The following is a 238,505-nucleotide window of genomic DNA, read 5'->3' on the forward strand; positions in this document are numbered from 1 at the left end:
ACTGGACAGGGCATGGCCCAGAAGTGGCTCCTGCTTTGCAGGACCTGGCCAGTGTCAGTTCTGCCTCCTGCCTGGTTCTGGTTCTAAACTGGGGCTTTTAAAACAAATTTGGTTCGGTGTTTCTTGTAGTGTTTTGCTTCTGCAGCAGCAGCAACGTCCACGGCACAGAAATTCCTGGTCCTGGAGTTCTGGGCTGTGTGGGGTGCAGGACAGGAGGGTCAGAGCAATCCAGTGAGAGCAGCAGGCTGAGGTCAGCAGTGCCTGGCAGAGCTGCTGCTGCTGTTCCAGCAGTAAATGCTGAGTCCTGGCAGGCCCTGACCCCTCGTTGGTCAGTTCTGCCCCAGGGATGCAGCCAGGGCCCCTTGGCCGGGTCACCTGGTGGGGCTGAGTCTGAGGGACCCCGGCTTGGGGTGAGCTCCCTCTGGGCACAGCAATGAGTTTAATTAATATTTTAACAACCATTCCGGGAGGGCCAGGCTGTGTGTGCCCCACAGCCCAGCCTGGCTGCCAGAGGCTGCTTTGTGGGCAGAAAGGGAAGAGGTGCTGCCCCAAGAAATCACTGTGGCCCCATCCCTGTGCTCTGGCCTCGGTGTCTGCGGCGGGGCAGCTCCCCTGGGGCTGGTGTCACTCCCCCAGTGTCACTCCCCGAGCCCTGGTTTGCAGTCTGTCCATCCTCAGCAATGATTCTGTCTCTCCCCATGCTCGGGGGTCCCACAGCAGCCCTGGTTTGCATTCTGTCCATCCCCAGCACTGATCCAGGCTGTCCCCGTGCTCGGGGGTCCCACAGCAGTGATTTGGGCTGTCTCTTTGGCAATGTCCCTGTCCCCAGCACTGATCCAGGCTGTCCCCGTGCTCGGGGGTCCCACAGCAGCCCGGTGCCTCAGCTGCCCTTGTCTCTGTGTGTCCCCTGTGCTGCTGCTGCTGCCTCTCTGCATATTGCAGGCTCATTCTGATGTGCGCTAATGCTATTATCCTCCAGAAATTGAAATCAAGTCTGAACCTATAATGTTTCACTGGGAGGGAATTGGGGTTATATATTCCTGTGTACAGCAGCATTCTATTTCAGTCATAGCATTTAATTATGATTGGTGTGTTAGTGCCCACCAGAGCATAACAAATTGTCATTATGTTATTCTGCTGAGTCTAATTTAATTGGCAAGTTGTCACAAAAGCAATTATCCATCATTTATTTTGTTGCCATAACCACATCTTGGAGAGCACCTGCTGTCTGAAGTGGAAAGGCTCTGCAGTCTCTCGGTCCTGGATTTCTTCCACTCGCCTGACACAAAGACACCATTTCCTCCTCTTGTTTAAAAACACGTCCCTGCTTTCCCAGTGTGGCCTGGGGATGCTGTGGGGATGCTCTGTGCAGGAGGAGCCCTGTGGGGACATCCCGGGGCTGCTGTGACCCACGGAGACCTTGGGGACAGCCCAGGGCGTGCTCAGGTGTGGGAGCCTCTCGTCGCTTCTGCAGAGCTGGGATGAGCCAAGGAGAGAAAGTAAAATTTGAAATGAGACATTCCCTGCCTGGAGTAAATACAACTCTTGGCTTCTTGCAAAATAATTTTGGGTAAAAGCAAGGAGGGGGGGAAAAGCCCCTGAGCTGCTGGTGGTTTATTTTGGTGTCTGACACGCAGAGGTGTTTGGGGGAGCAGAAGGGCTGCGGGCCCTGGGAGCCTGGCTGGCTCTGGAGCTGCTCAGCACAGGAACAAGCGCCAGGTTTGGGGCTGGGGCTGCCCGTGCCCACCCTGGGGCTCCTCTGCTCCCCTGGCCGCCCTTCCCTGGCTCCAGGGCCGCTGGAATCCAGCCCAGAGCCTGCCCAGCTGGGCTGCTCCCCGCGGAGCCAGCCTCAGATAAAGCATCTCGGGGAGACTGGGAGCTGGGGAGATTAGTGGCTCCTTATAATCCAGCAGGCAAAGCAATCTCAGACTTGCCAGAGCAGCCCCAAAGTGCTGATTTTCTCCTTGCTGAGACGGCACGTGGTGGCTGTGACCTGCTCGCTTCTGAGATTTTGGAGATTGCGTCCCAAAATCCTGCGAGGCTAATGCAGACTCGTGAACTCAAAGCCTGTGACTCACTGTGATAAATGGGTAAATAAATGAAAATCTGTTCTGATGTCTGTATTTCTGTGAGTTCCTCCCCTCTCCGCCCTGTCTGTAATCTCTTCCCCTCTGGTAGTTCTGATTAGCTGCTAATGAGGAAAGATGATTTTGTAGTTAAAGCACAGAGAGAGGGTTTTGTTCCTAGTTCTGCTTTTTAAAAATTCTCCCTTCCATGCCTTGATTTGCCCAATCTGTGGGCCTGGATAGTGTTGATTTAAGGTGGTGTGAAGTTAAATTAATCCACATTTGCAAACCAATTTGTTTCAAAGGGAGGGGTACGGTGACTTGGAAAGGAAGGATCATAAATTTTCCCTCCTGCTGAAGATGAGCTCTGTCCTTGTCCCATCTCCCAGCAGTGACAGCCTGGAGCTGCCCAGGCTCTGTGTCCCCAGGTGTCCCTGCTGTCCCTCCCTGGTCACTCCCAGTGCTGGGGATTGTCCCTTGTCCCTGTGCTGGCTGTCACTGAGCCCGTGGTGGCTCTCAGCAGAGCTGGGGGCTGTGGGTTAGACCTGCGGCCATGCCAGCAGGTATTTGTGTGTCTGATTTATGGGTGAAATTCCCCGCCGTGGAGGAGGCCTGAGTGTGATAAATAACTCATTGTAATGTATTATTTAGCAAATTATAATGAAAAGCAGAAAATACACAGAGGGGAGCAGACAAACGCGTTCCCCAGCTGGCAACTTACTGACGCTTTAGAGCCAGAAAATGGATATTTAAGAGCGTTTGGGAATTTCCATGGCCTCCCCTGGAGACAAATCACCTTTCTGCAGATGGATTTACTGGGTGCCCTGCTGCTGGGCTGGACCCTGGGGGAGGAGATCACCCCAAAGCTGGGGAGAGGAGTGGAGCCGAGCTCTGTGTCCTGCCACGATCCAGAGCTGATCCCCAGGAGGGAAATCAATCCCCTGGATGGGATCCCTCGGTCCTGCAACTCCTGGCTGCTGCAGGAGGGACGGGGACGGTGCCAGAGCAGCGGGTTGGTGCTCAGAGCGGGGCAGGGGGACTGGGCTGGCTCTGTGGGGAGAGCAGGGGGTGAACCCCAGCCTTCCCAGGCAGGGTTCTCCTGGCTCTCTATCCTTTCCTGGGCAGAGTTTTCCCGGCTCTCCATCCTTTCTGGACAGTGATTCCCGGCTCTCCAGGTCTCCTGGGCAGTGATTCCTGGCTCTCCATCCTTCCCGGGCAGTGATTCCGAGCTCTCCGGCCTTTTGGAGCCGAGTTTTTTCCGGCTCTCCATCCTTTTTGGGCTGAGTTTTCCCAGCTCCCCGTCCATCCCGGGTAGAGTTTTCCCGGCTCTCTCCATCCTTTCCCGAGCAGCGATTCCCGGCTCTCCATCCTTTCCCGGCCCAAGTTCTCCCGGCTCTCCAGCCTTTTTGGGCCGAGTTTTCCCGGCTCCCCATCCTTTCCCGGGCAGTTCTCCCGGCTCTCCCGGTTTCCCGTGTCCCGTTCTCCGTCCCCGCCGGTCCCGGTGCCGGTGCCGCGGCGGCGCCAGGGGGTGCTGCCTGATCGCGCTCGGCGCTGCGGCCGCCGCAGCAGCCAGAAGGTGACTGTGCTTTACCTGTTCGCCGGTTTATCCCGCGGTTATCCCGGTTTGAGCGCTCCCATCTCCTCCCCGGCCGGACAGCGCTGCCGGTTCCCGGGGCAGCATCCCGCGCGATGCTCTGCGCTCCTCGCTGCTGGGATATTTCAAAATCTGTGATTTGGAGGGGGGAAAGCACATCCCAGTGAGGCTGAGCTGTGCCTGCGGGCCCGGGAGCTCGGCACGGCTCTGCCCGGCCCGGCATGGCACGGCTCTGCCCGGCCCGGCCCGGCTCTGCCTGGCACGGCTCTGCCCGGCACGGCCGCTGCCCCGGGACCATCCCGGGTTTTCCCTGCCGGCAGCGGCTGCCCCCAAGCTCCAGGCGCTTTTCCAGCCGAGCTGGAGCTGCCTTGGCGGGGCCAGAGCGGGGTTTGAGGGCTGAATTTCCCGCTGGTGGCCGGCCTGGGGCTCCCGAGGTCCCTTTGGGCCGGGTTTATCCCGGGGCCGGATTTACGGAGGGGAGAAGATAAGAGACTCGGGGAGAACTTGACTGGGTGACTAAGATAAATTCACTGTGCTGCAGGAAATCGAAATGTGAAATAAAGATCTCAAGCGAGTGAAATATTTAAAGAGATGCAGGAGCTGGGTGTGCGCGGGAGCCGCCGGGACCGGCCCTTATCTATCCATCACCGGCCTGGCTGGATTTTATAAAAGATAATAGGGTGGAGGGAGAATTGAAATAGAAACTATCCATTACCGGCGCCTGAAGGACAGCTTCTCTGAGCAAAGTAAAGTCACAATTAACAGCACAGAGACTGAAAGTTTTCTGCGTTCTGCCGCTGTTTGTTTTCCTTCCTGGCACTGTGGGGCACGGTGGGCACACGGAGGGGCCCAGGGGGAATTTCTGAGGTGCCACAGCCTCTTCTCCAGGTACTTTCCATGTGCCTTTATTGAGGGGCTCTCCAGAATGGCAGCTGTAAAAAATGTTCTTGATTTTGCAATTCCTTGGGTTAAAAAGGTTATTTGAGCTCCACCTTTTGCCGCTGATGGCTCTTTATTTTCTCCAGCCCCCAGAAATACAGCCAAGATGACCAACCCTGCTCTGTGAGACACAGGGAGGATTGGAAAAGCAAGTCACATCTTCCTAACCCCTTTCTTTGCTCTGCTCCAAGCCCCGTTTGCCATTTCTGGTGATGAAATCCTCGTGAACGCCCGCAGGAGCCAGGTTGTGTTCCCTGCCTTTAAAACGTCCTTCAGAGCACAAAGGCTCGGCTGAAAACGTCTCCGAGTGTTTTTCCTCCTGGCTCATTTAATTTGGGAGCAGCGGCAGGAGCGCTGCTGCCATTGCTCCCGGTATTTGGGAATGTGAAAGGACGGGAATTAGCGGAGCACTCGGAGTTGCAATGAGCGAGGATTGGGTGGATTGGAAAGCCGGGGAGCTGCGAGCAGGCATGGCCAGCCTGGCAGGGAAATCATCTATACAGGCTTTAATGGAAGGGCTGAGAGAAAGGGAATAGCAAACTCAGGCTCGTGGTGCTGGGAAGGAAATCATCCTAATTTGCTCGTGTTTAGTAAGCCCAGACATAATTAATGGCGCGGGAAGGGACGTTTGGAGAAATGTGTCTCGTGCCTGTTGTGCGGGGCTCCATCTCTGCAGACAGTGCTGTCCTACAGCTGCGCTCCAGAGCTGCTGCAGGCTTGGTCAGCGCCCAGAGCGCACTGAATCTCCATCCTCCAGGGGCTCAGGGCTGTCAGGTGTCGCTGAGAGGGAGCTGGGTCAGTCTGTGCCCTTGGTTTCTCCCTTCCAGGGTCAGTCTGTGCCCTTGGTTCCTGGGAGGAATCCCGGCAGTTCCAGGGTTGGAAGTCGATGTCCCCGATGTCCCTTTCGGCCCGGAGCACTACGTGGCTCTGTGCCCTTGGAGGGAGCAGTGCTGGTCCCAGCCTGCCTGGTGCTCCGGGGGTGATGTGTGAGTGCAGCCCCACCATCTGCCCGAGCCTGACAGGGCCCAACAGGTTGTGGTGCAAAATGGGCTGGGATGGGCTCATTTCTGAGATGAGACGGCTTAAAAACGCCCCAGGTAGAGGAATGGGCACATCATCATCGTTGTTATCTTATCTCTGCCGGGGGTGTGCTCAGGAGCGGTGCAGGTGTGCGGGGGGAGCTGCCCGGTGCCCTTCGGGTTTGGAAATGGGGCAGCCAGAGCCGGTGCTGCTCCGGCCCGTTAATTGGGCCCGTTAATTGCGCGGTAACCTTTGCACAACCCTTAGGAACCCCTCTGCTGTGCGAACCCACAGCCGGAGCACAGAGCATCACTGGGGTCAGGATCCTTGGGCTGGGGGAGATGCGGGGGCCTGGCCCACCCAAAATCTTGTGTGACCCCAAATTGTGCTCCCCAAATCGGTCTGGGTCCGTCCTGCTCCCCTCCGGGCAGAGCCGGGGCTGGGCTGGGGTGGCAGGACCCCCGTGTCCCCCCGTGTCCCCCCGTGTCCCCCCGTGTCCCCCCGTGTCCCCCCGTGTCCCCTCCGCAGCCCCTCCTGGCCCTGGAATCAATCCCGGCGCCGCCAGATTGCCCTGTCCGTTCCAATGATCCTTAACTGCGTTTTTCCCCGAGCAATCAGCGGCGTTTTCTCCCCGTCCAGGTGGTCCTTTCCCATTTCGCTCTCCGCACCCAGGGCAGTCACATCTCATCTCGCCTTTTCTCGGGCCATTTGTAGCCGCGGCTTTTCCTGTTGCCATCAATTTATCCGCGGCCTCTCCCTCCTGCTCCGCTCCCCCCGTGCCCACCGCAGCTTCTGGGCATGAAAATCAACCCTGGGAGCCCCAGCAGGGGAATGCAAACCCCCTGCCCGCCTGCTTTACTGCTCCCCAATTTCCTGTCCCTCAAAAAAGCCTCTCCCTGGAGGCACCGCTGGAAAGCAAAGGGAAATGTGGATTTTTAGGACTGGATTAGTGGCTGCTGAGGAGGTAAAGACTGAGAACCTGCAGTAATACTGCTTTACCAAAGGTTGAATAATAATAGAATAAATGGATATTGGGAAGGGATTCTCCCTGTGAGGGTGGGCAGGCCCTGGCACAGGTGCCCAGAGATGCTGGGGCTGCCCCTGGATCCCTGAAAGTGCCCAAGGTCGGGTTGGACAGGGCTGGGAGCACCTGGGACAGTGGGAGGTGTCCCTGGATGGGCTTTGAGGTCCTTTCAACCCAAACCTTTCCATGATTCTATGATTGATAATATATAATATATAATATATAATATATAATATATATAATATATATAATATATAATATATAATATATAATATATAATATATAATATATAATATATAATATAGCAGCATCCTTTGGCCACCTTTCCAACTCCTCGCGTTCTGCCCTGCCAGCTCCCTCCTGCTCTGAGCAAGGTGTCCCTGCCCATCCCTGAGTGATAAAGGTGATTTTGGCCCCCTCCCCATCCCAGGGCAGGGTATCCCAGAGCCCCCTCTGCCCCCAGCCCCTTCTGAGGTCCCTGCTCGTTAAAACAACTCCATGCTTATTTAAACAACAGCTTTTTTCTGGTCCTCAGCTCGCCCAGGCTTCACCCTGGACTGAAAATCATTGAGCGGCAGATTGCAAAACACAGGATTGTCTGTGCTGGGTATCAATAAAAAAGACAAATTCCAGGATATGGGGATAAAAGATCACTTAATTGGGAGCGCATCCTGTCTGCCCCGCGCCGAGCATCAGCTCAGCAGAGCGCTTTCAGTGTGTGATTAAACACGAAGCGTGTCCTCAGCCCCTGGCTGCTCGGTGTTTGCTGAGGTGTTTGCTGAGCAGGGCTTTGCCGTCTCCTGCCTTTCCTGGGGCACAGGAATTAAACCCAGGCGCTGTCTCCTATTAATAAGGCGGCAAGCGGCCACGGCAGCCCTTGTGCCGAGCAATGGAGCTCATCATTTTTCTATATAGGAGCAATTAAGCTGCACCGGGAGGCCGGTGTCTTTATATCATCACCTAATGGCAGTGCAGAAGTGTTCCAGGGGAGGAGAGGGGGGAAAAACCACATCCATATTTAATTGGTAAAGTTATCGCCTTCGCTTCAGAGCCCGGACTCTGGCCACGTTCCAAGGCAGATCCATTTCCCCCGGCTGGGAAGCGAGGAAAGCGTCCTTACATTGTGCTTGGGCAACAAACCAGCCTTTGGGAGCTCCCAACTGCAGTAAATAACCGATGGGCTCCGCTCTTTGCGGCAAATGAAGATATCTTTGAGCTGTTAGGTTCCTTTCGGGTTTTTTTAAGGAAATTATTTGTCTTATTATTATTCTCCAGCCCCACACTTGCCTGTCAGATTGCATTTTTTATTGCTCTAAACCGCAGAGCCATCTGGAGCCCCTCACATCCCAGAGCAGCCTGGCCCTTCCCTTCCCTCCCAGCCTCCTGGTTCCTCCCGAGCTCTCTATTTTCATGGCAAATCGTGCATCCCGTCGTTGTTTCCATCCAGGTGTCCCTGGGTGGTCCCTGGGCTCCGTTTGTCACACCCTGGTGGGGCAGGGGGCAGTTCCAGGCTCTGGCTGTTCTGGGCCATTTGAATCCCTCCTTTTGCAGCTCCTGCATTCCCTGCCAGCCCCGCGGGCTCTGGGATGGGGAGGGGGCAGAAATCACCTCCAGCACCAGGGATGGGCAGGGACACCTTGCTCAGAGTGAGCTGGAAGGGCAGAACACGAGGAGCGGGAAAGGTGGCCCAAGGATGCTGGGCAGAAATTGAATATATCATCATTATTGTTATCATGGAATGGGTTGGGTTGGAAGGGGCTTCAAAGCCCACCCAGGGACACCCCTGCCGTGGTGGCCCCGAGGCTGAACTGAGACAATTTCATTTCTGTCCTTGTGCCCTCCTCTCCTCCTTCCCCAGTGGAGCTGGGGGTCCCTGGGTGTCACCGTGTCCTTCCCCACAATGTCCCTGCCCGGGTGCCACCATGTCCCTCCCGGGTGTCCCTGTGTCCCCCGTGGCTCCTGACCCACCCAAGTGCCAGCAGAGCCCCATGTCCCTGCCCAGCCGTCCCTGTCCCTGTTGGCACGGTGGCAGCAGTGACAGTGACACAGCCAGGGTACCAGGGCAGCTCTGGCCCTCGCTGGCTGCCCCTGCTGTGCACAGACACCCCCAGGACAGAGACCCTCCCCAGCTGCCCCCCTTGGCCTGGCCCCCAGCCCTGCCCAGCTGGCAGCGCCCTCACTGTGCCCTGGGGAGTCAGAGACAGAGGAAAAGAGAAAAAGGAGAGGGGAAATATCGATGACTTCCATCTCCTCCAGCCCAGTAACTAGTTTTTGACACTTCTCTGCCACTCCAGCTTCACAAAGCCACAGCTCTCTGAAGATTAATTGATGTAGGCCACTCAACCTATTTTCAAATCCCTTTCAGTTACCGTTTAAAACCTTCCGATTTATTTTTTTTGATAAAGTCACCGAGGCTTTTTATGGATTCTCAAATGATTGTCCGGCTTGACAAATTGGATTCTTAAAGCAGGTTCTTTCAAGAAAAGGATGCGGCCTGACAAGACAAGAAACAGCTCATCTTTGAGACAGGGGGATAAATAAAAAAAATAAAATCAAATCCCATTCTTCCAGTCAGGTGTAGCTCAATGGGCGTCTTGCTCCCGGCTGATAATCTTATCTGCCTCTGATGGGAAGGGACCCACACAAAGGGGCCTGGCCGGGCTGCAGGGCTGATACGGTGCTGATGGATGGTTCTGTCCGGGCTCAGGGCTGCAGGGAAGGTGATGAATGCCCGGGGGGACCGACCGAGCCCTCCCCTCCTGCTCCTGAGCGTGCTGATGGATCGGCTGTGCAGCAGCTGGGCTGTGGGGACACCCTGAGCTGTCCCACCCTGGGGTGGCTCTGTGGGGCTGTCCCCATCCTGTGCTGTCCCACCCTGTGCTGGCTCTGTGGGGCTGTGTCCCCCCTGTTCAGACTTTGTGGGGCTGTGTCCCCCCTGTGCTTTGTGGGGCTGTGTCCCCCCTGTTCAGACTTTGTGGGGCTGTGTCCCCATCCTGTGTTGGGGTTTCTGGGGCTGTCCTGGCTGTCTGTGCCCCCCTGGCTGTGCAGGGCCCTGCGGTGTCCCCTGGGCTCTGTTGGCATCCCCAGGGATGGGGCAGAGCAGGGTGATGTCCTGGGCTTGTCACCCCACACAGGGACAGGGCTGCAGGGTGTCCCTGTGTCCCTGTGTCCCTGCAGGGCAGGTGGGGCCAGCTGAGCTTCTCTGTCCCTCCCACGCTCCCCATTCTGTGCCTGCCACGCCTGGTCACGGTCACTGAGTGTCCCTTGGAGAGCAGGGCCAGCGTGGCGTCATCCTGGCACGGTGTCACCCTGGCACGGTGTCACCCTGGCACAGTGTCACCCTATCATGGTGTCACCCTATCATGGTGTCACCCTGGCACAGTGTCACCTTAACATGGTGTCACTCTGGCATGGTGTCACCCTGGCACAGTGTCACGCTATCATGGTGTCACCCTATCATGGTGTCACCCTGGCACGGTGTCACCCTGGCATGGTGTCACCTTAACATGGTGTCACCCTGACACTGCATCACCCTGCTGGCCTTGCGGTCACCCTGACCTGGTGTCACCCTATCATGGTGTCACCCTGGCATGGTGTCACCTTAACATGGTGTCACCCTGACCTGATGTCACCCTGCCCCAGTGTCACCCTGCCCCAGTGTCACCCTCGCCTGCTGTCACCCTGGCCTGCTGTCACCCTGTCACGGTGTCACCTTAACATGGTGTCACCCTGCCCCAGTGTCACCCTGCCCCAGTGTCACCCTGCTGTCCATGCAGGGCCCCCTCAGTGCCCCCGGGAGCAGGGCACAGCCCTGGCAGGCAGGGTAAGGGACAGCCCCTCTCTGTCTGAGTAATAATTTCCATTTTTCACTGAGTGCCCTCACTGAGCATTCCCCACCCGGCACCCCCTGAACCATGGAAATCCTCCCCACTCCTGCTCCCTGCACCCAGCAGCTCTGGGTGATATTTATATCTTATTAAGGTTATTTATTATGATGTCCAGTCCGGTTCTGTAGCACAGGGAGATCATTAACCTCTCCTGCAGTAAAGAGAGCTCTCCCTGTTGTTTTCAAAGCCATTAAAGCTTTGAAAACGCCTCTTCCTTATTTTATTTTTAAACTGGAGAACCTACAGGGCTGCAGAACAAACTGCTGACACAGGCTGGTGGAGGGAGGGAGCACAGACCCTCCTGCTGGCTCCCAGAAAATGCAGAGTTTGGTTTGTCAGAAACACAATTCCCAGGAATTGCAGAGTTTGGTTTGTCAGAAACACAGTTCCCAGGAATTGCAGAGTTTCGTTTGTCAGAAACACAATTCCCAGGAATTGCAGAGTTTGGTTTGTCAGAAACACAGTTCCCAGGAATTGCAGAGTTTCGTTTGTCAGAAACACAATTCCCAGGAATTGCAGAGTTTGGTTTGTCAGAAACACAATTCCCAGGAACTGCAGCCTGAGCTGGGTTCCAGGAAGGAGATTTTGGTTTGTCAGAAAGCTTGGTTTGTTAGTTTTGGTTTGTTTGGCGTGCTGGGCAGGCCCTGCTGGGGATGTTCACCCGCTCTGGGTGTGTTTTGTGTCCCACCTGGGGGATGTTCACCCACTCTGGGGAGTGAACTGGGGTGATATTGAGAATTAGGGGCTGTTTCCACCTCCCCCAGGCAGCTGCAGCTCCAGTGCAGCTCATAGCACCTCCATCCCCAGGAGTTCTGTGGCATCTCCATCCCCAGGATCTCTGTGTCTCCTCCATCCCAATCCCAGAGCTCTGTCCCATGCCAGGTGCTGCCAAGAGTGATTCCCATCACAGCTTGGGCTGTTTCCATCCCACCACCTTGCCTGCAGAGGTGTTTTTGGCTCAGCCTGGACCCTGTGGGAGCAGAGTTTCTCCCCAGGAGCCTCCATCCCCAGTGCTGGGGTGGTGCTGGTGCTCGTGGAGGGAAGGAACGGGAGCTGGGGATCAGAGAGGAAACCAGGCCAGGAAATGCAGCAGGTAGTTTGCAAAAGGATGATCCAAGCAGCTTTGGTGTGGAGATGGTCCCTCCTGGAGCAGCTCTTCATCAGTGCCAGGAGATGACAAACGAGGCGGGGAAGGCGTGGGGCTCCTGCAGCCGCACACCGAGGGATGCTGCGGGCACCAGCAGCTCCCACCCCAATTAATCACGGAGAAAAGGCAGAAAAGGGGCTGTCTGCTCCTCTGCTCCTCTCAGAGCACCATCACCGAGCCGGGGGAGAGGGGGAACAGGAAAATTGCACCTGGGCACCTTTGGGAACGCTCAGCCCCACGCAGGCAGGGGCAGCAGGGCAGCCCTGCTTGGCTGCAGCTTTGGGAGGAAAAGCTGGAGCTGCCCTTAGCCAGGCACTGGGAGCTGGAACTGTCCCTGCAGGGGCTGCCAGGCCAAGGGTGGCACAAACCAGCAGGGCAGGTGAAAAAAGAAATTGGAAAAAGAGGAAAAATCAAACCAGAGTTTTTCACCGTTACCTCGTCCTTTTTTTTTTTTTTTTTTTTTTTTTAAGAGTTCCCCTGAAGCCTTGTCTATATAAATGTTGAATTATATGGTTCTTTGACTCTTTACTAGAAATTGCTCTGAATTACTTTTTTTTTTTTATATAATCTGTTCCATTTCCAGCACTCTGCCATGTCTGGCAGAGGAATATCTGGAGCTGTTGACTGGCTCATTCTCCTGCTGCCAGGCAGCCTCTAATAAAGCTGCCCTCTGGTTCCACTGCAGGGCAGCAATCTGTAATGAAAAATTTATACAAGTGGTTGGGAAATGGAGTTGGAATCTGGGTTTCAAGTGTGATTTCATAATACTCCGGGCATATATATATATATATATATATATATATATATATATATATATATATATATACACATATACACATATACACATGCACAATGTTTGGGAATTTGGAAATAGAAGGGATCTTTTCCCAACAATCAATGGGATCAGTGGGAACAAAGAATAGGATCAGTGGGAGTGTTGGTGGTTCAGACTTCCCCCTTGGAGCCCTCCAGTGATGGTGTGAATTTGGGAACCAGAACGGCCCTGACGCTTGAATATTTTGGACATGCACTCCCATGGAATACGGCTGGAGCTGGGGTTTTAGAAGGGAGGCACTGGTGCTTGTCTCCTTCCTTCCTGTGTCCATGTTTAAATATTCCTCATGGTGCTTTAAGTATTCCTCATGGTGCTTTGGGCCGTGTCCATCAGTGGGGACCCTTCCTCGTCTCCTCTGTGTGTCTCCATGTGCTGCTCATCCAGGCAGGTTCCTGGGATGTGGTTCCTGGTGGGATGGGGCCATGGTGGTGTCCCTGCCCCTGGAGATGTCCCTGTGCCCTGGTCTGTGCCCTGGGCTGTGCCCTGGGCTGTGCCCTGTGCTGTGATTTGGGCAGTCTGTCCTTGCCAGCCGCTGCTGTTTGAATTTGGCACATCCCTGCTGCACACGCAGCCCCGGCCCTCTCTGGGGCTGATCAATATTTAATGTGGAATTTACCAAGATTGACTCGAGGATGCGTTTAAAATTGGAGCTGTAGCCGTGGGTGGCAATTTCCGAGTCGCAGCAGTGCGGTTTGATTATTTAGAGAGATGGCGTTTTGCACATTTAAAATAATCCCCGGGACGGCGGGGCTGTGGCGGCCCCTCCTCCCCTAAACTGTTGACTTTGCAATGGTTTTGTTTGTTGATGTTCAATATTAATCGCCCTGGTGCTGGCTGGGCTGAGGGGCTCAGGCAGCTGCTGGTGCTGGGGTGCAGCTCCTTGGGCTTTATTGTGGGCAGGAGTGAAGGGTTGTGGAAAGGGAGATTACCCAGGGCACCCAGGCTGTCCCTGCTCCGTGTGTGTAGGGATGCAGAACTGTTTGGGGACATTAAAATTGGGGCTGGAAGTGTTCCAGGCCAGGCTGGATGGAGCTCTGAGCAGCCTGAGGTGTCCCTGCCATGGCTGGGGACGGGATGATCTTTAGGGTCCCTCCCAACCCAAACCGTCCTGTGAGTCCTTGGCATTCAGACTGGGTGGGTTCCAGGGCAGACCCCCAGGCTGTGCCCCTTGCTGCCATCCCCACGCTCAGGACCAGGCTGGCTCTGTCCTCCCTGCCCAAATTCTGGCTTTGATCTCATCCCCCAGGCCAGGCTGGGCTGTTGTGCACTCCCAGATGGAATTGCAGTGGTGGTTTGCTGGGAAGGAGCTCCTGGGTGACCTCAGGGATGATCCAGGAGAGCTGTTCCTGTGCTTGGACCATGATGGGATGGAGCTGAGCTCCCTCTGCCATCCCAGGGCACAGCCTTGTGCCCACCAAGGGGCCAGGAGCGCTGCCTGTCCAGGAGAAATGCAAATCTGGGACAATCAGCCTCTGCAGCAGCAGAGTGGGATGTGATGAAATACAATCAGTTAATAACCCTTCACAGCGCTGGGCTGAGAATTGCAGATGAATGTGCTTTTAAATAACTTTTTTTTTCCCTTTCCTCCTCACCAGAATTATTCCCCTGTGATTTTTTTTTTTCTGAAAAAAACCAAAAACCTCCCTCATTTTGGTTTGTCTGGCAGAAAGGGCCCCTGGGTTCAGGGCCAGACCAGGGGCTCTCAGCACAGCTCTGCCATTGCCTCCCCCTGCAGTTTTGCTGCTGAAAAGGCACAAAGGCACCTCCCTCCCTCTGGGGGTGCCTGGAGGGTCCCTGGGGTTCCCATTCTGGGGGGCTGCCCTGGCCCTGAGCCCTGCACAGCACAGCAGCTCTGCACACACACAGGGCCGATGAGGAAGAGGAGGCTGTGGGACCCGGATGGCAATCAAGGCTAATTTGTGCATTTGCCATCCGGAGTAATTTCGTGCATTATTTTGTTCCCCGTGCGTGGCTGGCTCGGGGAGGGGAGCAGAGCTCTGCTGAGCCTGGCTGGGGCACTGGGGATGGTGGAAGTGCTCCTGCTGGAAAAGGTGAGCCCTGGATCCAGGGGCACAAAGAGCCTGTCCCCCCTTCTGTGCCCTGGCAGGGATGCAGAGCAGCAAGGAGCATCCCTGGGCAGCCGGGGGTTCGTGTGCAGCTGCTGGGTGTGCTCAGGGATGCAGAGCAGCAAGGAGCATCCCTGGGCAGCCGGGGGTTTCTGTGCAGCTGCTGGTGCTCCCTTGCCGTCCGTGGTGCTGCCTGGAGAAAATACCATAGACCGGGAAAAAAAAAAATCTCACTTAAGTCTTTGCAAAGCCATAGATAATGCACTGTGAGAGCGAACAAGGAGGATGAAAAATAATTGCGCTCCTATTTTTTCTCCAGCTTTTCTTATCAACGACTTTATCACCTTTGGTTTTATTTTACACCTTATTTAGACTTTACTGTAATCCCAGCTATTTCACCATTGACACCTCCTTAATACCTTGTCTAACACCTCTGACACCTCTGGCTAATGCTCAGGCCCTGCTCCGGCGCCGAGCAGGAGCAGAAAAGAGCTGAAATGGAGAGAGGGAAAAGTGATTTACTGGCCGGGCTGTGTGAACAACACCCCGTGAGGAGCAGGAGCAGGAGGAGGGGGCTCCGTGCAGCTGAACTCTGCCGTGTGCCCCATCCGTCTCCATCTCCCCTCCGGCCCCAGAACGTGCTGGGAGGGCTCTGCAGGAAGGGGAACCCAGGGGATTTATGGTCCATGGGAAACTGCAGCCCAGAAAGGCTCAGCTTCGTGAACTGAGGCGAATCAATTCCTCTCACTTGGACACCTGTGCCGAGCTCAGCCCTGTTTGAAATATTCCTGATCCGTGGGTGCTGCTGGTGTTGGTGCCATCCTGAGCATCCCCTGCTGCTCCTGGCTCTGCACAGGGCTGGGGTTGGGGTTCACCCCTCCTGGGCAGCCTGGGGGGGATTTTGGGGCTCATTCTCCCTTGGTGGCCAGGCAAGGTGCCCACTGTTCATGGAGATCCCTCTTTGCTGTATTGTGAGGTTTGATGAACAGGTCTCGGCTGTTCTGGGGGTCTGGAGATGGTAAAGGGGCTGCTGGGGCTGTTGCTGGGGTTGGCAGAGTCACAGAATCGTGGAATGGTTTGGATGGGACCTTAAAGATTCCATTTCCACCCCTCTGCCATGGGCAGGGACACCTTCCACTTCCACCAAGCCCTGTCCAGCCTTCTCTGGGCTCCCTGTGCCAGCCTCCCCACCCTCACAGGGAACAATTTCTGCTCCATATCTGCCCCTCTGGCCTCCAGACAGTTTGATTTTCCTGTTCTGGCAGGGATCCCATGAGCCCCAGTGCTGGGGATAACAGAGCTCTTTGGTGAGTTCTCCCTTTCCCCTTCTCCCCCAGCCCACAGCCCAGGGCTGCATCACCTGCATTTAACCGCCCATTACACAAACTATAGCTCTAAAGCGAGGGATATGGCAGCTTTATTATAAGTTTATTACATGCTAATTCAAGCAAATAAATTTGCTCCAGCTGTGGAGCAAAGGAGATTAATAACCTCGAAGATCACTTCGCTGCTTTGATGAGTTTCTTGAACAGAGTGGAGTATATTTAGGAAGAGCAACTAGATTAGTCAAAAAACCCCTTTAATTATTAGCGACACTGTGCAAACTGCTTCCTACGAGTGGAATACCAACTACTTAACTCCCTGACCTTATTATTCAAATAAACACTCCTCATTACAGCGACATGGCTGGCTCATCAGCACATCCCGTCAGCTGCCTGGGTGGGGGTCTGGGGGTCCAGCTGGGCTCTGCCAGGGGTGAAAGGACCCCGAAGGGTTTAACGGAGCTCCATGTGCCACTCGGCAAGCAGAGGAACTGCTGGAATGTTCTTGGCACTGCCTGGGTGCTGTTCTGCTCTTCATTCATTCCGGTTTTTCTGGGAGTGTTTCAGGCTGGGTGTTCTGAGTGCCCCGGCGTTGCTGATGTTTTAATGTGTGGTTTGCAGAGGTTGTTCTTGTGGCTGATCCTCTCCCAGGGGTCGTTGCCCTCACGTTTAATGGAATCTGGGGAAATTCTGCGTTTTCAGTTTGTCTTCATTGGCGGGATGCTGGAGCTGGCTGAGGAGTTCTCTTTCCCTTTCACAGATACAAACCAGACTGAGAAGGGCTCTCAGGAATGATCACAGATGTCATGAACGTGTGTCTGGGTGTTCCTTCCCTTCCCTTCCTTGCCTCTGCTCCCGTTTTAGTGCGGGCCCGGTGGATGCTCAGGGGATTTGGGGTGTCCCTGTGTGGGTCCCCAGGGTCTCTCTGAGGGGACAGTGTGTGTGCAACCCCCTCGGAAAAGCAGCAAATCCAGAATATTCTCCTGCTCCTGTGCTCCCCCGTCTCTGCCTTCAAACAGTTTCCACTCTATGTAGAGCAAGCAGAAATGATGTGTTAAATACAGCCCGGGCTAAAGCTCTGAATCAAATCAATTCCTTTTTGATTCCCCGAGCTTTTGAATCCTCGGCCCTGCTGGAGGATTGTTAGCACAAGAATGGGGCTGAAGGAGCAATCCTTTCGCAGCGCTATTGACTCAATTATTTTGCCTCTTGATTTTGTATGAGCGGCCGGCGAGGAAATTCTGATTGCTGATGGGGGAGCATTGCGGGGCTGGGAGCGGGGACAGCAGCTTCACCTGGCTCCGGTGGGGCTCTGCATTGTGCGGGGTGTGAGGGATGTGAGGGATGTGCGGGATGTGCGGGGCTCTGTTTGTGCAGGATGTGCGGGATATGCGGGATGTGATGTGCTGGGTAACTCCTGTGCTGGGGCAAAGCAGGACAGGGATGGGGACAGGGACAGGGATGGGACCTGGCCTGGGCTCCGCCTCCTCTCAGGGTTTGGAGCCCACAGCCCAGCCTGGCTCACTTTTTCAGTATCAAAAAAGAGGAATTCCCCAGCCATCAAAAGGCAGTGAAAGGATAGGAAGCACTTTGGATGTCTGGATGAAAGGGGCTCAGAGGAACAAGCTGCTGCTTTGAAGAGGTAAAGCCCTGTACGAATCCTGAGCAGTTTTGTTGGTGGCCAAACTGCATTGTGGGCTTAGAAAAGGCAAAAGCAGGAACTTTCTCCTGTTTTTTATTGTGGCTGTTTATTTATGTCACATCAGGGCCCGTGCTCTGTGAGGAGGTGACAGGTCCCTGCTGGGTGTCACCAGGCCATGGGGACACTGCCAGTGCTCATTCTGTGCCCGTTCCCATCTCCCCACGGCTGGCACCAGGCAGGGTCACCCATTAATGCACATTTCAGCCCTCCCTGCCTTTGTAACCAGTTTTAATCGGTAATTATTAGCGAGCAGGAGCAGTGCATGGGCTCCTCTCGCCCGCTCCAGGGCCAGTGCCACTCCAAGGGGAATGAATGGCTTCGAGCTGAAGGAAGGCAGATTCAGTTTGGATATGGGGAAGAAATTCCTCCCTGAGAGGGTGGAGAGGCCCTGGCACCGGTTCCAGAGAAGCTGGAAGTGCTCAGGGCCAGGTTGGATGGGTTTGGAGCAGCCTGGGACAGTGGAAGGTGTCCCTGCCATGGCTGGGGTGGCACTGGGTGGGTTTCAGGGTTATTTCCAGCCCCGTTGCAGGTTCTCTGCTGGTTTCAGGGTTATTTCCAGCCCCATTGCAGGTTCTCTGCTGGCTGTGTTTGCCAGCCCGGCCCCCGGGAGCTGCTCCGTGCCAGCGCAGCCGTTGCCGTGGAGGTGAAGAGCAGGAATGAGCCTCTGCTAATGCACAAACAGAGTCAAGTACCGCTGCCCTTTGCAAAGCGCTAATGAATTACAAGAGTCTCTCCTTACCCAGGCGCTGCCACCACCTCGTGACCGGCTGAAAACTGCAGCCCTCGACTCGGGGAGCTGCTGGAAATTGCTCATTTCTGACGGTATCTGAAATAATTTAATGCAGGGTAGCAAAGAGGGGAGGGTTTTTTTGGGGTGGGTTCCATCACCATCAGGGTGTTTCGGTGCTCTCAGGCTGGGTGGCATCGGGGCTTGTGCCACCACAGGGACTGGTACCCAGCGGAACAAATGAGTTTTAAACCCCTCTGTTTTATTATTCTGTATTAATAATGAGGCGGCCCTCGTAAATAGCCGTGAAAGGGAGCGCTTAAGCTCATAATTAATAAATGCTGCCTTGGGTTCTGCTGCAGCCTCGAGACGTGTGATGGGGGATGCGCGGCTCTGCCCAAGAGCAGAGGGTGCTCGAGCCCTCCAAGTTAATAAATCTGGGATTTACTGTGAGACTTTGGGACAGCCAGGACAGCCAGCTGTGGCTTGGGGTACGGCAGAGCCTGTGGGGCAGAGCTGGGGGTCCTGGGGGCACAGGGTGGGATGTGGGGGCACAGGGGGCAGGAGCTCACCTTCAGTGCCCAAAGACCCCACGGGGGTGACACTGCACAACCCCAGTGGCCCCAGCTGCCTCCTGCAGCTCATCCTTACAGCTCGGCCATAAATGTTTATGACAGGAGGGAGAGGAAGTAAATCACATTTATCTCCCTTGTTTTCTTTATCGGAGCACTAATTTGACAGGGAAGGGAAATTCTTGCCTATTTTACAACTCTGATTTCGGCAGCAATTTGATTTCAGTAGCTGGGAGGCGAACACAAAATGTTACTTTTGCTCCAGAGCTGGTATAAAAATTTACATTCTGACACCGACCCCCACTCCCATTTCAGCGCTGCTCCAGCGGGCCCGCGGGCTCTGCACAGAACACATCACCCACATATAATACACTCATAATTCACTAATGTTTGCTGAATGACAGGGTTAAGTGGCTGCTATTCCCGGCCTCCCACCACACTAATGTACTCCAGACCCGCGCTCCTTTTCTTCTGGATTGCAGTCAAATCGTTTCCTGCAGCCCTCGCAGTGGAAGCTCCTTCCACCCCGAACAAACACGACTTCCGAAATTATTTTCATTTGTTTTTCTAATCTAATTTTCCCCTCGGTGCTCCACTAATCATCAATGCCATTAAGGGCTTGATGTGTTGACTGCTTTGCAGAGAGCCCGTCCTGCATCCTGCCGCGCTGACCTTCACAGGCTGAGCCCCCCGGGACCATGGAGGGATGGAGGGGATGGATCCCTGCTCGGAGGGGCTGCAGCATCCCTCCATCCCATCCCCATCCCCATCCCACAGCCTGTTCGGCCCAGGAAAGGAGCCTGTGAGATCCTGGAACGAGCCCTAATGAGCGATGAGCGTTTGCAGCCTGCAGGAGCAGAGGGGGAGCTGGCTCTGCCCAGGCCAAGAGCCAAAGGGAAACACTCTGGTGGAACTGAGCTGGGAGAGGGGGCCACTCCAGTGAGGAAAATACACAGCGAGGGTGTGGGGGACTGGGGTTTATCCAGCAGGACCCACTGCCCCTCCTGCAAAGAGGATTATTAGTGCTGATGGTGCCACAGGATGAGGGACCAGCCTTGGGGCACAGGGACAGGGCAGGGATGTGCAGGATGGCCAACAAGGTGATGATTTTCGGGGTGATGGGGCTGATCTCACCCCCTAGGAATAAATATCCCCCCCCCAATGAAATGGACTCCACGGTTCTGTTCAAAACAGTTTATTGTATTTTTTCGTCAGACAAACACATTGATTTCTGGACCACAGTAGAGGATGGAAACCTTTCACAAACTTATTTATTTGAAAATACAAATATAAAATTATACTTTCCACATCTGTGATGTGAGAGACCCCCATCCACATAGTATTTTACAACAGGGCTTCAGAAAGCCATACACAGAGACCTGAAAGATGCTTGATATATATAGATACATATATATATGTATATATATAAAAAAAAAGTCACTACCAAAGTTCTCATCAGTTCATACTAAAGTATAAAAGGAAGGGCTAGGCCTGCCACTGTGCCATAGTTTATTTAGGTACATTTATGACCACCTGAAATGCTCACTTGCATCCTAGTACTGATGGGAGTTCAGACCTCGTACGACAGAGAATGACGGGGGTGCTACCTACGAGGACACGGGACAGAGGAGCCCGGGGCTGGGGGGCCCTGCTGGCCTGGGGGGACCCTGATGGGACAGGGGGACCCCTCTGGGCCCGGGGTGACCCCTCTGGCCACCGGGCCCTGCTCGGACACCGAGCTCTCCACACAACACGGTCGGACTGCTGGGGGGGGCCGACAACCCACCACGAGGATTTGCTTTCTCAGACTAAGGTATTTTTTTTTTTCCTTTTTAAAAATTATTATTATTATTATTTATTATTATTATTGTGGTTTTTGGTAATTTTATTACAGTATTAAAGTATTGCTTAGCTTACAGAATCTCCTCACGTAGTGTTCGCGCGGGGCCGGCTGGATTCTGTACGTAGGAAACTCTACAGTGTCTGTGCCCGTGTGTCTGCGAGGCATCCTGGCTCTTCTGACACTAACCTCACTTTTCTCCCTCTCTCTCAACTATGTCGCTTTGAAAAAAACAAACCAAACCACTAAAAAAAAGAATTCAGAAGATTCCACCCAAGAGACATCGCCATAGCGTAAAAGACAGCTATGAGTTAGTGTTGTTTTTCTTTTTTTTTTTGTTTTTTTTTTTGTTTTTGTAAACAGTTTCATATGCAATATCATACAGAACCATGGCTGGCCTTCAGTAAAAATGTAGTAAACTATATTGCTTTATTATTGATTATGTTGCATTGAGTGAACGGCAGAAACGAAACAGGAAGGGACGTGTGGCTGGAGTCGCTAGCCCTCATTCACACTACAGATGAAAGCAGGGAAGAAAAGAAATCCCAACACCTTTCAGGTCGTTATCACCCACAATTACCCAATGATTTAACTAAGCCTAGCAAGATGTGTGACATTCACCAGCAGACGCTGCTGTACAATGGAAAAAAGAAAATCAACTTACAGCAAAGAGAGCCATGCTACCTTAAAGTCCAAGCTACAAATTCAACTCAAAATGAACATTTATGAAGTGTAAGAAAAAATAAAAACCCCAAAGGACAGGTCAGGCTTTGCCTTAACCAAGCCGATCCCAAGAAGGACTCGGGTTATTCGAGGGGAGGGTCCCAAGCACTTGTGGCTCCTGGGGCTGTCCCTGCGGTGGGGACGTGGCCCCCTGGCCCTGTGGGTGCCCAGCTGGTGGAGATGGCTCCTGGCGGTCACCCCGTGCAGATCTGGAGGGCTCTGTCCCTCAGGGAGGGGTCCTGGCTCTGTCCCTGCGGCTCCCAGGCCAGGCCGGACGCTGGGGACAGCGGAGGTGACGCTGCCACGGCAGGGGTGGCACTGGACGGGCTCAGGGCGCTTCCAGCCCAACCCGGCCCATGGCTCCACCATCCTCGGCTCCCTCCTGGGCTTGAGTAAAACAAAGGTGCAGCTGAACCTTTGTGCTGAAAAATTTACAAAAAACCCCCAAACGAACGAAGGAAAAGGAAAAAAAAAAAAAAATCCTTCGAAATTGATTTCTAGATGAGTGGGGGACTAACGTGAACCTTAGTCTAGGTAGCCACATCAAAACATCTCGGATTCCACGACATTTGTGCTATGGGCCACTGGGACTTCTCAAAAGGTATATAAACATCTAAAACATATTCACACAGATTAGCAATTTCTTCTGAGCATTCTTAAAAAAATATGTTTTTTTTTTTCTCTTAGTAAAATCGTTTTAATATACCGTGCCTCCCTCTTTTAAAAAATAAATTAAAAAAATCCAGTTTTGCATATCTAGCATTAGCATTTAAGGTAGTATGGCACATCCCCTTTCCAAAGTCATGGGTGGGGATCTACAAATGCCTTAAGAGTTTGCCAGCATTTTTAACATTGTGAGACCTTTGGTTAGTTGAAACCGCATCAGATCAACAAAAGAAAAATAATAAACAAGAGAAAAAAAAGCACAGAAAGAAAAAAGAGAAGAAAAAAACAAAAAAGGAAAACCTTCCCAAAATTATTAGCATTTTTTTTTCTTAAATAAGAGAAAGTTCTATCCTTACTGGTCCTAAATCTGAATAACTACATCTAAATTTTTAACCTTAATTACGATACACCTACCAATATGTACTAGAAGAGGAAGAGAGAAAGAGGGGGGGAAAAATTCACTACACTACCATCAGGACAGCACTCTTACAAGATAAGCCATTTTATACACTATTAACATACAACAATGATCAACAAAGGATATTCTATGAGGTGACAGGGAATGGAGAGGAAAACCAACTGGTAGTACAGTACATCATCAACATTGACAAAATAGCAATAAAAAATTCCCTGACGGCACACTGAATCGCAGGGAATTTGGTTCGTAGTATTTTTTTTTTTTTACCTTTTTATTTTTTAAAGAATTCGGTTTTATTTCTTTTATTACTTGATCAAGTCTCAATATTTAAAAAGCGTCCAGCATTTTGCTTAAACCTGGTTGTTCTGAAATAAGAAAAAAACCTAAAATATTACATAAAAAGCATGATTTTTTTTTTTAAAAACAAGAAAAACAAGGTTTCTCCTTTCGGTTAGCAGTATGGTGCCTTGTTTTGTTAAAGATGCCTTGCTCTACCTTGTCTATTGAATGTCTACATTAGTCTACTTGTTAGTAAAATTTACAAAAATAGGAGTGCAGCAGCTCTTTTTAACAAATGTCGCATTCAGTGTCTTATACTGGCTGTACCTAAAGTACCAAATTTATAAACGTAACAATTTAAAAAAATATTAATAAAACTTGTCAATATTACGTTAAAAAAAGAAGAAATATATCCACACTACAGTATGTTCTTAATGCCACCTACCATGTTGTACTTCTAGTTTGCTGTTGCAGGCCTATTTACCAATATTAAAAAAATTAAATTAAAAAATATCCTTCATAAGTTTCCTCCCCCAACAGAGGACCATATATATAACAGCCAAATATTAAACATGTGCAAATAGGAAACTGTCAGTTTTTCCCCTACCAGTCACAGTGCAATGATGTTTTATACTTTATTTCTTTTAAATTCTGTTTACAACTACAATAAATTAAAATCTTCCGTTGCTTCTAGGGTGAAACTTGTAGCACTGAGGTATTCCCAAAAAAAAAAAAAAAAAAAAAAAAAAAAATCAAAACCAACCAAAGTTGCTTTCTAATTTGACATTACAGAAAGTGATGGATAATAAAGGAAACCATGCAAGCTGGACGCTGCTCTGCCCACACGGGGTGCCCAGAGCAGCTGAAATGACTGGACAGCAAGTTGATCTAGTTTAAAACAATGACTAAAACAAAAAAAACCCAAAATCCAAAATAAAAAAACCAAAACAAAGGTGTGCTTTGAACCGTAAATGTGCTAAGTAGGAAAAAATCGTAGCTTCTTGATCAGTTTTGGGAAAAGCAGGTTTTAAATTAAAATAAAAATCCCACGAGACTGTTCCTTTGCCAGCTGTGCACGTGTGAGAGCGAGCTGCTGGCGTGAGCTGGGTGGGCTGGGAGGGTCCCACAGCCCCACAGCCCCCCACCACAGCCCCCCACCACGGCCACAACTCCCTTGTCTCCTCTCCTCCATTTCCATAGAGAAACTGCCTTAGGCTGACTCCGTCACAAAAATAGGTTTGTATTTCTCTTTCTTAATAGTTTCTATGTAGTTAATGGAATTGTATTTACAGCACTTTTATTATTTTTTCTCTTTTTTTTTTTTTTCAGAATTCACAATTTCAAAAAACCTTATATCACCTCTTTCAACAAAAAAAAAAGCACTTATATAGAAAAAGGACGCGCAAAAAGTTTGTCGCCCTCGCCTTATTGCCGAAAATAGAGAGAATTAGAGTAACCAAGACGCCACAAAGGAAAAGAAGGGCCAGAGAACCTGCTGCTCCCCCCTCCCCGTGCTCTGCCCGCCGCTGCCCAGGCTCCTGTCACCATCTCAGCATCCTTTAAGCAACAACAACTACGGAAAACAGAAGGGAGGAGGAGGAGGAGGAGGAGGGGAGGTGGGAAAGAAAAAGCAAAAGAAACCCTTTAATATAACAGTTACACTATGGTTAGGCTCTCGCTACATACACAAAGAATTGCGACTACGTGGCTACGAGACTATGTCCAAAAGGCTACGAAAAGATGTGGGTTTGGAGAGGCTTAAAAAGAGGGGGGGGGAACCCACCGAGAAAATAAAACCAACAAGAAATGGGTTTTATATACATACTTTTAAAAGCTGTTGTTTTTATAGTACAGCAGATTCATGAGATGATGAGAGAGATTTTAAACCACCCAAGTCCTTCGAGTGCCACCTCCAGTTTGCGTTGGCGGTGATGATGATGATGGTGATGGTGATGATGATGTAGTGCTCAAAGTCTGATGAGATCACCCAACCGTGGGCCCCTTCAGAAACTTCGCCCTGTCTTGCCCGGACATCCAGAGAGACTCTGCGTGGGGAGAAGGTGCACAGGACACGGAGAGCCACAGTTAATTGAGGTAAATTAGGATTTTTAACCAAAAAACCCCAAAGTGTCTGCAAACACTGCAGCCACAGCCTGCCCCATGCAGCCCGAGGGAGGATGCAGGGGGCTGGAATGCTGAGGTGTTCCCAGGACAGCCCCCACGGGAGAGGGGCTCTCATGTGTTCCCTGCTAAATTATATTCCCAGTAAAATGTGAGTTGATGTACGGCCAGGACAAAAACGGCTCCTCAGGCATCTGTTCTGCCATGAATTCACACAGCTTTGGTAAAATGGGTTTTCTCTGAAGTACCTGGAAGGTGACAAGTGTTACCTGGGCACACTGAGGCAGCCAGGATTTATCTTATACAGGAGCTTCAGCCTCCAACGCTCCGTCCCTGCCAGTGCTTAGAGCTGAGATATATGACGTGTACAGAAATATAAATATTTGGGGCGCTGGCTCTGCAGGCAGCCGCTCACAGGGACGAGGGCCAGGACAGGATGGTCCCTGGGGACCCCCAGAGCCCATGCCCAGCATCCTGCAGGGATGTGGGGCTGCTCCCTGCCCGGGACCTGCAGCTCAGCCAAACCCTCACATCCTGCCCCGGGGACGCAGGAGCAGCCGCGGCCACAAGCGCTTCAAACCCAGGGCTCCTCGAGGAATTAATAATAAGGCTCATTTCCTCCTCTCCAAATCTGTTTTAATTAGTAATGAGCAGCATTAAAAGCACTTTGTTTTTAAGTCGTTAATGGTTTGAGTCGCGGCCTGGCCAGTGAGTGATGGCTGCAGGATGGGCTGTGTGAGCGAGGAGTGATTGCAGCCCATCAGGCCGGCAGGGCTGTGCGTTATTAGCCTGAGTGATGATGTTCTGCCCGGGCTCCAGCTGGCCTCGGGTACCACCTCACTGTTCCAGGGGCTGACGTGAAGGATTCTGACAAATTGATCTGAGAACGGGCCCTGCTACGTGCAAGTAATAGCTGGGATTAAGCAAGAGTGCTTATGGCACTTTTTTCTTTCCCATAAAAAACACTCCTTGGTGGAGCAAATCAATTGACAGAACAATTTCAGGTAATCTTGGGGGTGTGTGTGGAGATGGAGAGTAAATAGAAACCCCCTTTATCCACTAGTGTTTAGGTATAAATCTATTTTTATGTAGTTTAAAGTCTCCCAACGTTTTCCACAGTTCCCAGCCCCCTGACTAACTTTAATTCTAATTTCATAGACTGATTTTTGAACGTAAATGATGTGACATTGATCATGTAACACCGGGCAAGAGGCAGGGAAATAAAGTGTGACACATCCATTCCATCTGCCTGCCCGGGCTCAGACCTCTGGGGGCAGACCCATGCCATTTAATTGGGATAACTTCTGCTTCTCATTGCATTTTCTAATCTATTCCATTCCGAGTGTTAAGAATATTTGTTTGCAAAGATGAATATGCCAAAGGCCAAATAATAATAAAAAATAAAAATTAAACATTTAATTAACTGGAGCTTAGTTCAAAGGGTAGGAAACTGGCAGCGATCCAGGGCTGCGGTGCTCAGGTAATGCCTTTAATTTAATTTGCTCAGGTTTAATTTTTTTTTAATCTTGATAATTGCTCTATGGTTACAAGTTACAATGTTATCTTTTAGCTGTAATATTTGGTACAGCACTTAATTAAGAATGATGGTTTCTCAGTAATAAAGCAGTGGGGCTCAGCTATTTTTGAAGCAGTGCGCTGGGAGCAGATCTCTGATCCCACTGGGATTCTGGCTGCTGGCACTGGGGGTGATTCCCCACAGCCTCCTGGGTTTTCTGCCTCTTCAAATTACTGCACCAAGCATCACAAAGATGAAAAAGTGACTTTTGGTTTAGCTTTGGATCTGTCTTCCAGTTTCCAGCCCGTGAGGTTGATTTGAGTAACACAAATCACAGAAAGGAATGATTAAAGGCCAAGGAAAGACGAAATGAAGATAAAAAATTGTTCACTTAAAGTAAATAGAGGGGAGATGGTAGTTCAGCACAAAGTACAAATGGGATATACTGTAATACCTCCAAGTGAGATGGCAACCAACCATGTGTAACGTTTCAATGGTATCCATTTGTAAAAGCCGTTGCAATCAAAGGTCCCTAAAATTGTACAATTGTTAAGTTCATCAGTGCTCTATACACGGGAACAGCTGATTATTAATTTTTGCCAAGAAATTACCAAAGGACTTGAAAGACTGTGTTGCCAGCATGAATAGGGATTTCCAAGAGCTGTTCTGGTCACCAGGTGTGCTCAGCCCTATGGTCACCTTTCCAAGACCATCATCTTCTCATTCCCCCAGGTGCAAAAATAAGCTTTGGGGTTCTCCCTTCTTTATTTTTAAACCAGGGTTAGTAAATGGAGAGTGTTAAATAAATATATACGTAATAAAAGCTAGGGGATTCTTTGCAGTTATTGGGGGAATTAAGAGGCTACCAATCTGCAAGTCAATTATAAAATGGTTCTCTGGGAAGTGTTAGTGCAGACAAATCTGGATACCCAGGCTTGGACCTGGTGTCCTTTCACTTGAAAAATCGGGATGTTGCAGAGACAAAAGTGCCCAAGTTTTCAAGCACAAACAGGTTTTTTAGGTGAAAAATGGAAATAAGAGGTGTTGTAAGTGGTGAGAGGTGGCAGTTTGAACTGACGTAGCTCCTCGCAGAGCAGTAATATTCCATGTTTGTGCTAGAATTGATCCACAGGGATTGTCAGGCCCGTGGCGTGACCACGGGAGGGGCAGGCCCGGGATGGGAACTGAGCACACGGGCACAAAGCCAGGCAGAGAATTTGTTTGTCCTTTTTGCAATAAAAATAACAGTTCCAGGAGCTTTGTCTGCACCACACTCCTGCTCCCCCATCCAATTCCATCAGGGAGGGAAGATCTCCTCTGGGTTTGAGGGACCTTCGGGGGAGCCTCTGCACCTCCTCCCTGTGCAGGAGATAAATCAGCTCCTGGCTGTGCTCCCAAGGGCAGGAGCCTCCCTGGCAGCCCGTGCCGGGGTGCCACGGGGCAGCCCAGCCCCATTCATGCTCACACACAGGTGACACAGCCACGTGCAGCCTTGTTAAGCCAATCTCTGCCCTCATTAGTGCAATCACAGCCCCTCGTTAGGCGCGTTAGGAGGCACCTCCCGGGACCCCCCAGCCCAGCCCGGCCCCTCGCTGCAACCTGCGGCTCTCGGGGGCTGCAGTGACCCCAGAACTGGATGGGAGTGACCCCAGGAATGGCTGGGAGTGACCCCAGAACTGGATGGGAGTGACCCCAGGAATGGCTGGGAGTGACCCCAGGACTGGATGGGAGTGACCCCAGGAATGGCTGGGAGTGACCCCAGGACCAGCTGGGAGTGACCCCAGGACTGGATGGGAGTGACCCCAGAACTGGATGGGAGTGACCCCAGGACCAGCTGGGAGTGACCCCAAACATCAGCAAACAGGGGAAGAGGAGCAGGACCTGCCCTGTCCCACCAGCCAAATTAACGAGCTGATTTTGCTCATTAGTGGGAGCAGGGACTGTTGCTGTGCCTGCCAAGGAGTGCAGCAGCCAGGAGGGGTAGCTGGGCTAATGTAAAGCCCATGGGGACAAGCAGGGATTTAAATCCCATATTTATTAAATATTTCTCTCTGAGACAGGTCATGTCTGGCTGCAGACGGCTCTGAAGGAGTGTTTGCACCAGGAGATGTTCAGGTGGGATATTAGGACAAAATTTCTTCAGTGCAAGAGTGATTAATCTTAAAATTTCTTCAGTGTAAGAGTGATCAATCACTGGAATGGGCTGCCCAGGGCAGTGGTGGACTCCCCATCCCTGGAAACATTACAACTTTCACAAAGTTGTGGAGTTTTGTTTTATCTCCGCAAAACATTCGGCTGTCACGGTTTGACGCTCGTGCAATGCCAGTGTCCCCATGGAAGGATATTCTCCTTAAAATGGCAATTAGTGATAATAATGATAAATTGGTGATAAAATGGCAGCTGCTTCTCAAGGGCTGATTGGACCTGGAGGTTTCCCCCTTGCCAATCCCAGCTGGAACGCCCTGACAATCAGTGATTCCTCCCGCTGGCGCCCGTGGGTCGGGCACGGCTCGCAGGTTGTGGCAGCGAGGAGCCCGCTGGCCACGGGGTCCCCAGCACCCCCAAACCCCCATCCCCACCCAGACCCCCCAAACGCCCCCAGAGCCCCCCTCCCCTCCCCTGCCGGGGTACTTACGGCGATGCCGTGGCCGAAGCCCGAGCCTGGCTGCGGGCTGGCGGCGCTTATGTAGTTGCCCACGGCGGAGTCCTGGCTGGCCGTGCCGTAGAGATCCGCCACGGGCCCGGGGCTGTTGGCGCCGGGGAAGCCGCCGGGCCGCGCCGGGGTGGAGCCTGCCGGGGAAGCGGGTGCGCCAAAATTCGGTTGAGCACTGTAGCTATTCAAGACTGGTGTGCAGAGAATAAAGCTGGGTATGAGGCCAGACGCCGGGCATGCACCGGAATTACAAAGCCAAACACCAGAATAAACAGCCTAGGCCCAATTCTAACACTTAACCAAGGCCATGCGAGAGGAGAGCAAGTACTGGAGAAGAGTCAGCCCGGACTACTACGAAGCTTAGAGCTCCAAAAATATATATATGGATATATATAAAAAATAAAAAGAAAAAAAAAAAAAGAACGATCATTCAACACACTACTGCAACCAGAGACTGGAGGTGCTCATTTTCACCAAATTATCACAAAATATAATAGGTATTTTTCAACATCTGACTTGATGCTCATGCAGTAGTAACAAGTTCTCTAGGTCTGGGCACGCCGAGACAGCATTCACATCCCATGCAAACTACAAAGGAACTAGTTTGAGACTACACATTGTGGTAATATTGATATTAAAATGTTGACATCAAATAACTTGAATCACGTCTAGGTAAATTGTTTTTTGGATCCATTCGATACTTTTGGAAAAAACCCGCCCTTTTAGATCAGTAAGCTGTAGAAATAGTTCAGTAGTTGATTTTTTTTTTTTCTTTAAATGATATGGAATGGAACAGTTTGGATTTTTCTCTTTTAAATATGACCAAGGAGAGTGTTGTTTTATTTAGGGTTTTTTTTTTTCCTTTTGATTTGGAGAGCGAAGACCTACCTTCGTCTCCAAAACCATGCTTGGGACATCAACCAAAATTAAACAAATAAATAAAGATCAAAAGCAAAAAAAGAATTCCAGAGGGTGGATGACAACTCACCTCCTAATGTGGAAGTAAAAGAAAATTTAATTTTTTTCCTCCCTTAATTTTTTTTTTTTGAGAAAGAAAAACAATGTAAATAAGAATGATACTGAAGAAGAAATTTATATATTAAAGCATGTTAGATGATCAGGCTTCTGGCATTTCTCACGGCTGCTCTTGGATGTAGAATTTATGAGGAAGAAGTTTCAATGGGAAAGAAAAGTCAGCGGACTGGGAGGAGCTGGATGGAGATGGGAAGCTGGAGCTACGCCTGGGTGGTTCCTGCAAGGTCCCTGGGGCACAGGGAGCCTGCTCTGCCCACCCCACCGCGTCCCCAGTGTGTCCCCAGTGTGTCCCCACCGTGGGCAGCGCCAGGACACGATGGCCAGCAGGGCCGGATGTGGCCCAACCGCACAGCCTGCCCAAACCCGCTGGGCACCGACCCCATCCCCTCCATCCCACCTTCCAGGCTGCCCCAAGGCCACTTCAGCCCCTTCCTCTGGCCGCACCTTCCCAGGATCTGCACTCAGCACCGGGGTGGGTCACGGAGCCCGGCGGCCTGCAGTGGCTGTGCCCAGCTCAGAGCTGCAGCACTGACCACAGGGCTCGCTGCAGTGACCCTGGGGTGGGCACAGGCTGCACCTCGGCTGCCCTGGCCCCTTCCTTCCCCTCACCACCCACCCAAGGGACCCCGAACGGCTGCGCTGGGCAGGAGCAGCACAGCTGGTGGCTCTGTGGGGACAGGGAAGGCAGCTCTGCGCCAGAAATGATTCCCCACAGCTCCGCACCGGTGGCAGGGGAGGGTAAGTAGGACATCTAAGCTAGCAAGTTCAAAGAAATAAGGCATGAGAGAGTAAACAGATTTTGGACTTCGCTGGCAAACAAAGAGCCTTTTTTTATTATTAAAGATTAAATGTCAAGATAACATTTGGCCTTCTCACTCGTGAAGAAAAATATCCAGCTGAGATGTTCCAAAGCCCTTTATTACTACAGGCCAGCACTTTTCCCCCCTTTTCTTCCCTTTGGTTCAATAAAATGGATGTGAATTTTCCTGCCAAGTCACACAGAAAACCCAGTTGGCTGCTCCGAGTGACAGCAGGACCTGGCACGGCCAGGGGCATCCTGTTAGTAAAATACTCCTGCAAACCCCACAGCAACCTCCAGAACAACCACCTGAGGAACCAGAGAGACTCTCTGTGCCCCCACAGCCCACATCCCACCCTGGCCACTCTCATGTGCATCTCTCAAGACTGCATCTCTCAAGGCTTTCACACCTGCAGGGAGAGCTGGCACTGGGTTGGTTATTCAGGTGGGGAATGAAAAGGTAATTTTTCATCTGCTGACCAGGGGTTCAGCACTGCACACTGCTCACAGGAGGGAGAAGGGGCACACCAAAGGCTGCTCCAGCCTGGGAAGGGCTGTGTGGAGGCTGGGATGCCCTGGCACCTCTCCATGTGGTGCCTGAAAAGCTCCACAGAAAAAGCTGGAAGCTTTTCCAGAGCCAACACTTCACTCCAGAGCCTACAAATGAAACAGAAAGCTCCATAATTAGCAGGAGGCTCAGAAAGCTCTATTTACATTATTTGCTCAGCAATGGTTAGTTGCTAAGTGTTTGTCTTCCTCCAGGAGCTCAGGTGAGCTCACCTGGAGCCAGAGGCACCTTCACCATCACGGCAGCAAAGGGACCTGAACCACCTCCCCAGCAGGAAATCCTGATGTGTTCTGGCAAGAACCACCTGGAAACAAGTTTGTTTTACACAAACCTGGAGCACCCTGACACTAAAAGGAAGAAGGAAAAATGCCTGCAATCCTCCAGACTCCAGATACTGCCTCACTAAGAAAAGTTAACACTTTTTGGAAACCTGTGACAAAACTCCTGATTGTTGGAGGTTGTCAGGAGTTGTCCAAGGCTGCTGTGAACTGTGGGAACTGCAGAGCACTGACATTAACTCCTTGCAGGCTGGGAGGAGTTGGAGCCTTTCCCCTGGCCCCTAACACCCCGTGGCAAGAACAGGAGCTGGGGCAGATGTCTGGGAGCTTGCTGCTGCAGGGCTGCCAGGGGATTGTGCTGTCCATGCAGGGAGGGAACAAGGACTGTGACCTGATGCCAGGAGCAGGAGCAGAGCCTGAGCTGCCATGGCTGAGCTGACCAGGACTCCCCTGACTCTGGATCCACCAGACTGACCCGGCACTGACTGGGGGCTGCCAGGGCCATCAATTGCCAGCACTCAGGAAATCCTGGCATCAGGGGACCGATTCCAGGTCCATTTCCCAACCAAGGGCACAGGGAGCCATCCTGCAGCACGCAACCTCACAGCTCTGAGACTGTGCCTGAGCACCTGCAGCTCAAAGGCTTCCTCCATGCAAAACTCGCAATCCCAGGCGTCCCCAGGAAGCCTTGTGATAGATCAAGGTCAGCAGAGATGTGGAAAAGATTAGATGTGCTTGTAAGCCACAGCCAACCACCTTTTATCTCCAGCCCCAGCCATCCTCCATCCCCTGGACTACAGAAGCTCCTTCCTGTGCTGATGGAGATCAAGGGCCAGCAGCCAGCAGCTCTGGCAGGGATGGAACAGGGCAGGATAATGCCTTGCTTGCTCCACTTTGAATCTGCTGTGGCTTTTCTTACAGACAAGGCTCTGAGCCTGTGAATTTTGATCAGCAGGTGAAGCCTGGGGGACAGGGACAGGCTTTGGGGAGCCTCAGGCCCACTCTGCCCAGTGTCACAGCACTGAAAAGCACTGAGGGAATGTGAGATGGGACACAGAAGGATATAAAACATGCGGGTTCACAAAGCAGCCCCAGCAGGTGTTTTCAATGCCAATATTGGTGCTGGTGGAGTTGGGAGCTGCTGGCAGGGCTGGCACAGCAAGAGCTGGACCTCTCAGGCAGTGAGGCTTTATCTCAGCCCATCCTTCAGCAGAGCCTTTATCCCCATTTAACATGCACGTGGGATGCTCCTCCACCTCCAGCCAAGTGCTTTGTGACAGGGAGCCAGGAGCTGGGAGCCAGAGCAGCCTGGCACTGGGCTGAGGCAGGGCAGGAGGCAGGGATGGTGTCTGGAGCCTGTTCCTGCACACTGCCACGCTCACACCGACCTGCTCACACCTTCAGCTGTGCTCAGCCACGGAGGTCACTGCTGGGAGACAAACTCTCCCTCCAGGAACTCCTGAGACATCTCTAAGTCTGGATTCCTGCTGGCATTTGCTAACGAGGACCCCAAGGCTGCTGGGCCTGGGCAAAGCACGACAAGCTGGATGCTGGAATCCCCCCCAAATAAACTCAACTCAGCCATTCTGGAATCCCACCCAAATAAACCCAATTGAGCCATGCTGGAATCCCCTCCAAATAAACCCAACTCAGCCATTCTGGAATCCCACCCAAATAAACCCAATTGAGCCATGCTGGAATCCCCTCCAAATAAATCAACTCAGCCATGCTGGAATCCCACCCAAATCAACTCAGCCATTCTGGAATCCCACCCAAATAAACCCAACTGAGCCATGAGTGATGAAGGGGAAGAGGAAGGGAAAAGGAGAAGAGACGTGAGGATTTAGACATCACTGTCCTACAGGGGGAACTCACACAGTACTGGGATGACAGTCAGGCCCTTAGGGGCCAGTAAATGGGACCTGATGACAAAAATCCCACTTAGGCACCACTGAAATATGCTGTATTGCAAAGGAAACAAAGCAGGGGCAGTCTGGACAGGGGACTGAGACAGACCCTGCATGGGGATCACTGTCCCCTGCACACAGCCCACATGGAGCCTTGGTGACACCCTTCCCTCTCCTACAGCACCAAAACCCAGAGACTTAAACACCTCTGCAGGGACTCATAACAAATATGAATATTTTAAATAAAAAAAAAAAAATCCAGGCGAGGAACAGTGCAGAATGTGTGTCTGCCTTCCCTGCCACAGTGCTCAGGCGAGGAAATCCTCAGGAGGGAAAGAAACCACTACAATTCCCTCTTTGAGCAGAGGCAGGATATTCCTTGTCCCCGGGCAGCCATGCATGGGGGTGAGCAGCTCTGCAGGGATGGGGGAGCTTGGCAGTGTGGAGTTAAAGTAACATTCACTGATTTTAGAAATCTTTTCCAACATAAATGATTCTATGATTCTCATCAGAAATTCATTTTTCACCTCTTGTCAAGCATATCCTGCAACCAGAGTTGGACATCTCCAGCCCTTTTCTCCTCCAAGACCCTCCCTGTTCCTGCCTTGTCCCACTGCCCTCAGGGTGCATTCCTGCACAAACAGGTTTCTTCACAACTTGTTGATCCAGAGCTATAATTTCTGGATGACTCTCTCATCTGCCATAAACAGCCACGCACAATTTGGCAGGCATTTCCACCATCAATGTTTATGATAATAACTAAACGTGCTTGAAAGCAGCAGGAAATTTTCAATATAACTATCATTAAGACAAAATGCTTTAAATCAAAGCCATTACCCACCACCAAGACTCAAAGCTCACAAGATTAGTCTGTTTTTCTATCTTTATGAAAAATTCATAGAACATGCTGCAAACATCATCTTCCAGCTCGAAGGAGTAAATGATATAATGACACTGGATGCTGCTGGCAGGGATGGGAGCAGGCAGGGCACAGGGGCACGGGGACTGGGGGCTGCCCCACAACCTGGTGGCATTTAATGACAAAGTCTGAGCAGCCTGGTGTAGTGGAAGGTGTCCCTGCCCACAACACAGGGCTGGTCTTTAAGGTCCCTTTGCTCCAGCCCCTCCAAATGAAACAGAAAGCTCCCATAATTAGCAGGAGGCTCAGAAAGCTGCATTTAAATGATTTGCTCAGCCATGGTTAGTTGCTAAGTGTTTGTCTTCTTCCAGGAGCTCAGGTGAGCTCACCTGGAGCCAGAGGCACCTTTACCACCCTGCTCCAGGATTCTATGAATTTATGAATTTGAGCCATTTGGGTCCATTTACTGCTGGATTTTCAGAGCAGACTCTCACAGAAGGAGCATCACCTGTCCCCAAGCATTCCAGCCTGCTGAGCTGCCCCTGCAGCCGCCCAGGCACAGCCTGTGCAGAGGACACAGAGCAGAGGCACAGCCAGTGGCAGGGGACAGTCCCCTTCCCTGGGGACCCGAGTGTCCCGGAGGAGAGCGCTGCTGGCCACGCACGACTAACAGAGCAGCCCTCCCCGCGTGACGCCGATACCTTAAATAGCCAGCACAACTCAGCACCGCATGCACATCTTACATCATTAGTGCTCACAGCCTTATAAATATAATTAGCAGCGCTGCACCCATGTTACAGATCGCTTGGCCAAAGCTAATTCTTTGTGCAGTCAGGGCTGAAGTTAATGGGAGTTTGTACCTTGCTTTTCAGAGCTGCTAACAACCAGAATGTCATTTACCAGGGACTGGATGTACAAATTAACGCCAGTCTGAAATAAGACATCGGTGCTGCTGGTTCTCAGTGGCCTATTCAGGCTGCAGGAGTGCACTGGCACAGCACTGAGAAATAAAAGCCGATATTCAGGCTCTTTTTTTCTATACCAATCACCTCAGAGAGCTCCAAACCCCTTCCTTTGTGGTCAGGTTGAGCCATGGAAGCATCTCTTCCTCGTGCCTGAGCTTTTGCAGAGCGTGGGCTCTGTGGGGGCAGCGTGTGGCACACCTCGAACTCGGATCAATGCTCCAGCTCACAGACGTCTCAGAAATAATGAGCTGGAAACACACCGATATTCTGGAGAATAACAAGGTACAAACAGCTCCCAGCTCGCTGGAAGCAAAAGTGGGAGACAAACCAGAAAAACAAATAACGCCGGCGTCACCACGAGAGCTGCCATGTTGTACATCTCTCATGGGGACCTGCATCCCTCTGCTCCTGCTCTCCCAAGCACACTTGAAAAGCAAACTCTCTCTCCAAGAACCCTGTGGCAGACACGGCTCCTCTGCAAGTGGGAAGAGCTGCAGATGACAGCTGGCTCGGTCCTGCCCGGAAAATCAAAGGAGAGAGCTGTGCCTCCCCTGCCACCCCGGCACGCTCCGTAATGGGGAGCAGCCAGGCTGCCCCGGGTTATCCCTGCCCTGCAGCGAAAAGGGAAAATACAACAACTGTCGGGCTCATCAGCAAAATAAGTGGTGATGAGGCTGCGACACACCGAGATCTGCCCTAACAAGGTACTATTTGTACGTTATTTTCTAGCTGTAGTCACACTTTCAAAGGTTGTTCTGCGGCTGCAGCCCCTTCGGAAATGGCTTCACACATCAAAATATCGCAGGGTAATGACAGCAAGCAGTGGGTGGCGAGCTGGCAATTACGGCTGGAAGTGAGTGGGAACCAGGAGGGAGGGCTGAGTGCTGCCCACCTTCCTGAGCTGGGCACAATGGGGTGATAATGGCACCTGGGATCTTGAGGAAACTGCTCCTGCTGCAGCCTCAGTGTCCTCCCATCACGCTGCTCCTCCAGCCCAGCACGACACAAACCAACTGCTCAACTACCTGAGATGAGCCCCGAGCAAGAGCTGGGCAGCTTCCACAAGCTTGGGCAAGATAAAAATTCACCTGGTGCAGGTGTTCTGCAAACCCACTGCTGCAAGTGAGCCCCTGCTTCTCCTAAGTACTGCACTTAACACATCCCAGGCATCCACCACATCTGGAAGCTGCTGATGTGCACCAATCTGCAGAAGGCACAAAATTCAGCGTGTTCGAGCCCAGCTGCTCTAATTCCTGCAGGACAAATAGCTGCACTTTGCAGCTCAGCTGTAACTTTCTGCCAACGATCAATATTTATTGCCTAATCCCATTTTCCATAGCGCGTGTGAGCGGTGTCACTCGCGCGGGGCCGAGCGCGACACGAGGCCACACAAAGCTTGGCTTGTAGGAGCTGCAGCCAGGGAGCCAGCTCTTGTCACAGCCTCACAAAAGGATTTCCTCTCCAGCGGCTCATCTTTAATCATTATAAAAGCACAGAAGTTTAATCCATTTTTGATGTAAGCGCTAATAGCTTTGTGTCCTTGAAGTTCAAAGTGGTCTTCGTGCATGTCGCTAATTAGCCGAGCAAGCAGCCATTCAGCTTCCTCTCATGTTTCTAATTAGATCCTTAACAACAAACAAATGTCGACCTTACAAAGGCTCTGCTACGATTCCCTCCATTAGTTAAACAGTTTGGGAGGGATGCGGCTCTGTGCACCCACAGCCCCCCCAGCAGAGGATTCGGGGCTCTGGGCTGGGCTATTTGCCCTTTGGAGAGGTCCTGCCTTCCTGACGGTGTTTTCCAGGGATGATGCAGGGAGCAGGTGACCACTCATCAGCCCCTGCCCTGGTCCCAGCTCCGTGCTGCTCCACTGCCCCTCCCTGCAGGCACGGGATGCTCACCAGCTCAGCTGGACCTCACAGATAAACCAAGGAGGCAGATAAATGCTGTCCTGTCAAGTCAACATCCCAACTGGTTCCTGCCAATTTAACTGGTTTTACAGCTAATTTAGAATGTGATGTAATTAATGTTTACATACCTCACAGAATGACAGAATGGTTTGGATGAGACCTTAAAGCCCATCCAGTGCCATGGGCAGGGACACCTTCCACTGTCCCAGGTGCTCCAGCCCCAGTGTCCAGCCTGGCCTTGGGCACTGCCAGGGATCCAGGGGCAGCCACAGCCTCTCTGGCTACCCTGCGCCAGGGCCTCCCCACGCTCCTAGAGAAGAATTTCATCCAAATATCCAGGCTAAAGGCACTGCCATCTTTTTACTTCACATCAAACGCCTGGGACTGCTCCTTGCACTCTTTTCTGTCCATCTGTGTTTGTAACACGCCGTGCCGGAGTCATTTCAGCAGCACCCCGCCTGTCCTTGCCTGTGCTCAGGTTTCTGGGCAAGTTTCTTGCTCCAGCCCTGGCATTTGTCCAGGGGGGATGAATGAGGATCTGTCAGCACCAGGAGCTGCTGCCGGGTTCCTGCCGGGGCCCTGGGCGGCTGCGGGCGCTCGCTGTGTCGCAGGCGCCGACCCCAGCGCCGCTCCTGCTGCCTGTGCCTGCACACCAAGCCTTAACACTTATTACCACCCATCCAACTGGCAAATAAGAGCTAAAGCTCAATGCTGGGATATCACAGAGCCCTCTGTAACCATTTTTCCATTTAAATTGAAGGAAGAGCTGAGCCAGGTGATGCCGGCGCCTTCACCTTGTGCCGAGGAGGAGCAGGAGAGCTGCTGTTAATTCTACCATGGGCAACCACATCTGCATTAATTGTTTACCACAGCCCGGACAGGTCTTTTATTAATATTAATGAGTAAGAGGGAACAAAAGGCCCCTTTATTTTTAGCCTACTCTAATTGCGTAGTAATTACTCATCTACAAAACAAATGAGCCGAACTCCATTGCCATAGCAACAGCAACTCCGGCCTCCCACTGTACCACATTAACTGGCTATCACTCCTGTAATTTGAAATTGAAGCCTTTTGTACAATAACAGACAATACAGGAGGAAAATTAAACCAAAAACGGGTCTTTGTTTTGCTGCATAATTCAAGTCATAGTAGCAGGAGGGCCTGGCCTGGGGGGCACCTTCCCACTGCTGATCCCACGGGCTGGGGGGATGCTCAGGAGCACAGAGGGGTTATTCAGGTTATTCAGGTAACAGAAGAGGCATCCAGCCTGCAGACCCCCAGTCCTGTGCAGCCATCCCTCCTGCGGGAGGCTCTGCCCAGCACACGGTGCCTGGGGGAGAGCTGGTGGCACCAGCCACACTGCGGGCAGCTGACATCCAGTCAGGGTCAGGGCACAGAGTTCTGGGCTCTTTTAACCATCAGGAAATGCTCACAAAGGCCCCAGCTGCGTGAGTTTATTATTTTTAAGCAGCTCAGGTTTATATACCTGCAGATCCATTTTGCACTCTCTGGCAACTCCTAACCCACCGCGCTTCTCGAGCTCGCACGGAGCCAGATGCACACCAACATCTGCTGCAAGGAAAAACTACTCTGCTCCTCTGGCAGCCTTGTATTTCAGAGAGGAGAGAGGGAGAAAAAACATCACTGTAATTACGTATTTACTTTTAAAGCATTTGGGGAGAGAATCAGCATGAAAATACTGACAGTAGTGTGTCAGTCCAATGTGCGCTGCCTCACAGTTAGCAGTTGTTCCACTAATGGGTAACAGCCTGCAAGTGCTGCTGGAGAGGCAAGTTACCCTCAGCCCTGGCAGCATTTTACCTGTTCAGGGATTAAAATGCACGGGACACCATCCTGTGCTGGAAGATCTCATGCCCTGGAGAGCGCGTGCTGAAACCCCACTTCAAGCTCTGCAACAACTTGTCTGCATCTTGCAGGGAACAAAGTCTAATTACAGCTGCCAACAGCTCTGTCCCCCAGCTTCCGCTGGGAGAAAGGGAATCAGACATGGATAATTGGCTGTGGCAGGGCTTTGGAGGGTACCAAAGTGGTTCCAACCCCCTGCATGTGCAGGGATGCCTTCTACCATCCAGGCTGTTCCAGCTCCTGGTCACTTCCAGGGATGGGGCAGCCGCAGCCTCTCTGAACAACCTGTGCCTCCCCACCCTCACAGAGAAGAATTTCTCCCTAAATAAAACAGCATGATGAGCATTCTGAGGAGCATTTTCCCGTGGAAAATAATTCTCCTGATGGAAAAGACTATTAAAAGTTACCGGCTAAATTCGCTACAGATTAACTTCAACTGCACTTCAGAGGTGGTCACTAATTGCACTGGAGATGATTTATCAAGCGCACAAGATTTTCTATTACAAAATTATTGATTAAAGCTGATGTATTTTAACCTCAATAGACTTCAGCCCAGTGCCCTGTCAAACACTGGCTGCTGTGGCCAAGGTCGAGCAGCAGCAGCACCAAATTGTTTCATATCCACTGAATTTTCTCCCTGGCACCGCAAGAAGAAGCTCAGTCCCCCATGGATCAAAAAAGATCCAAAAGTGGCATCCTACAGTAAAACAAGAACCAGGGTTTCTTCTGCCTGGAGCCTGCTCTGAAAAGGTCCTGGGGGATTCCCATGCTGGAGCAGCACAGCACTTCTGAGCCAAACAGAAAAGATGCCTCTTTCATTATTATTATTTTTTAAATTGGGGTAGCAGACAGACAAGTAACTGTAGGGCTCCCAGTATGTCAGAAACAAGGCCAGAACCACCCATGGGAACGTGGAGTGGCTCCTCCAGAGCACATTCACCACCTGGGGCTGCTGCGTGCCGAGCCTGCTGATGGGATTCCCGTTCAAACCAGGATGATTTCCCTTGCGCCCACCGCTCCCCAAAGCCCCCAGTGTGGGGCCCTGCCTGGCCACCCGCCGTGCTCCCCAGCAGGGGCTGCTCTGCCAGGGAGATAAGCAAAGGATAAAATCCAACACAGCCATTAATTTCCCAGAGCATCACCCGCCAGGCTCTGTCACACAATTACTGGCGTTCCAGTGGAGTGAGAAATTCCAGCCCTTGCTGCTCCCAAGTGGTCCACTTGTTAGGTTGTGGCTTTTGAGATTACATAGCCTGGATTAAACTTTATGTACTTTAATAAGAGGAAAATAAAAAAGGGAGAACAATTCCACCAGAGCCACCGTGCCACAAGGGAGTCCTCCCAGCGGGTCGTAGAAATCCCAAATTGGTTCATGGCTGGATCTTTGAAATGCTCCTCCTGACATCTCCATGAGCCCATGGCAGCTCCTCTCCCCCTGCACACACAGCCCAACCACTGTCCCTCTTGTTATGGCCATAATTTGCTAAATTATGAATACATTAGATTTTGGAGCACCTTCCTTAGGTGTCAGACAAGGTTTCCTTGACCCCATGCAAATTATCTCTCTGCTGAGTTTCATGCACACTCCTGACTTCATCAGGTGCTGGGGTGCAATGAACAATGGGCTCCCCATTTCCCTGGAAAACTGAGATCCAAAGGGAACCTCATCCCTGCCTTGGCACACGGGTGTTCAGCTCCCTGGCAGCACCAGGGCCAGCTCAGCTCACCTTGCACCGTGTCAGCCCCAGCACTTGTTTGCTTGATTTACTCAATGTTCTATTAGAGGTAAGGAGCAGATACAAATCCTTAATCACACTGGAAAGCCCATTCTGGGTATTTTATTTCCTTTGAAAGCCCTTGCTGCCTGAAGGGCATTAATGAGTGTGTGGCTCTGCCCAGCAGAGCAGGGAGAGGCTCCCACCCAGCACAGCTGGCTTTGGGGATGGCCAGGGCGTGGGGAGGAGGAGAGGGGTGACCACACCAGAGAGGAGCTTTTCTGCTCCCATCAGGGTGTTTTCTGACAAGCAGCAAACTAAACAACAAATAAAGCAAAGCCTAATTCGGGATCTCAATTACCATCTGTTGGATTTACAGACTGCAGCGCCGTCTCTGCGTTTTCCAAGTTTAGCACAGAAACCCAGGCAGGAGAAGCAAAGCCACTGCTGGCTCGTGGCACAGAGGATGAACTTGCCTCGAACTCCTCATGCTGATATTTATGAAATGTTAAATCTTCATTTAAAAATGTTCCCTTAAGCTGGGTGACATGGCAATGAGTACGACCCATCACTAGCTCGGCGTCTCTGTTGCATAATAAGATTTAAGGTTTATGACCTACAAACAATCGCTTGGTGGCTCAGGACAGGCTGCAGGGAGCCGCCTCACACACGGAATTATTGGATTCCCAAATGGAGTGATTTGCGTGTGGCACATCTGCTCTACGACCGCCAACGAATGAGTCTATGGGCTAATATGGACGAGTAACAGGCTGATGGAGAAACCATGATTGTAAAATGATTTGAAAAATATCTCAGGTTCTTTTGGATACAAAATAAAAATAAGAGAATACAGTTATAGTCAGTGTTTCAGCTCCTAGGGGGGTTAATTTGAATTTAAAAAAAGGTCAGTTTTACTATCAGCATAAGAGCATGTGCGGGTTCTTGTACAGAGGGTATAGGTTGCCTACAGCCGGCTTCAATTTAAACTTCCAGATAATGGGATTTAACGAATAGGGCTCTATGGATCCAAGCCATCAGCAGCTCTCTGCTGTGTTATCCCTACGCTTTCAATCAGACCAAGGCTCTGCTTTTATCTGCCACGCTCGTTCGCGTTGATGGTGCCTATAATATCAACTCGACAATGCATGTTCTACTACTACATCTACTGCTACCAGTACGACTACTACAGTGCATGCATTTAGTTCAGTCCCACAGATACATACACTCTAAGAACAGGCAAGGGGAGATGTGAAATGTTTTACGGGACGACAGGTGTTTTGTTTTTTAAGTAAGGGAAATTAATAAAAAACATCAAAAGAAAGAAAGTGTACAAAAAAATAGAGACATTTCTCAAGAGTTGATATGAGTCGTTTCTTGAACCGTTTCGTCCGAACAAGCAAAAAACATGCAACCAGCTGCTACTAACAAGAAGCTGGACACTGAGAGAGGATTAATAGGTGTGGACAAACCTTCCCGCTGAGAGCGCTCAGAAGAGTGTTTGAGAGGAGGTGTGCACGTCCGAGTGTAAGAGAGGCCGGAAAGTTTGCCTCAGAGACACCCTCTCTCACAGCAGCCCCAACCAAGCAAGAGAGAAAACAACAAAACATAACTGCTCACACTCACCATCAAGGTCAGTAGCTCACGTTACGAGATTTGTTATAGCTGGCAAGTATAAAGTCCAGTAAGGGGTTGTTGGGGCGCAGGGCTCAAAGGCAGCACTGGCAAGCCGGGGCTGGGGCCCAAAATCCAGATGTGCCAGGGGTTGGGGTGGGGAGCAGCCCCGGGCGCCGTGGCACTGCGCGGTCCCGCTGCGCCGAGTGCCACCAGCTGGCTTGGTGCCACAGCCTGCCCGAGGGAGCTGGGACAGGGCTGCACTCCTGTGGCCTTAGGGGTTTTGTCTCCAGTCCTCAGGGAGGAACAGCGGGTAGCAACAGGTTGGGAACTGGAAAAATCTCAGGCTTGTCAATGAACCAAAGAGGAAGGAACGAAAACCCTCTCCTGCCAAATTTTCCTCGTCTCGCTCTCCTGCCAGATGAACCCCTCCCATGTCAAATGCAAGAGGAAAATGTGCCCCCCCCCCATGACTGTATTTCAAAAAAAGCATTTACACGACAAAAATGTTTTACACGTAAAATGTCAGGTGGATTCAAAAGAAACGTGACACTGATAGTGAAGTTGTCTAGGAGGAGTTTGCAGCATTCAGACTTTTAACTTTGCTCGTTTTCCGTGGCTCAGGTCCCAATTCATTAAAAAAATACAAGAATGGGTGAGGTTGTCAAAACCAGCGGAGGGATTCGGCAGCACAGCCCCACCCGGAGCGAATGGATGTGGCCAGAGCTGTGTCTGCTGGGAGGACCTCAGCTGTCCCCTCGTCACTGGGATGTCAAACGGGGACGTGATTGATGCCGAGCAGCACGGCCGCGCTCACCCTGCCGGCACGCGAGCAGCCACGCGGGATGGGAATTTATGGTGGCACTGAGCAGGGGCACAGGGACACGGCCCTGTCTGCTGGCTCTAGGACAGACCTGCCGTGGCACAGAAGAACCTGTTTATCTAGCAAGGCCAGCTGGTGACACGCTGCCATAGAAAAAGAAGGGGTGAGGGCAGGGAGGAGGCCCCGAGCAGGCTCCCTGCTGACTCAGCAAACATGCAGGTGTCCCAAGAACAGGAATGTCACCCCAGGGTCACAGCAAGGTGGTCAGTGCCCAGGGGCTTGGAGTGAGAGGGCTGCAGCTTCCTGGGGAGAACAAGACACGCACTGAAGGTGGATGCTCTCTGAGGGTGCCCAGTCTCTGTGCTGGCACTGATGCCAGGAAGGTGGGGGAGAGCCGGCGGGACGGGGCCAGAGAGCTGAAGAGGCAGCAGTGACGGGGACATTGATGACATGGACTGTCATCAATACCTTCCAGGAACCTCCTGGCCAGTGCTTGCTCTGTGCTGTGCTCCAGCAGCCCTGGGCAGAGCTCTCCCAGTGAGCTGGGGGTGGTGGGACGCGCCTGCCCGGGTGTTTGCCAGCTCTTTCCCATTTCCTGGCAGAGAGGGGCCAGTTAGGGCCAGCCGTGCTGCTGTGCTCTGTGCTTTGCACCAGGCACACGTGAAGGAGGGCTGTGCGAATTTGTGAAGGGAAAACAAAAACCCAACCGAAAAGGAAAGAAGGAAAAAACCCCAGCCATTTTTCTTGTAATGAATCGGGCCCGTACACTGCAGCGCAAGATCGATCGGACTCCACTGCTCCTGGATACAATTCACTACCATTGCTGATGGAGTGGCAAACCCAGGATGTCCCTTCCAAAACCAGCTCTGGATGGAGATGACTCTACAGAAACCCCCCATTCCCAGACCAGGCTTGGTGCAGATGTGAGCGGGGCCGGTGACAAACCCACCTTCCTCCTTGAGACCTCAGGGCTGGGGTGGGACGGGGGCTCTTTGGATTCAGTTTTGGGGATTTTGCCAGTTTTGTGCACGCAGGCAATTTTGAGGCTTGAAAAGACATTTCCAAACACCATACTGCTCTTTAAACTTGCCAGAAAGGGTGTTGTTAATTTAGGGTTAGATTTAGTTTCGTATTGCAAGTTCAAATCAAAAAACAAAAAAACTGAAAAAACAAATCAGAAAACCCAACAAAAGAGAAACCAAAAAACACTCAAATTAAAGACAAATGATTTTCAGGCACAGAATTGATCAATGCTCAGTTCAGTTGTAATGGGCACCAAAAGCACTCCGATTAAAAATAATAATAATAATAATCAGGGAAGCAACGTTAATCCAGCCAAACCCTCTGTGCCTTGCTAAGGGGCAACTCACCAGGTCTGTTTGCACGTAAAACAAAACCTGAAGGGCAAAACATGAGGAAGAGGCAGAAACAATGAGGTCTGTTTTCCTGGAAGCATATGCAAAAGCAATCTTGGGATTTATTTGGGTTTGGGGTATTTTTTTCCCTCTTTGGGTTTGTTTTTCCCCCTCCGTGCCGGGGCAGTAGGAGAAGCTGGGAATGGGGGATCCCCACAACCAGGCTGGCAAGTCACCCCTTAGGCGCTCTCTACATGCCACAGGATGGAACTGGTACAGAGAGTCCTTTGTAGCCTGCAAGCAGTGCCAGTTTGCATGGAACGGAGTTCTCCTGGTGTCTTTCTCTGCCCTCACGGCCCCAGGCTCTCTGAGCCAGGCCTGCGCCCACCTCTGCGCCCTCACGCACTCGGGGCTCTTCGGGAGCGCCTGCCTCCTGAACCTGGCACTGCCCGAAGAGCCACGAGCGCCCAGCTCAGCCCTGAGTGAGCTGGGAGGCGCTGCCAGCCCCGTGTTCCCTGGGGACACGCTGGCACAGGGGACACGGGGCTGGCAGCGGCTCCGGCCCACAGCGGCTCCATCGCGGCCTGCTGCGGGAGCCCGCGGCTCGCTGAGGGCTGCTCTCAACTCTGCCACCTGAGCCAAGTGCTGATTCACTTCTTGACAAAATTTAAACCTAAGGCAGCAACGGCAATTGACAACGATTTATTTCTTTGTTTCCCTTAAGGGGAAAAAAAATAAAGAGTTTTCAGAAGGACAGAAGAAAAGCTTTGTGGTTCCTCATGGAAGCAGCGGGGTTGGAGCAGGCAGGGATGGTGAACTGTCAGCTGTGTGCTGGTGACAATGGCACCAGTGATGCCAGCCCAAGATGCCCTGTGCTGGCCATGGTGGAGGAGGTGACAGCGGCTCTGGGCACGGCGGGAGCACCCAGAGCTGCTGCCACCACCTCAACCCAACCCCAGCTTTCTGTGAGAAACCAAAACTTTTTTTCTGAAAAGACAAATTGATCTTTTTTGGGATGTCTTTTAGAGCCTCGAATTTAAACCCAACAAATAAAGAAACCAACGCAATAAAGGAATAAAGAAAGAAACAAATTGGAATATCTACCCCGGTTTTGGCAGTTCTCATGCCAATCTCCTGCAGGTGCTCCAGCCCCCGTGGCCTCTGCTTGTAGTTTGGGTTTGGATTGGGATTGATTACTTATTTTTTTCTCTAATTTTTTTTCATTTTGGTTGATTGTTTTCAGGTCCCCAGGATAAGTGTGAGGAAAATCAGAGAAATGATGGAGAGCTGCAGCCACACAGAATACCGACAGAGCTTTTACCTGACCCTGCACTCTGAGGGTTTGCTCTTCCACGGGCCCCCCTACCTGATCCTCTTGCTGCCGCCACGGCTGCCGCTGCTACTGGTCCGTAAGCCGCTGCTGGGAAACCTGGCCGTGGAGAAAAGGAGAAGGGTAAAGACACAGGCCAGTGGGCACCACGAGTCCCTGAGGGCACCTGGAGCTGCCAGCCTGGCTCTCCGTGCCACCTGGGCACAGCCCAGCCCTGGCCAGTGCCCGCTGCCGGCACAAACCCCCTGGGCACAGGAGGAACGGCCATGGCACAGCCTGGAGCCAAGGAGGACAGGCTGGAGGCACAGCCTGCAGCTCTCAGCTCGTGCCTCCATGCCCCTGCAGGAACAGAGTCAGCCTGCTCCACACACAACCAGGGAATTCTCCTCCGGGCTTATTTGCAGGTGATAATAATGTGCTGGTCTACAGACAAAGCAGGAATGGAACAGATGAGGAGGTCCTCATGTCAAGATCACAAATTTGCTGGGATCAAGCAGAAAAAATTCAGTGGAATGTGGTTTAAGAAAGAAAGAAAGAAGAAAAGAAGGAAAGAAGTAAAGAAAGAAAGAAGGAAAGAAGTAAAGAAGTAAAGGAAGGAAAAAGCTCTTGAGAGCAAACCAGCCGCAGATCAAGGAGCTCTATGACATCCCCCCTGCTCCAGGGAACCGAGCCCTCGCAGAGGAACGGAATGCTGCCAGCAAGATTTACTTAATTAACATCCAAAAGATCTGCCAGAGATTGTAACTTTCAATATGTGTATTTTAAGAGGGCAATGGCAAAGTCCAGGCAATCAGCAAGAACCCCAAACCCCAAGGTCAGGGACGCCAGGGAGGTTCCTGGTCCCTGGGGGCTCCAACTGCTCCTGCCACCCGACAGGACAAGCCTGGGGTGGCCACCACAATGGAACCTGGTCCTTGGGTGGGCACCAGGACCACGATCACAGCTGCTTTGCAAGGCTGAGGAACCACAGGAGAGCAACTGAGGCACTGAGAAAGAGAAGAGAGAGAGAGAGCCCAGCACACTACAGCCCGCTAGCTTCAGCACTATGGCTCAGCTACAGCTCAGCTACCAGGCCAAGGAGCAGAGCACTAGGCTAGAATAACTTGAAGCTACTTAAAACATCAATCAAAAAAAGACATACTTGCATTTAAATATGGTAATAGGGCTGTTGTGGGGGAAGAAAAACATAGCACAGGTAAATGTATGCAGAGCATCGCCAGGGTGGTGCTCCTCAGAGAGCAGCACTGCACAGCCAGCCTGGCCCTCTGGTGAAGCTGGAAACTGCTCCACCTCTGTGGAGTGGGATGTGGGGGAAGCACATCCACACTGGGGGATGCTGTAACCAGGGCTGAACCTGAGTGCTAAACTCCCTCTCACTGGATGGAGCCAGCAGCCCTGGGTGAGCCCCCCCATACATGATTAGGGCTGCAGTGGGAGGACTTTGGTGTTAGGAGTAAAACCACCCTCCCAAGAGCAAGGAAAGGGTGTGCAGGACAAGGCTGAGGCTCTGGGGCTTCATTTCCATGCAGAGCCATGTCTGGGCCAGCTCTGGCCCTCCCACTGCGCTCAGGCAGAGCTGGCACTGTCCCCTGTCCCTCCCTGCCCACCACGGCCCAAGAGCAGTGCCCTCAGCGTTCCCATGGCACCTCCACCACCAGCTGGCCACCCACAGATCTCTCATTTGGAGGCTCCAGGGGCTCCCTAAACCATCCACAGGAGCCGTGGATTTTCCATGGAATAAAACGCCTCTGCCAAAACCAATCAAATACCCTTCAAATCACCAAGCATCCCCTGAGAACAGCACAAAAAACAGGGCTGGAAAGTTTGTTTCTCTTGTTCAGCTGCCAGGGACACTCAGGATCTATTTGAAATGCAGGACAAAAAGTTTTGCCATGCAAAAGAAGAGTGAAATAACAAGGGTGGAGGAGGCGCTCCACGGAAAGAGCCCGAACAAAGGCTCCCTTATTGCATTCCAGTGGACAGATGTGTGAAAAATTAATCCCTGCGCCCCTGCAGAAAGCTTTTATCCCAGTTCTGAGATAAAAGCATCCCTGAGACACGGCACTCCAAACAGCTCGAGTGTGAGCGCTGCTCTCCGTGCGGGAGCGCCGCAGGCAGGCGCGCAGGGGATGGAAACCGGGATTGATTGTCAGGATTGGCCAAAGCCCTCACTGACACACTCACAGGATGGCTCCAGCTCCGGAGGATCCGCCATCAATCCAGCCCTCTGAAAGCAATCGATGCCCTGCTAAAATGCCCTTTGCCAGGCACCACGTCCACGGGCTGGCTCAGCTGGGAGCAGCTCCCCTGTCCCTGCTGCTGAGCCACTAATGCTGTGTGACCTCCACCACTGTGCCACCTCACTGTGCCACCTCTGTGTCACCTCACTGTGTCACCTCACTGTGCCACCTCAGCAGAGATGGGCAGCTGACACCACCCTGCTCTGCCCGGCAGGGATCCCAGCAAGGAGAATTTGTGGCCAGCAGAGTGACAGAACAGCCCCAGTGCCCCTCAGCAATGCCTGGGAAGAGCAGGCATCCCCAGGAGACAGCAATGGCATTGGGGATGCTGCTGTGGGGCACCCCCAGGAGCACAGAGGGCTGTGGGGTGCCAGCAGCCCCTTTGCTCCCAGTTCATTTTAAGCAGCAGCTCGGAGCTCACTGGGTGCCAGCAATGGGTGCCTGGACCAGAGTGTCTGAAAGCCAAGGGGAGCACGGATGGCAGCACCCCTGGGTCCCAGCCTGGACAATCACGAGCATGGCCAGCACCAGCCCCGCTCCCTCTGAGCCTTCTCAAGTCACCTGGAAAATCACAAGGGTGGAGGGAGAGCTCAGCTCATTCCCAGTGTTTGTTTAAAGCCCTGATTCCTGCTCAAATGACCCCTGTGCTTTGTATGCCCACAGCTGCCCAGAGGAAACAAAGCCCAGAGCCATTGCAAAGCCAGCAGTGCCCACTTTAAGCACTGCAATTAGAAGGTATTTTACAATAAACGCTTTGCTCTGGGCTCACACACTGTCCAGGAAAGCCCTGAGGATTCACAGCAATTTCATGCTCTCTCATTGCTCAGAATGAGCCAAAACCAGCGTTCCAAGTGCAATTCTTCACAGATAAATTTTCCTGCTTCCTGCATCAATAGTTTCACTTTAAACGGTGAAGCAGTGAGGGGAGATGGACAGATCTGGGTTAAGTTCTTTGCCCTGAGCTCCCAGACTCGGTCCATGGCTGCTGTCTCTCCAAGGTGAGTTTGGGAGAAGGGGGATCCCAGGATGGCACAGCACTTGGGGCTGGAGCACACACACAGTGCCCTGCTCTGGGCACTGCAGTGGGAGCCCAGCATTCAGCAGATTTCCAGGGGCTTTGTGAACAAATCTGGCAAGCACAATGCTGCTGAGCAGGGCAGTGTTCACACGGGCTTTAGGGGCTCACAGATCTCTGCCCTGCTCTGGTGGGACCATTCCTTCTTCAATCACTGAGTTCTCCTGCACTCCAGCCTGGGCTTGGCCACAAGGGAATAACCCAAGAACCACCTGCACCCCTTCCTGCAGCTCTGGCTCTAACGGACATCACTGACTCCTGCTCTCATCAGCCTTTGCAGACCCCAAAAATCTCGCATCCTCAAAGCACACACAACCCTATCCTTGACAACCAGTCAGACAACAGGAATCAACCCAAAAAAAAGGACACGTCACAAAATTAGTCCTTACATCAAAAAAATATAATGCAAAGAATTTCTTCTTAAATGGCCAAAGCACTTGGGCACCTGAGGTTGCATGTTCAGACTTCAGCAACGAGCAAAGGGATTTAAAACAAGGAAATGGAAGCTGAGATGCCCAAATCACCACCTGGCTTCAGAAAATAGCCAAAATCATGGAACAGGCATGGGGAATTAAGTAAAAGCCACCATGAAACTGCACCGAAGCAGCAACCCCGTTGCTCTGTGCTCATGGGGAGTTTGGAGTGCTCACACACGAGCACCAGACTGGTCTGGGCAGGGTCTTTTGGGGGTCCCTGTGCTGAGGGCATCGAGCCCAGAGGTTCCTTCACCCCCCAGCACTTCACTCCTTACACCCCTGGTGCTCCCCAGTGCTGACCTGAACCCCAGCCCTGCAGGAGGGGCACTGGGTCTCCATGGAAAGAAGTGCAAAGGCTGGAATATGAATTGCTGTGCAGGCTGAGTGGGGAGAGGAACCAGGAAAATCCCCCCTTTTCAAGCAGCATTCCCAGGGGCCGATCCCCCCCTTTTCACACAGAGCTCCTGGGGCTGATCCCCCCCTTTCACACAGAGTTCCCAGCAGCTTTGATCAGCCCGAGAAGCTGCACCAGGCTCACAGCTGTCATTTCAGATGGGTTCTCGCTTGCATTATTCTTTCCATTAGGCTGTGTTATCCTCTTTGGAGGATCTTTAGGCTTCATTTCAAAAGTATCAGAGACTCAAAACCATGAAGCAGAAGAGCCTGGTAGGTTTTTTTTTGAAGGCTGGCAGGCGTGGGTCCAATTTACCGGGCAAAAATGTCGTCTTTAATGGTGAACACACACAAGGGAAAGCTCCATCCCAAAACAATCCCTTTATGTTTAAACCCTTCATCTTCCAGGCTCTCTGTCTCACACTCCCCCTCCCTTTCTATAAGGAAACACAAATGAGAAAGAAAAAAAACCTGCTACTACTCCAAGGTTGAGATGAAGAACTCAGTGCTGAATATTTCGAGAAGAACATACACCCAGAGAAATCAAATGTTCCCTAGAACTGATCAAAGATCGGGGTTCTACCACATCATTCACAACTCATTACCACGGTTTAGTAGCAATTAACTCCTTGGGATTTGATTGCAGACTCTATGAAGCTTTCTCAAAGTTTGCAGAGTCTATGAGGCTTTCTCCACCCCAGCACAGCTGAGGAACAGGACCCAGCAGAGCAGGGCAGAGCTCCAGGGAAACAGGACGGTGCTTTCCTAAGGGTCTGATCAATTCTATTAACCCTTTCAGTATCTCCAAACCTGCTCCAAGTTCTCTATTGAAACAGACCCTGAAGTGCTTCCCTTTGTCTTTTTCCACTGGGTTACATCAACCTTGTTAAAATCTCTCCCAGCAAATCAGGGAATTTCATCCAGAACACACATCCATGTGCATCATGGACCCTCATCCCCGAGCCCCTGCACCATCCAGGGCACAGCCTGGACCAGGTCTGATACCCTCCATGTCTGTCTGCAGATGGATCTTGTGCTGAGCAAATATTCCCATTCTGGAACTTCAACAAAACAATAAATCCCAAATATAGTTCATTCAGAATTTGGCACTTCCACTTTATGTACAGTAAATGACCCATTTTTCGGCTGTTGGGACTCTCAGGCCGTGATCCTTTTAGGAGGAGAATGGTGCATTTCTGCCCAGTAATTACTTCATGCATCAGTGAGACAAAGCTTTGTTTGTCCCCAAATTATCATTCTGTGGCATTTCAAGTGCAATAACCCTTTTGCAGTTATTTCACTATACTGAAAACTGGGAAACTTCTCAAAGGCAAACAGTTTGTTTTAAAAAAAGCCACTTATTCATAAAACCACAAACCAGGAAGCAAAAGCTGGTAGCTGGTTTAGGGTATCAACATCCAATACCCAACCTAACCCTGCCCCCTGGCAGTTTGAAGCCTTTCCTCCCTGTCTGTCCCTCCAGGCCCTTGTTAATAGCCTGTCTCCATCTTTCCTGTAGGCTGCCCTGAAGCCTTCTCTACTCCAGGATGAATAATTCCAATCCTCCCAGCCTTTCCCTCTAGGAGAGGTGCTCCATCCCTTTCACATCCTGGTGGCCTCCTCTGCACCCACTACCACTCATTTTAAAGGCCAAAGCCAAACACCGATCACAGATTTTTAATCAACAAGTTAAGTGCAAAGGCAAGGAAGGCTGCAGGGGCAGGAGCTCACTGGCCCCAGCTCAGCAGCTCTGGATTTCTGCATTTCAGTCACCTGCTGCTGGATGAACAAGGGCAGGGTAGATGGAAGCACATTAAGGCACCTATCTGGAGTTCAGCAACGTGGCACTGATTTGCTTCAAGCCTCATTTCCGCCGCTCTGATGGTAAAGAAAATGAGCTGTTTGGTTAAGCTGCTTGTCTCAATTTTTATGAATGATCCAAACTACCTGGGTAAGTATTATTTAAAGACAGGTCCTTGATGATGAACAAAGGCATAAAAAGAACTCACGTCTGGAGGCTGAAGCTGAAAAAAATTCAACACAAAGAGGCAACTTCATAAAAGAGAAGGCAGTAAATCACAGGACAAGGCTATCAGAGGGTGGGGAACTCTTCACCCCTCACATGCAGCTCACCCAGCACAGCCTTCACTGGCAGACAGGGACCTTCCCCGTGCCCCACTGCAGAGCTGCCACTGGCATTCCGTAATCCATGTTATGAGAGAGGTCACAGGAGAGATTGGGATGCTGAGCCCTGAGATCCTCAAGGCATTGCTGCAGCAGCTACCAGCACTGCTCCTGGGCAAGGCAGGACCTGGACGCTCCTCAATGGCCAGCTGGAAACCTACTGCTAAAACATTCACATTTGAATGCTTCTCTGCTGTAAGGAGACACATCTTGTCCAGTTCTTTGTAACCCCAGCCCCAGTTTTGAACAGCTTTAGTTAGCAATTGTCTCTGCAGAGGCACAAGGCAGGGGAGCCATGGTGCTGGACACAGAGAATTCCCTAGGGCAGGATGGGCATTACCAGAGCACACTCCTCCCTCTGCAGGGTTGTCCACGTTTTCCTGCACACACCAGTGTTTGTGTTACGCCTCTTTACTCCTGAGTAATTGCTCTCATTAACCCTCCTGGTCACTGCAGCTGTGGCCTGTTCTCAGCTGAATCCATCGCCCCAAAACACACAGAGCTCTACAGACACCAGCAGCTTTGGCTCTTTTTCCTTTTCTCTCCTCTCTGCCCCTTCAGGATCACAAATTTTCAGGGCAATGAACCTCAAGTTTTAAAGCCTCTAACACCAGGCACAGATCAGTGAGCAGCCAAGAACAGGACAATCAGTGTTCAACATTCAAGATGTTCTTATTTCTCAGTTATTCAAGTTATAAGAGTGGAGAAAAGTCTAATGAAGGACCTGGGCAGTTTTGGGCCTCAGCCAGACATGATATACAGCCAAACCTCCAGAGCAGCCTCACTCACACTGAGAGGATGGGGCAGGAAAAGGGGACAGGCTCCACTGTCACCAGCCACGCTCTGCTGCCACTGACAGCGCTGGGAGCCAGACCATCAGCACAGACCAACAGCTTCTCTCTGGAAAATCTCACCCCAAATCTAACAATAGGGTTACTTTAAGGGGTAGGGGGAAATAGAAGATGAAAAAAGCCTTTTACACAATTCTCTGCAACATCAAAATCCACAGCTTTTCTCAGAAAAACCATGCCTTAAAGGCAAAGGTGCTTCAGCTCTGCTCAGAATCAGAGAACAGCTCTAGAGACCATTTCTTCCTGCAAGAAAACACAACAATCTAAGCAGAACTTGAAGGAGAACCTTCTGTCTGGAGATTTATGGGCTCTGCTATATTAATTTCTCAGTTTGCTGTCTGCAGCTCCAGCTGCTCCTCCCTCCAGGGATGCGCCTGCAATGGGAACGGCCCCTCCTCAGCACAACACCCAAAAGCTTAATTTTAAACCAGGTCCAGTCTAGGCTTTGTTTTCAGGCTGGAGGCTGAAATGGAGAGGTGGGAAGAGGTAACTCAGGTGGTTCCAACAGACTCCAAATGCACTCTGGAAAGCAGTGATGCCATGCAGATGCAGTGATGTGCTCAAACAAGGCATGCAGTGCAGGGGACAGCAGAGCAGGCTTACACAGTTAAGAAAGGGTTAGACAAAGGAGTGAGAAAAATCTCCAGCTCTGTTCTTGCTGGTACAAGGCTTAACTAACTGAACAATTTAAAATAGGTTTTACATTTCCTCCTCCCATTTTGCAGCTGCCACCAGGTCCTCCTCTTCTGAGCGTTACGTTTGATCATTCCAGTACCACGAGCAGACAAACTCTGCTCCCATCAGTAAATGTTCTACAAGCCTCACACTTGTGTGACAGTGCTTGAAGAGTGCTTTACAGAGCTGACCCCCATTAAGGCACACGTCCTCACTCCCTGTGGGTACAGAAGCCATGGGCAGGCTGCACTTTAACATCCCTTTACCCACCAGAGCAGGAGGCTGGGTGCCCCGGCACAGGGCAGTGTGTCCTGGGGACATGAAGCACCCCATGCCCCAGGCTGGTGGTTTACAGCACTGCAGTGGGACAGGGGGAATGGCTGGCTTTTGGGATGCTGCAGCCACACCCTTGTCCATGCCCACTGCACTCCCCTTTGAGGTGATTAACCAGGGGGAACCTGTGCAGCAGAACTTGCATCGGGGTCTCCTAAACCCAGGCACAGCAACCTCCTTCCCTCTCCTCCTCCTCCCCTCAAAGACAAAGAAGCCTTAAGCACAACATAACAATTCCCCTTATCTTTGGCACCAGTTCCTGGAAAATTCCTATTTTCTAGTTCTTCCCTCCTAGGGGAGCACCACACATAACTGTACACAGGATACCCCCCTGCCCACACTGATGGCTGAACACTGTGGGACTGGCAGCGGGAAAGAAACTCAATTAAACTCAACAGAAGGTTGGTTTAAATGCTCTCACAGTAACACACCCCATCAGTTTGAGACTTTGAACCATCCTGTGCTGCACTTCCACTGCCCCAGGCACTGCAGGAGCGTGACCCAAGGCTGAGCCCATGGCCTTTGCAGCACCACTATTAATAAGCAAATATATTTCCCTCAGCTCTGCAAAGTTTGTGAAAATATTTGTTTTCCTCAACTCTCACCATATACAAAGGTTTTAATAAGCTTTAACAAACATACAAGCAAACAAACCCTTAATTAAAATAAATAATTTAAATTTCTAACCTGAAGGCTTCTATGAAACTTTGACAATCCCCAAGCACTGAGGTGATGATGGGAGAAAATACAACTGGGATAAAGGACAGTGCAGAACATCCCACCACAGTGTGGAGGACCAGGGGGATGCTGCAATTTCCTCTCCCCCCAGTTAGGAGTGCATTTTGTCTTTTCTTTGGGTATAATTTTTGCTGTAAACACACCTTGCATGTAACTGTTCCTCTGCAGGTTCTTCAAACAGTGGGTCACACGTTTTGAGTGATGATTTTATTCTTTTATTCAACTGTCATTGGTACTGGTTATTTGGGGTGTCCAAACCGAAATATTAAAATTGCAAGCTAAGAGAGCAGCAACACAGCAGATCCTTTGTAAACAATTTATTATTATTTTCTACCTCAGTTACTTACAGGAAAAAAAGTCATAAAAAAGAAAAAAAAAGGAAAAAAAAAAGAAAAAAAAAAAAAAGAAAAGCACAGATGGACTATTTACAAAAAATGAGAAAATTCACAATAGCCGAAATGTTTGCAAATCATGCACACTAAGACAAGTTCACAAAAGCAAAGCAATTCATAGCAAAAAACCCCAAACAAAATAATAAGAAGCCATACAGATTAAAAAAAGCTATTGCCTGCAGAAAAGTCAAAAGAAAACTACCCAAGTATTACATCAAGCATCTTTAATGAAATGAACAGCACAGCCATGGATTGTAGAGCCTTTGACACTGACATTTTAAACAAGTGGATTAACAAACATTAAAATGCATTACAGTTCTACTGTAAGCATGCACCATACTTCTCACAAACTTTTCCAATGGGTAGCAACACTTCAGGAAGAGCAGAATTTAAAGAGAATGGTGTTTTCTACCCAAAAGTTCAGAATCTGGTAATGTTAAACAAAGCCAATGGATGGAGGCTTGCAGCTCTCCTGCCACGTGCGTGGGGATGAAGAGGCACAGGGCGATGCAGCTGAAGCAGGGAAAGCTTGGCCACAATTTAGGAAATTTGCCCATGATTTGCAAGCAAAGTTTGGAAGGAGAAGCAGCTGCAGGGAGTGTGCAGGACCATCGCTGGTCAGAGTTAGAACAAAGAATCAGAGAAACCCAGACTGGTTTGGGTTGGAAGGGACCTCAAAGCTCAGCCAGTGCCAGCCTGCCATGGCAGGGACAGCTCCCACGGCCCCAGGCCCTGCTCTGGGGCAGGAATTGCTGTGGGGGCAGCAGCCCTGAGCCCCCCTCACCATGGCCCTGGTGTGGTGTGGCAGCTCCCAAAGAGCCCCAGGCCAATGGGACACGCGTGGGGCTGTGACACACGGGGTACCACAGCCCTGCCGGGGACAGGGGACACCCCTCGGGGCGGGGTTCGTGCCACTGCTGGATGTCACCACGCTAAAGAGCACCAGCCACTCTCTCTGGGGCTGTCTGTGAGACCAAATCAACCCAATCATCCTCCTTGCTGTGTCGATAAAACGATTTCTAAGAAGTTTGTGAGAAGTCATGCCTTCGGAACGCCCCTGACCCCGTCCTTGTGAGTTACATTCCAAGTGGGCATTAAAAACTCATAACAAAGCAGAGGAAAAAAAAAAAATTAAAAAAAAATAAAAAGCAAACTCAAAGCAGTGAGGATATGGAGCCTTTAAAAAAATAAAAATAAAATAAAAAGTCCAGTCAATCAAACCAGCCAGTAAGAGCAGCAATTTTTCAGTGGACATTGATATTAAACATGGACCACCCAGGCTTTCTCTGTCTCTCTCTCATTAGCACTGTAGTAAACCCCGATTAATTTGTTATGCATCTTTAAGAACTAGTTGATAAAAATTATGTCTTGTGAAATCGGCAAATAGTCTGCAAAGTGAAATAAGAACAGAAATTAATAGATTAAACTGAAAAGATAAGTCCCAGAAATAAAAAAAAAAAAAAAAAAAAAAGAAGATACACAGAAAGGGAATGATTGCAATTAAAATAAAAAATAAAAGAGGCAATGTACTGCACGAGGAAGGGCTGGGAGGAACAATGGGATAGGAGGAGATAGAGAGTTGCCAGGGGGGTGTGTGCCTTGTCCCTGGGGCAGGAGCTGTCCCATGCCATGGGAGAGGACAAGGGACAGCCCCTGAGGGACAGGGACAAGGCAGTGGGAATGCAAACAGGTGGGTCATGGCAGAGCTCCTGGGAGCAGCCCAGAGTGTGGCTGAACATTTTTCTGTGTATTTGTACCGAGCCTGCACCACCAGGGCAGGAGGCAGCGGAAGCTCTCGCACCCAGGATGCTCCTGCAGAAAAGCCAAGATCTCCCCCCAAAACACAACGCTGAGGTTTAAACGTGACACCTCCCTCCTGCCCCGCTCCTGAGAGGCTCCCTGGTGCCAAGCTGTGCCCTGTGGCACTGGGCTCTCTGCCCCAAACACTGCAGCACTGGGGACAGCCCATCCTGCCCCATCCCCAGCACTGGGGACAGCCCATCCTGCTGCTGCACCATTCCCCACCCCACACCTCCAGCCAGGACACTCCAATGGGCTGTGGCTGTGGAGACCTGAGCCCCAAAGCACCTGAGAAACTCCCAACAGCTCTGGAAAGCTTCTGCCTGCTGCTAAGGAGGAGCTGATGTGAGTGGGAGGGGAGCAGGGGAGCTCAGCAAGGTGAGACAGGGCCCTGAGCATCTCCTGCTCTCCTGCACTGACCCACACTTTCTGTGGGGACAACACACCTGGATTTATCTTCCATATTCAATCTCTGCAGGAGACTGAAAACAACCAGCAGTAACTGGAACTCCTGCTTTGGTAAAAACAGGCCCTGAATAAAAATACATCTAAGGAGGGGTCGAGCCAAAGGTGCCTTTGCTGTCAGTGAGCAAACACGGTCGCTTTAGACATGTTTGTAATTAAACTCATCTAACCTCTGCAGATTTCTGACATTAAACCTATCAAAGGAGTCTCTCCTTCAGTGCCTTTGTATGAATCAGCTGTTCCATGGAACTGTGAGCAGTCAGAGCCTGACACAACACACAAACACCTGCTGAAGCCTCCTCCTCACAGCTCCTGCCAGACCGGACTGTCCTGCTGGTTCCAGAGGAACCAGAGGTGCTGTCACCTGCACCTGGGGACAGCTGCCTTGTCCCCACAGCCCTGCGCCACCCCAGCAGCTCTGCTGAATGCCTGACACCCCAGCTGTTTCGGTCCAGGTGGGAAGATGTACCACAGGTGGGAAGAGGTGGCTCAGCTTCCAGAAGAGCCCCGGCATTTGTGAATTGGAGTAAAGAAACCCTCACAGGGCTCTTCCCCTCGGTGTTAGCAGTCCTGCAAGAAACAGCCGCACCATAACCCCATCCCAAGGACACTGCTCGCCCTACAGATGACAACAATCTGCATTTTTCCACAGCAGGGTCCCATCCTGATGACCTAGGGCTGCACACACGTTTGCCCAGCGCGCTGCAGGTGCAGCCAAGCACTGTCCACATCCTCAGGCTCCCCAGAGACCCTTCCTGCGAGCTGCTGCGTTCCCTCCCTGCTCAGCCACAAACACCAAAGCTGTTTCACTCGTCCCAGCTGCCGGGGAGAGCCCTGGGGTGGAAGGAACCCCGAGCCCTGCGTGGAGCCATCCCACGCGGGACGTGCAGGATGGGCACGTCTGGATTCTGGACGGGTCTGTGGGATGCCCCACCCCTGAAGCGCTCAAGGCCAGGCTGGACAGGGCTCCCAGCAGCCTGACCCAGTGGAAGCTGCCCCTGCTCACGGCAGGGTTGGACCTTTGGGGGTCCCTTCCAGCCCAAACCGTCCTGTCTGTGCTTCCATCACCTCATTTCCCCAAGCAGGGGGATCTGACCCGGCCCCAGGGCCAGCCCCACACGCCTGCTCCTGGCAGGGAGGGACCCCCGGCCCAGCAGGGTGGGCTGTGCACGTTCACTTACCCCAGGCAGCACTGTGCAGGTCCCTGTGTGCGTGTGCATGTCTGTGTGCAGCTCCACAAAGGAAAAACCCAGCAAAGGGAGGGGGACAGCTCTCTCCAGTGATCTCTCTTGCTTTTATGCTTTTAATTTAAGAAGTTTGTTTTCAAATAACCAGTACCAATTTATACATCAGGAAAAAAAAAAATGTGTTGAAAATATGCCGCTATAAAAGTCTATTTTAAAATAGTAAAAAAAAAAAATTAAAAAAATAAATTGCTGTTGTGTGAGATGCTCCCTGCAGACTTGCCTGTCTCAGCTTGCAGCTACAGACTTACAAAAAAAGGAAAAAAACCCAAAAAAACAAAAAAAAAAGAAGGAAAGAGGGGAAATAAAGCATATCTGTAAATGAAATGTACATACCTGGGAACTGATAACTGTAACTTGGGGCAAATCCAGGATATCCTCGGCCATATGTTGCAACAAAATTCGGGTAACCTTGATCACAGACATGTAAAAAACAACAACAACAAAAAAAAAAAAAAAAAAAAAAGAGAGAAGTTTGAGGATTAATGAAGGGGTTTTTTTGAAGGTTTTTTTTTTTTTTGTTTGTTTGTTTTTTAACACAATGCACAATGACAGGGAGGATGGGTGAGACCCACTTTTACGGAGAGTATTAAAAAATCCGATTTATTCTGCTCATGCCAAACTGCAGAGAGGTTTCATCATTATCCTGAATAGAAACATCTCGAGCTGGCCCAGCTCCGAGCAGGAGCCCTGTCACTCTGGTAATTAACATGCACTTTGGTGTCTGCAGCCCAAGGACTGTGCATACTTGTTAGCTGCAAGAGTAAATGCCAAATGCTAAGGCTAAACACATAACACGGGTTCGCTCTGACATTTGGAGAGCTTACAATGAATGTACTTTGCTTCAGAGCTATTGACAGTTGGAGATTAAGGTAGTAGTAATTCTTTATCCCGGGAGTGTGAAGGACAACAGTTAACACATCAAAGACTTGGAGGCAGCAGAAACGAGCCAGGGAGTCAAAGAGCTTTTAATTTTTCAGGAAAGTAAAAGGAAGCTGCCCGAGGTGCTTCTGAAGGCCCCTTCTGAGGCAGAGCACCGACCTCGGGCAGCTCTGGGAGGTTTATTAGGGGAAAAGCTCACTGGAGAGCATTTCGTGAATAAAAACAGCGAAGGCACAAAGTGGCAACTCTGCTGGCATCACTGTCCTGCGTGTGAAGGAATGTGCTGGATGTCCCACAGAGCCCTGGCCATGAGCGGGCTGGCAGCAGCCCCGGGGTCACACACGGTGCCCTGGGGTCACACACCGTGCCCTGGGGTCACACACCGGGCCCTGGTCACACACCATGCCCTGGGGTCACACACCGGGCCCTGGGGTCACACACCGGGCCCTGGTCACACACCGTGCCCTGGTCACACACCGGGCCCTGGTCACACACCGTGCCCTGGTCACACACCGGGCCCTGGGGTCACACACGGTGCCCTGGTCACACACCGTGCCCTGGTCACACACCGTGCCCTGGGGTCACACCATGCCCTGGGGTCACACACGGTGCCCTGGGGTCACACACCGTGCCCTGGTCACACACCGTGCCCTGGGGTCACACACCGTGCCCTGGGGTCACACACCCTGCCCTGGGGTCACACACGGTGCCCTGGGGTCACACACCGGGCCCTGGGGTCACACACGGTGCCCTGGGGTCACACACGGTGCCCTGGGGTCACACACCGGGCCCTGGGGTCACACACGGTGCCCTGGGGTCACACACCGTGCCCTGGGGTCACACCATGCCCTGGGGTCACACACGGTGCCCTGGTCACACACGGTGCCCTGGGGTCACACACCGTGCCCTGGGGTCACACACCGTGCCCTGGGGTCACACACCGGGCCCTGGGGTCACACACGGTGCCCTGGGGTCACACACCAGGCCCTGGGGTCACACACCGGGCCCTGGGGTCACACACCGTGCCCTGGGGTCACACACCGGGCCCTGGGGTCACACACCGGGCCCTGGGGTCACACACCGTGCCCTGGGGTCACACACGGTGCCTGGGGTCACACACCGTGCCCTGGGGTCACACACGGTGCCCTGGGGTCACACACCGGGCCCTGGGGTCACACACCGGGCCCTGGGGTCACACACCGTGCCCTGGGGTCACACACCGGGCCCTGGGGTCACACACGGTGCCCTGGGGTCACACACCGGGCCCTGGGGTCACACACCGGGCCCTGGGGTCACACACGGTGCCCTGGGGTCACACACCGTGCCCTGGGGTCACACCATGCCCTGGGGTCACACACGGTGCCCTGGTCACACACGGTGCCCTGGGGTCACACACCGTGCCCTGGGGTCACACACCGTGCCCTGGGGTCACACACCGTGCCCTGGGGTCACACACCGGGCCCTGGGGTCACACACGGTGCCCTGGGGTCACACACCAGGCCCTGGGGTCACACACCGGGCCCTGGGGTCACACACCGTGCCCTGGGGTCACACACCGGGCCCTGGGGTCACACACCGGGCCCTGGGGTCACACACCGTGCCCTGGGGTCACACACGGTGCCTGGGGTCACACACCGTGCCCTGGGGTCACACACGGTGCCCTGGGGTCACACACCGGGCCCTGGGGTCACACACCGGGCCCTGGGGTCACACACCGTGCCCTGGGGTCACACACCGGGCCCTGGGGTCACACACGGTGCCCTGGGGTCACACACCGGGCCCTGGGGTCACACACCGGGCCCTGGGGTCACACACCCTGCCCTGGTCACACACCGTGCCCTGGGGTCACACACCGTGCCCTGGTCACACACGGTGCCCTGGGGTCACACACCGTGCCCTGGTCACACACCATGCCCTGGGGTCACACACCGTGCCCTGGGGTCACACCATGCCCTGGGGTCACACACCGTGCCCTGGGGTCACACACGGTGCCCTGGGGTCACACACCGTGCCCTGGGGTCACACACCGGGCCCTGGGGTCACACACGGTGCCCTGGGGTCACACACCGGGCCCTGGGGTCACACACGGTGCCCTGGGGTCACACACGGTGCCCTGGGGTCACACACCGGGCCCTGGGGTCACACACCGTGCCCTGGGGTCACACACGGTGCCCTGGGGTCACACACCGGGCCCTGGGGTCACACACCAGGCCCTGGGGTCACACACCGGGCCCTGGGGTCACACACCGGGCCCTGGGGTCACACACGGTGCCCTGGTCACACACGGTGCCCTGGGGTCACACACCGTGCCCTGGTCACACACGGTGCCCTGGGGTCACACACCGTGCCCTGGTCACACACGGTGCCCTGGGGTCACACACCGTGCCCTGGGGTCACACACGGTGCCCTGGGGTCACACACCATGCCCTGGGGTCACACACCAGGCCCTGGGGTCACACACCGGGCCCTGGGGTCACACACCGGGCCCTGGGGTCACACACCGTGCCCTGGGGTCACACCATGCCCTGGGGTCACACACGGTGCCCTGGTCACACACGGTGCCCTGGGGTCACACACCGTGCCCTGGTCACACACGGTGCCCTGGGGTCACACACCGTGCCCTGGTCACACACCATGCCCTGGGGTCACACCATGCCCTGGGGTCACACACCGGGCCCTGGGGTCACACACCGGGCCCTGGGGTCACACACCGTGCCCTGGGGTCACACACGGTGCCCTGGGGTCACACCATGCCCTGGGGTCACACACCGTGCCCTGGGGTCACACACGGTGCCCTGGTCACACACCGTGCCCTGGGGTCACACACCGTGCCCTGGGGTCACACACGGTGCCCTGGGGTCACACACCGTGCCCTGGGGTCACACACCGTGCCCTGGGGTCACACACGGTGCCCTGGGGTCACACACCGTGCCCTGGGGTCACACACCAGGCCCTGGGGTCACACACCCTGCCCTGGGGTCACACACCAGGCCCTGGGGTCACACACCGTGCCCTGGGGTCACACACGGTGCCCTGGGGTCACACACCGGGCCCTGGGGTCACACACGGTGCCCTGGGGTCACACACGGTGCCCTGGGGTCACACACCGTGCCCTGGGGTCACACACCGTGCCCTGGGGTCACACACCGTGCCCTGGGGTCACACACCGGGCCCTGGGGTCACACACCGTGCCCTGGGGTCACACACCGTGCCCTGGGGTCACACACCCTGCCCTGGGGTCACACACCCTGCCCTGGGGTCACACACGGTGCCACCCCATTTTAACTTCCCCAAGCCATTCCCTCTGACCTGGATGTTCAATGTCCCAAGGTGTCCTGTACACTCAGGGGGTTTCCTAAAATTCTAACCTCACACTGATCCTCAACATCTCCTCACTCCGTTTTCCTAACAGCAGGCACCACCCCGCACAATTCCAGGGCACAGAACACTACAGAACGAGCCTCGGCATCAGCCCAGGCCTCTCCAAACCAAGACCCCATCAGGAAAGTCCCGTCCTGCTGTCTGAAGCCAGTGGGAATGTCGGCAGCAGCTGGGCTGGAGCCCAGAGCAGGCTCAGCAGCTCTGGTGGGGGCTCCTGCCCTGCCTGGATCCATCCTGTAACACACCCATCCATCGCTCTCCTGCTGCAGCAAGCCCCTCCATTTCCGATCAGATCCACACATACGTGCAGCACACTATAAATCATAATCTAGAAGTGGGAGATAAAAATGCCTGGGTGAATTCTGATGTGGGATTAGGCAGTGCCAGGGAAGGCAGCCCCAGGACGCCCAGGGTATGCACACACTGCTGAGCCCTCCTTGCACAGCCCAACAGCTGGATTCCCTCTGAAATTAATCACCTCTGTCATTAAGTCAGATCTTTCAGAGTTAAGCTTTACAAACCTTTTTTCCTTTTTCTTTTTTTTTTTAAGCAACACTATTGATAAATGGATTGTTTGCTAAGTAAGTAGTGCCATTAACACCCCTGAAAAATCGCGCTGCAGCGTCCACTGCAGCCCCTCTCTCCTTGCCAAGAGCAGGAACTCGGTTTGCTCTGTCTCAGACAGTTGTGAAGCACATCTGCCAGCTCACAACTGCCGGGGCACGGCGCTGGGCAGCACCTGAGCTCTGCAGGTGTGGCACCCGTGTCCGCAGCCAGGTCAGCAGTGGGGCATGGCACTGCCCAGCTGCTTTGGACGCCCCCTCTGCTGCTGCCCGCCCTGGCACGGCCCTGGCTCTGACCCCAGGCAGCCCTGCTGTCCCTGGCCAGCCCTGGCAGTGCCCGACAGCAGCCAAGCTGCCCGGGGGCTCGGCTGGCACCGCCAGCACGCAGCGCTCTCAAAGTCAGGCAGATGAAATCATAAATTTATAATACAACATTACTTCAATTTTCCTCTTCATTTCCTGCTGCAGTGCCCAGCTCCGCTCTAACGACTCGAAGCCTGATCCTCGTGGGGACATTGCCTGGCTGAATATCAATGGTGTTTAACACCATGCCTACATGGATGCTTCATCAGGCCAAAGGATGGCCCTGCTGACCTGCCCAACACTCCCATTAGGTGCCATCCTCATCCTGCACTGAACACTGAGAAGCTGATTTGCCTTGGTAGTCCTGAGGAGTGACCAATTCCTGGTAAGTAAACCAAAAATCCAAGTTTTTGACTGCACTGCCTCCTCCCAAGCAAGACTGTCCTGTGCACAGAAGCAGAACTCAAACCAGCAGCCAAACCACTTTCACACCACTGCTCCTACCCAGCTCCTGTCCAGGCTCTGGAAATGTCTTTTCATTTTAAAATTTGCTAATGGGGTGGACAAAAGCTCACGGTCAATATGTGGGAATGCTGAGCACACAAGAGCCAGGGGACCCGTGCAAAATTAGTTCAAATGCTCCAGAAAATGCAAGGAAGCTGTTGTCTCCAAATGTTGCTCCGAGTTGCAGCTGCTACTCCACTGAACAGTGTCTGGTGGAAAAAGGAATGACTTTCTTTGAAGGGCACAAGCTTCCCTAATGCATGAGCTCAGCCCACCTAGACTGAGCGTGAGCAGGAACGCAGAGCCCTGCCAGGACCTTCCCAAATCTGCTCCCACCTCACATCCCTCCAGCACTACGGGCTGTGAGCCTGGGGGCTGAGTGCTGCCCGCCCTGGAGGGGTGTGCAAGCTAAAGGGAGCCCAATTCTAACATTAAACACCAGCATGATGCCCAGCACCAGGAGAAATGAGTGGCAGGCAGCACAGGGTCACCTCCAGAGCTGTGTGCCACCACTGTGGTGACTGCAGTGTCCCAGACACAGAGAGCAGCTCCCGATGAGAGGGGACACAAAAACCATCTCCCCTTAATGCTGCTCCTCTGCTGCTCTCTTCTCTACAAGTTTCCAGGCACAGACCTGAACAGAGCACAGAAAGCTTTGGGGCAGTGCTGTGACACCCACACACCCGTGGGTGACAGAGCACCCCAGGGCCAGGTGCCAGCGTGAGGCTCCAGGCACAGAGAGCGTTCTTGGTCCCCAAACTGCTCCCACTCGGCCCCACAGGGGGCACACAGAGCCTGTCTGTGAGCATCCAGGGGGCTGGGGAGCAGCTCTGACTGCTGGCTGGGCTCGCAGCGAGAGGAGTGGGGCTGACTGCTCCACTCTTTGTGCAGGGAGGCTGATTAAAGCCCCTGCCCTCCCTGAGAGCAGCAGTCCCAGCCCCAGTCCCAGCCCGCCCAGCACAAGGCTCAGCCTGCCCCCGCTCTCCCAGTCAAAAAATCCTTTCAGAACGCTTTAATTTTGCTCCAATCAACCAAATCATCACAGAAGCGGCTGCCTGCGCACCTTTAGACCCTGGCTGCTGCAGGCTCCTTGGGGAGGCTGTGATTAATGAAAAAGACCAACTTCCCTAATAGCTTTGGAGGGAGCCGCTCCCCGCTCCTTCCTTGGGGTTGTCTCGTGCCTTCGTTCCCCTGATTCCCTCCTCTGCCCAGGAACAGCAGCTGCAGAAGGTGACCTTGAGCAAGGATTTCTGCAAACAGGTACAAAATCCCTTCCAGAGCAGCCCCAGTTGCTCTGGCTCAGTCCAGCTGGGCAAGCAACAGAATGGGGCAGACCCGACCTGGCCTCGTGAGTCCCCACAGAACAATCGGCAGCAGCAGTGATGGAACTCTGTGTCTGATCATTTGATGGGTTAATTATGCCCCTCTTCCTGCAGGGATGGGCTCTGCAGCCTTTGAAACAGGGGCTTTCTGAGGGCCATCCAGCAGCTCTGCTCTGCCGTGCTGCAATCTCCTTGTTTAGCACTTAATTATTTAACACGGTGCCACGGTAGCAAGCGGCAACTTGGAAGATGAAAAACCAGCTCGAGTGGATAATGAAGCATCTGGCCTTCAGCACGGATCAATCAGCAATGCTCAGCCAGTCCCCCCAGCCTGAAATGCAGGGGGAGCAGTGTGGGACAGGCTGGAGCTGCCCTGGCCAGGGTGACCCCACTGCAGCAGCACCAACAGGTGCCCCAGCTCTGCCTCTGGGCAGTTCCACTCACTGAGAGCTGATTCCCTTAATCCTCACAGCTCGAGAGGATCCTTTTCCAGAGAGAAACCCCAGTGGGAATGGATTCATGCTGCACCCCTGGGCTGAATTTCCCTTCAGGACCCTGGGGTGGATCCAGCTCCATCCCCTCTGTGCCCAGTGCAAGGAAAAGGGCTGAGGGCACACGGTGGAGGATGATGCCATCCCTCCACACCCCACCTCAGGTGGGAGAGGAACAGCACAATTCAAGTACAGTGGCTCGGGGAATGGGAACACACAGGTAACGAAATCACAGGCTGACTAGAGCAAGATAAATATTTAAAGCATAAAATGTGATTTCCAAACACTGTGGGGCAGGGTGGCGGTGGAGCGTGGGGACAGCAAAACAGATGATGAGCTGCAATAACCTGATTACACATCCAGAAATGGATCACCCCAGCCACACCAACAGAAGCACTATTAATTCTGAGATAAAGCAAACATGGCAGCAAGTTCTTCCTATCAAATCAAGCAGTGCCTGGTGTCAGACACCTCAGTGTAGCAGCCTGATCCTTGCAGGAACTGGGTCCTCTGGCCTGACACCCACCCCAGGGGCTCTGGGGTCCTGCAGCATCTCAGCCAGACCCTGAATCTGCTCAGCAGAGCTCAGGAGACCCAGATGCCAAGGCTGGGCTTTGTGCTCGGGGTCTGGGATCATCTAAACCCAGGACAGGAAAGTCAAAGCGCCCTGAAGGGGGACGCCGGCCTGGGAAAGGCTCACTGCTGCCTGGGACACCTCCAGACTGCCCTCCCATTCCCATGTGCTTCATGGGCACAGGAGGTGGCAACTGAGGGGAAGCCCAGGGATACAGAGGGAGCAGAAAGTTTAAAATATACGGTGTTTTACAAAAAAAAACATTGGCAATGGATTAGCAGCATTTTGGCCGAGAACACAGTAACTGGGGTTGTCACATTATTTAGAAAGAATTATCTAGGCAGAAACAAATGAGAACCAATTATAACTAAATAGACCTCCTGCACAAATAGGAATTTGCCATTAAGTATCATTTATCCCATTTAATTAGTATTTTTCTGGACACAATACTCAGGACTAAAATACCATTCCATCTCCTTGAAACTTGTAATTATTGTTGCGACCTGTCCTGTTCCGCATCCCCCCACTTCCTCCATCCATGCCATTTAAGAACCAGCAAGATTTTCAATTATCTGTGCTGAACTGTCAAAGCTACCTTTAAAAGAAGGGGAATAATGTGTGACTCAATTCCTCTAAAAAAGGGGAGAGATCATTTTTAGTCAGAATGAACACACTGCATCTTTCATCATTCTATTTTTGCGAGTAAGAGTAAAACAGGCTATTTAAAACATCCATTTAAATGCAAATTTTTTATATTCCAGGCTGGGGGGGGGGTTGAGAGTTAATCATTTAGCACAGACAGGATTATTTTCTTCACTCCACCCCTGCTAAAGTTGCAGGCTGGCACCCACACAGGTGTGGGGGTCTGCACTTACCCAACATTCCCATCCCTAGCATGAACGCGTCCATGGTGTACGGCAATCCACGAGCCCTTCCTCTCGTCCCTGGTGGAAACATCACTTCTTTAGGTTGTGCTTTCTTACATTCTACCTATTGAGCAGAAACACGTACAAATGAGATGCAAATGAATTCCATGTAAATGTCAAATGCAGAACTGATCCACTTAAGGGGGGGGAGGTTTATTTTTAGCACCTCAAAGGTGAACTTCCAGCACAGCGGAACCACGTCTGGAAGAGCAAACGTGTGTGTCTCCTCAACCACCCACTGCAGCCCCCAAAGATGACACAAGTGCTGATTTAAGGAGTTCTGTGCTCCTGAAAGGGAGCCCAGCACTAGTGGGAGCGGGATGAATGGAGGGAGGGCTCCAGCGCGGCTCCGCTGCGATCGATAACGCACGACGGCTCCCAGTGATCATTACAAAAAGCTCCTTTTAAAATAGGAATAAAGAATCGATATTTCTACCCAGCAGAAAATTTCTGTAAACCCTATTAATAAAGGATCTGCATTCTTTCACTTTCAGTTACTCCTGCTGCCTTGGGAAGCTGCTCAAGCTGCCCATGCACCATCCCATCAGAAACCGGGACAACGTGGGCACAGGAGTGAAGCACCACAGCATGGATATATCCTGGGGACCTGGATGGTGCCTCTTCATCAACAGCAAAAGCAGATTCTTCCCCCTGTCCTTACAGGGAAGGGGACGGAGATGGCCAGGACATTCCAAAGCCACAGCCACCTTTAGGGCAAAGCCCTGGAGGGATGTCCCACACTGGCAGGACAGGCAATGGGGCTTCTCCAAGAGGAAATGTGTATGGATTTATGAGTCAGGACTCAGCTCCACGCTGAATTGCCCCTGAGAGTGCCTGATAAGGGTCTTTGTACACACATCTGGACCTCACTCAAACTTTCAATTCAGAGTTTCTGGGCACCTTAATAATTTCCAGATTTTTTCCACCTCCTCATAGGAGGATGTGCTACACTTTCAGCAGCCCAACAAAGAAAGGTTTAATTCTAAGGCTAGAAAAATAAAAAAAAGAAAAGAAAAAAAAGGCAGGGAAACTAAAATTCACTATTTTTGTTTAGTCTAGTTTGGAGAATTAACCTTGCACTGGGGTACTCCTGGGTCAGTCTCAGCCACGGGAAGCCAGGAGGGCTGAGCTGGGGAGTGAAAAGCCTCTTATACCCAGCACAACAAAACAGGCTGTCAGCCCTCAGCCCAGGATGTCTCACAAACCCCCGGCTAACAGCTTTCCAGGGAAAGCAGAACGTGAATATCCACAATGCACAAACCCCCACTGAGCCACCCAAAGACAAGGAGACTCTGTTGTGCCAGCCACGTGTGAGGGGCTGCAATCACCTTGGGGACAGCGTGTCACTCACACCAGGCCAGCCACACCGGGCAGCAGCACAGGGCTTTCAGCTAAATTCAAAAAATGCACTGAGTTGTGGGTCTGTTATCTACCACATTACTGATCAATGGCTGGGGCTTGGAATGAAAGGGCCTGGGACAGGCCCTGGCACAGGTGCCCAGAGAAGCTGTGGCTGCCCCTGGATCCCTGGAAGTGCCCAAGGCTCACAAAACCTGCAAAATCCCTCCCTGAGAGGGAGGAAGAGCCACAGGTGCTGGGCAGTGTCACAGCCTGTTGTAGAACAGCCAACATTTCAGTCAGCTGCTCGAGAGGCTGACATGAGAGCTTGACTCCAGCTCATCACCCCTCTCACCAGCACTGTACCCAGGGTGTGCATGACTCCACACAGTGGGATCTAAGTAATTACTCCACCACATTTCTCTTCCAGCTACTTTTACTCTTCCTTAGAGAAACAGGTGTCTCTTTGCAAAGCAGCCTGCTCCTGACAAGGGAACAACAGTCTGAGGACAGCTCGTTTGGGTTTATTGTCCCCCTGCAATGTTTGGAGCATCTCTGGCCTCCCACGTAAATTCCAACTTCCATTTATTAAATACCTCGCTGGCATTTTCTTTTCACTGTCCCACTGCTCGTTTAATATTACATTTGACATTCTAAGCTTTATGGATGGCAACAGGAGCAGAATGGGTGAGCTAAAAATAGCCTGCCAGCAAGGCTGGAGCTGGAAATAGGCTGGGGAGCAGCAGCCCTGCTGCCCTCTGCCTGCCCTGCCTCGGGGACACGGCCAGGACAGGAGCAGGAGGAGGAGGAGGAGGGAGCTGGGGGAAGGAACAACAGCACCGGCCCATGGAGCCACCTGGGCATGGGGACAGGGATGGGGACAGAGATGGGGACAGGGACGGGACAGGGATGGGACAGGGATGGGACAGGGACACGGGCAGGGAGGGGACAGGGATGGGGACAAGGATGGGACAGGGATGGGACAGGAACACGGGCAGGGAGGGGACAGGATTGGGGACAAGGATGGGACAGGGATGGGACAGGGATGGGACAGGAACACGGGCAGGGATGGGGACAGGGATGGGGACAAGGATGGGACAGGGATGGGACAGGGACACAGGCAGGGAGGGGACAGGGTTGGGACAGGGACACAGGCAGGGATAGGGACAGGGATGGGACAGGGACACAGGTAGGGATGGGGACAGGGTTGGGACAGGGACATGGGAAGGATGGGGACAGAGATGGGGACAAGGATGGGACAGGGATGGGACAGGGATGGGACAGGGACACAGGCAGGGAGGGGACAGGGATGGGACAGGGACACAGGCAGGGATGGGGACAGGGACATGGGAAGGATGGGGACAGAGATGGGGACAAGGATGGGACAGGGATGGGACAGGGACACAGGCAGGGATGGGACAGGGACACAGGCAGGGATGGGGACAGGGACACAGGCAGGGATGGGGACAGGGATGGGGACAGGGACACGGGCAGGGATGGGGATGAGGACAGAGTGTCCCAGTCCCAGCTCACCAAAGCCCATGGCCTCGGGCTGGGCCTGCGAGAGCCGCTCCCCTCCATGGCTCAGGGACACAGGGGGACACAATCCCAGTGTGACAGGACCCCAGCACTGCCCCAGGCCAGCCGTGTGTGTGTCACACCAGGGCAGCTGTGTGCCAGCCCCAGCTCCTGTCACACTCACACACTCACACAGCTCCCTGGCCCTGCATTCAGCTGCAGCCACAGCTCAGGGCCGTGACTCAGTCCCAAGACAGGATCGTGTCTCATCCCCTGCTCGTGGGCTGCTTTCACAGTCAGGGCTGAGGGGAACATGAAGGGAACACTCGGAGATGGTGGCACCTGGAGGGGGCACTGAGCGGGCACGGGAGCGGGAAGGGGACGTTCTAATTACCCAACCACAAACACCAACACTCCAAACTGTCTCTCTTGCTCTTCCTTACGTTCCTGGAGTGTTTTCACCCTGTCCCATGCTCCCTGCTCCCTTCCTGGGCAGCCTTGGAAGGAATCCTCCCAGGAGCTCTGTGCTGTTCCTCCCTCCCAGGTGAGGCTTTCCCAGCCTGTGAGGCACCAAACACTGACCCTGCCTGGGGCTCACGGCACCTGCTGCTGCCCCTGCACCTCCCCAGGCCCCTCGTGAGCCCTGCTCCACAGAAAAGCCTCTCCTGGGGAGTAACCAACCCTATGGAGTGTGCCCTCCTGCTTGGACAGGAAAATCCTGGAGGGGAGCTCTTCCCTCCCAATTTACAACCCCTAAATTCACATTTAGGGATTGTTTCTCATTTGTTTCTGACTTGTCACTGGCTCTGTTGGGTGAGGGTGGCTGGGGTTTGTTCTGCCCCTTTGTTTTAAGGCAGATCAGCAGCATTTAGGATCCATGCAAAGGGAATGAGGCTCCCCCTGCCCAGAGGCACTCAGGGGGACAGGCAGGGGAGCCCAGAGCAGGAGGGGCAGTGGGACAGGCACATCCACAGCATCCAGGGAAGTGCAGCCAGAGACTCCCCACGGGAGCAGGGGCACTGCCCCAGCCCTGCCCACACCCACCCCGCACTTGGCCAAGGGGACCCTCACTTTTATTTCAGATGCATATTGCAGGGAGCAACAATATGAGGAATATTATTTCAGTGCCCTGGGAAAAATTAGCAAGTCAAATATTGAATCAGGCCTCCAGCATATGCCAAGGAGATTGCTTTGATCTTATCCACACTAAAAGCTCTATTATTAAATTTAAAGTCTGTGAACACATATCAGACCGATATACAATGCACATCTGAATACACATTTGAGAAGCAAAGGATGTTTTGACAAAGGGAAAAAGAATATTTTAGCCGAAAATATCAAAGTTACTGCGGCAATTGAAATACAAATGCCCCTTTTCATCTGGCTCAGGGCAACCCACAACCTGGGACCTGCCTGCCACTGAGGAGCAACTTCAGCTGGGCTGGAGCTCCACTCACGCCCTGCCCAAGGGCTCTGACGCCAAACGCTGCTCTGGGGAGCAGTGGGGACCAGCAGGGGCTGGCAGTGCCCCAGCTCAGCACCCTGACCCCCAGCACCCTCCCAGAGGGGTGTCCCACCATCCCCGGGCATGGCACACGTCAGGGAGGGGGGCCCAGAGCCCCCTGGCACCCCCACAGCATCAGCACCAGCACTCACCATTTTATTATTGATTTCGTGGAAATGAATTTCACAGACTTTTTCCACCACGTCTTCGTTTTCGAAAGTTACGAAGCCAAATCCTGTTTGATAAAGATACAAAAAAGGGGAGGGGGTGAGGAAAACATTAGTTAAATTTAACAATTTCGTTTTAATAAAGCATTATTTAGCCACTGGGACTTTGGAAAACTTCCATAACAGCACGCATGTGTGGCTACACCTGCTGCCTATGGAGCTGTTCCTGAGCCCATTGCAGCCTAATGGAGGGAAGAAGCATTGTCTCAGGGAAAATTAATACTGCTCTGTTCCAGCTCTTCCATAGGATTTAATGGAGAATTAAAACCTCCTCATGGATTTTTTGATCCATCCTGCAGAATTTAATGGATAGTTACACCCCAGTTACATGATGGCTCGGAAACTACAATAAGGCTGTATTTTCCTTTACACCTTATAGGTTTTTAAGAGCAATCTCTACAAAACCCAATTATATTTCTATGGAACCATATTGATTTCATCTCTTGTTTAATTCCACGGGACTTCTCCATTAGAGCTGACTCATTACACGACCCAAAAACCATAAAAATCCGGGAAGACAGAGGATGATTCCTCATTTACCCCTGGCAAGGAGAAGAACCCCAGCGCCTCCCAAACACAGAGCAGCCCTGTGTGCTGTGTGTGCTCTGGCTGCCGGGCCAGCCCCGCTCCGGAGGTGGTTATTTGTCCCTTTCTTCCTGAATTACTTCCTCTAATACCTCATCAGGACATCCTGAGGCCTCCAGGAACCCATTACACTTCAGGCTCTGATCTAATCGTTCCTCTCTGCCCAGTGCTGCTTCAAGGAGCGGATTTGGGCCGGCTTGGGCTGTTTGATGCCTGCTGCCTGCCTGTGGCTGTGCACTGGAGGGGTCTGGCAGCCCCCCTGCTCCTGCCTTAACAAACACCTCAGGCTGATGAAAAACCCCCAGTTCGTGCGCTGGAGAGGGCTCCACGAGTTAACATCGACACTAATCATGCCAATGAAACCTAAAGGCTTTAATGAGAGGATGAATTCCATCCCACACTGGGAGCTGCAGGGCAGTGCCCTGGTGAAGCACAGCACAGGGACAGGGACAGTGCAATCTCTGGATGGGGAGCAAAGGGCATTTCCAGGTGAGCTCTGCGGGCTCTCCCGGCACTGCACAGCGCCTGCAGCCCTGGGGAATGCTCCCATTCCCCTCCAGACCCGAAGGATCCCCAGGAATGGATCCAGCCCCTCTCCAGGGCATCCACAGCACACCGGGCTCACCACCCTGCTCTGCTCTGCACCTCGAGCTGCCAGCAGCTTGCATTTTTTACATAACTCACGTCCTTCATTTGCCTTCTAAATGAGTCCATTTAAACGTACCTCGAACAGACGTGCAGTTAAACCCGGGATTTTTGTGGTTGGCATCCCAGCAATCCCAGAGCCGGGAGCACAGCCCGGACCAGGGATGAGATGGCCGGGCTGGGGCCACAAGTCATTAATTGCTCCAGCACCAGCGCATCTTCATCATTAGCAGCTCATTAGCGAGTGCTGCAGCTGAGGATTCCTCTTTCAGCTTGTGTCAGGTGTCGGTGCCAGGACGGAGGGCAGAGGGAATTTAGGAGATTAGCCCTAATATGCGAACACCAAGGAAGCCGCTGCACTCAGGACGTGTCTGGACTGAAACAAAACTCCCACCCTCATCCCACTCCATATGGCTTCAGCACAGGTTTATCAAGAAATTAATTGTGTGATTAAATCAGATGGCCACCCGGCTTCCTGCATTTCCAGGTTTTACAATAAAATAACAATCTGTAGGTGTTAGCAGGCATTTGTGGGTTTCTGAGAGATCTGTGGCACTTGGTCAGACTGGCCTGGAGAGGAAAAGCAGAGGTGACCTCTACAGTGCCCAACACCTCACACTCAGTGGGAGCAAGCAGAGGATTTCCACCTGCAGGCACAGATCACTGAAATTCCCCCCTGGAGCAACCTGGGACAGTGGAAGGTGTCCCTGCCTTGAGCACCTTTGAGGTTCCTTCCAACCCAGCCATTCTGCGATTCTTTCCTTGTTCCACTTTGTGGGTATCAAATCCAACTTTTAATAACTGCACCCACACAAAGATCCCCCCGCACGCTCGGTCTTATTAGTTCCCATAATGAATACAAACTCATATTTAAATTACCAAAACTCTCAGAAACCTTCCTGGGCTAAACAGACAATTATTTCTTCTGAGAGGTACTAAGAGTCAACAAAAAGCTGGTTCTCAGAAAGTGCAAGGAAAAGATTAACCCAAAACAAAGGCGGCTGTTGAAAACGGTGACAGAAATAGGATTCTGGTTGTCAAGGAGCACACGTTTTAAAATGAAATTATACTGCATCCTTCTGAATGAAGCTATTATTGGAAGCTAACAAGCTCTATTTAAGAGATAAGCATTTAACAGAGTCAAACGGTTGGGTTTTTTATTCAAATGAATAAAACTGAATATTCATTTGAATAATCTTTTCTGTAAAAGAAAAGACAAAGAAGAGGGAGAAAAATAAAGTAAGAGGCAAACAGATGCCCCAAACGAGAGGCTCTGAGCCAAGCACCAGCACTAAAGGAAGCTGAGACATGTATCCGTGACCTTCAGGTGAAAAATCCTCCTCTGGAATCTCCTGGGAATGAGGAGTTATTCCACTCCATTCATCTGCTGCCAAAGGAGTCAGCCCACTCCATTCATTGCTGTTCATGGGCACCAACAGGCACCCAAGTGATGCCAGCCCAGACACCTGACACCCAGTGGTGCAGGACACGTCCTCCAACACACCCTGACACCACAAAAGAGAAGAATTCAGGAAGAAATTCTTCATGGAAAGGGCTGGAAGGGGCTGTCCAGGGAGGTTTGGAGTGCCCATCCCTGGAGGTGCCCAAGGAAGGGCTGCAGGTGGCACTGAGTGCTCTGGGGACAAGGTGGGCATCAGGCACAGCTGGACTCAGTGATCCTGGAGGTCTTTTCCAATCCCATTCTGGGATTCTGTGAAAAGCCTCCTTTGATGCCAAGCCCTGTTCAGCCCCCAGAGCTGCCCTGGGGGAAGGTGGCTCCACAGCAGGTTCTGCCATGGTGTTCCAGAAATGACACAAACACTGCTCAGAGAAAGGGACTGAAACCACAAACAGATTAACACACTGTAAAAGAACAGTCAGAAGCCATAAATACTATTAAGAAGCCAGACTGAAGATACCAAATGTCAGGACTCCCATGCTCTGTATTTTGGGTTTTTCCACACTCTAATCAACCCCATTTCACACTTTTGTCATCACTTGAGAGTTTTTACGTCAAACTTGGTAAAACATAGCTGAGATGACGACACCAGGGCTGTGAAATGCATCTCCCTTCCCTGGCTGGCAGCACCAGCCCCAGAGCCCAGGTCTGGCTCACAGTGATCCATATCTCAGCTGTGGCTGCACACACCGAGCACTCACTGCCTGCACAGTGACTGACACCAGAGCAGCTCACCCAGAAAGGTCTCACTGTCACACCCTGCTGGCCTTTCCACGAGCAAAACAAGGTGATTGCACCCCAGGCCACAGAGGTTAAACCCAGGCTAATGCTGGGTTAACCCTGGGGGGCTCTGGTGGGCACAGCAATGCCACAGGTCCAGCACCTCCATCACCACCAGCACCCAAACCCAGCTCACCAGGCAGGCACAGCCCCAGGGGCTCTCCAGCCACCTGGAACATGCCCTGGTGGGTGAGCACACTGCAACCAGAGCCTGGTTTAGGTCCCAGGCTGCCTGGAGGCCACCTGGTGATGTGCAGCAATTCACTCAATCCCATCTGCTGCACTGCTGTGCCCGAGCTGTGCCCACACCGCTGTGAGCCTGCAGCTGGGACAGCCTCCTCCTGCACCCACAGAGCTCCTGGAAATATCCTGGGAACCAGGGGATCACAGGGCCCTTCTGTCCCGCACAGCAATCCCAAAGAACAGGGCAGGAGACAGGAGCAGGGAGAGGACAAAGGAGGAGATTTGCACACCCCTATCACACCAACTTCCACCTGCAGGCACAGATCACTGAAATTCCTCCCTGGGAGGGTGGAAAGGGCCTGGAGCAACTTGGGGCAGTGGAAAGTGTCCCTCCAAGGGCAGGAGATGGGAGCAGGGAGAGGACAGAGGAGGGGATTTACACAGCCCTATCACACCAGCAGGGCTCTGCCCAAACCTGGCTCCTGCTGCTCAGCAAGGACCACCCCAGAGTCACTCGTGGGTGCAGGGCCGGCCCCCCTGTGACACAGAGTGCCCCGCAGGACCCCCCTGCTCCTGACCCCCACCCATTGGGCACTGGGAGGGGTCCCTGGGGTCCCCAGCCCTGCCATGGGAGCTGCCAGGAGTGGCTGTGCTGACAGATGGGGACACCCAGCCTGATTTCATCGGCAAACAGCAGCTCAGGCTGCGCCCCCCTTGGTGCCAGGGCTCTGGGGCTGCCCCGCTCACCCACCTCTGCTCTGCTCCTCACATCTCAGCTACTGAAATGCAGAGCAGTCCAGTCCTGCTGTGGTATTATTTATGCACCTGCTTCCTTGTTTATGCCCATAGTTTTGGCAGCTGGTCCTGTGAAAGGTAATAAAATGCCTTTCAAAAGTAAAAAAAAATTAAAAATGAAGAAATGTGACCAGACAAGCCAGGCATAATAACATTAAAGCCCGTGTCAATTAATTTTTCCTCTTCTTGATAAACGAGCCCCATTCCATCCATTAATAATGAGGGAAGAAACAAGAAAAGTTGACACTAGTTTAATTTATTTTCTCAACTTGCCTGGTCATATTTCTCCCTGTTGCAAAGCTTTCTGGTGCTGCTGGGAATTGCAAGTGGCTCCCACACAGTCGATGCATAGATTGGTGTGAATCAATACCATTCTACTTTATTCACACATCCCTTGTAATCAGAGAGGAAAAAGTTCCTTAGTAAGCTCCCAGCCTGCCAGGCTGTCTTATAATAATAATAATAATAATAATAATAATAATAATAATAATAATAATAATAATAAACATAAACTGGCAGGTGGGGGATGTGACACCAAGATCTGTGATCACCAAATGTTGTCTTTGCAGATGAACAGAACACACAGATGAGAGAGGGGACAGGACACTTTAATTACCCAGAAGACAGTGAACCATGGATGTTTTTAACTGCTATCATTACCAGAGTCTGGGAATGGGGAGCTGGGGGTTCAATCCTGTGTCAGGGACAAGCCACTCATTGCTCAGCCCCAGAACCCAACAGCCAGGACGTGGAAACCCAGCCCTGACTTTGCCAGCTCCCTTTGCGGTGCCTTTGGAGAATCACTTAAATATTCCCCGTGCTCTGCATCCCCCTCGCTTCCTTGCCTGCCTAGGACAGAAGCTGACAAAAGCTGTTATTTCCTACTATTCCAATTTCCTGTGCTGCAAACACACGGAAGGAAGGAAGGAAGGAGAGGTTCTGGTTTCCAAAGGAGCAGTTTGCACACCCAGGGAACACAGCCATCACCTGAGACACACACCTCAGATTTCAGCTCATCTCCAAGGAGGGCTTGCTGGGCACACAGGTGAGCACACCTGGAGGCAGCACCAGGATCTCACCTCACCCTTGTGATAACCAGACCAGCAGATGGAAGGGCAATAAATATGATGTTAAAACCTGTGCTCTAGGATGGAAAATATCCTCACTTACCTGCAGCATGTGCTGGGGCTGACACCCACCAGGACATGATCTGCCTGTACATCCACTGGTGTTAATGCACACCTCGGGTATGGGGCACAGGCAGGCTCTCCTGGCAGACACAGACACCTGTTTAAAGTGCCAGTAAATTCTCCCTAACAGGAGAGTGAATTCTCAGAATGAAATGAGCAGCTCAGTGAGGCCAGCCCTGCTCAGGCACAGCTGGACAAAGGGCAGCACCAGGATCCTCCTCTGTTTCTGCCTGGAAAGCTGCAAGGCTCAGCTCCTCGCTCCTTCCCCCCATGGCTGTGTGGCATTTAATAAAGTGAGAACTGCTCACAAACAGGAGAAAGCACCTTGGGGTGAAACGGAGCACAGTCCACCCAAAGCAGCTCTGGGGAGGGATTTTCCCCAGGGGAGGATGAAGGACACGGGACCTGTCCCTGTCCCCAATGAGCCACTCTCAGCAAAGGTTCCCAGGTGCCAAGGGGCACCAGGCAGGGCAGGGCTGGGATGGGGTGATGAATGACACAGGGACCTGTCCCTGTCCCCAATGAGCCATTCTCAGCAAAGGTTCCAGGTGCCAAGGGGCACCAGGCAGCCATGGGATGGGGTGATGAATGACACAGGGACCTGTCCCCCTCTCTCAGCTCTGAGCAAAGGTTCCAGGTGCCAAGGGGCACCAGGCAGCCATGGGATGGGTGATGAATGACACAGGGACCTGTCCCCCTCTCTCAGCTCTGAGCAAAGGTTCCCAGGTGCCAAGGGCACCAGGAGGGCTGGGCTGGGGTCCCAGCCCCTCTCAGGGCAGGAGCAGCCAGGGACCCCGTGCCCGTCACAGACCCCGCTCGGGCAGCAGCGCCTCAACTCCTGGTGATAAATCTTTCATAACAACAAACCTTCATTAAAAATTTATTTTATTAACGTTCTGAAATCAAACCTAAGCGCTGAGTACATAATGACTGAGACGCACACTACGCTGAGCTTACTAAATGCCACTTTTATCATATTGTTAATTAACAGAAACGATTAATGCGCTCGCAGATCATTTAGAAGCATTAGCAGTGACCTAAGAAAAATTGCAGGTACGTGTGATACACCTGCACTTTTCCATCAGAATTCTCTACACAGCAGGCCCTGAAGTTTGCTCCCAGTTCAGCCTCTCTCTGCTGGGACGTCCGTGTCACAGATCTGTCAGCAGCCCGGGGATTAAAGCTCAGCCTGGACTGGGAGCTCCTGCAGGAGAAAATTATCTCCACCTTCCCTTTTTCCTCACTATCTGGGAGCAGCCCACCCTCACAGCCTTTCACTGCTCCCTGTTATTCAGGTACAGATTTCCCAGCCTCATAAGGAGCCAACAGTAGGGAAATGCTGCTGGGTGGGAGAACACAGCAGACTCCAACAGGTGTCCTTCTGCTATCAGAGAAGAAAACCCAAGTATCTGTAAAATCCAATTAGCCCACCTCCAACCAGAATGGGAACCTTGTGCTTCTGTCTATTCATCAGTGAGACCTGCAGGTTCTGGCAGCCAGGAGGGACAAAGGGCACCACCCTGGGTGCCAGTCAGCCCAGCCAGGCTCCCATCAGGAAATCCAGCCCCTGGTGCTGCCTCGGCCACCGAGGGCCACGTCCTGCCATCTTTATCTGTTTGCCCACAGGCATCAGATATTCCCTGCCTGTCAATTCCTCCGCAGTTTATTACCAAATTTCTAAAATATTACATTTTTTATTATATCCAAATTCGCTTTATTGCATTTGACAATACAGATAATCACATACCATATGCTCTAATGTTTCGAACCCAATGCATGTTGACAGCAGTTTTTATTCATGATGCATAATTCCATCCAGGGCTGACAAAGGCAGCACAGAACCCAGCCTGGTGTCAGGGTTTGGAGGGGGGGGATCCTTTTTTCCATTTCCTTTTCTTCTTTTTAACAACAGATTTACAAAACTGGGAGGAAAGATGCTTTGCTTTCCCAAGAAATAGGAAATTGGCTGAAAAGATGGGCTTATCAAAGAGATGCCTTCAAAATATTAATAACGTGTGGGGGTTGGCTATTGCAATTATTTGCACATGAAACTTGCTGCTAATGGGGTGAGAGAAGCACAAGGGCTCATTGGGGGGAGCAGGGGCTGGGACAGTGTGGGGGGCACAGGCTGCACCCCCCCTCCTGCCCATCCTGCCTGGCTGTGTCACTCAGAGCTCAGAGCTGCTCCTGCTCCCCAGGTGAGGGTGGGAGGGCACACCTGGGATGGCTGGGGGACACCCCCATGTGTGAAACCCAAGCAATCCCACATCCCAACCCCGCATCCCGGCAATAGATCCAACAGCCTGAGAGATGGGCACGCTGCGCAAAGCAAACAGGATGCTACGTCTCAATTAAGCTGTAATGACCCGCTCCGAGCTCTTTATTAGCCAGGTAATGATCATTTAAGAGGAGGTTACTATCTTGAGCCAAGGGCACCTAATACCATTACTGAACTTGTTAAAACCTGCCAAGCAAGTCATTATTTCCAGCACTATTTCTTTTTCTCTTAACACAGCTCTCTGCCTCTCCCCTTGTGCTGCTGGGCTGTAAACCCTGGGATCAGGCAGGCTTGGTCACCCTTCCCCAGGAGACAGCACAAACAGCAAGCACTGAAACTCTCACTGGGTGAGCCTTAAGGTCCCTTCCACCCCAAACCCCATCCTGTGATCCTCTGGTAGCAGGACATTGAGGTGCTCTCCTTCTCAGCGCTAGGACAACAACACTTAACCCCCCACATCCCCCTCCAACCCCCAGTCTTGCAAAGGCTCATAGAGTGAGGAGAATCAAAAATAGGGTAAAAAAAGGCAAAAGCACAGAGGCAGCTGCTCTGGAGCCCAGTGAGGAACCTCTGGGTGCTGCTGGCACAGGGGATGAGCTCGCTGAGCCTCTCTCACATCCCAGCCTGGACAACATCATGAATGACACCAGCGAGCTGCCAGCTCGGGAACTCATTACTGTCAAGGTAGAGCGTGGCTGGCTGCCAGGCCCCCAGCCCCGCGCTCGCTATGCCAGAACATCCACACACAATTTAATTGCATTATAATTTCAAAAGTGCTTTTCAAACTGGAAAAAGGCATTCACTGATTAACCAGCGAAGAGCAAAATTGTTTATGAAATTGAATACAAAAAGCTACAGAAATGTAATTGGGTTGTTCTAGCACCTAATTTTCAAGCCATTTTCCCACTTATTTAATCACGAGATACAAAAGGAACTAGTGAATTGACTTCATACTAATTAGATTACTCCCTGCGATACTCCAAGCCTATATTCCAACTGGTTGATAGTGCTGCTTTAAACAGAACAAAAAATGGAGCAACAGCTTGTCTGGGGCCATAACACATTTGTTTCCCATCAACCCTCTCCTACTGGAGGGCCATAAAAGCCAGGCCAAATTCCCCTAACCTGCCATTGCCAGTCACCCAAAAAGCACTCACTCTCCCCCAAAGGAATGACAGTCATTTGCCAAATGGTCCTGGCTGCTCCAGGCTCCAGCTCAGGCTGCCCATGACAGCGATCACCCAGCTGAGGGTCCCTCTGGAGCAGGGAGTGCCACAGCTGGAACCAGCAAAATGTCACACGTGATGGAGGAACAGCAATGGACACTCAGGATCCCCAGCAGGGAAGAGCCAGGCAAGGGGAGCTCTGGTTCCCCTTTTCTGCAGGAAAAGCCCCACGGGCAGAGCTGAGCTCTGGGTCTGACCACCAGGGCTGCTCCGAACACGGGGTGCAAGGTCAGCTCTAGATAGAAAATATGAGTCCCTTTGCCAGCAGCAAACCAGGGGAGCAGCAGACAGCTTATTTTATTCTAAATCAACTCACTAAATTAACAAAATTTAAAGTCACTAAATTAACTTGATAAAATTTAGGAGTTTTATCAAGTCTCTGGCTTCCTGAAGAACAGTATTTGAAGATCCATCTACGCCTGCTCCTTCTGGCAGAAGTTTTTTTAAAGCTGCCCAAGACCCACTCTGCACCTGATACAATCTGCTCACAGCTTTTCCACTAATTTTAAATGTTATTAGGTGCAACATAATTGATTATATAATCAAATGTGGAATGTACATTATCAAGATATTGTAGCACTTCACAGGCCATTTAATCAGCATATCTGGGACTGTGCCAAAATGAATTAGCCTGCATTAAATTTCAAGTACATATTATTGGTTGTATTTGTCTCCATGTTTAAGCAGGCGCTTGCTCTTACAAAAGAAATCTGAAATCCTTCAATTATAGAAATAGGTTATTAAAAAGTGCAAGTATTCTTTCCCAGAGCTGTCTGCTCTGCAATCAAGAGCCCAGAGCTGTCTTTTCTGTGACAAAGAGGGGGGACAACATGTGCCCAGCTGCACTGGGGCATTTGTGGGTGCCTGATATGGGGAGGCTGGGAGGGACAGACCCCCAGCCTGCCCCCATCTATGTCCATCTGTGCCACGTCCCAGCAATGCTCCAGTTTCTAAGGCACCAAAAGGCACCAGCAATCAGTGTCCCCTGGTCGGTGACGGGGCCATGCTTCACCTCCTGAGCCTCTGTGTCCCTGGAGCTGACCATTCTCCCCAAACTGAAATTTTAATTAGAATTATTATAAAATTATTAAATATTATTTACATGTAAAAATTAACATTATTATAAAATTCAGATTTCAATTAAAATAATTTTTTTAAAATTCTGCTTGATTTCAGCAAGTGGGTGAGAAGCACGAGGCAGCTAAATGATGGGGAAACAAGGCCAAAATCTGCCACTGCTGCTGCTCCTCTCCAGGCACCTGCCAGGCCCAGAACCCTCCCCGTGCCTGTGCTGCTGCAATTCCACCCCCCCATGGTGGATTCTGGGGTGCCCCAGAGAAATGAGGCATCTCCAGAGTGACTCTGCAGGGGGAACGTCCCCAGCAGCTCGCTCAAGGTGACTCCTGCCCACCTGGATGCTGCAGAGGCAGCTCAGGGCTGGGCACAGCCCCCCCAGAACACTCACACAGAGCCCTGGGCTGCCAGCAGAGCTCACAGAGCCCTCCTGCACGCTGCACGCTGCACGGGCACTTTGCTGGGAGCAGCCAGGTGCCCTTCCCTCAGTAACACACAGCGCCACAAGATGAACGGGCAGGCGAGCAGGGGCTCCTGCACGGGCTGCTGGAGCTGTCACTGAGTGCCCAGGCACAGCACCCACCCAGCAGGGACACCCCCTGCTCCCCACTGGGGCTGCCAGTGTGACACTGTGCAGCCCTGGCATCACCGGCTCAAACTCACTCAGTCAACAAGGGGGGCCCGTCCTCCAGGTGCACCCCCATGGAGGGCAGCGAGCCCCCCATCCTCACCAGCGCTTCTCCTCTCTGTGCTTTACTGCTGATCTGCATCCCTGCCCAGGTGAGATGCTGCTCTGCATCCCCACACCCCCTGACACGCTGTCCTGCAGCTCTGCATGGATCCCACCCTCCCTGGGTGCATCCCTGCCCAGGTGAAACGCTGCACCCACACCCCCTGACACGCTGTCCTGCAGCCTGCATGGATCCCAGCTCCCTGGGTGCATCCCTGCCCAGGTGAGATGCTGCTCTGCAGTCCCCACATCCCCTGACACGCTGTCCTGCAGCTCTGCATGGATCCCAGCTCCCTGGGTGCATCCCTGCCCAGGTGAGATGCTGCTCTGCATCCCCACACCCCCTGACACGCTGTCCTGCAGCCTGCATGGATCCCAGCTCCCTGGATGCATCCCTGCCCAGGTGAGATGCTGCTCTGCATCCCCACACCCCCTGACACGCTGTCCTGTAGCTCTGCATGGATCCTGCCCTCCCTGGGTGCATCCCAGGGCTCTGCCAGCCCTGCCTGGGCAGGAGAGCACGGACTGCCCATTGCCCTGCTCGCTCCATACATCACAGTGCAAAGGAGCAACAAACCAGGCTCCAAACAACAAAAAACTATTCAAGGAATTGAAATAATTGACTGGGGTCAAGGGAAATACCAGCAAAAATGAGCAGCTTAGCCTCAGGTTAAGCTGATCCCTCTGAGCTGTGCAGTATGACCCTCTGGGCTGGAACTTCAGCAGCACACAGCATTCCTGGGCATTATCAATATCCCTGGCCGGGGCTCCATCCCTGCTGCTCACACACCACATCAGCATTTGCCTGAGCAAACAATGCACGCTGCTGGCAGGGAGAGAGCCTGGCCAGGACAGATGCTCTGAATGCACACACCACTTGTTCCTCTGGACACACAAGTAAAGAGCAAAGCATTTGCTCAGCTATTCCTGGACACCAGCTCCCAGCACCGTGGAAGGTGTGGGATACAGCTTCAAACACCCCTGCAAATGCTGACCCAGCTCTCCCCCGAGCAGGGGCTGAGAACAAGAAAAAACTTCAAACTGCTCGGGTGTGTGCTCCCAGAAAGCTCTGACAGAAATACACGAGGTGGAGGAAAACACCTTTTAATGAAAGCCTGATTTTAGTCCAGGAGCACAGGTGAAGTGAGGTGACACAGACTCACAGATTCTGTGATTGGGCTGGGTTGGCAGGGACCTTGAAGCTCGTCCCATTGCAAGCTGCAGCCAAGGGCAGGACACCTTCACAAGGCTGCTCAGAGCCCTGTGCACTGCCTGTAGCTGTCACAGGGGCTCCTCATTAACTCCAGAGGTGCTCCTGGCCCCAGCAGCCACCCCAAGCTCCACACTCCTCCCCTGAAACAGGGCAAACAGACTTGCTTCCACAGGAACAGCTCCAGACAGTCAGGAGTGATCACATTTTACACATGTCCAGGGGCAAAGGCTGACAGCGGCCGCTAAAACGCACACATCGCATTTTAAACGTGGCATAATTTCGTTTTGTATGGCAGACACACTTACCCTGACACCTGTTCCCACGGAAAACCTGAATCCAGACATCCTGGGGAGTGTGTCCCTGCGTGTGCAGTGCTGAGGAGGGGACCCCAGGAGCTGTGCAGGGCTTGGGGCCAGCAGCCCCTGCCCACCCTGCCCATCAGTCCTTGTCCAACCTGCCCACCACCCTCCTGTGACCCCCACGAGCCCAGCACCCACAAAACTGAGGATGTTTCTGCTCTCCCAGGGCCTGTCTGGGCAGCCCTGCCACAGCACGGGACATAATCCATTTATGGAGCCCTTTGTGGATATTACCAACCTCCCATTGAAGTGACCAGAGTAAACCTAACAGATCTTCATCATTTTTTCCACTGTTGGAAGCCAGCAATAAAAAAAAAAAAAAAAGAAAAAAAAAAGCCACAAGTGTATTTTGGGAGCACTGCTGGAGAAATCCCATTGTTCTTTGCTGCATCAATAAAAGCAGTTTTGCTGTTTGATAGTATAAAGTGTTCAGGAACCAGATGCAACAAAGGAGCAGAATCACCCTGGGAAAGGAAACTTTTAATAGGGACCACACAGAGCAGAGCAGCTCTGTAAAAGGGATCTGCTGGGAAAGGAGAAGGAAAACAAGGCTAAGACAAGCACAAAACCCAGAGCCCTTTGCTAATAATGACATCTAAATTTTAAAGTATCACATCTAAAATAGGCTTCTCAATGCCCCTCAGATACAGCAGGTGCTTCCCTTCCTCTGCAGCCACTTTTCAGGACCATGCACAGACAGATGAGGTAAGAAGAGAGGGACTTTCTCTGCTGAGCCATCCAAAATCCATGATTTGCTATCACTGAGTGCCTCACCCTTTTCTTCTGACTCCCTGTGACAGCTCCAGCCCTCTCTGCTGTGAAGGGCTCCTTTCGAATTGCCTCCCATCCATCCATCCATCCATCCATCCATCCATCCATCCATCCATCCATCCATCCATCCATCCATCCATCCCTGTCCCACCAAGGCACAAGCACCTTCCCCAGCTGTGCCCAGCCCAGGATGCCAGGGGATCAGAGCTGCAGGACGGGCTGAGCAAACCCCAGGGATGGATGGGCTCCTGCCCAAGCTCCCCGGAGCACAGCCACGCTGCTCTGCCACCCTCCACCTTCAGAGGTGACCTTCTGCAGCGCCTCCTTCCAGCCCCAGTCCCAGGTGCACAGGCCCAGCAAAGCTTTATTAAAGCTTCCCTCTCCTCCCTGTGTTTTGGTGACATTGTTTTATGGATTTCCCCCCGCGCTCAACCTTCGTTCAAACCGTCGGGGAAAACGCTGAAATCTTTATCCTTAAAAACAAAAGCGCCAGGAGCAGCAGCCACAGCAGGGGAAACAGGGAACTAATTACACACCCTGAGCCTTCCCCGGGGTGTTCTCACAGTGCCCAGCCCTCCAGCTCCATGCCTGGGCTCGTGCCCAGGTGCCAGAGCAAAGCCAGACCCCAAAGAGCAGCCAAAGCTCGCGGATCCGGCGTGGATCCTGACCTGGGCTGGGAACAGGGGGGCAGGGGGAGGCATTCCATGAGAACCCCCCCTGCTTGCTGCTTTCGGAGCAGACAAAGAGCTCTCTGTGGAGGAGCGGTGTGTGTGAGATGACCTTTCCCTGGTCCCTGCAGGCTGTGCAGAACAAAGCTGTGGCAGATCTCACCGTGGCCGCTCCTCCGCTGCGCTCCGGCTCAGGAGGCAGGGCAGGGCTTGGGGCTTTGGCACTGTTCTGCTGGGACAGTGAGCAGGGCTGCTGGCTAGGAGCCCTCTAGAGCTGGGCCTGATGCCCCATGCCAGCCCCACACCCTGCCTCCAGCCACAGGCTCAGCGTGTCTGAGCACTCCGAGCTCTCAAGTGCCGCTCTCAGACTGCCTGGCTGTTCAGATCCCGTTCTGTAAAGGGTAAAGCAACCCACAGGGATCCGTGCACTCCCAGGGAGCAGAACTGCTCGTGATGCAGCCTGAGCACAGAGAAATGCTCTGGCCAGGCCTCCTGCAGACCACTGCCCCAGCAGATTGACACTTGCTCAGGATTTACTGGGTCAGAGCAGGGCTCGTCTGGACCAAGCCCTCCTTGTTTCGAAGGCAGAGTCTCCCATCTCCAAACTCTCCTCCACGAACCTACAGTCGTATTTAACTGGAGAGAGGGCAAAGGAAATTTTGGGGCACAGCATACAAGAAAGCTGCCTGTCTCACCATTCCAGAGGATTACTCAGTGGCATGGCAGAGGTGGGAGCCCCAAAGGAGCCATCCCCATTCTGGAGAACAAGGGTCAAAAGGACCAGAGGATGAAGCTGCCAGCCTCCCACCTCATATTCCTGCCTGGCAGGACCTTCACCTCCCGACCCAGAAAGGGGTATTTACCCTGTTTGTAAAGCTTTTGGGTGGAAGGACCTACAGTATGAGTGGAAGGAGAAAAGAAACCCCAACAAACCACAGCACCGTGCGGCTCAGCACAAACCCTGAGTGCCAGTCACCAGGAACAGGCTATTTATAGCTGAGGATCATTAACTGCATTAAAAAAGTTTGATGTTCTCTAACAATGTGTGTCACTCTGAGGCTCTGGCCTTGCCCCTGACGCTGGCTGATAACTGGAGCAGTGGTGCTGAATAGAGGTAATTATACCCCAGCTCAATAGGCTGAGCCCGCGCCGAATGTGAGCGCGTCCTTTCCCCAGGGCCCTTGCTCAAATATTATCCCAGCTCCCACAGCCAACCACAGGGAGAACACTGCTATGGATACTCTCATAAAACTCCACAATTATGAATAATGCTTTGGTTTTTAACAAAATAAATCACCACGCACTAAAAAAGTGCTTATTCCAAGCTGGTGCTGGAGGAGACTGAAATGCCAAGTGAAGCGAGGTATCCCCCTGCTGAAACACTGACCCTCTCTGGGATTTACCTGTTCTGCTGCTCACTGTGGCTAGCTGGCTGTGGAGCAGGGCTGGGCTGGCAGGCCACTGCAGCACCTGGAGCCCACCAGCCCCGGACAGAGGGGCTGAGGATGCTCTGGAACAGCAGGTGCTGTTATCACCCCGTTATCAGCCCCCGGGCAGCCATTCCAGCCCCGCTCCAGACGTGGCACACTTGGTTCCCATCCAGCTCAAAGTTTATCAGCTTGTAAGAAATGTACAGGAGGAGGCACAGATAACGTGTGGCTGATCCTTATCAGCAGGCACAGCAAGCCCTTGTGATATGACACATCCAGCACACGCCTTTAAAGGCTTCATGTCTCGATCTGCTTCGTGATGGGATTGTGCTTCCAGCCCGGTGGGGCTGGCACCTGCCTGACACCACCCAGCCATCCTAGGGTGGGAGATTTGCAGCTCTGGGGGCTGCAGTGTTTCCCATCCCTGGAGTGCAGAGGGACTGGGAAATAACACAGCCCCAGAGGTGCCTGCACGCCACTGCTCTGGCTGGGCACGCCGGTGGCACACACCAAAACCATCTGCGGTCAGCTGTGTGAGCCTGGAAACTGGTGTGAGAGCAGCTGTTGGCTGTTTTCATCATTTCAACATTCCCTTTAAACTCTCCAGAACAAGGGCTCTCCTTCCAAACCCTGCACACCGCCCTTGTTTGAGCTGCCACCCCAACAGAGCACTCACGGTGCCCTGTCCCCTCCAAAAGCAGGAGCGAGCAGGGTGCGCTGGCTCTGCCTGCCCTGCCCAGCCTGGGAAAGAGCCTGGACATCCAACAGAGACTCTGCAATCCCCACATCTGCTCTCAGGGGGTTTCCCAACACATTTCCTGGCAGATCCTCCCATCCCCGCTCCCTGTGCAGAGCAAGCTTTGGGTGATCCATCCCGTGGCTCTCTCCAGATAAACACTGTGCTTTTTAAAGTTATCTTCTGCCCACAGGAGACACACACAGAGCAGCCTCTCTGCTGGGCACTGAAGGGAACCTTCAGCAGATCAGCAACTGAGATATTTCCACATTTAAAATCAAGTTCAGAAAGACTTGATTTCAGAAAGTTCAGAAAGGTGGGGAAAGGGAAAAAAATCATTCAGATAGTTGGAGGTTTTCTGACTTTCTGGTAATTCTCCCATCTTCAATGCAAGAATAAATTGTTTGGGTGTTTTTTAACTAAAATCCAGCTTTAAATTATTTTTTTTTCCCTCCCAAAAAACCTTTTTCCTAAAGAAGAGTTAAGTCTCAGCAGAAAATGCAGGGAAGTTGCTGTTGCCTATTTTTTGGAGGCTAGTACCTTCTCCACATGCACCAAATACATCCACCCCAACACCCTGCCCAGGAGATAATCTGATGCTCAAGGCCAAGGTGAGCAATGCCTGTCCTCAGCTAATCAGCAGGTAATTAGCTGGAAGAACTCAGAATGAAGCTGCAGATGAAGAGTAAACCTTCAGCCACTAAATTCCATCCTCAAATAATGAGACTTTATTTTAATTTCACAGTAATAATATTGCCCAGCAATCCCTCCTCTTATTTACCTCCAGGAAGGAACATTAGCATAAAAAACATAATAAAAAATACCCAGCAAGCAGCTTTCACCAACTCCTGTGTATCACTCATCATTAAATTTGGGAATTAAGCCCTGCTAATGGACACAAACCATCATTTTGAGCGTGCAGGCAGTGTTAATATTTGAATAAGCCGACAACAACAACAAAACAGAGGACTAATACATGCACGGTCATTCTTTCAAGCAGGGAGGATTCAGTTTTCATTTTCACAGAATATTAAACCAAATTTTAATTAGATTATACCAGAGCTTCCCTAATAAGTGCTTGCAAGGGGAACTCCACTGGGCAGACATGCTCTGCAGTGGAAGAGAAGAACCTGCCAGTGAAGAGGCTCAATCCCTGAAGAGCTTTGAGGTGCCTTCCTTGCCTTCCTCACCGTGGCCACCTCACACCTGGCCAAGAGGCAGTCAGGGATGCTCAGCATTAAAAACTCCTCTGGAACAGGAGAGGTGAGCTGGACAAACGGCAGAGAGATCAGCAGACAACAGAGAAGGAACAAAAAACCTGTCAATACGTGAAAGACATCCTGTTCCTTCCCAGTGACCCGAAACACCGAGGTCTGCCACTTCAAACCATCTCAAAGGAACAGTTTGTCCCCACTGCGTCCCCCTGAACGGCTCCTGAAGCCGCTCTCACACTGGTGCAGTGGGGGAGAACATAAACCTGAGCCAAGAAAGGCACAGAAGGAGGAACTGAGGATGCACTGCCCTGGTGTGAGGGCACAGGTGGGTGCACACCCTGATGGAAGGGCACACGTGCCATGAAGGCTGGAGCTCCGGTGGCTGCAGCCCTCAGCAGGGCTGGGCTGGGCTCAGCTGCACCCACACTCCCCAGACAGCCCCTCCTGGCTCTGCCCTCGCCCCTGTCCCCCTTTCCAGCCTGTGTGCCAGCTGTTACTGACGCCAAAGGCAACTGGAGCCCAGCACCTCCAACCAGACCCCAGCACAGCTTCTCCCCCGACAGAGTGGGCAGCCCCGAGGGACCCTGAAGTGACAGTGCCCCACTGAGGGCTCTGAGCCCCTCCTGCAGCCCCCTCCCCAGACACAAGCACAGCTCCCCAGGCCAGGGACAACTCGAGGGGCTCCAAGAACAGGATCTGAACTCCATGAACACCCAGGGGAGCTTTCCCTGCTCTCTGACCCCGGGGCACAGCACTGCTCCCTACCAGGGACCTCATCACTGCTGCCCAGCTCCACTGGGGCGTTGTGCAAGGGCCAGAGTGCCCCAGGCTCTGCAGGGGATCAGGACTGCCCAGTCCCTGAGGTTCTCCTGACCACAAAGGCACCCACACCCTCAGTGTCCCCAGGCTGACGCCGAAGTTCCCAAACGCGATTGAGAAACGCCGCGGAGCTGCCAAGAGCCTTGGCAAGGAGCAGAGCCATGAGCACACGGAGCAGCCCGTGGGTCTGGCCCCCTTCCAGCACCCCAGCCTGAGCCCCCACAGCCCCTGGTGCCCCTGAGCTGCCCGGGGTGCTGGCTCTGTGTGCCCTGGCCATGCAGGGCAGGATGGGACCCGAGGCATGGGACAGCCCCAGGCTCCATCCTCACCTCTGGGTCAAACAAACACCCCACATGTAGCCTCATATAACCAACTTTACAACAAAACCTGTATAAAACACACAATGCTACACCCACAGCCCGTCTGACACGAGGATTTCCAGCAGGATGGGACCCAACCCACGGGACAGCCCCAGGTTCCCATCCTCACCTCTGGGTCAAACAAACACCCCACAGCCCGTCTGACACGAGGATTTCCAGCAGCAGAGCCACATGCTGGACCACAGGGGACTCAGAGGGACCCAGACAGAGCCAGGACCCAGTTTAGGTCCTGCTGAAGTTGGCCATGGGTGACACAGCACAATATCAGCTCCAGCTCCATGAACTGAGGACAGGCTGCCCTAAATAAAGCACATCCCCCCTCCATCAGCTGCACTTGTGACCAGTGGCCTTTTTAATATCTTTTTCTTCCTTTATTTTTTTTCTCCTTTCCACTTTTTACTCAGCTGGCCCCCGTGTTTACAGCTCGCTGCAGCACAAATCCTTATTTCATGTCACCCAGTGGCCCAAGCTGTCCCCACTCTCTGTTTCTCCTAGACAAGTTAATAAGATGGAAGGCTCCCCGGGGGCCTGGAGCCAGCCAACATTATCACTTGGAAGCAAGGCAGAAATACTGACACATCGGAAATGACTTCAAGCCTATTAATTACCCTTTCTTCTCTGGCAGATCTTTGAGAGAGAGCTTGACAAATTGAAAGGCAGCAGAGAGCATCCTCCCCGTCCCAGGAGCCCCTGCCCACGCCAACAACAGCAAAACACACACACCCCCCCCAAAAAATTATTTGTTTTGCTATCAATTAAATCATCAAAAAGGAGCTGAGGCAGAGGCTGCCTGTCGGGGACAGATCTCCCCTCCCTGCTTGTGCTCCTGTTTGCAGAGGCAAATGCAAGTCACAGCACAGGGAGCACTGGCACAGCTCTCACCCGGCAGGGGCACGGGAAATGCTGCTGCCCTGGCAAAGTTTGGAGCTTTCTGCTGCTGAGTGCCAATGATCTCCACTCACACCGCCCAACCCGTGCTGCAAAACCCCTCCCTCAAAATGTACTTTCAAATCCTGGCTGGCATAATTGATCCTAATTATTATAAGCATTGGATATTAAATGCATTCCTACATGCAATGTGGCTTCAACTGCGGGCTCTCAGCAAAGTCTATTGTATAAATAAATGACTGGATTTCTTATTCAAGAGCTTCAGATGTGACAGTATTAATTCTGATGCAAAGTAGCCACGCAAGTCGAGATAAAGTCACTACCTGCCACTACGGCTTTATTTTTAAGGTGATTTCCATAATTTCTGGTTCAAAAAAGAAAAAACAACTTCCAAAATAACTGGAACAAAAATCTTTGGGCTGCAACCTAGAAAACTATCATTAAATCATTTGTTCAGTTTTTATTAGTATCATTGTAATTAAAGGGAATCATATTTCAAAAACATCTCTTCAACAGCACTTATCAAACCCCATCCCTGCAGCCTATCAATTAGGATTACAATAACCTCGCTCCCTTGTTGCCTTTGCCATTAGCATTTTGATTGAATGGCTGTTGAGAAGGGACTGGTACCAGAAGATTGTGTTCACAAAGTAACGTTTCTTTATTCGCTTCCATTGAAGCTTGTCTAGTTGTCTCCAGTTCCCACTCAAAAGAGACAAGACAGTTCCAAAAGCAGTAATTTTGATGCAGGATTATTTTTTTTTTTTTCTTTTCAGCGAGGTGAGATAGATTGGGTTAGGCTGGACACAAATGCTGTTAAATCACCTGAGAGCAGATGTGGGACCCACAAAGGTGTCAGGGCAGGAATGGCCACAGCCACGTCCCCAGCACCTGGGGACACCTCCAGCCTCTGCAAACACCCTCCCGTGAGATCCCATTAATAATAATAATAATAATAATAATAATAATAATAATAATAATAATAATAATAATAATAATAACAACAACAATAACAACAATAATAACAATAATAGTAATTTATAATGCTTGAACGACCTGGGGAAGTGTTCAGCTGCATTTATGGCTAACAGTATTGAATGTTAAATGTTAACAATTTATCAGCCAAGCCTGGCACTTTGGGAGTGCAAGGGGGAGAGTTCTCCTGCCATAAGAACAGCACTAACTAAGGGCAGAGCAGCAACCAGTGTCATCAGGAGGGGGATGGATGCATTCCACCACTGCATGGATTACAACAACCAGAGTTCATTAAATCCAGCACATTAAAATAAAAATGACCTGCCACGTCAGACACTTCTATTTACTGACATTCCCACTGCTGATGTCCCCCCTGATAAATCACATTCCAGCAGTTATCCAAAACCATTTCAACTGCTTGGACGTGCAGGAAGCTCCAGCAGTGCTGGGCTGCCCTACCCAAACATCCCACGGCCAAAGCTCAGCCTGAGAGCTCCGAGGGGAAAACGCAGTGAGCCCTGCAGGCTCCCTGTGGGCACAGCCCCTGCAGCAATGCAGAACCCAGAGGGATGAGAGGGGAATGCCAGAGATGCTGGCACTGACCCTGGCAGCAGCTGCACCCTGCAAACCTGCGCTGGGCAGGGTCACCCCTGCCCTGCTTCCTCCCCCTCCTCATCCTCCTCCATCCCAGCCCAGCCCCTGCATCCTCGGAAGCCTCTCCAGAGCCTCTCTCCTCTCCCCTCCCCTCCAGCAGCTCCCTCTTTGCTGGCAGGCAGCCAGGAGTGTGTGATGGTGCCAGGTAGCAATTTCATTTTTAAAACGCTCTTATCAAAGATTTAAGGTGAAAGATAAGAAGAGCACACTACATCATCATAAAGGAAACATTGTATAAGGCATAGTATTTTACAAATCAAAACAGTTATCAAAATGAAAAGGTATGAATATAAAAACAAATGGAGCCTGTGCTGTGGAGAGGAGGGGAGGGAGCTCTGGGCTTGGGGAATTGATCAAATTTCAGGTTTTCTTGACAAGTCTCAAAAGCCTGTGAAGAACGGGAGCAGCAACACTTCCACTGTCATTTTAAACCAGAAATAAAATGTCAGGTACATTTACAGAGAGCATATACACACACACTTATTTATATGCCTTTTCATATAAATAGATCTATAAATATAGATACATATTTTTCATACCATTACCCACGGCTGTCGGGTGCTTTTATCAAAGTCATCTGACCTGGAAAGCATCTGTTGTTAATACCACTGTTTTATTATTTATCAAATCCATTTCTTCATAGAATGACTAATTTCATGCCCACAGCTGCTCCCATCTTCCCTCTGCAGCTGCTCCTTCCCCGGGCAGGTTTGCAGCCCATCCCCAGCTCCCAAACCCTCCTGCTGCTCCCAAACCTGCTGAGCCCCAGGGGCAGGAATGGATCAGCCTCTGTGCTCCTGCCCTGCATGGCACGGGGCAGAACGAGGCCAAAGGGCCGGGGGAAATCCTGTGGGACACCACCAGGAGTGGGGGAATGGGAAACAGACCCCACAATTCCGTAATCTGACTTTTTCCTTTCCCGGCAATTGCATGCAGGCAGCACAAAAGCAAATATTTTCACCTCTTTATCAGTTTGGGTTTGGGGTGAGGGGGAACAGAGCTGCTAGAACAGGAACAGAAATGGCAAAAGCCAAGCCCTCACCAAGACTTGAAGTGATTTTAGCCCATCTGAGCTCCCCGTGAGCTGGCAGGGGAATATTTGCTGCCACAAGGAAGCGAATTCTCCTGCCAGGCTGCTCCCTGCGGATCCTGCCCTGATTTCCAGGGCTCTGCGTGGAGCACACGTGTGTTCATGCGTGACTCCTGCAAGGGGCAGGGAGGGAGATTTCACCACCAGGGCAGGCACTGGTCCCAGTGAGAGTGAACATGGAGAGATGGTTCTGTGGCCACAGACACAGCCTGGATCCACAGCCAGCGTTCCCATTCCACATCTGACCTGGGATGCACTGGGATAACACAGGGCTCCATTCCCACAGGGGTCTGAGGGGGGCTGATGGCCCTGGATCTGCTCACTCCTGATTCCTCCCACAGCACAGAGCTCAGCAAGCTCTCAGACCTGGGAAGGTGTTTGAAAACGGGGAGCAATCTGTGAATTACCACCCTGGCTGAAGGCAGTTTTCTGGTCCAGAAAACACTCAATAAATTAAAAAGATAAAACCCACAACCCAAATGTGCCGACCTGCAGTTTTCTGAAAGAAGCAGTTTTTCAACTTATTCTATCGGATCCAGTGAAAAAAGTGCCAGATGTTCTTACTTAGCTTATATATACAAAAAACATACAGGATAAGCAAAAATCACTCCGTGCCAGGACATTTAATCAAACTAATTAAAGAAATCTTCCATTTCCACCCCCTGACAAGTCCTCTTTGGCAGCAGAGTCACTTGGAGCTTTTGCCTTGCACAAACAACCCTGGGAGCCACAGCACCCACCTGAGCTCAGGTACCTGCCCAGGTGCACCCACAGCTTGGATCAGCATCCCCCCACACTCCCAACACTTAAACCACACCAGGGATGTGGGGATGGGGAGAGCAAATGGAGGAGCCTGCTCTGACAGAGGCTCAGGGGCAAAGCTTCGTTCCCAGCATTATCTGCGTAACCTCTGTTTCTGCTGAATCTCAAGATTTTGGGATAGGGGATGTGTTATCTGTTTGAACAGATCACCAGGAGGCTTTTACACATGGCAATGACCTTGTACAATTCAAGGCTTCAGCAGCACTGGGCACAGCTGACAGAGAACACTCGCTGTGGGGTGACAAAGCAGCCCCTTTCAGCAGCATCCTCCTCACCTTCCCCACAAAAACCCCAAAGATTCATCACCAAACCCAACCAACAGAAAGCACAGGGGTGTGAAGAACAAAAGCTCCCCCTGTGCAGGTTGGAGAGGACCTGCCCAGTCTGTGACCCACAGCAGAAGGAGCCAACACACCAGGGAGGGAGAGAGGCAGAGTCTCCCCCTGTTTCCATATCACATTTTTGGGCACGCTGTGAGAGCTGCCTCTCTCCTCAAGGTCACCAGGCTGATTTTAATTCTGCCTGTTGTATGCACACTGCCCGTCTATGGAAATGTTGCATTTTGTTCCCCTCCTGTTTCTGGCCTTTCCTCAATTAACATTTCCAAACAGTCCCACAAGGCTCAGAGTGCTCCCTGCTAATCACTTGGCTCCTGCATTCGGGAAGCAAAAGGGGCTGGGTAGATTCACAAGCAAGAATTCATTCGTGGCTTTCAGGGTTTCTTTCTGCTCAGAGATCTCCGGGACTTGTGCTAATTTCTCTGTCACTCAAGCTGGCAGTGACAGAGACAGTGAGAAGGCAAACTGGGCTGGTACTGAATGACCTCAGTGCTCAAGGCAGCCTCAGCTGGGCACACGCCGTGGTGTCTCTAACACAGGCTCACCCCCTGCAAGTGTGACAGAGCCATGAGCATCATCTAGAAAACTTGAGAAATACTGGCACAGCCCTCACTTTACGTTTCCTGAAGAGACCAGACCTTCCTGCGTGCTGCTCGGGTGGAGCCTCTCCCCTCCTTCAGACATCTCCTCCTTGGGGCAGCTGCTCGCTCGTCTCCTCCCCTGGATGGAATTTTCATTATGGGCACAAAATGAAGCAATAAGGGCTGACAGACAGCACAGAGTGGGCAATTACTGCCAGCCTCAGGTGGCATTATGCAGCGTGAGGCCAGGGGTGGGACGGCTGTAACCACCTGAGATGTTCCACCATCTCCTGGAGGAGCGTGGCCGGAGCTGGTGTGCCGTTCTGAGCTGCGATGGGGGCTCTGGTTATTTTTACACCTCATGTCAGGTGCCCCCAGCAGCAGCCACAGGCACGGCCAGGAAATTAAAAGACAGGGGAGAAGGATCCAAGAATCGGCAGCTTTTCCTTTTTGTTTTGTGCTCATTAACACAAAAGAGAGCTGGGCGGGACACAGGCAATGTGAGACACACACAGTCCCCACACCTGGTGAGAGCCCAAGGGGGACAAACTGGTGCCAAATGGGAGCACTGGGAAGTGTCTCCCATCCCTGAAAGCAGGACAGCTCTCCTCGTGCTGCTGCCACCCCAGCTCCCAGTTTGGATCCCCAGCTAGAGGAGAACTGGTGACACGGAGCACAGGCGTCAGCGCCGTTAATGTGTTTAAGAAATGAATATTTATAAGCTGGATGTAATATTAAAAACACACACATATAAAATATTAACATGGCACATGTCACTGCTGTAATCCAAACAGACAGGTGTGACTGATGGTGCTCACTGATAGGTGTGTAAATGGTAAATAATATTAACTAATGAATCTCTCCAGCCCTCACGTGAAGTTCAGAAGCAAATATTTGCTTAAAAAAAATCTCTCCAAAGCGCCTGTGGGCAGCTGCTGCTCCCCTGATCCCCTGGAGGAGATCACCAAGGGTTAAACTCTCTATTCCAGCCCCAGTCCCTGGCATGGGTTTCAGGGAGGGAGCCCAGCACAGCCCTGGCACTCTCTGGAGCCCCATTTCAGAGGTGATGCAGCTGGCAGGGGAATAAAGCCCAGCTCACCTCGGGAAGCAATAACAATAACACTGCCTCCATTTAGAGCCTGTGGCACACTTCTCATCCAGAGCCCTTAAAGCATTGGTATTTTAAAAAAGCATCACTGTGGATGCTCTCCCCAAAGCTGTGGGTCAAACCTGCTGGAGCAGCCCTGCCTCAGCCCTGTCCTCCCAGAAGCACAATCTCCCTCCAAGCACGTCTAAGGATGTTCAGTGCTACAGCCAGGCTGCTGCCAAGAAAAGCTACACTCAAAATGACCAAATTAGGCAATTATTTCTATATATTTTAACTACTCTTTTCTCAAAACTGCCTGGGGATGAGTTTTTAAATGCACATGACCTTGCCTGACTTGAGGGAGATGGTGATAAACAAATAATTGCAGTGACTTAATTATATTTATATCTCATCTATAAAAATGTCAATTATAACTTCAGAGATCAGCTCCAGAACCGAGGTTTTGGCAGCTGGACAGAACACAAAAGGCTATTTTTCTCCTCAGAAAAGCCTCCTCCTTGGCCAAGGCACTGCCAATATCTCCCTAACAGCATCGCTCCTGACTCTCCCAAGAATCACAACCATTGTGCCAACCGCTTCCACCTGCACAATTACAGCCATGCCCTGAAATCTGCTGGATGGGCACAGCACAGCCATGGAGCTCAACCCTCCTCTTCCTCCCTGAGAGCAGAGCCCATGGCAAGGCTGGCAGAGCCCCTGTGCTGTGGTTTTGGCGGGATGGGGGCTCCAACCCTTGAGCCTGAGCTCTGTGGGCTCAGATAAACCTCACCTGGGCACAGCACGATGCCACACGAGGGTACCAGCAGTGCCCTGGTGCCCCCTGCAAGGGCCTGGCAGCCCAAGGGATGCTCAGCCACCCTCACAAGCCCAGGGAACAAAAGAACCCTGCAGCAGCCCCCGTGAGTGAGCACAGAGCTCAGCGCCCATCCCTGGGCTCGTCTGAACCCCCACGCCCAGGATGCTGTCTGTACCCTGCAGACAGCCTGCCTGGCATTAATTTTGTTTCGTTTCAAGATTAAAGGAGTCCAAATCACACGTTGTCACTTCCCTCCTCTCTCCACTGCCACCCTTAACTGTGCACGAGGGTTAATTGATGTGAAAACAACTCTGGGGGCTGGACGGCTTTGAAAAACATATAGTATTACACTCAGTGCTGCAATTACAGCTTGGGGGGGTCACTCACTCAAAATCTGGGGCTTTCTGTGAGCCCAGGACGGGGGGCTGCTGTGCTGAGGGTCCTGGGCAGCTCCTGGGGTGGCTCAAGGCTGTGGGCACCCAGGGAACGGGCACAGGCTGGGCAGGGATCACAGGGCTGGGAGCAAGGGCATCCTCTGAGGTGGGGAACACTGAACCCCCTCTGCTGGCTCCCTCAGGCTGGGATCAGCTCAGGACAGCCACTCTGGCACCTGCACTGATCTAACCGTGCCTTCCTCCCTCCCTGCTCCTCCTCTGCTGGGTCTGCAGCTCCTGCTCGGCTTTGCTGGGAACACAAACCCTCACACGGCCCAAGGGCACGGCCCTGCACATTGAAATGCTTCCTGGAGCTCCTCTCCATAATGAAGTTAGAAGGACATCATCATCCTGCCAGGCTCCCTCCACCCCCAAAGATCAATAACTAATGCTGAACTCCAGATTTTATCTGCACTTTGCAAGGGTAACAAAATAACACCACCCTCTTTTTTCCCCCCTTTCTTTCCAATTACTGAATCCTTTCAAGATTGACCCAGTAATTTTCAGCTCTATGAAATTTTAAGCAGTGAAGAAAAGTGACAGAAGTGATCTGCCAGAATGCTGGGAGAACTTTTGTGTGTGGTTTTTAGAAGACTACAGGAATACAGTAGTTCAGAAATAGAGGATCACCAACACTTTCTTTCCAAAAAAAGGGCACCTAAACAAGCTGACCCAGGGGTATTTAGTTATCAAATGCTGGTTTTTTTGTGTGCCCACAGCCAGAACCACCCCTGGAAGGAGGCATCCTGGTGATTCTAGGGATTGTCTTGCCTACAGCACACCAATACATAACTACTCCAATTAAACACAGATTTTGCAGCCTGCCTTCAATATGGCTAAGCAGATCAGCATGAAATGCAGGAGCTGAGTCTTATTTTCCTTCGAGAACATCCAGGAATAGCTGGACATTAAAGTACCCCTGGCAGAGACACAGCATGACTGGCCTGATGGCATTTCTAAGGTTATAGAATCACAGAATCATTAAGGCTGGAAAAGACCTCCAAGACCAAGTGCGCCCCAGACACAAAGTGCTCCATGCCAGGCATGAAGTTTTCTCCTGTGTGGGGTTTTCCAGGCAGGGTGAGCAGTTTTGGAAGCCCCTTTTCCTCTGCCTGGTTCAATCCTGCATTTCCACTGAGCAGTGCTGGGGCAGGTGAGTCCCACACTCCCCAAACCCACACACAGCAGCCACACGCACGTGCCAGAATTACGCCAACAAACCCTCTCCGTTTTCTTGCAGGGGAATTTATCTCACCTTCTAGCAGTGGGAGTGAATTTTAATCCTTCTCCCTTCCCGTGCCCACGGTGATGACTGCAGGCAGAGACCAGGGCAGCAAACCACAGCGGATATTTTATCTGCCATTCCTCCTTCCCCGGGCTAATTTGAAGATACAGATTGCAGCCCACAAGTGGTTTTGAGAATTGCCATTAACACTGTTGCTGCACACCAGTGCATTTTAAACACGCTCCCACCACAATCAGAGCGCCACAATTTGTAAAGTCTGGGGTGATTTTATCGGCGGTGGAGGAGGCAGAACTCACTTCATTCATCACCACAGCCCTGAGCCAGTTCGTTAGGCTGATTAGCACCAGCTACCTGTGCAGAGCAGGGAGAAATGCCACAAAAGGCTGCAGAAATTCAAGTGTGAAGACGAAGAGGACTCTTACTCTGCCTTTTGTACTTGATTTTTCCTCCCACCTGCGCCTGGCAGGGTAAGGGCCTGGAGCTCAGCCTGCTCTGTCCTTGGGAGCTGTGCAGCTCCTCTTCCCTGCTCACAGAACCCTGGCTAACCCCAAACAGGCAGCACTGCCCCTCTCCCAGCAGTGGGTGAACCTGTTCCCCAACAGAGCTGAGTCTCCTGAGTGCCAGAGAATCCTTCCTTCACCAGGACAGGGACTCCAGCCCAGCCTGCCCCAGAGGGACAGACCTGGGTGCTCAGCCTGGCTCTGGGGCACAGGAGCTTGTGGGGTAACATCACCTGCACCCAGGGGCATCTGGAGCCTGCTTTTGGTCCTCAGGGGCTTCTAGTTCCTCCCCACTCAGACCTCATCCAGGAGCTCACACTGGGATGCTAATGCAGAGCAAAATGTCACGGCTTGCATGTAGGGAAAACAAGCTGTTAAAAAAATTAGTCAATGAAATAAATTCACAGAATTCCCAGGGGAAATAAAAAAGGATGACCTGTTTCCTCTCATCTTCAACACACATAGTAGGAAAAAAGCCCTTTGCGGAAAACCCAAAAGGTTTCACAGCACCTAAAGTGCCCCCCAGACCTGCAGCCCTCATCTTCAGCAGACCTCTGCTCCTGGAAAGTCAGTGCAAAGACATTTGTGGACAAGGAATGCACCCTGCGGGGCTCATTACCCAGGCTGCAGCCTGCAGGCTCCCCAAAGAGCCCAGAAATGCTGAAGCAGGGCTGAGGCAGGGCTGCTGGAGCAGAGCTCAGCACTCCCAGAGCTCAGACACCAACACTCGCCGCGCCCTCCTGCCTGGAAGTGCTGACAGCAGCACAGAGCCAGGGACACAGCAGGGTCACCTTGGGCACATGGGCAGGATCCTGCACAGGGAGGGCTCACACAGCCCTGCCCTGCTGCCCTGCCCCTGCACAGCCTGGGCAGGGTGGGCACAGAGAGCCAGGGGGAGCCCAGCCCTGGGTTTGGGACATTTCAGCGAATGGAGACACCTGCACCTGTGTCAGAGGCCAAAGCTGCTGAGTGCCCCCCCAGCTGCCCCCAGACCACGGGGCCCTTGTGCCCAGCACCAAAGCAGCTTCTAAATGCCACGAACGCATTGCTGAGACCCTGAATGCAGAGGAGTATTTATGGCCCATTTAAGGGGGATTTCATGGGGAAGGGTGGAAAATTCCCTGGATATAAAAGGAAGTTGTCACGGGTTGAACTTTTCAACCTAAGCAAGAGCTCTGAAGAGGTCCCTGCTACAAATGGAAGGGCACTGGCTGCTCACAGAGCCTCCCTGGCTGGAGGGGCTCATCTTCCTCAGCAAGGCATTTGCTCAGTGCTGCTGGACTTTCCACTACAATCCCTGACTTTGGCCACTAGACTGACCAGGAAAGTCACTCCTAACAAGAAAATCCACGTGCCTGGGGCATTCCATGCCAACACCACTCCTGTGCTACCTGCAGGACAGAGGATTCAGTGCCATGATTTAGCCACTGGCCAAATTCAGATCTCACTGGATGTGGTGTTTGGTCCCCCAAGCAGAAGCTGCCACACACTGTGAGCTCAGAGCCCCCAGCCCCTCTTACCTCTATGCCTGTTGGTCGTCTTGTCAAACATTAGCATGGCATCCTCTACCTGCAAGACAAAGAGGGAGAGTTGTGCTTTAACACAGCTGGCACCAACTCAGACACAGCACACGCACACCAGGGAGGGCACAGGCAGGAGCACAACTCCTTGGTTCTGGCCAGGGGCAGCTCCTCCTGCTGGAAACCTGCTGCTTCCCCCTCCCTGCCCTGGCTGACAGCTCAGCCCGAAGCAGAGCAGTGACCACGGAAATGATGATCCTGTTGATCCTGAAGCAGAGCAGTGACCACTGAAATGTTGGCCCTGAACAGCCAAATATCTCATCAGCTCTCCCACTGCACATCAATCCCTGGCCGTGCCTCATCTCCCTTCTGTAGGGAGACCAAGCAGGGAGGAAGTGTGGATGCAAATCCAGCCCGTGACTCCTCCACATTTAGAGTCACTGTCTTGGTTGAGAATTGGGTTAAAAGGGGTATGAGCAGGGTAAAATCTGGTCAGCCAAGAAAGGTATTCAGAGGTTTTCAAAAGGGCCTTTGGAAAGCTGCAGGAGAGAGGGGAGAGGGAGGAGGGAGAGACTTTAATTCGCATCAGGCTCGGCATTTCCACTTCACAGAGAGATGACTGATGAAACGTATTGAAGTGCAACCAAATTGCTTTCAACTTTCATTAGGATTTGCATGATTTATTCCACCTCCATTTAATCTGTGCAGCCACACCTAAAATTTTGCACTTATTGCACAAGGCTGTGGTGCTGGGGTTGACTATCACACCCTGAGCTGCTGCTCTGAGGCTGCAGGGCTGGGGCAGGTGCGTCCATGTGCCCCTGGACAAGCTCTGAGATGAAATCACACTTGCAATCCCCTGCTGCAAACTCAGGGATGATGAAACCTCTAACACTGAATTACAGAAGGTGTTGCAGGAAAGAAGAAGAACTTTAAAGAAAAGGTTTCATCCTCCACTGCTTGTCTGGGGTGTGGCTTTGGGATTTTTTGTTTGTTTGAGGTTTTTGGATTTTTTTTTTCCACCAGTAATTTTTCTGTACTTCCTTGGGCTTGTACTCTGGCTTTCTATAAATCATTTATTGTAGCTAAGTGATTTACAATGCAGTTACAGGCTCTCCTCATCCCACACAGGGCCACTGAAGGGTCCACCTGTCCCCCCAAGTGTCCTCTCAGGCAACAGATAGACATCCAGCCTCTCTGTGAAAAATTTCTCAGCCTTGGCTGGGGAGAAAGGGTTTGGGAAGGTGCAGAAAACAAGGTGAACCTCCCTGAGGTTCTGAAGGACTGTAATAAGTTCCAAGAGATTGTACAAAAATATAGTGCAGCAAAACCTTACATGATGCCTTAAATTCATCTGAAAACTGTCTCTGCTTAAGTTGTTCTTAACTTTTTTAGTCCAAGTGGTTTGTAGAAAGTGCCAGCAGTGGCCTGAGAGGGTGCAGAAATGCAGGTCTCCTGATACCCATCTTGACTGAGACCCAAAGACGCTGACGCACTGAAAAACCCAAAGTGCATTAAGCACAGAGCCCTCTGTCCTGCTGTCTGTCTGCCCTCCAAGGGGGAAAACTCACCAGGATGAGCAACACCAGGAGGCAGATAAGGACCAGGCTGCCCTTCACCCTGCTTATCTCTGCCCCAGGGCTATGTTTGCTCAGCAATCTTTATTTTTCATTCTCACAGGTCTTGGCCTCACTGGAACCAAAAATTACACATTGCACCTGCTGCTGCTGCTTCCTGGGGCATCGCAGCTCCCAGTGCCACCCTCTGTCCCACCCAGCCCCTGCTGCAAAAGGTTCAGTGTGGAATTTTCCCTCTCCATCCCCATCCCAGAGAGGGCAGGATGCACACCCAGCTCCCTGGATGTGCAGGAGCACAGGGATGTGCCCTGTCCCCCAGCCTGAGTGCAGGCTCCACTGTCCTGATCAATGACACCTCCCCTTCTCCCACCTGGGCGCCGCCATCCCCTGGGCACACAGGGCTCTGTGCCACGTGTGCCAAGCTGCAATGAGGATCTTGGCAGGCGTATTTTTATGCAAACAAACCCCTATTAGCAGTAACGGGCTGCAGGGCTAATCCAGGAGGGAGGTTCCTGGGCCCCCAGGGGCACAGGCACCCTGCAGCGGGCACTGCCCCCTCCCGCAGCACCAACTGCCGGCACCAGGGCCGGGCAGCAGCCCCTGCGAAAGGCTCGGCCCTGACACTGCACACACGAAACCTGCACGGGGGCAGCGCCGCTGCAGCTGAGTTCAGTCGTGGCCCGAGTATGCCTTGAAGAAAAAATGATCAGTGGGGTGTTCTTTGAGCCAGCTGGTGCCCTTTCAACAATGTCTAATTGGTTATCTTTTCTCTTTGCTAAGGTCAGAACATTTTATCTCCGTCTCTGCCCTTTCTGTGCGTACCCCACCCTGCGTTATTTTTTAGGGCAGCCATTGTGGCAGAAGAATAGCCTCTCTCCTCCATAGTCCAGTGACACAATGAGACTTCTTGAAACCCCCTGAATAGATAAAGTGCGCTGGCAAAAGGAAAATTCTATTAACGCTTTGCAAAATAAAACATCTGAGAGCCGGTGAGACAAGCGGGAGAGGAAAATCAATGCGGAGAGGGCAGAAAAACTTTTCACCAGTCGCAAAAAGGTGGCGAGGGTATGGGAGGGAGGGGGGAGAGAAACTTATTAATGCAGAAAACCCATCAATGGTATGGAAATCTGGCAGAACAGCAAGAACTCAAACTAGAAGAATTTGAATATACAAAGGGCTGAATAGAATGAGCAAACCACAGCGCCTCACACACACAGCCCGTTTCTCACGGTGCTCTGCGAGGCAAACACAAGCGGCTTGTTCGAGCTCTCAGCAAGGAGAGAGGAGGGACACGGCCAAGGTAACCGCCAGTAAACCCTGCTCTGAGCAAACCGAGCCCTGTGTCAGGGGAAGGGAAAGAAACCAGCCCACAGCCGAAACTCGAGCACATTCAGGGCTGTGAGCGCCCAGTTAACCCCTCCTCCAGCCCCAGAGATGCTCAGCTGCAGCTTCCCCCGGTCTCAGCTCAGAACACGCAGCTCTCACTCTGCACACGAGAGGCAAGGAAGGCTCTTCCTGGGCTAGCAGCAGCACTGGAAGGTGGAACTGCCACCTGCGAGGCTTGGCCATCACCCATCACACACCGCCAGCCGGAGCCCAGCCCCAGGGGAGCCCTGGATGCCCCAGCACAGAGGGGAGGCTGAGCCATCCCAGCCAGGGCGCCCAGACCCCAACCTCCTCACAGGGAGCCCAAAGGAGCTGATTAATGCAGACTCATTCTGAGCACTGAGGTACAAAATGAACAGTCTCAGGACTCGGGGTAGCTAAAAAAAAGAAGAAAACAGAGGCTTGCCAGTGAACACTGGTTACAAATGGACACTTCAGGCCCCCAGACTCCTCTGTCCCAGCACAGCCCATCCATACAGCCAATGCAGACCCAGTTTCTTACATAAAGCCTAACTAATGGGCTTCAGTTTATTTAACTTCTTTTTTTTTCCAATCCACTTGGGGCTCTGAGAAAAGGAAGGGCTCTACCACTTCATTACTCACTGCCTGGAAGGAGGAATAGGGGAGAATAGGAGGAAAGAAAAAAAACCTGGAGGAGCCAAAGGCTTTAATAATCCTAACAGTTCCCAGGGTTATTTAAAATATGCCCAACCAGTTCACAAAAGGCTCCACGGAGATAAATGTATTTGATTTTCTTCCACTTTAATGGAGGCATACATTTAAAGCAACAAAACCAGGGTGACCTAAATAAAATGACTATTAATTGTACTCAGAAAGTCTCTGAATTTAATGCAAGCGATCCAGCACAAGAACACTCAGTATTCCCCAGTCATTCCTCCTACTTTCCTCTTTGGGATTTTCAGCTCCTCTTTTCCAGGAGGAGCTGCTCAGAGCCAGCACAGCCCTGGTCACTCACAGGGTCACCAACAGGCTGAGTGCCCTGCAAGAGCCAGCACTGGTTCCAGAAAATCTCCAGGGTGGTGCTGCAGAAACTGGAGCGCTGTGCTGCCATGAAAGCACAAGGACCAAACCAATTTTTATTTTTTTCTGGAAAACTTTAAGCCTCGTCCTGTATCTGTACAACTGCACGATGGCAGCAGGACACGGACGCAAGAGGCGCCCATGGAGCCAACTCCTTGTGAAGCCAACCTTCCTGTACAGGGTGCCTGTGTGCACAGGAGCAACTCCCACCACCCCTCCACACCTCCACGTTCTGCTTCTTCCATTTGGGTCACGTTTACTCACTGAGTAAAACTCCCACAACGAAACCACCACAGCCGCACTGGAGGGCACACAGCAGCCTCTGTGCCTCCCCACCCAGCCCAGGAAGGCTTTTCCTGGTGCAAACCCCGAGTTCCCAGCACATCCAGAGCAGGCTGAGGTGTTCTGTGCTCCCCTGGGGTGCAGGGGGTGTTTTCCACACTCCCCAGCAGAGCTGGCGCTGTGCTCTCCATCCCTTCAAGGTAAAGAAGAATTGGGGCAGACCAATGGATTTGCACCTGGAGCGGATCACGGTGGCGATTCCAGCTGGGGCTGGGGAGGGAAGGAATCACTGAAGGAAAACTCACACAATTCAGCTGTGCCTCCCCTCCCTCATCCCTGACTCCCGAACTTTACAGCTCCATCACCTCCTCTGCTCCTCCAAGAAAAGTGTGCTGGATAGTCTGGCCTAATTCCTGAAATTATTTACCCACACCGCACAACTCCTCCAATATTTTGTTTTCTGAAGCAGAAAGAGCTCTGAGCTGCCAGCGAACTGTCAGGTGCTGTTATTTGAAATGCGCATGTGGAATCCGAGCTCCTGCAGATTTACAACCTCCCCCCACATAAATTAAGACAAATGCCTATTGCATGGCAGACAATTTGAAATGGCTCCCCCACATCAGGCCTCTGGGCTTGATTACAACAGAATTAAACAAAGAAACAATTTATTCCCCCTCTTTCTGTCACACACACATCCTCTCCTCCCAGCACAGCTCTGTCTCCTGCCCAAGGGCTCCCCAAGCCCCCTGACCATCACCCCCAGGTCCCTTCAGCACTGTCCCAGCATGGATGACCCCACCAGCCCCAGCCCTGAGCGTGGCTGGTCCCTCTGCCACCACCCCTCCATGCTGACCCCATCCTGGCCAGGGCTCCAGGCACCTCCACGCCGGGTGTTCTGCTCCATCTTCCCGAGGCAGCCCTGGTTCCCAGCTCCCCGGGGAGGGATTCACCTCCCCTCTGCTCCCTGGGCTGCTGGGGCACCGGGTGGGCTCCCCAGAGCGCCCTGGTGATGGATTGTGCACCACGCTAACAATCAATGCCATACTGTGCAAGCACAAATTCCAGTGCTGGCAATTTTTCCCCCCAGCAGTCACGGCTTTAAAAAGTCTTCTTCAGCAATTATAGCTAATAAAACTACAATTTTATTCAACACACACATATCATTGTAACTAATTTTGCTCCATCAGGGCTGAAATTAAAACAGTCATTCAATCACGTTAATCTCAGGGCTTGCTCACCAGCCGTGCCATGGCAAAGAGCATCCCCAGTGCTTGCCAAAATGCACTGGGGCTACTGGTGGGCTTCAAAATGCTCCTGCAAAACATGAACGCGTTACTCAACGCTCACTCTACCAAGGGGGATGTAAGAATGACTAATGCTCTCCAGAAAAAACAGCTTTCCACAGCAGGACAAATTAAACATGACTTCATGGACTATTTCTCATTAATTCCTTCTCTGGCATTAATAACAGAGAGTATTGATGAAAGCAAAGCTCCCATCAAGTCATAAAGTATTGAGGACTCTTGGAGTGCTCCTTTACCTGCTGTCTTGACTGAGAGCTTCCCTTGTGCCCCCAGATCTCTCTGTTAGCTAACAACACCCACAGGGAACACAGGCTCTGGCAGAAAACCCCAGAATGAACAGCTCAGAAACACGAACCAGCCCTTTCCTCAGCCTCTGGGGCTGCAGCAGAAAAGGAGGGTGGTGAGAAGAGCAAGGGAGAGAAGGCAGGGGCACAAGGCAATCACCTCCCCAGCAGCAGGATGGTTGAAACTGGGGTTAAACCATGGAGCTGCTGCTGCAGAGAGGCAGGAACAGAATCCTGTTCAAACATCTGCTGGAGAGCATCCAGCCTCCCTCACAAACACTGAATTCACCCTGCCTCAAAACATCCTTGTGTTTTACCCACCGAACAGGCAAGGAAGAGGGTGGGACTGGAAGGGAAATTGAGTTACAGACGTTTTGGTGACCTGCACGTGGCCCCAGGGCCAAGCACCATGCTGGAGCTCTGCCTTCATTCCCTGCTGGCACTGGGGATCCCCTCCCACTCCCACCCTTCTGCTGCTCTGTACTGAGCCCCATCTCCCTGCACACGTGCACAGACCCTGCATTGTTTTCTGCAAACTTCCCCAACAACAGAAACACTTCTGGCAAGTGTTTTCTGTGGGATTCAGAACTGAATGAAGAACCCAAGCTCATCATCCTGCTCCATGTGCCCTCCCCACCTGCCCGAGGGAGCCATCTCCAAACAAGAACCCGAGGCAAACCCGCACAAGGGCGACTTTCTAAATGCCCACACAATAATTGTAACTATTCTTTTGGGGCTCACACCGGAGCTGTTAGGTTTACAGGTTTAACTTCTGATGCTGAAAGGCTGGAGAGCTTCTGCTCTTTGGGAAGCAAAGGCTGAGAGCTCTGTGCAAAGCCATCCCTCAGCTGAAGCTTGAACAGACCAAACACCACAAGAGTCACCAGCAGCAAGGCTCCAAGGAGCTCCTTCCCTCCCTCAGGCGCCCTCAGGCCGGGTGGGCACAGCCAGGGCAGTGCCAGGGTGCTGTGGGGCAGGGCAGGGCCCTCTCCCCCCCCGGGCTGGCAGCAATGCCACGCTGGAACATTGCTCCCTCAGCATTCCAGCCAGCCAGGTGCGAGGCGTTGGTGATTTTACTTTCACGGAACATTAGGCACCGTCAGCAGGAATAATTCTTCCTCCCTTCACAGGGCTCCTTTGCATATCAGCGCTGGGAAGTTGCAATCTGTTTGCTTTTCCAAACGCTGCTCAGAGGGGCTGCCCACCAGGCCTGGCTGGAGCTGGTCACGGAGGTGCCAGAGGAGGGGCAGCCTCCTCCCCTGATGGGCTTTGCCAGCACCACTGCCTGCAAAGCCAGACTTGAACATGGGCCCTCCCTCCAGGCTGCAGCAACAGGGACACTGCCATTTCACCAAGCACAGCACCAGCTCAGCACCAGCTCAGCACCAGCCTCTGTCCTGGGTGTGCTGCAGCCACAGCCCTCGAGCCACCAGGATGACCAGAGCAGGTTTAGAGGGGATATCAGGCAGAAGTTCCCCCCCGAGGGTGGGCAGGCCCTGGCACAGGTGCCCAGAGATGCTGTGGTGCCCCTGGATCCCGGCAGTGCCCAGGCCAGGCTGGGCAGGGCTGGCAGCACCCAGGACAGTGGGAGGTGTCCCTGCCAAGGCAGGGGTGGCACTGCATGGGCTGTAATGTCCCTCCCCACTCACACATCCTGGCATTCCATGAATAACCTGTGGCTTTCCCTGAGTGCCCTGAAGCCACGCAAACCCAGCTCAGAGCCTCCCCTGCTGCTGAGAACGCCGAGAAAATCTCCATTCCCAGGAAAGCCGGGGTGTTTTCACAGATGCCTTTGCAGCAGTCCCAGGGCAGGCCGGGCTCAGGGACACAGATCTGATTAAGAGACATCCTGAGCAAAGTAACAGGATCGGGTTTAAAGAGCTTCCTGCTGCCCTTCCGTAAATACCTGCTGAATAAGTGTGAAGATAAGACAAGGATTGCATTACGAGGCTTCCTGATGCATGAAGGGCTTTTTTATTGCCCAGATTTGAAAAAAAAGAGGATGAACAATTGCCACAGCCAGCTCCAGCTAAAGGCTCAGCTGCAGAATCAAACTTCAGTTTATTAGCAAAGGAAAACTCATCTAAGTTCTCTTTGACTGTAATGAAAAAAAAGTTTCATTTTATTTCCTGCTGGATCTTTTTCCCTTTTATTGTTCTTTTCATATACTGACTTGCATATTAAGGAATATTTTTCCAGGGCTGTTTGTTCTAAACAGAACTGTCCTCCCTTGTTCTTCCACCCCAAATCAAGCACAGCTTATCTCTCTACATTTAGGGATTTTTTTTAATTTATGGAAAAACCATTTGCAAACCAGACTCTTGCTATGATAATGCTGATGATGGTGTGCTCAAGAAGGTGCCAATTTTCGGCCTGGGGTCCAAGCCCACCCTCCAAGCCTGACTTTGCAGCAGGTGCAGGGAGGATGGTGGGGCTGCAGCAGCTCTGCCTGTGCAGAACTCTCCAAATCCTCCCCCTGCGCAGCTGCAGACAGGGTGAGGGGTCAGAGAACTGTACTCTGACCAAACTCACCACCCTGATGACACACCACTTTTGGAAATGACTTTGAGGCTGTAGGAGCAGTCCCCCCACACAGACAGGCTGCTCTGGCAGCTCGCAGCGCCCACGCACAGGAAGCACAAGTGATTCTCTGCCACTGCCACAAATTAATGACAAGAACAGGAGAAGACAAGTCCCTGGCTTTGCTTTCAGAACCTGCTCGGACAGACCAGAGCCTGGGAGGTGGATTTTCCTGAGCTCAGAGCCCCAGCACATCCCTGCACCACCCACTCCTCAAGTTGGAGAGCAGAAATAACCAACACGAAGCACTTGCTCTGATTTCTGCTGCTCAGGGCTTTGGACTCTTCTTTGCCTCTTAAAATACCCCAGTTAGTCTTGATGAGAGGGCAGGGGCCCAAAGCACTTGAGGGAACGATTCTCTTAAGCCTGTTCAGGGCAGAAATCACCATTATGTTAAATCATCACTGTGTGGCTGCACAGAACGGGGAGCAGGGGACATGAAATGGCACTGCCACCACTCAGCACCTGGGGACACGCTGCAGCCTGGCCCTTCCAGCCCAGCTCAATCAGGGCACTCAGAAACACCAGTTTGGGCTGGGATTTTCAGGTACCACCTTGGTTCCCTTCCCTGCAGCTCCTCCCCTTCCCACAGCAAATGCTGGGAAATGCCATCCTCCAGGAGAGCAAGCTATTAAGGCTGAATACAATATTGAAAAGAAAGCAATTAGTGGCGCTGCAGTGCTGGGCACAGCTCCTGTCCCCCTGCCCTCGGAGCTGTGTGCATCCTGCTCTGCCCAGGTCAGCCTGCTTGCAGAGGGGCTCAGTGCCCAGGAACCACGGCTACCGCTGGCTAAATTGAGTTTTTACACGTGTCAGCAACGCCAAATCTCATCAGCCTGACAGCCTCACCCAGGCATCTGAAAGCAAGGTTCAGCTGCAATGTTTAATTACCCCTGCACGGCATGGGGATTACAGGGTAATCACCAGCGCCGGGATCCTGGAACCACAGCACTCCTCTCTCAAAGCCTGCTGAAGGAAAAACAAGGGCTGCTCTTCTGAGAGGGCTTTTTTGTTGTTGAAGTCAATTCAACCTCCTGTTTCTGACATCACCAAAGTGCATTCTGTTAGAAAGAAGCAATTTTCTTTAGTTTATAAATGAAAATTTAAAAAAGAATCCTCTTCCCCCACTCTTATTATCTGTGCAACGAGGACTCACGGCACAGGCAGAGAGGGAGAACTGTCCACACAAGCACAAGATGGTTGAATAATGCTTTACACGTAAAAATGGCCCAGAGTTTCCCAAAGGTGCCATTTCCATGCGTGCTGAACCTCTGGTGCCACATGCAGGGGACATGTGTGTCTTTTCTCCTGTCTGCTGCAGACTCCCCCAAACTGCTCTCCCACCTTTCCACTCCTTTTTCACCCTGCCCTCCCTCTCCGCAGGGCCCAACAGCTGCCTTTGAAGGGTTTGTTTGAAACCTCTTGGCTTCAAACACTTTTTATTTCTTGCCCAAAAGCTATTTGAATGGATTATGTCCCAGTGATGAATCTCTCCTAGAAACGTGACAAGAGCCTCTTGAATCACGGCAAACAGGCTCGGTAAATCAAACAAACGGCAGAAACGGGCACAGAGAGGATTTGGGTGTTAAGAATGAGGTGACAGGTCCACACATCAATCCCTCCTGACTGACAAGATGTCCTTCCAAGACCGAGGGATATTTTTTAACTCTGCTTCCCTGACTCCACATTATTTCACAGAAATAACGCCAGATACAATAATTAAGCTGCGATCTTGGTGGATTGTTCACAATGATAATTCCACCTTTGTAATTCAGCTTCAAATAAACCCCCTTTGTTCTGTCTTATTACACAGATTCTGGTATCATTCAAGTATATTAACTGTAGCCTATTACTGTCACACAAAAATGCTCCCTGAGCCATAGCAAAAGGCTCCCCAGACAAAACTTTATGTCATGTTAATCCAAGCTTTAATAACGACGAGGATATATAACTGTTATTCTAATTGTGCTTTGTGTTCCTGCATACAAAAATCAGAAAATATCAGACGCGGCAGAGGCAGCCTTCCTCCAGTCCAGCAGCAGCTCTGCCTCCCTCCCTTCCCACTCAAACAGGGGCTCAAAGCAGCGGGGAGCAATTCCAGCCAAATCCCAGCTCACGCCAAGCCCGAGCCCAAGGCACCGAGGGAAAGCTGGGCTGGTGGTGCTAAGTGCTGCTGCTACTGCAACAGAAATTAATACCCTCTAAAATAGCACTTAAACAGGGATAATCAGTATTATGGAAATTGTACATGTTTAATTCTTGAGTGTCTGCTGAAAACATTGCGTGATGAAGGACTGTGGGAAGCGGAGCGTTCATTCTGGAGCCAAGGCTCAAAATAGGCAAAGGGAAAAGAAAGGGGGGAAAGAAAAGGAAGGAAAGAAAAATAACCTGGAAACAAGCAATGAAAAGACTCACAAATTTATAATCGGGCATTTCCAAGTGGTGGCTGCAAGCTGGGAAATGGATTCAAGGGAAAGCGGAAGGCTCTGGCGCACCCAACAAGGCTGAGGCAAATGTTCCCCACAGTATTTTGCTTGTGCTTTTGCTAACCCAGTTTTAAGTGCATTAGGAATTAGATTTATCCCCTCCCATAAGTGAAGCCACAGCGCTGATCTCACACCCAGATCCACGGCAGGCTGGAGCAGCCAGATTTCAACCTTGCTGTTCGGCTGGAGGACACAGCCCTGTGGACTCCTCCTCATCTTCATCCTCCGCTCCTTTTCTACTGCAATCTCCCCATCTTATTCCTGTAAAATTTACTTCAGTGCAGCGTTCACCCCGTGAACAGAAGCAGCATGTGACAGCAGCGAAGCTCCAGGGGAATGGGAGAACAAGTCTGATGGATTTACCTCGGAAAATACCATACACCAAAAACCCTAAAATATCACCTTCTCCCAGCTCCTCTTTCACTCAAGCCCTGAAGCCCCACAGCTCACCACTGCCACATCACAAGAGGCACTAAAACCCCACCAAATCTTCAATATAATACAGCAAAGTATTCATTAACCTGCTGACCCTGCAGCTCCCGGGCTCCGCGTTTTGAGGGTGTTTCCTACAACATGTTTAAAAAATGAAAATGAACAGTCTTGTGTAAATCACAAGACTCCACAAACTGGAGTATTCAGAAGAAAAAAAAAAATGCACTGAACAGCCTGAAACTCTTGATAAATCATGAAATTTGGCAGGACCCATCTGACAATGTTTATTTTTTTTCCCCCCAAAGTTGTACTATGCTCAACATTAGATCAAAACAGTTTTCTTTGGCAGACACAGGTTCTGCTCTGCACTCCCCTTCTCCCTAGCACACCATATGGACTGTTCTTAATGAAATATATTTAGAGGGATAGTGAACCAGCTCAGCACTGGTGTAAGTGCTGCCTCTCTGCAAGTCAGGGACTAAAAAACATCATGTGTTTTTGGAACTATCACTTTTGATTTATAAGTCCTTAAAAGTGCAGTCAGTAAGCCCAGATTAAAATACCAAATAAAGCTTTAGTGATAGCAAACACACACACGCATACATATATAAAGTAAAATTGCTGCTATTTTTACAAATTGCCTTTAAGTAGCACAATATAAAGAGCCCAATGAAATGAGAAAAGCTGGCTTGGACAGCTTCAATGCAGAAAAGATAACGAGACAAGAATTTATTAAAAAGTGAGAGGTGTTTTATCCTGCAGGGAGACAGGAAAGGCATTTCCAAGATTTCTAATATGCTCCTAGGACGGGCACAATGCAAATTTCTGCTGAGCTGGAAAGGAGAGCTGTACCATCACAGGGAGGAAACCTGCAGAGTCAATTGGGGGGGCATTTATTGGTCATGGGGAACTGGGGCCAAGCCCAGGGCAGCTCAGCCTCCCTCCAAGCCTCAGCAAGGCTCTGGGCACCCAAACACACGAGGCCAAAGCCGGTTCTTATTTCAGAGTGACCAACTCCCCTGCCCAGAGCCCAGCAACCACCTCGGGATTTCCATGGACTTAAAGGCAATCTGCCAGTAATCCCATCAGCAGCAGCAAGGCTGCAGTCTCCACAGCACAACAAATCTTTTAAGGAGCAAAGCGCTTTTATTCTGGGGGAAAAGATCTGTGTCAAGACACTTTCAGTTTTGCATTTCCTCTCCCCCTCTTCTCCCCTCCTCCTGGAGCAAGAGGCAGGACGGACAGGCATTATCTAACAAAAATCTTGCAGCGTAATGTCAAGATCGATATGTTGACCTAACAAGTAATGCCAGCCTTAGTAGTGTCTTAATGATGTGATCATTATCTGCTTACCTGAGTGCAGCAGCACTTGGCACGTGGGCAGGCTGAGGACTGCCCAGTGCAAAGGAGCACAAACACTGCCCCATATGCAGATTCCGTGCATTTGGTGTCCCCAGGAAAAAGAAATAAAAATTATCTACCCACGCTCCTGAGCATCCACAGTGGGCTCAATTAAGCAGGCACAGCAGCACAGGCACTGCTGCTGAGGAAGAGCTGCTGCTCCCTCTGGGAAATGCAGCCTCACAGGGCGCTTGTACCAAAGCCAGATGAGTTTGTACCAAAGCCAGATGAGTTTGTACCAAGTGTGCCAGATGAGTTTGTACCAAAGTGTGCCAGATGAGTTTGTACCAAAGCCAGATGAGTTTGTACCAAGTGTGCCAGATGAGTTTGTACCAAAGTGTGCCAGATGAGTTTGTACCAAAGCCAGATGAGTTTGTACCAAATGTGCCAGATGAGTTTGTACCAAAGTGTGCCAGATGAGTTTCAGTGGTGCAGGGATGCCTGGAACTCATCTGGAGCAGGGAGAGGGGACAGTGGCAGCCTGGAGCCCTCACTCCCTGTCTGGACACACTGGGTTGGATGGCTCTGGGGGCTCTGCTCTCCTTCCTCCCATTTCTCTGGGAAACACTCAGTTAACACACACTCACTTTACAAATCCTGTCTTCAACCGCTGTACCTGAGATAGCTCAGGAGACTCACATTTCCCAAAAATACTGGGTGCGGAATGAAAGAGTCTTGGTCACACTTTAAAGTGTTTCACTTTGTCCTTCACAGACTGCTCAGTACCTGACTGGCCAGCCACCATTGCAGGTGCCAAGAGAAAGCAATGTCCCCTCCTTGAAAGCAGGAGGTGGATAAAAACCCATTTTCCACAGGCAGCCCCAGCAATGGCAGGGGCAGGAGCACCAAAGCAGGGATCACAGGATCATGGAGCCACAGAGTGGTTTGGGGTGGAAGATCACCTTATTTCCCCAAAGCTGGGCTGGGATGCTGGGATCCGTCTGTCTCCAGGGAGAGGCCGAGCAGAGATGTCACAAAGACAAAGCACACTTAAACTAATTCCAGGACTGAAATGTGTGATTTTTGGTCTAATTCCAAAACCCGCTACCTGGTGTGAAACACCTCTTTCAGTGGCTTGTTCTGGCTCTCCCTGGACAGCAGCAGATAAAGAGGCAATTCATCATCCAGCTGAAAGCTGTGTGCCACACTGTCCCCCCAAAGCAGGCTGACCTCCCTGCTCCACCCCGAGCTGCCATAGCAACACGAAATTAGCACACACACAACTGCTAAATGCATAATTTACTGATTTCATAAGAACCTGACTTGCAATTTATACTTCTATTATCTTTCATATCCATGTCTTAACTCCTTTTGTAAAAAGGCTGCAATCAAGCTAAATAACATTTGAAAATCTAATAAGCACATCCAGATTCCGTGCTCTGGGGCGAGGGTGTGCAGCCTCGTGTGCCCTGGTGTGCCAGCTCCTGTGCTCACTGTGGGCTGTGCCCTGCTCCCTGCACTGGGCAGTGCCAGCATCCCCTTCCTTTCCTCCTTCCCAGGGATTCAGGCCCATCAAGGGAGCTGCAAGCAGATGTAGAAGTATCTCCATCCTCAACCTCCATCCCAAATTCCCATCCTCAGTCCCCACCATCAATCTCCATCCTCACTCTCCATCCTCAGTCCCCGTCCCCAATCTCAATCCCCATCCTCTGTCCCCATCCTCAATCTCAGCTCTCAATCCCCATCCCCAGTCCCCATCCCCAATCTTCCAGCTGGGATTTTTAAGAGCTGCAGCCAGTGAAAGGCAGCTCAGTTCCTCTGGCTGCAATGACAACCAGGTGCAAAGGAGATCTGAAAGGCTCCCCCACCTCTCAGAAATGCCCTTCCAGTGACTCCAGTGTGTCTTGCCTCTCATTTAAAAGGTATTTATAAAGGCAGCATGACAAGAGATGTACTCCCAGAGTTATTTACTAGGGTGGGACAGGCTGGGCTGCTGCTGTGACGCGCAGCAGGATGGGTCTCTCCTCTGGGGACACCTCACACACCCCAGGAGCTGGAGATGCTGTGGGTGCAGCTCCCCACCCTCCACACTGCTGAGAGAGCTGCACTGAGCATCCCCTGAGACCCTGCTAAGCAAACATGCCCAGAGAGCAGCACAGCTTCCCTTTGATTGCTTTGTTTTCCAGCCTCGATTCCTACTGGAGAGCTACTCCTGAGGTTTAGAAATTAAGAGCAGTGCAGCTATTAAACCAGCCTTTGGAAAGGGGTGGAGATTTTCAAAGATAACTTCCCATGGGGCGGGTGGGTACGAAACCCAGAGAGGAGAGGCAGGGGAGGCAAACCCTGCTGGGAGCCTGGCCCCACCTGCACCTCCCAAAACTCATCCCTGGCCCCACTTGCACCTCCCAAAACTCATCCCTGGGAGCCTGGCCCCACCTGCACCTCCCAAACTCCTCCCTGCCCTCATCTGCACCTCCCAAACTCCTCCCTGCCCTCATCTGCACCTCCCAAACTCCTCCCTGGCCCCACCTGCACCTCCCAAAACTCATCCCTGGGAGCCTGGCCCCACCTGCACCTCCCAAAACTCATCCCTGCCCTCACCTGCACCTCCCAAACTCCTCCCTGGCCCCACCTGCACCTCCCAAACTCCTCCCTGGCCCCACCTGCACCTCCCAAAACTCCTCCCTGCCCTCACCTGCACCTCCCCAACCTCCTCCCAGGTGCCTGGCAGCACTGCAGGGCACGCAGTGTGGTGCCAGCACAAACAACATCCCCAAGAGTCTCCACAGGCATCCAACAGGCAAACCACTCTGAGGTTGGATTTAAAAATAAAAATGTGAAAGAAGGGGATAGCACAGTATTAGTTATTTGGTGTATTACTTGGTACTGATGATCTGAAGCAAAGCCAGGGAGGAAATTCTCTTTCATTGCACAGGATTTATAACGTGAGCCAGGGGGGCAGGACCCAACCCTGGGCCAGTCACACTGCGATCCCCAGGGATGCTCCAGAGCACCAAAACAGGAGAATGCAATATGTCAAAGACTAAAGGCTGTTTAGCATAACAAAACTGGCCCAACAACTGCTCTCTGCCAGACTCCCTCATTTTTTGATCAGCTGTGGAAATCAGTGACCTGCTATAAGGAAAGAACAGGAGCAGGGACTGAGAAACCAGCCCCCAAAAACACAGAAGGCCAAATGGAAACAACTCAGTAGGAAAAACTTCCAATGGTGACCTGAGACAGCAAACCCTTCTGCAAACATCCTCACAAATAACATTAAACCAATAAGCCAAGCTGCACACCTCTCACACCGTGGTGAACACGGATTTAACCAGGGGCAAGGAGAAAAAAGGGGAGACTTTGGCATTTGCATAAAAATGTTACGAGTTAAATGCATAAAAAACAAAGCAAAAACCAGAACTGTGCTGAGCCGCACTGAACATACCTCACTTGTGTGTTATTTTTACTAATACAGTTGGGACTAAAACCCAAAATGTGTCAGATTCCAGGAACACCGGAACAGGAGGAAAAAGAACAGTTCTGTTTAAAATCTCTCCTTCCTCTCCCTGTTTATTGTTCCCATCTCTGTTGCTGTCTCAAGCCCAGCTGGACAATAGCAAACAAAGGCTGGTTAAACCCTGCTCTTAGTGTTTTATTCCCCAAATGCCCATCACCTACCAGAGAGCAGAGATAAAAGCGAGGAGTTTGACCTGACCGTGCTCACAATGCAGCTCCTTCCCCGTCTTCTGAACAACATAAAAAGGATGTCAGGAGAGCAGATGGATTGGAAGGGAATTTGGAAAACAACAATAACAACAACACAATGAAACCTGAGACCTAAAAGCTGTCTCCATCCAACTAAAGCTGCGATCCCCCGGGATCACAGGGCGGGCACCACGCAATCCTGGCATGGGAGGCAGGGCTCAGGTGGTCAGACACCCCAGTGCCAGCCCAAAGCCAGCCTCAGTGCGATGCCTGGGGTGGTGGGAGCACAGCACCCATCACAGACACCTGTGAGCCCCTCAGAACCAGCAGGGCAGGGTCAGAGCCAGCACCGAGCAGGAATCCGTCCCTGGCAGGGAGGGCAGGGTGCCCAGAGGGGCTGGGGCTGCCCCTGCATGCCTGGCAGAGCCCAAGGCCGGGCTGGGCTGGGCTGGGGGCTGCAGGAGGAGCTCTCTGGTGCCAATTACCCAGGGCCCATGCTGGCAGGGCTGCTCTAATGAGCTCCCTCAGCACGGGGAAAAGGAATCCCCAGGAACACGGAGCAGCCTCTGCAATTACTGCAGGGAGGCCTCGTGGGCACAGCAGTGTGAAAGAGAGCGGCTGCCATGAATGCAGGAGAGCTGGCTGCCATGGGTGCAGGAGAGTGGCTGCCACCAGTGCAGCAGTGCTGGATGCCACCTAGTGTCACTTGACCGTGGCCTGCCAGGCTCTGCCCTCACCCTTCACATCCCACAGCACACCTGGCCTCCTGAGCATCACTGACCACACCTGCAGCACATCTGTGTGCATCCTTCACCTTCACACAGCACACCTGGCCCTCCTGAGCATCACTGACCACACCTGCAGCACATCTGTGTGCATCCTTCACATCCCACAGCACACCTGGCCCTCCTGAGCATCACTGACCCTCACCTGCAGCACATCTGTGTGCATCCTTCACCATCCCACAGCACACCTGGCCTCCTGAGCATCACTGACCCACACCTGCAGCACATCTGTGTGCATCCTTCACAGCACACAGCACACCTGGCCTCCTGAGCATCACTGACCCTACCTGCAGCACATCTGTGTGCATCCTTCACATCCCACAGCACACCTGGCCCTCCTGAGCATCACTGACCCTCACCTGCAGCACATCTGTGTGCATCCTTCACCATCCCACAGCACACCTGGCCCTCCTGAGCATCACTGACCACACCTGCAGCACATCTGTGTGCATCCTTCACCATCCCACAGCACACCTGGCCCTCCTGAGCATCACTGACCCTCACCTGCAGCACATCTGTGTGCATCCTTCACATCCCACAGCACACCTGGCCCTCCTGAGCATCACTGACCCTACCTGCAGCACATCTGTGTGCATCCTTCACCATCCCACAGCACACCTGGCCCTCCTGAGCATCACTGACCCTCACCTGCAGCACATCTGTGTGCATCCTTCACATCCCACAGCACACCTGGCCCTCCTGAGCATCACTGACCACACCTGCAGCACATCTGTGTGCATCCTTCACCATCCCACAGCACACCTGGCCTCCTGAGCATCACTGACCACACCTGCAGCACATCTGTGTGCATCCTTCACATCCCACAGCACACCTGGCCCTCCTGAGCATCACTGACCACACCTGCAGCACATCTGTGTGCATCCTTCACATCCCACAGCACACCTGGCCTCCTGAGCATCACTGACCCACACCAGGCTCTGCAGCACAGCACAGCACCAGCTGTACCAGGAGAAGGAACCCCAGAAAACACTCAGGAAGTAAAAAACATTGTTAACGAAATATGGTCCAGTAATGGCCCAAACCACTATGTTATACAAGAGACACACAGCAGAATTTAAAGGAATTACTACATGGATTTAAAAAAAAAATAAATTACATAATGGAATTCTTTCATTTAAGAAGCTTCTTTGCAAAAACCAATTTCTTGCTGCTTTGATTCAATTCAAGATGCTCCAGAACATCCGCAGGCTGATCAAAACAAGATCTGGGGTTTGTAATCTCCAGAGATGCAGGGCATGGGGAAAGGAGGGACACGCCACAGCCTGGGCTGCCTTAGCACAGAGCACATTTCCAGTTCTGTCCCTGCTCCATGAACTCCTTCAGTGGCCCCTCACACTGCCACAGCACACGGGGGGTTAAATCTGCCCTCTCCAGCCAGAAATTCCATTTCTGACAAGAAATCTATTGCTTGCAGGGGCAGCATCATCGCTGGGGAAGTGTCTTCATTAGAAGCTCATTTCATGCCAATGAAGTCACTTCCAGCACTATGTGATGTTTGAGAAGAAGATGCAAATCACGGCCTATTGCTCAGCATGTTCCTGAGTGCCAAACAATTCCAGCTTGTTTGACAACTCTTCCTTAAGATGAAGCTAAACTGCCCTTTTGTGCCAATTAAAGACTCACCAGAACACAGTCTGAACCCGCATTACTGTTTAATAAAAAGGGGAAGAAACAATTTTCTTCCCTTTAAAAAAAATACAAACATCTTGCTAATACTCTTGTGACAGGAGGACTTTTTGTTCATTAGGACTCCCCAGCAATAACCATGATAAAAGACAGTTGTTTCTCTAGGCAGATGAGGAAAGGATCCTCCTTCCAAAGCCCCCACACCCACACTGCAAACAGACAGGGTCTGGAGGTGCCCTGTTCTGAAACCAAAGCAACACAGAGCCACCCACAGAGCCCAGTTATTCCAACTGTTCAGTGCAGGGACTCAACACTGAGGTGCAGCTTGGTGTGGGCTTTGGGGTTTTAATTATTGCTCCTTTACACCCCGCACTCTTTAAGAGGATGGATCAGAAGTCCGACCGATCTGAAACAACAATAACATTCTGGCCAGAGCAATGCTGTGAGAAACCAAAGCAAAGCAAAGGCAGCAGCCACCAGAGCCCCTCTGCGCCCCACCAGCAGCAGAGGCACTGCCTCCACAAAGGCTCCTCACATGGAGCAGATTTAAGTGTCTTTGACACGCTGAGATGGTCTGTGCCTCACCGTGAGCACAGCTGATGATGCCAGGAATGGTTTTTCTCTGCCACTTTATACAAGGTTATTTCCATTCCTTTTATTTTTCTAAATTGTTTCATTATGTTTGTCTAAAACACGTTCAGCGCCTTGGAAAAACAAAAGGCAGGAACAAGAGCAAATCAAGCCCCTCAATATGCTGCTCTGGAATTTATAAAAGGTGGGAGAGAGGAGAGCAGCAGCACAAAGCAGCTGTCCAGCACTGAGCTGTGCCAGATGTGGAGCTCACAAAGCACAGGAGATTCTCCTCAGCCCTCCCTCAGCTCCTGGCACCCTTGGGCACCCCAACTGTGCCACAGGGGCAGCTCCTGTGCCCGGGGCAGAGCTGCAGGGCCAGGTGGGGCAGAGCCCAGAGCACTGCCAGGGGACACACCTGGCCTTGGCCAAGGTCAGTGAGAGCACAGAACAACCAGAACAACATCTGGCAGATGAAACAGAGATCTCTCTGGGACAGGATGCTGTGAGCAGAGCCAGGGGTGCAGGCTCAGCGTGGAAGGGAAGCTGGAACAGCTCCTGCCCAAAGGGAAGGGGAAAGAGAGAAACACAGGCTTGCACGGGAGGGACACAACTGCCCAGGAGACTCAAACTGTGCTCCCTTGAGCTGAGGCAGCTGAGGAACAGACACACAAACAAACAAACACACAAACCAACCAACCCCACGTCCCCAAAAAGCCCCAAAGCCCTTCCCAGCCCCTCTGTCCCCCACAGCCCCTGAGCAAACCAGCCCCATCCCGGGGCACAGGGGCACTCCTGCCCCTCCTGAACTGCAAACCCCCCTGACCCAACACACCTGTGCCCACCTCGCTCCCTGCCGCCAGCTGGGCTTTATGCAACCTCCCCACACCCCCCAGGGAATGCCTCTGTGTGCCACGCACGTGCAGCTGTTACACACAGCCCCAAAGACAGAAAAATTCCTTCCCTTTCGAGAAGTGCCCCATCTTGGGGAATGTTTGTTTTGATTTTTTGATTTTTTTTTTCCTGCCAATGAATTTTGCTCGTGGCAACGGTTTAAAGCTGGACAGATTCCACACAGAAGCTAACCAAAAGCATTTGTTTCTCAATAAAAGCCTCAATTGGGAACAGGCTATATAAAAAACAGTTTTAAAAGAAAGGGAGGGGGAAAGGAGAAAGAAAAAAGTCTTTACTTAGTTATGCAAGTCAAACACTGTAGAAGAAGAATGAAATATGAGCGTGAAAATCCTGGGAACACGGCACAGGAAGGGACATTCTCTGTCTTACAGACCCTCAATGTCTTAAGCAACAGTCTCTGCTATTCCTTTCACTTACTGATAGTCTTAAACTTAATTTCAACCTCCAGGCTAAATCTATTAATCTTACTTCCTCTGGTTCCCTTGTTGATTCTGCTCCTCAGTCAAACAATCCTCTGCAGGTGCTGAACCCCAAGACACTTGGAGAGGCATCACCCCTCTCCTGCCAGCCTAAATTAACTTTTCCAGCTTCCTCCCTTTTCCCTCAACCACATTAAAAGCTGTAACTTCCCCATTAGGATCAATTTCTGCTAATGATCAGATGGTGTAGAGGCACCAGCCCTTCCCTCTCTCCCAGAAACACGGGGCCCTTGGCAGAGCCTGCTCCCCTTCACACTCCAGTCCTCCTCACAGCTTCTCCTAAAGCTATTTCCTTTAACGAGTCCCTCACGGTGTTTTAGTCCATTAATTTATCACACTTTCCTGTTTCAGCCTTCGCTGTCATTTCCAGCTGCTCCTGGGAGACAGCTGGATCCTCCTCTGCTCAGCATCCCTGGGGACGCTGGCACAGGAACCACTGCCCAGCCCTGCAGAGCTGCCACTGCAACGCCCTCAAACACAGCAAAAGGCACTAAATAAACCCAAGGGTTTGTGCTCACACCGTGCCCTCCCCCTGGGAAAGCTCCAAGGCAGGAGCTGCTCCCTGGCTCTGAGCTGGGAAGCAAAACCCAACAGCGAAATGTGAATGAAATGCAAAATGTAAACAAACGCTCAATGACATAAAATTATCGAGCTTTTGGAGGGGATCCAAACTTAATAGCACAGAAGGAAGTTTACATTGAACTTGGGGATTTTTAACCTCAAGTGTCTGTTTAATTAAAAAAAAAAAAACCAGCTGCTGGCTACATATTTGTGCAGCACACTTTCACACAACACACGCCCGCCTCTGCGAGTCCCCTGCATTTAAATAAGAGTCAGACAAGCAGCAGGAGATGGAGGGATCCCCCTCCTGGTCCCTGGTGCTCCCAAGGGACCCTGCTGCCTCCAGGGAAGGTTCTGAGCCTGGCAGTGCCAGGGCAGGGCTGGGTCTGGGGTTTAGCAAAAGCTTCTCGCCAAGAGGGCTCTCCGGCATTGGCACAACGTGTGCATGTGGCATTGGGGACATGGCTTAGTGCTGGCCTTGCCCTGCCCGTGCAGAGAACTCCCAGGGATGCCTTAACCCTTCCCTGCCCTCCTCCAGGGACACAGGCACCTCACGGAGAGAGATCTGCTCCAAAATGGGTCATTTATTCCATACCCTTGTTATTTGCAGCAAAGTATAATGGAAAAAATTGACTGTTTGCTTGGTGCAATAGGGCATGACTCTTTACACAGAAATAATAGCTAAACAGTGATGGATTCTAAATCTCCATTACAGTGAAAGATTTGAAGGAGTAAAGCAGTTAGAAAAATAATTGGTTTTCTTGTTTAGCTTTAAAAAGCCTTTACACACCGCCAAATGGAGAAGACTTCTCACTTTATTTTGTTTTTTCTTTGAGGGGGGAGTGTTCCATTAACAAAGGGAATAAAAACAACCCCAACCTACTTAGGGAAAAAGGGAGGCCTCTGACCTTCTCTGGGAACCCTGGAGGGCAGGGAAGCCGGGAGATGCAGGAGCACAGCCCCATCCCAGCTGGGCAGGGCACGGGAAGGTGAATGAACACGGCTCAGCACTCAGCCCTGGCTCCTGCTGCAGACACATCACTGCTGCAGCAAGCCAGGAGTGCCTGGAGTTCGCATGGAAAAGACTGAACCACCCCCAGCCAGGCACCTAACCTGGCCAGGGAAGCAAGTGTCCCTCTGTGCTGCGAAGGGGACACAGGGACACTGAAGGGGAAGAGGCAGAGCCTGAGACCTCAGGAGACAGAAGGGGAAGAGATGACTTATACCTAAAAATTAACCCTTCCAGCACCTCTCTTTCTAAACCCAGGCTGGAAAACAAGCCCCAGCTAACTGGAAATCGCATAACAACGATGAAAACCACAGGGGGCTTTTCAATAATGACAAAAAAGCAGGTGCTTATGGGTTCAGAACCCTCCAGGATCCTTCTGAATATTTCAAGCACCAAAAGGAGAGACTTTTTCATGTTTTCTAAAGGCAGAGACCTTTCCCCTGTGCCCAGCTCCCGTGAGGCAGCTCTCTCAATTATTCAGCAGCTGGCTGATGGGGTTTGGTGGCGGATGGTGGCACCCAGGGTGGGGACACAGCTGCCCTGACATTTGCAGCATCCCCGTGCAGCGGCTCTGGGCACACAGCGCGGTCGGGGTGACCCGGGCACCCCTCACTGCTCCAGGGCAGCTCTGCACACAGAGGATTTTTTATTTCCTGCAGACTGCTCAGCAGGGAGCAGCAGCGGGTGCCAGAGCGGGGAGCAGCAGGTGCAAAGCACCTATTGAGGCCCCATTAATTTTTCAGGGATTCTCGGGCTTTGGCCTTTACAAAACGCGGCAGGAGGAGGAAAGAGGAGAAAGAGGCTCCAGGCAGGAGGAGAGGCTCTGCCCAGCAGCCCTCTCCTCATCAAACAGCTCTGTCAAAGCAGAGGAACGAACAGAAGCTGATCTGAACTCCTCACATCCCCTAATTAGAGGGGAAAACTCCCGGGCAGAGCCGGGAGGGAGCGGCGGCCCCTCGCTGCTGCTGGGGCTCACCACACACACACAGGCACGAGTTTCTCTCCCCGGTCCAATTTCTGGAAATTCATTCCAGTTGTAAACCATTAGGTGCCAATCTTTCAAATCAGCCTTAAGATTCCATAGCAGTGGCTGCCTAATAGACTCTGAAAAAAATCTTTTGCCGTCTCGCAGCTGAGCAAACGTTACCTAAAAACATCTCAATAAGGCTCCTGCTATTCTTTCACAAAGGGGAGGCAGCGAAAGGCAGCTCTGAGGGGAGCAGCACTGCTGTGGGTGACCCATGCAGCTCCAGGGGATGCAATCACCCCTCCATCACCCCAAGGACAGCAGCCAGAGCAGGGAGAAACCCACAGCCTTCCCGGCACAGCCCTGCCCAAGGAGGGGAATAAACCTCACCACTGTTTCTTTGGGGCACAGGGGCTGCCTGTGGGCTCTCGGCAGACTCACATGGCCACTGCTCAGCTGCGAGTTACAGCCATCAATTACAGCCCAGTGAATTACAGCGAAAACCAAAACCAGCATCAGTTTAATCTTAATATTCCTGGCTGTGGAGTTCAGCAGCTCAAGGTCACGCTGGGAGGGAGCAGAGTGGGGCTGGGAAGTCAGCTCCAGCCTGAGGATGCCCCTCTCTCCAGAGCTCTCCTCCTCCAAGGGGCAGCTTGGCCAAAGGTCCCCAAAGTTTGCACTGTTTTACAGGAAAGTTTTAGACCTGCTATATAAAAAATGTCCCATTATGCAGGCTGGAAAGCCGGTCAGCGATAACCTTGGCTAACTCAAAGGCCTGTGCTCAGGATGGAGGAAAAGACCCAATATCCTATTGTACAGCTATCTGAAAATTCAGATTATATGTCTAATGCCCCTCATGATTTTCTCCAGCTATCCCTGGGGCACCAGATAGCCTGCATCTTCTTTATTTATGTTTAAACAAACTAAATATTCCTCCTGGATTCCATAACAAATTCCTGCACACAACTTAAGGAAATAAACGTCTCATTCCAAAGCCCACCCCCAGGCTCAGCCTATCCTCCCTGCTTGGCACGTCCTTTATATTGAACTGCCTTGGAAAACAATGCCAGGTGGGCCAGGGAAGGGTTTCAGCTTTCTCTTGTGGCAATTTCTGATGGCTGTGCACCCACACGGAGCTGCAGAGCCCGAGCAGGAGCTCCTGAACGCGCTCATAGCAGCGCCACGGCCAAGTGCTCTCTGAAGAATGCACTCACCCTGCTCTCAGCTCTCATCCAAGTTCTATCACCACGACTCAAAGCCCCAAAAGCGGGGGGAAAATTAGGCTTATGATGCTAATGCAGGCAGCTTTAGGCTCTGTGCTACCAGAACATGTCTGTGCTCAGGAGGCGCCGCAGCCGCGATAATCAACACCCGCAGCACAGGATCCGCCGGGCTGTGTGAATATCCCAGCCCTGAGCAGCTTACAGGCATTACACAGGCTGAGCTAGCGAGGAGAGAAAGGATTACTGAGGGCCACAGTTCATTCTGCTTCTGCAGAAACAAAATATGACCTTGATTAAATTAATAATCAAACTCGGCATTCCCGCTAAAGCGCTGCCGCAGAGATAACCGCCCGCAGCGCTCCGGCCCCCATGGACAAATGGACACCCTCAAGGCTTCCCATCCCCAAAAAGCCTAAACAACCGCTTAGCAGGATTAATTTTTAATAACTCAGCACTTTGTTTTTATGTACTTATTAAAATTTAAGACACCGAGCCAGTGACCCCTGTAATTTTTCAATTGTTCCGAGCATGGAGCCTGGGCTGGGTAATTACGCTGGAACAGCTGTTGGAGACGACCTTGCCATCAGTGGGGAAAAGTGATGCAATCCTATCGGCCTGCTAAGCTCCAAACGCTTCCTCTCCTCCTCCCTACCCCCTTATCATTTCAAATAAGTTCATGAGTTAATTACACAGAATAATTCAGAGGGTTATTTGGGAAAACAAACCCTCTTGATAGACAAATAAATGACAGCCGCAGCTACACGCACACGGGGTCCTTGCAAACTTCACCTTCACAATATCCATTATTCCTGTGCCAGCCCTCCCCTCCAGCAGGGCTGAGCAGGAGCAAGGAGTCAGTGGAACTCAGATCCAAACCCTTCCACACAGAAAGGCAGCAGAGCTGCGGCTGCTGGCACTGGCCCCCAGCACTTGGGAAGGGTCCTGCAGAATTGTGTCAGGGTTAAAACAAAAGCTGGGCCTGCACAGTCCCAGCAGAAAGCAAAGAGCTCCCTGCAGCCACTGCCACAGGAGCATCTGGAAACAGCCACTCATTCTCTAGAGGTATCAGCCTCCAGCAGCTCCTGCACTGCCATCAGGAACAGGGAGAAAGCAATTCCTAGAAAAACAGCTAAGAGGAATTTTCATTTCCAGGCAAAGAGAACAAATCCCTGAAACACAGCAAGAGCTGGAACATGGGAATGCAAAGGAACGGGCAATTATTGAATGCATAAATAACATGTTGTGTGTCTATTTACCCTGGTCACCTGGGGACAAGAACAGCAATGAGGGAGCCCTCCATGGAGGCTGCTCCCACCCATCCCTGCCCAGCTGAATCCACAAAGACCACTGAGAAAAATGCTACAAACACAACTGGGCAATGGGAACCTTAAAAAGGCAGCTCTGGGTACCTGGGAGTGAACAGGAGCACAAGGCACTGCCCAGCACCTGGCACCACCACACTCAAATTACATCAAAGTTTCTTGCTCTCCACAAAAAAGCCTCATAAAAATCAAAAGTCTCCCACCAAGAGCTTGAAAGTGATGATTTCTAAAGTAATTAGCAGGCAGGCATTGAACAGCCATGTGCAAGGTGTTGGGAGGAGGCAGAGGAGGCAGAGGAGGAAGGTCTTGCTGTAGCCCAGGACATGGAAGCACCCAGCCTGCCACATTCCCAGCTTCCTGCATTCCTAGCACGGGCAGCCACTGACAAGAAAATAAACTGCATCTGCTGGAAATATGCACAAAACAATTAAAGGTAAACTGAGCTTCCTTTGCAAAACCAAACAAAACACTGTGCTTACAAGCCCCAGGGCATTCCTGGACACGTTCTGAGACCAGCATTTCACAGTGAAACCTCTGCTGGAGCAAGCACCCAAAAGCAGAGGGATCTCTGTTTAAATCATTCCCACTCCCCCCATCTGTGCATTGGGAGCTAAATGCACTTAAAGAGATGAGGAGACCAAAAGGAAGTTTATAGCCAAGTACTGCAAACTGGTCCAAAGCCCTGACTTTGAAGTTTTCCTTTACATCAGAGAGAAGAATCCCTTTCCCCATGGAAAGCTGCAAACCCCACTTGCCCTGTGCAGATAGCAGTGCCTAAACACACAGCAAAGGCCTCAGGGTCTGCTTCCACCAAAACCAGCAACTGTCAACAGAGCACCACGAGCTGTTACAGACTTCTATTAAAAATTAATCTGCATATGCTATTACTGCATAGAAACCATCCCCAGGTATAAACCCCAACATGCAGGGCACGAGCACACTGTGGTGAGTGAGCTCCTGTGCCTGCCCTGCACTGCTCACCCAGCTCAGCAGCCAAGCCAGGGGCCCTTCCTCTGCAGCTTTCTGTTTCTGAGCTATGCATTAGCAGATGTTCCTCTCTCTATTTTTTTCCTGTTGTTGTTTTTTGGGGGTAGGGGCAGTAATAAAGCAGAACTAAGTACTTCCAGCGTGCACACAGCAGCCCAGCACGGCTCCTGTGTTTGTACTGGAACAAATGCACACAAACATTTGGGTGGGATTTTTTTGCTAACATGCCTTGTTCAAAAGATGAAACCCTTCCAGGAGGGTGAGTTCTCCATTTCTTCACTGTCCTGCATATGAATGGACAGATCAGAAACCCCTTGTGCCCATTTGGTTTGCCCAGGTTTGTACGGTGCTGAGCACCCAACATCCATCAGGGCTCCTCACACTTGGGGTCCCTCAAGAGCTCACAGATATAGGATGTGCATTTGAATTTTAGGGTGCTGAATGTAAAATTTGCAACACTGTGTGAGGGATGAGGGGCAGAGGGGAGATGAGGTGAAGCTACAGTCAGTTATTTTCAAGTACTCCCAAGTAACTCTGCTGCAATTTGCAGTGGGAATCACTTTACCAGTAAACATGTGCCCAGTGTCCCCCACAGCTCAAGTGGCTGTTAGAGAGGAGATGAGAGAGGAAAAAAGGCCTTGGTCTGCTTTTGAAAGTGCAGCCGTAGGATTAAAGCAGAAATGGTGAGCTCAGAGCCAAGGAGGCTGATCCCAGAGCAAGGGGAGCCCGTCCCTCATGGGCAGCTCCCAGCCCTGGCTCCATCCCACGGCCAGGAGAGGTCTGGGCAGGCCAAAGCTGCTCCCAGACCCCCAGTGATGCCAGAGGGAGCATCACTGCTCCCAGTGATGGGAGGGGGACTCCAGGGTGGCTGCCCTGGTCACCTCTGCTGTCCCCACGGCTCAGGCTGCCAGGCTGCGACTGCTGACAACGAGGCAAACATGAACCAGGGACGAGCAAAAATCATCTAAAGGCACTAAAATCCAGTCCCAGCAAGGGGCTGAGTGCCAGGCAGGGACTGAGCCACAGCCAGGCTCTCCTGGATGCAAGGACACCATCAGGAATTCATTTAAATGCACTGAACAGACAATTATCAACTCAAATACGGCTGCAATGAGGAGGAAGGGCCGTTTTTAGGCCATCTTGCTGTGTCCCAGCCCACATCAAGGTTGTCCCACTGACAGCTGACTGAGGGCAGGATGTGCTTGGTATATTTTGGGTTTCTCTCCCAAGCATCCTTCCTGGCACAGGAGGTGTGAGCCTTTGGCCAGCCCGAGGCACAGCCAGGCCAGTGCTGGGAGCCAAGCAGGGCACAGACCTGGGCACAGGGCTTGGCACAGACCTGGGCACAGGGCTGGGCTCGGCAGCACTGACAGAGCAGGAAAGCTTTCTGCTCGCTTTGGGGAGGCCAGACAGATGTGACTCGAAGAGTGGCCAAATCTGGCTGGCGGCTCACAGAGCCAGCAGACCTGCAGCCAGGAGTGCAGAGCACAGCCCAGGCACTGCTGCCCTCCAGGGAAATTCATGGAAAGGCAGGCACAGACAGGGGACATGGGGACACTGCAGCATGAGCCCTTGGAACAGTGAAAAACAACCCTCACCCTTCCTGCACCTGAGCTACCCAGGCAAGGTGATTTATCTGGGGAGATTTTTAGACACCGCTAAACATGTTGGTACCCTCTTTACCTGATGCAGCTCCCTGGAAAAGGAGGCATCAGTACCTGCCTCTGGAAATCAGGACCTCCCCAGGCACACTCAACAGCTCTGTGCCTCAAAACACACACCAAGACCCTCTGTGCACTCACAGCTAATATTCAGTCCTGCTCACACTCAAACAATGCCTTCCTACAGTGACACTCCAGTCAGACTCCACAGGTGGGAAACCGAGACAGAGACAAGTGACTTGCTCCAAGTCCCAAAGTAAAATCTGTGACAGTGTTGAGACTTGAATCCAAATATTTTTTTTTCTAGCTGCCAGGCACTTCCAAGCTTTCAGCTGGCCCCTGGGACCATTCCTCTTACCATCTGCACAAGTGAGGACAAACAAGCAAGTACCTTTTCTGCTTTGAGGCTGTGTAACAATGATGCATCGCTCCCCAAAGAATGCTTCCCAACCTTGAAATGACCAAAAAGCTCCTCACCAGCTGCCTCACACACTTGTTCTTGCCTCCATTTATTCTGCAAAAAAAGCTGTATTCAAAAGACTTTTTTTTTCCAAATGCACTTGGAGACGACAGCTTAACTGTCAAAGGGATCAAGAGCAAAAGCTCCTGTACCTCCATTAAACTGTAACTGCTCAACAATTCTGGCAATCTGCTCTGAGGGCTCCTGACAAGGGGCACACATAAAACACTCAATCCCATATGCTTTTAAATCACCCAGAAACAGCAGGTTTCTGTGACACTGCTCCTCCTCCTCGACTAACCAGATTTAAGCGGTAATTCCACAGGAAGGGTGATTATCACTAAAGTTTTAATGAGTTGCCATCTGCACCCTGCACTTCATAAAGGGACAGCGTTCCACTACCGTGCTGTCCAGGAACATAAAATGTGGCAACAAAGCATCACAAGGTGATCTAAAAGCAATACTTCCCTTCCCTCAAAATGAATGGCTTGGACTTGGCAAAGCAAAGCAAACGAGACCGCATGTGGAGCCCTGGGAAAGCGGGAGAGGCTTTATTTAGCATCACCGAGACTCGTGGCTCTTGTTTGGCTGACACTGAACTTCAAAATACAATTATTAAGCATTAAGAACCACGATAAATCTCCTGTGCCATCAGAGATGGAAACTGTGTACTGAGTTTGCAGAATATGCTCAGCAAACTGGCTACAGAAAATGCAATAATCCCTGGATAAGAGCCCCGCTCGGGTTTATGGCCAACCAAAGCAGACCCTTTTGTCCCTTTAAAGTTCACCAAGTCATACATCACCCAGCCTGGCATGTTTGCTCCTCAAGTATCTGAACTGTGCAGCTGTCTCGAAGGATTTAGAGAACCAGGAGCCAACAAGGAATTTTTCATTAGCAACGTGGACAGCAGAAATCAATGGTCCCCTGTGGCCGTGTCATTTCAATGGGGAAGGGGAGGAGATGAAGGGAAAAGAAATTCTGACAATCCAGGGACTGCAGGCAGGCTGCCAAGCCATGGCACACCAGCCTCTCCTGCTTGTTCCAGCTCCCAAATGATGTGCAGAGGAATTCTCCCAGTCAATCCCTACCTGGAACGGAGCACCACGCAGCCCTGCGTGTTTAATGCACACACACTGCAACAGCAGGCAGGAAGAAGAGGAGCAGTGGTGATGCGCCCTTTCCAGGAGAGCTGGCCAGAACTCGGTGCGGAGGAGCCCCAGGATGCTCTAAACCACCCTGAGTGCATCCCACAGCTGGATCCCTGCAGCTGGAGATCCCCTGGACCGTCCCAGGGCCACGTCCATCCCAACGGTGCCAGGGCCCCAGAGGCACAAGCGAGGGGCAGGAGAGGCAGGGCAGAGCAGCACCAAAGGCAAACCTCTTTACAGCCCAGCCAATACAAAACTGACAATTATTATCAGTAACTCCTGCTCTCAAGGAAAAAGGAAAAGCAGATTACAGGGCTGTTTCCACTTCTGCACCAGGAGAAAGAGGAGGAAGAGAGGGGAACACTAAGCTTGGAGAAGAGCTTAAAACTCATCCAAGTGAGCAAGAGTCAATCCTCTCTTAGGATTACATAAAACCTGTTGAGTGTTAATATATGCTACCTCCATTCTCCAAACAGTTTATGAACACTGTAATTTTCTTCACTAAAACACTGTCTAACAGCACCAATCCCCCCTTCTAATTATAGACGTCTCTTTATGCATGATAATCTTTATACAATTAAACCCACTTAAAAGAATAAATGATTAAATAAAAAACTGTTTAAAGAACACATAAGGTTGTGATAAAAAAAAAAAAAAAGACAAAAGCACAAGAGATTGAAAACTAAAGGAGAAATTCCACCCTTAAGTGTGTGCTATTGAGGGGAAGAGCAGCTTTGGCTTTCAAGTCTGAACTGGAAGCCCAAAGTTGAAACATTAAAATAGAATCAGTCTTCCACTAAAGTAAAAGCAAGCCTGAAAAGAACCCACAACTGCCCTTACAGGCACTGTATGTGAGACATTAATCTCCCCTCAGTGCTCCCTGGAATAAAACCAGTTGGTTTCATGTCAAGTACAAGAAACTCCCTCACAAAGTCTTGCAGAACTTCGTGTCTAATTCAGGCAAAGGGGCCCCAAGGTACAGATGCCTTGAGGAGGAGTCAGGATCTGCTGGAGAATGGAGCTGTGCCTCTCTGACATCCCAGCCCCACAACAGCCACAGGAGCCTTCTAGAGCCGCTGCTATTCCCAGGGGTGCTGGCTCTGCTGGCCAGCAGTGCCATCCATCAAACCTTATCTATTCTGCTGATTGTTTCCACTGCAGAAACACCAGCTATAGGTCAGGCCTGAACATGCAGGGGACTGTACAAGAAAAAAACAGAAATATCAACCCCGCCTGAGAGGTCATGGAATTAAACTGAATATAGGCATGCAGATAACGAACAGAACAGTCCTCAGTGCTGGACAGACAAGCTCACAGGAAACAGTCCCTAGACACACTTCCTTCCCTTTTGTTTTTAAATATATATGAAAAGATTGTAACTTTGTCCTGGGGCCCCATATAATCAAGATTTAATTTGATTGAGTTTCAGCTAGGAAGGGAAGTGGTGGCACGAGGCCACCCACCCACGAGCTGGGCATTTCCCAGCAGAGGCAGGAAGGGAGAAGGCAGCAAACTGGTGCCAGGCTCGCTGACAGCCTGAGGGTCCATGGTGCCAGCCCCAGGGCAGGGTCTCTGCCCACCGTGTGTGTGTGTATGAGTGTATATAAATACATCTGCATCTGTCTGAGAGGAGATGCAGACAGGCTGGAGCACTCGGGGGCGCACTGGGCTGCCAGCACTATAAATAGATGGGGCTATTTTTAAGTTGACCATCGCTCAGCACAGCTGAACTTCCTCCCCTTGTGCTCCCTCTGTCATTGCTCTGGTTCACGTCCTTGCCCGGCTGCACGCGCAGTGCCAGGCTCCAGACAGAGCAGGCAGGCAGCAAACCCCTCCTGCAGCTGCCCGGGTACCAGGGCTGCTCTGCCCCTCTGGAACCTCCTGCTGCTGCCCCAGCCTCACTCATCACCAGCACAGCCTCACACAGCAGTGATGAACTCCACAATTCCCTCCTCTGGAACAACGCTGCTGCACAACCCCTGACACAAGAGAAGGTCAGGTCTGCATTTTGGTAAAACTGTTCCTAAGAGGGATTCCCTCCTCCGCTCCATATTGTAGCGAATATTATATAAAACTTGAAAGGAATTCAACTCCAGCTTTTATTTACCACTGTGCATATGGGCCAATGGCTGTGGCAGGCGACCAAGTTTGCTGTCAGGCTGGCCAAGTCTGCTCTCATGCCTGCAGCCCTGCTGTGTCTGCTCAGGATGGCTGAGGGCTGTGCTGCTCTGCTGTCCAGCTGGAGGGCACCTCGGGAGGCCCTGGCACTGAGGTGCAGCCTAAAAAGGATGGCACGAGGTGCCCCAGGAGTGACAGCGTCACCCACGTCCCGCAGCGCCCAGCAGGGCAAGAGCTGCCAGAGAAAGGAGCCTGACGGGCCTGGGATTGATTCCTCTTGGGATGCTGGATGCTTGCTAAAGATGAATGTGACATCGACAGCTTACCCAGGCCAGTGCTGGAGACCTCCTCACCTTTATCTATCTCCTGGGACCACTGAAATCACAACAGAGCCCCAAAGCACCAGGGAGGGGCAATGCAGAACCTGCACAGCCTGTGCTCTGCCCCTAGGAAAAGGCACTACAAGAGCACTGCCAACCCCTTGGGCTTCACATGGAAGGGCTACGGCCCTAAGTGCAACAGCCCTGAGGAGCAGCAGGGCCCTGCAGTGCAAGGAGACTCACAGACTGCTCGTTCGCAATTAAATCCTCCTGCTCTGGAGCAGGACTGTGCCTCAGCAGGTAACTGGAGCCTCCCAAGGAGCTCTGGCAGCACCCAGGCGCCCTGCAGCTCAGCACCGAGATGCTCTGAAGCAAACAAATGCTCAGACACCACGTGCCATTCCAGACATTCACAGCCCAACTACGAGACGCCTTTTCCAGCAGCTCCCTCAAAAAAAAACAGGGGGGAGCATCAAATTCCCCCCTGATGGAGCTGATCCCACAGCTCTGTGGCAGCCCCAGCACTCCAGACCCCACACACCAATAAATGACCTCTCCCACCTTGCACAGCACATCCCAAAGCTGCCATGTGTCTGTGCCGGGGCAGGTTTAGGAAAAACCCAAAACCACCCCAACCCAAAACCAACGCTGACGACCTATTGGTTATGTTTCTAAGCCAAGTTGTTTGCTAAATTGTTATGACCTTCCTCCTCCTCTCTCTCCCCTCCCAGTCATGAGCAATAGGAATTAAATTGATTCAGTCTATCAGTGTTCTGCATCTAAGTGATTAAATTCAGCCACTAGAAAAATCTGTTTTGTGCTGCACCCGAGGAGGAGCAGCGCTGCCACTGGAGCCGGCCTGGCCATGGGAGGGAGGCAGCAGTGCTGAGGGAAGCACACAGGTAAAACAGACCTGGTCATCGTGCTGCTATCACTGGGATAATCTTTTTCTCCTTCTCTTTTTAAACTGGATCAGTTATTGGATGTGGCACTGCGAGTGGCCTGGCAGGGCAGCCCTGGGCAGGAGCAGCAGCACGGTGACCCATGACATCCATGAGCACTGGGTTACCCTTGCCTGGCATGTGCCACAGCACAGGAGCACTATGCTGTGGTGTCTGGGTTACCCTTGCCTGGCACACACCACAGCACAGGAGCACTATGCTGTGGTGTCTGGGTTACCCTTGCCTGGCATGTGCCACAGCACAGGAGCACTATGCTGTGGTGTCTGGGTTACCCTTGCCTGGCACACACCACAGCACAGGAGCACTATGCTGTGGTGTCTGGGTTACCCTTGCCTGGCACACACCACAGCACAGGAGCACTATGCTGTGGTGTCTGGGTTACCCTTGCCTGGCACACACCACAGCACAGGAGCACTATGCTGTGGTGTCTGGGTTACCCTTGCCTGGCACACACCACAGCACAGGAGCATGCCAGCCCTGCTGACAGCCCGGGCTGCTCCCCATCCCCACTGCAGCCTGTCTCACACAGAAACACTCCCAGCCCTGATTTACCCAGCCTGATGAGCAGGCAGCATTCCTGGGAGACAGATGCCCTGCTCCCCGGGCTAGTTCCGGCCTCACAACCAGCTGACCATCGTCTATTTTAAGCTGCTCGGCTGGGATTTCACTGTGGGACAGCCGAGCTGAGAGGAGCAGCCTTCCTCCTTCCCTTTCTTGCACAGGGCAATTAGAGGAATTAGAGAGGCTGGAGGAGCTCACCCATCTGCGCAGCCCCTTGTCTGGAGGCTGCCAGGGCGCTGGGAAGGAGGAGCAGGGGAGGCAGGGCTGCCATCTGCAGCTGCTGAGAGATCCCTGAGCAGGGCAGGGGGAGTCCAGCCCAGCCCAGCCCTTCCACAGCATCCTGTGCCTGCCCAGGGGCGTTCCAGCCTCTCCCTGCTCTGCATCCCGTCCCTCTCTGTGCCAGGGACGCAGAGGGAGAACAAACGCGCAGGCAGGGAGGGGAGGCGCTGACACAACTCCTGCTCAGCCCTGATCCGGCACAGCCCCTGGCTCCTGCATCCCTGGGACTGCTGGCACGGCCAGAGCTCCGACCTCGCCTGCCCTCCCCAAACCGCATCAAAGCGCCTCCTCTAAATAGGTCACTCCTGGCACAGGGAGTAAAGTTCAGAGGAACTAAGAGACTTACCGGCTGCCTTAATCATCACACCCCCCTCCACCACCTCTGCTGGGAGAAAAGAGAAAAAAAGAAAGAAGGAAAAAAAAAAAGAAAAAAAAAATTACATCCACGGTGGCAGAGACAAAATGCTACGGAAAAGAAAATTGGCATCCACGTACTGTGGTAGCTGAATTTTAAGCAGCACCAAGTCTGAGAACACATCTGGAAACACACATGCAAATTCTTCACAGCTAAAAATAAACGTCTCTGCTGTGTATTACTCTCCAGAGTGAAAGTGCTAATATTAATTGAAGGGTTTTGTTTCATTTGGTTTGTTTTATTTTTATTCAAGATCAAAGCTGATAAATCATTTTTTTAAAATCACATAGATTAAATTACCCAGATAATTTAAAGCATTATACACTTAAATTAATATTACTTATCGCAAACTACCAATTTGCCCCAGGCAAACTACATTACCGACAGTTTCCCTTTGTTTTTGCAGTCAATATCCTTCACTTTGGAATCAAGTGTCCTTCATATCACCTCTGCAGAACGCCATAGCCTCTTTCCCTGTGTGTTTCCAGGTTTAGGAGAAGCAAATACCAAATGAGCCGCACTCCCTTCGGCTGCGGGCTCGGTGCTGATTTACATCAGCAGAAGCTGCTGCCCTGTTTTCCCCAGCAGTTCCTGGGAGGAAAGCTTACAAACTTAATTCCCTCTTTACATTTGCTTATTCAAGTTCCAGCTGCATCTCCCCCTAACGTCCCATTAGGGCTTTCCTTTTAATTACTTTTTCATGTCATCTGCGCCTTCCTTGCGAGGCCCTCTTTCGAGGAACTTGGCTCCCTCCCTGGCCCCTTTCTTTCACTGAGCCCGCTTTGCTTCCTGCAGTCTCCCAAAGCCCTCCCCAGCCCCTGAGCCTCACACCCCACACCCAGCCCGGGGCTCTGCTGGCTCCCATGGCCCAGGTGACACCAGGAGGGGACACAGGGCTGGGTGTGCAGCACTCACCTGCAGCTCTGCAGGGCACACACTGTCCCTGGCACTGCCATAAACCACCAAGGGCAATGAAAGCAAACTCCTTAATTGCAGGCAGGTGTGCAAAGCTGTTCCCTCTGCCCGTAACTAACGCTCCCTGAAACACCTTTAAAGAACAGCAAAGCCTTGTAGGGCAGAGACGCAATGGCCATTCCCGTGCCCCATGGCAGCCAGGTCACTCCCAGGGAAACCACTTTTCATTCATTTATACATTATACAGGCTGAAATATTTCTCCAAAGCTGTGCTCATCCTTTTTGCAGTGCAATAGCCACAAAGACATCTTTCTTCTCTGCTCAAAGATCATCTCCACTACCAAGACGAAAGACTGGAATTAATGTCAAGATCCACAGGAGAAATGAGTTTACTCACATGGTACAAGCCATCAGAAAAGTAAATTCGCCCACAGATAGATGGCTGATAAACGACTACAAATTCAGGCCAATATCCTTCAAGTTTTACTACACATTTCTGCAGAAGACAAGACAGATCAGCTTTTTGGACAGCACTTGGAATATGTAAAGTGCTATATAAGTATTATTATTACTACCAGGCTGCTGAGGAAGTCTCCTGGATTTACCATCTGGGAAGAATAACTGATTTAAACAGTCAGTGTGGGCAAGTCCCAGGAGCAGTTAAGTTTTTCCAAGCACCCTCCCCATCAGGCAGAGATGATGCAAAACAGCAACACTCCTTTTCTCATTTCACCTCAGTTCCCAGGAGCTGGGGAGGATTTGGGACCCCAAATTCCAGGACCAGGTCACCACAGATCCTGCTCGTGCCCACGCAGCTCAGGGCACAGTGCCCTGAGGGGACCCAGCAGCAGAGCAGGCACATTTCCCTGCACAGCCCACAGCATCACACCCCACTGCTCCCTCCTCCGCCCGCTGTTGGGTTCCAACTGGATGATTTGTTCTGCATGAATATTTCAGCAGCACTCTGAGCAAGGGAAGGGATCCTGCCCGGGCTGTGGCTCACAGCAGCTGGAGCTGCACACACTGCTGAAACCGGGGCTGCCAGCACCAACAGCCCAGGAGCACACACAGACCCTTCAGCCAGCTCTGACAGAACCAGGCAATGGTTTGGGCTGGAAGGACCTTGAGGATCCTGTTCCACTCCCTGCCTTGGCAGGGACACCTTCCACTGTCCCAGGTGCTCCAAGCTCTGCCCAACCCAGCCTTGGGCAGTGCCAGGGATCCAGGGGCAGCCACAGCTGCTCTGGGCACCTGTGCCAGGGCCTGCCCACCCTCACAGGGAAGAATTTCCTCCTAAAGATGCTTCTCCCAGCCCACACTGTTCAAAAGCAAGAGTCCAACTCACAGCTTGTGCAGATAAGCCCAGCCCCAGCGCTGCTGACACCTGCGCCACATTCACTCACATGCTCTGTGTGCAAACCAACTGCAGTTACCTCTGATTCATTTATAGAGCCCTTCCCCGACCCCCAAAGGCCCCAGAACTGCCCTGGGCAGCAGCATTTTCAGCCAGCATTAGCACCCTGGCAGGGCTGAACAGCCCCTGATGCACGAGCTGCCCTGGCCTGTTTGCACAGCTCCAGCCCAGTCTGGTTTACACCGTGCACACACAGGTCAGAAGTGAGCCTCCAGCCCCAAAGGATGCATTACCTCAGCCTGCACCTTCTGTACCTTTTACACAGCAAGTTTTTAGGTCGAGGAATAGTAAGTATATAAACCTCTGCACTTAAACTGCAAGGAAATGGAAAACACGACCTGCGAGTCAACCAAAACTTACATCCACCAGGAACCTGCATCCTAATTATTGATGAACACAGTGCAGCTCTGCCATTGCAGAGGTTCCCAGTTATCCCTCTCAGCCCTTCTGAGGGTGCCAATCACCAACATTTAGTGCTCATTTACCTCAGAAACATGACTGCAAACTGCTAAAGATGCATCTGCTGATTGCCAGCAAGGAGTTCAAGCCTGGCTGGCACAAAGGCCCCACAGAGCACAAAGGTGGGAAGTGTTTTTGTCCCTTTATTTGCTTTTGCCATCCTGGGTGTTGAAGCTCTGCAGCTCTTCTTTCTGACAGGATGGGCAGTTCTCCCTTTTGACTGTTTTCTGAAAGCACAGGAGGGAGAGGCAGAGAGTTCCAAACCATCCAAAAATGGTAGAATTTGTGTTACACTTAAACAAACCTCTGGCTCCAGCTGCCTGGAACCCAGGATCAGGATCTGCTCAGTATAATCGGACAATGTCTGATTTTTGTTCCTTCTCTTTTGTTTTCCTTCTCAGAGGTTTATTTTTGAAAGAGGACTGTGTAGCAGGGCCTCTTCCATTTCAGGGAAAGTAAACAGAGCCCTTTGCAGGGAGGATCAGGGATGGAGGAACAAAGCCAGCTAGACTAAACCGTGTGAAGGTGAATTTGTCATCATTTGCTCTCACAGCAGCACTGTGACTTTGATCAAGGTCGCAGCAAGGTGCTGCACGCAGCCTGCAGTCACAGCAGCGAGGGGAAAGCCACGCTGCCAGTCCCAGATTTTGGACAGAGACCTGAATAAGACCAAAATAACACAGCAAATCAGTGCCACGTCTGCAGAGCTGAGCTCCTCAGCCCAGCACAGGCACAACTCCATCCCTCCCTCTACCCCTGAGCTCATCACAGCCACGCCAGCTAAAACATCCCCTTCCCCCAGGAGCAGCCTACCTGAACCCAAAACATCACCCAAAACATCCCCTTCCCCCAGGAGCAGCCCACCTGAACCCAAAACATCACCCAAAACATCCCCTTCCCCCAGGAGCAGCCCTGCAGGAGCCTCTCCAGGGCAGAAAGCAACCAGGGCACCACACACAGCCCATCAGGGCAGCCCTAGCATGAACATCCAGGTGCAAAGAATCCACAGGTACCATTTGGCGGGATCTCCCTAGGACTTATCTGGCTTTCTCATTTGGGCTGTGCTGCTTCCAAGACCAAGCTGTCTGTGAGAGTTCATGTGCTATACCAGGACTAATCCTGGGTGCAGACATGCTCTTACGCAGAAGAAATAGCAGAGGGAACTCTTAAAACTAGAGTTGGGAAAAGTGAGGGAAATCTTCTCAGTGAGAGGAGCAGGCCCTGCCAGAGCTGGGTTTGCCCAGAGCATTCAGGAATAGGAAATTAGAGGGGCAGGAGAGAGGCCAACCACTCCCTCAGCCCAGGGGGGATAAAAGGCAAGCATGATAAATATTGCAGCAACTGCTTATTAGGAAATACTTGGCAAAACCTGTGAAGCCTGAAGGGGGTGTTCAAGAGAAGTGTATTTGGTGTTATGGGAAAGTTAATGAGATGCTGTAACCATATCATAGATGGAAAACTAGGTGAGGCCCCTGTGGGCCATTATATACTGCAGGAAACTTTATGGACACTATAATGCATTATTTTTAATGATTCCTCTGCCTGCTTCAGGCCCTGGACACCAAGAAGAGCTTGCCTGGCCTCCTGATGTTGTGTTAGCAATGACACCTTGCTTGTTGCTGCATTTGTGGGTTACTTTAATGAGAAATAATTGGGTTACTTTCCCAGATTCTACAAAGCCCAGGCACAACGAACCAACACAGAGGGTGTGCTGCTGTGGCAGCCTCTTCACACCCTCTGCCTTCCAGGGGTTACCTCTCCTGCTCAACCATTTATCCACAAACGTGCCCACAGAAACACTGGCACTCGTGCGAGTTCAAGTTTGCACTGCCATCATCCATCTCCAGGGAGAGCCAGGCCACAGAAATAACCAGCTGCAACATCACAACGATTGCCCCTGCAGGAGATGCATATAATGAAAATTGAAAGCTGCAGGATGAACTTCTTACATACTTGTCCTTTTGGTTTATTCATCAGAAATAATTATCTGCGCTCGCATTCACAGGAGCACATACTTTATGATGTACATCAAAATTTAATGGATTTTTAATAATACTGTAACTACAGCAGAAGCACAAAAAAGGACAGCCATTAAACCATATGCGCTGTGTTGGTGGGTAAGTGGTGTTGAGCAAACAACAACACGGAGCCACAGTTTAGCATCAACAACGGGGAAAAGGGATTGCTCCTTGCAGGAGCTGAAAATGGCAGCGAGCTCTGATCCTGTGTGTTCAGCTCAAAGCTCCTCAGCAACAGGAACAAATAAGCAAACCCAGTTTCTGAGTCTCAGGACCCTGCAGGCGGCATCCCTGGCTTCTGACAAGCACACAAACACCCCAAAACTCAGTTTCTCCACCCCTGCAACGAGAGAACAAACACGAGTACACCCCATGGCAGCAGCACGGGAACCTGCCTGTGCCAATTAAAGTACTCCCAGGATTCCACCAATCTACTGATGTTATTCCATAAGCATCAGCAGAAACTGCTGCTCCAGCAGGAGAGACTGACACTCCAAACACTCTCCTCAGCAGCCGGGCTGAGCTAACGAGTCGGTGTGCAGCATCACCATGTCACCAGCACTTGGACTGGCATCTATTTATAGCCCAAGAAATTATATACATGGTGTCCCCACCAACAGTGACACATCTTCATTCAGGCATGAGTCACCTATTCACAAGCACGTTTCCAAAAATAAATCCTATTTACCAGAATTAAATTCCACACGTTCGGGGAGAAATCGTCTCCTTAAGAAAAAGCCAGGCATGTTAGAAAAGCAAACAAGAGCAAACAGGCACTGGAGGCCTCAGCCTGCAGGTCCCCATGCTCCCTGGGATCAGGCTGAGGCTGGAAACGTTCAGGATCCACCAATGAAGGTGGTCATGGCTGTCATCACAGAGCCCTGCCAAGGTCACCGGAATATCCAGAATATTCCTGGCCCCTCACGCCTTGCAGAACCAGGGAGTACATTGCAGTTATTAGAGAGAACAGACAGAGCCAGCGCCAAGTAATCCCAGAAAATGTAGTGTTAAATAGAGGGTTCAAACCACAAAGCTGCTGATGGGGAATGTTAAAAACGTCAGCGTGGCTGAGAGACATTTGCCAGCGGTGGGAGTCAAGTAGCGAGCTACCGTTCAGCACATGCAATAAAAATCTGAGGGTGCTCGGGTAATGGGACCAACAGTACAGTTGTTGATACAAATTATATCCAGAAAGCGGAGAAATAAATGGCTAAATAAATAAATAATGCAAAAATGGAACAAGTTCAAACTTCTTTTATAGTAATAGTCTCCAGTTGAGCATAATCACCAAAGCTATAGTGATAAGATTGCCAAAACTAGACAAACATCTGTGAGATGAATTCATCTCAGAGGGGAAGCCAACAGCTTGTTATCATTAAAGAGGCAATGCTCTCTCTGCGTTTGAACTGCGGGCGCCTTGTTACTGCGTTTGCCGAGGCAATCGCACCAGATGTTGGCAGCTTTCTTCAGATGGATGACAAGCACCTGCTGCTGGGGAAATTAAATGCTCGTCGGCCTCCTCTCCTCCAGGGGAGGGTGGGCCGGCAGGGGAAGGGGGAGCGGCGCCGCCTGACCCTCTGAAATAAACCTATTTATGCAAAGTGACAGTAAGTGCCGGTTTGCCAAGCGGTGAAACAGAGTGGAAATTCGTTGGATCCCTTCCATCGCCCCCGGTGAAATCTGCTCCCACCCTCCCAGTCCTGACAATTAACGTGGCACGGATCTGAACTCGCTAAAGCACCCGGCAGAGTGAGAGATCCAACACAGGCACCTTCACCTGCAGAGCCAGCACGGAGCTCACACTGGCTGCCCACAAAGGGGGCACGGCCAGGGGGGTCTGGGCACCCCCTGAACCCAGCCAGTGGGGTCTGGGCACCCCCAACATCCAGCATAGGGTCTGGGCACCCCCTGTACCCAGCACGGGGTCTGGGCACCCCCAACATCCAGCACAGGGTCTGGGCACCCCCAGTTCCCATCATGGGGTCTGGGCACCCCCTGTACCCAGCACGGGGTCTGGGCACCCCCAGAATGGGGTCTGGGCACCCCCTGTACCCAGCACGGGGTCTGGGCACCCCCAGTTCCCATCATGGGGTCTGGGCACCCCCTGTACCCAGCCAATGGGGTCTGGGCATCTCCTATACCCAGCATGGGGTCTGAGCACCCCCAGAATGGGGTCTGGGCACCCCCTGTACCCAGCACGGGGTCTGGGCACCCCCAGTTCCCATCATGGGGTCTGGGCACCCCCTGTACCCAGCCAATGGGGTCTGGGCATCTCCTATACCCAGCATGGGGTCTGAGCACCCCCAGAATGGGGTCTGGGCACCCCCTGTACCCAGCATGGGGTTTGGGCACCCCCTGGTCCCCACTGGACCCCACACTGGTCCCCACACACCCAGCAGCAGCTGCCAGCCCCCCCAGTTCAGGTGCACACAGCCACGACACTCTGTCAGGCCAGCAGTAGAATAAACAGGCTAAAATGGTTAAATAAAATGGGTTTTAAAGTGTTTTTTAAAAAGAAAACACAGAGCAGCTTCTTCCCTGACATAGTTCTGAGAGCTTTCCTCTTTCTGGGAAAGGAAAACTACAAGATGTTAACTCCCCTTATACCTGCAGTCACTTCTTTATGACATCTCCAATACTCTCCAGGCTGGCACGGAGGTGACACCGCAGCCAGAGGCTCATTCTGTGCCACCCAGAACCACTCCAACACCACTGTGCTCATTCCTGCTCACCCCAAACCCCTGGTGCATGCCCCACACACAGACAGCACTTGTTTGATCTCAACTGGCCACATGCATTTTGGGTGCCCTTCAGATTAAGAGGCAGTTAATCCTCATTCTGCTTAGATTATCTTAATTGGCTCTTCATTTGAGCTACTTTGCCCTTGTCCTGGTTTCTGCAGTTATATTTATAAATGCATATACTGTAGCACTGTCTCCCTCTCTGGGCTGGCAGGTATCAATAATTACCAGGACTGGTAATTATTGATAGGACTGATGTGATTCATGCTTGGCCACCACCCCATTTCTACCCAAACATGTGCAGGCACTTTTTTTCCCCCTAAGAAAATAATATATAAGGCGTTCCTAACAGAAAGAGACATGTGTATGATGGACATCAAATGAATTTCATATTCTACACCTGGAGAATTAACTTAAGTTTTAAATAAAGTGGTTTCATCCCGATGTTCCACATGTGAGCAAAACTCAGGTACTTCCTCTCTAGGACTGATCAATATGGCCATTCATTTCCATGTGGAAAAAGCATTATTACACCTGCTCCCAGTGCCGTCCTCCACATTTGGAACAGTGTCTGTGAAGTTCCTCCTGGGCACTTTAAAAGCCCTTTTCTCTGTGGCCCAGACTCAGCTGCATTTGGAACATGCTCAGGTTTCCCCTCATCACTCAGTGCTGGGGTGCCCGTGGTGGGGGATGATGGCACTGACCAAATGCTGACTCCCCAGTTATGATCAATTATGATTTATTTAACCAGCTCACCCGGGCTGCGAGCTGCCCAAAGCTGTGAGCAGGAAGGAGAGTGCAGGTTTCAATTACAGCACGCCAGGTTTAAATAACTGCTGCTGTTTCCTCATCAGAGAACAGTGCTAAAGCAGGGTTTGTTTTCCCAAAGCCAAGCTCTGGGCCCCTCAGAGCAGCTCCTCAAAGAGCAGCAGTGCCTGCAGGGATGGCAGGAGCAGCACCTGCACCAGAATAACCCTGGGAGGCTTCCAGACAAGTGCCAAAGTGGAATCTGATGCAATTTCACAGCAGATATTGAAAATGTCCATCAGATATTTCACCTGGTGCCTGTGCTGGGGATTACCACCACCATCTCCTGCCTGCAGCCCAGAGCTCCAGCCAGACCCATGGGCCCAAGGGGGCTCAGAGATGCCACCCAGCAAACCCAAACCACCCCTTCCAGGGAACTCCTACATCTGACCAGGCTGAACCCAGGAATGCTCCAGGGATAAAAACCAAATAGGATTAACTCAATTTGGCAGGGATTTTATATAGCCTATTGCATTTGTACGAAATACAAGCAGGGGTGAAAACAAAATTGACTTCCTTGGGGTCTCAGAAAGGATATAGATAATTTCCATGGGTTTGGCTCAGTTGTAAAACTGACAAAGACACACACAAAAAATTCACACAGATGTTGGAGGAGGGAACCTGAGTATTTTCATGCAACTTTTCTCTCCCCAAACACAGCCCCTGAATAACGACTGATTTCACTCATCTCCCACAGGCTGTGGTGCTACAGCACAAAGCCTCCTCAGCACTTCATCAGCCAGAGGAGGAAAGGAAATAAAACTGAACTTCAAACTTCTGCTGGGCTCTGATACTGCCCTCGTGCCCACAAATCCTGCCTTAACATTTCCTCTTTTCATAAAACCCAGGGAGAAACCAACATCTAATTTATAACAAAACCACTTCCACAAAGCATGTGGCTTATTGCAGACCACCTCCAAACTGACTTCCTGTGTGCAGCTCCTCACTGGCAGCGTGCAAACAAAACAGGGGCTGCTTTTTCGGAAACGACCAAGTTTCTCAGTTTGTTTAAAAAAAAGAAAAAAGAAAAGCATGCGTGGGAAGGAGAAGAAAAAGCAGTGCTTTAGGCCATGAGGGACCCCTATATCCCAGATCCTCATCACATGCTAAAGCTGAAATTTAAAGGAACATTCATTACTCTGTGGCACATCGCGGACACAACACGGAAACAGGGACATGTGGAATTTTAAAGCAGGAGCACGGGGCAGAGGCGTGGAGGAGGCAGTGCTGCTCCTGCCACACAACAGCCCCCAAACTCTGCTTTTCCTTGCTCCAAAGCTATCAAAGCTGCAAACAATGACGCGCTTGTTCATTGCTGGCTCCGGTTTAAGGAGATGAGGGATCCAAATTAAGCAGCTTCTGCCAAGGTGGCTGCAGATAAGTCAGAAACAAGAACAGGATGAGCTCTGGGCTGTCCCACAACAGGCCCAGGGTTTGGAGTGACCCTGGAAGGGAACACTGAGGGCAGCAGTTGGCAAAAGCCCCACCACATTCTCTGTTTTACTGCACATTACAAATGTTTAGGGAACTCCGGCTATTACAGACCACAATGTAAATAAGAGTCCAAACTTATCCCTTCATTTCATAAAACATAATCAATCCCCAAGTACTGGGAAATACAGTGCTGAAAAATGTGAAAGGCTAGCAATGTGTCACACTGAAAGATGACTTTTCTGCAAAGCAAATGCTTTAAGGACAGCCCGTCCATGTCTCCTATTGACCGTTAAATCTACATATCAATGTCCAGCCGAGGTGACAATACAATCCCAGCTCTCTGCCAAGGCCAAATTAACTGAGCTTTCACTTTCACACAAGCACAATTCCTTGCGCCTCCTGACTCTGGCCTCAGCCCCAGCTCCACACAGGCTTCCAAATCCCCCCAAAATGAACCCGTGGTGAGAAAACCACCTTTTCTCATGCTAACAACTTCATTGTAAAAACATCTTCAGAGGCCATACTCGAGGTCTCAGGGAAAAGTAAACCACTGGAGTGCTTAATGCCACGGCAGTGCATTAACTCATTCACACCCAGACAGCCTGGCCAAACAAGGAGGAGTTTCCTCCCCTCTTTTCCTGATTTATATTTTCACAGCTGTCAGGGAGGAGAGCAGGAGTGATTTATGTAAACCACGAGATTAGGCTGAAATCCTCAGCGTGGATCCCACCTCCTTCCCTCCTGGCACACTGACACTGAAAGCAGAGGCACTTCACCACCAAGGTCGTTTTTCCAAAGGTTAAACTGGTTGTTATTTGCACCAGGGTCCATGGTACAACCAAAGGAGGAAATTCTCATTCTCACGTTTTGGTGCTCACAGCCTCAGCTCCTGGTGAGGCAGCACCTGGGGCAGGACAGGCGAGAGTGGCACCTCTTCTCCCTTAACTGACACTAGACACTAAGTCAGGCTACAGAAGGAAGAGATGAGAAAACTACACATTTTCAAAAGCTCGACAGAAAAAAAAACCCATCTCAGAATTCAGATATTATTATTATTATTATTATTATTCCACTGGTCTGTTCTGTGTCTCACAGGAAATAACAAGTGAGTGTACAAAACATTTCAAATCCACAGAGGTAGTTCAGAAATCCTGTCTTGTCTCAAAGTTTCCAAACCTTAAAAGCCATTCCCGAGGAAACAACATATTCCAAGTGAAGCTGAAACATGGCTATGATAGGTCTGAGGGACCTCATAGCAAGCCAGGGCAGAACACAAAAATCATGCTGGTCTGGTCCAATTTAATCTGGAAATTTAAAATAAAAAACAAGTGCCAGAGCCTCTTCCCTGAAAGTCACTTCAGGATTACTGTGAAAGGGAAATTGAAGAGCCAATGCTCTCAGATGGAAAGTAAAACATCTGGGGACACCACCACCAGCACTGGCTGCTGCTCTAGCATCTGAAATAGAAATATGGAAAATATTGTTTGTCCACAAAACTACTTCACACATCTCCTTCAAACACCACCAATCTGGTTCCAAAAAGGATAAATTTAAATTTGTGCTCTCTCCTACACAAGAAAATGTGATTTTTCTACAAGAACAGTCCAAGATGGGCTGATCTAAAGCTCAGGACAAGTGGAACATGCCTTCAGCAGCACTGTTCCCACCCTGCTGGAAGGACACAGTGGCCTTTCCATTGCCAGCACTGCTCCCACCACGACCCATCACAGCAAGAAGGTTTTCACTCAGAGCTCTGCTCCCATGACGGGCCTGAACAGTACCTGGAGCCCATCACCCCATCAATTAATGCCTGCACGCAATCACTGGGGTCCCTGAGCCTGGCCCAGCCCCACCAAGGGCAACCAAAGGGTTAAAATCCCATGTCAAACACCAGTCCTGGCTCTGGACCAGAAGGGACATGGGAACCAGGGCAGCTGAGTTATAAAGGCCTTATTGTAGCAGCCCACTGGATTGGAAATGACTTGTAGGCCTAATGAAACAAAACTTTGGCAGTAAAACAGAATGAAAGGAATGAGACAATAAAAGAGAGGAACAAAGGGAGCAGAGTTGTTTCAGCTTAGGAAAATAAGCTCACTTTGTTGTTGGGAAAAGCCAAAGCCGATTAGGATAAACCAATGACTAGGCATAAGTCTTCCAAACTAATTACACAGTTGGCCATGTGAAGTGGAATTGCACAAGCCAGGCTGGGCTGCTCTGCAGGAGCTCTGTGCAGGGAGCAGCACCTGGGCACACCTGGGCACTGCTGCAGCCCCCAGGGCCAGGACAATCACTATCAGAAATCTTATAAACTGAATTTCAGGAGTTATCACTGCCACACACTTTGGTGCTGTATCGTCAGGCACTTTCACTGGTGGGTTTACTAATTAAGTTATATTATTACTATTAACAGGTGGGTTTACTACAGCTTTTCCTTTTCTTTGAGACAAAGGTTCTGGCACTGGCTTTTCAAAAAGCTGCAGTTTCAAATTCAACACTTTACCCCTTCCTGCCAACTCCAGTTCCACGAGCGAGCCCACCTGGCCCCAGAGCTGGTGGTGGCTGCTGTCCCCACATCCTGTGTGCTGAGAGCCACCTCCAGCCCCCAGAACACCTCCCCTGGCCCCAGAGCTGCTCTATAGTGAATACAGACAGGATTGCAGGAACTGCAGCCGCCTCCAGCCCCCAAAGCACCTCGCCTGGCCCCAGAGCTGCTCTCTATAGTGAATACAGACAGGATTGATCCTGACTGCAGGAACTGCAGCCACCTCCAGCCCCCAGAACACCTCCCCTGGCCCCAGAGCTGCTCTCTATAGTGAATACAGACAGGATTGCAGGAACTGCAGCCACCTCCAGCCCCCAGAACACCTCCCCTGGCCCCAGAGCTGCTCTCTATAGTGAATACAGACAGGATTGCAGGAACTGCAGCCGCCTCCAGCCCCCAAACCACCTCCCCTGGCCCCAGAGCTGCTCTCTATAGTGAATACAGACAGGATTGCAGGAACTGCAGCCGCCTCCAGCCCCCAGAACACCTCCCCTGGCCCCAGAGCTGCTCTATAGTGAATACAGACAGGATTGCAGGAACTGCAGCCGCCTCCAGCCCCCAGAACACCTCCCCTGGCCCCAGAGCTGCTCTATAGTGAATACAGACAGGATTGCAGGAACTGCAGCCGCCTCCAGTCCCCAGAACACCTCCCCTGGCCCCAGAGCTGCTCTGCACAGCAAGCACAGACAGGATTGCAGGAACTGCAATTTTTTCCAGGCTGATAAATAAGTTCAGCATTTCAAAGAGCAAATCACCTGAGATGCTCTTATCAAACAGGGGAGGCTCCTCACACTTTAATTGCCTAATGCAATTTGCTTTATTTTAAGGAAGCCCTGAGCAAAGGCAGGGCTGGCCAGTGGATGAGGGTCACTGATGGAGAGCCAGGCTGTGTGCTGAGCACAGGCCCTGCCCCACAGGGCTGGATCCCAGAAAGGGAGCCCTGGAGGGGCAGGGAAGGGGAATGGACAAGGATTGACTCCTGCAGGGTCCTGCAGCACCAGCCCTGGGTGCTGTGTCTGAATGCACCATCCCACTGCCCACAGCAGGTTAACAAGTCTTCTAACTCAGCTGAACCAAACTCCCCGTTTCTAAGGGTCACTGACCACATCCTGACACCCAGGGCCTGAGGATGATCACCCCAAAACACCCCGAAACCAAACAGTCCCAGCTGATAAGGAGCAGCACCATGGGGAGAGCCCACACCTGCAGCAAGGTCAGGTCACGCTCACACAGCCAAGCAGCCCCAGGTCACACACCCTGAACAAGCTGGAGCAGGCACTGTGGCCCGGGTCAGCTGCAGTGACGGGGACCAAGCCCTGCCAGCCTGGCTCCTGCAGGGGCTCAGCCTCACAGCGACGGCCCTGACCTGGCAATGGGCTCCTACCTTCACCCCAACTTGGGCAATTTCCACCTCCTTAAATTTTTCAGCCTGCAAAATTAAGACACTCGAAGGAAAAAAACCACTTGATTTTCCCAAAGTGCTGCCTCTGGGAAGGAAAACCTCTGCTAAGCTGTCTCAAGAATGGCAGAGCATGAAGGCAGAACCAAAGTGTCCCGAGTCCCCAGTCACTCCCCAGCCACAGCCTGGCTGCTGCATTCCCAGGGACTGTAAAACTGCAAGCATGAAACCACCAGATGGTGAAATTAAAAAGACTATATTAAGACAACATCCAGACAATATGCAAAGCACTTATATTGAAACTATTATTAACTTGAAAAATACAGGTTAGTGGAGTTCTGCAATTAGAAGTAACTACAGAAGAAACATCCAAAAGCTCATGTAATCCTTTAATAAAAGGCTCAGCAGGCTGTAAACATCCTGCCGGAATCGAAGATTATTATTGAAAATAAAATGACTGGTTTGCAAAACAACTATCAATCCAGCACAGGAACCATTTATAAACTCGCCTCCTCAGCCCTCCACGAAATCCTGCCTGGCTCAGGCTTTCCAGGGCAGATAAAGGAAACGAAAACTAACTGCAAGGAACGGGAGCTGCCCTGCTCTGGGATACCCTGCTGTGTCCTCAGGCAATGCTGCATCTGAAGCACCAAATGCTGCACTCAAAGGGCAGGAACGGAGCTGCTGGGCTGGAATCCCTGGAGCTGGAACCCAAGGAGCCCCGAGGCACAAGGTGGTGCCACAAAGTGCTCTCAGAGCAGGCAGCTCCTCACCCATGGCACTCCTGAGCAATTGTCCAGAGGCCGTGGGCACCCAGGCAGCCCCATGGAAATCAGGGCCACCAAGCACCAGCCACAGCCTGCACAGTGGGGCTGGAGCTGTTACATCACAGCAAAGGCTACTCTGGCAAGGTTCACATCTCCTTCTTTGCACAAACTTGTTTGTTTTGGGGTTTTGGTCAGGGGTTCTTTTGTTGTGTTTTTGTTTTTTTGGTTTTTTTTAATTTTTTTTTTTTAATTTTTCAATGATGCCGGCATTCTACACATCCTTGCAGAAGGATTTTCTAGTTAGAAATTAAGTGGATATTCTAGTGACTTCCACATTGCTCTTGCTTTTCACGCGGTTCCTCCAGGCATTTTCACAAATTAATGAGCTCTCCAATACGTCTCCCTGCCCTTTTTGCCACTGGAATCGGGGCTAACAGAAGGCTGATTTTATGGAGAAGACAACTGTGTAATCATTCAGCTAAGGGTCAGATTCTTCCTGAACAGACACAGATTCACCTCCCAGTGATGCTTTTTTCTTCAGTGGAAGTAAACAGTGCTGGCAATGTTGTACACACACAAGCAACAAACAGAAAAGGAATCCCAGAGGCTTCAAGAAATGACACGGAAAGGCAAAAACTTGGCCCTCCTTTGAGCTCAGTCCTCAATGCACTTTTGTTTTTCAAAACACACTTCAAACAGAAAGGGAAGAAAGAGCAACTATGCAGTGCTCACTTGGGCAGAACTTACCTTGCCAAACTGTTCAAAGTATTGCTTCACGTCCTCCACTACTGTGTTAGCCGATAATCCACCTACAAATATTTTCTTTGTTCTTGTGACCATCTGTAAGAAATTACAAGACAAGCATACGGTTTAACCAGATTATTTCAAACAATATGTGGAAAAAAGAAATATTCTTCAGATCCCATCCCTAACCCAGATAATGAGAATACTTCTTTACAAAAGCAATTTCAATTCGATTTGATTAGATACTTCTTTCTCTGTCTTGTTTTGTTTTTATTTGAGAGATGGCTGAGTAAAGGCTCTCAATAACAACTCTAGCCCCCGGATATTTTTTTTTAATAAATGATTTTTATTGTGCTTCTCAATGCAAATAAAAGTGAAAAAGGAGCCCAAGCACTGCATCTTCATAGCCACTGTCTCAGAGCAGAGGTGCCTTTGCCCCTCCTTTCCCTACACACAGGCTGAACGCTCCTTGGCAGGGAGAGGCAATTACATCAAACCCAAGTGTTGTGTTATTAAGTTTCCACGGGTCAGTTTAAAAGGAACTCGCACAGTTACTTTTAAAGTAATCAAATGATGAAAGACAGCCAGAGCTGCTGATACAGCATCCTCCAGCCACCACAGCCTGTGCCCATGGAATCACCATCCCTGTGCCCACGGAATCACCATCCCTGTGCCCACAGAATCACCATCCCTGTGCCCACGGAATCACCACCCCTGTGCCCACGGAATCACCACCCCTGTGCCCACGGAATCACCATCCCTGTGCCCACAGAATCACCATCCCTGTGCCCACGGAGTCACCATCCCTGTGCCCACAGAATCACCATCCCTGTGCCCATGGAATCACCATCCCTGTGCCCACGGAATCACCATCCCTGTGCCCACGGAATCACCATCCCTGTGCCCACGGAATCACCATCCCTGTGCCCACGGAATCACCATCCCTGTGCCCACGGAATCACCATCCCCGTGCCCATGGAATCACCATCCCTGTGCCCACGGAATCACCATCCCTGTGCCCACAGAATCACCATCCCTGTGCCCACGGAATCACCACCCCTGTGCCCACGGAATCACCACCCCTGTGCCCACGGAATCACCATCCCTGTGCCCACGGAATCACCACCCCCGTGCCCACGGAATCACCATCCCCGTGCCCACGGAATCACCATCCCCGTGCCCACGGAATCACCATCCCCGTGCCCACGGAATCACCATCCCTGTGCCCACGGAATCACCATCCCTGTGCCCACGGAATCACCACCCCTGTGCCCACGGAATCACCACCCCTGTGCCCATGGAATCACCAGCCCCACCAGGAACTGGGTGAATCAGCTGGGTGATAGCTGGTTGCCCATGAAATGAATCTAAGTTCACTCTTAATACTTCTTCAAGGAAAACCTACAAACCCTAACGAAGCGAATTAAGGGATATTTAAAGGGGGTACAGCTCCTTTAGAAAAGAATATAATCTCTACAAGCAGATAAATACTGATTTCCCAATTACATTGTGGGCCCTCAAGCAGCCACCAACAAAGAGTGCGTTAAAGCTCTACACTACAAAAATATGAGAACTTCATGACTCCCTCCCCATTAACAGGCTCACCTAGATTCAAATAGGAGAATTAATACTAGAATGAGTAACCAGGGTCCTCCCTCTACGACACAAGCTTACATCTGTACATCATTAACAAATCACCAATATACGACAAATCAAACAAGCACAGTATTAAATATCTTGTTAACCCCACAGAGGAGTGTCCATTAGGAAAGAGTAAAACCTGTGCAATCACCATCCCTGGGGCAGATCAGCCCCTCCAGGTCCTGTGTGTGCCCCCAGCCCCACTGAGGGGCTCCCCAGCTCAGCCCAGACCTGCTCCCCACCGAGGTCACCCTGTCACACACACAGGCAAAGCCTCCACAGGGCTGGGGCATGGACACAAAGCTCAGAGCAGCCCCAAACCCTTCCCAGAACAAATCCATCATCACTCCTGTCCCACAGCCTGCACATCAACCAGGGCAGACACTCCCCTCAATCAGCTCCAATCACACCTTGCACAGCCTCACTTTTTCTGTTCGGGATTTTTTTTTTTAAAGTTAAGAAGAAAAAGAGAGGAGGAAAAAAAAAAAGGTGTAAAAATTCAATTATTTTTTTCCTGGCTGCAATCTAGGGCTCCAAAATTGAAGCCCAAGCATATATTTTTCTGTAGAAAATTGTCATTTACAAATAAAGAATTGGCTAAAGCCGACTTGTAACTAAAGGATTTTGCAGGGCTGTCAAGAGCCCTCTGCCTGCCAGCATCTGATTTAAGATCAGGCCAAGCTTCTGTTGTCATACAAAAGAGGGAGGAAAGCAATTATTCTAAAGCAGTATTTGAAATTATCATCATTTTTATATTTGACCAAGAAAGAAAGAAAAAGAGAGCTACTGCTTTTAGAAGCAAGATTGAAGGTTATGGGAAAAAAAAAAAAAGACCACTTTGTTTCAATAGCTTCAGTCAAAGAAAATATTGGTAATGACAAGCAAATTCACAACATTTTAATGCCTAGAGATGCGTTGCGAGCTGGGAAATGGTTTCAGAAATCAGCTCTGTGGCACCAAAGCGAGGCACAAAATTAAGTCTGCTTTTACAATCCACATTTCCCTGAAGAGACTCCTCAATTGCTTTGTTCCCACCTTCCCCCCGGCACCAGAACAGAGAATGCACACCCTGACGAGCCCCTACAGCAGGGTCTGCTGCCTGCCCGCCACCTGTGGCACGAGGCAGCACGGCCTCACCTGGGCAAGGCAAGGAGCATGGGCAGGTGGGACACGGGCAGGGGGGACCAGGTGGGACATGGGCAGGGGGGACATGGGCAGGTGGGATATGGACACAGGGACACGGGCACCAGGGACATAGAGCAGGTAGGACATGGGCAGCAGGTAGGACATGGGCACACCTGGGCACACCCTGCCGCTCTGAATTCCTCCAGGGACAGTCACTGAGGATCCTCCTCCTGTGAGTAAACTCACCATCTCCTTCTGGAGGTTGCTCACAATGGGGACACCCCAAAGCAATGGTGGCACAGAGCCCTGGCGGCTTTGCCCCCTGTGCCAGCAGCCCCACCTGCCCTCTCCTGGCTGCAGCAGGGGGCTTGGGGCAATGGAAGCGATTTGTGCGAATCAATCACAAGCCCACGTTTTATTAAGGGCCCCAAGAGGTCTGGGTCACTCTGAAAGCACAATACTTGCGGCTCTGTGTCTCTGGACTCCACGTGCAGGGTAACACATCCGCCTGGCTGCTGCAGGCTCTGTGCACCAGAGCTTGGGAGGGTCTGTGCACTGAAGGTGTCTCTCTCTCGCTGCAGAAGGACTCGGGAGAGGCAGACCTGAGCTGGGGTGAGCCCCTTCCACTGTGAGCATCACAGAACTGCTCTGTTTGTGTACGGTGCTGGGGCCGAGTTAATCAAAACACATGTGACTCCTCCTGCCAGGAGGCATTCAAGGTTACATTCTCTTTACTGGCTCGGCTTTTGAAAAATGTAATCGCCTTTGTGCTCTGAAACTGAGCAAACACTTCAGGAGGTGCAGGGAGGAAACCTTCCCTGCTTCAGCCGGGCCAGTCCGCTCAGTTTGTGCCTTTTGGTGCAAGGCTGTGGCTGTAATTACATCAGGTTGGGGCGTATCAGGTAAATCTCCTCTGAACAACAGGCTGAAGATGCAGCCTCTGGGAAGGAAAGTCTGGTCCCACTCAATGCATCAATACAAACGTGAGCTAAACCCAGCCTAGCCAATGAAATGAAGAAATGAGGTTCTGCAGAGCTGGGGGCTCCAGCTCCAAGCCCCTGAACATCCCTCACACTCACACTGTAACGCTGCTCATCATTCTTCCTTCCCCACCAAAACTCACTTATTATCCTGACTAGCAAAAATGAACCAAGAAGATTTTAAGCTCATGAAATATTTTGCAGGATTCCCAGAATTTCAAAATCTCAAGCAATAAGTATCCACCATTCCTCCTGGATGAGTCAAGGCCCTGTCTACACTCAACAAAGAAGTTAAATATGTAACTTCAGGGCAATGGCTTTCAGCATCATTCCCAACCATTCCTCACACAGCCTTTCAGCTGTGCCCTGCCTCCAGTTCTGGTGCAGAGCTCCTGGCTCAGGATGGCGAGGGTGGGAAGGAGGAAAGGAGTGCTGACACCCAGCTGGCACAGACAGGAGCCCCAGTGTGCCACTGGCAGGCCATGCTGGCAGGAAAATCCATGTAAAGTCCCAAAGCAGGACACAGAGCCACACACCCAGCACACGGGGCTCAGGAACACCCTGTGCTGAACCTGCTTCTGGCCCAATCCAGCGTGCAGTTCATCACTCTGAGGCTTTGCATCCTCAGCTTCTCAGTGTAGTGGAAGTGGACTAGAGCACTAATAGTGAATCTGCATCACAAACTGCTGAAATTAGCATTAATTTCAGATTAAGCTAATTATGCATATATATCTTTTCCAGAGCACTCTCCTCTCTCCTACAACAGCGTGGGCAGGGGTGCACGTGTATCCCAGCCTGCTCACCTCATCTGCAGTTTGGCATCCCATCATTTCTAGTGTATCCACCTTCTAAATAGGTTTATAATTGGAAAAAACAGCTTTGGTATCTGAGCTGAACTGCATTTTATACCCCATTGTGCTGTACATTCAAGCTACAGCATTACTTCTAATTAAAACCAACAATAATTCATGTAACAGGGGAAGTGATCTTGTTAACAGAGCTGCCAGGCTCCTTTGGCAGAGCACACACCATAAGAATACTCCAGGTTTTTTTTTTTTAGTTTTTTGCCTCTGGGATCCCCCTAGGAAGCTCCAAAAAGCCATTAAAAACCCAACTGAAATGTGATGCAAAGGCAGGAGGAGAAAGGCAGCGTTCAGTGAGAGCTGCCAGGCTGTGTGTGCTCCCAGGGAATATCAGAACCATCCTGCTCCAGGTGCTCTGCACAGAGTGGAGGAGCTGAGCTGGGCTCTGGGCTCCATCCCTGCACTGGAGCAGGGAGAGCAATCCCCAAAGCAAATCACCCAGCTGGCTTTGGGTGCCACGTACAGCACGCTCAAGGACTCAAAATAGGATTTCTGCAGGACTTAAACGGAGCAAATACCTTGTGCCTGACCCTGTGTAAGCTCTGTCATCCTGTGAGAGCTGCTCAGGCCGTGGAAGGGACCAGGGAATGAAAGAGCCCTTTAATCCAAACACATTCCCAGGGGTAAATCAGCTCCCCTGATTTCTGGGAAAATAAATACACATGGGCTGGATTCTCTCAACCCATTCAGAAACCAGACCCGGTCCCTGCTCTGTTCCTGGATTTTGGCTGCCTCGGGTTCTGCTGTTCCTGCTGGGAGGGTTTTGGTGCTGAGGCATCAGCAGGAGGCAGAACACACAAACTGATTTTTCCAAGACAGATTGAACTGGCAGCAATTGCCAAAACCATCCTTGGAGTTCCACGAGCAAACCTGGCCAGGGGCCAAGCAAAGCCCTTCCTGGTCCATCTCCCCAGATGCTACAGGGTTAAAGTGCCAGGGTTAACCCCCAGCCCCTCACTCACTCACACACCCACAGGTGATGGCAGCCTGCCCTGGGCCACAGTTCCCAAAAGAAGGGTTTGCTGTGCAGCTTTGGTGTCCCATACACACAGAACACCTTTACCTGCACCACCACGCAGAGCTCCCTGCATGGGAGACCCAAGCCTGAAAATTGGCCCCAGCTGTGAGAGCTCAGCAGGTCCTTGGAGCAAAATCTGCCTGCAAGCTCCATATCAAAAGATGCAGTAAAATTCTCCAGAGCCCAGGAATAGCTCCTGGCCCCACAGCCTGGCTATAACCAGTTATATCACATCCCCGAGGGCTGCTCCCACCTCCTGTGCTCCAGTTAACTCTTTTACAGGTTACAGAAGCACACCAAGAGCAGGGAGCAGAGCAAACCTATTTAAATCCCCCTGGTTGCTCCAGCTCCTCCTGCATGGCATGGCAGGAAGGTAACTCTAAATATTCACCGAGTGCAGACAACTCATCCAACCTGCCCACCTGATTACTGTTCAGCAGTGCTTAAAAACTGCATTAATAACCTTAAATGAAGATAATTATTTTTAAATTAATACATCTCGGGGCCACAAATGGAGAGCACTGCCCAACGTGACTGGGAGGGGGATTTCTGCAATGCCCAAGTAATGAGGGACAAAGGCCCCAGTGGGAAGCAATTAAGGCTCCGGTCCTCAATCTACAGGCTACTGGCAAAGCTTCACCTTGTGCAGGCAGAGAGGGAGGGAGGGGATACAGGGGGAGATGGCATTCTGCCCAGGGACCTCCTTTGGAAGCTGGGCCAGCAGCACTCAGTGGGAGCACAGATTACCCGACCATTCCCAGCTCCTCACCCACGTTACACCCCCTTCCCAAAGGAAATGTCCTGTGCCACGGCCAAAATGCAACCACAACACCTCTGGCTGCCACAGTTTCGTGTCCTGTTGGAGGACAGTGTTTCCAAGGGCATGCCCAAGGTCCATCTGCAGCACAGCTCTACGGGCGGAGCAGGATGGACTGGGTGGGGAACCAGCTGCTCACCTTCCCAACGCACAGCCCCAGCCCCGATTTGTTCACCAGGATCAATGGAAGGAGCAGGCCCCTGGCTGTCCCTGCTCTCACGAACCCAGGAGGGTGTGCAGGGCCGCAGTGAGGGGCAGGACAGACGTGCTGACATCCCCCGGTCAGGGACAAAAGGCTCCTGGGAAGCTCAGGCCAAGCCCTGTAACCCAGTGCTCACCAAAACCCAACTAGAGCCCAGCCTGAACTGCAGAGGAAAAGGATTCTGCAGAGTTTGTAAATTCCTCCAGCTCCAAACACCGAGGCCAGTCCAAAGAAATTTATTGCCTCTACAGCGCAGAGAGCATGATATAATTTAAATGCTTCTAAGTTAGTATCAACTAATTTTTCATGATAACCCTCTAAAATCAGTGATGGGAGCTCGCTGTCAAGATTCTAGATAATCTGCTAAAACAAGAAAAATTCACAGGAAGGAATAAGAAATGTGTGAAGCAATTTACCTCCTTCCCAACACACTCCAGATGATTTCTCTGAAAAGAACAAATGGAAACTTTAACCCTTAGCCTTGATTAATTTCATCTACATGCTCTAGCTGCACATGGCAATCAGTTACTGATGAGCAGGTTTGGCTTCATGTGCCGAGCCAAGCCCAGGGAGCTGCAGGCTCTGCACAAGGCTGAGCCTTCCCTCTGAGGTGAGACCACTACAGGTTGCACAATGCCCGGATTTGCCTATTACTGCCGCTGAAATGCTTCCACAGCTTTATGAAATGCTGTGCTTGCTTTTATCCTTTCCCCCCACACACACAAATGGTGAATTACAGGAACTGCAGCACTCCACATCCAGCTCCCCAAGGGGAGATGCTCCCCTCGCCAGGGAGGGAGCCCACCAGCCTTTACTGAACCAACATCCAGATCAAACAACCCTTGACTGGCAATAAAAGGGCCCTTGAGGAGCTGCTCCACAAGCCAAGAGGGGAAGCAAGGCAAGAGAAAACATCCAGTTTTTCCAAAGGAAGGCAGCATCTCTCAGCTCCAAGAGCTTGTCTCCCTGTGTGATGTTTACTCACTCAGTGACCACAGGGCAAGTCATTTCAGCCTGCACAGCACTGACTATCAAAGAGTCTGGGGAGAAGCTCAGCTGGAGACTGCAGGGCTCAGCATCTGAGCACACATTTGAACTCACAGCATTTGGGGAAGCCTCATTAGGTCGAGTGCGTTGCACAATCGAGTGCTATGTGCCTTGATTTCCACAAAAAGAACAGAAATATATCCCCACAGCTCAATGGAGCCTGTGAGGCTTCACTCATTAAATGCCTAACCCGCTGAAAGTTTGATTTGAAGATGCTGGAATAGCGCAAGACATTGGTACTGACATTATTGTTATTAAAGGAAGAATAAAAAAATATTGTTCCTAGCTAGGAAGGCCATATCAAACTACCAAGCAAGAGATAAATCAGCCAAGGTCTCCAAAAAAAGACATTATTTCTCCTTTACTCCAACATCTTAATGTGCGTGACTTTTTTTTGTACTAGAAATATATTTCTATAAATCCTCCTCTACAGAAAGCTTTGCTTTCAGAAGGGGAAAAGTAGCAGATAAAATACTGCCCATCAAAATGAACTCAAGTCTCTAGTAACATAACTAAATGTGTAACATTACAGATGTTTTATGGCCACAGTGTCGGATCCATTTAGATCATTTTTACAAACCCAGCAAGAAATCTCTCCCCAGCGCTGGAAACCACGCCACAGGTCTGGGAGCAATTGTTTATTCACACAGAGATGCCACCAGAGAGCAACAGCATCTCCCCCACCAGAGCTTGGAGGGCTCATTCCTCATGTGCCATCAGCACTGGGAGCCGGGCAGGGATGGCGAGAGGAGCTGGTCCCCACACAGGGGCCCTTCTGCTGCTGCCTAAAGCTGACACATCCCTGCATGTCCTGCTGGCAATGAGGGCGGGCACACTGGGAAACCAGCAGCAAAGGTGCTGCCCATGGTGCCACCACACCGGGACACTGGCACAGCAGGGACACTGGCACAGCAGGGCCAGCAGGGACACTGGCACAGCAGGGACACTGGCACAGAGGGCCACTGGCACAGCAGGGCCAGCAGGGACACTGGCACAGCAGGGACACTGGCACAGAGGGACACTGGCACAGCAGGGCCAGCAGGGACACTGGCACAGCAGGGACACTGGCACAGCAGGGACACTGGCACAGCAGGGCCAGCAGGGACACTGGCACAGCAGGGACACTGGCACAGCAGGGACACTGGCACAGCAGGGCCAGCAGGGACACTGGCACAGCAGGGACACTGGCACAGCAGGGACACTGGCACAGGTGCCTCCTGCCCAACACCACCCATGGTCCCCCTCCAGCACACACCTGGGTACACAAACAGAGCCACTCCTGTGTCACGTCAGCCCCTGCCACCAGCCCATGCTGAAGTCACACTCTGTCTGCAGTTCTGCTCCCCAAGCCCATCACAGCCAGTCGTACCCAACATCAAAAGATTTATTGCCCACAGTGATAACTGCCCCACGCTGCTTTGTTTGCTAATTGTGACTGGCTTTGCCCCCAGAAGGGTAGGAGCCTAATAAATCAGTTATCTCCAGGAAGAATTCATTTAAAGCTGTTAACAGTGAAACCCCGAGCACTTGGCAGGAGGTTCAGCAGGAGGGATGTGGTTGTGCCTGGTGCTTGGGGCAGGACACACTCAGCAGCCAGGGGAAGGAAATCAGCTCTGAGCAGCACCTGGATGGGTCCAGGTTTGCCTGCCCACCTCAGCAGGCACCTCTTGTGCTCCTTTCCCATAGGAAACTGTGCCAGGACAGCCAGCACTGTCACCACAGGCTTGTGCTCCCCACAGCACCTCAGGAGCCTGAGGGACACGCTGGGAGCCCAGCCCCAGCAGAGACAGCCAAGCTCTGTGCTACCAACAGCACATCCTCAGCATGCCCAGCACAGCTGCCTGTCCAGGGGAGCACCCCAGAACTGCCCTGCAGGCGCTGCACTGGCTCACAGAGCTACCAACCAAGCTGTGAACATCAACAGCGCATCCTCAGCATGCCCAGCACAGCTGCCTGTCCAGGGGAGCACCCCAGAACTGCCCTGCAGGCGCTGCACTGGCTCACAGAGCTACCAACCAAGCTGTGAACATCAACAGCACATCCTCAGCATGCCCAGCACAGCTGCCTGTCCAGGGGAGCACCCCAGAACTGCCCTGCAGGCGCTGCACTGGCTCACAGAGCAACACCAGCTACAATGGAGGGACTCTCTTACCTGATCTACAATACCAACAGGTCTCCAATAATAATGATGTTAGTGAGAATAAACACTTGGCTGGATGTTCACTCCTTCCCCATCTTCCCCAGCACAAGAACCCTGCCAGTATCAAAGCCTATCACAGCTCAATACACTCCCAGACTTTCAAGTACCTAGATCATTACAACACTGCCAAAAATGTCACATAAAAAGGCCAAGGCACTGAGATGACTGGATTTCCAGGTCTGGCAGGACATGAAAAGCTGGGACAACTTCCCATGAACAGGCACTTGTGCAGAGTGACTCCAGCCAAGAGTGAGCACTGTTAACATCTGCCGGCTGCAGGGCTGAGCTCGGAGCGGGGCTGCAGGCAGCAGCACCTCTGCCAGCAGGGCTGTGCCAGGGCCGGGGTGCTGGGGCACTAAGGGAACAGTGCCAGCCCAGTCCGACCCTCATTGTACCCACCCTGCACCCACAGAGCGCTCCTGGGGCACTGCAGAACAAACCCAGCCTGACCCTCACTGCACTCACTGTTGCCCACCTGGAGATTTTGTTCCTTTTTGTTCCTCCTGAGAGCTGCAGCACCTGTACCTACAGTGGCAATTTTAATTTAAGTGCAGCAGCCCTGTGCCTTGAGTTGGACAGACAGACACAGGACTAAACCATCTGTAAGGACCCATGAACCATCTCTAAGCCCCACACACAGAGCTGTACATCAGGGCAGCTCACAGAGGTTAACAACCCAACCTTTCATCCCACCTCCTCAGCCTCACACCTCCAACGTGCTGTGAGTGAGCTGTGCAGGCCGGGTTACACACAGGACATGTTTGCCTTGTCCATGGAGGCTGACTCACCAACGCAAGGGCTCCACAGGCTGTACCTGCAGCCACACCGCGACGGCTGCGAGCCAGACCCACGTCCCCAGGAGCTGCAGGGCCAGCAGAGACCTTCCCTGGCTCTCCCTGACAGGATCTGCACCCACCCATCAGAGCCTGCCTATCCTGAGCCCCAGAGCTCTGCCCCAAAGCTGCTGCCAGCTCTGGGGATGCTCTGGTGGGTCCTGTGCAGATTGGAGAATTTGAGAATTTGAGGTTCTCCCCACAGCTGCAGCTCAGCAATCCTTCATCCACTGTTAAATCACAGACCACGTGCTGAGAGTTAAAGACTTCTACAGGACCCCAGGGACTAATCGAGGGATGATTTCAGCCTCTAACTGTGCTCTAACCAGGCACTTAGGATGCAGAGCACAAGTTTGTGATACTATTGTGCACTGCATCAAAATGACTTTTTGATACATTTTTGCAAATAACTAATAAGGAAAAGAGAAAAAACCACATCACCCTGGTATTTAACATAATTCTTCCCCTCTGTCCCCTATCCTTATTCTCACATTCGTGACAAACAGCCTCCATCTTCAATTAGGCCTGTTTTATGCATGCACGAAGCCCCCAAAATATGAAAGAGCTTTTATGCAACACCAGATTATCTAATGTGCACATATTTTGCAAAAGAGCACTTTTTAAATACCTAGTCACAGAGAAGGGGAAAAAAAACCCCATTCCATTCAGGAGGAGAGAAAGGGAGAGGAGGAGAAAAAAAGCCACATAAAAGCTGCAAAAAAAGAAAGTGAATGCATTTGTATATTAAGCAATCGAGTGCTGTCACACACTGAAAACACAAAGCACTGAAGTTTAAGTGGGCACACACCAAGGGCCTTACCATGGGACACACTTTTCAGCAGCACAGAAAGCACTCCCTTATCAACCCAGCACAGTATGAAGCAGGATCTCTGCCTATTAAAAAAAAAAAACCCAGAGAAATAACTTCTCTTGACAGCCTGACAGCTGACATTCTTAACTGAAAAAACCAAGTGCCAAGAATTATCAGGCCTGGCTTTTCTCTCCCTGATAGATGACGGAGCAAAAAACAACAACGGCCACACACATCTCATAAATCACAACTTTTATTGAATGCCTCGCCACATAATAGCAACAGTCAAACTGAATAAAGAGGCTTTCAGTGCGTGTCTGTAAAATCCTGGGGAGCACCGAGATCACTCCCAGCACCAAGAGCCTCCCCCAGGTCGGGCAGGTATTCATGCCAGTGTCACTGTATTCCTTACAGAGCCACCTGGGGAGTTCAGAGGGATTTTCTCTTTCATTGCTGCGTTAAGAAGCGCAGAATAATGCGGAGAAGGGAACCAGAAACTCGGTGCAGGCACAGAGGTAGAAGGAAAGGCCAAGAGCTCTGCACAGGTGAGCAAAGGAGTGAGTCTGGCCTTTGGGAAAAGTCACCTGCAGCCACACAACAGCTGTGCCTGGGGTTTTCTCTCTGAAGCAGCAGGAACCTGCCTGCAGGCTCCTGGGAGATGAAGAGACAGGTGGGACCTGAGCACACAGGTGGGACCTGAGCACACAGGTGAACACAGAGCACATGGGCAGCAGGTCAGGAGAAAGCAAAGGTGGGAGCCCCACCAAGGGAAATTCCTGTGATCTCCCACCACCACAGCGACACCAGCACAGTCTGATCAGTCTGGATATACAGCACTAATGCTCCTTTGTTCACTTTTCAGCACTCACTGACTGGCTCCATTAAGATACTAATAGTAAAAATAACAGAAATTATAATAATGATATCACCTACTTTTATCTGAAATAGTGAAATATCAATAGTACCTTTCATCTAAATAGTTTAGAGGCGCTTCACTTTTTGATTTCAAGACAGCCCTAAAAGTGCATTTAAATCTCCCCTGTTATAGGAAAATTTCTAATACAATCTTTCCAGCACATAAACTAAAGAAAGCAGAGGGGCATTTATATATTAAATCAATTACCAGAACTTCCCTTCTCTTCACCCAAGCTAATTAAAATTTCATGTGCTTCATACCAGTAACTGTGTACAGGATCACAGCTGGTGTTTTCAAAGTCAAATAAAATAAAAATACAAGGGGATCTTGGTCTGCAACCCTACTGCTGCAGGACAAAAATAGATACTCTGCTCTTAGTGAAATCCAAGTCAGTGCAAATTTGATACCTAACTCCTTTGAAACTTTAAACTTGAGCATAATTTCACAGTGCCTCAGCCCACTAGACCGGAGCCTGCAATTTTCAGCAGGATAAGGAGTCTGAGGAGACCTGGGCAAGCCACCTGAGCTCCAGGGCTCTGGAGTTTTGTTTCTTTCTCAGATCAGCACCAAAGTGGCCGTAACACACAGGAGGAGTCCCAAGTGTTTGCTCAGTAGGGTCTGGCAGCAGGCTCTGCTCAGGGCTTTGCAGGGAGCACAGGAGGCAGCTCAGGGCACGGCTTCAGCTACACCCTGGGCACCCCTGGCACCTGAACCCAGGCACCTGAACTGCAGCACCAGGCCAGCAAGCAGGCCCACAGAGCAGGGACAGGGTCACTGTGGCTGTGACAGTGATTTGGGGGTTCCCCTGCACCCCCTGTGTGACTCTGCAGCCTCCCCAGAGAGCCCTCAGCTGCGATGCTGAACAAGATCCTGCGCTTCAAACCAGAGCCCCTGACCCCACGTTTTACTGAGCGCAACCCCCTTCCTGCATCTGCTTCCAATATTGTCTTTTTTGGGCAAACAGACCGAGCATATGTTCCCGAGGCTGCTGCCCACACGGTGGGTGGGTGTTACAATCAACTGCTGTGCACCAGGCTCCCAACAGCAGGGCTGGCCTGCTCCTCCTGCTCAGCTCAGGAGCAAAGGGATGAATCCACCACCACAGTTAATGAAACAACACCCAAGCTAAGGCTGAGCACAAGGTTTGAGTGAGCTCCTTCTCTCTCCATGAGTCCCAAAGCCAGGAGCAGGCACAGTGACACTGCAGGGCAGTGGTGCCCCCAGCACCAGGCAAAGTTAATGAAACAGCACCCAAGCTAAGGCTGAGCACAAGGTTTGAGTGAGCTCCTTCTCTCTCCATGAGTCCCAAAGCCAGGAGCAGGCACAGTGACACTGCAGGGCCGTGCTGCCACCAGCACCAGGCAAAGTTAATGAAACAACACCCAAGCTAAGGCTCAGCCCATGAGTCCCTCCATGAGTCCCAAAGCCAGGAGCAGGCACAGTGACACTGCCGGGGCAGAGCTGCCCCCAGCACCCTGCAGCCAGCACTCCCTGCTCCCACTGCAGCCACAAAGAGCCCTGCTGGGAAGGGCTGCCACTGCTTTGGGAGGGGGTGGGGACTTGTTTCCAATATCCATCTGCTCCTGCTGCTGCTCTGAATGTAAAATCACACTTGTGAATCTGTGACATCCTGCCTGGTTGCTGTGGCAATGGCTATGCCGTCACCAAAGGCCAGTCCCTTCCTTTGGGAAGGAGCAGCAGCAAAGATAATCTGCTCACTTAAGTGCTGCTCTCCAGCAACCAACCAACCACCCAACGAGACCGGATAAGGGGAGAAGAATTAAGAGGGAAAATGCCAACCAGAGCAGATTTGCCTCTAAACCAAATGTTGTCTAAGTTTCTCAGGAAGGCATTAGCATTTCTTTGATTTCCAGTGTTTTTCCTTTGTTCCATTAAAAACTACAAATCCACCATTAATGAAAATTCAGAAATGTCTGTGCTCACTGAGCGTGCAGCCATAAACACCAGTGTGGATTGTATTATTTCTAATCTGCTTCATGGGAAGAAGACATAGATTTGTCTGAAGTGCTGCATCATTCTTTCCATACAAGGGCCCCATTACCAGACTACCCTTATTTGCAAGTCAAATGACAATGCCACTATTTGAATACATTTCCAAGCCCAAAAACCCAAGCCAGTGCTCTGGCTCTCCAGAGCTAACTCGATCTGACAGCCATAGCATTGATGCCTGCCAGTGCTGATTGACTGGTGGGATATATTTAGGCACAGGAGGGGAAAGGGGGAAGGGAGCAGGCGAGTTCCTGAATCCAAGTACACTGTTAGTAACCAAAAATAACAAGCACTGATTCAGCTCCATCACAGGGAATCCAGCTAATGGAGAATTTACTACCGCACGGGCAATGCCAAAAAACACACACAAAAAAACCTCACAAGAGCAATCAGGGCATCTGTGCCCTGGGTTTACAACAAATACAATGAAACTATCGTTTCCCTTTGCATCCATCTTCTAAAATTGCTTAAATAAAGGAGAAAAGACTGAATTGCAAGGCAAACAATTTTCTTCCTTTTCCAGCGAGGGACAAACACTCATTGTGCACACAGGTGTGTGTGTATCTCCATACTCCACACAGCTATTATGTGCTCTCGTGCCCTTTCAACTCCCATCCTTGTTCAAAACACTACTCTGGGAGGGAAAGTGGCACTAGCTATGGGGAAAAGACCCTCTCCAGCGCTAGAGGACAACATGCCAAGTGTGTTTGAAGAGCTGGATTCAATCTTTCCTGCCCCCTTCTCTGAAGTGCTGTGCTGAAGCCTGGGAAGTGAGCAGTATTTACACATGGAAATCAAAAACACACACAGACAAAATATCCCTGATATATCTGCAGTTCAGAAGGAGGGAAAATAAAGCCTGTTTGTTTGTTTTACTGAACTCCACAGGCATACAGGATGTCACCTGGAGCTGTTCTTTACATGCAAATACACTCTGGGTCCCCTCACACCGACACCAGGGTGAGGGGGAACAGAAAAGCAGCCCAGAACCCCTTCCAAAAGGATGTGCAGTGTGACCCCAGCTGTGAGATGTGAGCCACTTCCATCCAGGGCCACCAGCCCAGCGCTGGAAAGGATCTGTCAGGCAGGGCACAGAGCTCTGAAGGGTTTGCATTTGCTGGTAATGACGCCCAAAAATCCACAGACAGCTTCAGGGGGCAGACAGGCAAGGGAAAAGGCTTGTAAAAGCTGGGAGAGATTATGTGACCACCTGTCCCAGCAGCTACAGGAGGTCTGAATACCTGAGATTCCAGGTAAGCACCTTCCCAGCAACACCCCACATCCTCCCTGGAATGAAAGTCAGACAGGGAAAACAGAAAATGCCTTCTCCTTTAACACAAAGCGTGCATTTCTCAAGCCAAAAAACCCAGCCCAGCTTGTTATGTTTTCAGAACAGTGATGCAGCCTTAAAATTTTAAGGTTTTGTTTAAGAAAAGAGAACCTTTAAGTGTAAGCGGAATCAGGCACCAGAACCTTAATTTATCAATTAGACGCCATCTGTGGATTGTGTTCCTTGGAATAATTGTTAGATTGACAATGCACTGCTGCTTTACAAAGTTTCTGCCAGCCTTGCTACCATTTAATTAAATTTCTGCACTTAACTTTGATTGCACTGAAAGCACTGCTGGTTTCTGCCGATCGAGTCCCTTAGCCACCTGCTGTGTTAGAACTAACCATGTTTCCACAGTTGTATCAAAAATTATGGGTTTTATTTTTAGTCTTTGTCTTTTCTCAGTCTTCACCACAAGGAAAAATAATAGTAATAAAAACCCCAATGATTCTGGCGTGCTGAAGCCGTAATACCCAACGTGGAAAGCAGCAGCAGCAACTTTCCCGTCTCCCAACAAAAGCCAGACGCTTCCCTTTTTGTCTTCCAGCACAGAACAAGTGTCAGGCCATGATGGCTTAATGCTCCACGTTTTGCTTAAACAAAACGAGCTTCCTGTACCTCCTCATTATATTTGTATACATCTCTTGTATTTATATGGAGGGATAAAGGCAAACACACCAGTCATTTACATACATAAATATTGCACACGCAAATAACAAGCAAGCTGTCATTCTCGCTTTAGCCCACAGCACAGTTGGGGAAATAGAACTTCAATAATGTCAAATTAGCAGAGTGAGGAGCCCTAAAAGCCTGCAAATATCATCAAGCATCCAAGCTGCTGCTGTGAGTAACCTCGGTGTGGAGAGGAGCCAGGCTGCCAGATCCCCCCAAGCACCTGACCCACGCTGGGCTCCCAGGAGATCCTGGTGTGCCCATCCCAAATGTTCAAATGTTCTCCTCCTTCCCAGCCTGTGCCCCAGCCTGGGGACACTCACCTCACTCCTGCCATTCCAGGCAGCCCTGCCCTGGCACAGCAGGGTCAGGCACTCCTCTGTACTAAAATGGCATCTGCATGGACTTGCTTGGTGAAGGTTCACCAAAATAAATTTTAAATTGCAGCAAACCTGTGCTGTGTATGCCCACTATCTCCGCTACAGTGCTGTGTCAGCCTCTCTCTCTCTTCCCCTTCTTTTCTGTTGTATGGGACAGATAAAAGCTGCAAGGATTGAGGCAGGTGGGAACAGGTTCTCCTCCCACCCCTGTGACTGTGAAATAGCAGAAAGAGGTTCCTCAACCCAGATTAAGTAGTTTGTGCTAAATCAATGTGTGTGAGGTATTTTTAAATCCTTCACTCTACGTAGTGTCAAAGTATAAAAATAATGTATTTTACCCACTAGAGGTAAAAAAAAAATAAACCAGATTTCATGGCAAAAGAAACTCAAAGGCAGCAAGAACAGGACAGTGTTTATGTAGGGGCTGCAATTTTGGGCAATCTGATGGCACGCCAAGAGGGGTCAGAGAATTGAACAAGAGCCTGCTTCTGGGCTCTGCCTAGGCCAAGGAGACCCGGTCATCTACATATTCAAATTATTTTCATAATTCTTCAGAGAAAGTTATGAAATATTTATCAGCAACCTGTGGGGCTGAACTAGCGCTGCTCCAAGGAAAATACAGATTCAGGCAATTTCCTAAAGTGGGCATTCTACTGTGGGGCTGGAGCAACTCTGCCATGCCAATATAAGGCATGAATAGGTTTTATGACGCATTTTATAGAAAATTACAGCTGCATAATTAAGGCTCAGCAGCAAGCCTCCAGTGGTGCCCCTGCTGCTGAGGAAGCCCAGCTGAGGCAGTGCCAGAGGTGCCCGTGCTGCCCCAGGCCCACAGGGATGGAGGGCGCTGTGCCTGCCCCAGCCTGGACACAGCTCCTGCTCCACACAAAGCTGGGCTTTGTCCTCTGCAGGGCTGGGCCCCACCTGGACCTGCACACACACCTGCTCTCTCAGGGGCAGAACGCATCAAAGCTTTCACCAATCGCAGCCGTGACAGGAGCTGTCCTGGGGAAAGGAAAACCTTGTTTCCAGGACCACAATCTGAATTAACTCGTCACTTTTAATAATCTGGTGTGCCCGGAGTCAGCACGGGACTGAGGCATTCCTGTACACAGATCAGCCCAGGGCTCACTCTGGGCACTGAGCTCTGCCCTTGGCCAGACTGGGAATCTCCCCTGGGCTGGAGCGGAGCTCTCCCCTCTGGAGCTGGCACCGTCCTGCTCTGCCCTCCCTACATCACCTCGTGCTGCCCAGACCTGCCACCAGAGCCCTGCTTTGGACAGAAACACGCTCTAGCAGGCTTTGAAACCCCCAAATATCACAAGTCTGATTCCAGCCAGGCAAATTCCTCCTGCTGTGCTCACACCGTGCCCCTGGGCAGCTGGCTCCCTCTGTCTGAGTGCCAGATCCTGCAGAGGTATTAGGGGTCAATTACATTACAAGGAGGTACAGGAGAAGAAAAGACACTTCTTGGTCTGCAGTTCTGCCCTAAATTAACTTTTAATATGGAACAGAATGTCACACTTGCTTCTCCCCATAATCTAAAAATTTCTCCTTATGCAGCAGCAATAAGGAGGGCTTTTAAAAATTAAAAAGACCTGAAAACCACACAAGGGTGTATTTCATGGCTATAAAAAAGCATTTAAAATGTAGAGTTAAAAAGGTGTTTCAAGTGTCTTCATCAAAGGAGGTTGAAAATGGAAGGAAAATAGGATTTTAAAAATGCCCATTTTCTTTAAAATCAGCTTCGTGAGTCAGAGCACACAAAACCTTTTTGCTGCTCTGAGGATCCTGAACGTAAAGCCAGCCAGCACTGCAGCCAGTTTGTTTGTTGAGAGTAGCAGTGCAATTATCAGTGACATGCACAGCCTTTTCTGCCATTTTCGTGTGTATTTCTGCTATATTCTGAGGCAACTGCCAGCTCTCCCTGACACCCCATGAGCTCTGGAAAGGAATCCCCAAATTCAAAGCTAATCAGGGAACACTTTTTCATGGGAGGCTTTATTCATCTCCCCTCCCAAAATCTTTTTCCCTCCCATCTTGATTTTGTTAGAAACCACAGAAGATGACAGAGCATGATCTGGTACCTGGGAACTTGCACCTCTTCACCAAACCAAACCGGTGCTGCAGGTGCAGTGTTTGCTGAAGCATCAATGACACATGCTGCTACCCAGCAGAGCCCTGCAGTGCTTCTTGCCTTCCTTTATTACTCCCTGTCAGTGAACCACCAAGTTTGTTTCCCAAGTTTTTGCAACATCTCCAGTCCCACCCTTCAGCTCCCTGATTTTTGATCACGCCCTCCAAGCACCTCAGACCTTTACCAGCAAACCGCAAATCAAGATTCCAGCTGTAAATCAAGCAGAACAAGCTCTGATTTACCCCTCACCTTAAACCAACAGGATATTACAACAAAAAATATCCTGGCCTGGTTGCCAGAAGGAAGCAAAGCATCCATGTTACAATTAGCATATGCAAATCAGCATATGCTACCGCCCAGCCCTTCCCTCCCTCAAACTGAGCAAAGCACAACTGAGCAGTGCTGAAATGCAAATTACCCAGCAGAGAGTTTGGGGACGTGCAGGAAACATAAGGACTTGGTGTCTGGATGCATTCCAACGAGAGTAGCTGCAAACTAAAACAACACTCGAGAACATGCGAGGAAGCTTCTATTAAAAAAAGAATCTGCTCTCTTTAGTTAACAGTGGGAATGATGCAATTACTAGAGAGCCAGGATACCCTCAGGCCCCAAATTCTATTCTGACTACAGGGAAGGGAGAAGGCAGGAAGCAGAACTGTTCCTGCAGACCCAAGGGCAGGGGACACTGCCCAGAGAGGGCTCAGAGCACAGAGCCAGCAGCCACAGCTCACCCATCACACACACACAGACAGCTGTGGGCACAACAGCTCCACAGCCCGTGGCCCCCAAAATGCCAGGGAGGGTGAATCAACAACAGCAGAGACTCTGCTGAACCCTCTCTGCTTCTGAAGAATTCAGGTAAGATTTGGAGCAGAAGGGCTGTCCAAGGAAATGGTGAATCCAGGATACCTCGTGCTTTAATGCAATACTAACCATAATTTCTGACCTACAGTGAAATGAATTTGCAAATGACTAGTAACACACAGAATGGAAAGAGAGGGCCTCGATGACTGCTAATCCTCACTAAATAATTACATTTACATATAAATGTAAACACACATACAAACCTACATCAATAAAAAGCTGTTAACAATATAACTGTAAAGCTCTGTAATTTCTTTTAAGAAATTAAGTCCAATTCCGTGTTGAAGGAAAAGATTGAATGCTGCAGGATATGCAATACAAACAGTACAGAGAGTATCACTCAGTCAGGATTAACACATACTTTTTCTTCCCTCTATAAATCATTCGTGTATTGAGACATGCAGCTAAATCAGCTAAAGTACAGATCTAATTAAAGAACCTGGAAACTGATTACTGCACTATGGAACACATCAAGGGGTTTTTCTTCCTTTTTTTTCTTTTTTTTTTTTTTTTTAAGAAAGATCTGGTCTGAAATCTTATCAGTCCCACACATGCCAGAATTAGTCCCTGCCTTTGTGTCAGATGGAAACTGTATCGAGAAAGCATCAAGCAGAACTCATGGTTGAGATGCACAGAATGCAGCTGTCTTCATCTGCCAGATTATATTCTGTGCTTTCCACTATCAGCACACAAACTGCAGGTGTAGAGCTCCTCGGGGCCAGACACTAAGAACTAAAATACAAATACAAGTGCTTAAACTGAAACAAGTTCCTGCCTCACCATGGACTCAAGTGAAAGGCTCTGGAATGCTTTTACTTCACGAGTATTAACTCCTGAATAATAAACCTATTTGCCACAGCACCAAGTTGTTCTAGAGGACTGGAAATAAACATTAAAGCAAGGCTCCTCTCACACCTTCCCCTGGAAGCAGCCCTGGTGACAGATGAGGCTCAGCAGCAGAGATCAATGGGATCCTCAGCCCTGCCAGATAAAACCCTTCCTTCACCTGCCTCTGCTCCTACCTCCAGCACTGGGGCAAAGAACCCATTTGCTCCCAGTCAAGGGGAGAAACGAATGGGTTTAGGGCCCCTCATTCCTCAGATGCCTCTGATTCATCTGCCCTGACTGGCTTCACACAAAAGCTGCTGCTGCTGATGGCCATTAGGTCAGACACGCTTTAACACCAGCTATTGCTATTTTAAAACATGTTGATGCTGCTCTGAAACAGCATTTTACTCTTACACCCTAATCATTGTTATGGCTTCTGACAGGTTTTAAATACAATAGTATTAACTGCAATTAATTCATTTGGAATTAATGCGAATATTGCAGGCACTTCACTAGATCTCTGCTGCAATTCACCACTCATTATTGCACCATTATTTTTTAAGTGTTATCCATAAAGCAGGCTGCCAGGGCATTTGCATTTAGGTGACAGAAGTAGGAACAGAGAGGAACAATAAATCAGCACAAAAATTAAGCAGAAGGAGCGGGAGAATTACATTGTCTGACGTTTTAATATTCCTCACGGCTCTGGTTCCCAGCCTGGCAGAGGGCTGTGCACCCTTCCCTCCCCTGCTCAATGCCCAAAGCAGTGGCTGTGCAGGCTCATCCTTGCATTTCTGACATGCTCGCACTCCTGCCCCAGTGCCCTGCAAGATCAGGCCCAGGCAGACAGAAAATAGACAGGTTTTTTCCAACAGAGCCATTAAAAACAGCCAGCACGTCCGGGAGGTAGGGCAGAAATAAAGCATTATTAGCCCATTAAACGGGGTGCCCAGCAGCACTCCTCCCTGGGCAGGGAAAACCTCTCTGGTGCAGTTAACAGCTGTTTTAGAGCATTAATGACCTCAGGTGAAAACAAACTGGTCATTAAAACCACGCTTTAAGGGGATTAGCCCGCACCAGAACATACAAGTTACTTAAACTGAAGTAGTTCCATATGGTTAATTTATAATTTCCAAGGCATTAATCAGCGAAATTCTGATGGTTCCTAGATAAATTGTGCAAGGGGGAGATTCATCCTCAGAGCAATCTGAACTGGAAGCAGCGCTGGCAGAACAGTTTCATTTCTCAATTTGCTGGCTAAACTGAAAACAAAACAGAACCAAAAAACCAGAAGGACGAATTTGCCTATGATTAAACAAACATGTTTTCATTTTGGCAAAACTTAAAAGGAAAGGGAAAAAAAAAAGAAAAATTTCATTTTGAGTCAGTCCACATCTTGTTTCAACTCTGAGCGGAAATACACTGCAGGTTTTTCAGTTTATTTAACCCCTTTTAAACCTTTTGCCTCTCAAGGCCACTTTTAAACTTGCAGAGTGCAGGAAGGGGGAAATGGAAGTTTGGTGAAGATCTCAATGCACAGGTGGGAGGGAGCAGAGGTGGGGGCTCAGCAGCACCCAGCATTTCTGAGTCTGGGTTAGGAAATCCGTCCTGAGAGCTCAGCCCCAGCCCTGGGCTCACCGTGGCCAGCAGGTTTTACACTGCTCAGTGCCACTGCTGATATCCACAGATAAGAGATCCGAACACTGAGATACCCAGGCAATCTAAAGGGCGCTGAAGCTGCAGCACAGCAAACACACAGGCGTCAGAGCAGGACCAAACTCCACACGGATTCACACACCCTGGTGAGCAGCCAAACCAAACCGGCGAGGAAGGGCAGGCACGTGCCCACCCACCCCCAGAAGGGAGAAAAGACACCCCTGGAAAGCAAAGAAAACAAGCTGTAGCTCATGGAGAGACTGAATCCATTTAAATTACAAATACTCTGCTAAATACAAACTCCACAGAACCTAAAGTCGTTTTAAAAACTGTTCTTTTTATCACTGACACCTTGGGGGAAATTTTAGAAGCTCATTTCATCCTCGTAACACAAGGACTCCTCCACAGTGCAATACTTTATTAAGATGATTGTATAGGGCTCTGCAGAGAACCAACAACAGGCTTGAGACTTCAATTTGTTCCACAGAACAACAGCATTAGCAAATAAAACACCCTGAAGCTCTCTTTGGCTGAATCTTTACTGTGAAATGTACCTCTCAGCCTAGGAAATGCACTTTCCCCCTCTGAATTCCCTGGTACCTCCAACCCACCTAAATCCCACGGCCTGCACAGGGGACACCCCCCAAAGGCTGGTCCAGAGCAAATCAAGAGATACAAAAATCCCTCCTGCAAATCAAGAGATACAAAAAAATGTTCCTAAGTTAACAAGTTTCACACTAAAGCAACTCAATTTCAGGATCCAAAGGAAGGATCCATGGAGGCAACAATCGATGTCCTCCCCACCAGGGATGGGGCTCAAGACGAGCACAAACACTGACCAAAGCCTCCTGCACAATTCCAGACCTGTCCTCTCTCCGTCTGCTCAAGAACAACATTTGTTTTAATCTTTTTGTCAAAACAAAAATGAAACAAAAAGCCAACCAAACAAGCAACAACAACAAAACCGTTCCAAGAATGCACAAGGGCAGAAATCCAAACCTAGTTCAGCTCAAAACTCTACTTTACCAAAGGCTGAACTACGCACTTATTCGGGAAAGGAGGACTAAGCTCTTTCCAAGGTCACTTCAAGGTTTTCATACCAGCGAGAGAAGAATTCTTTACATGTGACAGTGCATCCTGTGTATTCAGTTGGGAAGGCAAATATGGGTTTAATAAATAAAATTTATAAAAACCAAAGCAGAGGACAAAACCTTGCCTCACAATGCACCCATTTCTGCAGCGAAATGGGAGTACAGGATGTCCCTGTCCCAAGAAGGTGTTGTGCCAACATCCCTTAGAGCAACATCAAATATAATTTTCAAACCAATTAGCTCAAAAAGCATCAACACCAAAGCAATGCCTTCCACATTCTAATTACTAGGCCATCCTATTCAATTCTTAATGAGAGGAGAGACAAAGGCAGTATATGTATTAGGGTCTACTTCAAGAATTCTTTTTCTTTTAGCAAACAGATCCTCTTTTGTTCTGGTTAAACACCAATTACTCCGTTCTCTCTAACATGCAAATCAGCTGAAAATAGGGCATGATGTATCTCGATCCTGCACCACTACAAGTTTGAATGAAGGGGGAAAATAAAGCAACCCTCTAGGGGCTTTCAATTCCAAGTACTTTGTACTCTGATAAAGCTCTTTTCAAAGAGCTTTTTGTATTATCTACCGCGGTTCCCATAAGCAGTGATTTTGCCATTATGCCAAAAGAAACAGCACATTTAAGGTGTACAATATAAGCAAGGAAAGGAAAAGTAGCCAACAAAGCTGTTTACATGTAGCTTTGAGTCCTTACGTCCCCACTGCAAACAGCAACACTAGGGAGCATTGAGAGCATCACGGCCCGGAGGGAAGGGTTCAGCAGGAAGGGGATGCTCGAGGGTTTGTGTGGCTTTCTGCACCTCCTGAGCACCTGGGGAGGGCTCAGGTGTGGGCTCAGCCCTGTGTCACCCTCGCTGGCTGCACCTGACCCTAAGGGGTTCAGGAGAAGCCTCTGCTGTTGCCAGGGAGGCCTCAGAGCAGCCTGCTGGTACCCACACGGGGCTTACAGGGAATTCCACACCACAAGACACCAAAACGCCTCTGAGCTACCAGGAAAAGAGAGCACACACACACAGGAAAAACCTCCCTGGAGTCCCCAGTGCACCTCTGAGCTACCAGGAAAAGAGAGCACACACACACAGGAACACACCTGTTGTGAAACTGCAGATATACGGGTCTGTGAGAAACGAGCCTACATAAAAAACGACGTATTGCCAACCCTGCAGTCAACAAGTACACAGAATTGTTGGCTATGATCAAGGTATCTGAGTGCTTGCACTACAGAAATCATTTTGTAATTGAATGTTCTATATCAAAGTGTAATTCAATTTATATAATGCATTAACTATACTTAACATAAATCACACACACGCTAATACTTACATTATACACACGCAACCACCTCTGGTCTTGTTTTAATATACAGACAGATAAAATACATAAAAATAGCTCATTTCGAGGAGATGGACCCTAGAGTATTTCACATTTCTAAATTCAGCCAAAAACCACAGCGCATTAGTCTCTTCTGCCAAACATTATATACAATCTTCCAAAAAAGTTTTCATCTGGTTTGTTGGCCTTTAATATATTTTTGATTTATGACATTTTGAAACATTTTCCCTTCTGCAGCTCAAGAGGGAAAAAAGCATTCTTCTGATTCCAGATTCAGGATTTCTTTAAAGAGAAACCAAAAGTAATAAATCTGAAGTGTCATGCTGCTACTGTATCACACGAGCGAGAAGTATTACAGCATGTGTTGACTGCAGCCTCCAAGCAAAAACTGTATTAAGTAACAGTATTTTCTTACATTACACATTCTTTTCCTTGCCCAAAGCGTGTGTTTCACACAGATGTTCTTTATACACCAATATTATACACGTGCAGTGAGTTGCTGTAGCTCAGGGTCTCTCCTCTCCTCACACCAAGTGGTGAGGCCATGGTAACCTCATTGGGAAGCACCAACAGCTCGTGGCTGTGTCCACACCAAACCAGCCTCCCAGCAAGCTTTCCTTTGTCCAGTTTCTGCCCCAAACTTGTACAAGGAGCCCAGGGCACAGGTGTGGGAGCAGCAGGGTACAAGAGCCCCTTTTCAAAGGGACAGAGCTGTGGGATCCCAGAACAGGCCGGGCTGGAAGGGAGCACGGGGGCTCACCTGGTGCCACCTCCCTGCCCAGCCAGGGCCATGCCAGAGCACAGGACTGCAGCCAGCCAGCTCTGGAATGCCTCCAGCAGCGAGGGAGCCTCCACACCCTCCCTGCGTCACACACCAGCTGCACTAAGCACAGCACTCGTGTTTCGGGGTCGCTGCTAAGGGGAAGGAGGGTGGCCTGAGAGAAGCCTGGAAATGGAAGGAAAAATGAGCAATAATCCATTCAATGTAATAAAAATGGCAGTTAGGCCAGCGAGCCCATAGACACCAGGTTGATTTCAGTTTACCACTGAGCACTGAGGATAACTGCAGGGCACTGTAAATGTTCATTCCTTTGCGTTAATTGCTGTTAGAGTCATAGTTTAGTATATTACACCAGCCTCAGCTTGCTCTAATTCCTTATCCCATTTGCTTTGGCCAGGATGATTAAAAAAAGAGACAGGGAAAAAATAAAAAGGAGAAAATGCTTTTAATGATTATCCAAGGGAGTGTGTGAAAAGGCAGTGGTAGATGCTCTGCAAGGCACAGGGACAGTGCTGAAGGCATCCTGCGCAAGGCACGGGTGGAGCTGGGGAGGGAGAGCCTCGTCCCACACCCCACAGCTCAGGATGCCAGGCCAGGAGCTGCAAGGCAGCCCCGTGGAGGCACAGGCAGGCACACGTTGTGTTCCATGGCAGTGCCAGGGAGCAGAGCTGTGCCCCGTGGCGCTCACTCCTGCATCCCCAGCGCCCTGAGATGTGCTCGTACACGCACGGCCAGCGCCTGGGGGAGCAGTACAGGAGGCAGCCAGGCTCTGCCAGGAGCCAGCAAAGCTGCAGCTCCCCAAGCAGGGCACACCGCTATCCCTGTGCCGCTCAGGGAGGCTCTGCAGAGCTACCAAACTCCCTGACACCGATCCAGAACGCACGCAGAAACAATGGCAATTAGGCCCCAAAATGAGCGCTTCGATTTAAAAACAACAAACAGACAGAAAAGCCCACACAACAACAAACCACACGCACGCTCAAAAGCCTTCCAGAAAATCAGATAGAGGCAGAGCAGATCCTATCAGCCCTGGCTTCCTCTGTGATTGACACCGGTCAAGTCTCACCATGTTCCTGGAGAGGAAATACATGACCTCCAGAATTTAAAAAAGGCAGGCACAGAAATGCAAGACAAACTGCTTTGAAGAAACAAAGAAGAAGAAAGCAGAGGTGAGAGCCAGCTCCGTTCCACCCACAAGCCATGAACACCAACCCAATCCATCAGAGCTGCCACGGCCGCGACAAACCCCTGTGCCAAACGCCAGCCAGATTCTCATCACCAAATAGCTGAAAAGCAAAGCTGTGCCACTTCTCCTGTGCCTGGGAGGCTGGCTCCTGGCCCTGGCAGCCCTGCCTCCCCAGAGGGTTGGGTGCAGGCTGTATTTGCATGGGCTCTCAGCAGAACAGAGCGCTGTGCCCAGGTCAGGGCGCACACGTGGCACGGTGCCATGGGCAGCACCTGCCCGCGCCCAGCTCAGGTTCCAGCAACCTTCACACCTAGACTAATGTACATAATTATACAGATTACTTAATAACTGCATTATAGATATATTTACCTACACACCGATCATTAGGAATCAGAAAAGAGCTAAATAAAGGCAAGTAAAAGCTCTTACAAAGCCATAAGTTAAGTCACAACTCCGGAGAAAAGTTTGCTACCTCGAGACTAGAATTACAATGCACATTCATTTTGCATCCTTTTATATGAATGATATCTCTAACCACTTTATGATGTTAAATAACACACAGCTGCAGGATTTAATGAGCTGCAGCAACAGGGAAAAGCTGTACAAGGAAGTAAAAAGAAAAGATAGGGAAGCATCTGATTTTCAAGTGAAAGTTAGTGAAATGAAACAGCAATGAAGCAAGCATTGCACGGGGAAATTGTTCAAGATGTTAGGGTCTTCTGAGGTAAAAGCTCTGGGAAAACAGAGCCACAGAGGAAGCAGATTAACTCAGTGGTGGTTAAAACCAAGAGGGTTTCTGGACTTCCAGTAAAGGATGATGTCTTAGTTAAAGGACTGATAAAAGTTTCAAAACCCAGCTTCATCACTGACCTCCTGGGGGTCCCCAGGCAAATCGCTTCGCCTTCCCCTGGATTTCATCTCTCCCTCTTCCAAAGAAAGATGGTCTTGCTGATCTCTATCCCCAAAACATTTCCTGCCCATTCTATTCACCTTCAAAATCTTTTCCCCCTTACAAGCTGACCTATGAACAGAGCCTATGCCTGGCAGCTGACCACACCAGGTAAAGAAGGAAATGAAAAGTCCACAAAATGGGTTAAAAACGATCCTCAGGTTTAATCTCAGGGAGCTTTTTTGACAAACAGACTACCAACAGACTATTCTACAATAAATCAACAAGTTGCATCAGTGCTCAGCAGCACTACCAGAGCGAGTCCTCATTAACGGTCTCATTTCCAGTATCTCCTCTTGCACAGCTCAGGCCCTGCAAGGAGCTGGAAACCCCAGCATCCACCCTCTAGAGTCATTACTCAACAACAAACGAGCACTATATTTAGAACTTTTTCCATGAAGTAGCAGCATCCAAGGGCCATTGAGCCGAGAGGCACTCGAAGGTTAAACAAGCTGACCACGCTCTGCTCCCACCCAGGCTCCTCGCAGGTTACACGGCAGGGCTCTCTCACAGAGCCACCTCAGCCTGATAAACTATCTTTGATCCGAGCACTGAGATACTGAGCCAAAATTATCCTCTCTCTGCTGCCTGTACCCAGGCAGTGACCTCACAATTACGGGAGCACATATACACAATTACTTTGACTTAATTTAAAAGGCTTTGCTACAAAGATTCATTTAACGCATTAAACAGTTGAGAAAAGCCCCATAAACCCCCTACTTTGTTTTCTCTCAGCTACTTCAGTCGGTATTTCAGCTTCTCAAGCTGCTCTGAACAACACACATTCTTCATTCTTTGATTTTGCTCATATTTTAGGAAACCACTGTTAGATCATGTAGAGATTTAGATTTCATTCTCTGCAAGCGAGTGTGGCGTAGCTACAGAAACAAGCAGAGAGCAACTCATAGCTCCACTGGAGTTATATGTAGCCCTCAGGAAATTAAAACCACTTCCAGCACCAGTCACCAGGAGGGTTTGAAAAGTGGGACTCGCAGCTCCTTAGCACAAATCCCCACCATGGAGCTAAAAGAGCAGCGTGGCTGTGGGAGGACGGTGCTGCCCTGAGCAGCCCCAACGTGGGAGAAGGGCAGAACCCACCAAGCTCACAGGGTGCTGCAAGGACAAGAGCCCTGTGCATCATTGCTGTGCCGTCACAGGGATCAGGCCTTGCCGCTCCCCTCCCAGAGACGGCACAGGCCTCCAACTGCGTGCATAAAGCTCCTCTGCATCCTGCAATAACCGGCATAAAACACCTCAAAGCTCGAGATAAATGCACACGAGTGCCACAGCAGCTGCGGCCTGCTCGACAGCAGTGACAGATAAAGCAGCCTCATCACATTAACAGAAAAACATCCACCTTGCAGAGCAGCCTGGGCTACAAGAGCAGCCCGGATAAGCACTAACGTCAGTGTCTTGCACTGCTGTGCTTCCTCCCAAGCTCTTACGAAACATGACCAGCGGGGCTGGGAGCCTCACGTCCAAGGACAAAGAATCAGCAGGCATGTAAGCACCAATATTTATGTAATGTATGTCATGTTCACAGCCACAATGAAATCATTGTCTTCCAAGGGGGCTGGTACGTTTGGAGCATTTGTTTGTTATTTCTGAAGATGCAGGAGGCAAAGCAGTTAAAAATAAAGAGGTCACTGCATGCAAAATTAATCTTTAACTGCCTACACTGCTTTAAATGACTTGTAAGGATTATGGTGCGCTCCCCAAGCTGTGAGGACCTTTGTTAACAAACAACTCCTCCAGAGGAGGTGGAGGGCAGGCCAGTACCATAACTCAGCTGGCAAGTTTTATCCCTCTTCCTTCCCCCAGTGGCCCCTGTTTCACGGCTCCCTTGGTGGGAGCTCTGCCCCCATGCTGCCAAGAGCACAAGGACAACTGGGCTCCAGGAGATGCTCTCAACACGGGCATGACAAGCAGACAAGACAAAGCCTCACCAGCTTCACAGCCTTGCCCAAACCCATGCTTGAAATGGAAGAACAGGCTTTAATTAATTAATATTACTGCTGTGAGCAGGCAACAGAGGGTTCCTTTTAAGACACAACCTGTGGCAACTAGAGTTGTTAAATACTCAACACCATGTCATCATGTGCAACCTGACTTTAATGTTACACAGAGTCCAGCCGCAAAGAAGGCACACAGCAGAGATGAGGCTCATTCCCTTGTAGCAAGGGACGGTTGTTTACTACTTGGTTACTAGCAAAGAAGGAACTTCAGGCTTAGTTACCAAGATGCATCATAAAACTCCAAAAGGAACTAAAAAATTCCAAAGAGGAGTCACCCAGCTCACATTCATGACCTGCAGTATAAATCCACAGCAGACAGCCTGGAGAACCCTCTTAGAGGGAGGTATTGTAAATATATGTTAACATAAACACAGCAGCCTGTTTGAGTGTCAGAGGAGATCCCTGGATGGCCCCAGCAGCTCTGCCCAAGTGCCACAGCTCAGCTGACCCATCTGAGGAGCTGAACCAGCACCCTCCCATCTCCCACACTTTCTCAAGGCTCCTGCAAGCACTTCCAAACCAGGACAATCCTCTCCCTGCCACCTCTGCAAGCAGAAAAGAGACAAGGCAGACAACTGCTCCAGAGTCACCAACTCAGAGCAGCCTCACCACGGATGCAACAGCTGGAACCTGGTTTGCCTGAGACACGAGCAATATGGATAGATATCACCCCCCATTTTGTTCACCAAGTGCCTAAACCAAGCCAGAATTTGAAGAAAGCAACAGAAGTCTTTGAACTCCAAAAAGACTTTCAAATTTCAAGCATACAGTCCTCTGGTATCAGCATAGCTTTAGCTGGCATGACATTAACTGCATTGATTTCCATCTAAAGAATGAAGGTTCAGCAACAGCCTAGAGCTGCCATTGCAAGGAACAAGAGAGAAACTATTCCCTGAGTGATCCTGCCTAGGGCAAGCAGGGGAGAATCTGTATCCACAGGATTAACGAACAAAATTAAGAACCTGCAGGAAGACTATTAGAGACAGCAGAGACAGGTACAATGTACTGAAATGCACATTAAAGCCCCCAAGCCGTCCCACCTCGGGCCCCAAAGGCACACCAGCAACAAGACAGCAGAAAGCTGCCTCAAGGGACAGACTAATTCTCAGGGAAACAAACAGCAGTGAGATGTCACAGGGTTTGTTACCAGTGAGCCACACACACAGAGCCAGTTCTCAGGAATAACTCGAGGCATCACCATCCTCTGAAGGAGGGGTCAGGGACTGCCAAAGCCAAGGAATGAGGCCACCAGGACCCGCACAGATAACCCTCTGCAGATGGAAATTCACTATAAAGTGAGTGGTGGGGAAAGGGACACAACCCACTGAGTGTGAGGCTGCACAGGAGCACCTCTGCAGCTCCCCGGCACCCCTGCATGCCAGCAGCACACAGGAGCACCTCTGCAGCTCCCTGGCACCCCTGCATGCCAGCAGGGCAGCAGCACACAGGGGGACCTCTGCAGCTCCCTGGCACCCGTGCATGCCAGCAGCACACAGGGGCACCTCTGCAGCTCCCTGGCACCCCTGCATGCCAGCAGGGCAGCAGCACACAGGGGGACCTCTGCAGCTCCCTGGCACCCCTGCATGCCAGCAGCACACAGGAGCACCTCTGCAGCTCCCCGGCACCCGTGCATGCCAGCAGCACACAGGGGCACCTCTGCAGCTCCCCGGCACCCCTGCATGCCAGCAGCACACAGGAGCACCTCTGCAGCTCCCTGGCACCCCTGCATGCCAGCAGCACACAGGAGCACCTCTGCAGCTCCCTGGCACCCCTGCATGCCAGCAGGGCAGCAGCACACAGGGGCACCTCTGCAGCTCCCTGGCACCCGTGCATGCCAGCAGCACACAGGAGCACCTCTGCAGCTCCCTGGCACCCCTGCATGCCAGCAGGGCAGCAGCACACAGGGGCACCTCTGCAGCTCCCTGGCACCCGTGCATGCCAGCAGCACACAGGAGCACCTCTGCAGCTCCCTGGCACCCCTGCATGCCAGCAGCACACAGGGGCACCTCTGCAGCTCCCTGGCACCCGTGCATGCCAGCAGCACACAGGGGCACCTCTGCAGCTCCCTGGCACCCCTGCATGCCAGCAGGAGAGCGGCACACAGGATGCAACTCACCCACCTGAATGAACCAGGTTTAGTCACTGCTCCATCAGCAGACTTACTCCAACCTCCTGCCAAGTGTGTCTCCCAGCAGCGCCCCAGCCTGGCTGTCGTGCTCTGAAGTGCTGAAATCCCTTTGCCAAGGCCAGGTAACACAAATGCAGGAGCCCCTGCTCCCTCCCAGCAGCCGCTGCCTGAACCCGTCAGGCTGTCACAGCTCATTAGGGTCACCCTAACGAGATCAGACCCGGGCTGCAGTGACCACAGCCTGGCCAGGCGGGCTCAGCACGCTGTCCTCATCCCAGCAAGAGCAGCCTTTGGAGGAGACACAAAATGGAGGCCTGAGAACACGAGTTTAGGCTCATTAACCTGGAATGCAGCAGGGCAGCCATGGCACCAGACCCGGCCTGCCCAGGAGAGCCAGGGCTGCTCTCACCCTGCAGCACGTGCTGGTCAGTGGCCAGGCCAGCTAAGGAGGGAGGTGGAAAGCGCTCAGCACTAGGTGTTTCAGAAATATTTCAGAGTAAAAATACCGTTTTCTGTGGCTTCACAACAAGCAGAGCCATTGCTCTTCCCAGTCCTTTGTTACACATCACAAATCCGTAGTGAGTATAAAATACATGTGAGGAAAAAACATTTTTAATGCTTAATTCTTAATGAGACACACTGCAGTTCAGGACCAGGAAAAGTCTGACTTGAGTGTACTCAGTTCACTTTTTCCTCTCATTTCTGTTCCTCTTGGCTACCCCTATACATCAGCTTCTAAACAGCCAGGAATAGTTTCCATTGTATTTCCTCATAAATTCTGCTTTGATCATTCAGATAAACATTTGTTGCCTTTCCCCTGAAACAAGCATAAACTTTTCCATTCCTGCTCTTACCAAACCCAAATGTCTGACAAACAAAGACAAAAAATAGAAAATATTTATATACCCAGGAGTAGGTACGGCTCCTTGCAGCCATGGGCAATGCAGTAACAGGGGTTACATCAGAAACTTCAGGAGGCAAGCTATAGCTTGAAATGAGCATGGAAGCCCAACATAACTCAAGATGAAATGGAAATCACCCTGTGACTAAGAGGTTTAACCAAGATTAAAATGGCAAAATGAAAAAAAAAAAAAAAAAAAAGCATTGCTCAGCTAATCTGGCAACTCTCTTCAAGCCCCATCACATCTGCACTGGCACATCTGCACACACCACTTAGCCAGGGGAGCTACGGCAAGATAAAAGCAGATGCATGTGGGAAAAAGCCCACGTGTAAGAAGACTTGCTGCGTTGAGGTCAAGCACAGATTGAACACACAATGCTGGGAGGACCACTCTCCCCTCTGTGAAAGGGAGATTTCCATAACGTACGTCTGACAAGAGCGCTTTGCTCGTTAGAACATGACAAAGGGTTGGCTCCTTTTGATCCTTCCCTTCATCCTCCTAACAGAATTTTGTAAGTAGCTTTTCTTTGGTGAGCCACAGACCTGGCTGTGATCCACATTCCTAGATGTCAGTGCATGGACTCGTGCCCTCACCAGGACGCTGTAAGATCCCAGGTGGGTACAGAGGAGAAGGACTCTGTAGGATACACAGATTCCTCATCAAGGTTGTAGGTAAAACAATAATAATAGATGCCTTGTTTCCTGCTTCCTTCAAGCAATGTTTCCTATGGCTGTTGGCAAGTCTAACAGCTTTGTTCTCCTAGGATCACCCACGAGTCCTCCTTGCAGCAGGCAGAGCTGGAGCCTGTAATCATTAACATCTAATCCAGCAGCCATCTAATGAGAGATAATGGGCAAAATGAACCCAGGGAGGGCAGGTAAAGAGCAACAGCACAGGGGAGGGCAAGTCTCCAAAACATTTGCTCAAAAGAAGCTCCAGAGTAAACTCTGAGCAAACGGGTAGCAGTAAGCCCCTCTATGCATGAGATGCTGCTAAATGAAGGGTGAGAGACACGTTCACACACGTTCCCTGCCTGCTTCCCTGACAATTCAATAAACATCAGAAAATTCATGTTTCACAAGCCAGCACCCAAATCTGAACCAGAACAGGTGTTCCAGCCTGCAAACACCCTCTCAGAAGCCTTGCTCGAGTCCTCATCCCTCAGGTCTTGCTCTGGAGGTGACAGACAAGTCTGTGGATTCGCTGTGGGGAAGGTGTGGCTGCAGCAGGGGTTGGCTTAACAACCGCAGCCCTGTGTGCTCACCACAATGGGGATGTGCTGCACCTCCACTGCCACTAATTTATTCACATGACCAAGCCCCTCATTTCTGAGGACGCATCTTTCAAAAAGATTCAGTAACTCAGTTGTTTTAAGGCTCCAAAAAGGGAGACCCACTACAGCAGATAAGCCCATTCTGTTTATTTTCAAAAAGCTGCTTTCTCAACCTTGGCTCTGAAGGGAAGGTTTGACTCCTGGAAAGTCTATGAAAGGAGCAAACACACATCCCACCCCAACATTACAACGAACTTAGGAGAGCAGCAGCTACAACCAGGCCACCTCTGGATGGAAAGCCAAAGCTTCTGAGTCACTGGTTCCTGCAAGCACTGCAGCTAACAGCTGAAATACACACATCATCATTGTCTCTGGACTCCTCACAGCATCAAAGAGCCAGCCAAATCCTCTGAGCCCCAGAAATCTAATTAGCTAGACTAAAAATCAGGAAAAAAAGCCTCAAAATAATCCAGCAGAGGAATTTTAGAAGTGCACTGAAATAAATGCTCTATAACCTTTTGCAGCCAAACTGCATATCCAAAACTGGATTTATTTTCCTTTCTACTGATTGCCCATTAGAAAGCCAACGTCCAAGGGTAGGTAACAGAAACATTTTCAGAATGTTATGAGAGTAAAATCTTTTACTGCACATCTAATGAAGAACCTTCAATTTATGAGGGTGCTGGTAAAAGGCAGTGGGATGCATCTCTATAAAATCCCATTTCAGTGCAACACTCACAGCAAGCTGCAGACCCAATCATATTTTTCCTACTCTTTGCTTTTTTGGACAAAATCTAGCAAAAGGTGCTAGAGCCACAGAGGACAATTCCATCTCCTGTCCTTATCAAGGGTGTGGTGTTGGAAGATGAGATTTCCCAGGAACTGTTCCACCAGCCAAGGTCTCCTCACCCTCTGCAGAGCCCATGGAACTGGGAACATTTGGGTTTTCATCTCCTACTGCCCCCAGGTTTTCTGTTCTTGTCCTGCACAAGGAAACAGAGGGGGAATAATTCCACAAGCCTGGGAATAGGGGCAGAGGGACCCATGCCTGCTCCTCTTCTTCACAGTGAAGAACTGAGCCTAGCCCCAAATTCAGTCATTCCTCACAAGTATGGACCAGCAGCCACATCAGGGCTAACTGCTGAGGGAAACAAGATGGTGCCAACACCTGAAGGTAACCGTTATAAAGGTTTTATTATCTTTATTAAGTCTACACAGAACTTGCCATTTCTCTGGAGACCCCAGTACCCTCTTTAGCAGCCAGAAAATGCCGTTGTACACCTCCTGAGCCATCCCTCACCCCAGTGTGGGTTCATCTCCTGCCCTTTGGGGATGCCAGGGCCCCCAAGGTGGGACTGAGCCCCCCGAGGGGCTCTGCCAGGCCAGGGGCTCCCACCACCCACCACAGCTCCCTGCTGCCAAAGCCCTGCTCAGATGCTCGTCACTTTACAGCCAATTAATGAACCGGGATTTACGGGAACGTAAAAAACTCCAACGAGGAAACTTCGGCAAAGCTCAGAGAGTGTTTAAATTTACATCCAATATGTTTGGAACATGTCAATAAAATATTTACCATTACATTGTGCCTCTCCCAACTGTTGTGTTTTCCTCTTGGCAGAGGTTAAGATGCCTCCCCCTCACCATGCTGTGTGTTATAGATACGCTCTCAGAGCTCAGTGCCAGTGGGGAGCAGCGAATTTGGATCAGGAGCATACTCTTTAAATTAAGCTTTCACAGAACAATTCAGATTAGGAGAGCAAGACTAAGTGTTTAATCTTCCCCTGCAATTCTTGACAACGTTCCTTTAGGGCGCAGGGAAGTGCACAGCAAATCACTTTTTCTAGTAAGCATTTCCATCACCAAAACCAATTCGGGACATGGAAACCCGAGTGCTGAAATCAGAATCCAGCTTAAGAGTAATGGAAATACCTATCGATACAAACCACCTGCACCTCTGAGCAGCATTCCAGGCTTGGCTGGTAGCACCCAGCCACAACAGCCTGCTGCTGGAATGCTAAACACCCCTGGGGAAGGAAGGAGCAGGGCACCCCCAGCATCAGCCTTGCTCTCCCAAAACGCCCCTCAAAAAACCCTGAAACCATCTTGCACGCATGCTAAAAAACCCAAGTACAAAAATAGACCAGATTACACACACAAGCATACACACATGCACAAAAGCAGAAAATCCCATTCATTCATGCGGGCTTTTAATCCTAAAGGATCCCACTTGCTTTCCAAAGTGAATAAACGTATCGGAGGCAGCATGATCAGAGCTACACAATCACCCCCAAAGCAAAACACAACGCTGCTTTAATGAGAAACCAAACAACCAGAAAGAAAAGACACAGAGGAAGAATTTCAAGGAGGCAGATTATTGTATTGAGAAAGTAAAGAGAGGAAGAGAGGCAGCCTGAGTCGGCAGTGCCAGGGTCCCCACACATCCTAGGCTCACACTTCAGTGGCACCAGAATTAATATTCCCCACTTATCTCCTCTGGCTAGTGTCACCAGGAGATGTGCAAAAGGAAAAGGAGGACAAGTACCAACCTCTTTCCCCAACACATCTCCCAGCCTTGGCAGGCTGTGGGAGGAGACAGATCTCCTGATTGACTTCTCTCAAATAAGGCTTCTGCCTGTCTCCTTCCCCACCAGTGCCCCATTCAGAAGGAATTCCCCTTACAGGCTTAGAAAAAAAACCTGCCTGATATGACTTGAACTTCATTTTCTTTGAGCAATTTTCCTGCAAGAAAATAATAATAATATGGGAGTGTCCTGCTGAGGTTAACCACTAATGCAGGGAAATAAGACAGAAGGCAAATGGTGCAAATCCACTTTGAATTCCAATCAGAAGCTGGGGGAGTATTAGCTGTCACACAGCCCGTGCCTCTCACACTCTCCCTCCCTTTTTTAACTGCTACCAGAAGAGAGCTACAAGCTTTTACTATTCTACATATGGCTTCAAATACATATGTAACAAAGCCTGAAAAATGAGAGGCAGATGAGCTGTCTTAGCCCAGAGGTAGGAGGTTAAAATGACCTCAAATCATAAAGTCTAGTACAATATTTAATCTTTGAAAGCAGAAAATGTTTTAAAAAAGTCGGTATCGATCAGCCCTCGCTGCCAGCCGCCCTCCTGCTGCCATGGAGGCACTTTGCTGAGAGGCAGAGGCAACCATCAAAGGCTCCTCTATGGCAGAGGAGGAGAGCACTGCTTGTGCAGACCTGATTTACAGAAGGCAACACAAGAGAAACATCACCCAGGTTCTCCTGGCAGAAAGGAAAACACTCGCTTTATGGGGCAGGGAGGAAGATTTGATTCAGTCTCCTCCACCTCACGCCGGGCAGGCCTGGATCTCCTGGTGTCACAGATAGGAGCCCCGCTCTGGCAGAGCAGCTGGTGAGACTGGAGCTGCGCTGGAGCAACAACAGCGCAATCACACTGCTGGGGATGGGCAGGAACACCAGACAGGACCCTGCACCAAGGCCTCAGAGTGTTCTCTCTGGGCCTGCCACCCAGCTCTCCCTGCTGAGGATCACACTCCATCGCTCCTCACTTTTCATTAAAACAAGCTCAAGAGATTCCTTCCAGTAAGAACCTCCCTTCAAATTTCATTAACAAGAGATGTCCTTTAGGCTGCAACTTGTTCAACAATATTCCCCTCCTGATCCAGGAGGGGAACTTTCCTGCTTTGGACGACACAGGCTCGTGCACCAAGGCACATCCTTAAACAGCAGAGCAGGATCCCACAGCCCGTGGGACACAGAGCTCTGGCAACATCTCAGCAGAGACCTTGTCCTTCCCGGATCCTTGCATAAGGGCTCCAAATCCCAAGGTCACTCGTGTTTAGATGTTGGCAAACATTCAGAACTCCCAGCAAAACAGGATTTCAGTAAACATGTAGTTCAAGCATCCATTCTCAAACAAGGGAAAAGCCATAAAAAACAGCGAGCAGAGAAGAAGTTATTTGCTTAACATCACCCAGAGAAGGAGCAGCTCTGTGACGCTGCAGGGCTGCCTGCCACAGCACTGCCCAGCCACATTATCCCCCAGGAGATGCAGCTCAGGGTCTCTGAGCTTCCTCAGCATCAGGGCACATCTGCCATTTCCCAGCTTTCTGGGCTTCCACAATCCAGCCACTCGGTTACATCTGCTGCCAGTCTCAGCAGCTCTGAAATGAGGGTCCCCAAGCACCCCCAGCCCCAGCAGCATCCAGGCAAGGCCCCTCGCCTGCATCACCAGTGTTTCTCCATGGAACTCCTCCAGGAAGCCAAAATCCAATATCCCACCCATGGAGAGACTCTCTCAATGGAATATTTGGTTGTGCCAAAAGCACCACACAAGCACAAGGGGCCTGGAACCACAGCCACCACCCCAAGGGACCCACAGCCACAGGGCAAGAGGACTCCTCAGTGCCCGGAAAAGGGAATGCATCATGTTTTCCAGCACTAATCCTGCTGGCTTAGGAAGCAAGTTTTTATCTGTGGGGTGGCAGCTGCAAGCAACGTTTTAAGAGGCAAAGGAGTGACAGTGATGGCATTAGAGCTACACTGCCTCACAAACTTTATACTCTGTCAGGGAGGAGACTGGAAGGACAGAAAACAACATCAACACGCGCTTCAGATTCATTTTTCAGGGAAAGCAAGCTTCCCTCTCCCCTCAGTATCACCCAAATACATCAAAGTGATGGAAATCATATTATGATAGATAGATCAGTCACTATGATATATATGTTTATCATGGAAGTAGCTAATTGCAAACATTCTCCTCTCTACCCTTAACTTGCACTCCTGGATCAACAAGGCTCTGCTAAAACCCAAAATGACTTCAGATGTCCTAAACAACCCCCCAAAACAAACAAACAAAAGAGATGTGAATCAAAGGACATACAACTTCTCTCAACCCCAACATCTCCACACACCAGCAGCTCTTTACTGCAATATTCTAGAACTGCCTCTCATTTTCCTGCATTATGGATTTAAATGCCTACAATATTTCCCTCTGGGGCACAGGGGATGTGAGCTGTGCGCATGTCAAATGGCATCTGAGGACGCTTCCATAGGCAGTGTGATTCCCCTTGAGTCAGAGCAGCACCCAGAGAGGGGCAGGGAGAGCAGGAGTCCCTCCTCTGGGCTCCGGGAGGGGCAGACAAGATAAACAGAGACGGGAAAGCGCTGGAGTCACGCAGGGGACACACACCAAGCACGGCTCCTGCAGGAGGAGGGGCTGAGCACAGCCTGGTGCCCAGCGCAGAATGACCACTGCTCCTCAGTGCCCAGCGCAGAATGACCACTGCTCCTCAGTGCCCAGCGCAGAATGACCACTGCTCCTCGGTGCCCAGCGCAGAATGACCACTGCTCCTCGGTGCCCAGCGCAGAATGACCACTGCTCCTCAGTGCCCAGCGCAGAATGACCACTGCTCCTCAGTGCCCAGCGCAGAATGACCACTGCTCCTCGGTGCCCAGCGCAGAATGACCACTGCTCCTCAGTGCCCAGCGCAGAATGACCACTGCTCCTCGGTGCCCAGCGCAGAATGACCACTGCTCCTCGGTGCCCAGCGCAGAATGACCACTGCTCCTCGGTGCCCAGCGCAGAATGACCACTGCTCCTCGGTGCCCAGCGCAGAATGACCACTGCTCCTCGGTGCCCAGCGCAGAATGACCACTGCTCCTCAGTGCCCAGCGCAGCAGGCTGACCACTGCCTCCAGCTGCTCTTAGTGCCCAGCACAGCCAGGCTGACCTGACCACTGCTCCTCAGTGCCCAGCAGAGCAGGCTCTGCCCACTGTCTCCAGCTGCTTTTTAGTGTCCAGCTTTTTAGTGCCTCCAGCTGCCTTTCAGTGCCCAGCCCACCTCTGCTAACGCAGCCCTCTCTGCTGGGTTAAAGCAGCACCAACCCCAGCCTGGGCATCCCTGCAGTGCCACCCAAACCCTCGGGAGCTGTGGCAGCCTCGGGCTGCGCCAGCAGGCTCTGCTCTAGGGGAGCGATTCCTCATCTCCAGGCTGAGCCAGCTCCACAAACAAACACACACCAAAGCCCAGAGCAGCGCTCTGAGTGAAGGGAGAGCACGCTGCAGCTCCTCAGCACAGCCCAAAGCTGTCACTACACTGCATTACCCCGCACAGCTGTCACAGCCAAGTCTTCCCAAGGATATAAAAACACCTACCAAAAATACAGAGCTGCACAAACTTACTCCCATGCTGAACTGCTTCCTCCTGCATGGCAACTTGCACACAGACGACGTAAACTCCTGAATGTGGGCAGCTGGAGGTAGAAGCAGCAGGACACCGGTATTTTTTATTGTCTAAAATCCTGCACTGGTCAGTAGAAGCTTAAAATAACCCCAGCCTTCTGCCCTGCTCGGTGCCCTTGCAAATGGAGGCTGAATGACCTCATGTTTTCTCCCAAGAGATGGGTGAGGCTGGCCAGAAACACCAGCTGGATCCTTCAAAGACAGCAAAGACAAAACAGCTTGCAAAATGTAATTTCTGCATCAGCTTCAAGCCTCAGCCATTCCCTCAGCCATCAGAGAGGGAAGTAAGGTCAGCCTGGGGATGCCCAAGCTATTCTGCTGTGTGTTAGAACATTTCAGCTTCAACTATCCATGCTGGAATTTTAGTGAATAATGTTATGGAACATGAACTTATAGGTGAGGGGGAGGGAGAGAAGGTGGTTTGTTTGAATCCAGCCACAGCACTGGTCTCAAGCCCCAGCAGCAGTGACTTCCAGCTGGTCCCTCTGAGAGCAGAAAGCAGCTTTTTGGTTTCAGTTTGACTATTCCTGAACTTCACAGCACTGTGCTGCTGTCACAGTCAGTAACAGAGCTGAAAAGGAAACAAGAGACCACTGGATGCTTTGCAGCAGGCCCACCACAGCTTTGATTAGCCCAAGCCATCTTGATGGAGTCTATTTAACTCAGCTCGGATTTCAGAACCAGGCACTCCTTTCAACACAGCTCCAGCATCAGCTGCCAGGCTGTGCCAGCCCCTGCCCAGCTCTGTGCCTTGCTTTCCCCCATCCATGGGTCAGGCAGGGATATTTGCATGGAGGGCTCAGTGGCTGCACACTGCTTTGGGAATGCAAGGCACTACACGTGCAGCTCCATCTCTTAATTTGACCTCTCTGATTATTGGTGTGCTCACAGCACCCACCTCAGCAATGTCCACCTTCCCATGGCAGGATTGGGACTGCTCCATGAATAATCCCAACTCTGGCTTCTGATTATTGGTGTGCTCACAGCGCCCACCTCAGCAATATCCACCTGCCCATGGCAGGGTTGGGACTGCTCCATGAGTGATCCCAGCTCTGGCTTCTGATTATTGGTGTGCTCACAGCGCCCACCTCAGCAATATCCACCTGCCCATGGCAGGGTTGGGACTGCTCCATGAGTGATCCCAGCTCTGGCTCTCCTGTCTGTGCTGTGCCTCTGTGGCAAGGCTCAGCAGCCCTTGTCTCCCAAGGTAAAGCTTCTGACTCCAAACGTTCATTTCCTTGTGTTCTGTAATGGCTCCAGGAGGTCGAGGCAGGACCATGGGAGCACCAGCATTGCTCTGCTCTCTGGCACTCACTCTGCAGCAGTTAAATCATCACTGGCACATGTAACTGGCTGCAGCTCTGGCCTGGAGACTGCCTGTCAGAGCTGCCCTCCTCCATGGGGCTCAATGTGACACCCTGCACCACAGAGCCAGCCTCTGCAGAGCCACAGCCACCTGAAGGGAAACACAGCACTCACACAGCACCAGGTAACCATTGTCCCTGGCTGAGGTGACATCAGCCGGGCTACAGGGACACCACAAGGACTGACCACACCTGCCCAGCAGGACATCTCCCAGTGGGTTAATTTACCCAATCCTCCAGAGGTCTGAAACACCTCCAGGTGAGCACGTTGCTATGGAAAACCACACAGCACCTGTATTTACCTAACAATAAGCATTATTCATACCTTTCCCATGGAAGCTAATAACAGCCCAAAAGCAAGAAATTAAGACTGGAGCATTCCTTGGACATGAGAGGCAACTCCAAAAGCAGAGACACAGCAACAATGCAAGCTTAAAGCATCGAAAACTCTCAGTGTAGCAACTGGATAATACAAAAAAACACCAAACCTCATTGAAACATGGACATACATTTTTAGAAGCAGAATTCATTCAGCCAAGATTTTAAAAAAAGAACAACCTATCCATTGAAACCAGACATTTTCTATTTTCCACAATCTCCTAAAAACTTACTGCTTTACAGATAACCAGTCATTACACTCAGACCTGTAACCAACTCCTTTTTAAACAGAAAAACAGCAAGAACAAAAAAATATGCAGATTATTTGTATAGCTTTTCCCCCCTTTTTTCAACTGCAACTTGTCCCTTTTAAACCAGCTGGAAAAACTAAACCCATGGCTTTGCAGAACACTGCTCCTCTCTCAGCAGGGCTGGCAGTGCTTCCCAGCGGTGCCTGCAAAGAGAATTCAGCTGCTCCCTGCCATCCCTGCCCCAGACTCTGGAAAACAGAACTTCTGGCACATCCAGAGGCTGAGCCCAGCAGCCCAGGCACCCTCACACACAGCCCTGATGGTGCTGGGGACGTGGGCAGTGCTGAGGCTGTGCCATCCGTGGGCAGGAGCTGTCCCAGCAGGGCCAGACACAGCCCTGGCTGCCCGTCCCCAGCCCCCTGGCCTGTCCCCATCCCCGTCGGGGTGCTGACAGCCCAGGAGCGTGGCCAGCGCCACAGAGGCCATCCCAGCCCCTGGAGAGCCCAGCACAGAGCCAGCCAGCACCACGGAGCCCTCCAGCACAGCCCCACGCTGCTCTGCCCTCCTGGGTTTAATTCTTATTTTAAGAAGAAACATGGATGGTAAGTATAACGATCTCCATCACAATGGGAACAGACTGCAGCTGGCAGGAGAGCCAGGCTGAGACTGAACCCCACTGGCCCTGGCAGCTCCACAGAGCCACATGGAGGGCTCCAGGATGGGAATGTCTGACTGGGACTCGGCCTCCCTGCACCCCTGTGCGTGTCTGTGCACACGCCCCAGCCCAGCTCCCAGCCACAGGCCCTCACCTGACAGGGAAGCAGCAAACCCTGACTCCTGACAGGCAGGATTCAGTGGGCAGCCTCTCATGGAGGTGATCTGCCCCAAACGGCCGTTTTTAAGATGTGGAAATAAAGAGACATCCAGAAGAGCTGGTAATTGTCCCCAGAACTCAAAACAGCACTACAGCTGAGAGAAATTCAAGCACAGCCACAGCATAATCACCAGCCCCAAGTCAAATTGTTATTCTCCTCCCCCACAACACGCAGGCTAAGTGCCCCCACAAGAGCATTTACCAGAGCCTTGCATTTGGCAAGGCAGCAAGCAGCCCTGCTCCAGCTCGACAGCTTCGCCCTGCAGACGTGTTCCAAAGGTTCTCTTACTCATCCTGGCACGCACAGCCCTCCTGCCCAAGCCAGAGCTCCAGCAGGAAAAAACCCTCTTCCACAGCGTGCTTCCCCACCCTAACTGCACCAGCACATCCCCTGGAAAAGGATTTGCACAATTTACCAAGTGCCTTTTTTCAGGTTGTTTCCCCGCGGAGGAAAAGCAAGAGGTGGCAAGGGTGGGAAGGGAGCAGCTGCTCCTCAACCCCAATCGCTGTAATTGTGTTCCCAGCCCTGCCATCACCTGCCAGGACACACAGAGCACACCCACAGGGCTCCTCCAGAGAGGGATGAGCATGCAGCACCCTCCGGGTCACAGCACTGCAGCTCAGGGCTGCAATAATCCCGGCAGGAGCTCAGCCAGCCCCGCCACCAGCCCTGGACACCACACAGACACTGCAGAAAACGGGCTGGGCCCTTCCTCACTGACAACTTTAACCACACGGCTGGGCCAACGTCACTGGAGCAGCTCCAGAGTTTGAATTCTGCACACACAAACCCCGGAAAAATGGGAACTGTTTGGTATTTAGGGGGTGGGAGGGCATAACAGCAGTTCCCATCTCACTCCTAACAGAAGTTTTATTATTTCTGTCAATGTCATCAGATTTGAGTCAAATATCCAAAGGCATATTTACATGAAATGAATGGACTGGAAAAAGCAGAATTCAAATGCTGTTTTAAATAAGCATGAGAAGTACCTGTGTAAAGATTTCAAGGCTCCATCATGACACTATCCAACAGAGACGAGGGAACAAATGTTAATCTAACACAAGATGTATGCACAGCATAAATCTCCACATTCATTGTGCAGAGACAATAACATCTTCCCACAGCCTATAACTGTATTTAAAATTCATTTATGTAAATTACAATAGCACACATATGATAAAATAGTTAAAGCAGAATGTGCCCTTTGCTCAAAACAAAAGGACTGACAAAAAAGGTATTTTTAATAGTAATAAAAATATCTATTTCTCATTTAACTTATTTTAAAGTATGCACTCTCAATCATACACTATTAATTTCCCCAATTTATTGTGAAGCCAAAGGCAACAAAATCCTGTTATGGAAGCAACAACCAAAATCACCGTGTCAGGAAAAAAAAAAAAGAAGACAGGCATTAAGCAGGCAGTCAAGTTTGATTAATAGCAGGAATGACGGAAAAGCCTGTGATTATCTGAATTGGGAAGAGAGAGGTCCAGTAGTGAAGACAGCATTTAGAGCTTTCCCATAAGGACAGACAGCATCTGGGCCAGGGAAAAAAATCATTTTAAAACTAATGTATGGCTCACCTTGTGGTTAGGCCACAGGGCAGCAGGGCCCTGACACAAGCCAGAGAGGGAAGAAGGGACCTTACTGTGGGAGACTTCATTCAGCTGCGTTTAAAATGGAAAATGGACGAAGCTCCGGAGATAACGCCAAGTTGTATCTGGTTCCAATGAATCTCTGAGCCCTACGGTCAGGTATTGCCTTACACACGCTCACCCAGCCCTTGGAAATAGCAGCATTACATAACTGGAGCAGGGCACACGGGCCGAGGATGCTGGGGCAGGCGGGACACCCCTGGCAGGAGCCCTCCCGAGGCAGCCCCAGCTGGGCAGAGCCCTGATGGGATGGGAGCTGCTGCCCTTTCTGATGGTTCTGGTGGGATGGGATGGGAGCTGCTGCCCTTTCTGATGGTTCTGGTGGGATGGGATGGGAGCTGCTGCCCTTTCTGATGGTTCTGGTGGGATGGGATGGGAGCTGCTGCCCTTTCTGATGGTTCTGGTGGGATGGGATGGGAGCTGCTGCCCTTTCTGATGGTTCTGGTGGGATGGGATGGGAGCTGCTGCCCTTTCTGATGGTTCTGGTGGGATGGGATGGGAGCTGCTGCCCTTTCTGATGGTTCCGGTGGAAGCACAAGAACCTGAGCCAAGCCCAGGCTCTCTCTGCCCCCTCTCAGCAGAGCACTCCCAGCCATGCAGCACCTTCCCTTCCTCCCACTGCTGCTGCTGAGGACAGATTGGCATGGGGCAGATTAATAATGACAATTACGCTCACCAGATGCTATGGAGACGCGTCTGAGTCACCAGACATGCTCAAAGACAAACACGTTTCCTCAAGTACCAGCTGAGGGAACATAATCAGAACTACGAGTACAAGAAGAGAATTAGCACAGCACAGAAGGGCAAATACTGGACCTACTTAGAACACAGAGTTATTTTTTTTCCAAGAGAAATTAAAACATGAAGTTAGTATTCTCACACTCTGGGCAACATTCAGACAATTTTCTCCTCTCTGCCCCAACCATTAAATAAACTACAGGTTTCAAACAATGCTCCAGTTTTGGTTCCAAGGTCTCAGCTCCCATCTACATCCTAACACAGAAAGTGAGCCCTGAGAAGGAGCAATCTATTTCACAATATTTTATCATCAAACATAATTGGGATTAAAAGCAGTTTTTATGGAAGCTCTCAAGCAGCCTTATCAAATGTGACATTTCAGGCCAGATTTCTCAAAAGCACTTCACAACAGAATCCTTGAGAAGTGAGATTAATTGTTACTCTATCCATTAACCAGATAAGAAACTGAGGCATGGAGATCCTCACCCAGAAAGTATCCACAGACAGAGCCAGGACTGCTCAGAAAAAGAATTTTAAAAGAAGGAATAAAAGAAACCCAAGATTTTCTTTCGATGGAGCCACCACATCAATCAACACAGAAGCTGCTTTCATTTTCGTTTTCTTATGCTTGGGAATTCTACTTATTTTGGAAAAATAATGATTATAAACTGCAAAGCAGCTATCTGGGGCTTTTCTTCCTACTACCCCTTAATTCACAAACAATTCACTCTCCACCAACACTGAGCACAGCAATTGCCTCCACACCAAACCCTCTACCTGCAGCTACTGCACCAGGTCCCGTTCCCTTCCTGAGCCCAGGATGCTCCTGCCTCACTGCACGCTGCCAGCAGCTCCTGACAACAAACACCTTTCCAAACCACACCTGGAAGCCCCAAGTGCCACGGGCAGGAGCGCTGGACCGGAGCAAAGGGGCCAGAAAGATTTCCAGCAGAGCTGCTGGCCTTCCTCCCAGTGCTGGGGGATAAAAAGGCCAAGCAGAAGTTTGATTTGTGCTCCCAGATGCCAAGCCCAGCACTCACCCACCCCAGCCATGCCCAGGGACTCTCCTCACGCTCCCCAAGGGCTGGAACAGCAGCAGCTCCAGAGCAGAGAGCTCCAGCACCGAAGGTTCAGAAAACCACACCAAGCTCACTCATCTGCCCCCAGCATTGCTGGCAGAGGTTTGTTTAGCACAGCGTGCAGCAGGATACATGTGCCCACATGAATGCCTGAATTAGAAAAAATTAAGCATTCATATGCATACCCATCTATTCTTAATGCCTCTTCCTTCCCTGATTACATGTTCCAAATGAAGGCAACAGAGGGAAGAAAAACTTAGAGAAAAATTAATCAATCAGCTACTTGAGCCTTTCAGGCTTTCACAAATAATCAAGTGATGGTGGCAAAGTATCGTGGAGCATCTCCCCCGTTATCCTCAGCATGGTGATGAGCTGAGGGCACCGCAGGGCAGGCACAGCCCTGCTGGGGAAATTCCAGCAGCAGGGAGCAGGGGAGCAGCTCCCAGCCAGGCTGGAGGTGTATTTCTATGCAAACACACCCACACATACACCCACTGCCATTCTGATTTTGGAAAAGGAGCACAGGGATAACAATCCCAGAGCGCTGCCTGTGCTCACCTGTGAGAGGGAGTTTTTATATGGGCAGATAGTGACAGGACAAGGGGCAGTGGCTTCACACTGAAAGCAGGCAGGCTTGGATGGGATACCGGAAGGAAATTCCTCCCTGTGAAGATGGGGACACCCTGGCACAGGCTGCCCACAGAACCTACGGCTGCCCCATCCCTGGAAATGCTCCAGGCCAGGCTGGACAGGGTCGTGAGTACCCTGATGTAGGGAGTGGAGGCAGAAGGGTGGAACTGGGTGATCTTTAATAAAGTCCCTTCCATCCCAAGCCTTTTCAGGATCTGTGATGTACAAGCCCTTGCACAGGAGTTTCCACAGCCCCCTTTTCCCACCTCACATGGGGGATGAACAGGAGACAACCCCCTAGCAAGCAGAGAGGCTCCAGGGAGCCACAACTTCTGTTTGCTGTTTGTTCCCATCCCCAGGGTGAGATCCCACACCATCCAAGCCTCCGCCCTGCACAGCACCCCTCAGCTGGCCAAGAACATAACGAGCTGCACATGCTGGTTCATGGAGCTGCTGCTCCATGATGAGGCACAAATGGGATAACTTCCATCAGTACATTAAATTGGACTTTGTCATGGCATAAGTTGACTTAAGTGGCTTTAATGGTTATGGAAAAATACTCCCCCCCGTCAAACACATGCAAGGCTGATCAGACCAATAGAACTGTGCTTGTAATGCTGCTTATTTCACTTAAAGCCTTATTACAGCACCACAGGGCTGATTGGCTTTAGAGAGGGATGGCTTTACAGCATTTAAAAGGTCTTGTGTTTAATTAAATTAGCTGCACCTGTATATATTATGTGCAATAAATCAGCTATAATTTGCTACCATAGGCAGCTATTACTCTTCCCCGTGTTATTTATTGCTCAGCACCATTAGGGTGAAGGCTTTTCTAGGATACACTAAGAAATGGCAGTTTAGGGACCAAAAGCTATAACTCATTTCGTTTTCCCTCTCCCTTTTTCAGTGGTGTCAATCACATTTCTTGTACACTTGAACAAACACAAATATGCAAGAGATTCTGGCACCCATTACGTGTGTGTTCATACATATATTTACAGACAAAATAAAATTAACGTTCCCCACACATCTTGGTCTTGACTTTCATTTGCACACATCTACTAGCAAAATGACACAGCCCAAAAAGCACATAAATAAAAATAAATAAATAAAATTAAACAAACAAAATAAAACAATAGTGCTGGATTCTTGCTCCTTGATGCTAGAGCAGTGATGCTGTGGTACTCCAGCTATGCCACACTCCACCTCTGAATACAATTGAGGGACTTACTCACCCAGGGATCACAGACTGCAATCCACCCCTGTGGCAAGCAGCAGCAGTGACTGTATTACCAGCACGTTGTGATTTATTTGGGGCTTTTTTAGCCATTCAGACACGCTCCTGGATTTTGCACAGTTTGGCTCACAGTCAAGACCATGATGGCATTATCAGTTCTGCTCCATGGTTTACTCACAGGAAGAGTTTAGGAAGCACCAGCTACTGGTGTGTGAGGCTTCCAAAGAAACCAAACAGATCCATCCTCCCCAGCTCAGCTACCCCTGCCTCCCTCCCAGCAAAGAAATCATTTAAATTGGTAAAATTAAACCAAAGGAGGGAGTGAAACACCCCAGGAGCTCAGAGCCCTGCCTTGGTCCAGCCTGCTCCCAAAGCAGCCACACAGAGCAGGCTGGGCACTGCACTCTGCTCTTCAGGGCTTTAGTATTCGTTTTTCAAACAGCTGCTACAGCACACTGATGCTCACAATGCATTAAAGATCCTCCCTGCAATGTTTTTCAGCTATTTAACTGGTACAGAATGTCATGCAGGAGCTAATGCAAGGGAAACTGTCCCAGGGAATGCAGAAGTAATCCAAGGCTTGATGTGGCTGCTCAACCATATCCTCTTGAACCACACCTATTCTGTGATTTCTGCTTTGTTCCTAGACTCAGGTCTGAAACAACACCTCAGTTCCTTCTCCCCTCTGCCTATATTTTAATTATGGTATTCTTTTAAATACTAAACAAACGATCAGTGGCTTTCAGAGAAACACCAGCCATCAGGGGACACACACAGAATTAGCACCAATCCTAGCAGCAGTGGAGAATACCCACAGAGGCACCTACCTATGGAATTAGGGATGAGCAAAAAGGACTGGTATTCTGAAACACACAACTCTTCAGCACCCAAAATCACGGCTGATCTTTACCCCATCCAAGTGATCAGAGAGAAAAACAGTGAGGAATTTGAACTTTGTTTACAAGAGATAAAAACTCAATACAGAAACAAACCAGCTCATTTAGACATGAACTAAACTTGAAAAAAAGTTAGTCCAGGTGACAAATCTGTGCTTGCAAAGAGTAAGAGCCCATCCAGGTGCAGCCAGAGCTTGTGGTTTGTGTTGTCTCATCTCCCCCATCACCTTCATCACCCCTGTGCTGGTGTGCCCTGACCAGGCTCTGTTCACAAAGGAGAGGAGCCAAATCCACACAGGCTCTGACCCTGGACAATCCTCCTGCCTCCCTCCCCACAAGACCTTTGGGAAAAGCCTCTGAAGCAGCAAAGAAGCCCGTGGGAAAGGCTCCAGGCTGGTGCAGGAGCAGGAAGCCCAGGCAGTGGGTGCCTCAGAGGGCAGAGCACTGAACTGCGAGGCACGCACGGCACACAAAGCCAGGCAGAGGCAGCGCTACAGTAAGAGAACTATTAATAAAAATTAAAAGGACATTCAGGAGTATTACGAGCCAGATTGGGAGCTGGCGCTGGATGGGGCTCAGGGAGGCCTGACATTAAACCCAAAAGAGATTATGTAACCTAAGCTGTCCAGTGCTCATCTGTTCCCCTGGTGCGGCGTTAAAGCGGCAGCGGGGCTGGCACCGGCTCCAGCAGCCAGCCAGCCACCCCAGGGACCCCTCCCTGCTGTCCCTGTGACCCCCGACAGGGCACTGCCACCCTGAGCGCCCACCAGCACAGCCGGGAGCAGGGCAGGCCGCGGGAGCTGGGCTCTGCCAGCTGAGCACATCCCTGCACGAGCACTGGCACAGCAGAGCTGCGTGCCCAGCTCTGGGCACAGACTGCCCTGCACACACTCACACACAGAGCAGCTCGCACACAGATGGACTGCAGGAAAAACCCTCCTTATTGCCTCAAAACGCTTCAGCCAAGGCAACATGCTGCAGCTCCTGGCCTGCCAAACAGGGCGCTTGCCCTGCTCTCCAGAGCACCAACACCCACGGAAGGACAATGCCCACCAGCTAACAGGAGCCTCCTCAGAAAGGCTCTCACTTCCCTCCTGTTTCCTCGTGGTCTGAGACAAACTGCTATTCTACATGAAGTCATCAGAAAAGCTCACCAGCCTTCAGTGAGACTTGATCCAGCCAGGAGGATCAAGCCCTGGCTGATGGGCAAAGGATGGCTGGCTCAGGTGGACAGCAGAGAACACAGAGCACCCACAGGCCACGACACCCGGCAGAAGCCACAGAGCAGCACCTCCTGTCCTCAACTCTCCTGACAGTGCTAACCATGGACACAAATCTTCATCAGCCCTGCCTCATTTTAACACTCTGCAAAGTCTACAGCTCACAGGAACACCCCCTAGCTGAACACAGAGGAGGAGGAAGCACATTTACAAAAAAAATAAAATAACAAGCAACTAGCACAGACATTCAGGACAATTTCAGGAGGCTGCTGTCGACACACACTGCCCAGGGCTGCACTAACCAAGGTGAGCACTGCAAAGCTGGGCCAGCACAGCTCTCTGAGCATCCCCTTCCCCAGCTGTGACCTCCAGAGCTCATTCTGGCCAGAAAGGTCAGTGCCATCACAGCTCCTCATTCATCAAACCTGAACACCAATAACTTTGTCACCTCTGAGAATGAGCCACGTGGGTGCTCCAAACCCACTCTGCTGGTTACGTCAGAGGCTGGGAGATGCTGCCTCAATCCTGCCAGAATGGCAGCAAACAAAAGTGGTCTCAGCGTGAGCAGGGACTTGATTATCTGCAATTAGCAAATCGATGATTCTTCAAGACGCTGATTTAGGCCAGCACTTCTTATTAGCAACAGCCAAGGAAACACAAGGGCAAATTGCATCAGAGCCAAGCCTAGCTCCCAAATATTGTTTCATTTCAAAATTAATATATAATCCTGCAGGAACTCAGATACACACAGACAACAGCATCGCTTCCATGAGGTACGTGCTGAACCCAACCAGGCCCCCACCACCATGGAAACAAGCAATGTCATTCTTTAGCCCCTAATACATGAGTACCTTGGGCAATCAGATGTTAGCAGCCCACTGTGGAGGCACACACTCATTTCAGTGACCGTGCTGGGGTTACAGCCCTGCACCCCGAGTGCAGGTGGAAAAGCCCAGTGAAGCCCCTGGGAACACACCCACGGGGTTTGGATGAGGCCCTTCTGCTTTTAAATACTTGATCTAATTTGGTCCTGTAACATTACACAAGAACACAGCTGTATATTTAGGCTCAGAGTTAAACCATTAATTTGCAACTTACAATTTAGTAACACTCCCTGTTAATAATGCCACTGCATGGGTTATGTTCACTTTCCATCTGAAAGTTTAACCACAACAGGTCTCACTCAAACAGCTTAAAATTAAACCACTGCTCCCATTTGAGATCAGTCACCACAACAGGTATGGTATAAAATACACAACAGCAGACAGCTTCAATATACATTTTACTTTCATTTGTCTGAGATGTTTGTGCCAAGAATCCACTTGAGCCTGCTCTTCACTCGATTAGGGAGAAAAATTTGTTTTTAAAATGATTAAAAGCATAACACTGCCCAGTGTCATGTCCCCTCCAATAATCTTCAATTTGTGGGACTGTCTTTGAAACTGCAGCAGAACAGTTTTACCACTCACAGCATGTATTTTTCATTTAGTAATCCCTACACTTCCAGAGGGGTTACTGGAAGGAAAAAAAGATACCATTAACCCGTTGATTTTAAAAAGAAAACCAACAAAAAAGCCCAGTATTTAGCTATTTTAAGGGAGAATCAGATAGACTTGAAGCCTATAGAGAAATTATGGTTTTTACATTTAAAAAATTTGAAGAAAGAAAATTAAAAAGGCCGAGTGGGATTCCAGCACATTTCCCCAGTGCACAAACACCTCAGGACACCGGCAGTGCTCGGAGCAGACCCACTGGGCCCTGCTGTGCTCAGAGGTGCTGAGCTCTGCTTTTCTGGAGACAAAGGGATGGGCCCCTGCGTGCCTTCCCTGCACAAACCCAGATAAATTCCAGCCCCGAAGCACAGGAAATTAAAACAGAATAACAGACTAAGGAAAACGCCTCCAGCAGGGAAGGAGATCCTGACCCAGAGCTCGTGCCCTGCAAAGAGTTAAACCCGAGCCCCAGCCAGCCCTGCTGATCTTAGTGCAGCTGCTACCTGCAGCCACGGCCCCTCAGTAGCAACACACAAGGGGAAAGTGCAATTTTGAGCTTCTCTTTTCATCTCTATGGTGACAAAAAGCTCTGCAGAGGGAAATCAGGGTGCCTTCCACTCAAAAGGTTTCTCATTTTCAATGACTGCCTTTCACAATATTTTAATTAAATCTCTGGTGGGGAAGATTTAAAGGAAAAAAAAAAAATTCGGATTGTGGGGCTCATTTACAACAACGGAGCAAAAAAGGGGGGAACGTGTATTTTAAGCATTTTTAAAATGGAAAGATTCTCTGGTTGAAGATTTAAGAATAAATCCACCAGCTGCAAAGTTTTACAAAAGCAGCGTGTGAAGGGGCCAAGAAGTCCTTCTGTAACAAAAACATTTTCTCGCATGTAACGGGTCCCTGGAATTTTAGGGGAGGCTGAAGGAGCACCCAGCAAAGGGCCCTCTCCCATGGGCTGAGCACAGCCAGGCACCCACGGGGCTCTGGAGAAGCCCCTGTGTCCCCCTGCAGCACAGCCAGGCACGGGGAGCTGCAGGACAAAAGCAAAGCCGCGGTGCTCATCTGCGTTTTACAAGTCTCCATTCACTGCTACCAACAAAACACAGCAACACCCACGAGCTGCCAGGAAGGGACAGGCCCATTCCATGAACCCCCAGGCACAGGACAGCGGGCACCCAGCAGGACACCCCAGACACCCCGGCGTGCCCAGGTGAGCCCATCCTTTCCCCTGAGCCCCAGACTCCCCCAGCAGAGCTGCAGCCCCTGCCACGGGCAGCCTGCACTGCCCAGCTCCACAGGAACGCCTCTGCCCCAGATGGAAACGCTGATCTCACGGGAAGGGGCTGCAAGCACCACAGAGGCACTGGGAGTTTGTAACACACAGAAAAGCAGCACCTGGCTGAGCACAGGAGGAGCAGGAGCAGATAGACGGCTGGGCAGCCCTACCCAAGGCCACCAGAAGCCCCCACAGACACATCCCTGCCCAGGATGCCCATCTCACTCCAAGGCAGCAGCATCCAGTGCGGAGTGGGGAAATGATGACTCTGCAATTAGAGCCTCCGCCCGGCGCCAAGAGATTCAAGTGTGTTATTAAACCTACAGCTCTGGACAAAGCACTCTGCCTCTCATCCAAGCTCCGTTGTGTAATGTGGGAATAATACCCCTGCTTCATCCAATATAATTGCCAAAATAACACATTGCTCCTGCAAGGTGTGCTGAACTCCCTCGAAAGCAGCGCTGTAACGGCACAGAGTTCTCAAGCATCTTGAGCAACAGGCCAAGTGCATTGTAAATTTAATTTTTTAAAGTTAACAGAACACTGAAGTAAAAAGTCCAACTAGACATGCAGAAAGAAATATTCTGATCCTCTATTTAAAATAAAAGCCGGGGTGCAGGGAGCTGCAGTGACACCCAAGCCTGGTTCCCCCAAATCCCAGAGCAGTGCCTTTATCACCATGCTCAACAGAGAGCATAAGGGATTCAGCCAGGCTGCCCACTTATCCAGCATCCCCCCCCCGGCTGGAAACTGCTATTCTGGCAGTACCCAATCTTGAACGACTTCTGGACTAGTCTGCATTTGATTTCAGGGCAAAGGCCATGCCCACAGGGAGCCCCCGTGAGGAACTCCTCCCTGCAGCTCTCAGGCCCTTCCTAAGGCCACCTGAAAGACCACAACAAAACGGTTTACTGCTCACACAGGCTAAATATCAAGAGCTCTAACATGAAATACAACCTCTTTTCAAAGCCACCAACAGGCAAAAAGTCTGTTCTTGAAAATAAAACACTGGTCAGGAGTGTGATCATTCAGGACCAAAGGTTCTTTTTTAAACTGATGCAAACAGAACTGCCTGTTTTTTGTGTAAATTATTAATTTTCCTAAAATCATAATCACTGCCGCAAGTCGAGCTACCTCTGTACGCAAAACCCTTTCCACATACATATTTTCCTGGGGGAAAAAAGGCTTATCCCCACAAAGGAGTATGAAATAAATTGCTTTACTGAAGGTTAATAATATCCTGTCGCCGTGGTAAAAGACTCAATTACAAAACCTTCAGAAGAGCTCCCAAGGAACTCATCTGCCTGCAGTGACAGAGGCTTAAATAGCCAAAATACACAGAAAGGCTAAGCACTTCCCAAAAGAGAGGAAAAGGGGAAAGAGATGGGGGGGGGTTAAGTAAAAAACCTGGAAATTGGACACTCAAGGTTATAAAAAAAACCCAAACACACATAACCACAGTTCCTCTCTGCACACACGATTCCCTATAATCTCAGCAAGAATTATGGCCTAGGGAGACCAACACTAATTTTAGTATCAGATTTATTATGCAGCAGGGAGCAGAAATCAGTCAGGCCCGTCTCTCGGTCCTAATGGGCAGAGCTGGCTCACGCTCCAGGAAGGCTCTGCTGAAGAATAGCTCAGGCCTGGTGAAAAACAAAGCCCCTGGGGCTCCCCGAAGCACAAACACGCTGCGTTTCTTAGAAGCCACAATAAAACACAATGATACTCCTCATTTCTGCAGCATTGCTGCTGCCAGAGGAGCCCAAAGCCTGGGAGGTGCCTGCTGCTGGGCACTGCGGGGATGGAACCGGGACTGTCCCTGCTGCCCTGGCACTGCGGGGATGGAACCAGGACTGTCCCTGCTGCCCTGGCACTGCGGGGATGGAACCGGGACTGCCCCTGCTGCCCTGGCACTGCGGGGATGGAACCGGGACTGTCCCTGCTGCCCTGGCACTGAGGGGATGGAACCGGGACTGCCCCTGCTGCCCTGGCACTGCGGGGATGGAACCGGGACTGTCCCTGCTGCCCTGGCACTGCGGGGATGGAACCAGGACTGTCCCTGCTGCCCTGGCACTGCGGGGATGGAACCAGGACTGTCCCTGCTGCCCTGGCACTGCGGGGATGGAACCGGGACTGTCCCTGCTGCCCTGGCACTGCGGGGATGGAACCGGGACTGTCCCTGCTGCCCTGGCACTGCGGGGATGGAACCGGGACTGTCCCTGCTGCCCTGGCACTGCGGGGATGGAACCAGGACTGTCCCTGCTGCCCTGGCACTGCGGGGATGGAACCGGGACCGTCCCTGCTGCCCTGGCACTGCGGGGATGGAACCGGGACTGTCCCTGCTGCCCTGGCACTGAGGGGATGGAACCGGGACTGCCCCTGCTGCCCTGGCACTGTGGGGATGGAACCGGGACCGTCCCTGCTGCCCTGGCACTGTGGGGATGGAACCGGGACCGTCCCTGCTGCCCTGGAACCGGGACTGCCCCTGCTGCCCTGGCACTGAGGGGATGGAACCGGGACCGTCCCTGCTGCCCTGGCACTGAGGGGATGGAACCAGGACCGTCCCTGCTGCCCTGGCACTGTGGGGATGGAACCGGGACCGTCCCTGCTGCCCTGGCACTGAGGGGATGGAACCGGGACCGTCCCTGCTGCCCTGGCACTGAGGGGATGGAACCAGGACTGTCCCTGCTGCCCTGGCACTGCGGGGATGGAACCGGGACTGTCCCTGCTGCCCTGGCACTGCGGGGATGGAACCGGGACTGTCCCTGCTGCCCTGGCACTGAGGGGATGGAACCAGGACTGTCCCTGCTGCCCTGGCACTGAGGGGATGGAACCAGGACTGTCCCTGCTGCCCTGGCACTGCGGGGATGGAACCGGGACTGTCCCTGCTGCCCTGGCACTGTGGGGATGGAACCAGGACTTCACAGCCTTCCCTGTGTCTGCCTGTGCCCCATTCACTCAGGGCACCACTTGCACCACTCTTAAGAGGCGTCACCTGCCCAGTGAAGCCAGGCCCATCCCCAACACCTGTTTCTAGTCAGTCAGTACTAGTCACAAAAGCCTTCTGCAGAGGGTTTCATGACTGACTCACTCCCATCTCCAATGATGCAACACCCAGGCCATTTCCACACACGGCCTCATCCACTCGGGGGGACTGCAGCTCCTCACCCAGCACTGCCCACAGCACAGCCAGGACACCCCAGCCCCCAAACCCTGCCTGTTCCCTCCTCCCCTGCGCCTGGGAACACACAGCAAGCAGGCGCAGCCCCAGCACAGCTCAGGTTTGGAATAACCCTCCTCTAAGGCACCAGCAATTCCCTGTTTGAGTATTGCAGAACACGTGAGCAGCACTTCTGTTTAGCACAGCCATAAAACAAGGGTGATGACAATCACAATCGCTTACCTCATCTCTGTGTGGTAAGAACAAGGGCCACACTTAAACTAGTTTAAGTCATTTCAGCACACAAGTCTTTCGTGAAAGTAGGATGGGGATGTCTCCAGCAATGCACATACCAGAGACTATCAACTACCCTTTGAATAAAACTTTTCCAAGAATCGGTTTTTCACTCACAGCTCACTCAGCTCAAGACCAGAAACTTTCAAACCATCACTATCTCACTTTATTTTCACATAGTGGACAGGCAGGCACACACCCCCAAAAACTGCACTCCCTATTCTCTGTCTACCTAGGCACTTTGCTAGTAGATTTCTGGTTTTGTTTTTGAAATGCCCTTGGAGCATACTAATCAACTTAGCAGCTTTACTTTGAGCTGCTCTAACAAGTTAGTGGAATATGTCCTGCCAACTTCAACACAAACACAATCATCACTAAGAAATGAAGAAAAGTCCATCAGAAACATGCATGACCAGGTCTGTTTTTCACCTGGTCCTAATGCAGTGCAAGAGTAAATAAAAAAGCAGGCTTACAAGTTTTGGATTCCCCTGCATCTACTGTCCTCCTTTAAAACAGCTCTTTTACCTCAAAACTTCAAGAAAAAAGGAAAAAAAGCATAACACCGGTCTCCCATTAAAACAAATGCCTCCCCCACCCCACAAATCACCCCCAAAGCATTACCTTCTTATGGCTCAAAGTAGCTCCAGACCACGGCAGACTGTCCCTGAGGAGACCACAGCAGCTCTGGCTCCCACCACCTCCTCCAGTAAATACCCTCAGCAGAGCACGTGACTGCAATCAAACCTGAGGCTGATAATTGGTTTCAGGTGAGGGACACACCTGCCTAATCAGCAGCACAGCAGGGGAGCAACGGACAGGTTAACTCAAATCACCTGTGCCCAGTCTGGGCTCACCCAAAAATCCCAGACTGCACACGCTGCTGCTGCCCCTGCTTCAGCTGCCCAGCCACCCAACCACCTCTCCACAGCCCAGAGCACATTTTCACCTGCATAACCAGCACCAATAATCAGCCAAGAAACTCAGGACTTGCTCTCTGATCTCTGTTCCACCTCAAGAAGTGCTTGGCAGCTTCGTCTGCCTGCCTTGATCCAACACTCTCCAGTTCTCAGGAATGTGAAACAAGCAGGTGCTGCTGCCCTTCTCTCAGCTGGGGCCAATTCAGAGCATTTCAAGGAAACACACCAAGGCACTCTTCAGTGACCAAGGGCTGCACCTGCCCAAGACCTATAAGAACATTTAAGAAGCAGCAAAATTTGTCTGACCATGTCCATGTAAGAAGTTAACCCTGCCCCTGCATCCCTTCAGCTGCAACCAGGCTGAAATAAGATTCATGAGTAAGGTGCTCTGCAACAACACTTGTCCTCTCCTACCTGCTTCTCTCCCCATCACTTTCAAGTGAATTGACTCTTTCTGTTACTTTCCACACACTGCAAGAGATCAGGATTACACAGCACCAGCTGAATAACGCTCTGCTCACACTATCATCAGCTTCATGTGTTCAGATGACAGTGATGGGGACTATAAAGGCACCAAGACAGATAATCACTGCTTATGTCTGCAATTATAGTTCCAATAAAGCTTCTTCATGGCTCTTTAGCACTAAGGCTTTTGGACTGGTAACTGAATTGTTTTAATATTTTTTTCTATTCCCTATTTTATTCTTTTCCTACTGCATACACATGCTTAATCGAGAGAGAAGACAAATGCCCCTAGGAAAATATCCACTGGAAATACCTACAAAAAGAGGTCCACAAATCTAAACTGACTTCTTATGACTGCCACAAAATCAAAGCCACGCTCACAAAACTTTGGGGGAATCATAACTGTGGAAGACTTTCAATAATCATTGTATTTGATCGGGAAGATTAATGACATAGTGGCTGTGACCAGATGAAAAAGAGAGGGGAAAAAATAAAGCACAGGATGATCACAACTCCCTTCTCATACATAAATTGCCAGACATGTCACACAGAGCCTGCTGCTTCAACCCCAGTTCCTGGGATGACATGAGGCAGGAGTTTGGAGCACAAAAGGTGCTGTGGCAGGAGATCCCCACTGCCACCCACCCCTGGGGTCCCATGTGGGCTGGAAATGTCCCCAGGCAGGCATGGGGGGGGAACAGAGGCTCAGGATGCTGGGGCAGCCTGTCCCCAGAGCTCTGCAAACACATCAGGACAGGATCCCCATCGGCACAGGACTGGGACACCACGGCACCATCCCTCCCATGGGCACCCAGAGGGGAGCGGGCACAGCCTGTGGCACAAAGGAGCCAGCAGCCCCCAGAGGAGCCAGGCAGCCCCCCGAGGAGCCTCTGGCATGGCTGAGCACCCGGCACAGCCACAGGGAAGAGCAGCCAAGGCTTATCAGGAGGCAGAGGCCCCCAGGACAGCTGCAGTTCAGCATGATTCCCCTCTCCTCTGTTACTGAGAGCAGCCCTCTGAGCCCACCACAGCCCTCTGGCAGGCTCCCCCCAGCACTGTGCCCCAGCCCCCAGGCTGCTCTGCAGCCACGAGAGCAGCATCAGCCATAACTCACAGCTCCCTCTCACATGCTGTGGCTGCGCATCCTCATCTCGCTTCCCCTCTCTGCAGCTCGCAAGTGCCGGCGCACGCAGGAACCTCAGCAGCTACAGCCCCTGCCTGAACCAGGGCACTGCCACTCCAGGCAGGGCCTCCCTCACCAATGTCACAGTCAAAAGCCGTTAAAAACAACAAAACCCCAGGTTAACCCCTCAAAGACAAGTGGCACAAAGAGCTGGCGGCGCACAGTGCTGCTGCGCCTCCCTCACTTCCTCCCCAGCGCAGGGATGCTGCCAACATCCCCTCAGACAGAGCAGCCGTTCAGTGAGCACCAAACCGGGGGCAGGAAGCTCTGTGCCACGCTGACATCTCTGCACAATCCCCCGCTGCCCTCCTTCCTCTGACCCCTCATCTCCAGCTCAATGGCAGCACCAGTACCAGGCCCACCAGGGCCTTGGCTGGGGTCCCACACGCTGTGCCAGGACCACCAGAGTCTGAGCAACAGCGACTCTGCTTCCTCAGCTCTCAGCCCCAGCCAACAGCAGGACAATCCCAGCCAACAGTGGGCCTGGGACATTCCCACAGCAGGTTTAGGAGGGGTTTTTCACCAGGCAGTGTTTGAAGAGGGTACAGTTAAATGTTTGGTGTGTGTTCAGCAGGCCAGCCGTCCAGGGCTGGAGTGTCAGAGCTGACCTACAGAAAGTGACTGGGGAGGAAGATGAGATGTTGCTGCAAATCAATCAAAACAACCCCAAGCAATTCACAGTACAGACTTTGTGAGGAGAGGGAACTCGTGCTGCAAGAAGCCAAGAGTTTTTGCTGTAGTGGTCTCAGGGCTTGCTCAGTACTCACACGAGAGATCTCTCATGATCCTGAGGACATGGCAGGGAACAAGACCTGACACCACCCAACACAGTGGCTGAGAGCAGTCCCGAAAGGTGGGGCAATACCCCCATCCTCAGAAAATTCCTATCGTATTTCCCACCTCAGCATCACCTTTGGATTTCTTTTCAATGCTTTCTGTTCCCTCCCACAGTTCATTGAACACACCATGCTGATATAGGCTCTGCAGGTCTGCCAAATACAACAGCAGAAGTAGGAGAATTTCACCAGCAAGGAAACATCTTTACACTCATTCACACACTTTGCAAACCTTTGGCAAAAGGATAAATGCTCCACGTACATATGGAGCCCTGCACACAGCTTGGGCTGGAGCAGAGAATCGCAGCAACACAGCTCTGAACAGAACTGACTGATAACACAGCCAAAAGGATAACAAACCAGGAGCTTCACTCGTTCAGCAAGCACTGCAGAGCAACCCCTGGCAACATCCCCTTCATCAACACCTTCTTCCAGCAGTGCAACAAGCACCAAACCTGCCAGTGCTGAGGGCTTGCAGCTGGCAAGCTTCTGCCATAAACCCTGACTTGAGCATCATCTCCCAGTCCAGTGGGATTCACGGAGACTGAGCACAAACACCCAGCTCCTTGCAAGCTTTGGGAAGATTCCTGAGCAGCGTTTATCCAGCAACTGGTTAAAGCCTCCCCAGACTCTCTATCCAGCAATCATTCTCTTTATACCAGCATTCAAGAAGCTGAAAGTCTTGTCTGCACTTCACAGTCCCTGTTTTAAATAAATCCAAACTTCAAAACACCTCTTCACCCTGTGCTCCTCACCTTCTCTTTGATGCAAAACTGACCCACAGAACAACGTAAAGATGAGCTCTGAGTCAGGCATACTAAAACAGTGATTAAAAGAGCACAGCACAGGTTTGGGAGCACTACAGAGGAATTCTGCACCCTCTCCGAGGGACCCAGCCCTGAGCCAGGAGGGCTGGAGCTGCACCAGGACCCAAGGAGCCCTGCCCAGCCCCATCCCACAGTGGTGTGGCACGCACGAAGGAAAATAAAACCAGGGGGACTTAACTTCCAACCCTGGGAACTACTTAATTCACCAGATATTAGTTTCTTTCCCCCACCCCGCCATTTTTCCCTCCCACCTGCCAGGCCACCTCATTACTGTCACTCTGCATCAGTTCTTGCTACAGCAGTTTTCTTGGACCTTTGCCCCTTCAGTCAGCTTGAAACCTCTTCCCTATTGTACATCAGAGTCAATGGGAAATTAATGCAAGTCTTTGCTGGGGGAGGGCAGGGCAGAGGCACTTTCTGCTGCTGTCAATACTTCTTTTCCTTCACCCTTCCTGCCACCTACACTTCACCAACATATTAAGGAGCCTTGTCTGCATCTCAGTGTGCTCTGGGACCTGGGACCATTCCTCACGTGCAGAATTGCACAAGCCTTAGCAGGGTCCTTCTTTATAAAAGTTCCCAATCTTCATTTAAGCCTACTCAGTCACAACAATACACCCAGCTGCAGATGTCCCAGCACAGGGAATGACTGAGCAGGGGAGAACAACTCCCCAACATTCTTCAGATTTTCTCTGCACTCAAAAAAGAGAAGAAATACTTCCAACAGGAGAGCAGTAAAATGCCAAAGTTTAGAAGTAACTTATTAATACCGCATGCTGATCTGGCTACAAAGTTTCACAGTAACTTTCAAATTACTCAGCAAACCACAATTTCTGCAGCAGTAATAACATAAAAATCATAGGCCACGTTGAACACTGCTCACACAGTTTACAGAATTATTCCAGTGACTAAGGCAAACAGAACGTGTGATTTCAGGGCTAGAGCCTAAATTAAGCTTCAATAATGACCTTTTTTTTTTAAGTCTGATGCCACACTGACCCTGTAATCAGTTTTTTGAGGAAACAGCAGAATTGTATTTTCTTGTGAGTGAGATCCTCCGGTGGAGGGGGGAATATGAGAGAGATAAAACTGCCTGTCTGAAGGAGAAGTGATGGAACTGACCATATACAAAATACTGTCAAATACACAAAGTAATCTTTTAATCTTTTCTGCTACGGGCTTCACAGTTCAACAAAGCATTTAATAATGTGCTTTGAGCCCATGCTGATTCAGCAAAGCACTTACCCACATGCTTATGCCAACTTAAGTATATGCTTAAGTGCTTTCACACAATAGGGGCAGGGAAGACTCAGGCCCTGAGATGAACCATTTTCTGAAACAAGCTGTTTTTCCCTAAGATCACTGACTATTTACAGCTTCTCCTCACTTTACAGCATGACCCAAAATGCATTTGAAGAGAACACTTAAGTACAACTGAAAAGTCAAATAACTATCAGGAACAGCAAGACCCAAGGTAGAGCTTAATGAACCAGAATTGTTCTTGGCTCCTTCTCAGCACAACATACATCTTTATGCACACACCCCACCTTGCCCTGCTTCAGTGGCTCTCCTCTAAAAATAAGTTCCAAGTTGCCTTTAATGCTCTGGATTTCACAACATTTATGAGACTATCACCAGAGTCAACAGGCTAAAAAAAGAATCCATTAGCATTAACTGGCCTGTCACTGGCAGTGACAAATAAATGAATTTGATGGTTTTAGATCAGTCATTAGTAGACCTACCCCCGGGCTGATAAAGGCTCAGCACTTTGCAGAGGAGATGTACTCAATCTGGAAGCAGAGGGGATGCACAGGGGTGTTAGCATGCTGCTCTCCTTCCATTTCCCTGACCTCCCTACCTCAGAACCTTTCCTGGCGGTTACAAGTGCACAGAAGTCACCTGGTAGATGCCATTAAAAATAATCCAACAATTCAGGAAAACACAGGCAATGTAGAACCTCCTTTTTAAAAAAATCCCAGGTCAGACAGTGTTGAATTTTAATTTTTAGTTAGCAGCATGTCAAAGGGAAGGAAAGTACATTAGGACTGTTCCTAACATGAAAGACATCCTTAGGCATTGAGAATGGAAATACAGACATTTCAACAAGCACAAGACAGTCTGTGGGGATTCAGGACAACACGAACAATCTACCTGAGCGATTGGGGAGAAGAAATACATGTTTACATCTCCAAAACACAGCAGTCACAGAAATCCAGCTCAGCTCCTGTTCCTGACAGAAGGCCCTGCACAGCCCCTTCTCCTCTGGCTGTGACACCCAAGGACAGAGCTCGCCCTCTGCCTCAGCCACAGCACAGAGCACAAACCACAGACAAGGGCTCCTAAACCCTGATCCTCCACTGCCTGGGGCTGGCTTCACCCACACGCTGCAACTTTTCCACTGGCCCACGCACTGCCAGAGGGAAGCAGGTTCCAGGAGCAGCTTACCCTGGACCAGGGATCCACATCGAGGGTGGCTGAACAACACACCCAAACCGGGGCCATGGACCACCCAAAGAAACCCCCCGACCATCTGGGAAGGACTTCACACTGCCCTGCACACAGATGGTACCATGACTATCATGGAGCTACTCATCCATGCCTGATGCCAAGATCAGGAAATGCTTCCTCTCTAACTCCACCCAGACCTGCAAACGCAGGGGAATCTAAAAGGAAATTTTAAAAATCATTGGGAAAAGGTCTGACCTTGCTGCTCTTTACAGCCTGGTGGGGAAGGAAGGGTGGGCAGGAAAGGAAGAATCCTGAGTTCTGCTACTGTGTCCAGGTCACTCTTTCGAGAAAAAAAAAAAAAAAGAAACTTCAAAGTAAACACCTAAAATAAGATGGGAAGTAGCAGGACTAACCTGAAGGAGTTTACAGGCAGAAGCAGGGGAGAAAACAAACAGAACTCTTGATTTTCAAGGTCCATCATTTGCTTTGGAATGAAATCTCTCCCTGCTACTCTGGCCGAGGCTTATCAGACAGCCAAGGGACGCAGACACCCCACCCACAGCTAACTTAATTGGAATCAGACATCCAAATCCACTGGTTAGCTTTAAAACACAATCCCAGGTTAGCCTGGCTGTTATCCCCAAAGGCCATGCCCTCCATGTGCTGCTCCACAGCCCCAGCCCAAAGGAGAGCTGCTGGCACTGCTCCTGCCCAGGGGTACCAGACGTGCCCAAGTGCCCGGGCAGACAGGAAACCCAGCTGGCCACGGGCACAGGGGCCAGGACAGTCCTGCACCTCTGTGATAAATATTCTCCAACCTAACAGAGCAGGGAACATCAGAAATGGCAGGCTATGTGTAACAGTAACTCAATTATTGCAGTCTCCAATATTCAAAAGGGGGCACAAAACTACTGGCACCCCATCAGTGCTGCGTTTGAAGGACTTGTTAAGTCAGCAGAGTTACAAATGATCTCCTGTTACACAGTGCCTTCCAGCACGGGGAGCAAGGCAGATTTTTATCACGGAACAGAGCCCCGAGGAAGGGGACACATATTCCCCAGCAGCCCAAGGAGTTAAACCCCGCAGCAGAATTCCTGAAACAACAGCTTCGAGCGGTGCTGGCCCTCCCAAGGAGAGCAGGATTCCACCTGCAGTAACCCAGGGCAGGCACTCAGGAGGATTTCTGCAGGGTCATTAAAGGAAACCAGGGAAGAACGCTGGGCTGCTACAACCTGCACTGCCGGCTCGGGAGCCAACCTGCATCACCAGAGAGGCGTCAAACCGCGGAGATGCGGTTTAAAAACCCAAAATAAAATAAAGCGTTTCACTGGGCTGGGGTTTGAAAGGGCCTCAGGGCTGGGCAGCTCCAGTGGATCGGGAGGGAAGGAACAAGTGAGTGTGGGCTGGAAAAGGCAGGGGCAAAGCCCAGCTGTAAGGACAGGGATGGCTGGATGGACGGATGGATGGAGAAGGGGGAATGCACCTCCAGCCCCCATCACTGCCAGGAAAAGCACAGGAAAAGGAAAAAACCCCAAACAAATCCCCATTTTACTAAACGTACCAGGAAGCAAGATAACTCAGGGGAAAAAAACAAAACAAAACAAAAACAAAAAACAAATTCTCCCCTTGCACCTAGAGAGACAGAGACATTTCACTAAATGCCATTAATCTCCACAGACCCAAGCATTAGCTAGTTAATTAGACTAAAGTACAGTCACATTTTAACGCTGAGCATTCGCTATTCAACTGGGATAAATGAACAACTAAAGTCCAAAACCTTAATTCAGTATTTAATTAAAAAAACAGAAAACAAAATATTCAGATTATGAAATGCTTGCCAGAATAATACATCATAATTGATGTAAAATCTGCTCTTTATTGCATTTCTGATTTTCTCCAGTCTCCAAATCAGGCTGTTTTCAATCTTCAGATTTTTTTCAAGTGCCCCGTAGAAATCCCAACACTTTAGAAAGGACAACTGTGTAAAAAGCAGCAACAGACATTGCTGACCTCTCCAGAGAGAGCGAGCTCCTGCTAAGAGTGGAATTTGATGTCCATTCCAGCATTTGCCCCACGCTTGAAAGATGTCTGTTACCAAAAACCAAGGGAAAAAACCCCCTACGTGTAGAAAAACAAAATCCCCTTTGTCAATACAACCTGATTTTGCATTCTTTAACACAAAAATTTAACTCACTAATATGCTCGACACAAAACATGTCCTCGTTTTTTTAATTGTTAGAGAAGAAATCACACGGGACAGCTTAACAGCTCTGTTGTGCCCATTACAAACTTCTCCAAATAACACTGTAGAAACAGATAACTGGCACTGAAGACAGTTTAAAATGTAAATTAACCTTTAAAACGTATTGGGAAGGAGGATAGGCCCATCAAGCTCATGATCAAAATTCTGTTAACTTTAAATTGTATATTACAGATGGCATCAATCCAACAACATAATCCAGAAGCCACAAGCCCCACACACTATAAACTCTTTGCTCAGTGCAGAAGCAAGCCAGGCACACTATTATTCACCAATTAGTAATTAGATATGTCCTAGGAAGAGAAGGACCTCTAAACATTTGCCTACATTAGTCTGGTTTAAAATTCTGCAAGTAGGCTGTTGGGGTTTGCTCCCTTTTTTTTTAAGAGCTCCCCAGCACCTCTCCTGTGCCATGCCTGGGGGTTTGAAATGACGCAGGGTTTTTCCTAGATGCCTATTTTGTGCAATACTTAACATCATGGTTCAACACACCCAGTTACACTGCTTGCTTTCGTGAGGAGCTGTATGCAATAACAGTTCAGGCTGCAGGTCAGGTAGTTTCCCACCACCAACTTTAAACCTCTCTTCCTTATTGACCTGCATGTACAACTTTGCAGCCTTTTTCTCCCATTTTTACCAGAAGACTGAAGTTACCCAAGATGACAAGTGTGTACATAAGTGCCATACATCAGTTAAATTAAGTTTTTTCCAACAGACTCTCAAAAACAAATTAAAAAAAAGTCAATTGCAAAAGTTTTCTTTCAGCCTCTGGCTTTCAAAATTCACACGCTGCAAGTCTGGCTTTGAAACTGATTTGTTTTCATTAGGCACAACCTAAAGAGCAACAACCACTTGTATTCCACGGGCAGCTCCTGCAGGAGAAATGGCACCAGGGGCATTTGGAGGGAGTGCAGGGGCACAAGAGCCTCTGTCCCTGCAGTGTCCCCGTGCAACTGCCAGGACCGGTGGCCAGGCCGCTGCTCCGGCCAGCCTGACCAGCTGGACACTCACAGCTGGACATCCACAGCTCACTGTCCCCCTGCTCCTACAGAACAGCCCCCAGAGCCTCACCAGGAACTCTCCATGCGAGCCTTACGCACAACTCCGCACACATCTCTTGAGTCACACAAAAGGAAATTTGCAAACAATGAAGGCAGAGACAGATCCCCATCCATCACAAGCACAGAACTGAAAGCTCAGCTCCAAACAAGCCTGAAGGCTGCACTCAACCCGAGCGCTGCCCACGAACCCAGCCCGGTGCCCAGAGCAGCCGCCCGGGCGCGGGGCTGTGGCTGCGGCCCCGCTCCTGCTGCCCAGCCCGACCCAGCAGCTCCGCACGGACACACAGCAGCTCCTGGGCCCCAGGCACACGCTGACCCCCCCAGCAGCAGCAGCTTTAAAAGCTTTCATTGCCAATTCCCCGGCTGAAACCCGAACTGCCTGGCAACAATGATTCTCTGTGTGCCTGAAATCCTATTATCGATCCTCCTACTTACCTTGGGCTGTGCTCGTCGGGGAAACGCAACTTTAGGGTCAATCTGAGGAAAAAGAAAGGGGAAGTCAACAGGGTAGCTTTGGTTGTCATTTCACATTATTTTGATTTTAAATCACTGAATTATTAATCCCTCATTTCTCAGGCTTGCAATTCAGCACACCGGGTCATCCAGAGCTACTCTGGAAATGACAGGTCACAGTCTGGGGAGTTTGGCAGGGGTGGGGAGATGGGAAGACAGGAAGAAAACATCTCTCCTGCACTTCTCCTCCATCATCCTCTGGGCAGCAATCCCCACGGGTGCTCAGGGAGCTCTGGATCAGTCTCTGGGTGCTGCCTCTACCACCAAAACTGCATGTTGAGGACTATCCTCATGCCCTAGAGGTTGCACAGAAAGAGCACTCCTGACCAACGTCTTAACTTGGTGGCTTTGACACCTGCCCCTTCCTGCACTTGGGTTTGGGGTTACTTCTTTTTTTCTGCTTTGTTTTGCTAACTGACAAGCAACACCATACAAAAAAGGAAAGCAAAGTCAAATCATTCACATTTCAATTATTAAAACTGAATCATTTGAAGGACTAGAGTCTCCTCCATAATAATATACCCAACTGATGTGATTTACTCACTCTCAAAGAAAATAAGTGAGCAATGGAAAACTCCAAAGGGGCATTTCTGGGATGGGGCAGGAAGGGAGGGGAGTAAGTTACAAACGAGTTTCATGTGTGTGAAATATACACGCACTGAACTCAAAAGTAAACAACTTCCTAAACAAGGTTTTCCATTAAGGACTTACTCAAACTATCCATGTTCATACACATCACCACAGACAAAAAGAAAGGGGGAAAAAAAATCCTTGCTTTACCCCCCTGGCCTGTTTAAAGATGCAGCGTTGGCTCCCCTTGCGCTGCATTCCAAAATGCTAATTCTGCAACCTCACACAACTTCCACGGGGTCATCTCTAAAAAGGGACTCCTCTCTCCCATTCAAAAATTACATGAAACCAAAAAGGCACCACCGCAGGCACAAAGGAATGGCACCCGGTGGTGTTTGGGGGCTGGATGTAAACAAACCCACCAGCCCTCCCAACAGCAGCTCCCCTAAATCGCAACACAGCGCCCGTGTGCTGCTGCCTTCGCTGCTGGCTCTCAGCAGCACCTGCACGCAGACATCTTCCACAAAAGGGCCTGGAAAAGGATGTTCTGAAGTACTGGATCCTGCCTGGACTGTGCAACCTGCAGCTGCTTTCAGTGCTGTCCTTGCCTGTGCCACCAAGCGATGCCTCTGACGCCGGCAGCGTTAAGCACATTCAGAAGGACGGGCTTTTGTAGACTTTGGGACTGGCTTTTGTTGTGTTTCTCCCCCCTCAAGCAAACCCTGAGGAAAAGGAGATGTTTGCATTTGGTATTGTTATTCCTGCGGTGATAAATATTCCTGTCACTGCTAAATAACCACGGGTCTCTCCTAAAAAGCAGTTTTACTCAATTAATTTGTCAAAATGGGAAATACCGCAGACATTTGATGTGCAACTGATAAACTGATTTGCCTCTATCAAATACAAATATTGTACCTTTTTTAGGACACACCTGAGAAATGAGCGATTACATGCCATTTTATTGTTCAAAAAGCATAAAGAGTAAAATTATTTATCTAGAGAGCTAACCTTTTCATAGAGATTAACATTATCTACAAATATATTCAGCACTGACTAGGCATTTGTCTACTGGGGAAATACAACAGGTACGGATTTTCCACAGCAATATCCAAAGGTGGAAAAAGATGCACTTTTCTACGTTTGCTCCAAAACTACAGGTTTTCCCACCAAAGAACACCAGGCCCACCAGAGGGACATCACTGCAAAGTCCTGCTGGTAAAAAGCTGGGAGAGTCATTAAACTCCAAAGCAACACATTCATTTTTGAAGGTCAGTTCAAAGAGCATGGAGTCCCTTGCACCATAGCGACAGATTTTCTAAAAGAACTGAATTTTCCTTCCCACAACCTTTTGCATAAACACCACCAGCCTTCGAAAACAAACACTAGCAACGAATGTGGCAAATCCATACCTTTTGCATAACCCTGTCAACTATTTAAACAACAACCAAAACGGAAACAAAAAAAAAAAAAAAAAAACAAAACCAAAAAAACCAAAGTTCTACCAAAAAAAAAAATTAGTTAGTTAGGTACAATTCTACTTACTGTATCTACAAGTCCTCTAGGAAATGACTATAATACTATTTCTGATATGAATGGCCATTACCTAAACAAAGCTTTTAACGTAACTGTAAACAAGAGCGACGTTTCCATGCCAATACCCAACCGATCTGCCTCCTGTGCTGAACGTTGAAACAGAGTCAAATGCCTTGTTATACTGCACAACAGTTACTACAATACTCTACAAATACACGCCTGAAAGGACCTGCCGGGCTCTGGGCTTCACTTTTAGGCTGAACGACTGATTCTAAGGTCAGTTTTGTATTTGGATTGATTCAATCATTATCACACAACCAACACCGAGGCAGATTTGCCCCGGTGAAGCTCTTCACCCCTCCCCTAGAGAAGAGCAAATTAATACATTGCAGGGACTAGACTGTGATACAAGAAAAAAGCTGGGGGAGGACCTAATTATAGTCAGAAATATGACAGGGTGTCCTCCCATGATTTTTTTTTTAAACTCTCGTTCAAGATACTGTTTGCCTTTGTTCTTCTTATCTAAATTTATCTTTAAAAACACATAGAGAATATAGCTGTACATGAAAAGTCTGGTGAGTTTAATTTCAGGAGCACGGTTGAATCAGTTATCTTACCATATCTGATTAAACCTAAAATCAAATTATTAAGGCATGTGAAAGCATGGGCTTCGTGTTCAGGCAAGCCCAGCAGAATCTGTAGGTCAAATTAAAACACTAGATTCCACCTGCTTCTACAAGAGCTTTAAGCTTTTTGTTTCCATATAAATTACATTTTAAAAAAAACACATCCTCACGTTTGCTCCCTGCTTCTCCCTTTCTTCATTGAACTATAATCTCGCACACACAGGCACCCGTGAGATGTTGCAGCACCGAGACAGGCTTGCTCCTAACACCAGGCTCAGGTTAAAATAAACCCCTTAAGCCCCAGAACACCGCCTGTAAACCCCAGCGACAGCAAGGAGCACGCTCGAAGTGCCCAGCAGAATGTCTCTGCAGACAGCTCCCTTCCCAAACACAGCCCCCTCCGAGCCAGCAGCACCAGAGCACTGATGACCTCTAGCAGTGTCCTTCCCCCCTCCCCTCCCAGCTGTGCCCAGGCTCAGAACTACAACCAAGTAGGAGGCACAGAACTTCATCTTTTTGCTTGGCCTGGGTCACAGGGAGAACACAGGGCCCAGAGCTGCACTTGCCCGACACCTTTTGTTTGACCCAACACTGAAAGCACCACATTGGGGCAGGGGGCAAACTCAGGTGTGGAATTTTTGTTTAAAAAAACACCCCAAAATGTAATGTTTATTTAAAAAAAAAAAATCAGCTGCATCTCACAAGCATTTTTTTCCTTACATTATGCACTGGAGACCGAGCGCAGCAAAAAGCTCTGGAGAAACAACAACACATTAGGACTTGTGCTTCTCTACCACATCCACTCTCCAGCTCTGGCAGAGCTTCCCATAAATTACCGCGTGCATTTCGCCGGGGCCCTGCCATCACAGGTGAGGGGACCTCTCCAAAAAATGCCTTTGGGAAATGACACGAGCAGCAGCTTTCTCGGTTCGACAGTAAGTCACTCCCACCTTGCAACGCGCTCAACAATACATAAATAATCAATCAAAAGAATCACAAAGTTCCCTGCAGAAAGCATGCCGCAGCCCAACACCAAAAAAAGTTGGATTTTACTCCACAGCTTTTTCAATGTCACCGCTCAATAAAATATAAGGCCGGGGGAGGAGCCAGCGGTCGGTATGGGTGAATTCCGATTTCAAAAAAAAAAAAAAAAAAAAAGAAAGTTACCGCTTTTGGCAAGTTAAAAGGCAGAGTCCATAAAAAATATAAAGGCAAAGCCGAGGCACGCAAGGTCTCGGTTCAATGACAGCCTGGCACCGCCCGCGGCACCGGCCCGAGCGGGGCTCGGAGCGGCCGGGTCGCGGGTGCGGGAAGGGCGGCGGGCAGCCCCGCAGCAGCACCTACCGTCTTGGAGTCCAGCTCGTGGTGCGGCTGGGCCAGGACTTTGTCTACACTCGCCGGATCCGCGAACGTAACGAACCCGAAGCCTCTGCGAGAGACAAAGAGCGAGGGGATGGCGGGGGGGGGGGGGTGGGGTGGTGATGAGAATTAGAGCCAAAGGGAGAAGTCATAAAAATAAACCGCTGGGTCCCCCTCCTTCCCCCGCCCTCCCCCGAAGGCTCCGGGAGCAGGGGCGGCCGGCTCCGACCCCCGGCCCCTCTCCGGCTCCACCGGCCGCTTTGTTTCCTGCTCCGGGCTGGAGGGATGCGGGCGGGGAGAGCCCTCCCGCAGCGCCCCACGCGTGCGGGGGGATGCGGGCCGCGGTTCTGGGCCGGCACCGGGGGCTGCGGGTCCACCCGCCCCGACCGCAACTCGCGAAGTTTGTCAGCCTGAGCGGGGTGGGCGGCGGTTTTACCTGGAGCGCTTGGTGGTGGGGTCCCGCATGACCATACACTCCCTAATTTCTCCGAATTTGCTAAAATAGTCTCTAAGGCTGTCTGCGGAGAGAGAGCAGAGAGGGAGAGGAGGGTCAGGGATGGGGGGGCGCGGGCAGGGCCCGGCCGGCGGGACGCGGCCCACGCGGGGCGGGACACGCGTGGGGAGGGGGCGGCGGGCGGGGGTTACCTGGTGAGGTTTGCCAGCTGAGGCCGCCGATGAACATCTTGCTGGAGGGAGAGAGCAGAGCGGAGTTGAGCGCCGGTGCGGGATCGGCCATTTTGACGGGGCAGCTCCCGGCGGGGCGGAGGGGCGCGGAGCGGAGCGGCGCGGAGCGGGGCGGGCCCGCCTGACCGCCCCTCGCCGCCGCGCTCCGCGCCCCCGCCGCCCCGCCGACTTACCCGGGGTCGTGCTGCGCCTCTCCGGGGCTCCCCGAGGTAGCCTGGCTCCCGTCCGCCTCCATGGCCGCGCCGAGCGAGAGCCCCTTAGAGAACCCCCCCCGCCCGCCCAACCCGCCCCCCCCGGCCCGGCTCCGGCTCGGTTCGCTCCGCTTGCTTTGCCCCTTTTTCCCTTCCCCCCTCCTCCTCCTCCTCCTCCTCCTCCTCCCTCCGCTACCGGAGGATCTCACTGGAGAGGCGCTGGGGCAGCAGCCAGATCCGTCACACGTGGGATCGGCTTAGCTCAGCGCCGCGCCGGCGCTCCCTCCCCCCGCCGCCATCCTCCCCTCCCTCCATCCCGCCCTCCCTCGCGGGGGCGGGGCCTCCGCCGGCGCGTGGCTCTCTGTGACGTCACCGTGACGTCACTGCGCCCTCCCCGCGCAGCTCCCGCCCCCCCGCGCGCGTCCGTCCCTCACGCGTGTCCGCGACACCCGGGACTGTCCTCACGGCACTGTAGCCCGGAATTGTACCCCGGGACTGTCCTCATGGGACTGTACCTCGGAATTGTACCCCGGGACTGTCCTCACGGGACTGTACCCCGGCATTGTACCCCGGGACTGTCCTCATGGGACTGTAGCCCCGAATTGTACCACGGGACTGTCCTCATGGTACTGTACCTCGGAATTGTACTCCGGGACTGTCCTCATGGGACTGTACCCCGACATTGTACCCCGGGACTGTCCTCATGGGACTGTCCTCGTGGGAGTGTACCCCGAGACTATCCTCATGGGACTGACACCGGGACTGTCCTCACGGGACTGCACCCCGGAATTGTACCCCGGGACTGTCCTCATGGGACTGTCCCCTCCTCATGGGACTGTCCCCCCCTCATGGGACTGTACCCCTGGGCCCCTCACACCCTGCCTGAGCCCCCCGACCCTCACGAGGGGTGGCCTTTGGCTAAAATTGGCTGTTCCTGCCGACCCCCTGCTCTGCTCCCCACCCCACACAGCCCAGCCGGGTGTCAGGGGACAATTCCAGGGGCTGGGAAGTGCCTGCTGGATGTACAGGGGAGGAAAATTAAATTTTAGGGACTCGGGAAATTTTCAGAGACATCAGTGGGTTTTCAGTTCCTCCACCTGTCCAGCCTCCCACCCAAACACCTCCCAGCTCAGCAGCCAAGCCTGCAAGAGCTGTTTTGGGATTGCCAACTATTTCCAACTCAGGGATTATAATATTTTCACTGGGGCTGGGGGCAGTAGGTGGATGTACTTTCCAGCAGGGACTAATGAACAAGGTGGGAATAAATGGATGTGTGCAGGGCTGGGAGGTTAGGCCCACTGGAGAAACACCTCTCTTCATGCTGTGATGCTGACCACTGTAAAACACGATATAATTCCCTTTATTTGGTTTGTTTTGCCATGAAGTGCTGAACTCTGGCCCAGCAGTGGGGCAGGCTCTGCTCCTCCAGAGCAGGCAGGGAAAAGGGGCTGACCCGGCCCTGCCCCAGCAGGGTGAGCAGCACCAATGTGCAAAGGAAATGGATGGGGGGGATTAAAGAACAGCCTTTTTCTCCCCCTTTGAGCTTCCTTTAGATCTTAGCTATTTCTTGTAATAATCGCCGGGAAATTACTAGTCAGGAGAGCGGTTCCTGGGGTTATATTACCCCTTTAATCTCTCTGGCAGCGGTGCAGAATTTTAAAGGGGTTCCAGAATGAACAAGCACAAGACAGATTGTGCTGATGGACAGAAGGAACTTCAGTGCAGCTGCTTATAGCTCAGAAAGAAATTTTGATTGCTATATATTAAAAGGAAATCTCCACTGCTATCCCTTCCATCAGTGAACGTTGCAGGTCAAACGGCTTTGGGAAGACTTTATCAGTACATTCTCTCTCCACCTCCCTCAGAGCTGAGGCTGGGTTCAGGGATGTGACCAGTTGCAATCTGTTCAGTCGGTTTTGCTCTTTCTGAGCACTCTGCTGTCACAGCAGAAGCCAAACCCACGGCACCAGGGATGCTCTGGGGACACACTGGGCACCTGAAGCCCAGGGGTGACAAACCAGGAGCTGCCGCCCTTCTCCTTTGTCGACAGCAGCCAGCCCCAAAGGTGCTGTTCCAGCCCCAATCCCGGATTTTCCTCCAGCCCACTGAGAGTTTGCAGGCTTGCCCTCTGCTCTCCTCCTCTCCAGCCTCTAATGTTCATGCTAAAAATCCAAAGTCCCAGTGGAACTTGGGAAGTAGCTAATGAACTGCAAAGCTGACATCTGTAACTGCCGGCCAGGGATAACATTCTCCCTAGCTGCACAATTAAAAGTTGAAGCATTTAGTCCAATAACAAGGAAAGTTACTGCTATTGATTCAAACCAGCCCAGATCCTCCATGGTGGCTCTGCAGGACACAGGAATTTGGGACAATCACACCTGTCCACATACTCACGTAGCCCCTACTCTCATTAGCAGGTCTTAGCCTCAACAATTTCCTTTCAATTTTTACAACTCCTGTTTCATATCAGAGACTGAGATGCAGAGTTTGTTAAGATCAGCATTTATAAGGCCAAAGTGACATGAGACCCCAAATCTCCTTGGAGATACATGGGCCCTGAGAGCCTGATTTCTGAAACAAAGAGATCTTGGGCTCCTAAACCAGCTGGGCATGGATTGGGAATGCTGTTCCAGGTAGGGAAGGTGGCAGGTGCCAATCTCCCAGGCTGCAGTGTGTTCCTTGGACATCCTGTCTTTGCTGTGCAGCAATGCCAAGGGGCTGCATCCACCTCACGCTGCCTGGAGAATGAATTCATCTATCTGGGGCTGCAGGAATCTGCATTTATGTGTTGTATGCTCTATAAATTCAGTGTCATAATAAAAAGGATCTAAATCTTTACTGAATAATTCATTTTCACGCGTAGGGAAGGAATAATGACCTATATTACATTCCATCTATCATTTAGCAGGTTGTGGAGATTGATCGGCCGGTGGGTTTCGAGGTCCCCAGTGAGGAGCAGGGCCCTGCCTGCTGCCCAGCTGTGCCTTCACCTGACAAACATTATTTAGACAGAATTCCAGGGGGTGATATGCTGGGGAGCTGCCAGGAAGTCAGAGATCGTTTAAAATGCAGAATATGTCATTGCAAACAATTGGTGTTCTTGGTGCATCTCTGCCTCGGGTGTTACCCACAGAGCCGCACCAGGTGAGGGCTGTGCCAGCCCTGCCTCGGAGGGAGGAGACACAGCACAAGGCATGGAAGAGATGTCATCAGGCTCTGGGGTGTCAGACTGGTCAGGGCTGTCTGGGTACCATCCACATCTCCAAAGAGCTGGGCAAAGACTTCCTGTGTGTTCCTGGGACTCACAACAGAGGACAGGCTTTTAGCTGCACAGCACTCAGCAGCTTTGGTTGTGATATCTGTAGACAAAATTTCAGCAGAGTGCAGACTTAGGGCGTTGGATATTTTTTATTTCATTCTAGGCTGCCCATCCATTAACATCACCTGTGTTTCCTCGTGTGAGCTCTACCCCTCTTCCCATGTTGCCTGCCCCTCTGTTTCCACCTGCTGCATCAGCTGAAAGGAAACCACCAAACCCAACGCCCATGAGCACTGCCCAGCCCTGGGGCTCTCAGCAGCCCAGGGCCAGGCAGGAAAACAAACAAAAACCACTGAGCCTGGCTGCGCAGGAGGGAGTGACCTAAAAACACAGCAGCCAGTCCCTAAACAGGAATAGGTTATCCCAGAACCAGTAATTTTAGGGAAGCACTACTGGTTCACACCTGGCGCAAACGTGGCTCTATATTTTGGGTAGACACTGGAGTTTTTCCCTGTCAAGTTCCAGATCTGCATCAAATTATTTCAGCATTTGCTAATGAAGACATTACACTGACCTTATTAAAAACATTGTGATTTTCATCTTAACTGAAAAAGCAGCGGTTTTTTCAACTGTTTCAAAAGAAGAATAAACCCCAAATATTATCAGGCCCATCTTTCATATGATAAGGGAGGAGGGGGAAGCTCTGCAAGGAAAGATTTCAAAGCCTGCTTTGTTTTCGTCAGCTTTGAAATCAACAGACAGCCCTGAGAATTCTGTTTTTCAGAACCACAGTGTTTAATTCTATTTACTACTTCCAGGCAATTCTATATATACACACAGCGAAAAACCCAAGCAGCTCACTTTAAACAAATCCTCCTGCTTTTTTCAGATGTGTCATTCCTCCTGCGGGTAGGATTGCAGGATACAGATCAATTAAGTTAAAGCCAAAAACAAAGCAGGGAGGAGAGGAAGGGGAAGAGCAGGGTTTGTGCTGTCCCTGGGCAGCTCTCCCTGCTGGATCTGGGGGGTCACTGTCCTGTGGGCACCTTGGCTTCACCTGAAGGAGGGTGTTGGTGGGGAATTTGCCAAAGACTTCCCCAGCTCTGCTGTCTGATAGAGCAGCTGGAAACCCAGCCTCTCACTCCTGTGCTTGGACAGATCCAAGCACCCCAAGTTACTCCTTGTGTTGTCTCTCACCCTGGGGTGGATGGAGTTATGCCAGAAATCCCATTTCCTTCCCTCTCCTGAAACCAGGCTGTCTACCTTATTTCTCTCCCTGATTAATTTTTACCAAAGGCCTTTAAGAGCCTCTGATAAACTGCTCCCAAAGTCCAAACTAATATTATTAACTATGAATCTTCTCCTATAAATAATTCCCAGAAGTAGATCAATGCTACCACTGAGTCAATGGATTCACTGGAATCATTTCTTCCTGTTACTCTTGGATTTTTTTCTCCCTGTCGCCACTAATCAATTACGATGATAAAACTACCCTGGAACACCCCCAAAATAAAGATAAACAGTGTGTATTATCAGAGGCTGGGGCTGTGTACGGTGTTGAAGATGCGTTACCTTCTCTGAGCCACATTTGTTTTCCTCTACAGACAGTTAAGGGGAAAAAAAAAGGAGGCCCAGTAAATGAATGGTCTGGTGTAACACAGCATTAATTCCCTGACCTTCCGCATTGAGTGACTAAGAATCTCAATCTCAATTATTCCTTTCATGACGGAATCTAAAATAGACACAGCAAGTCCTCACATTCTTGCTCAAAAACAGGAGAGGTGGAATGAGACGAGTCAGCCTGATCACACTGAAACCACATCCATTATCAGTTCCATGTCATTCAAAAAAATAGACTGTGGGAGAAAGCAAGAGCATCCAAGGAGAATTATTGCAAAACATGTGCTGGCAGGATCTGGATAAATACAGACACTCATTTATATATGCACATGCATTTAAAATTCACAAGTGTGGAGCTGAATCAGGGGTAGGAAAAACAAGTCACTCCCCAGAGGACACCATTGCTCTAAATTAACAACAGGCAGATCAGAATTGATGAAAACACCCTGAGAGGTTGATAAGCAAAGCTCCCACTCTGGAGATTGTGGGGATCCCTCACATTTTGGAGTTTGGGCTTTCCTGCACCTCTGGCATAATGGAAATGGCAAACCCATAATTTCCTGTCTGACTTTAGAGTTAACTACTTTGTTTGCTCCTTTCCAGTTAATCAAATGATTCTTATTGCTGATACAGCAAATTCCATGGCCATTAAGTTCGCATCAAAGGACACACGGAGCAAGAAAGTTTCCATGGGGCTTTAGACTATCTCGGCCCAGATCTTCAATAGGCACGAAATCCTCACAGTCACGCTACCGTGTGTATTGGCTAAAGATCACCCCCTCCTCCATGGATATCTGAAGGGATTTTCCTGCAGCTGGAAAACAAGGACAAAACGGACCCAGCTGTGGGATGCTGTCCTTGTCAGGAGCTGCTGTCCAGCCATGCCCGGCCACGTGCAGGCAGGAGCCTCACTCCCTGCACACAGGGCTCTCACCCTGGGCTCACCTTTAATGCAATTCCCTGGCTTTCCATGTCATTCGCTGATTTTCAGCTCGAGCTCCTGGGTTTGCCTTTCCGGCCAGGGCCTGGCACAGCCCGAGGCAAGGCTGCAGCGAGCCCGGGAGACAAGGAGTCACACACAGCCTCCGGCCACATCCTAAATTCCAGCATTGTACGTCAGGAAGAAATGTGCCTGGGAAATGTAGCTGTAACTACATTAAAGCACCATAATTCAATTCTAACCACATCATTACGGAGGTGCAGATCAGATAAGCACGGAGAGGAGGGAGCCGGGCTGTGCGGGCTGCGGGAGCCGCGTCCCGCCGCTCGGGCGCGCTTGGGGAGCATCGCGCTCCCTCCTCCGGGGATGCCCCACACGTTTATACCGCAAACTCACCTCTGCAGGCGGCGTCCTGCACTCCCTGCCTCTGCTCCGAGCCAGCGGCACCCCTGCAGCCCAGAGGCAGAGCCTGCATCCCTCCCCGGGAGGGTGTTTTGATCCACATGGGCCCTTACCCCGGTCCTACACTGTCCTTCGGCTTCACCAGGGCGGTGCTGGTGAGCAGGGGGAGCACTGCAGCCCCTGGCTGAGCTGCTGCCCTGACACCCCTCCAGTGCCCAGCCTTCCCCGCTGCCCAGGGATCTCTGGCCTCCCCATGAGAGGGACGGGGGTGAGGAGGAGCTGCTGAGGCCATGGCAGCCTCCCCTGCTATCCAACATCACCACACTCAGGGCATCAGTGCCTTGCCACAGTCACGCCCAACTACTACATCTCACCACGGACTGGAAACCATTCTTTGAGTTACAACCTCCTACCAGGGAAAGTGCTTTTCCCATATTTAAGAGACTCCTCAGCTTTAAGCACCCTCTCCCACTAGATTTAAAGCACTGATATACTGACTGTCAAGGCCCTGGATCCCTGGTCTGACTTTTGGGCAGCCATGAGATTAACTCTTCTGTTCCAAATCATTTTAAGCAGAGGTTAATGCTGAACTTGTGCATCTGCCTTTGCTGAATCAGGGCTTTGCCAACTTCCTGCTTTATTTATTTGGCTTTCTGTGATTGCTGAGCCGGGATGGCAAGGATCCTACCTTGAACCTCCCCTGGGACCTCTTGTGATGAAAAGCAAAGCCTGCAAACGCTGTGGAGTCTCTGCTGCATTAGGAGAGGAGTTTCATGAAGATTCATGTCTTTCATATTGTTCTATGAAATTAGAGAGCAGAGGAAAATGACTTTCGAGGAAGTAAAGATGTACTGCAGCAATTTAGTTGCAAACATAATTAAGCAACTGGCCCTGACATACCCGTCCTTTCTTGGCCAAAATTCAGCTGGAATTTCCATTGATGTCAAGATCAAGCAATGCAAATAATTAGAACAAGCTTTGTCAGGAGAGTAAGATCCAAAAGAGATTTTGGGTGACAGGTCTGTAACAATGCTCCCCTCCTTCCTTCTGAGCTGGACCCAGATCTTTAGGTCCATCATTTCCCTTCCAGGCTCATCCACCTGCCTAAGGCTCACACTGAGAACTGTATGAAAGCCTGTGTGAGGCCCAGCTGACAGCCCAGCAGAAGTGGCTTCCAGGCTCCAGACACGGAAGGAAGAAAGGCTGGGATCCCACATGGAGCTCTGCCTTGTACTGAAGTCACTCTGCCACTTCAGACTTATCCAAATTACATTGATGGGTTAATTTTGCACTGAAGGCTCTCAGCTGGGTCAGGCACCAACTCCCTCCCTTCTGCTCAGTGCCAGATTGGGCACCACGTGTTGTCCTGGAGGTGGCACCCAGCCAGGTCAGACTGGCACCGGTGCCTGTGTGTGCTCTGTGTGACTGCCACAGCCCTGGAGTGGCATCCCTGCTCCACCTGGAGCCTTTGTGCTCCCAGAGTGGGTCAGAGCCTGGAGATAGGGTGAGCAGGACCAAACATTTAACTGCCTGAAATAAGAACTGGGCACTCAACACCTGTTTGTCATAGCTTGCTTACAAACGGGCACAATTACAAACGTGCAATTTCTAAGTGTAAATACACTTACAGACTGGTTATAATGAAGCAAAAGCAAACTGCTCTTAAGCTGAGCTGAGAGCCCTGGGCTTTGGCAGTGATATTTAGAGCTTTCCCGAGTCCCTGGGTGTGGAGTGGTTTTCTAAAATTGCCAGGTTTTTAGTTTTTGTTTAAAGTAAATGTATAGTCTTTGAAGCTCCAAGGAAAGAACTTGAAAAATGTGACCTTTAGAGCTTTGATACTGGGTGACAAATAAAAAGAATCCAAAGGACAATCCCCTTAAAAATATACATGGCTATCATTTAGTGAGCAGAGAAAGGAAACAAGGATGATGTGTTTTGCTTTGAGGCCAGGATTGACAGCAGCCTCTCACATTATCCTTGAAATATTAGTGGGATAACACAGTGCCAGCAAACGCCTCCTGCATGCACCATTGCTTGCCCAATTTTGCAGGAGCAGGTGCTGAGCTGGGGCTGTCTGGGCCGAGCCAGCAGCCGTGCCCAGCCCACGGTCCAGCAGCGCTCCAGGAGGTGACATTTGCCTCGCTGGCACTTGGGAGCACCTCAGCTTCACCTTTGCAAATGGAACTCTCTGCATCATTGGGGACCACGCCAGCAGGCCCTCAGGAGCCCAGCAGCTATTCTTCCTGCTGTTTCATACTAGGGTGCTCTTTCAAGGGAAGGAAAACCTTGGGGAAACTGAAAAATACCTAGCTGGAGTGGGCAGAGGCTCCTGGATGTGTTCTTCCTGGCTGAGGGCATTTTGGATTGATGCAGCACTAAAGCTCTGTGGCTCTCTTGGGGCATTACTGTGATGCACCATCAGAGCAGCACTGCTCCAGGGAGGATGGAGTGTGTAACATTACTTACACTGCACAGAACTTCTTGCAGTCGTTCCCCCTCCCCTCTTTGCTCACCTCCTTGTGTGGCTGCAGCTCACCACAGATGGGATTCTGCTGGTCTGAATCAGCTCAGGGACAGTGTTTTGCTGTTCTGTACCAACAACAACAACAAAATAAAATTCAAACCAACACAAACTTAGCTGAGAAAGTAATAAGAAGGCAAACTCAATTACTGTTTCATCTGGCATTATTGTTGCTTTGCTGCTCTTTGTCAGGGACTTCTTCCAAGCAAAATTGGAGAGATTATCTTGTCTAGATGTTATGAAGTAGCTAATCCCTTCCACCAGTGGAGGAGAGCCAAACGCCTCGTGTTGGGCAAGTGGAAGTGTAAATATGGTGACAAAGTGCTGCCACTGCTCCCTGGCTCCAGGGGCCGCCTTTTGCCAGGGCTTTGCTCACTCCACATCTGCACAGGGCATCAGGATTTCCCCAAGATCTCCTCTTTCCTGTCCCAAAAGCTGCCTGGAGCAGGTGTATTTGGCATAACACCGCTGTGGGGAGCAAGAGGGAAAAGGTATTTTCAGAAGAGAGGAAGGCCCCTGTTTAATGTCACAGCGCACAGCCCACCCTACAAAATCCAGCAGCTCAGGTAAGGGATATTTGCAAAGCTGGAGCAAGGCTCGGCTGGAAACACGGCGCAGCCCCAGCCCGTGTGGGTGTGTCTGTGTACATCCAGCCAGGGGGATATTTAATGATAATTGCTTCTTTTCAGCAGCGAGCAATGCGCCTGGTACAACCCAAAATGATTTTGCTATTTTGACGCTGGGAAATCTGCAAGTCAAAGGTGAGGGAACGACTGCGCAGAGCAGCCAATATTAAAAATCACAATCTGGCAGCGACGGCGCGGGCTGGCAGAGCTGGATTGCCAATCATTTTTATACCTCGGCGCTTTAAATAGCAATAATGTGTTGAATGTGAAATTGCCTGTGCTGATGGGGGTTGCTGCACGTTATTAAAACCCAGGCATTGGGACACACGTTACACATTTGAGATTCTTTAGAGACATTGTTGGGGGAAAAATACAAACTCTGGGAGAAATTTGAGGGAGGGGGGCCCAGGAGGTAGAGGGCGAGGGAGAGGCAGACAATCAGGTCTCTGGAAGATCACCAGGCAAAAGGCAACAGGGAGAACATTTCAGCTCTTCTGGATATGCCCAGGAAACAGCCAATTATTTCAGAGTTGTTGGAGCGTTAAGTGATGCAGATTATTCCCCCTAACACTTATTCCCTATGCAATTCCCACTCCGTTTGCTCTGATCTGGCCCATTCCAGATCCCCATTTGGCCCAACACCTGAGCCCCGTGTTGGAGCCAGGCTGCTGCTGTGCCTTCCTGGGCACCTGTCCCTGTACAGGGGCAAAAGCCCAGGGAAAGGTGCCCTGGCCTTGCCCCCAGGGAACAGGAATTGCTGTTGGTGATGCTCTGACAGCTCTGCCTGGGTGAGGATACAGAGCTGAGTCCTCACCAAACCTGCTGCTTCCCATCTCCATGGGAGCATTTCTCCTCCCCAATCAGGGAGTCATTATCCACTCCAACTGCCACATCCCTCCTTTTGGATGACTAGAACCCTTAATCCATGATTTCACAGCCCTACTTAGGTACAAGCACCCACATGAAATGCAGATCTGTACAAAACCCAGCTCTGCATAAACACAGCCCTGAAAGAGGAAAAGCTGTGATGCAAACATGCTGTTATTTCCATCCATCTATGAGGTTATTCCTTACCTCCACCAGTTCCCTACCTGCTCCCCACTCCTCTGTCACACCTCCCAGGTACCAAACTTCTGTAAAACCTTTCAGGAATGGGATATTCTTAGCTCAGATGTACACAGGCCATAGGTTGAAGGGGACTAAAATAACAAAAAATCCATGTGCCTTTAATATTTTCAGGATTAATTTTGCTGCAGTCTCATGGAGTGCCCTGTGCCAGGCTGGGGTCCTGCCATGCAGGCAGGTGAGACAGAAGAGGAAGGTGGAGAATTAGGATACATACTTTTCAGACAGAGAGCAAAGCAGAGATTTAAGGTCCTGTCATATCCCAGTGTTTTATTAGTCATTTTGCAGCAGCTATAGGACTGATTTTTTAATTAATATTTTTAAGAGAATAGGTATATGAATAAAGTCCTAATAATAAAAGGTGCCAGAACAGAATAAAACCTGAAGTATCTCTGTTCATCACTCTCACGGACCCCACGCTCTTTCAACAAGGTCACACAAAATCAGCAGCTGAGCCTGTATTTTCCAGTCTCTTCACTGTCCCAGCACAGCTCCTCTCCTCACACACTCCAGCTTTGCTCAGTTTGTCATTAGAAACCAGCAGTGACATCACCTTGAGTGGCAACACCATCCATCCATCCATCCATCCCACAGCACGTTGCTGCAGCACTGATGGGCCTCAGACCCAGACAGCCAAAGGTTACCACACAACCAAAATAAAAAGCCTGAGAAAATGGACTTTAAGCTGGGGAATGGGGAAATGAGGGGAATTGAGCTGGGCATGTCTGTGCTCAGAGAGAAGGAGCCCAGCAGTGGGGGGCCAGCGCTGCATTCCCAGCGGCCACGGCGCAGAGGCGACAGCGAGATATTGATTTGATAAGCAGATGAGCTGAAATTCCAAATGCATTGGAGATGCTGATAGGAAAAAAAAGAGGTAGATGGGGAGACAGGGGAACGCAAGAGGAACAGCTGCGTACACTGAGATGCCGTGGAAAATAGAAGGTCATCGGGATCCGCGAAATTCTCCAAAGAAACAGGGAAGTGGAGATCGCAGGGAGACAGCAGATGTTTCTGTGCCAAGACAATGATGGAACCATAATTACAGCGAGATGGAGCGTCCTGCACAGCCCCAGCAACATGGAAACAAAACAAACCCCAAGCAGACACGTTTGATTGGCAAGTGGAAAAGGATACAGAAAAAGTAATGAGCATTTAGCCCTTCCATTACAGAGGAGTCAGGCAAGGGGAAGAAGAGGGCAGCTCTTCACTGCAGAGCCAGAACGCTGCCCGAGAGGTCAAGCTGCTGACAAAGCCCCTGGATTTGTATGGCTCTCACACGTGGGAGAGCTGGGGGCTCGCTCACAAGTGCTTTTCCCCCCCATTTTCAATAGTGGGGGTCCAGCACACTCAGCCTGGGGCTGGGGTGCTCAGCAGATGCAGGGGCAAGCGCTTCCTCCCCATTCCTGTGCAAACTCACTCTGAGCATCCTGCCCAGTTCAAGGGCAAAACCTGGGCAAACAGAGCCTGACACGGGCAACTCTGGGGGCTTGTGCCATCTCAGCTGCCACTGGCAAGTGTCCCGGGGTCCAGAGGAGAATGAGCATGGTCTGAATCTGGGGTCAGGGCTTGTGTGCTTGGAAGCTCAGCTGTCCCTGCAGACAGCCAGCCCTGGGATGTGACAGCTCTGCCAGGAGCAGCAGCAGTGCTGGGACTCCAAGGGGAGCCAGAGCTCCTCAGCCAGGGGAGCCCTCTGCATCCCAGCACACTGGGACCATCTCAACAGGAACATTTTCCCTGACTCATTCACACCTCTCTGGCTGTTGCCTCTAACAATCATGCTGAACTTTGCTTCTCACTTCCTGCACTTGCAAGTCCATTTTCAGTGGGAGGACAACAAGCTCACTTAATTTTGGCTGGAAGGACAAAATTATCTTATTTGAGAAAAAAATAACCTTGCTTCTGTATACTGATGCAGCTCTGAGGGAAAGGCACGCCACGAGCACAAAACACATCCAAGCAAATTAGGGGTCTGTCTCTGTGAGTGAAAAGTAACACTCTCCCTTTATCATCTCACATCCAGACACAGTGTAAGGACAAACCTGCACAAGCAGAGATACAATCTGGACCTGCGAGCACAGAGGAACACCCCAGGCATGTAAATCGCGGTCCTATAGACGCAGTGCACAGCTGGGATGATCCATCTCCCCTCAAGGACTGCGAGCCGCGGCTCGGCGGGGCTGGGCCGGTGCTCGAGTGCCATCTGCTGCTGCCTCTGCACGGCAGCGAGCCGGCCGCGCTCCGAGCAGGGCAGGGAGGGAGGGAGGCATGCACGGATGGATGCATGGACGGATGCACGGATGCATGGCGGGGGTGCGGGTGTGAGGGGGACAGGGCAGATACAAAAATAGCAAACCAACTTTTCTCCACTACGACTCTTTCCTCATCATGCGTGGTGCCTTTCTGTCCCCAGACAGGGCTGGGCACCTGCAGCAGTTCACCCTGCCACCCCTCACAGTGTGTAACACTGGTTTGTGCCACAAAAAAGCAGCTGTCCACAGCAGAATTAGAGCTACAGGCTTGACAGGGCAGCCAAACATTTCTTCCTGCTCTGACAAAAGAACTCGTCCAGTGAAGAACAAGCATCTCCCTTAGGGCTGGGTTCCCAGGAATCCCTCCTGAGCATCCCCCTGCCCTGGGGACAGGAAAGCTGGGGAGAACAGGAGGCTGGAGCAGCTGGATGCCCCAGCAGCCACACTGGGAGATGGTGGAGCAGCCAGAGAATGTCCCTGCACCAGGCAGAGCTCAGGGGATGTGACAGGAGCAGGAGATGCTCATGCTGCCACTCATGGCTGCCAACAAGAACAGTACTTGAGGGCCAGAGAAGTGCTTCAGGTGCACTTGGAGAACAACAGACATCAGAGAAGCCCAGAGCCAGGGATTACTGTGAGAGTGCTGCTATCCAGAAATGAGGGCACCTCACTTGAAACAGCATGAAATGTCTCTTCAGTGTACTTGAATCCAAACTGCAGAGTCAGGGCACAAAAAAAGAGTAACATCCCCCAGGCAACACGCAGGGTTTTGAAGCTGGGACATGAAGTGCACAACCCAGAGTCCCTCTGATCCCTCTCCCAGGGGGAGGTTAAAACCTTGGTGTAGTGACAGCTGCAGCACAACTCCCATTGCCTTCCCCTGCTTTCCACAAGGATGTTGTAAGAAACATCCAAACCTGCTTTCAGACACCAATACTCACGGCTGGGCGTGTGCAGCAGCTTTACAGCCTTGATTCAGCAAAAGGAGGAAAGCTTGCAGCGGGTGTTCACTCAGCAAAGGCTCTGCAGGGCTCAGGGTCTGCGGGGAGCTCGGCAAGCCCTGCTCCAGGCTGTGGAGCAAAGCCCAGCAGCTTCAGCCTGAGGCAGGGCAGGAGAGGAGGCCGTAAGCTGGGGGCAGTGTGGCCAAGGCACAGCAGGGCCATTACTCACCTTCCTGGGCACTGGCATGACGGATGAGCCGGGGAGGCTTTGAGGCAATTTAGAAAAGAAACAGGAAGCACTTTTCCCACTCACAGGTAATTAAGTTGTGGGACACGCTGCCACGGGGAGCTGTGAAGGTCAGGAGGACAAATGGCCTCAAATGCCCTTGCAGCACCTCAGAGGGGAGCTCCTCTATGAAGCACGGGCTGTGTGAGGCACCAGGCTCAGCAGTGCTGAGGAGCTGGGACC

General features: G+C 51.0%; 1 protein-coding gene across 9 annotated transcripts; it reads right to left on the minus strand.

The window, feature by feature from the left end:
• Positions 1–21,056: 21,056 nt before the first annotated feature.
• MSI2 (musashi RNA binding protein 2) lies at positions 21,057–224,419 on the minus strand. 9 transcript variants are annotated; one of them, XM_054287386.1, is made up of 14 exons: positions 224,336–224,419; positions 224,124–224,164; positions 223,915–223,996; positions 223,464–223,548; positions 219,313–219,354; positions 152,078–152,170; positions 102,025–102,073; positions 72,463–72,545; positions 67,900–68,014; positions 59,341–59,415; positions 46,175–46,237; positions 29,100–29,254; positions 26,919–26,996; positions 21,057–24,872 (listed from the first exon to the last, which is right to left on the minus strand). In XM_054287386.1, exons 1-13 carry the CDS (start codon positions 224,395–224,397, stop codon positions 26,955–26,957), a joined length of 987 nt encoding a protein of 328 aa, XP_054143361.1. In that variant the 5' UTR covers positions 224,398–224,419; the 3' UTR covers positions 21,057–24,872; positions 26,919–26,954. The 9 variants fall into 9 exon arrangements, with proteins under 9 accessions (XP_054143361.1, XP_054143358.1, XP_054143360.1 ...); XM_054287383.1 differs by having other exon boundaries at positions 29,100–29,308; XM_054287385.1 differs by lacking the exon at positions 26,919–26,996 and adding an exon at positions 42,489–42,580.
• Positions 224,420–238,505: the final 14,086 nt, after the last annotated feature.

This window comes from Melozone crissalis, unplaced genomic scaffold (genome assembly GCF_028551555.1).
Source record: "Melozone crissalis strain CALT ecotype California unplaced genomic scaffold, PUWL_Pcris_2 ptg000057l_1, whole genome shotgun sequence".
Classification (NCBI taxonomy): domain Eukaryota; kingdom Metazoa; phylum Chordata; class Aves; order Passeriformes; family Passerellidae; genus Melozone; species Melozone crissalis.

What these genes read in the sequence shown, in the direction of transcription:
- MSI2 (XM_054287382.1), bottom strand. Translation starts at nt 224,397, where the DNA reads ATGGAGGCGGACGGGAGCCAGGCTACCTCGGGGAGCCCCGGAGAGGCG. An exon ending in GACGACCAACAGGCATAGAG is followed by an intron (nt 72,546 to 102,024) that starts GTAAGAGGGGCT and finishes TTTATCAAACAG; the next exon opens with GATTTGGCTTCGTAACTTTC. An exon ending in CCCTCAGAGTGCAGGGTCAG is followed by an intron (nt 29,309 to 46,129) that starts GTAAAAGCTCTG and finishes TCTGCACACCAG; the next exon opens with TCTTGAATAGCTACAGTGCT.